At 51.1% G+C, this 283585-nt stretch overlaps 6 protein-coding genes and 1 long non-coding RNA gene across 19 annotated transcripts; 2 read left to right on the top strand and 5 right to left on the bottom strand.

The window, feature by feature from the left end:
• The first annotated feature begins 10886 nt into the window (after window positions 1-10886).
• On the top strand, window positions 10887-11986 carry IL17B (interleukin 17B). The gene is made up of 2 exons (XM_039484593.1): window positions 10887-11242; window positions 11725-11986. The coding sequence occupies exons 1-2, from the start codon at window positions 10887-10889 to the stop codon at window positions 11984-11986; spliced, it is 618 nt and encodes a 205-aa protein (XP_039340527.1).
• A 2845-nt stretch (window positions 11987-14831) lies between these two features.
• Window positions 14832-23207, bottom strand: PCYOX1L (prenylcysteine oxidase 1 like). 2 transcript variants are annotated; one of them, XM_039486251.1, is made up of 7 exons: window positions 23147-23207; window positions 22549-22698; window positions 20683-20889; window positions 19412-19586; window positions 18981-19192; window positions 18629-18769; window positions 14832-16698 (listed from the first exon to the last, which is right to left on the bottom strand). In XM_039486251.1, the coding sequence occupies exons 1-7, from the start codon at window positions 23190-23192 to the stop codon at window positions 16040-16042; spliced, it is 1590 nt and encodes a 529-aa protein (XP_039342185.1). In that variant the 5' UTR covers window positions 23193-23207; the 3' UTR covers window positions 14832-16039. The 2 variants fall into 2 exon arrangements, with proteins under 2 accessions (XP_039342185.1, XP_039342186.1); XM_039486252.1 differs by lacking the exon at window positions 23147-23207 and adding an exon at window positions 22980-23098.
• An 11274-nt stretch (window positions 23208-34481) lies between these two features.
• Window positions 34482-55602, bottom strand: GRPEL2 (GrpE like 2, mitochondrial). 2 transcript variants are annotated; one of them, XM_039486595.1, is made up of 4 exons: window positions 55453-55602; window positions 43129-43285; window positions 39033-39114; window positions 34482-34985 (listed from the first exon to the last, which is right to left on the bottom strand). In XM_039486595.1, the coding sequence occupies exons 1-4, from the start codon at window positions 55527-55529 to the stop codon at window positions 34630-34632; spliced, it is 672 nt and encodes a 223-aa protein (XP_039342529.1). In that variant the 5' UTR covers window positions 55530-55602; the 3' UTR covers window positions 34482-34629. The 2 variants fall into 2 exon arrangements, with proteins under 2 accessions (XP_039342529.1, XP_039342530.1); XM_039486596.1 differs by having other exon boundaries at window positions 43129-43264; window positions 55453-55600.
• Window positions 55603-60624: 5022 nt separating this feature from the next.
• Window positions 60625-122869, bottom strand: AFAP1L1 (actin filament associated protein 1 like 1). The gene is made up of 19 exons (XM_039485517.1): window positions 122731-122869; window positions 87175-87303; window positions 84231-84314; window positions 83467-83564; window positions 82972-83083; window positions 81588-81686; window positions 80553-80764; window positions 79576-79755; window positions 77952-78047; window positions 77393-77477; window positions 76710-76862; window positions 70345-70556; window positions 69108-69253; window positions 68216-68294; window positions 67855-67966; window positions 66975-67139; window positions 65338-65516; window positions 64131-64259; window positions 60625-62906 (listed from the first exon to the last, which is right to left on the bottom strand). The coding sequence occupies exons 1-19, from the start codon at window positions 122744-122746 to the stop codon at window positions 62883-62885; spliced, it is 2310 nt and encodes a 769-aa protein (XP_039341451.1). The 5' UTR covers window positions 122747-122869; the 3' UTR covers window positions 60625-62882.
• Window positions 122870-127299: 4430 nt separating this feature from the next.
• Window positions 127300-240333, bottom strand: ABLIM3 (actin binding LIM protein family member 3). Of its 8 annotated transcripts, none has more exons than XM_039483679.1 (24): window positions 240058-240333; window positions 239495-239595; window positions 178515-178655; window positions 173060-173243; window positions 171437-171549; window positions 165306-165432; window positions 163603-163696; window positions 157945-158032; window positions 153888-153946; window positions 152282-152353; window positions 151644-151799; window positions 148666-148695; window positions 147482-147611; window positions 146376-146474; window positions 144196-144246; window positions 141509-141628; window positions 141099-141163; window positions 140229-140376; window positions 137013-137042; window positions 135313-135371; window positions 134435-134495; window positions 132429-132436; window positions 131010-131090; window positions 127300-129696 (listed from the first exon to the last, which is right to left on the bottom strand). In XM_039483679.1, exons 2-24 carry the CDS (start codon window positions 239505-239507, stop codon window positions 129583-129585), a joined length of 2043 nt encoding a protein of 680 aa, XP_039339613.1. In that variant the 5' UTR covers window positions 239508-239595; window positions 240058-240333; the 3' UTR covers window positions 127300-129582. The 8 variants fall into 8 exon arrangements, 7 of the variants coding, with proteins under 7 accessions (XP_039339613.1, XP_039339612.1, XP_039339615.1 ...); XM_039483678.1 differs by lacking the exon at window positions 240058-240333 and adding an exon at window positions 239749-239968; XM_039483681.1 differs by lacking the exon at window positions 240058-240333 and adding an exon at window positions 239749-239968 and having other exon boundaries at window positions 178515-178652.
• Window positions 240334-252383: 12050 nt separating this feature from the next.
• LOC120370692 lies at window positions 252384-254213 on the bottom strand. The gene is made up of 3 exons (XR_005583887.1): window positions 254166-254213; window positions 253367-253447; window positions 252384-252421 (listed from the first exon to the last, which is right to left on the bottom strand). It is a non-coding gene; the product is annotated as an uncharacterized LOC120370692 (long non-coding RNA).
• A 480-nt stretch (window positions 254214-254693) lies between these two features.
• On the top strand, window positions 254694-283295 carry SH3TC2 (SH3 domain and tetratricopeptide repeats 2). 4 transcript variants are annotated; one of them, XM_039485753.1, is made up of 19 exons: window positions 255573-255812; window positions 256719-256831; window positions 261558-261677; window positions 262987-263091; window positions 264219-264364; window positions 265427-265532; window positions 265988-266131; window positions 266258-266459; window positions 267233-267306; window positions 268260-268455; window positions 270828-270961; window positions 272499-272540; window positions 272643-274352; window positions 274485-274665; window positions 277142-277292; window positions 279156-279278; window positions 280110-280260; window positions 280948-281144; window positions 281350-283295. In XM_039485753.1, the coding sequence occupies exons 3-19, from the start codon at window positions 261668-261670 to the stop codon at window positions 281539-281541; spliced, it is 3864 nt and encodes a 1287-aa protein (XP_039341687.1). In that variant the 5' UTR covers window positions 255573-255812; window positions 256719-256831; window positions 261558-261667; the 3' UTR covers window positions 281542-283295. The 4 variants fall into 4 exon arrangements, with proteins under 4 accessions (XP_039341685.1, XP_039341687.1, XP_039341686.1 ...); XM_039485751.1 differs by lacking the exons at window positions 255573-255812; window positions 256719-256831 and adding an exon at window positions 254694-254759; XM_039485752.1 differs by lacking the exons at window positions 255573-255812; window positions 256719-256831 and adding an exon at window positions 260290-260359 and having other exon boundaries at window positions 264237-264364.
• Window positions 283296-283585: the final 290 nt, after the last annotated feature.

Raw genomic sequence — 283585 nt, 5'->3', positions numbered from 1 at the left:
CAATCAGCCTGAGCTGGAAGGGCTGCCAGGCCAGAGATCACCCGTAAAGCACCCAGAATCACTTGCCCTGAGCATGTCTCCCTCGGGGAGGCTGGTTCTCAGATGGGCTCAGGTCAGAGGTCCTCTCTCTCTGGGCCCAATGTCTGTCTGTGCTGGGTTCAGGGGGTCATTTCCTCAGGCCCTTTCTTCCTCCTCCAGTTAGCTGTCATGGCCCCCTCGTGGGAAGCTCTTGTAGGTCCAGGAGCAGCAGCAGCAATCTCAGCTTCGCCTTTCCCTGTGGGTCTATCTACACTGAGGCTGGGAGCGAGCCGCCCAGCCTGGGGAAGACAGACTTGCACCTGCGAGACTCCAGTTACCGTGCCAAAAATAGCAGTGTAGACGTCAGTGCAGTGATGGAGGCTTGAGCTAGCCACCTGAACTCAGACCCACCCGATCCCTGGGTCCCAGCTCGAGTGGCTAGTCAGACCCTCAGTCACCTCCACACTGCTATTTTTAGCCCGCTAGCTCGAGCCCTGCTAGTGCAAGTCAGTCTACGTGGGCTTGGACGTTTGCTCCAAGCTGCAGTGTAGACATAGACCATGTGGCCTGGGGGCTAGGCTTCTCTTCTGTAGCCATCTTGGCCACCTCCACGTTGGCTTTGAGCTTGAGGGCTTCCTCTAGGACTGTCCTTCCAATGAGCTTTCCAGGCTTCGCCCCTAGCCACATGAACTACAGACTGGTCTTGGGCCAGTAGGGCCCACCCGTGGGTGTATCAGTCCGACAATGCCTGGGTGCCGAGGCAAAGGACACATCAGTCAGGTGACATGTGGGTTGCCCCAATTGCAGGCACCCAACCCTAGCAATGGGAAGGGTATGAAACCCATGATCCTAAGCCCAGGTGGACAGCCTTTCCTTGGCAGCTGCTCACAGCCGGGGGGAGGGAGGGCTGTGAGGAGGAGGAAGGAAGCTGCTAGGGTGAGCTAGGAACAGGAGTCCAAGCAGGTTTTTTTCCACCAGGTGCTCGGTATCAAAACGCACCAAGAGGAGGAAACAAAGAGGCAGAACAACGCGAGTGCAGTGGGAAACCTGCGCATCTGGAACTCGTAACAGGCGACGTGCTGTAAACTCTGCCCTGGTGATAAATGCACTGGAGCAGTGGCGGCAGGATGTGCTGGAAGCCCTGGCGCCATTGGCCTTGCTCTGCTGACATGCTGTTTATTGACAACGGAGATCATTTTTCTTCCTTGGGTTCTGAACGCCTCCTCCCCTGGGCCTGTGTGACTGCATTGCCGGGCGTGTGCTGGAATGGGTCAGGGTTGAGATCTGAGGGGATTGGAGGAAGCTTGAAGCTGAACAGAGATGGTGCATTTCGCCTTGCCCCATAGGCTGGCTCTCAACTTGGCTGTTATCTAGTGTCTTTTGTCCAAGGATCTCAAGGCAATTTAAAAAACATTCATAAGCATGAGATCAAACCTCACATCTCTTCTGTGAAATAAGCCAAAGTTCCAGATAGGCAGAAGCAGTAACATCCCAACAGCGTAGAAGCAAATTAGACCACAGGGAGGTTTAGTAATTAGGCCAAGATCATAGAGCAAGTTAGTGGCAGAGCCAGAACGGGAACCCAGGAGTCCTGGAACCCAAGCCCCCTGTGCTAGTTGCTAGGCACGCTATCTCCTTAAAAGGGCATCACACACTCAGCGACTACAGTCTGTTTAAAGCTCTGCTACTCGAAGTTTGTGCATTAACTAAACAGCAACAACATTAAGGCCAAAGATAAAGCGATACTCAAATCCAATGGAAATCGCATGGGAAAAGCCTTCCTGTTGTGGGTGGGAACCACTGGGGAATGCAGCTGTAGGCAACGGGACTTGAACCCCTACCCCGTTGCACTGACGAATGCCATGGGGAGGGCATAGAGAGGGCATTGACCTCGACCAAGTGCCAGTAACAAATTCCTGGCTCCCCCTCCAGACGGGACATGTCTCTGTGTTTATGTAACTCAAGGAGTCGGCAGAATTAAGCGCTTTGCCTTTTTCCCTTTTTTGAGAACAGGGAGTTTAATTCCCACCAAACAATGTTCTTGTCCAACAAGCTTAAAATAAGCTCTTTTGGCCAGGGCTTCTCGCGAGTGCTAGCACGCCAAGCAGCAGTTTGTGCAAATATGGACTTGAGCAAAGAGCCCCAAGGCTAGGCCAGCTAGTACCTGCTGGGGGAGGATGCTCAGGCAATGACTGGGACAGCTGAAAAGTCTCTGCAATGCCCCAGGTCTTCTCCCTCCCCACCCAGCCGGCTGCTCCTTTCATGGAGTGGGATTCGCTCCGGTGGATGCTGCTGTTAGATGAAACATATGTGGGTCTGATGGATGGAAAATGTTATTCATGGAGCAGATGCGGGGGCCTCTCAGCTCCTGCCATGCAGACCCCTTAGCTTCAACTGCCTTGCACTGGTATAGGTGAGAGCAGGGCTAGGCACCTTGTCTGTTAGCCCTCTCGCATTTCTCTTCTTGTGCACTGGGAGGTTTGCTCCTTCCCCCCATTTAGTCCTTTAACCTGCAATTACAAGTTCAAAGCCCAGAGGGCACTGACTGAGCCTTCAGTTTGCCAAAACAAAGGAGACAATTGCAGTTTGCTGTCGGAGGGGCTCAAAGAACACAGGGTCCTGTCTCCTTGCTGAGGGCACGAATGATCCCGGCACACGTCTCCCAAGGGTGGGGGGAGAGGGTGCTCCCTGATTGCCTGGCTAAAGCTGGTGCACTGGCTGATCCCCTCATCCCCAAAGCATGAGTAAGAACATAAGAGCGGCCATACTGGGTCAGACCAAAGGTCCATCTAGCCCAGTATCCTGTCTTCCAACAGTGGCCAGTGCCAGGTGCCCCAGAGGGAATGAACAGAACAGGTCATCATCAAGTGACCCTGTCGCCCATTCCCAGCTTCTGGCAAACAGAGGCTAGGGCCACCACGTGTGTTTCTGTGCACTGAGTGCGTAGCACTTTGGGCTCCTTTGGCGTGAATGGCCCGTTCAGACTGGGAGGTGGCTGGATTCAGCTCCTCTCTTTCCCACGGCCCCCTGCCAAACGCCCACCCCACAAGTCTCTCCAGCCAATCTATGTCCAGCTGCTCTCTGAATTCCAGTTCTCCTGAGACTTCACACCTACAGCGTACATGCTTTTCTCAGGAATACCCTGGCCAGTTCCTTCCCGATCAGCCATCACAATGGTACCTTGCCTTCCTACCAGGGGTGCTGGAACAATTCGTATAGTGGGGGTGCTGGGAGCCATTGAACCAAACTGTAAACCCTGTATATGATGAAAACCACTTCAAGCCCGGGGGTGCGGCTGCACCCCCAGCACCCGTACTTCCAGCACCTATGCGTCCTACTCCCACTGACTGAGATTTAATGTTGGAGTCTTAGACTGGCACGTGTAACTATGGTCTCTGCTTGCAGAGCTGCACTAACTGCCCATGGAGTCTCAGTTGGTGCATGTGTGCCACAGACACTGTGCACATAACTGCACATGCAAATTACACCCAAGTATTTTTGCCCATGCAGTTCTGAAAATCTGGGCCTTCCTCACTAATACTAATCATCCTGCTGCCTGGTGGGCACTGGCCAGTCTCACCACCGCCATCTGCTTCCTCTTGGGTTGGCCATGGCTCTACGCCTTCACCCCCACTGCACCAGCTGTGGCCCCATAGAGGTACCTCTGGTCTGCAGAGGTGTCAGCACTTTCGCCTTTGGGTGAACCCCCCAGCTAGAACAGAGAGTCCCCAAAGGCCAAAGCCGCCATGCCACCCACTATTGGTGGAGTCATCAGAGGCAGAGTTTCCCTTTCCTAGCAGGGTCAAGGCTTCTGCTACCCTGTGAGGCTGAGCAGAGGAGGCCGGGCCCAGCTCAGGAGACAGGCCTGAGAGGAGATTTGGATCTGCATGTCCCCAGAGTTATAGGATGTTCAGACCGGGGGGAGGGGGCTGATTTGGGCCCCTCCCTAGCCTTGGGGGATGGTGAGTTTTACCTTTCCATTGTCACATATCCTCCCAGGCTAGGCTGTCCTCAGAACTCACTAGCTAGCAAGGGGCAGGGGAAAAGGCCAGGGCGTTTTGTGTATGAGCTGGAGTGGAAACCCTAGTGCCCTGGGCAAAGTCCACCTACCACATTTACATCCCACCTCCCTAAAATCCTCACCTGCAGTTTCAAGTTATTCCTCACTTCCCCTCCTCAAAATGGCCATTACTGATGGAAAATGGCTGCTACATCCTACCCTAGGGAACGGCTGCATGATAGAGGGGGCGAGTGATTCCCGTGGACACCATTTGTAAAGTGCTTTGGGATCCTTCAGGAGAGAAAGCACAATGTGTGTGTGAAATTATTAGTTTGTTAATCACAGACCTGAAACAAACCCTTTCTACAGAACTAGAACCCAGATGTGGATCTCATTAAATTAAGCGACAAATAGCACAGGCAATATGCAAATTGGGTTACAGGATGGGAGACGCACACTTGACTTTCTTTCACCTCTCCTCTTTCTTCATTAAAATTCTTGAGGTTGGTTCTGTTTTCAGAAGGGTCATTTTAGCTGATTTCCATGGGGACCCCTAGTTTATATGATTTCCAAGGGAACCTCAAAGGCAGCATCAGCTTTTCCACAGGCTGGGGTAGGGCACATGGAAAGTCAACAGGAATGGGTGGAAACTAGGAAACCACAGTAGTGGGTGATGATGGGGACAAGTTTATGTAAAACAAGAGCTTTGGCCGGGATCTTACTCCCCAACTTTGGGGCACACACTGATCTCTAACTATTGGGCAGAAGGAAACTTTCCAGGGGGGTATATTACCCCATAACCGCCCTCTCTAGGTTTGTTTCTCTGAGGCAGCTGGTGCTGGCTGCTCTTGGAGACAGGATACTGGGCTAGATGGACCTCAGGTCTGATCCAGTCTGGCAGTTCCTAGCACGACTGGGAGCGACGGAGTGTGCGGCAGAACGAGGGCGGCTAAGCACGGCCTGCGAGAGTAACTGCCAGGAGCCTGGTGGCACCTCCAGAACACTGAGTGGGCAGCAGGCAATGGCAGGTCTCAGCAGAATTTTGCAAAGCTGAATTCTCCCCGGCCATGGCCTCTTTGCTCTGGTCGTAGGGCTGTGGGGCAGTGGCGCCGCATGGTAGAAGTGGGTTCCCTCCTAGAATGCAGTGGTGGAGCAGCCCTGTGAGTCCATCCAGCCCATCTCCTTGCTGGGGCTTGGCTCAGCCCTGCTGCACCCTCACCCATGCCTTTTAAACATCATCCTGGGGTTTCCACCACTTTTCCTTGCAGACTCTGGGCCAAATTTGGTCCTGGGATAAGCAGTCATGACACCACCTGAGTTTCACCTCCACTTGGCCCATTCCTCCACACTGCTGCTCTCGCTCGCTCAGGTGCAGACAGCAGCAGCCAGCCCATCCCAGCAGTGCCAAAGACGAAGCCCTGGCTGGAGAGCGGTCCCTCCTGCAGAGCTAGGCTTTGGCCGCGGCCAGGCAAAATGGCCCCTTTTCTTCTTTAAGGAGAGTGGGAGAAACCACCAGCCCAGCTTATCAAATTTGGCCATGTCTGCAAAGCCCTCATTTCCTTTTCACCAAAAAAGATCAAAACCGGGTAATTGGCTCCCAGTGCAGATGCCTCTGAGCCTCTCTCATGTGTAAACAGCATTTCCAAGTGTTGATACAATCCAGACTGCTGCCGCTGCAAAAGCATCCCAAATATTCCCAAGGCGCAGATGACTGCAGAATGGCTGCAGGCTCTGGGACTGCTGTAGGAACACGCCCTGGGCAGTGGGGCGAGGAGCCTGTGCCCCAATGTGATCCCAAGGTGCCAGCGGTGGGCCCCTCCTGGACTCTGGTGGGGCCCATTCAAACACCTCCTCCTCAAGCAGTCTGGGACAGGGATGGTGGCAGGAGATCTGGGATCATAGGGGCTAGTCTAGGGGCTAGTCCCACAAGCATCCGAGTGTTAAGAGACAGGACGCACCTGAAGCCATATCCCTGAGCGTGCTACAGCCCCGGGGACCGTTTCCTCGGTGACCTTCCTGCAGCATCCCCTATTGGTAGATACCCAGTGCTAACACCTGATTGACACGTCACCAGCTGATGACCAGGAACAGCTGCCAGCCTTTGAGCTAGATAAGGGTTTGAGCCCCGGATTTCGCAGCGCTCCAGATTGAGGGGTGTTTGGGTTCAGGCATCTGTCTCAGCCCATTAGAGGCAAAGGGACCCGCTACGAAGTCTGGCTCTGATTTGAGTTCAGACTCTAGCGTTCGGGGGCATTTGATATGGGACCCAGCTCTGTATTAACAGTCCCCTCTGCTCTTGTGCCTTGCAATAAGACAGGACTATGCAGCAGTGCCCTGGCTGGCTCTAGCCCTCCTGGGCATGGCGAAAGCTTGAACACGTGACCCGAGTGCAGCTCAGGAACTGGAAGGCAAAGAAGAAGAAGGACGTGTTGTTTTGATAAAATCTCCTGACTCCTTGAATGCTTGGGGCTGGCCATGCCGGGCGAGTCCCTTGTACCCCAAAGGCTGCAGCCTGTGTTTTGGGAGCAGGCTGTCAGGGTTCCAGCCCTGCAGTTGCTACAAGGTTTGAAGCAGTCCAGGTCTGCAGCAAAGTGACAGGGGGCCCAGTTCTGCCCAGGTCCACTTGGAGCTGGGAAAGTGCTGGGGTGAAAGGTGCTTGAGGCATGTCAGCTCTTGCTTATCATTAGGGGTGTGGGTGAGAAGCGAAGGAGGGACAAGGGAAACCCCAAGGGACAGAGAAGAAGCCCACCTCTGTGCTCCAGCATCCACGCTAGTCTGAGGGAGAGCGCTGGGGATGATTGCCAGCGGGTGTCAAACCATTTGGCTTTAGGACAACACCATCGTGTGGCAAAACCCAGACATGACAACTGCACACAGCAGTAGCTCTGCTGGAAACCAGATCCAGGCTCGTAGGGGGAAAGAAAACCTGCCCCACCCCAGGGTACAGATTCAGACCCTAATTCCTGGCCTGGTGGTAGGGACTCCTGGCCACGCTGCTCCACACGACAGAGCACAGTGCATAGACTGATATAATTGTCATGAACACACAACCAACCAAGCCAGTTCCTCCTGAAAAGGGCTGTGAACCCTTCTCCCTGGGTCACGCAGCCAAGGGGGTGCTCCAGCTCCCTGTGGTTAGCATTATACATTTATCTATCATCATCCAGTGTTAAACTCACCGAGGAAGATACAGGGCAGCTTTCCTTACTCTCTGGCCTGAGACCACCCGGGAACCTCACTTCTGCCTTGCTTGTCCCCCTGCAAACAGACCGGCACGACTCTGGAGGGCTCCAGCCCTTATGCACCATGAGTGTGTGTGTTTGTGTGCTGCCACAGCCAGGACGGCCCCTGGGTGCTGCTTACCGGCAGCTCCAAAGCCAGCCCCTCTGCCGGGTGCACAGGCAGGCTTCTGCTGTGCCCTACAAACACCTGCATTTCTTTGGGCGCATCCACTCCGTTGTCTGCAAAGCCCTGGGGGAAGGGCGGAGAGGGTTTCAGAGAAGCCACTGATATGTGTGGTGGAAATGAACAATAACATCACCTAGCCGCTTCTCTGCCTCAACTGACCTGAGCTGGCAAGGCTGGAAGGCCTGGAGCCAGCTCTCTGCACTGCTCATCAGTCAGGCCAGGGGGCACCGTACCCCTAGGCAGGAACACTGAGGCTGCTCTGGGACCTCAGCTCATCAGAGGAAGAAAGCAGCTGGCCAGCCAAGCTCCCGAGCCATGTCATGCACCAGGAGCAATCTCTCCAGGCCTGTCTCTTTAGGGCATATACTGTGCCATTAGCAGGGTAGCTTCCTATGCACCAGGGACTCAGCTGTGACCTCCCCAATATCTCACACAGGCCCCCGAACAGCTTCTCAGCAGCTGAATCCAAACCCTTGGCCTAGAGAGGAGCCTCCACATCCTGGGAAGGGGGGGCCATGACTGCAGTGTCCAGAGCCAGGACTAGAACTCAGGGCACCTGCTCCCAGCCTTGTGTTCCTACCACTGCCCTACGCAGCCTGCACAAAGCACACCACAGCCTGTCTGCATGGCACCTCTACCCTTTCCAGGGGACTTTGCCTTCAGCCTGCCCCGGTGCTGGGTAGCAGGTATTTAAGCAAACACAGCCCGTAAGCTCACGCTGTCAGCAAAGTGCGCGTGGGCCATGGGGAGCCCACGTTCTGCCTGCAGCACCAGACAACACCAGCCATTGTCCCTCTGTCAACAGCCGTGCTGGCACCTGGGGGAAGCTCATTGTGCTGCCAGACCCACCCCCAGGCACTGCAGAGATTAGGGGCTGGTGCTTTCCTTTTTAAATTGCCTGGTTCATCCTGTTCCCGTCACACTGCAGCGAGGAGTCTCCGAGTCGCCCTCTGCCATGGACTGGGCTCCATCCCTGGTAGGTGCCTGGGCTGCTTTCACTAAACTTGGTGCTTTTTATTTACGCTCTGTTTATTAAGGGCTGGTTGGGTTTGTTTGCTTTGGAAACAGGCGCTCTGCCTGGATGAGTTATTGCTCCCCACGCCTGGCATAGCTGGGACAAAACAGCCACAGAGATTCCAGTGCAAAGAGGCCAGCATGATAGCTCCTGCCTGGAGAACGACTTGCATTCAGAGAGCTCCTTTCAGCCCCAAGGATCCCAAGCACTCTGCAAGCTAAGATACATGTAGGAATCATGGCACCCAGCAATGAAATGCAGCCACCTCTGGGGTGGGGCATGGCAGCTGTTTATCTGGGCACAATGTCACACCCCACGGGTTTAGGACAGGGAGTGAAGAAGACTCCCGTGTCCAGTTGCAACTGGGAACTATATGTAGAAATGGTGGCTTTGTTTGCTGTTGGGAAGCTTGCCCTGCCCTTTTAGGATGGAGCAGGCTCCTGCAGGGAGAAGTGTGAGAGACATTGCCAGAGAGCCCTGCACTGTGACTGGGCCGGAGACAGGAAGGGAGGGAGCAGAGGTGAATGGCCAAAGGGCAAAGCACTGGCTCACAACAGGCAGAGGAGAGACAACTCAGGTCATGTACTGTTCCAGGAGAATGGCATCTTTATAGGACACAGGGCAGGTACCTCAGTAGCCCAGTTCCTGGGGGCTCAGGTACCCTGGCACCTCCTTGACACCACAAGGAACAACCACAGAATGAAGTGCTAGGGAGACAGAGACACAAGGAGTCACGGGGGCGGGGGAGGAAATCCAGGAGGGTTTGGCTAATGATTACACTATTCAGTATTTCTGCTCTAACACATCTTAACCGTCTACAAGCCCTACACATATGCAGATTCCCTACAGCAATGCAGCCACCTCTGGGGTGGGGGGGTGGGCTGACAAATAATCTACCCAACAAAGCACAGCAGTAAGCTGGGGAGGGGAAGCGCATTTTAGTCAAGGGGCAGGGGAAACGGAAATATCTTTTCCTAGCATGGCTAGAACACCCATACACAACAAACAGGGGCTGGGGAGCTAGCACTGAAGACATAGGAAGCTGCGCACAGCTCACTTGAACTACCTGCGAGAGATGAGTGCTCAGGCAGCCTCCCCTGGGGGTGGGCGTGCTCTCCCTATCAGGGTTTGCACTAGTGACTCCAGAGAGTCGGCGTATCCCAGGCTAAGCCTCCACTCAGAACACCGCAGCGGCACAGCGCTTCAGCGTAGACATGTACTGCAGCAACGGGAGGGGTTCTCCCGGCACTGCAGCAAATCCACCCCCAACCCCCCCAGGGGGTAGCTATCCGTCAATCTAGCACTGGCTACACCGGGACTTAGATAGGTTCAACTACATCGCTCGGGGTGTGGATACTTCACGCTCTTGAGTCATCTAGCTGAGTTGATCTAATGTTCTGCTGTAGCCCCTGCAGGTACAACACCCAGAATCCCCCTCCCCACTTTTCATGACGACAAGTGGCCCGCTAGAGGTGGCATCAGGGTGGGAATTGCAGATGTGCACCACACATCCCTGCGTCACTACCAGTCTTCAACATGGCAGGTGTTCACCACTGACTTGCCATGGGGAATTTACCCTTTTGCATTTCACCAGGGAAGCTAGACTGGCTGCTGTCTCTCCGTAATCATTTCCTCCTCCAGGTCTCTGCCATGCCAGCCCTGCAAACGGTGGCTAAGGAAACAAACAGACCAAAGCTCTGTTTGCATTGGCCTTAGGGGAAAAACAGAGAGAAACCCTTTCTATGCCATTAGTAAACCAACCCAACATGGGGGCTAGTCCCCGTCCCCCAGCCTGTTCAGCTCACTAGGGAGTTTGTCCTGACTTTCTGCAAACGGCTTCTCCCCTCCATCATTTCAACACTCAGGGCACTTGCAACAAGCAGCTATTCAGCCAGCCTAGCTTTGGAACTGCCATCGTGGTGCTCTCCCCACTAGCACGCTGGAAACGCTGCCAGCTGCTGGTAATCAGGAGCAAGGCTGAGCCACTCAGCTGCCCCATGTACTCAGCCAGCACAGGGGGCACCTGAGGCTGCCACCTTAGAGGATGTGCCTGCAGGAAATGCCACCCCCAGGAGCTTAGATCATTGCTGGAATCCCCACCTGCGAGCCAGTTACAAAGGAGAACCTGTCTCATTTGCCCCCTTTACTGAAGCACAGAGAGGTTGAGGTCTCATCCAGGGTCACCCAACAAGGCCGTGGCACTCAGGAAGGGAACACAGGAGTCCTGCTGCCCTGGCCTGTTTTTACCACTGGACCCCATACTGCCTCCCTGCACTGATGTCCCTCTGGGACATTCCAGCCCTGGTAGGGTTGGCGATTCCTACGATAGAATATTGTTCCCTTTGAACATAACCTCTCTGGACCCCGGCTCCGGCCCCGGCCCCAGCCCAGTATGGGCTGGACAGAAGTATTCCCAGTGCTGGCCCGTGCCTGGAGAGTCACGCCATGTCCTGGCTTCCTTCTCAGCTTCTCCTCTGCGCTCTCTCCGTCTCCTTCACGTGGGCTGCTACCACCAAACCCAAGGACCAAAGCAAGGGAGCGAAAGGAAAGAGGAAAGGAGCGGCTAGGGATGAGGTGCAGCTGCCGGAGGCCCAGACACCCGGCCCCGACCCTGTGCTGAAGAGGAGCTCCATGATCTCAGCAGCAGACAGCTCCTACACGCTGCTGGAGGAGTACGAACAGAGCATCCAGGAGATGGTGAGCCAGCTGCGGAACAGCTCGGAGCCAGCCGACAGCAAGTGTCAGGTCAACCTGAGGCTCTGGAGGTCCAATAAGAGGAGTCTGTCTCCGTGGGCCTACAGGTGAGACTGCAGGGCAAAGTGCCCCTGGGGACTGGCACTCCCAGGGCAGGGCTCTCACCAGCACCACAAAGGAACAGGGCAGGGCTCTGCTGTGAAGGGAACCCAATGGGCACTAACCAAGTGGGGAACCCCTATGGATGCTGTTCCATTGGGCAGCAATTGCACTGGGTGAGTGATCTGCATCCCTGAGCATCCATGTGTCCATTGCCCCCCCATTCCTCCATGTGTGGGCATTGCAACATGGGTGCCCACTGATTCATGCATGGGCATCCCCTCATGCACAGGCAGAGCCCGGTGCAGGCTCATTTCTCCACGTGTGTGTTACTGCGGCACGTATTCCCCCTTCCCTGTGTGCAGGCACTGCCCCCTCACACACATACACTCATCCAAGGCGCCTCTGTATGCAACTGGCCTGCACTCCTGCCCGTGTCCCCGCTTTCCCCTACAGGCTCTGTCAGCCTCACGCTCTCCCTCTTCTCTAGTATAAACCACGATGCAACGCGGATCCCAGCAGACATCCCAGAGGCGCAGTGCCTCTGCACCGGCTGCATCAACCCCTTCACCATGCAGGAGGACCGCACCATCGTCAGCATCCCTATCTACAGCAAGCTGCCTGTCCGCCGGCTCCTGTGCCACCCCCCTGAGGGCTCAGGAGCCAAGACCCGCAGGAAGAAGAAGAGGTGCCACAAGGAGTACAAGATGGTCATGGAGACCATTGCCGTGGGCTGCACCTGCATCTTCTGAGGACAAGAGAGTCCTCTCACCCTCACTCCATGCTGGCAGCACCAAACCCCCGGCCTCTGCGTATGGACACCAGCTCTCGTCTGACCAGCCTCCTCCTCTGGATCCACTTGGCCAGGGCCCCAGCCAGTGCCCACCAAGCCTCTCCCGCAAGGAGGGGTGGTCAAGGCACAAGCACAGTGTGTGGGGGGTGGTGGGGAATCTGAAGCAAGGAGGCAGCTGCTCAGATTAGAGATGGTTTGCTCCTTTGCACCCACATATCCCTAGCTGGCCTCCAGCATGAGCAGCTGCTGCAGGGCCCTGCTCTTTGGGGTACCCCGTGTGCCGTGCCAGCTCTGCAGCTTGCAGCAGGGCCCTGGAAGGAAAGCCATTCCGCAACCCCCTCGCCCCAAGCTAGCTCCTCAAGCAGAAGAATGGGGTGGGGGGCAGGGGGAAGATGGGGATGTTTGCCATGCAGGGCTCCACTTCTGGAAGGCTTGGGAGCTGTGAATGGCAACTGCCACTCCCATTCTCCTCAAGACAGCACTTCAGCCCCATTGGCTGCCGCCTGTCACCTGCTCCCTTTGCTCAGCAGCCGCTCAGTTCTGGGCTCGCATCCGCACACTTGCATTGCTGCACAGCCATTCGGGCTAACTGGCCCACTGAGCCCAAAGGGCCGCCCCGTCTCACGACCAGGCATGACTGGAAGGGAGGCAACATCTCATGGGCAGGTCCTGAACCACCTCAGGCAGAGGCCAGGAGAGGCAGCTGCTCCTGGCCTGATTTCCCCGTATAGCTCCCAGCAGTGCCAGCACGGGAGATCCAGTCTGTGGCCAGGCTGTCCTGCACCCGCCCCAGGTCTGTGCGGGGGGTGGGGGTGGTGTTGTATTTGATGGTGAGTACAATGCGCCCTGACCCCAGCTCGCTGCAGCTGATTCCACCACTCTGACCTGGCCAGGTGTTGGTCAGAGCACAAGCCAGGGCTGCTGTGGGCCACTGCCAGCAGCTGATCACTGGGGAGGGGGCACGTCTGCTGAACCTAAGCCCCCAGCAGCAGATACTGCCTCTGAAATTCCAGGCTCCCTGGTCCCTGCCACCTCTCTTGGGCTGCACCCAGCTGAAGAACGTGCCTTATCTCAGTGCCAGCGGAACGGGGCCTGGCCCCACTGGAACACCCGATAGCAGGGTCCGGGTTGGAGCAGGAAGCCTGGCTGGGTGCCAAGGGCTTAAGGGCTTCTGCTGCCTTCCAAGGGCAGTGCGCACTAACGAGTAGGAAACCCACCGTAGAAATCACCCCTTGGGGAGGGGCAGCACCCCCTGGAGAAGGCTGCCATGTCCAGCCATGCATGGCGCATACTAGCCCCCAGGAGCAGGGCAGGAGAGGTTGAGGGTGGGGTCAGAAGACAGCTGGGAGTGGAAGGGGGGCACAGCCTTGGCCTCTCACCCCAGGTAAGCCTGGTTCAGGTACAGAGCCAGGCAGCACAGGCAAGGGGCTGGTTCCTGGCTGGTCTTTGGGCACTAGACCAGGACTGCCCCTCGGCACAGTGGGGGTGTCAATCCCTCCTCCCCAGGCTTATCAGAGCCCATCTCCCCTTTGCCAGCCTCTCCAACGCCTTCTGCAGCATCGACAGAACAATAGCACCAGGGCCTGCTACTGCCCCCTCACAGAGCACAGGGTCTCCTGCAGCTACCCCTGCTGCTCAGGGAGGGATACTGAAAAAGAGAAGAAATGTGGCTGGCCCTGGTTCAAGTGGCAGCGTCTGCAGGATGAGCCTGAGCTGGGCTAACCTTCAGCAGCGCCACAGCCCCTCTGTGAAGTCAGCCTCACAACCAGTATTGCGGTACCCATTGCCTCAGTTTCCCTGTGTGTACAAAGAGGTAGGAAGGCTTGGCCAGTGCCCTGGGCCAGGCAGTCCTGGTACAGAGCACTAGCTCCCTCTGTTTCTACCGAGGAAGGTATTTCTCCCCCAAGGAAGAGGTGACGGCCACCACCTCATCCCCACCTCAGTCACTGTCCCCCCCGAGCCAGCCCAGCTCCTCTGGGTACAGCAAGCAAGCCACCAACCCAAACAGCTTGGGAGCTTTAATGGGGAAGGTCAGAAGAGAGGCAGGACCCCTCATGCCTTGGCTCTGCTGGAGCTGTGGTTGGCAGGTTACCTGCTCTGCTCTGCAGTTCAGAGACAGCGCTGGAGACTGACAATAGAGCACATCCCTCACCATAATCTGCTGGCACCGCTCCTCAGCCAAACCGACCTGGCTCCTTGAGATTTACTTCTCCTCCGGCACACCGGCCCCAGCACACAGGCCACCCTCCCACAGTGGGGCTGGCCATTCCTCAAGGAGCCAGAAGGGGGTGCTAATGCTTTTCTTCTAGTCCCAAAAAACTGAACTCCCCCCCCACCCCCATTCCTCAGCCACCCTCCATTGGGGATGCTGCTGGCCAGTTTCCATCTCTGTTACCACAGGGCCTATCCAGCCAGCCAGCAGAGCAGTCTCAACTCATCGGGGCCACAGGGCCACCGTGGGCTGGTGGGTGAGACTATGGAGGCCACATGGCTCTGGGCAAGGAGAGCTTTCACTCAGCTCACAAGCAGCTCTCAGCCAGGGGGCGCCACACCTCTAACTTTCTAGGCGGCATCGCCAGCCTTTCCCCTCACTCGGAGTCACAACGCCACGCACTGAAGTCTGACCCAGCCATTCCTGTCCGACAGAGCAGCATCCCGGACAATTCAGTGCGTGTTGTGACGGGGCATACGGGGTCTTCAATGCTGAAACTGAGAAATACTGCCCTGAACACGGGGTGGATATTAAGGGACATGCTTTTAAAAGGTTTTCTAGCCTGTGCACAGTTGGACAGCAGATCAAAGCATTGATTTACTTCAAGCAGAATCCCCTTTATTGGAATCAATGTATTAATGGCCCCAGTTCCCTCTAGATTACGCTGTTGGGTTTTTTTTAAGATTCAGGGGACATGATTCAAGAAAGGTTGAAAACCCGTCTTAAACTGAGCATCAATCCCTCTGCCCCAGGGAACCTGAGGGTGCGTTGAGTCTGTCCCCAATGCATGGGCTTGGAGAGGCTAGCAAGGCCCAAAGGGGTCTGGGTTAGCGCTGGGAAAGGCGTTTGTAGGTCATGCTTGTAGAGAGGAGGTGAGCAGGCCTTGTGGCTGCTGCAGCGTCAGTCCCTCTAGCTGGCAGCTCCCCCCAGCCCCTGCCCTGCCAGCATTTAGAGGGGAGCTGATGGGCTTGGTTAACAAAGCAAGAGCAGCTCTGGGTGAGAAGCTGAGAGGGACCCACTAGTCATACGGACTCACAGCACAGACCTGGTCGCAGCTGGAGAACCACATACCTGCCAAGACCTGGGCGTTGGGCCCAGCGCTGGTCTTGCAAGGACTGAGGACAACCCCAGCAGCTAGATCAAGGAGTCCGACTGCACTGCCAGCCAGGGGAGTCCTGCCCAGGAAATGCTGGGGCCAGGCAGTTGCCTAGACTCAGCACTGCTCTATAGGATAGCTGGGTCTTGCCAGGTGGGTCATATTAGAAGGTCCATAGCCACCTCTGGATCTGTGCCCATGGTACATGGCCCCATATGGGTCAGGGCCCAAGGCACGTGGCCACATATTTTAGGCCCCATATCTGCTCTTGCCATCGTCAGGTCTTACCCCTTGAAAGTCTCATGGGATTCCACGCTCGAGCCCCAGAGGATAAGTGACCAGAGAATGGATTTGCACATCCCACCCCATCCTCAGCACTGGCCATTGTTAAGGATGCACAGCCCCAGCCCAACTTAGGATCTGAAATGGGTCCTGGCTGGCAGTTCCCTCCTCACCCCTCCCTGGCACTGGCTGGGTAGGGAGGAAGCCTGAGCGTTGATGCCTGTAGCAGGCACCTGGCATTAGCGCCACAGGGTGGTGCAGGGACGGCGTTACTGAAGGCAACAACATACAAGGAACATATTGGTCAGACCCTCCTCTCCTCTCGGCCAGAAATCCAGTGGTCTCTCCCCCCAACAATAAACCCTCAGCAGGCTAGTAAATGAAGAGGCTCCTGGCTAGCTCCCCAGCAGCCCCGCCTCGTGTCACAGTTCAGTCTTCACCTTGTGCATCAAGTCCTTCTGGTCAATCTTCTCCAGGTCCTGGTACCACCGGTTGTATGCCAGGAGCGCCACGTTCTTAGCTGCCACGGCAGCCATTTCCATGGAGCTGGCCACCCACTCCACACCGTTGAGGTAGAAGAGGTTGTCGTGCAGGATGATGGGCGGGATGCTCTTGGTGGAGTCATAGTGGGGATAAGCCTGCCATTCTGTCACCTGGACTGAATAGTAGGAGCGGAAGAGGGTCTTCAGCTGTTGCTTGTCCAGGGGCTGCTGGGAGAGGACCCGCCAGATGGCAGCCTCCTGGGGCTGCTTGCGCCGGAAGGCACCTGAGATGTTGACGGGGCAGATGTTGTCCATAGCTTTGAAGAAGAGGTCGGGGGAGTCAGTGGTGAGGACGCTAGCGAAGGGGAAGAGCTTGGGGTCAGGGAAGCCGAAGTAGGAGGAGTTGAGGTAACCATGGACGACGGAGGTGATGGTGGGATGGAAGGAGCCTGGGAAGTCAGTGATGGGGGGGTCAAAGTTCTCAAAGGTGATGTTGCTCCTGCCAGAATGCAGTGGGGTGGCGATAACCACCATGTCGTAAAAGGCCGAGCCTTGGCCTTCATCATCCTCGTAGCGCACCTGGTACAGGGCTTTCCCGTCTGCAAAGGGACAGCACGGAGACTCAGTACAGCCACCAGCCCAGAGCATCATTTGCCAACAGCATTGGGTTCACCACTCAGGAAGATGGGAGCACCAAGAGCACAAGCGGCATCCTGACCTGCAGCCCATCTCAGCTCTGCCAATGCACTTCAGTGCTGACCTGCAGCTCCCTGCTATTCCAGTCCAGTGCCCTCCCCCTCCCGACTCCCATTGTATCTCACTTTTGGACTGCAACACCCCTCCTCCCCCCCCCCCCAATGTCCCCATTCCAGTCCTGGGGAGTCATCTGGCAGAGCCATCGGGCAACACAGGGTCCCTGAGCAAAGGAGACAAACTGCGGCTGATCAATAAACATTCCTTTCCCCGTGGCAGCAGACGGGGATGGGGCAACAGTCTCCCTCCCCAGCGACTGGAGAAATACCGGCTGCCACAGAGATGCCAGAGCTTTGGAGTCACATGCTAGCCTCACTGCACCCTCTGGTGTGAGAGGTCTGCACTGCAGCCTCCCATTTCACATCTCTCCCTCGCCACAGACCTGTCCAGCCACAGCCAGCCATTCACCTCATACAAGTACTGTAGGGCAATCTCTTTATCATGAAAGTGTAACTTACAAATATAGATTTTTTTTTTGTTACATAACTGCACTCAAAAACAAAACAATGTAAAACTTTAGAGCCTACAAGTCCACTCAGTCCTACTTCTTGTTCAGCTAATTACTAAGACAAACAAGTTTGTTTACATTTACAGGAGATACTGCTGCCGGCTCCTTATTTACAATGTCACCTGAAAGTGAGAACAGGTGTTCGCACGGCACTTTTGTAGCTGGCATTGCAATGTATTTACATGCCAGATATGCTAAACATTCATATGCCCCCTTCATACTTCGGCCACCATTCCAGAGGACATGCTTCCATGCTGATATTGCTCATTAAAAAAAATAATGTGTTAATTAAATTTGTGACTGAACTCCTTGAGGGAGAACTGAATGTCTCCTGTTCTGTTTTACCCACATTCTGCCATATATTTCATGTTATAGCAGTCTTGGATGATGACCCAACACATGTATGTTTTAAGAACACTTTCCCAGCAGATTTGACAAAACGCAAAGAAAGTTGTGAGATTTCTAAGGATAGATACAGCACTCGACCCAAGGTTTAGGAATCTGAAGTGCCTTCCCAAGTCCGACAGGAATGAGATAAAGAGATTGCACTACAATATTTGTATTAGTGTCGTGGGTGAATTGAAATATACTATTTCTTTTGTTTTTTTACAGTGCAAATATTTGTATTAAAAATAAAGTGAGCACTGTACACTTTGTATTCTGTGTTGTAATTGAAATCAATATATTTGAAAATGTAGAAGAATATCCAAAAATACTTAAATAAATGGTATTCTATTATTGCTTAATAGTGCGATTAATTTTTTTAAATCGCTTGACAGCCCTAGAATAAACCACCAGTTTTGAGGAGTGTCTGCCCTGTTTCTTGCAGTCTGCCCTGTGGTGTGTGGCATTCTCAGCGTGACCCAGCCCGGGCACCCTCACATCGATGCTTTATGATACCATGACAGCACAGGGAGAAGGCATCCACCCAAACCTAACAGACGCAAATGGGCAGAACAGGGGGAAAACGGCAAAAGCAGAGGGCTGTGGGATGGCAGAGGAGAAGGGAATCCGAGGCCTTTCAGCCCTCCGCCTCCTGCCAGTAGATCTGCTATTTTCTGCTCTCTGCTTCCGCCATTGCTCTGCTTGTGCCCCTCAATCCAGAGGCAAGAGGGAAATGCACTAGTCCTAGAGATACCCCTACCCCACTGAGGCCCCTAGCCCTACAGACTCAGCCCCCGCCCCATTGGCAGATATACAGTCCCCAATGTCAACTTCCCCTCCCCACCCCCCGCGAAGGCAGGAGCCAGGAGGCCCAACTGGCTCACCTGAGCTGTGCAGAGAGACATCAGTCACCCTGGCCTGGATCACGTTGGCTTTAGTTAGCTTCAGCAAACCCGAACACACCAGCTTGTTGCCACCTTCCACAGCCCACGTATTGCCCTGAGCCCCTGCCAGTGACATGGCCCCTGGGAAAAGGAACAGTGAGGGTTAGACTCCATTTGTGGAAGGGAGGCATTTCCCCAGGACGCCTGCTCCCAGGGGAGATACATGCTTGTCTTTGGCTTCAGATGTCCCAATGCCAGAGCGCCCCCGGGTCCACTGAGCAGCACCAGCTGCTGGCTCCAATGAGGCTCCTGGGACCCTAGCAGGGCACTGGCATGACCAGCCGGACCTCACCTGCGAAGGCGGGCACGAGCACTGACTGGCCGTAGCTGGAGCGCAGGACGGCTGCGATGACGTCGTCGATGAAGCGCTGCGTGACGCCCACCTCCAGCAGGGACTCGGCCACAGAGCGCTGCGTCATGTTGATGAAGGTTTCGCCACCCAGCGAGCGCAGGAGCTCCTCCAGGTTGGAGAAGGCATAGCCATGTGCCTGGTACTTATAGATGCTGCAGGAGGCGAGCAGAAAGGAAGTCAGGAGCAGCACACACACCCATCCCGGCCCTGTACCGAGCCTGGAGGGCTAACGTGTCCTCTCTCAGCTTGGCCACCTGGTGACAGAGTCCCCTGGGGGATCGGGCATAGCACCCAGCCTGGGGCCGAGAGGGGAAGGCCACACCCACTCTCTCCCCACTCAGAAGCACTGATGCTGCCGAGCCATCCCATACCTCATGAACTTCTCCATCACCTCCTCCACCCACATCTGCAGGCGCAGGAAGCTGATTCCATAGTGCCACCAGAGCCGGAAGAGGTTCAGCAGGTACCAGTCCGTCTCCTCCAGGACAAACTGCTCCCCACTGAAGATGGCGCTCTTCCCTGCCACCTCTCGTCGGTGCTTCAGGCCTGCAGAGGGCGACAGTGAGAGAAGCTAAGTCAGCCATCCAGAGCATGACAACAAGCCTTTGCTGTATACACTGATACTGCTGATGGGCCCAAGTGCTGGCGAGCCCACAGCAAAACGCCCTTGTGTGTGGGGCAGGGATGGGGCGAAGTGTCAGGATGTAGATCCAGATCTGGATTTTGTCACCGGCTCTTCACTCTACCATGAGCCGAACCAAACCCTAGGTCCTAACAGCCCCAAACTCAGAGAACTAGAAATCTGGATGGGCTCAACCCTAATGACATGCACAGTGTGAAACTCTGTGGGCTCTTTAGGACCCAGGCTCCCTGGACAGACACGACCTGTTAGAGGGATGTCACAAATTAGGGGCACACACTGCTTCTGGGTTGGCTGAACAGAAAACAGATCACGACTCTCAGCCACAGTGACAGAAACTCCTGCTCCTCAGTCCTCAAGCATTACTCCCACTGACGCTGCACCCAGAGACTGGCTTCTGTCAGGTCCACTGCAATGCTCCTGCCCACAGCCCCTGCTCCTCCAAGCCCAAGTCCCACAGGGCCCCCATCGTGCCCCTCTGCTATCCCAGTCCTGAGCCCTGTGATGTCCCTCAGGACGAGGGAGTAACAGGGATTGAGTGTAACAAAGACAGAGGGCAGGCTGTTGGCCACTCTCCGACCCTGCAGCTCCCTGGCCCTCTAGCTCAGAATGAGGGACACAGCTCACGCCAGCGTCTATCTACGCCCTGCCTTGGGTCGAGCAGTCAGGGAGCAGGAGTGCTGACGACACCAGCCCTTTCTGAAGGGGATTCAGATCATCACGCTGGGATGTCACATCAGCCTGGTGGGTTTGGCGATGCTGAGCCTCCCATCCTCACCGCACTCATGATTGGCCCCTAATCTAGGCGGAGGCCTAGCTGTCAGGAGGGGAGGGGAATTTGTGCTGCAAACACCCCAGCCCTGCAGGCTGGAGCAGAAGGTTTCTCCTGAGGAGCAGGGTCAGCACCGAGGACCTTCTCTTCCCAAGCTCCAAGGAAGGGGCAAGGACAGAGGGGTTCCTGCCCACTCCCCGTGTGCACCAGAGGGGAGGGGCAACACTCACCCAGGAGCTTGACGAAGTCCTGCATGTGCAGGCTGAGTGAGTGGATAGAGGCGCCACCGCATTCGTACTGCTGCTTGTTGACGATGATGGTGGCCAGTCGGCCCCCCTCACTGCCCTTCTCGTATACGTCCAGCTGCACCTGTGGTCCAAAGTGCTGCTGCAGGAAGTAGGCCACTGCTGAGCCACCTATCCCGGCACCCACTACGGCTGCCAGTGGGGAAGCAAGGGAAATAGGCCTGTTAGATACGACGAACATACCCGCAGCTTTCACCACGGCCACAACAGAGCAGAGTAGCAGATCTGCAGGAGGCTGCTTTCGCAGGGAGACGCAGTGTGTACAGAGGGGACCCCAAAGCATGAACTATCCCCACACACCACATCAGATCAAGAAAGCACAGCCTCTGTAGTGTGAGACCTTGGAATGGGCCTGAGCAGTGGCTAGGACTCCCCAGGCAGCAACCCTAAGGTACTCAGCTCCTGGTGAGCCGGCAAGAAGGCTGGGATCAAAATAAAATTGGTCCCGGACCTGGGAAGGGCCGAGGAACCTGAGTGATGGGGATAGATGAGGGAAACTCCATGTGAGGGGACAGCAAGGGTCAGAGGGGTCCGTTACCAAACGCCAGACGCACTCAAGTGCGACAGAGCAGCATCAGTACAAGCCATCAGCAGCCCGAGGGCCTTTCCTATCTAGAGACTAATTCAGCTAAACAACTGACTGGACCCATGCTACAAGCCAGCCCTGAGCTGGGGAAGAAGGGGAACAGACGTACACACGAGAAAAATGCCACCAGGTGGGCATATGTCACAGGTCATCTGCCTGGGGCACTCTCAGCAGATCAGTCCCAATCTCCTGACAGCTAGAGGGCTAGTTTTGCCACAAGCACAAGGGCACTAAGCAAACCTGGCTCGCCAGGTCTGTGGCACCCTAGCCCCCTGAGAACTGGAATACTCTGAGGCCTGGTCCACACTAAAAAGGGGGGTTCGAATTAGGGTACGCAAATTCAGCTACGGGAATAGCGTAGCTGAATTCGAAGTACCCTAATTCGAACTACTCACCCGTCCAGACGCGGCGGGGTCGAACTCCGCGGCTCCCCCATCGACTCCACCACCGCAGTTTGCAGTGGTGGAGTACCGGAGTCGACCGCGGCGCTTCCGGAGTTCGAACTATCGCGTCTAGATCAGACGCGATAGTTTGAACTCCGTGAAGTCGAACTCACTGCGTCGACCCGCGCGGTGAGTATGGACCTGCCCTGAGTTATTTCTTCTTTTACCCCCAGGTGAAAGGAGTGGATTCAGGATGTGCTGCCCGGAACCAAGCACAGCACAGGCGAGAGCTGGGCAGGCAACGCTGCTACCAGCTTCACCCACGCACCCCAGTCCTGACCAGCTACATCCATGGACGTAGTTTGGGTGGGGCATAGAGAGCATTGCCCCCACCCCAAATTGCAAGCCTCAGGCAGGCGCAGAATTCCCCCCCCCCCTTTGGCCTGGCTGGAGCTGCTCCTCCATATAGAAGTCAAACTAAACCAATGGCTGCACCCCCTCCCCAGACAGGCCAGCACTGAAGGCCACAGCACTGCAATGCTTCACCACCCTGATCACAGCAGCCCTTGTTGCTCCTGCTGATGCCCCTGAATCCTGGCCCTCAGCACCCGCTGCTCTTCCAAGGCTGGGTTCTGTCCCTCGCCCCCAGCATTGCCAATGCATCTTATCCCCCCTCCCCCCACGACCTGCAGATTCATAAGCTCTGCCACTCCTTGGTCTCTTCTGATCAGTGGCTGGCCGGCCTCCCCACCCCATTCATCTTTTTCTATTGTGATCTCAGTGACTCTCTTCCATTCTCCAGTGAGAAGGAGCAGCGCCTACCTATTTTGCCAGGCGGGGCATCCCCTGCTGCAGCTGAGGAGGGACCTGCCAGCAGCACCCCCATAGCGATAGCTGAAAGGAGCCGCATTGCACAGGGCAGCGGCTGCGGCTCAGCCATCATGGAGGATGGAGGGGAGCAGGAGGCTGCACCTAGCAAAAGAAAGAGAATGCAAAAATACAGCGCGTGCAATCAAATCATCGCCAGCCACGCTGCTCCCCGGCAAAGGGGGAGCGGCCACACCCCGGCGGGCTGAGCACGGGGCCTCGGTACGTCTCGCTTCTCCTGCCAAGGGCTGCGCGGCTCCGTGTGGGAAAGGCAGCCCAGCCCCCACGCCGCTCCGTGCGGCTGATCCCATGGTGCACTGGCCCCAGAGCCTGCGGAGGGGCCTTCTTAAAGGGACCGCGCACCGAGAGCAAACGCATGGCCGTGCCTGCCTTCGGAGAGCCCGGTTCGCTCCCGCTGCAGGTCAGCCACCCCCCGCCCCACCGAGCCGCTGGGGTCCCTTGTGTCTCTCTCCAGCTTGCTGCAGAAGTCAACGGGGATGGAGCCGGCAGGGCCCTAACGCAATGGAACAGGCTGCTAGCTAGAGAAATGCACCTGTGGCCCTGATCCTGCACTGAGCTACCTGTGGACACGGGGCCATTGCAGTGGAGGTAATTGGCAGAGGGGGGCCTATCAGAGAGCACGTTTCCCCCCGCCCCTTAAAGCCAGATCCTGCAGCTAGATCCCCGTGGGTGGACCCCTGAGCCCATGCAGATAGGGTGACTAGATGTCCTGGGACAGTCCCAATATTTGGGGAGTTTTCTTATCTAGGTGCCTATTACCCCCCCTCCCCTGCACGCGCACACACACACACACGCTCTCCCGATTTTTTCATACTTGCTATCTGGTCACCCTATTTGTAGAACCCCAGAGAAGTCATTGGTGTTCTGTGCTGCAGCTGGCACAGAGCTCTACCCACCCCCATCCAGTTGAAAGATCAGGGCCTTCAGTTCTACAGAGACATCCCCTTTCCCTTATGTGCATAGTCAGTGTCGCCAATTGCACCTCTTGGTTTGCAAACATGGCAGGGGAACCTGCAAAATAAATAAATATAAATACAAAGTTTCAATCAGAATTAAGAAAAAGAAAGGAAAAGGAAATACAGCACACGTCCAATTATCCAAATTCCCTTGATCCCCAAATTCTAGTTATCCAAATCCACAGTGCGTCCGCCATATAGCCCTCTGTTAGTTAATAGCCCTTCCATTTATCTGACTGCCTGCATACCCAACCATTTGGGATGACCCCGAGCACATACAGATAAAACAGCAGTGTACTGAATGTCTTCGGTTGGAGTCTGTACTGTCTGAACATACTTAGATCTGTCTCTTTAAAGTAAAAACGATGCAAAGAAAATGACGTGTTAAGAACACCCAAGGCGTTGTGGGGCACTCTGGGAAGTAGCGGCTGGGCACAACCCCGCACCCTCCTCTGTGAACAGCTCATGATTCCACATGCACAACCAGCTGCATCCTGCCTACACTTCCATTCATGCTGCAGCAAACGTCCCCTCTCGCTGCAGCTTCAGATGATGGTCCTGGCAAGTCAGAAGGTAGAGCCAGCATCCACCTTTCCGAAGGGACACTAGGGACAGGCAGTCAGGAATTCAGTGTGTGCAGCAGCAGCCCCCTAGCACCAGTCAGGCACTCAGGCAGGGTAGCTGAGAGCAACATGCATCCCTATGGGGCAGGTTTCAGAGTAGCAGCCGTGTTAGTCTGTATTCGCAAAAAGAACAGGAGTACTTGTGGCACCTTAGAGACTAACAAATTTATTTGAGCATAAGCTTTTGTGGGCTACAGCCCACTTCATCGGATGCATAGACTGGAACATACAGCAAGAAGATATTTATACATACAGAGAACATGAAAAGGTGGAAGTATGGGGCAGGTGTCCTATACAGCCAGGTCGAGTGCCTGTGCTCTGCTGCTGCAATTCTGGACTGGTAGGCAATGCAGTAGGCTACTCCCCAACTTTTGCCTTTGGAGAGCTGCTTCTAGGCCAGCAGTGAAATGAACTGGGCAGGGTTAGTGGACATTTTATCCCCTGCCTCCAACACAATTGGGGTTTTTTTAGCCCGATTCAATCTCTGCCCCAATGAGACTCAGAATGATAGTGACAGGGCCAGAGGAAGTATGGCAAGAGGGAATTATTCCTCCCTCTCTCTCTTTAAGGCAGTTAGAGGCTCCAGTCTCTATAGCGTTGTGGCAATACATTGAAGGTGTGCTACAACAGACCAGTTCAGATCCCTTTGTCTCTGGGAGCAGGGAGAATGTCTCTGTAGCAACCCCCACCCTTTTCTTACAGCTGACTGAAAGGCTCCAGCTTACTTACAAGCCTCCATGAAGGAGAGATGTCTGTTCCCAAAGCTCTGCCCAGAACAATTAGCATGTGTCTGACCAGCAATGGCAGCTGGGACTTGCTGTCAGAGCAGCAGCTAGGATCTGACATCACTGTGGGTTAGAACATTCATCTTTCTATCTGCTACCATAATACTCCATCCAAAGCACAGAACATCTAGTGCTCTGCTGCCCTCTACAACCCTTCTCTGGAAGGACAGCCTTGATTCACTCTATGTCATCAGAAGTCAGTAGTGGGTGACAAACTTGGACATCAACCTTTAATGTTCTTTCCATGTTGCCACATAAAAGAGCCATGGGTGGAGAGCTCCAGCTTCCACCTGCCATACTTATAAAGCCAGGTAGGGGAAGAGAGACATACCCCTAGCAATAGGCCACGCAACTCCACACCTTCCGGTCACCTTACTCATCTCTCCCATTCATGAGGCCCACTGCCAGGGCCAGAAGGAACTTAACCCAAAGCCACACAAAGGAAATGGAGATTGAAGAATGTTAAATTTCCATGTCCTTCCTTCTCGGTCAGGTATGCGGCTCTGGGGTGTGGCTGTTGGAGGAGAAAGTCACTGATGTTTATAGGGGGACTTGAAATGTTGAGAGGGTGGGAAAAGAAAGTTACCTGTAGTACAGAAAGCACTAGCCCAAACCCTCCTTTCTCACGCCCTTGTTACTGAAATCTGGTTGAGGAAAATTAAGGTGGTTCATGTGGTGGGGCCCTGGGTATTGTTTTCCCACAGTCTCCTAGGGGATGTACAATAGTTTTTATCTTCAAAAAGACATGGTGTGAATTCAGCACTTTGTGAAGATGCCAGATTGACACCCCTGGAGCCAGAACAAGTTCAACTTGAACAGGGGCAGCTTCCATCACACTGTCCCCTGCCTTCTTCCCAGCATAGGAATCAACTCCAGCTGGGCAAAAAAACCAGAGGCTGTGAGTGGAGCTTGAGACTCCTGCCTCTCCTGCCTGTCTCCATGGCCCTTTGACCTTTGGCTTCTTTGCTGAGACTGCCAACAAGAATATCAATCAGTGCACCTTGCAGTGTGTGAATTGGACCCATGTCCACTAGCTACTAGACAGACTCCCCTGCATTCCTCAGACATCACCCCAAACTCCTATTGCACAGGTCATCAATCAGCCATCAGATGGGAACAACTTGGTGGGCTGGGCCTGGCAGCCGAGCCGACTTTGAACGTGATTGAAAGTGAGTGCCTTTACGTCACAGAAACATCTCTATGCCTTCATCGGCATGGCCCTTACACATGGAATGGTCTTCGTTATGGCTGCTACCTCTCCCCCTTTAAAATCCTCCGTAAGATCCACTTCTACTGCTATGCTTCTAAGAAGTCAGACAGGCAATGCAGCTATCATTAACTCTGTAACCCCCGACTGTATTCTGATTCATGTCCTCCCTCCCCACTTCTCTACAGTTCAGTGCATTCACTAGAGTTATTTTTAATTAGACTACAAGCTCACAGGTGTAGGGACTGTGGGTCTGTACAGTGTCTGCCATAGTGGTAACCCTGCTCCCAATAAGGCCTTTGGCTGCTACCACAACACTAATGGTGAAGGCCTGTTTGCATGCCCATCAACCCTGCAGATCCCAAAGCCCTATGAGATTAGAATCCAGCTTGCACTCTGAGTGACTCATGCAACAGTGGCATTGCTGACTAAGTTTCAATTGTACACTCCACCCTAGGCAAGTCAATGATCCAGTTTCCAACCCATAGCCCAAGGGTGGGGGTGAGGTCGGCACTAGGAGTTGGAATGTCTAAACTGGAGCACACTGGATAGGGGTCAGTGCAACAACCAACCAGGACCCTGCAGCACCATGTTTATATCATCATCATTACAGTGCCTAGACAGAGCACTGCACCACAATGGAGGCATGGCCTGGCCACCCAGGGATAGCACTTTGCACTGAGAGGCAGGAGTCTCAAGCGCCACTCACAGCCTCTCTCTGGGTGTTGCTCTATAGCGAGATGGTTGGTCTCTGGAAGGAAAACAGCTACAGGCAAAAGGTTTTGGTTGGAGGAAACAGGCCTGAGAATTACCTCTGCTCAGCCATATCCAACACCAGAAAGGCAAATGTATCAACCCAAGAACTGCTATCCTAAGAACCAATTAGTGCAAACCAAAATAGAGACGCACCATTACCTAAAGAACAGACACCTCTGCAGTCTGCTTCAGAGTTCTCTAAACCAGTGGATCTCAGACTTTCCAGACTAATGTCCCCCTTTCAGGAGTCTGATTTGTCTTGTATACCCGCAAGTTTCACCTCGCTTAAAAACTACTTGCTTACAAAATACATAAGTGCCATAGCACACTGTTACTGAAAAATTAGTTACTGTCTCATTTTTACAATATAATTATAAAATAAATCAATTGGAATATAAATATTGTACTTACATTTCAGTGTATAGTGTATAGAGCATATGTGTCATTGTCTGTATGAACATAAGAACAGTCACACTGGGTCAGTCCAAAGGTCCATCTAGCCCAGTATCCTGTCTTCTGACAATGACCAATGCCATGTGCCCCAGAGCGAATGAACAGAACTGATAATCATCAAGTGATCTATCCCGTTGCCCCTTCCCAGCTTCTAGCAAACAGAGGCTACGGACACCATTCCTGCCCATCCTGGCTACTAGCCACTGATGGACCTATCCTCCGTGAATTGATCTAGTTCTTTTTTGAACTCTGTTATGATCTTGGCCTTCACAACATCCTCTGGCAAGGAGTTCCACAGGTTGACTGTGCATTGTGTGAAAAAAATACTTCCTTTTGTTTGTTTTAAACCTGCTATCTATTAATTTCATTTGGTGACCTCTAGTTCTTGTGTTATAAGGAGTAAATAATACTTCCTTACTTACTTTCTCCACACCAGTCATGATGTTATAGACTCCTATCATATCCCCCCTTAGTCATCTCTTTTCCAAGCTGAAAAGTCCCTCTCCTCATATGTAAGCTGTTCCATGCCCCTAATCATTTTTGTTGCCCTTTTCTGAACCTTTTCCAATTCCAATATATCTTTTTGAGATAGGGCAACCACATCTATACACAGTATTCAAGATGTGGGCATACCATGGATTTATATAGAGGCAATATCATATTTTCTGTCTTATTGTCTATCCCTTTCTTAATGATGTCTAACATTCTGCTCACTTTTTGACCTGCCACTGCACACTGAGTGGATGTTTTCAGAGAACTATCCACAATGACTCCAAGATCTTTTTCTTGAGTGGTAACAGCTAATTTAGACCCCATCATTTTATATGTATAGTTGGGATTATGTTTTCCAGTGTGCATTACTTTGCATTTATCAACACTGAATTTCATCTGCCATTTTGTTGCCCAGTCACCCAGTTTTGTGAGATCCTTTTGTAGCTCTTCGCAGTCTGCCTGGGACTTAACTATCTCGAGTAGTTGTGTATCATCTGCAAATTTTGCCACCACACTGTTTACTCCTTTCCCAGATTATTTATGAATATGTTGACTAGGACTGGTCCTAGTACAGACCCCTGGAATTTTAGTTTGTACTGACTTAGCTAATACTTTTTATGTAGCCTGTTGTAAAACTAGGCAAATATCTAGATGAGTTGATGTACCCCCTCAAAGACCTCTGTGTACCCCTGGTTGAGAACCACTGTTCTAAACCACTGTTTCACTTTCACCCGGGCTATACGTGCAAGTGACAGGGAGGCAGCATTAGTAAATAGTTGTGCTAATGATAAGGCTGGTAGGTGTTTGATTTGGAGAAACAGCAGCATAGTCTTACCTTCCTTCAGCTATGTCTGTAAAGACTGCCCCAGCCTCATCTGCACATTCTACAACTGGGTATGATTAGCGTACGTATGTTTCCTCATATTTACAAGATCTCTGACTGACCTGGCTACACGGATCTAGGTGAGGTGATTCTCATTTATGAGTTCTTGCTTCTCGCTCTTTGACAGAAGACTAGAAGAGCCATTAGCATGCATTACAGGACATCATACAGCACTTGCTGGGCTGGTTCTGTCCTTACGCTGGGTCATTCTAGAACTAAGCTGCCACTCCTAGTCCCATACTGTGGGACAACATAGAATTCCCTGCTGTGGCACCCACAAGGAAGTGGCCTCTGCAAACAGGTGGGGCAGGTTTTATCACCGCTGTTTGGTAGCCAGGCCCCTTTGAGCAGCAGCTGCCTTTCACATAAGAACTGGGAATTCACCCCATATTGGCCACTTGGAAATAAACGGCAGAGGCCCCCTCAGGTAAGAAGTGCATAGGTGCTGTACAGGGAGAATCAAAGCTGCCGGCAAAATTAGGAGAGTGGAACCCACCAAAAAAAGGGTGCAAGTTCCCTACATTCAGCCTAAACCAGAAGGGAGGGCAGACCTTGTACTATATGAAGGTCTGGGGCAGGGATGGGAAATAATAAACAGGCATTTAGTCTAAGAGGGGCAGGAAGCCTGTCCTCCTCAGTAAATCCCAGAGACCATAACCTACTTTGGGATGCCCATGAGTTCCAGTTAAAGAGGGTTATGCTGTACAATAAAGCTATTTGAAATGAGTCGTCAATAAGGAGTAAACTTGCTCGAGTATATTGCACCCAAAAGGGCAAAATGCAACAGACCACGTGTCACATAAGGGCAGTGATCTGCAAGGTGAAGTATTGGGAGATACTACAAAATGAACTGATGCTACTGCAAGGCATTTCTCCATGCAAACAGGCTTAGATTGGGGGCTATATTTATGGAAATGGCAAACAGTCCAGGAAGCATAGGATAGCGATGATGCCATCACATCACCAACGGTTTAGTCCAACACAGAGATTCTTGACAGCATACCTGTGGGAGTGTGACAGAGCCTGCTCAGAGCCTGTCAGAGACATGCACAATATTTCCGGGAATCCAGATGAAGGATCGCTAAAAAGCCCTGATGAATGCTGCAAGAACGAGAATAGCTACAAATCTTTAACCCTACAGTACTGCCCCCATTTCAACAGCACTTGCAATGGACACATTTCAACAGTCAAAAAATCCTGACAAAAAAACCATTTTTATTAGCGCACACTGTATCCAGACATCTAGAAGAAATCAGCAAATTCCAACATTAACTCAAATCTCTGTCATCAATCATCAGCACCACTCCCCACACTTCCATATGAATTTCCCTTTCATACCTAGAACCTTTGGGTAAATAAGAGCATAGAAACATATAAAAAAAACCATATAGGTTTCCTACCAACTACAAGGATGTAACTTTTTGGAGATCAGCAATTCTTTGTTCACTTGACTCAGCAAAAGTGATATCAAAATACGTTGTGCTTTAAAATAAAAAAAAATACTAAAATATAAAAACTTAAATATTTTTAAAATCAGAGTGCTAATAGCAATTGATTTATCACAGCTGTTTCAGCAGAATCTGTTAATGAAGCATTGAGAATTTGAGGTCCACATAGCAAGAGTCACATTTTGCACTGCATACAGACAGGCTGCCAAACTTATACGACTGTGCCACCGGGAGCCTCATGGAAGAATTCAACCCAAATGTGCCCCACTGACAAGATCTACTGAGGTCATGAAGTAAGGTAAATACTAACATAAAGAAGGGTTGTCAGAGGCCAAGAGCAGAGAGCCATTTCTACTGACCAACACCACATAAGAACGGCCATACTGGGTCAGACCAGTGGTCTATCTAGTCCAGTATTGTCCTCTGACAGTGGCCAATGCCAGGTGCTTCACAGGAAGTGAACTGAACAGGGCAATTTATCGAGTGATCCATCCTGTCGTCCAGTCTCAGCTTAGGGCAGTCAGAGGTTTAGGGACACCCAGAGTATGGGGTTGCCTCCCTGACCATCTTGACTAATAGCCATTGATGAGGAACTTATCTAGTTCTTTTTTTAACCTAGTTATACTTTTGGTCATCACAACATCCCCTGGCAAGGAGTTCCACAGTTTGACTTTCAACGTGTGAGGTACTTCCTTAGGTGTTTTAAACCCGCTGCCTATCAATTTCATTGTGCTCCCTGGTTTGTGTGTTATGTGAAGGGGAAAATAACACTTCCCTGTTCACTTTCTCCACACCATTCACGATTTCATAGACCTCGATCATATTGCCCCTTAGTCTCTTTTCCAAGCTGAACAGTCCCCGTTTTTTTAATCTCTCCTTTTATAGAAGCTGTTCCATAGCCCTAAATCACTGTTGTTGCCGTTCTCTGTGCTTTTCCCAATTCTAATATACCTGTTTTGAAATGGAGCACTCACAACTGCACACAGTATACAAGGTGTGGGTTTACCATGGATGATAGTGTGGCATTTGGATATTTTCTTATTACCGATCCCTTTTCTAACGGTTCCTAACATTCTGTTAGCTTTTCACTGCTGCTGCACATTGAGCAGATGTTTTCAGAGAGCTATTCATGATGAGTCCATTATCTCTCTCTAAATTAGCTATTACCACTCTACACCCAATCATTTTGTATGTATAGTTGGGATTATGTTTTCCAATGTGCATTACTTTGCATTTATCATTGAATTTCATCTGCCATTTTGCTGCCCAGTCAACCAGTTTTGTGAGATCTCTTAGTAACGCTTCATAGTCAGCTTTGGACATAACTATCTGGACTAATTTTGTGTTGTTTGCAAATTCTGCCACCTCACTGTTTACCTTTTTCCAGATCATTTATGAGTATGTTGCACAGCACTAGTCCCAGTACAGATCCTTGGGGGACTCCATTATTTACCTCTCGACTGTGAAAACTGACCATTTATTTCTACCCTTTGCTTCCTATCTTATCCCATGGCTCCAGCTGAACACACATTTGTTATCCAGTCATCTACATTAAGTGCTCAACTTCTAAGGTTCATGGGAGTATTAAAGTGGAAATGATTAGTGTTTTTGTGACATTTTCCCTCCTCCGCCAAACCTTCCCTTCTAGTACACTTCTGTGTTCAGGTCAGGCCATCATAAAGTGACTGGGAAGAAAAAGCCAAAGGGCCCAATCCCTCCATGGTGTAACTCCCTGAAGTGCAAAAGAATTACACCAAAGAGAAATCTGGCCCAGTGTTTAGCGTGCAAGCTTTATGCAAACCATGGAAGACAGCAAGGGGACTGGAATCTCCCTAGAAGAAATTCAACCTAGCCATAGACCTCAGCCACATGAGGGATGTGTGTGTGTTTGAAAGGCAACAGGACCAAAGTTAGCCTAAGATTTCTAACTCCTGCTAGGGAATTTGGGAGATTGGCCCATTGAGATTTGCTTAGGTGCACTTTCATTTTGAGATTCAAAGTGAAGCAGAAAACTAGGAAGAATAATAGTGATACTATGCCTCTTTCTAGCACCTTTAGTCAAAGGAACTCAGAGCACTTTGTACACCTTAAATTAATCCTCACAACAGCCCTGTAAGGTATGCCAGTATTGTAGAAGTTACACGGGTAAAGAAATGTAAGTGGATGTTTGCTAGAAATGATCCAATATTGCCATGAAGTACTGATTTCCAGGGCTGAGATCTCAAGTACTTGCCTCAACACCCACCTCAACATCCTAAATGGTCAGAGGCACATACACACGCTAAGAAGTGTTTTGTAGTGAAGAATGGGAATGCTGAATCACCCCCAAGGGAACTATGGGTTCTGTTGTTATTAAGAGGCAGTTTTGTACTAATCATATGAGAAGAGACATGTCTGTCTTTGAACGAAACTCACTCAGATGAATGTTCTAGGTTTATGGAATCTTCCCAGAAAGTCTTAATTTGTAGCTGCTAATTGAGGGAGGTTGTAATCTTGAGGTCCATCACAAGACTATGAGTACCTCTCCTGCCTTTTTCAGCATCTCACATCTGCAAAGGAATGGGAAAGGAATACCTCCTCTGAGACAGAACTGGTGCCCCCACTAGACAAAAGTCTTTGGAAGCAGAGCCCAAACGCCTGCCAGACCATAGGTTTGATAACAAGAGAGAGGGCAAGAACTCCTGAAAGTACAACTGTTCACCCTCCTTGCCTTTTATAATGCAGCCGATAGCTTGGGGCCTTCTCTTCCATTATTTCTCCTGCTGTTCATTAAATGACGGCTGGATTCCCATTTAGCTCAGAGATAGACATTCGCTTCTAGTAAGTCAGTAATGCTGGGGATGAGGAGTCTACCCATCCTTTCAGTTTAGCTGAAGGCATCACACATACAAACCGTTCAGCAAGAGAGATACACATGCCCTATGATCTTTCGCCAGGCTTCACCAGCCAGACTGCCTTGAGCTAGAACCCTTCAGGCCAGCTCCCAAACTCGATGGGCACTTGGATCCCTGCTTCTCTTCACTAGCTCATACTTGCTGCTGCAACTGATTCAAGGACACTTTGAGCTTTCGCTAATGAAATAAAGCCTAAATTTGATGTCTATCCACAGCCAGGCAGAAACAGGCTCTGAATTAGGGTTGGGAAAGGTATCAATTAGCTGGTGGCTTGACAAAATAAGAGATCATATTTCCCTTTTCAGGGCTAGTAAAGAGTGAACCGTTTCTGATGCTTGGAAGCTGCAGCACAAATGATCTAGAGATAGATTTTCCTTCTCTTAAAAATACTTCTTGTTTGGAGAACAGGCCTAGATCTTTGCTCAGTGGCTGAAACTTGAGAACAGTTTCTGCTCCCCCTGCCTGGTGTCACTCTCACTGTTTAACTTTAGTGAGAAGCAGATAGATCTGCAGGGCTGTCCCTAGGGAGGTGCGGGGACCGGAGCGGAAGTGACATCACGCTGGGAGCGGGAAGGGGAGGCTGTGCCTTCCCAAACAGCCAAGCGTGGCTCTCCCTTGGGTGGAGAGCTCTCCCTCCCCCAGCCAGCGGTTCACCCGCCGCCCATGCGGCGCCGGCCAATCACACCAGCTCACCGGGCCCCCCAAAGTGTGGGGCCGGGAGCGGTTGCCCTGATTCGCTGTCCCCTAGGGACGGTTCTGCAGGTCTGAAGTCTTAGCTGGAGAGCAAACATTAATCTGATCACGTTTCAGTTGATTATTTTTTTTTTTTAAACCCTCATCCATACTCAAATACAAGATGATTTAAGGCTTTGTTAATTCAGAATTGCTTTCTGAAGAGAGATGAGAAATGGCTGGCTGAAAATGGCAGATGCTTCACAGCTCCTTCTGCCTAAGGGAAACAGGAAAAATAAAAGACCACACAAGAGTCTCATAATAATACTTAGCACTTAGCTAGAGATTTTCATCTCTAAGGTACATCTCAACTATTATTTAATCCTCACAACGCCCCTGTGAGGTGGTTAGTAAGTATTATTATATCCCTATTTTACAAATAGGGAAACTGAGGCAGAGTGGCTAAGTGACTTGCCGAAAGCCACAGAAAGAGTACATCAGAGCTGGGATCAGAAGGCAGAAATTCCTGGCTCTCAGATTCTCTCTCCCCAACTCCCTCTTCCCCCAGTGCAAGTTTTAATAGAGACCTGAATCCAACAGAGAAGGGGGCTAGCAGTGCCACATGCTTCCGATAAATAGCAGGATTCCCAGCATTACACACACTCAGAAAAAGTAACATTAAATAATTGAGCCTCTTGGAATTAAAGCCAAGATTACTGCACATGTTGTGAAGAAGCCAATGTACAATACAAACCTAGCTTAATAAATAAAGAAAAGACATGCAGCTGCTATCGCCACTGTGTGACAGAGTCCTCAGCTCAGATCCCAATGGGTGCACCCACTACATCACTCCTGCGACTCTACTGCCACGCCAACATGTGCGTGTCTGATAGTGCGGCCGTGGAGTTTATAGCCATCCTGAGTCACTAGTGCCACTGTGCCGGGCTGCATTCCCTCTGCTGGCACATGGCAGACTATTTCATGGTCGTATGGATCATATTTGCCACCGACGGGGCTCATCTTCTGAAGGCCATGCTTGGCAAATACACTTTGCAACTTGGCCTCTATGAGGGACAGGCCTTCACAGATCTTCTTGAGGGTTGGTTTTGGGTCACTAGGCTCTGCTTCTCTTGCAGCGCTCTCAGTAGTCTTCTCCAAGATATCAGCTACCTCCACCAGGTCCTTGCAGAAACTCTGGATCCCTGCAGCCACACATACAAATAGGCAGGACGTTAAGCAATGTAAGTTCAGTGGTAGATAGTGCAAGGCTACAGCATCAGCCCTGGGCATGTTGCCATGCCACACTGGAAGGGACTGATTCTAAGAGATGACTGCCTTCAGCTCCCACTTCAATGGTAACTGAGAGTATTCAGCATCTCCTGCGACTGAGACCTCAGTATTGTACAGACAGTTCTTAAGAGTGCACTACAGGCTCCCAGAGACCATAGTAATGGGTGAGGTATATACCTAGGTAGATCAATAGCTATGCAATATACACAGGTTCCATAAAGCAGAGTTATTTCACAGAGTCTCAATACTTTGTTTCATGAAGCTCCTGCAACCTGGGACATTACAGCAAGACTTCAGGTGAGCCCTAGTAACATAGGCATGGTCTAGAATCCAAAGCTTGTTGCCATTTAGAAAACTTGGCGCAGTTTGTATACATTTTGGGCAGCTGTATATTTCTGGTTGCAGAGAATCGGATGTGAAGATTGACAGAAACCTTCCCCCTCTCAGGTGGTAGGGACATGTTCACTGAGTAACATAACAAAAAGGGATCTGAGGTAGATGGGAGAGGAAAGGGGAAGACATGAGCAACAATTAAATGCTGCATACTCCTTCATAGGGAGTGTGAGAGCTGTGTAGAGAACCAATATGGAGGAGGAGGAGGAGAAAGAAGAGTTACAAAGAAGCATCCATAGCAGATTAGATATTGGTCTATGTAGTCTTGCATCTGGGCTTATTCCAATTCCAACAATGTAGATGGACCCTGAATGTAATAGCTGTTTTCGAGCAGACCAGGCAGGCACAAAGCAAAGGAAATATAGGCACTCTAACCCAGGATAAGCTCCAGCAGCCTTCAGTTAAGCGTTAACTAATGAGAAAAAAGGAAACTCCTAGGACTGATATGAGGGGTACAGAGCTTTCTACCCTTCGGTTTCAGGTCTGAATCAAAGTCATACCAGTAGTATCCTAGAGTGCTACCATCTGATGATTGCTTGGCAGCCTAAGTGATATGAGATGATGGACTCAGGCCAGTTCCAAGCTGACAGGTGCCCACACCACATAAAACCACAACTAGCATTTCTGATGACGACAGTCTAAGCAGAGGTGCCCAGGACTGGATTCTCCATGGGGACTGAACTATCCTCCCACCCCTAGAGGTGGTCCCTTCACAGAAGGATTAAAATACATTGACAGGACAGAGTGTGGAATGCTTGCTCTGCTGTTTATCACAGAGTAGGTGCAACATGAGAATCAAGGATATCAGTTTCCAGGACTATCAATCCAACCCATTTCACCAACACTAAAGCCTGGTCTACACTATGCGTTTAAACCAAATTTAGCAGCGTTAAACCGAATTAATCCTGCATCCGTCCACACAACGAAGGCCTTTATATCGATATAAAGGGCTCTTTAAACCGATTTCTGTACTCCTCCCCGACGAGGGGAGTAGTGCTGAAATCGGTATTGCCATGTTGGATTAGAGTTAGTGTGGCCGCAATTCGACGGTATTGGCCTCCGGGTGGTATCCCACAGAGCACCATTGTGACCGCTCTGGAAAGCGATCTGAACTCAGATGCACTGGCCAGGTTGACAGGAAAAGCCCCGCGAACTTTTGAATTTCATTTCCTGTTTGCCCAGCATGGAGCTCTGATCAGCACGAGTGGCGATGCAGTCCCAAATCCAAAATGAGCTCCAGCATGGACCGTACGGGAGATATTGGATCTGATCGCTGTCTGGGGAGACAAATCTGTTCTATCAGAGCTCCGTTACAGAAGACGAAATGACAAAGCATTTGAAAAAATCTCCAGGCTACGATAGACAGAGTCCACAGCAAGGACTCAGCACAGTGCTGCGTGACAAGCGTAACGGAAAGGCAAAGAATCAAATGGACGCTCATGGAGGGAGGGAGGGGGGACTGAGGACTCCAGCTATCCTACAGTCCCCGCAGTCTCCAAAAAGCATTTGCATTCTTGGCTGAGTTCCCAATGCCTGAAGGGTCAAAAACATTGTCCGGGGTGGTTCAGGGTATATCTCGACAATTTACTCCCCCTCCCCATCGTGAAAGAAAAGGGAAAAAAATCGTTTCTCGCCTTTTTTCAATGTCACCGTATATCTACTGCATGCTGCTGCGGCGCTGAACAGCAGCATCCCCTCCCCTTCCTTTCCTGATGGCAGACGGTACAAAATGGCGGAAAACCGTTATCATCCCGTGAGTGCTCCTGGCTGGCCTCGGTGAGGTCGGCTGGGGGCGCCTGAGTAAAAATAGGAATGACTCCTGGTCATTCCCGGCAGATGGTACAAAAGGCTTGGTAACCGTCCTCATCATAGCAGCTGGAGGCTGAGCTCCATCAGCGCCCCCCCCCCCCATTTCATGTCTAAAGAAAAGATTCTCTACTCCCTGTACTATCATAGCAGCTGGAGGCTGCCTCCCCCTCATTTTATCTCACTAAAAAGTCAGTGTTTCTTATTCCTGCATTCCTTATTACTTCATCACACAAATGGGGGGACACTGCCACGGTAGCCCAGGAGGGTTGGGGGAGGAGGGAAGCAACAGGTGGGGTTGTTGCAGGGGCACCCTCTAGAATGGCATGCAGCTCATCATTTCTGCGGGATCTCTGGGGCTCTGACACAGAGCAGCTGTGCTCTATGGTTCTCTAGTACACTTGCCCCATATTCTAGGCAGGACTGACTCTATTTTTAGACAAAACATAAAGAGGGGAATGACCCGGGGAGTCATTCCCATTTTTGTCCATGCGCCCCTGGTCGACCTCAGCGAGGCCAGCCAGAGCACCCACGACAGCAGCAGATGGTACAAAAGGATTGATAACCGTCATCGCCAATTTCCAAATGCAAACGGTGCAAAATGACTGATTGCCATTGTAAATTGGTGATGAGATGATGGTTGACGGTGCAATAGGGATGGTAACCGTCTCTGCTACCTTGCAAAGGCAAATGAATGCTGCTGTGTAGCACTGCAGTACTGCCTCGGTCAGCAGCATCCAGTACACATACGGTGACAGTGACAAAAGGCAAAACAGGCTCCATGGTTGCCATGCTATGGCATCTGCCAGGGCAATCCAGGGGAAAAAGGGCGCGAAATGATTGTCTGCCGTTGCTTTCACGGAGGAAGGATTGAGTGACGACATTTACCCAGAATCACCCGCGACACTGTTTTTGCACCATCATGCACTGGGATCTCAACCCAGAATTCCAATGGGTGGGGGCGACTGCAGGAACTATGGGATAGCTACAGGATAACTACCCACAGTGCAACACTCCGGAAATCGATGCTAGCCTCAGTACATGGACGCACACCGCCGAATTAATGTGCTTAGTGTGGCCGCATGCACTCGACTTTATACAATCTGTTTTTAAAAACCGGTTTCTGTAAAATCGGAATAATCCCGTAGTGTAGACATACTCTAAGTTTACTACATATATTTTAAGAAGAATACATTAATTGACAAAGTGATGGCCTCTATCCCAGCATGTACTACATCCATTAATTTCATAATAGAGGTGAAGGAAAGAACAGGATCTCAGTACTAGAAAGGAGATGGCAGCTTGATGACATTGCATAGAGCATGGAATAAACTCAAGTGACAATTCTCAGCTGGTGTAAATCTTCAACGAAGTCAAGGAAGCTACGCTGATTTACACCAGCTCAGCAGCTGAATGTAAGTGTTTTACAAGTACATTCCCAAAATCCACAGGGTGGTATGATTTATTAGTATAGACCACTGTTACAGAGCAGACCTTGGAATAAAGAAACAAGCCATAGGGCTATCACCAAAATAAGCCCACAGGATTTGGCTAAACATGCAGACACAACAGTTAGCAAGTCCAGCCACCAGTCACTTCAGGCCAAACATCACAACAGGCTTTAAAAAGAACAAGGGCAGAAGGACAAGGTGGGGAAGCAGCTTATCTGTACTTTCTGTTCTGGATCCCAACTGTGCTTAGCCAAGCAAGTCACGCTGCAGCAAACAGCTCTTGCACAGTGCCAGCAGCACTTCGCTTACCAAACAGCTTGGCATCTTCCACAAACTTCTGTGTTCTCCTCCGGACATTTTCCGAATCTGCCAACGCTTTCCGGTATCGCTCCTGCACACACAGCAACAGGCACAGGCATTAGACATGGGGAGTGACCCATCACAGGGCCACACCAATTGCTGTAGAACAGTGGGTCTCAAACTTTTTGTACCGGTGACCCCTTTCACATAGCAAGCCTCTGAGTGCAAACCCCCCCCCTAATAAATTAAGCACACTTTTTAATATATTTAACACTATTATAAATGCTGGAGGCAAAGCGAGGTTTGGGGTAGAGGTTGACAGCGCGCGACCCCCCATGTAATAACCTCGTGACCCCGAGGGGTCCCGACCCCCAGTTTGAGAACCCCTGTTGTAGAACCTTGCATCTCCGTACACAGACAGTCTATTTAAAGAGAGACTCCCCCTGCAAGTTACTGGCTCATGCTGGCCCCGCCACCCCAGTTAGGAAGAACACACATGCCCAAAGGCCTCTCCCATTGCTTGAGGCAGCAAAACTAGGATCAGATTAACAGTACCCAAGTCACTGGTCAGGAGGATTTTGGGCACAGCTAAGCAGACCACTCTACACTGTCAGGTCAGTCTGCTGTTTTTGGACCATTCAAGGTGCAGCTTTTAATGGATTCTTTCCCATAGCAGCTGACTGGGAGATCTTAGCAATGAATTTGCAATCAGCTGATGCTTTGCTAGTGCAGAAGATAGCTGCTGTCAGGGTGATAATTTCTAGAAAGGCCCTGCATCTTTCCCTCTTCTTTAGCCTTTCCTACTCAAGGGAGTAGCTATAAAAAAAATCTCACCAGTACAGCTGAACCAGTGTTATCAGAGGTGGCACCCCTAGGGAAGATTAACTCTTTTTAGTGCCCTGTGAAATAACCCTGTTTGGAACAAATCTAATCACGGTGCTCAAAATAGTTGTGAGGTTGGTGGCTCCTCAATAGAGGGCTGCCAACATTGCTCACACCACAGTAGCTGAACCAGTGTTAGCCAGGGTGGCACGTGTGTAAAAATTCTCTAGTGTAGACAGCCATAGAAAGCTGACAGATGCTCTCCCCAACTGGACAGTGGTGGCACAGTGACAATGTAGAATTGGTGACCCACCCCTCTCGCTCACTCTCTTTCACACACACCTGTGTGTTTGGGTGAGGAGTAACCTTTCTCAGAAACTGCCTCAGCAGGAGTGGAATCTTTTGCAATATTTCAAGTTCTATTTTCACTTGCCACATCGGTACATTTGCCACTCTCATTTTCTTCTTATCCCAATGCAATTTGCATTGGGAAGATGTAGAGACAATAAAATGCATTTGTTTGTAGCACCCTTCGTAAAGTGATGATGCGCAGGCTGATCTCAAGAGAGGGCTCTCAACTCTGCTGTTTGCCTGCCCTGTTAGTCTGTCAGACCAGAGTCATCTTGGGGAGGAAGTTCATATAGTTAATACATTAGTGGTGTACTAATTTACGATTTGCTCAGGAAATTATAGCTTGGTGGTTAAACCCATTTTATAAATGTAAACAACATAAAATCATAAAGGGGGTTCAGAGCATCAGCCAGTAATGGGGGCTATGAATTTACCTTAATTGTGAGATCAGCTGTAAGGCGTGAGTGAAAGCTCATAAAATGGCACAATCTAGAATAATATAAATTGATGGGAAAAGATGCAAAAGGGAGACAAAGGCTGAATTAATCCAAACAAAAAGGCCTACTGATGTAACTCAAGGACTGGGTTTCAATCAAGCCTGATAAACAAGAGAAGTTCTGAACTGGAAATCAATTAACCAAAATCCAGGTGCTGGAAATTAAGCCTACTTGGTGAACGTAAGGGGTTGGGCTATTTTGCCCATGACTCCCTTTTGAGATCCTTAAAAGAAAAGACTTTTGGAGGAAAACAATATCAAGAAGCAGCAGCTATTTGCCAACAACTGCTTAAGCGAGCTTTATGATCATGGCTGCCAGCTCCGCAGTCTCCTGGGATCTCACAATCTACTGTAACATCACTGGGCCATCCTGATCCTGTGAGATGCCCTGACCAGACTGGGCCAGAGAGAGGGACCCAGATGACATCACCATCTCCACCTCCTCTACCTAAATCCCAACCACCACCTGGGATATGACACTGTTGCATACCTCCAGACCCACCCCACGTGTCCTTTTCAACATTCATTTTATTTCTTCTCTTTCCCACCCCTCTCCTTTTTCCTTCTAGTAAGAGTCTGGCTTAGCTGGCCAAGACTGTGTATTTTGCAACACCACTGTAAACCAGAGAGGCAGATAAAAGCAATGACCTAAACAGCCCGATGCTGGTAAAGGTTTGCCAGATCTCAGAGTGGCTAATAAGACAGTGTAGGATGCCTCTGTTTCTCCAATAGGGGGGTTGCAAGTGAAAGTCAATACCAGAAATGGAAGTTGCATTTTCTATCTTTGCTGTTCTCTTTTCTCTTTTGTGTGTATCTTATTTTGTCTTCTTGAAAATGGGACTGGACTTTAACAATAACAGCAGCAGCTCCAGCCCATTTCAATTAACTTTCTCCCTTTTCCCTAAAAAATAACAGTTATTAGTATCTTTAATACCATCTAAGAGACTGTCAGGGAATTTTCCCCACTAAAGACTCTATGGCAAAAGGGAAAGGGAACAAGGCAAGTTGTTACAATGAAAGCCTCACAGAATACTATACCTGTTTTCCTTTCTTTTCTCTATCTTTAACAAAAAATAAAAAATTAATCCTGTGTTTGCCATAAAACGAAACAGGCTGAGATTTGTTTAACACTGGATTACGACAGGGTGACATTAACATCTCTGACCCCATTAATTCCATTGAAATTAGTACAATGGGGGAAGGGTTACAGAACGGAAGTAACTCATTGCTTTGAGGTGGAAGTATGAGGGCATTCCAATTAAGATGATGCAGCACAAATGAAACAGCCATCTCTTTCAACTGCGGAGAGTCACAGGGAGAGGACAGGGAGGAGGCCACGTCTAGAAATGCAGACGGAGTGGGTGAGCTAGGAAGTGATTACAAGTTCACAGAGATGGGATGAGTGATTCTGTTCTAAAAATGATGAGCGTGATTAACTGGTAAGATGAAGGAACTGAAAGGGATGAAAGCAAGGAGGGTAGAGGCATAGACTTTGGGATTTCCCCAGGGGTGCCAGACCCCAACTCCGCCCCTTCCCCCAAACCTCCACCCTGGCCTGCCTCTTCCTGCCTTTCTCCTACCTCCGCTCCTCCCCCCTAGTGCCTCCTGCAAGTCGCTGAACAGCTGATCGTGAGGGGTAGGAGGCACTGGAGGGGAGCTGATCCATTGGGCTGCTGAGCACACTCTATTTTTTTCCCTGTGAGTGCTCCAGCCCCGGAGCATGCACGGAGTTGGCGCCTATGGTAGAGGGAATGAAACACTGCTCTGCTACCTAAAGCAAGAGTAACTTGGCCACAACACCTTGTACCTACAGTTTACAGAGCAGGATTTCAGAACAGATGCTGATTTCCAAATGCATAGAAAACTATCTCCTCAATTGAGGAAAGCAACTAAATACATTCCACACATCAGGCCTGCCTGAGATGGATCATTTTGCACATTTATCTGAGTTGTATAAGCCCTTCTAAGACCTAGTGATCCTTGAATGCCATGAGGCCAGGCTAATCAGGATCATCATTTGAATTCTCACAAGACAGAGGCAAAATTACTGCAGGTCTAAATAGGCAACACTTAAAAGATTTGAACAGGGACTCTCTACTAAACACAGTATTTGCTAGCCAGGATCACACTACTCGGTTCATCCAGTCTAGTCTCCTACTTCCAGCAGTAATCAACAGCTGATGTTTTGGAGGAGGACATAAACAGGGCATTGCCTCCTCATGTTATGCAAGGGTAGCTGGTTGCCACCCTGCAGCCCAAAGATGGCTGCCTTTCCGTGGTGAAGTTGGTGAAAAGCTTTGAGATAAATTATGTCATCTATAATGTATGCAGGCAGGTGGCTTAACAGTGAAACGAATGAGCCCTCCCACTTGGAAGGGACTGAACCCTGAGGACGTGGGGATACCTTGGCTAAGATGCTGCTAGTGGTAGACTCACAGTTAAATCACGGACTTGTTCTTCCAGTTTGCTGGCTTTGAGCTCCAGAGTTCGCTCAGAAAGGGGATGCCTCGGCTCATCGCGGGGATCCTCTGGTCCACACTCATCTCCCGTACTCCTCTGCTGGGCCGCAGTGCTGAAGACACACAAGCAATCTCTGAAATACAAGCCAAGGGCAAAGAAGAAAGAGAAACATGATCCAGAGCTCAGAAGGGAAGATGTTGCTTTTTGCCCATCATCAGTGTTAAAAAGCACATTCTCTTTGGAGACACCTAGGTAGGATCTTAACTCGTGTAAAATAAGCAGATATGAAAGGCAGATACGCTTTGGTGCTTAGATAATACAGTGACCGATGCCACCCAGACATGTCTATACGACAAAACAGGGGAGGTGTCCACACTACAAAGCTACTTTTGGTAGCAAACCTCTGCTGTTTCTGCCAACAAAATAAAACCACCTCAATGACAGGCATAAAGCTTTTTGTGGAAAAGTTAAAGTGACACAGCATCAGCGTAGACACTGCCGTTTGTTTTGTCGACACAACTGGCTTGCACCAGTATCCCACAATGCCTGCCTGCTCTGCGCACTGTTTTGCTCTCTGCTGCTCTGCAGGCATGTGCTTCTCCCCTTTCAAAGCTCTTGCAGTATCTGACAGCTGCCTGCTGCTCTGTTTGGAGAACAAAGAGCAAATCATTAACGTGGAATGCTCCTGTTCTGCCCTGCACTAGGAACACAGCAGCGGGGAGCGGGATGGGGGAAAAGACACTACTGTGCCGCTTTGACATTCCTCAGCACGGAGAGCTCACAGAACTGCTCGGATGCGGCTCCCAGCAGCTGAGGAGGCAGTGGGAGCACTTGGAGGGAATCACAGAACCATAGGCAGGCAGGCAGAGCGGGCTGGCTGGGGAGAGGATAGGTCCATCATGGAAGATAGGCCCATCAATGGCTATTAACCAGGCTGGGCAGGGATGGTGTCTCTAGCCTCTGTTTGCCGGAAGCTGGGAATGGGCGACAGGGTCACTTGATGATGATCTGTTCTGTTCATTCCCTCTGGGGCACCTGGCATTGCCCACTGTTGGAAGACAGGATACTGGGCTAGATGGACCTTTGGTCTGACCCAGCAGGGCCACTCTTATGAGAGACTTCTGTGCTGAGAAGAACCCAGGGCTGGGGGAGGGGGCGAAGGGTGTCCCCTGGGGTGTGTGAGCTCTACCTTTCCCCTGCCTCAAGATAAGTCGGTCAGCCTGCTGTCTCCACCGCCCCAGATTACACCATTCTCCTCTCCCTCCCCCGACACACTTCAATTAAGCAGCTGACAATCTATTAGGAACTGGAAGCCCCTGGAAGAATGGGATTGAGAAACCTGCATCATGGGATGCTATACCTGCCCCATCATGAGGCATTGTAAATCCTTCCCAAAGCACCCTGCAGTCAGTTGCAGAGTGGGATAGCTACCACAATGTTGCACTGCTCTCTGTGTCGATGCAAGAGCTGTTAGTGTGGATGCACTCTGCCAACAAAAGGAGCTACTGTGGACATGCAACAGCGGTTTTAATTAGGGCTGTCAATTAATTGCAGTTAACTCATACGATTCACTAAAATTAATTGCAATTTAAAAAATTAATTATGATTAATCGCACTTTTAATAGCACTATTAAACAATAGAATACCAATTAACATTTATTAAATATTTTTGGATGTTTGTCTACATTTTCAAATATATTGATTTCAATTACAACACAGAACACAGTATACAGTGCTCACTTTATATTATTTTTTATTACAAATATATGCACTGTAAAAATGATAAAAAATAGTATGTTTCAATTCACCTCATACAAATACTGTATTGCAGTGGTTCTCAACCATGGGGGTGGGGGGGTGCGCAAACAGGTTTCAGGGGGCCCAAACAGGGCCAGCATTAGACTCACTAGGGCCCTGAGTAGAAAGGTGAAGCTGCACCGCATGGAGCTGAAGCCCAGGGCCCCTGAGTCCCGCTACCCAGGTCTGAAGCCAAAGCCTGAGCAATGTAGCTTTGAGAGGGACCCTGTGGCATGGGGCCTCTGGCAATTGCCCTGCTTGCTACCTCATGACACCAGTCCTGGCTTTTATATGCAGAAAAACAGTTATTGTGGCACAGGTGGGCAGTGGAGTTTTTACAGCATGTTGGGGTGTGGGGGAGCTCAGAAAGAAAAAGGTTGAGAACCCCTGCTGTACTGCACTCTCTTTATCATGAAAGTGCCACTTACAAATATAGATTTTTTTCTGTTACATAACTGCACTCAAAAACAAAACATTGTAAAACCTTAGAGCATACAAGTCCACTCAGTCCTACTTCTTGTTCAGCCAATAGCTAAGACAAACAAATTTGTTTATGTTTACGGGAGATAATGTTGCCCACTTCTTATTTACAATGTCAAAATAAAGTGAGAACAGGCATTTGCATGGGGCTTTTGTAGGTGGCATTGCAAGGTATTTACATGCCAGATATGCTAAACATTTGTATGTCCCTTCATGCTTTGGCCACCATTTTTTTTAATCGTGTGACAGCCCTAGTTTTAATTAAAGCAGCATAAATTTTGCAGACAAAACTTTGTAGCGTAGACAAGGCCTAAGTTACTTGGAATATGTAAACAGAGTTCAAGTGCAGAGAGCTGCATCTGCACTGTGGGAAAAAATAGCAGTTATAGCCCAGGTGGACAATAAACCTTATAACCATACAACTTGGCATGTTAGTATCTAGTTCAGAATCCTTTCCCTCTGTAACAAATGTTTGAGAGGAAGGTGACACCCCCCACCCTTTACCGAACCTAGCTAAGGGGTGGGAGAACAGACACGCACATTCCTGCTGAAAAGATCATACACCAAGTGTGGGGATCTTGTTCGCAGGCACAGAAATTCCCCAGCGTGTGAAACCTCTACACAGGCAGTTCAGAACTGAACTAATAACAGGCATGTCAAGATGTTCTGCAGGACAGAGTTTTTTACTGGCCTATTATTAGCTAGCTTCTCCTTCAGCCCTATCAGCACTTTCTGGGGCCTGGCCAGTCCTCCTCTTAGCTAGTTGGCCCACTTTACTTCTCAATGAGTCTGACTCTTACCCCCCCCCCCCCGATTTAAAAATTGTATTAAGAAAAAGTGAACAGTACAGAGTTTAGGCATAGAAGTTTCTGGTTATCAGGGGATAACATACAGATTATCGAGGGTGCAAAGTTTGGTTTCAGATCGGGTGGCATTAAGGAATACATAATCTGCAATATCCCTGATTGGAGGTAAAAGCTTGATGGGTCCAAGTACAGACATTGAGATATGAGGGTATGACGTCCATAAAGTGGCTATGTTCGGGTGTGGAGTATAATGAGTGGATATGATGATGAGGATACTACAGGGCAGAGAAGCTTGTTGTACATAGCAATAAATGGTAGATGGTTCCAGTGAACATGCTGTGTGTGCATCCTGCACATTAACATAGCTTCAGCACCTTCTGCAAGGACCCTCACAGCCCACGGTTAACAGCTCTATTAGTGGAGGAGCTGAAACTTGTCTCTCAGAAAGCTGCCCCTCTAGATTAGTCACTGTCCAAGCTGGTTTTAGCCACAGTGGCAAAAGCAGGAATCCTGAAGGCAAATACAATGCAAGAGCAGATCTTGGAGCACTTGCTTCCAGGTTGCTTCACCTGCTGAAAAGTGTGTGCACCTAAAAAGCCTAGAGACTGAACTACTGTGATTCATGCTGCAACGGCCAGGTCACCCGAGACAGAGAGAGACTCTAGAACAAGCTGGCTTCTACATTGGCAGCTGAAATTACACAACCACCAGAGTCAGGGAATTGGACTAAGCTGTCTAAACACTAAATACTACCCAGGTTCATAGGAATTTGTCCCAGCACAACTTGGTGACTCTCAAAAACTAGTTAAGCAAATAGAAAAAAAATAATCAATCAGGATGTGAGACGTTTCCGTCAATACTTGAAAAACAGGCAGCAGGTTGCAAAGCCTGAAAAATAATTAAAACCTTTAGCACTTACATGAAACTTCAAAGCCTTTGGCTAACACTAACCATAATGCCACCCTGAGAGATGAGTCACTATTTAACATTCCTAGTCTACATCTGGGACACTGAGGCAGAGAAGCAATATCTTTCCGAAGATCACAGAAAGAGTTCCTGTCAGAACCAGGACTGACACTCAAGAATTCGCTGGCTTCAAGTCCTGTGCTCACCCAAAGCCTGCCTATCATCCTCTCAAACTTCACACCAGATTTGGATTACATTCATAGTTTGGGGAAGTGTTCCTCCAAGAAGGCTCCATTCAGAAAGCATATTGGCATCTGCTGAACAAAAGAGTTTCTAAATTCTTGGGAGTGCCTGATGAGCTCTCCCGCAAATTTAAAAAAAAAAAGCGGCTTGTTGACATGGTAACCCAAAGCTTTACACCAACCTATGACAATCAAGACTAACTATTAGTTAACAGCTAATAGTGTTACAATTCCCCACCCAGCAGGCCACCTCCTTCTCTCTTTTGTCTTTGAAAGGAGGTTGTCTGATGCCCCACAAGACCAACAACAGATATCCAGAAACTTCCTTATCCCTTCCAAACTACATCTGCATGTAAATATCTGCTAATTAGGTGCTTAGTGCACCATCCGCATGGCAAACTGCCCCTTTTAGTGTGCGGCAAGCCAGGGTGTGAATCTACAGCACACTAGTTTGCTGCACACTAACTTGCACAGTGAACCCTGCTACCGAGACGTGGCTTTCCTTGCATTAGACAATCCTTACATAATAACCCAAGAATTATCTAGGGCCTGTCTACACTAAGCTGTTTTCAAAAAAATTACCCATTATTGCACCTCTATCTGTGGGAGTACCAGCACAGACAAGGAGCTGATGGCTGCTAGCATTTTAACTGCCACAGCATGGAGACCTGTTCTGAACAGAGGGATGTGATCTGGAGCACTTTTAAGGTGCCTATAGCGATGGTATCTAAGTGCCAGCCAAATCTATGTTGGTGATGGTTTCCTCCTCAAATCTATTATTATTATGTGGAGATATACTTATCTCATAGAACTGGAAGGGACCTTGAAAGGTCATTGAGTTGAGTCCAGTCCCCTGCCTTCACAGCAGGACCAAGTACTGATTTTTGCCTGAGATCCCTAAATGGCCCCCTCAAGGACTGAACTCACAACCCTGGGTTTAGCAGGCCAAACCACTGAGCTATCCCTCTCCCCACAAATCTATTATAATGGCAAGACTGAGCAAGCTTCATGATGCAACATTAAAGAGATAGATTGAGGATTCGTGTCTTATTTGCTTTATTAAATTTAATCACTATTGAACAGAGTATCAACAGTGGTTTAAAACTGAACGAAAAGCTGAGAATAAGTATGGCTTGTGTTCCTTATGTAAATCCATAAACAACCCTTGACAAACAATTCCTATTTCTTTCAAATTTACTCTAGCTAAATGAATGAATGAATGTGTGCATGTGTCTCTCTCTCTCTCTCATCACTATTGTTTAGATACATAAAGCTGATTTAACTCAGTGGTTCTCAAACTTTTGTACTGGTGACCCCTTTCACATAGCAAGCCTCTGAGTGTGACCCCCCTAATAAAATATATTAAAAAGTGTTTTTAATTTAACACCATTATAAATGCTGGAGGCGAAGTACGGTTTGGGGTGGAGGCTGACAGCTCGTGACCCCCCAGGTAGTAACCTTGTGACCCTGAGGAGGCCTGACCCCCAGTTTGAGAACCCCTGGTTTAACTGGTGAATTCAGCTGCAGGGTGTATTTTAGTCTGTATCTCCTGGGGTCCTGGACAGGGCGGTTTCAATACAGATTACTGGAATCAGAAAGTACAACTCATCAGTCAGATGGTTTTCTCATGCAAGCATCCTAAACTGCAACTTCAGTAACCTGAACTGTAAAGACAGAGGGAGGAGAGGAACCTTGAGTAAGGGCAGTGAGCTTATTTTATTGCTGTATTTGGCAATGATACAACCACTGCTGGAATATTTGTCCAATTTTAGTGTCCACAATTCAAGAAGGATGTTGCTAAATTGGAAAGGGTTTAGAGAAGAGCTACAAGAATGATTAAAGGATTAGAAAACCTGCCATATTGTAATTGAGCTCCTTGAATCTATCTATTTTGTTTAACAAAGGGAAAGTGAAGCAGTGATGTGATTACAGTCTATAAGTACCTACACGGGGAACAAATATTTGATAACGGGCTCTTCAGTGTAGCAGAGAAAAGTAAAACATGATTCAGTGTCTGGAAGTTGAAGAAAAACAAATTCAGACTGGAAATAAAGCATCAATTTTTAACAGTTCGGGTGGTAATTAACCACTGGAAAATTTACCACGGGTGCTGGTGGCTTCTCCATCACCAGCAATTTTAAAATCAAAATGGGATTTTTTTTCTCAAAGATATGTTCTAGGAATTATTTTAGGGGAAGTTCTATGGTCTGTGTTATACAGGAGGTCAGACTAGATCAGTGGTTTTCAAGCTGCAGGTCGCAACCCAGTGCTGGGTTGCGGAATGTAAGGCATTGGGTTTATAGATTCATAGACTCTAGGACTGGAAGGGACCTCGAGAGGTCATCGAGTCCAGTCTCTTGCCCTCATGGTAGGACCAAATACTGTCTAGACCATTCCTGATAGACATTTATCTAACCTACTCTTAAATATCTCCAGAGATGGAGATTCCACAACCTCCCTAGGCAATTTATTCCAGTGTTTAACCACCCTGACAGTTAGGAACTTTTTCCTAATGTCCAACCTAAACCTCCCTTGCTGCAGTTTAAGCCCATTGCTTCTTGTTCTATCCTTAGAGGCTAAGGTGAACAAGTTTTCTCCCTCCTCCTGATGACACCCTTTTAGATACCTGAAAAAGAAAATAGAAATGATTTTTGCCCCAGATCCCTAAGTGGCCCACTCAAAGACTGAACTCACAACCCTGGGTTTAGCAGGCCAATGCTCAAACCACTGAGCTATCCCTACCCGGACGGGTTGCGGCAGCTCTGGTCAGCACCGCTGACCGTGCTGTTAAAAGTCCCATTGGCGGTGCTGCCTGGCTAAGGGCTTGGCTACACTTACAAATTTGCAGTGCTGCAGCAGGGTGTGAAAACACACCCTCTCCAGCGCTGCAAATTGTGGCGCTGCAAAGCGCCAGTGTGGTCAAAGCCCCAGCGCTGGGAGCACGGCTCCCAGCGCTGTACGTTATTCCCCACAGGGAGGTGGAGTACGGACAGCGCTGGGAGAGCTTTCTCCCAGCACTGGCGCTTTGACTACACTTAGCGCTTCAAAGCGCTACCGCGGCAGCGCTTGAAGTGTAAGTGTAGCCAAAGCCTGAGGCAGGCTAGTCCCTACCAGTTCTGACACTGCAATGTGCCCCGAAAGCAGCCAGGGGCAGGCCTGACTCCTAGGTGGTGGTGGGGGGGGGGCAGGGTCTCCGCACGCTGTCCCCACCCTGAGCACTTCCATTAGCTGGGAGCTGGGTGCCCACGGGCCAAAGCCTTGCGGAGCTGCTTGTGCACCTAGGAGCTGGACCTGCTGCTGGCCTACTTCCGGGGTGCAATGCGGTCCGTGGTGCCAGGACAGGCAGGAAGCCTGCCTTAGCACTCCTGCTGCGTGCTGACTGGGAGCTGCCCGAGGTCAGCCCACACCCCCAACCCCAGCCATGAGCCTCCCCCAAACTCAGAGCCCCTTCCTGCACCCCAAACCCCTCAGTCCTGGCCCCACCCCAGAGCCTGCACCCCCAGCCCAGAGCCCTGACCCCCTCCTACACCTCCACACTGTCCCAGCCCAGAGCCCCCTCCCACACCCTGAACCCCTCATTCCCAGCCCCACCCCGTAGCTCTCACCCTTGAACCCCAACCCTCTGCCCCAGTCCTGAGCCCCTACAATACTCCAAACCCCTCATCTCCAACTCCTTTGGTTCGCAGGCATCAACAATTTTTTTCAACTGGGTTGCCAGAAAAAAAGTTTGAAAACCACTGGACTAGATCACAATGGTCCCTTCTGGCCTTGGAATCTGTGAATGAGATTCTGTGTCTTAGTGGAGACTATCCCACTAAGAGAGAGATAAAAAGATAGGATGCAACTGTCTAGCCAGTCATGCCACAAAAATGCAGTTCACTATCACAAGACAGAGAGAGGCGGAGACTTAAATAACTAGGGTGTGTTATTTTAGAATTAAAAGCTGCAAACAGCAAGCAGTTGATTAAAAGTTGCTCTTTTAAAAGAAGATAATATTAACAGGACACTATTTCCCAAAATTAAAAGAACTGGGGGGGGGGGGGATAGCTTAGATTTCAAAACAGATCAGTGCAAGTTTGGAAAAATTTAAGTTTTGTAAAGGAGAAAAAGTGTGTGTGGGTTGAGTGTATGAACTGTAATTATGACTTTTGACCCATACACTTTTCACATTTAATTTATATAACTTCAGTCACTGAAGTTAACAAACATGCAGCAGAGGAACCATTCAGCCCAAACAGCCTTGAAATGCAACTGGCAGCCCAATCACCTAGTTTTATAATCCACAGATCAAGACAAATTTTGCTTTAAAACCCTATATAGATATTTCCAGGTATTGCTGCTCATTCACTTCCCAGGAACGGAAGTTTAGTGAGCTGTTTACATGTGACTCATAGTGGGTGGGTGTGTGTGTATACACGCAAGAGCCAGAGAGGAATAAATGAGCTAGTGCTTCAGCCAGAGAAACCTGCCTACGTGAAGCAGAGAGCTGCCTGCATGGACTCCCTTCCCAGCTAGTGAAACCAAATCCAAGTCCCAAAACACACCCTTATGCTAAAGAAAGTCCCAACTCCCACATGCTGTTTGGATTAGCCTGCCTCATGCGGCAGACGAGAAACAAGAGCTCTCTCACAGAGCGATGTTTAAAAGGGGTCTGCTCAGAACTGCCGTTTGCTCAGAACTGCCATATGGAATAGAACACAGGAAAAAGCTGCATAGTTTGCTTCTTCCTAAGAGATATGAGGTGCATACTATACTAAGGAAACAAACAAGTGTTTATCTGCAGCTAGTGTAATACAGTCCTACCTTCCAGATACAGTGTTAACCCCAGTTTTCCTAGGAATAGAGAGACAAGGTGGGTGTGGTAATATCTTTTATTGGAACAACTGCTTTGAAGATAAGCTCTGTGTAGCTCAAAAGCTTGTCTCTTTCACCAACAGAAGTTGATCCAATACCAACATAGCCACATCAACACTGCAAACAACTATGAATAGATAGTAATTATACCAGGAAGTTAGGAAATTCTGACATGACAGTGACAGCACTGGGGAAATCCCTGAAGGAATGAGCAGATTATTGAGCTGGGTGCGAAAGACTCTGAAACCAGCGCCAGAGACGGGCAGATCAATGGGGGTACAAAAGGATGTAGGGGACCACACCCAAATCTATCCATATAATTTAAGCCAGTTATCCTTAAATCTCAGACTTTAAATGATGAGAAGGGTTGGTGTGTGATAAGATACATAGCACCATCTCTCCTTCCGCCATACAGGATGTCATACAACAGTCTGAAGTTCCCTGATTCTGTTTCTGAACATCCAACCTGTCTCATATTATCTCTTCTCCCAATTCAAGCTTCTCTCCATGTCCCCTTTTTGAATGTGAGGAAGCCTGCTTCTCTAATGATAATCAGTTACACACCCCAAGCTCACATCTCAAAGACCCAGGACAGACCATCCAATTTGAATGTCACTTTCTGCAATGCCATCATCCATCTAACAGTCACTTTTTTAGCATAACATATGTGCAATTGGAGGATACATTTAACATCGTGCATCTAAGGACTGATTTCACACCGCTGATGGCGCTTGACTGTCTGTCATGAACTATCCCCAATGATACCATCTACAGATCAGAAGCCACACCTATTTCAAGCTGACAGCACATTTACAAGGATAATTACCCAGTACACAAGAGTGTGCATGAAGGGGATGATTTCTGGACATAACATGCTATTACTACAAAGCCCAAACCCAGCAGTTCCCAAAGCACATATGGGAACCCACCATTTTATTATGCTTAAATTTTCTTCCAATTTCCCTTTAGAGTGATACATCGAGAATAAACCTGTGAGCCCTTTGTCTTTCCCCTTCTCTGCTGTCTGAATTTCAACCAAGGAACCAACTAGTAGACATCAGTAGTCCTTTAACACAAGGTCTGAAGTGGGACCCAAAGAATGGACACTCCAGGTTAAGCCTCTTTCTTCCTTGACCACCCAAAATACAAGTCAATTGCCCCAATCAGATACAGAGTACAACTGTTTTCAAATCTTGCTAGAAACTAAGCCCAAGAAACACTCCAAGAATATCAAATATTAGGTTATATATGTAATGGGCAAAGCAGCAACACAACACTAATTAACAAATTTAAAAGCCTTTTGCAAGGTTTTTATAGAAGCACAGAACTGTATTCATAACCCAACTTGTCTGCTTTTCTAACACTGAGATATTAGACATAAAGTCAGTGGGAGGCGAAGACAGAACTTGACCCACTGCATTTACCATACAACCACTTCCTTTTAGAGGCAAACTCAACTGTTCTCAGAAACACCCTGCTTTTCAAAATACATCTTGCTTCCACTTTCTGCTCTGAGTTATTTCTGATTATTGTTTGCAGTGTTACTGTAGCGATGCTGATGCCAGGATATTAAAGAAACAAGGAGGGTGAGGTAATATCTTTTATTGGACCAGCTTCTTTTGGTGAAAGAGAAAGAGGAGAAGCACTAGGCACCTGCCTGAAGAAGAGCTCTGTGTAAGCTTGAAAGCTTCCTCTTTCACCAGCAGAAGTTGGCCCAATAAAAGATATTGCCTCTCCACTTTGTCTCTCTTATTTCTGATTAGTCATTTGAAAATCCATTTAATAGACATTCAGATTCCATTAAGATAGCTATATCTATACCCGGGATGTTTTGCCAAAATTTTCCAAAGGTTCATTGCACCAGTGGGATCCCCTGCATAAGCAAGTTTTCTGTAGCCAAGACACACTTTTAAAACCATTTTTGTTAAACTTTCTGTAAGCTCATGAAGAGTTTTTACAACAGGTTCAGCCATAGGGAGCCTGTCCACACTAGGCCCCCCATCAGTGCAGCAGAAGCAATGGGAACTTGTGTGCCATTTTCCTAGTGTAGCCAAGACTGTTTTTTTTTATTCCAGACAACGATTTGCTTTCCATATACACACTGCAACAATTCCATGCCTAGAGCTTTTTCAGCATATATCAACTTCCCCACTCCTATATCCCATTATTATTATTTAGTTGTGTTATTGCAGTCTCTAGGTGACCCAGTCATGAACCAGCTGCAGCTACACTTATTTCTGGCCTCAAAAAGAAACAGGGGCCACCCACATTCTCACTGAAAGCCTTACAAATGACTGCAGCGAACACGCCTCAAACAATTTCTAGGGTTGGACCTTTCCTGAAATACACCGCGGGTCCAGGCGCACAGCCCCAGGTGAGCCACGGGAATAGCCGGGTCTGAAACCCAGGCCCAAAGCCCCTCAAGGTGGCCGCCCAACACGGAGGAGCTCGGACCAGGGGCCGCGTTTTAAGATTTTAGGCTGGCTGAGCTCCGACGCCTCCTCCCTCATCTGCTTGGGCAGGGCCCCAGACCCCGGCCTCGTCCCACTCCCCGCCCGCCCTGTCTGCCTGGGCAGGGCACCAGACCCCGGCCGTGCCGTCCTGTCTGCCTGGGCAGGGCACCAGACCCCGGCCGTGCCGTGCCCCCCCAGCAGCCCTGTCTGCCTGGGCAGGGCACCAGACCCCGGCCGGGCAGGGCTCCCCCAGCAGCCCTGTCTGCCTGGGCAGGGCACCAGACCCCGGCCGGGCAGGGCTCCCCCAGCAGCCCTGTCTGCCTGGGCAGGGCACCAGACCCCAGCCGGGCCGGGCCGGGCCCCCCCAGCAGCCCTGTCTGCCTGGGCAGGGCACCAGACCCCGGCCGTGCCGTGCCCCCCCAGCAGCCCTGTCTACCTGAGCAGGGCACCAGACCCCAGCCGGGCCGGGCCGTGCCGGGCTCCCCCTCCCCGCCCGCCCTGTCTGCCTGGGCAGGGCACCGGAGCAGCAGCCGGGCGGTACTTAGCAGGTGGCACACAGCTCACCCGAGGGTGCAGCCGCTCGGGCTCCTTTGTTAGCCGGCGGTGGCTCAGCGCCCAAGCCCCCCATGCCCACCTCGCTGCACAGCGCGGACAGCCCGGGCACCACGGTGAGGGGCACCGAGAGAGCACGGGGGGGGGGGGACGGAGAGCGATCGGGGCCCCTGGGTTACGGGGATGAGTGGCCGGCTCCCCCCGCCTTACCTGCTGGGCCGCCGAGCGCCCAACGAGAGCAGCGGGCTGAGGTGATGCCGGGCCGCCCGCAGGGACCTGCCAGCCATGCTCCCGCCTCCCTCCCTCAGTCCGCTGGCGTGTGACTGAGCGCCGCCCGCCGGGCACTGCGCCCGCCCTCGGCAGAACTACAGGCCCCGTCGGCCACCGCGCCGCGACGTCATGGACTACAACTCCCATCAGCCGCCGCGTCATCGGGCACGGGACTGTGTTACACACTGCGGGCAGCACAGGGCGGTGGGGACTACAATTCCCATTAGCCATTGCACACGCGGCGGCGCTCCCAGTCCCGGCAGGCACCGCGCGGGGCTGCCCTTTCGGCTAGTGTCTGGGCGTCTCTCGCTGGAGCGTGGCGCTGGCAGGAGGATCGTCCCTGCTCCCACCCCCGGGTCCTAGCGCCCCCATCTGCTGTAATGTTACCGCCGGTAGCGGTGCCTGGCATCTAGACGCCAGAGGGCCCTGGAGCTGCCCTGCCCCGGCTCTGCTGCAGGGTGGGAGAGGCAGCCTGGCCCAATCCGCCGCCTCCGCGACACAGCGGTAGCCAGCCTGGCACAGTCTGCTGGCTCTGCCCTCCCCCACCCTCTGGGGCCGGGTAGGGTTGTTGCCAACTTTCTAAGGGCACAAAAACGAGCCCCCAGCCCTGCCCCTTCCCCGAGGCCCCATCCCCCCCCATCCCTACTCACTACATTCCCCCTCCCGTGGTGGCTCACTCCCACACCCTCCCTCACTCTCAGTGGGCTGGAGCAGGGGGTTAGGGTGCAGGAGGGGATGAGGGCTCTAACTGGGAGTGCAGGCTCCAGGGTGGGACCAGAAATGAGGGATTAAGGGGGCTCTGGGCTGGGGCAGGGGTTGGGGAGGGGGAGGACTCCTGCTGGGGGTGCAGGCTCTGGGGTGAGGCCAGGGATGAGGGATTGGGGTGCAGGAGAGATCTCAGGGCTGGGGGTGGGGATTGGGGTGCAGGCTTATCTCAGTCAGCAGCACAGTGGGACTAAGGCAGGCTCCCTGCCTGTCCTGGCTCCACGCTGCACCCCAGAAGCAGCTAGCAGCAGGTCCAGCTCCCACACAGGGGGGCCAGGAGGCTTCCTGCACACTGCTCACACCCTCAGGCACCCTCCCCAGCTCCCGTTGGCCATGGGTCCCAGTCAATGGAAATGGGGAGCTGGTGCTCAGGGCCGGGACAGTGCCGCTGAGCCCTGTGGCCTCACCGCATAGGAGCCAGACCGGCTCGCTGCTTCTGGGGTGCAGCGCGGTGCCAGGACAGGTAGGGACTAGCCTGCCTAGCTCTGCAGCACCACTGACCAGAGTTTTAATGGCCCAGGCGGCAGTGCTGGCCAGGGTCAAAAACTGAACACTTGGCAACCCTATGGGTGGCATGCACCCATCACACTGAACTAGATGACCCATCGAGGTCCCGTCCAGTCCTACACTTCTGATATTTAGAGTGCTCCATTACTTCACTCCTCTTTGGACTCAAAAAAATCACCTCGACCGTACCATATTTTAAAATTGTTCAAGACAAGTCAAAGGTCTGATGATTAATAGCTGTGGGGAAGGACTCCTGCAATCTGTGCTTATCCTGACTGCCAGTCTCAAAACTAAGACCACTTTACTTCTGAACAAAAGTGTTCACATAGGAGTTTAAGGTGCTTTAATTTATGTGCATCAACCCTACAGCTGTGTCACACCATCTGCAGGCCCTGATAAGGGAAGTTGAGGGGGGAAACACCTCTGTTAATTCTGTTAGTTTAAAATGCTTTAATTGTTTTTCCATGACATCCACACGATGGCAGGCTGCAGGTGCAAACAGGTGGCAAAGCAGGTGGCAAAGAAGCAGTGTTAGCCACAATCCATATGCGATTTGTCAGACTCTGAATAATAATTGAACATCTGATTCAGCATTATAATCTCTGTTCTCAGTGATAAGAAATATGTGTTTTTATCTTATGCATTAGCTATTCCCCTGTAAAAACATAGTGGAGACAAGGCACTATGGTTTCTCCAAAAGGCAGCCAATACAAAGGCGGGGGGGGGGGGGAATCATATATTACTGGAAATCCAAAATGGTATTGAAAGTTATACAAATGCATAACCATTTTAGGTATATGGATTCTTTGGGAAAGGTAACAGCAAAGCATGAAGCTTATGTGCCCTAAAGGCTCAGAAACAAAAAGGCAAATTAAGAGGACTCCAAGTGTATTTATTTATTGTAATGACTTTTTGGTGTATGATTTTTGAATATTTATGGTTGTCAGTCTCTCTCAGGGTTGTAAATTTATATTTACTAAACATCACAGTAGAAGTTTGCCTTTGAAAAGGATTACATACAAGATAGTATAATGCCCTTAGGGCCAGATTTTTAAAGGTATTTAGACAACTAGTTGGATTTTCAAAAGCATCTAGATGCTTTCACCCTTTGAAAATCTGGCCTGTGGCGAATATTTGGGAACCAAGTTCCACACACAAGTGGTGATATGAAAAAGCACTAGGGTGATGGATAAAGATGCAAAATAACTGTTGACAAAGGCAATCCCCATTGGCAGCTCAAAGACATCGGAAAAGCTGGAAAATCAGTCAGCCTTGATGTCATATGATCCCAAAGAATAAACTTGGGTATAAAAAATGAAAAAAAACCAAAAGTTTAGAAGTAAAAACATTGCAATACCAACTGGAAGTGCTCTACTAGAAACTGTGTGAGATGTCATTGCTGAAGCTACTAGTAACTATTACTATTTTCAGTGATTGTTTGCTATTAAAATATCACTTAACTAGCACAATGACATCCATCTGCACAATGTTAACGAAGGTAAATGATGAAGTGCTAGGAGTAACTAAAATAGCATTTTAAAAAGGAAATCATTGTAAATGGATGGTTTCAGAGTAGCAGCCGCGTTATCTGTATCTGCAAAAAGAACAGGAGTACTTGTGGCATCTTCGAGACTAACAAATTTATTTGAGCATAAGCTTTCGTGGGCTACAGCCCACTTCTTCGGATGCATCCGAAGCTTATGCTCAAATAAATTTGTTAGTCTCGAAGGTGCCACAAGTACTCCTGTTCTTATTGTAAATGGAGTGTCACTCCTTTAAATTGAGTACAAGAAAAAGGCAGTCCAATTCTGGCAAAGCAAACAGTAGAAAAGACAAATTTGTGAACTGCTATGGGGCTTTATACAGACGTAGAGACTGAGTTGGATTATTTTAAACACTAAAAACCTGTCTGACAATTACCATTATTGGAAGGGGGTGTACGTAAAATATTTCACTGACTCAAGGCTCCTTCGGCAGCTCAATACATTATTTCAGACAGAGAAGAGCTGCCTTGTCTAGGCATTGGGATGCATGGTGCTTTAAGAACACAGCCTTGGGAAGTGGGTGCTGAACTGTACCATCCTCTGCCTCCCGCCCCCCAACACCCAATTTTTGCAGCCACTGCAGATGGCTCACTCCATTTAGGGTAACTTGCATCTCCTCTGCCCCTTCTTATGTCAGGTTTGTCCCCTCTGCCACTGTCTAGCAGCATCTCAAGCTAGTTCTTAACCCCAGCTCCTATCTTCTGGCCCTGATTTTCCCCCTCCACCCCTCTCTTTCCCCTGCCTCCAGCTGTTTGACCTTCCTGTGCATTCAGTCCCTCCTCTCCCCCCCAACTTAGCCCATCCCTCCCCTCCAATTTGCCCCCCTTTTATCCTATTGAGCGGCAGGAAGCAGATTGCCCTCCCTTGCGCTGACAGTGACTTCAGAAGATGTTACTGAGCAGCCCCACTTGTATCAGCATGGTGTGTATCAGCAAAGCCACCAATTCTGATGGGCAGCAGTTTGTACACCTGCCTAGCCAGGGATCAGGCTGTGGGGCCTGCCCCTGCCAAGGTCCCAGCGTGCACACCGCCAGCTCTGCTCTGGTGACCCCAAGGCAGCATCACAGTGTCAGGCCATTTTTGGGTTGTGGAACCAGGCTGCCAGTGGGAGGGGACAACTCACCCTCCCCTTACCTAAATCCAGCCCAGGCACACCCCTTGCTGAGCTCAGTAAATGCGCACAGCCTGGGTTCTGTACAGCAGTCTCTTTATTAGGGGAAAAGGGGACAGCTCCAGAAAATGCAGATGGTTCTTACAGAGGAAGCATGGGGCACAACATGCTGAGCCAGGCACCTTCCATCCCCCATATCCAAAAGCAGGTGGCACAAGTGACACAGTGCTGCCCAGGCAGCAGGGATGCCTACCAGGCATGACCATGCCCAAGCTTCTGGCTCCAGGTTCCTGCTTGTTTCCCCACCCCTCCCAGCTTCGGTTGAGGCAGCAGGACTGAGAGCCAGAGACCGAGCCCCCATCCTGTAATCAAAGGGCACTGGGCAGGCACCGTACGGTGAAAGCCTTAGTTTCTTTATGGGAAGTAGCAGCATAGGTCTTGGCTCATTAGTGAGGGAGCACACCTGTGCCCCTGCTGGGCTGAGTTATAGGTGAAAAACCCTAGTGCAATACAGCAGGGAGGTTTGGTTTTGTTCTTCAGGCTTGTCACCAACAGATGGTTTGCTCTCTGTACATGACTGTATTACAGATCAGAGCCTGTGGCATGACACATCTGCCTCTGGGGATTAATGAAGCCATTACAGGCATGTGAGCAGAAGATCAGCACATATACACAAATCGCTGGCTCCAGCCCTGCCAGCATGAAGGGAAGAGGGTTAGGAGGAGAGAAAAGCATCATTTTGACAGGTTCAACTTTCATGCAGTTCTAGCCTGTTAAAAAATTAGAGACTAGAAACCTGGAGGAACCTATGGGGCTGAGACTGCAGCCTGTCCCAGCTACAAGGTCTGAGAAAGCCCTCTCTTGAGCTAGGGCTGGAGAAGGAATTGTTCTACCTAGAGGTGCACTAGAATGACCCTAGTGCAGCTTGAGTGCAAAGCATACAGTTACCGCAGGGATGCCTTTGGCCTAAGGTGTCTGACTGTAGGCTACCCACAGATAACTTGCAGCACGCTGGTGGGCATCTATCCCCTAAAATGAACTTGGAGCCCCTGCTTCAATTCCATGCTGACATTTCATGCCTTGTTGTCTTAGTGGAGAGCACTATAACTTGGGGGAGATGAAGATGGCTGCATATCGTGAAGTGACACCTGCCTTGAGCCAGGAAGACCACACAGCACTGAAGGAGACAGAGGGAGCAGTCTGCAGTGGCAAGGACATGGTGAGAGATGCTCTAGCATATGGTAGGAGTAGCTGTGGGTGCTGGGAGGGTGAGAGCGTTTCAAGGAACAGAAGCATCCAGTTCCCCTTCTTCCTACATCTTTGGAGACAAGGCCCAGCCTTCAACCAAACTGTGGAGAGGCAACAATCAAATAGCACCAAATCACAGCATAGGCTTGGGCATGGCCAGGGCTGTGAGATCAGAAATGTTCCTTAGCAGCCTCACCCACAGCATCCCACCATGGCTTGGAGACTACCCAGGGGCCAGGGCAAGGTTGCTGTCAGGGGCAGGGGATGCGGAGTCTCTGCAAAACTGGACTTTTATGAAGTCCACAGGCTTATCCAAGTGCATCATTCTCTTCTGTTCACTGATGCTGACTGCATCCAAGGCAGTGAAAAATCCCACTCAGGCACCTACCGCTCCAATACTCTGGTTTGACATTAAGACAACTGAGACTAGCAAGAGGGAGATTGAATCAATATTAACACTGCTACAGCATAATCTATGCTGAACCGTACTTGCCTGACTGTAAACCAGCTTGAGCTCTTGTGTATGTGGATGCAGGGTGCATTCAAATTGGATGAAGAACAAGTGATACATGAGGGGAGGAGGGGAAGCAGTATTTCTTTAGTGTGGACATTAGCTGGGGGTGGGGGATTTACAACTACCGAACAGCTCTGCAGGCAGGAACACACAGATGTTTTTGAGCCCAGCTCATTTTCCTGCAGTTGCTACTTTTATTAATGGTTGCTTAGCTAGTTATCATACAAATACCCTGAGGCAGTAAGTTCCACAGGTTCTGTTGTAGTGAAAGCTTACTGGCACATTACCCTTTGGTGCAGTCCAGGAATAAAGAGGAGTGCCTTGTGCTTTCCCTCTATCCCCCAGGCTTCCTGGCTCTGCTTACTCTTCTCCATACTACACTGGCTGAAATTGTTTCCTCTGTTCTTGCCCCCTTCCCTGGTCCTCCTCATCTTCCAGAGGCTGTCACTGAAATGGAGGTGTCCTGCCCTGCATGCAGTGTTGAGAATGTGCCATTAGTTCAGGCAATACCCTTATCTCCCCCATCCACAGCTCACCATCTGACAGTGCTTTAAGGTGGCGGCTCCCTATACCATCCCCCTGCCCCAAGATGCTGAGCCAGGCCCAAGTGGGGGTGCTTTCAGATGTTGGCAGCAGAACTTCCACAGCATTCGTTCTCCAAAGGCCGCCAGCCCTTGCCCTGCACTGGGTAGCGTTGCCCTGCAGCACAGCTGTTCCCGGCAGGAAGGAGACTAGAATTAGATCAAACAGTTGAGCCAGAAGCAACAAACTTGAGACAACCTGGCCCCCCACCACTCAGAGGTGCTGAGTGCACAAAGCTCCATGTGTGGTCAGGAGAGACTGGGGGGAGCAGTAGCTCTGAGAATTAAGCCCAGGGTGGCTCATGAACCCCAACACTGAGGCATCCAAAATCAGTGGCCACTTTAAAGTATAGCTTCCCAGCCTTCCTCTTCCCCTGCTGTGCTGAATTTATCTGATGTATATTAAAAAAAATACAAAAAGGACAACTGCAGCGTGACAGAAGAGACTGCAACAGGGCAGAGCCCACCCACTAAGTCAGACGCTCTAAGGGTCAGAGATCTAACAAACAAACAATACACAAGAAAGCACCATGGCCACACGGTCTCCTCCTAGGGCCTCTGGGTTTGGCTGCTGCAGAGGGGAGGAGACTAGGCTAGCTCCACACAATCTCTGCTCTGGTTGGGGATAGTGGACTAACTACGCCAATGGCCTGATCCAGTAAAATCACATGTAAATAGCACCACTTCCATGTAATGCCTCTAATGAAAGCTGATCCCACCCATCACTGGAGACTAGATCATATTGACCCACATTTGACAGAGGGAGGAAACTGAGCAGCAGGAGGTAAAGCACAATCTAGTCACAGACCACCTGTGGTGCAATCAAGACTAGCATTCCAGCTGCATGGGAGCCTTACGCTTGAAACATTCCCGCCCATTCCCAAATATCCCTCCCCTCTCCCCAACACCCAATCTTGTCTGCTTGCCAAACGGCCCCACCATTGGAAGGTGGGTGCTTTCCCCATGCCCCCATCCCCCTGCTGGAGAGCCACGCTTGCCAGAATCCTCTTCCACTCTCCCTGGGGAAAAGGGGCTTGCAGCTCTTCAGTGTGTCCCAGGGCCCGAGTCGGTTCGCAGCAGGTGAGGCCTGGCTGCCCCAGTTAGGTTTGCTTCATCTCCCACTCCTGCAATGCAAGGAAAAGGGGGGTGGGGGAAGGAGAGAAAGTTTCAGGGCATGTTGGCATGAAGAAAGAATCAGGCCCCACCGCTGCAGCTACTGAGCCCCATGCTGTAGACCAGGGGTCAGCAGCCTTTCAGAAGTGGTGTGCCGAGAATTCATTCACTCAGGTTTAAGGTTTCGCGTGCCAGTCATACACTAATGTTTTTAGAAGGTCTCTCTACAAGTCTAGAATATAGAACTAAACTATTGTTGTATGTAAAGTAAAGAAGGTTTTTTAAAATATTTAAGCAGCTTAATTTAAAATTAAATTAAAATGCAGATCCCCCCAGACCGGTGGCCAGGACCCAGGCAGTGTGAGCGCCACTGAAAAAATCAGCTCGTGTGCTGCCTTTGGCACACGTGCCATAGGTTGCCTACCCCTGATGTAGACCCTCAGGAGCCAGCAAGGGTACGTCTACCCTGCAGTTGAACGCCCGCAGCCGGCCCACGGCAGCTGACTCAGGCTCGCGGGACTGGGGCTGTATGATTGTTGTGTAGATGTTCGGACTCCGGCTGGAGCCTGGGCTCTGGGACTCCACGAAGGGAGAAGAGATCCCAGAGCCCAGGCTCCAGCCCGAGCCCAGATGTCTATTCTATGTGGCAGTTTCATAGCCCTGCAGCCTGAGCCCCATGAGCCCAATTCAGCGGACATGGGCCAGCCACAGGTTGGCAGCACAGACATACCCTGGTGGGCCAGGGTTTAGCTCTGAGTAGCTTCTTTAGCTTGTGAGATACTGTGTGGAAATTAGATATGGGGAAAGCCTGATGAGGCCTGATCTAGCTCCGCCGTTCAGGGACCAAGCCAGGCCAGCTCCCTACACTACTGCCTGCTACAGGGCTTTGGTCACTCTAGATTCCACGGTCTTCAGTGACTGAGCCACCACCATTGCCCTGGAAGTCAGGTCATGAGTTGCCACTGCCATGATCTCCCCCAGCCAACCTGAGGACTCTTAAGTCCCAAGGCTTCCCACCCTCTCAGCAGCCAGAGGGCAGGCACTGGCAGGGGGCTCTGCAGAACCTGGCAGAGCTGCTGATGCATGAGGGTGGGGGGTTGGGGGCAGGCAGGAATGGAACGGGGTGGGGTGACCAGCTGATTCCCCAGCCTCAGGGTCTAGGGATGGTGCAATGTCCAAACACCTGCTGGCAAGGCTCAGGAAGATGCTGCCAGGCTGGGAGGTCAGAGCTGTACCTTGGCCTTCTGCAGCACTTTCCCCTTGTTGGCAGGGAGGATGGAGGGGCTCCTCTTCCTCATTTCCGCCGCACAGTTCACCGGGACCAAGTGCTCCGTGGGGTTCCCATTTGGCTTATTTCCAGTCTCCTGGGGGTGGGGGGAGAATAATCCTTTAGAGACCCAGAAAGTAGTGACAGCAGGAGACAGGGAGACAGCCAGAGAGCCCAGATTAAAACACACTCACAGCCTCGGAATGTGGCAAGCAGCATTTACCATCCACTAATGGACTGCTGGGACCGGCTGAACACTAAGGGGCACTGGCAGAGCTGGTAGGAGCCCAGGACTGGAATAGCAGAGGGATCACTGCACAGCTGGGGAAAATCCTAGGACTGGAATGGCCAAATAGCAAGACAGCCGGGGGCTGCAGGGCAGGGCTGCCTCGGGTGGGATGAAATGAGCAAAGCAGAGGGGAGGCTGCAGGTCTCAAGACTGAGGTGCATAGGCCCTCCACTTGTATCCCTACGTCTCCCACCTGAAGCAGGCACAAGCCAACAGAAAAAACAGAGTCCCACCCACCTGCATTAGTAGGAGCATTGCCAGCAGATCAAAAGGAAGTGATTATTCCCCTCTATTTGGCACTGGTGAGGCCACATTAGGAGTATTGTGTCCAGTTTTAGGCCCCACACTACAGAAAGGATGTGGACAAATCAGAGAGTCCAGCAGAGGACAATGAAGATGATTAGGTGGCTGGGGCACATGATTTACGAGGCGAGGCTGAGGGAACAGGGCTTATTTAGTCTGCGGAAGAGAAGAGTGTGGGGGTGGGGATTTGATAGCAGCCTTCAGCTACCTAAGGGGGGTTCCAAAGAGGATGGAGCTCCGCTGTTCTTAGTGGTACCAGATGACAGAACAAGGAGTAATGGTCTCAAGTTGCAGAGGGGGAGGTTTAGGTTGGACATTAGGAAAAACTTTTTCACTAGTAGAGTGGTGAAGAACTGGAATGGGTTACCTAGGGAGGTGGTGGAATCTCCTTAGAGGTTTAAGGTCAGGCTTGACAAAGCCCTGGCTGGGATGATTTAGTTGGGGATTGGTCCTGCTTTGAGCAGGGGGCTGGACTAGATGACCTCCTGAGGTCTCTTCCAACCCTGAGATTCTATGATTCTGCAGGGGAACAGGAACCTGCTGGAAGACCAGGGCTGTGGAAAGGAAGGCAGTGACTCCATACCCCATTTTCAGCTTTGCTGGTCACGGTGAGCCCCAGAGCTGGCCCTCCTGCTAGCGACTGTTTCAACCGGTCCTTCACCTCCGTCAGCTTGAGCTCTAGGTCCACGCGCTGCTCCTCCTTCCCTTTGCACTGCTCCTCCAGGGCCACCACCTGCTCCTCCAGCTCCTTCAGCTTCCTCCCTGATTGAAGGAGACAAGGAACAAGACCAATCAGGTCCCGTTGGCTCAGCACAGAGCCACGAAGAGATGAGATAGGGTTTGTAGAGTGAAGGAGGCTCCCAAGCCCAAAATTTACCACCCCCGCCAGTGAGTGTGGTTTGCAGGGGGCAGCTGTGATGTGTCAGCACCTAGGAGATCTCAGATCAGCCATTCTGGTGAGGGCCTGTTAATATCCATTAACCATGCCCTGCAGCAGCCTCTCTCCTTTGCTAGGATTTATCAGTACAGTAGAACCTCAGAGTTACGAACACCAGAGTTACAAACTGATCCGTCAATCACACAATCAGGCAGCAGCAGAGACAGAACCCCCAAGTACAGTACAGTGTTAAATGTAAATTACTAAAAAATAAAGGGAAAGCAGCATTTTTCTTCTGCATGGTAAAGTTTCAAAGCTGTATTAAGTCAATGTTCAGTTGTAAACTTTTGAAAGAACCGTAACGTTTTGTTCAGAGTGACGAACATTTCAGAGTTACGAGCAACCTCCAATCCCGAGGTGTTCGTAACTGAGGTGCTCCTATGTAGTACTAGTACGTTCTCTGCTCTGCCTTTTCAACCTTAGAAGCTGAAAAGGAAACAATACAAGGACCTGCTTTTTTACTGGAGGGACACACACCTATTTGGCCACTAGGTGATGCTGTTGGGCACCGTTTGAGGTGGCCGCAGCAGCAGGTGCACCAGATCCCTGCTGACTCAGCACTAGAGCTGGGACCCAATGTTCTGCCCAGCAGAGTGGAAAGCACTAGCCAGGTTGGCAGACGGCTGAAGGCACAGCCCGGCCCTGAGAGGGGGTGCCAGGAACAAGGAATACAAAGAACAAAGGAGCACAGTATCTCCAGCAGAGGGCATTCTACTGCATCCAAGCTGGGGCTGGGCCAGCAGGGAGTCAGCAGCACCAGGGCTGGGAGAGAAGATGGTACAGTCATGTGCAACCCCCATGATGGGGCAGGGGAGGGTGGGGGTAGGAGTTTGCTGAATAATAGTTGACGCCTACACTCTTGGCTAGCAAAGGCAGGAGGTGGGCCTGTCTGCACAGTCGGGGGAGAGAGGAAGGGGCTCTCTCGGGTTCAGGGTGTGACCAAGGAGATGGCAGGACTGTCATGCTCATGAGAAGTCTGGAGGACTGGACCAGCAGGGAGCCTTTCCAGTGCATGGCCAGAGCTGGGACCAGAACAGGTCAGCAGCAGCAGGTCAGGCTAGGGGGCATCGGCAGAGCTGGATGGAAGAAACTTGCACCATTTTGCTGGGTTTTATTCACCCTGACTCATCCCTGCTTTGCTGGGCACTAAAAATCCACCAGCCTCATTGCTGAGATGTCCTCTGGTCTGGTGACTGTTGCCATGATCCCATATTGGAGGGCTGGGTTCAGATCAGCCAGGGGGGGCATTTCCTTGCCTGCCTGGGCTGCAGCAGGCTCCATACCTGTGCTGCTTTTCATGGCCTCCCGGAGTTCCCTTTTCTCCTTGCGCAGGGTCACCAGCTCATTCCGGATAGAAGCTCTCTCCTTCTCCAGCTTCTCTTTCTCCGTCAGGAACATCCTGGCATCCTCCTCGGCCCGGTTCTTCCCATACTTGTACTGGGTGGCATCTACAGAACAAGGACATAGTTGGTCAGGCAGGGAGTTTGCACATTAGCCCCTGCCTCTATAGAGGAGAGCAAAATGCAGGCTCAGCGAGAGGAGTTCAGGACTCGCAGCTTGATGTCTCCGTTTCCATGATGGGAGTGTCACAGATTAGCCGGGTCAGCTCCCGAGGCTGCACTAGGCCGTGGCGGGGAGAAGGGGCTGCCTGTGGAAACGACGACATCACACCAGTCTCCCCAGGAAGAGGCATTGAAGCCCATGCAGGCTCAGTGTGAACCTGGCACCTCCTTCCCCATTGCCTGCGGAGGGGTTGCTTTTTGTTAGTGAATTCAGGGCAGATGAAAGGTGCCAGAGGAGCAGCTGAGTCCCCATTCTGTCCTTAGCAGGGGCAGTTCATGCTTCCCAGTCATCACAGCAGGCAAACATACTAGAGCCCTGGGCTGGGAAGGAGAAGCTGCAGGTCCCTCAGATCAGCCTGCCAGTTACTCCAGTTCCTAAAGGACACATGGCCACCTGCAACCATCACTAGCCCACACGGGACTAAGACCCCACCAGCTCATCTCAGTGGCTGGGAATGGCTCCTGCTATTAGTGACCTGGGGCTCGATAGGAAGAGGTGACCAGAGATGGGAGGCTCCAATCCCTGAGCCAACTGGTCCCCTCCCATGTGGCTGAGATTTGGTCCCATAGCACATCTGCCGGTGGGCGAATCTGAACCTACTTGATGCATGTCTTTTGACTTTGACTTGCGGGTCCACGCAGCGTGACGACTCACTGCAGGACGAGGCATGCCGCTTCACCTGGGCCCCCGACGGCCGCGGTGGCTCCTCTGCCTGCATGGATGGACGCAATGAAAACAGATCCCCGCAAAGACACTGTGGCATCTGTACTAGGCAGGAGCAGAAATCCACACTCAGGGCGGGGTGACTGCTGAGAAACTGTGGGCCCCAAGTGCCACTGAGGGGCAGGGGGTGCCTGTCTCCCCAACATTCAGTTACTTGGAGGTCGCAAGAGGTTGGGTGGGAGAAGGACCATGGCCTCTCCGGGGGAGGAGTGTGATAGGAAGCAAGCCACATTCGTACCTGCACCTTCTCGTAGGGGACGTCATCATACACCACCCGGGAAGAGTCAGCCTGGCTCTCATGGGAGGCGCTGGCCCACCTGGGGAGGTAGAGAGTGTCAGGCCCTCCCACACAGCAGCAACACACCATCCTTCTCTAGCTCCTTCCACCCAGAGATCTCAAAGCACTTTGCAAACTTTCATGAGTTAGTGCTGCCTCCCCTCCCCCATGCAGTCCCCAAACCACTGCGAGCCGAGCCCTGCTTCAGGGAAATGAAGCCAGTCAGGCACTGCCCCCCTGGCCACATCCCATGTGCTGGTTAAAGATGGGGAGGCTTTTATTTGTGTGTTCCACACCTCCCCACCCTCAGCTTGCCCTTTGCCCCCCTTCCGCCCCCCCGACACCTTCTCCCAGAGGCAGGTGCCCCACACTTTTGGAAATGTGGTAATAGATATTATCCCATTCCAGAAGCAAACGAGGCACAGAGATACGGTGACTTGACCAAGTCCACTCAGCATAGCCAGAGCTACCAGGTCCCAGTCCTGAGCTCCAGTCCCTAGACAGCTTTTAGAAGGCACACACAGCTCAGGGCCCCACAAATCATAACCCCCCTGCTGCTTTTCCCACTGCATGTCCCTACCCCACAACACTACTCATGGGGCAGGTGATTTATTCTGGCTCTGAGGACGTATGCAGTGACTTGGGGCTGTGTTGCCACCTGGGTTTGGAGACACAAGATGCATCCACGGTGGAAGTGCTGCTGGCTAGGATGGCCTCACGGAGTTTTGCTCTCCCAGGCTCAGCTGGGGGGGGGGGGGAGACCAGGTGAGCCTCATGCCAGAGTGAATGCACACACACACACACACACACACACACACACACACCCCAGAACAATGGGAGGAGAGCCCCTTACAGATAGGAGTGTCTCACAGCGGTGACTATGTTGGCTATTGTCTCTACATCCACGTAGTCATAGTGCAAGGCCTCCGGGGTTTTCTGGGAGCCAGTCTCAACCAGCAGGAGGCCAAGCCAGCGGCCCAGATCTTCAGAGCAGTTTGCCTAGGGGGCAAGAAAGCCATCGTCATGAGCACCAGGCCCCTGGGTATGCATCTCCCCTTCACATCTCTCCAGGTAGATGACCCATATCCTGCAGAGCATGGGCCGGAAGTTACACCAATATTTCTCCTCACCCCCCAAAACCTCCTTGCTTTGGGTCTCCCCCAACCAGCCCAACCCACCCATGTCACGCAAGAAAGCACAGGCCTCTGCTCATATGAAGACATACTGCATCTCAGCATGTGTTGCAGTACGTCTTCAACTTTGCGTGGGGTTGGGTAGGGACGGGCTTCCCAGGGGAACTGGGAAGAAGTTACCCTCCCTAGAGAATGAAGTTGCTCTCGCCACATGGCACCGAACCAGATTCCATCAGCCCAAGTACCCGCCAAGCTCTGCTCCTGTGCAGGGGAGCCGTTGGGTTGAAGCTAAGAGTCAAATGAGTTCATTCACCTGCCGTGATTTGCCTGGTTCAACGAGTCCAGCAGCTTCTCTGTGCTGATACTATCAGCATCTGGGCTGCTGCTATACAGTCATTCAGACCCAAGTGAAATTACTTCATGTATTTCATTCACTTGTCTGAAGCACCTTAACAGGGTGCCCCACGCATGGCTGCTTTGATCAGTCATGGAATAAAAACTTCATAGCCTAAGGGATCCTGCCAAGATAAAGATTAAATTGAAAAGACCCCAAATCCCTTGCCTGTGTAACGAGGTGCGCCACAGATTATTGATGAAAATTTCAGAGGCTGCTTAGCATGGTTTATGTGCTCGCCTGCATTTGGCTGGCTCGGCAGCAAAACACGACTTGGCTTTTTGGTTCTAGGCAATTTCACTTGCCTGGGCCATGCACCAGCCCACCTGGCTGCATTTGGGGTCTCAACCCCTTCCCTGGCAGTGCTTTAAGTTAAGGTTAAGGTTAAGGTTTCCATTTAGAATCTATTTGGTCTCTGTTCAGTTCTGGGTTTGGTTAAACCGTTAAGGAAACGGACCAGGATTTGGACCCAAACTGCCCATCCACGTCTTCCAGAGTGAGGCAGGAAAAGCCTCTACAGCCCACATGCCTCACCTCGGAGCCACTGAGAACGAAACACTCACCTCCAAGGCAGAGACCTCCTGCCCACTGCGAAGGATGCGGAAAGCAAGCGGGTGTTTAGGGCCTAGGCCTGGCACCACCTCACAGCCGCGCAGGACGATGGCATTCACGTGCGTCCGCAAGTCGGAGCGGTCCTTGTGGAAATAGAGCGTGTTGCCTTTCAAGCAACACCAACGCTCCTTCCAGCACTGGTTAACCAGGACATTCAGGTAACCTGCAGGGAGAGCCGGTTCCCAAAGGGAAGAGAGTCTCAGTTCATTAGGTCCAGCTGATATGCACTACCAAGCATGATGCTAAAGGAAAGGTGGAAAGCGAAAGCCAATCGGGGCTGGGTGGGAGGCTCCGAAAGGTTGTTTGTCTCGCTCTACTTCAGTCAGTGGGTCTGTCTACACTAATGAGACACCCGTGGCTGGCCTGTGCCAACTGACTCAGATTCGTAGGGCTCGGGCAAAGAGGCTGTTTAATTGCAGTGTAGACATTCGGGCTCAGGCTGCAGCTGGGGCCCTCTCACCTCACAGGGTCCTAGACCTGGGGCTCCAGCCCAAGCCTGGACACGTAGACCAGTTAAACAGCCCTACAACCCAAGCCCCACGCGCCCGAGTCAGCTGGCGCAGGCCAGCCGCGGGTGTTTAACTACTGTGATCCCTGTCGTACCCAGAGTCTGAAATGCTGCTCTGCAGTATCCTACCAAGATACGTCCAGGCCTGTCAGGGAATCACGGCCGATCTCCCTACGTCTGGGTAGGCCTTGTTCCCCCACATTGTTCTGGCAGTCGAAGCACTCCACAGGGGCAGGACTCTCTCTCTGGACACCAGCAGATCTGCCCCTTAGAACGGCAGAACTCCAAATCAAAGGCCCAAGTGCAGCTTGGTCTTTAGTAAGTTCATACTCTGCAAAATCTCTGCTGAAGTCAACAGGATGTTTGCCCAAGTAAGGACATTAGGATTTGTCCACAGAAACTGTAGATGCAGAAGCCTTGTGAGGTTACCATGCTCATCCCCTTGTTTTGAGGGCAGGATTCATGAGGTAAATGGTCCAGCAGTTAGGGCACTAGCCTGGGACTAATGAGACCTGGAATCCATTTCCAGCTCCAGCACAGACCGCCAGTGTGACTGATCACTCGGTCTCTGTGTCTCAGTTCCCCATGGGATAAGTGCACTTCCCCATCTCCCAGGGGTGTAGCAAGGATAGCTACATCCAAGATTGTGATGCACTTGGGTGTTATGGGAATGGGGGCCAGTATGAGTCTCTCAGACAGACATATGGAGCTTCATTGATTTTCTTTAGCAGCATCTTATCTCAGGGCATTTTGAGCAACTTACTAAACTCATAGAATCATAAGGCTGGAAGGGACCTTGGAAAGTCATGATGTCCAGCCTCCTGCAGAGAGGCATGACCACATAAACCTTGATCATCCCTGACAGGTGTGTGACCCACCTGTCCTTGAAAGCCTCCAATGACAGGGATTCCACAACCTCCCCTGGAAGTCTATTCCAGAGCTTAACTACCTTTATCGTTAGAAAGTTTGTCCTAATATGTAACCTAAATAGCCCTTGCTGCAGAGAAGGCAATTACTTCTTGTCCTACCTTCAGTGGATATGAGGAGCAACTGATCACCACCCTGTTTATAACAGCCGTTAACATACTTGGAGACTATTAGGTCCCTCCTTAATCCTCTTTTCTCAAGACTAAATATGCTAGTATTTTTAATCTTTCCTCATAGGTCAGGTTTTCTAAATCTTATCATTTTTGTTATTCTCCTCTGGACTGTCTCCACTTTTAATAAACCCCAGAATAATTATAGCCTTTTTTGCAACTGCATTACATTGTCAACTCAATTTGTGGTCCACTACAACCCCCAGATCTATAGTGGTATCATCTAGCCAGTTATTTCCCCTTTTGTAGCTGTGCATTTGATTTTTCCTTCCTAAGTGAAGTAGGTTGCACTTGTCTTTATTCAATTTCATCTCATTGATTTCAGACCAATTCTTCAATTTGTCAAGGTTGTTTTGAATTCTAATCCTGGCTTCCGAAGTGCTTGCAACCCCACCCAGCTTGGAGTTAGACATTTTTATAAGCATACTCCCCACTCCATTATCCACGTCATTAATGAAAATATTGACTAGTACTAACCCCAGGACTGAGCCCTGCGGAACCCCACTAGATACACCCTCCCAATTTGACAGCAGACCATTGATAATTACTCTAAGTGACTATTGTCTTTCAACCAGTTGTGCTCCCACCTTATAGAAATTTCAATTAGACCATATTTCCCTAGTTTGCTTATTAGAATGAACATAAGAAAGGCCGTACCGGGTCAGACCAAAGGTCCATCTAGCCCAGTATCTGTCTACCGACAGTGGCCAATGCCAGGTGCCCCTGAGGGAGTGAACCTAACAGGCAATGATCAAGTGATCTCTCTCCTGCCATCCATCTCCATCCTCTGACGAACAGAGGCTAGGGACACCATTCTTACCCATCCTGGCTAATAGCCATTTATGGACTTAGCCACCATGAATTTATCCAGTCCCCTTTTAAACATTGTTATAGTCCTAGCCTTCACAACCTCCTCAGGTAAGGAGTTCCACAAGTTGACTGTGTGCTGCGTGAAGAAGAACTTCCTTTTATTTGTTTTAAACCTGCTGCCTATTAATTTCATTTGGTGACCCCTAGTTCTTGTATTATGGGAATAAGTAAATAACTTTTCCTTATCCACTTTCTCAACATCACTCATGATTTTATATACCTCTATCATGTCCCCCCTTAGTCTTCTCTTTTCCAAACTGAAGAGTCCTAGCCTCTTTAATCTTTCCTCATATGGGACCCTCTCTAAACCCCTAATCATTTTAGTTGCTCTTTTCTGAACCTTTTCTAGTGCTAGAATATCTTTTTGAGGTGAGGAGACCACATCTGTACACAGTATTCGAGATGTGGGCGTACCATGGATTTATATAAGGGCAATAATATATTCTCAGTCTTATTCTCTATCCCCTTTTTAATGATTCCTAACATCCTGTTTGCTTTTTTGATCGCCTCTGCACACTGCGTGGACATCTTCAGAGAACTATCCACAATGACTCCAAGATCTTTTTCCTGACTCGTTGTAGCTAAATTAGCCCCCATCATGTTGTATGTATAGTTGGGGTTATTTTTTCCAATGTGCATTACTTTACATTTATCCACATTAAATTTCATTTGCCATTTTGTTGCCCAATCACTTAGTTTTGTGAGATCTTTTTGAAGTTCTTCACAATCTGCTTTGGTCTTAACTATCTTGACTAGTTTAGTATCATCTGCAAACTTTGCCACCTCACTGTTTACCCCTTTCTCCAGATCATTTATGAATAAATTGAATAGGATTGGTCCTAGGGCTGACCCTTGGGGAACACCACTAGTTACCCCTCTCCATTCTGAGAATTTACCATTAATTCCTACCCTTTGTTCCCTGTCCTTTAACCAGTTCTCAATCCATGAAAGGACCTTTCCTTTTATCCCATGACAGCTTAATTTACGTAAGAGCCTTTGGTGAGGGACCTTGTCAAAGGCTTTCTGGAAATCTAAGTACACTATGTCCACCGGATCCCCCTTGTCCACATGTTTGTTGACCCCTTCAAAGAACTCTAATAGATTAGTAAGACACGATTTCCCTTTACAGAAACCATGTTGACTATTGCTCAAGAGTTTATGTTTTTCTATGTGTCTGACAATTTTATTCTTTACTATTGTTTCAACTAATTTGCCCAGTACCGACGTTAGACTTACCGGTCTGTAATTGCCAGGATCACCCCTAGAGCCCTTTTTAAATATTGGCGTTACATTAGCTAACGTCCAGTCACTGGGTACCGAAGCCGATTTAAAGGACAGGTTACAAACCTTAGTTAATAGTTCCGCAACTTCACATTTGAGTTCTTTCAGAACTCTTGGGTGAATGCCATCTGGTCCCGGTGACTTGTTAATGTTGAGTTTATCAATTAATTCCAAAACCTCCTCTAGTGACACTTCAATCTGTGACAGTTCCTCAGATTTGTCACCTACAAAAGCCAGCTCAGGTTTGGGAATCTCCCTAACATCCTCAGCCGTGAAGACTGAAGCAAAGAATCCATTTAGTTTCTCCGCAATGACTTTATCATCTTTAAGCGCTCCTTTTGTATTTTCATCGTCAAGGGGCCCCACTGGTTGTTTAGCAGGCTTCCTGCTTCTGATGTACTTAAAAAACATTTTGTTATTACCTTTGGAGTTTTTGGCTAGCCGTTCTTCAAACTCCTCTTTGGCTTTTCTTATTACACTCTTGCACTTAAGTTGGCAGTGTTTGTGCTCCTTTCTATTTGCCTCACTGGGATTTGACTTCCACTTTTTAAAGGAAGTCTTTTTATCTCTCACTGCTTCTTTTACGCCCACACCTCGAATACTGTGTACAGATGTGGTCTCCTCACCTCAAAAAAGATATTCTAGCACTAGAAAAGGTTCAGAAAAGAGCAACTACAATGATTAGGGGTTTAGAGAGGGTCCCATATGAGGAAAGATTAAAGAGGCTAGGACTCTTCAGTTTGGAAAAGAGAAGACTAAGGGGGGACATGATAGAGGTATATAAAATCATGAGTGATGTTGAGAAAGTGGATAAGGAAAAGTTATTTACTTATTCCCATAATACAAGAACTAGGGGTCACCAAATGAAATTAATAGGCAGCAGGTTTAAAACAAATAAAAGGAAGTTCTTCTTCACGCAGCACACAGTCAACTTGTGGAACTCCTTACCTGAGGAGGTTGTGAAGGCTAGGACTATAACAATGTTTAAAAGGGGACTGGATAAATTCATGGTGGCTAAGTCCATAAATGGCTATTAGCCAGGATGGGTAAGAATGGTGTCCCTAGCCTCTGTTCGTCAGAGGATGGAGATGGATGGCAGGAGAGAGATCACTTGATCATTGCCTGTTAGATTCACTCCCTCAGGGGCACCTGGCATTGGCCACTGTCGGTAGACAGATACTGGGCTAGATGGACCTTTGGTCTGACCCGGTACGGCCTCTCTTATGTTCTTATGTACATGGTTGTTAAGCCACGGTGGCTCTTTTTTAGTTCTTTTACTGTTTTTCTTAATTTGGGGTATACATTGAAGTTGGGCCTCTATTATGGTGTCTTTAAAAAGGGCCCACGCAACTTGCAGGGATTTCACTTTAGTCACTGTATCTTTTAACTTTTGTCTAACTAACCCCCTCATTTTTGTATAGTTCCCCCTTTTGAAATTAAAGGCCACAGTGTTGGGCAGTTGAGATGTTCTTCCCACCACAGGGATGTTGAATGCTATTGTATTATGGTCACTATTTCCAAGTGGTCCTGCTATAGTTACCTCTTGGACCAGCTCCTGCACTCCACTCAGGATTAAATCTAGAGTCGCCTCTCCCCTTGTGGGTTCCCGTACCAGCTGCTCCATGAAGCAGTCATTTAAAGTATCGAGAAATTTTGTCTCTGCATTTCGTCCTGAAGTGAAATGTTCCCAGTCAATATGGGGATAATTGAAATCCCCCACTATTATTGGGTTCTTAATTTTGATAGCCTCTCTAATTTCCCTTAGCATTTCATCATCACTATTACTGTCCTGGTCAGGTGGCCGATAATGTCATGTGGACTGTGTCAAAAGCCTAACTCAATTAAGTCATATAACATCTAATGCTTCTCCCCATACACTAAGCCAGTAACCCTGACAAAGGAGGAAATTAAGTTGGTTTGGCATGATTTGTCCTTGACGAATCCATGCTGGTTGTTCCTTAGAACTCTCCTCTCCTCTAGGGGTTTACAAATGGATTGTTTAATAACTTGTTCCAATTGTTTATGTAACTTGCAGGCTTTAGCTCTACCACTCTAGCTTAGAAGAGAGAAAACCAAATCACCCTGTTCACATGGCACTTAACACAGAGAGCACCTGACAGCTGTGTGGTCCCAGCACCTCGCCAGATGTGTACCCGGAGTGCTCTGCCCCGGGTGCAACAGTCTGGTCCTGCAATCACAGGCTGGAGACACTGAGCTAGAAGAGAGTGTGTGCGTGCGCGTGTGTGTAAGTGTAAAAAGCGATGGAGGAGGTCAATCCCAGGCTACAAGCTTGTAGTAGGAAATCCCTTTCCATTTTATGGCAGAGCCCCTGATGCTGTCGCAGGGCTAGTGAGCAACGGGTGGAATTCAGAGGAAACAGTGAAATTCCCTGTGTCTTGGATGGTGTCCCCATCCCACTACTGGGTGGTCTGTCTGATGGGCAAGAGAAAGGCCTTGTGGCACAACTTACACCTAGCACCAAGTCCCCTAGGAACAACATCCACCTAGACCCAGAAAAACTCCTTCTGGCTCCCATCGCCCCAGAGCGCTAGGTACGAACCACAGCAGGGGATGTCCTCCTCGGTGGAGGACGTCTGCGTGTCCTCAGGGGATGGCTTCTTTTTGGAGAAGCTGATGATCCTGGTGATTTTCCTCCCGGCTGCCCGGCTCACTGAGCCCTTCAGTTCAGCCAAGCCACTCTTCTTGCCTTTTCCTGGGAACAGGGAGGAGAGCTCAGCTCAGGAGTAAATGGCAACCCCCTATCCCCCAAGGCTGGCCAAAGCAAAGAGGTCACTGTAGTACCATCTCTCAGGCTGGGCTTTGCAATGAGAGCAGGAAGGGGTTTTGGGTGTCAGACAGCGGCAAGGAGAGGAGGGCAGAGGGGGGAGAGATACACCTATGGGGCAAGAGCTGGACATCCTCACCCCCAGCAATTGTTGCACTTCAGAGAACTGGTGCATGGAGCCAGGGGCAGATTCAGGCAGAGGCTGCAAATATTTCTCTGTAGCACGGGCCTCAGCAACTCCACCACATGCAGCAGGGCCGCATGGCAGTGAGGGGAAGCTATACCAGCAGGCATGGGTGTCCCCTTCCCACCTCCTGGCAGCCGGCGGCTTATTGAGACAGCTGCAGAGAGGTGATGAGGATGCTTCCTGCAGTGGGGTGGACCCTCCCCTGCACCTCTCCCCCCAGCAGTGCCAGCCCATGGGCCCACAATGGTCAGAGCAGGGCTGGGGCTCTCACCGTGCTCCCTTCGGCGCATGGGGGTGCAGTTCTCTCCTGCTGCCACACTGTCCGAGTCAGACGTCTGTTTGTCTTGTGATAACCTCTGCGGGGAGGAGGGCAGGCATCCATTTCAGTGCAGTTCCTCTCTCCATCCCTTCCTCCCCTTGACATAGGTCCCCATGGCTTTTAACCACGTCAATGCCGCACTGAGTGACCATCCCTGACCGAAGTTCTGCGAGTCTGGCAAAGGTCAGTGTCCAGCCTAGCTCCTGATAGCCCCACCCTAGGCAGGGGGACAGGAAAGGGCATATGCCCCACCCCCCTAGAGGAACCCCCATCTCCATTCCAGGGCTGGCTGGGGAGGTGGTCTTGGCTTTTTGTCGCCCATTGGAGGGGGACCCCTTCTGCTATCATAGGGGGTGCCACAGAAGGGCCATGCAACCAATGGGAGCAAGGCTGATCTTGTAGAACCCAGGAACCCAGCCTTCAGCTGCCCGATTCCTGAGAGCGTAGTCACTGTTCCCTTCTGCTGTGTATCACTAACCCCCAGCCACCCGCACTGGCAGGGGAGAGACACCTTGTCAAGGTCCATCTTGCAATGCAGCACAGGGGATGTAGGGGCTTCAGTCACACCTGTTCCTCCTCCACTGGCACTGCTCCCTTCCTTTATCACCTGTGGAGACAGACCACTCAGCACCAGCCTCTCAGGGCCCACAGGGAGCGACTGAGCCCCCAGTCGTCACCCCAGTAACAAAGGAGCTCTGACCACACTGCTTGACCCGACCACAGCAAACAGCATTTTGCCGTAGCTATTTATGAACTATCCCTTCCTGGAATGATTGATCCAGTCCCCTGCTGCCTTCCAGGGGGAACAAAGCAACACGTTGTGCCCTGAAAGCTCCCTTTGGAGCAGGGTCTTGAAACTCCCTCCACAAAGTCCTGTTTGAGATAATAAATGGTTTGGCCATTAAAAAGGTTCAGGGACATTTAACGAGGACTCGGACTACAGTCACAAAGGCCCCTTAGGTTCCAGCTAGCTGATCTGGGAAGCTTTGGCAATCTCCTACAGGGGTTCTGCCCAAGGTACCTATACGACCCCATCACCATAGATAGCATCTGAGCACCACAATCTTTTACGTACTGATCACCAGGAAGGCTGTAGCAGAGCAGGGAATTGAGTCTGTGTCTCCTGAGTCCCAGATTAGGGCCTTGACCATCCTTCCTGTGAGGTTGTGGTGAGCCTAGGCTCTCTGGGGAGATGCCGGTCAGGATGGACACGGCATGAGGACAACCCACCCTGCACTGCTTCAGCCTTCCCGTGTCCCATCCCTGCCAGCCAGCAAAAGGAGAGGGGTGATGAAAAGCTGCTACAATCATAATGTGGGTGACCAGAACTTCTTGCTCATCTCCACACAGGTGCAGCCTGGGAGAAGTTCTCCCATCCCTCCTCCTCCCTCACGGGGCCCTTAACCAAGGCACATGCAGTAGCCAGGCTGAGTAGGGCGGACCTGACAGCACCAGGAGCCCTGGAGTGCAGCATAACAGGGCAGGGGGGCAGAAATGGGACAGGGTTGGCGTCCCAATCTCTCAGCAGTGAAATGCCCCACATCAGCAGATTGGGGTGGGCAGGAGCTCAGACTCGCCAGGGGGGAGGTGGTGCTATTTAAATGCACTCCTGTTTCAGGCCTTTACACGCTGCCAGCTCAAAGGCAGATCCGGTAACTTCACCGGACAGTTTCGAAGCTACACAGCCTCCCACTGGCAGAACAAAGGCAGGAAAAAGGAGGGGGAGGGTAAACAAACAGCTCCCCTCTCCCTCTGCCCATGGGACTCCAGCTTATCACACGGGGAGCGGAAAGGGGCCGGGGCTCCCTGGGCCTGGTAGCTCGCCCCACAGCTGGTGTCCCAGTCTGGCAGGAATGATAAAAGATGGGTGGAAAAATCGCCTTCCCTTCAGAGATAAGGCAGCACTGGAAGCTAGGCCTTTCCCATGAAGGCAGCTAACCTGCCTACCCACTTATGTCAGACAGGGATCACAGGAGCTGGGCCATGTACTGAGATGGCACCAGTACAAGGAGGAGGTTCCACCAGAAGGACAAAAGCTGGTCAAATGGGGAAAGGCTGGATTTTGTGGAGGGAGGAAGCCTGTGTGGCCAGTGGTGTGGGCTAGGGAGAAAGGCATAAGCTGCAGTAAGAGGTACCTTCAGCCACTCCTCAGCCTGCTCTTTGCTCTGCACTGCCAGCACCAGAGCCTCAGCCCCTGGCAGAGAGAAGCGCAGCTCATGCTTCTTGCGGCGCCCATCCTTAGGCACATAGTTGACGCTGCAGGCGTTCAGGGGCACCTCCAGGTGTGGCTGCCGGTCCTTGGAGCTTTTGTAGCACTAAAAGAAGAGACAGTTGTTTCCCACAGAGTCGAGGCCTGCCTGCATCTCCTGCCAGGCTGCAGAGAACGAGCGTGCTAGCACAAAGGGGAGTATCCCTGCTGAAGCTCTATCTGCCCTTACAGGGGGCTTCATCTAGCGACCTTGTAGCAATTCACAGTGGTGGCACAGTATCATTAGCCTCATTTTATAGAGGAGGAAGCTACAGGGAAGTCAAAGTCACAGAAGGGGCCAGGACCAGAACCCAGGAGTCCCTGCTTGCACCACTAGACAACACTCCCTTCCCAGAACCAGGAACAGAGTCTTGTACCCTACCCTCTGGGCCACACTGTCTCCAAGGTAACTGACCTGCATGATGACTTTACCCATGATGCTTTGCATTAATTTTTCCAGTGATAAATATACAGGGTGAACCCTGATGGCTTCTGGGTAGAGATCTGGACTGTGGGCCTCGCGGTGTAAGTGCTTCCGAGGTGCTGTTATTCTGCACAGCAGGCATGGATTAGATATGCAATATTGCCATGAAAGGCAGTCTCAGCCCTGCTCACAGCCCCATGGAAGACACGGCCTTTCATTTACTCAAACAATTCACTGAACATGCATGGTTAGTCCACTTGTAAGCAGGGATTAGCAAAGCTGCTGCATGTCCTTTGGTGCTCTTGGCTCACTTGCACCCTATACGCAGGAGGCTCCCCGTTTCTCCAGCTTAGGATCGCTCAGACTCTAGATCTCCCCAAAGACTTCCTGTATCCTGGGTCCCCCTGCACTCCCCAGCACTCAGGAAGCTAAAGTCTCACCAGGAGTTTGTTGTCCTTGATGACTGTCAGCTGCTTGGCCCACTGCCCAAAGCGCTTCTTACGCAACAGGAAGGCACAAATCCTGCAGTCCTTCACCAGGTTCATAGACGCTTCCTCTGACGGCCATTGGTGTGTCAGTCGCTGGCCCTTCCCATCCTCCTCCTCTTCATCATATGACTCATAGGAGCTGCTCATTGCATCAGAGTCATTGTCTGGAAGGAAGCAGAGACCCTCCCAGTCACCCCAGGATGCTCCTGACAACAGAGCTCCAATGCCCTGCACATTGAGTGGGACTTCAGCCTGGAGGATCATCTTCTCCTAGCAGTGTCTTGGGAGAGAAAGCCTTTGAGTGTGTGTGGGGCAGGGGGAGGGAAATCAAACTCTGGAACAGCAGCAGTTCAGCACTAAATTTCCATTTTCCTCCAGCTCCTTTCCAATTTGCACTGGCATTTCTCTTTATGGAATACGCAAAGCATGGAGGGGTCTAAGTGACTGCTTACGTGTGACAAACCTTCTCTTTAGATGGAGAGACACTCGTGGAGAAAGCACTGGCTAGGACATGCAAGAGGCCTGACTATTTGCTGAGCAGCCTGTGTAAGATCAGTGTACATGTCTGAATTGCTCAGGGACTACTGACCTCCAAGGGATACTCCAGGATGCAGCTCTTTGCCCAGGCAGCTGAAGCTTTTCTCGGCCTGCTGTCTTTGTTTTCATTGCACGGTTACTTTAACTAAAGTCAAGGGCTCCCAGAGCAGCAGTATAACCTCTTATACCTGGTTATAAACTGCCAGAAATTAACAGACCCCTGGCTCTCTTCTTTGCTCTCAACACCTGGAGCAATTCTTGCCTTGAAGGCCACAGAACTACCATTGATGGTTACCACAGGGCTGTGGTCCACACAGACTCCTAGGTACCCTTTGGCTCTGTGTAGGATTCCCCATCCCACCCCTGGCCATCAGGCTGATGGCTCATCCCCTTTGGCTCTTTCCCCCTGGTTAGGCACCTGTCTTGAAAAACCTTTGCCCTGGTACCTACAGGAGTTTTTCTGCTCCCCATTCATCCTGGTAACAGGGTAGTTGCTGTCTGCGTCCTCATAGTAGCCATCCTCGATTGAGTTGGGGGGGCTGGAGCTATCTGCAGAGAGAGCAAAGGGTGTGAGATTTGTGATGAAGGAGACCCCTGCACAGGGACTGGGATATTAGCAGGGCATGTGTGTGGCACAGACACCGGTGACAGGGCCCATCAGAAAGCTGCACTGAAGCAAGTCATGCCACAGCTTGGAGCTCTCAGCTGCCAACACCAGCTCCAGCTCAGCAGCAAGGCCAAGTGTAACGGATTAGACACAGGTTCAGTTATAGCTGGATGGAAGCACAAAGTGGTGGGAGAAGGGGAGGGATTTTGTCCACAGGCTAATCTGAAAAAGCCTCAGCAGCAGAAAACCTCCTTTCCCTCCTCTGCCAGCTCTCCAGGAGCCACCGGACAGCCCCGCCCACAGGAGGAAGGAGATCGGCTGCCAAGTGACATGGTTTGGGAAAAGCACCCTGCTCCTTTCCTGACAGTCCTCCAAGGTCACAGCCACTCCCGGGGAGGCTCAGCACACACTCCCCCTTCACATACAGGGCCTGGGAGCGCACCACCCCCCTCCCCTCAGGCTGCCCTTCACACAGGCATTGAGATCAGCGGCTAGGAGAGGAGGGAGCATTTGAGGGGCTGAATCCTAACCTGAGAGAACACAAAGCAAAAACCTCCCACTTTGGGGAAATCTTTTCCTTCCCTTGGGGGCTCGGGGTGGGGATCTTGGAGCCCCTGCCCAAGGGTGCTCAGGGCAGCTGCCCCACATCAGGCCCTGGATAGGAGCTCCTTGGGAGCCCAGTAATGTCACTCCCAAAGGGGAGGCAGGTGTTGCTACCGGGTGAAAGATCCCCTTCACTCTCACTGCCCACAGCAGGAGCCAGGACTGTGGCTTTGTTCATTCCAAAGGCCTCAGAGAGACCAGGACTTGACACAGATAAAATCCAGCTCCCACTGAACCTGCTGCTCCTTAGTCACCCCCTCTCCCTGCCCTAAGCCATTAGGCCAGCTGTGGGAGAGACTGTCTTGCATCAGGATCTCAACATTCCTGGCCACTGAGCCCTGACTGAGGCGTTTCCGGCAAGGTGGGTGCAAACAGCCCCCCGTACTACCACTATGTGGGGATGGGAAGGCAGCAGGGACAGGAGTGCCACTGCCCCCACCCCAGGTCACTGCTTTCCCCAAGACAAGCCAGTGAGGGTCAGCGCCCTGTGGGACGCTGGCAAGGGCTCCTGGTTTTGATTGGCTCCCATGCCAGCCTCTGTACAGACATGCCAGGGGCCAGCCTGCTGGGTATTCTCCAGTCCCCTCCCCACAGGTGCTTCCTGTTTACTAGGGTCAGACTCACTGCGGGAGGTGATGTATTCAGGGGCCTTGCCTGGGCCCAGAGGCAGGGCCTCCTCGTAGTAATCTTCAGGTGGGGGGGTTGTGGGAAGTGGTGGAGGAGGGTCCCTGGGAGCCTACAAAGGAGAGAGACAGACCAGTGTGAATTACAGTGAAGGAGCAGGATGAGGCCGAGTTACAGGGTGTCCAGGGGCCCCATTAACAAGAGCTGTTCCCATAACGGCAAGAGAAGGGTAACAAGTCTCCTCTTCGGCCTCCTGGATCTGCGCGTGCCTCTCCCCATCCAAGAGGTAATCAAACCCAGAGCCCAGACCCTCCCCTTTCGCTGTCTGCTTCCACCCCCTCAGAGCAGACATGGACTGTGGCTTGAGAAACCCCAGCCCAGCCATCATCATGTTTCAATCCAAATGCCTGCAATTCTTGTCCTTTCACTACCACGTGACTGTGACAGGACCCCAAGGACCTGTGGGCATGGAGATTTTGAGGTGGCTGGACTCACATTTTTAGATGGATGGCTCCTTGTGAGCTCCAAGCCAATGCCCTCACTGGTGTCCCCATCATCCTCCTGCATATCCTGGAGATCTCGCAGGTCACAGTCTGGAGTGGGGTTAGAGAAGAGATGCTAAGCCAAGCAATGATGCCAGGAACAGGGCTCCCCAGACAGACCTTCAGGGAAGGCCTCTCTTTCTTTCTCAGTGCCACACACTGACCACCCCCAGCCCACTCCAGAATTAGCCTGTTGTCACAAGAACATCATTTATAGTCCACAATGAACAAGGATTCCTTGTGGCACCTTAGAGACTAACACATTTATTTGGGCATAAGCTTTCATGGGCTTCACACCACATCATCTTCCCAAGTGGAACACGCTATGGGGCACGCTAGTATTTGGGTGCCCCAAAGTGAGCTAGATATTGTGTGTGTGTGTGTGTGTGTGTGTACTGCATAGACCAGTGTGACAGCAATGGGGTCACCCCCTGCTTCGGGCAGTGGATCTGGTTTTATTGGTGCTGGGAATGCTCCCACTACACCAAGGTTAGTGGGAACCTGCTCTTTCCATCCCTGCCCTGGGAGCAGTCACCTGGGTAGCCAACAAAGAGGGACTTGAGCCCTTGAGTAACAGGTCATCCAAAGGATAGGGCTTCACTCCCAGTGCTGAGGGAGTCGGCCCTCTGCCGGGGTTGTGGGAGTTGAGCTAGATAGCTAGAGAGAGTCACAGCAGTTCCGCTGCATGGCCAGCAAGGTGTGATGAGCTGTACATACCAAACTCTTCAAAGAGGGACTCCACAAAGCTGGTACTGTTCTGCAGGGCTGCTGTGTTCACATACATGTAGTCCAGAGTCTTCCCTGGAAAGGAGAAAGGACATTACTACTGCTGGGGAGGAGCAAAGTCACCTTTTGACTGCATGGACAGGGCAAGATAGCATGGCCAGCACATGGAACTCTTAGAATCATAGAAGATTAGGGTTGGAGAACACCTCGGGTGGTCATCTAGTCCTACCCCCCCACTCAAAGCAGGACCAACACCAACTAAATCATCCCAGCCAGGGCTTTGTCAAGCCTGACCTTAAAAACCTCTAAGGATGGAGATTCCACCACCTCCCTAGGTAACCCATTCCAGTGTTTTACCACCCTCCTAGTGAAAAAAAGTTTTTCCTAATATCCAACCTAGACCTCCCACACTACAATTCAAGACCATTGCTCCTTGTTCTGTCATCTGCCACCACTGAGAACAGCTGAGCTCCATCCTCTTTGGAACCCCCTCCTTCAGGTAGTTGAATGCTGCTATCAAATCCCACCTCGCTCTTCTCTTCTGCAGACTAAATAAGCCCAGTTCCCTCAGTCTCTCCTCAAAAGTCATGTGCCCCAGCCCCCTGATGATTTTTGTTGCCCTCCGCTGGACTCTCTCCAATTTGTCCACATCCTTTCTGTAGTGCGGGGCCCAAAACTGGACACAATACTCCAGATGTGGCCTCACCAGTGCCGAATAGAGGGAAATCACTTCCCTCGATCTGCTGGCAATGCTCCTACTAATGCAGCCCAATATGCCATTAGCCTTCTTGGCAACAAGGGCACACTGCCGACTCCTATCCAGCTTCTCATCCACTGTAATCCCCAGATCCTTTTTTGCAGAACTGCTGCTTAACCAGTCAGTTCCCAGCCTGTAGCAGTGCATGGGATTCTTCCATCCTAAGTGCAAGACTCTGCACTTCTTGTTGAACCTCAGATTTCTTTTGGCCCAATCCTCCAATTTGTCTAGGTCACTCTGGACCCAATCCCTACCCTCCAGCGTATCTACCTCTCCCCCCAGATTCTTGCAGCAAACTTGCTAAGGGTGCAATCCATCCCATCATCCACATTAATGAAGATGTTGAAGAAAACCCATCCCCAGCCGACCCCCGGGGCACTCCGCTTGATACCTGCTGCCAACTAGACAGTGAGCTGTTGATCACTACCCATTGAGCCCGACAATCTAGCCAGCTTTCTATCCACCTTATAGTCCATTCATCCAATCCATACTTTAACTTACTGTCAAGAATACTGTGGGATACCGTATCAAAAGCTTTGCTAAAGTCAAGATACACAACTCTTTGTTGGACCCCACTCAAATGGGCACACGCCCAGCTCCCCAGGAGTAGTAACCCAAGAGACCACTGCAGCCCTAGGGGCAGCCAGCCCAGCTAATCAGGCCACGCATGCTCATCTGCGAGGCCCCTCATGAGGACACCTGGTTCCCAAGGGCAGCAGCCTGAGGGAGGGGAGAGCAGCAGGGAGGTGGCTGGCGGAGAAGTGGGAGTGCACAGATGACACAGAGCAAGGATAAGGAAGCCGAGGGGAAAATCTACACTTCTCCATCCCATGAAGGGTCATTTCCGAGGGTCCCACAGAGATATTTTCACTCTGCGGGGTGCCATGGGGAGGAGGTGGCCCACCAGGTGTGAAGCCTGTTATGGAAATCCCCTCTCAGCAGAAACTGCCAGCAAGAAGGCCAGTGGGAAATGAGTGTTTCCACAGGAAATGCAGAGCAATTCCAGCCCAGTCACAACAATTCCCTTCCCTGGGCTGGGCCTGTTTGCACAGGAGCTGCCGGTGTCAGTGCGCAGCAGTGTGCCAGACGGCCTGATGTACACATGCTGTGTAACTCTGACGTCCGACAGCTGGAGAAAGGGGAAAAGAGGTCTCAGGGGGGTCCTGCTGCGGCAGGGATCTGCCAGGGTTTGCCAAGGAGCAGTGCCAAAGGATGATACGAGCAAGCGCTTCAGCGGAGGATATGGAGACACATCGCGCTGAAACCAGAGAACTTTCCATCCCAGAGCGCCTGCAGCTCCCATCACACGGCAGGTGAAACAGTAATAAATACAGAGAGTTCGTCGGTATCCAGAAGGCTTGAATAAATCAAAAGGGTAGAGTAGTGGGATCTTTCCAGCTATTGTTTAATGCCGGTATCGCTGCTACTCAAGGTCAACTGGAGGACTTTTTCTTTGCACGAAAAAACCACCAGAGGGAGTCATGCGCCTCATCAGTAAAGGGGTCTGATATGCAGCCAAGCAGTAAGTGACTCTCTAGGGAGAGGGAGATCCAAGGGCTGGGTGCTCCACCTTCCTGGCTGAATGCGCTGCCTCATGAGCTAGAGAGCAGCCAGTGCTAGTTCGTTCATGCCTCACCTCAGTTTCCTGTATCCTTATTTTATATTCACTGCACTGGATGAAGGAAAAGGCAGTTTCTACGGCTGCCCATGACGGTTGTTACTCCAAATTCCCTGGCTGCTGCAGAAGAGTCCAGTCCTGAACTACAATCTCTCTCTGCCCACAGCCAGGAGACCACAATGTCTGTTTGCCACGGACCGTCCTTGGCTGAGGCAAGCTCTTCTCCTCAGCTTCACAGACAGAGCTGTGAATCCCCCAGGAGACAGACAGTTCCCAGGCCCTCACTCCTGCAGCCTATGGGCAGGCTTTACCCCAGAGCACCAGGGGTAAAGAACCAGGCTTTTCCACCCAGGGCATCCTCCCAAACTTAACGCTGTAAGAGCAAGCGTGCTGCACAGACCAGGCCTGAGCGGACTGGAGGCATGACACCGCCCCCTGCCCCCAAGTGGAGGCAGAGCCTCCTTTGTAAAGCCAGTTAAGCCTCAGGGCAGTCCTGGAGAGAAGTGGGGGGAGAAGTGGAGCGAGGGGGTGTAGAGTAGGGGCAAGGAGAGCTTACTGACCTGCAGGGGGCTGCAGCTTCTGCAGGATAGTGGAGACGGCCAGTTTCTTCTCCATGGTGGTAGCGCTCAGGTACTCATGATCCAGCAACTTGAGCAGCAAGCTGAGCTCCGGGAGGAGCTGGTCCAGCACTGGGGAAAGCAGCAGAGAGAACAGGAGTCAGGGAGCCAGCTAGGGGAGGAGAGAACAAAACGATCCAGGCCGAGGGGTTTGGGCTACTGCAGAGGCTGGAGGGGAACTAGGAAAAAGCAGCTTGGGGCAGGGACTGTTTGTGTTCTGAGTTTGTACAGTGCCTAGCAGGATGGGCCCTGGTTCATGACTGGGGCTCCTAGGTGCTCTGGCAATACAAATACTAAACACACCCCACCACCTACTGAGTGTTTGGACAGAGATACAGCAAAGCCTAGGAGGGAGCTGGAGAAACAATAACTCCCTTTCCAGCCGATGCTGCAGGAGGGCATCCGATCACCACCTGCAGGCAGGGGACCCTGCTCACTGCTTTTGGACACCCTCTATGACCCCCATGAGGGGGGGTTTAGTCATATACTGGTTTGAGCCAGGGTCCATTCTTCAGACACCCCCCACCCCCAGGTTTGGGGTCAAAGGGGACATCAGATAAAACAGTCTCAGGTAAACTAAACGCACTTAACCCAGAAGTTCAACACATTGTGCATTTACAAGCAGAGGGGAAGATGGGTGAGCAGAGCCACTTCAAGGATATGTCTACACTGCCCATGCTACAGCGTGGCTGCAGCAGCACTGTGATGTGGGCAGCGTAGTCACCGGGGAAGAGAGCTCTCCCAGTGATAAAATAACCACCACGAATGAGTGGTGGTAGCTTTATTGCCAGCAGTGTAGCTCTCAGTGATAAGGCGTTGTTTATACTGGCGCTTTTCAGCGCTAAAACTTGTCGCTCAGGGGATTGTTTTTTCACACCCCTGAAGGACTAAAGTTTTAGCGCTGAAAGTGGCAGCGTAGACACAGCCCAAGCCTTGAGACTGAGCAGCTCTTAACTTGACACCCGGCTGCCAATAAGGATGGTGTCGAGGATGTTATTTCCCCCTATTCCTTGACCCGATCTTCAATTCCCATCATGGTTTTTTAAATAACCCCCCTCCCTGCAAAGCTGGGAATTACGTTCCTTATATTTTTTTCTCCCTTCTGTCAGGCACGGACACAGCACTGTTATTGTAGGGTAGCTCTTGGGTGCTGGCAGCCATTTTCAGAGGAAGAGCATGAGAACATAGTGTTTTGGAAGGAAAACAGAGCTTCCCGAGGACTTCGCAGGCCTAGCATTCTGCACCTCCCCACTTTGGGGCAGAGAGGGGCTGCTTCAAAGAGTTACACATGAATGATTGATGTTGTTTTAAACTGGTTTAGGAGCTCCTTTTGCTTTGTGGCTTCTGCTTCAACAAGGCCGGCTGGCCAGAGACCCTTCAAGCTGCCTCTGGCCTCCTGCAGCTTTTCACACCCCTGCGTGGAATGCAGCAAAGGCCAGCTGGTATCATCAGAGGTGCTAAAAATCAAGCTGCTGCTACAGAGAAGAGAGGGAGGGAGAGAGATAAGAGGGGCTGAAGGGCGAGGTTGACATTGTACAGAGCACCCTTTGTCATCCGGAGAGTGGCTGCTCTCCTGTCCAGACACCTCTTGGACAGCGTTCACTGTGCAAACACACAAATACAGACTCTTCTGACCTTGTGTCACTGCCAGGAGACAGCTGGCCACCTGCTGAGCTCGCTGGCCTATCAGATCACCATTCAAATAGCTCAGCAGGGCATTCCTCAACTTCTGATTGCATATAATACACTGCCCTTGTTTATTATTTATCACCCATATGACCATAGAGCCTAATGGTCCCAGCCAGGGTGGGGCCCCATTGTGTCACCTACTGTACAGACAGACAACCTCTGCCCCAAAGGGCTCACAGTATTATTGAATACCTACAGGAGGCCTCCAGGAAAGCGGACAATGCAGCATAGACTCAAGTGCCAGCAGCACACAGAAGACAGTCAGCTCTATAGTCTTTGTGTCAAATGGGAACTGCACCATCGCCTAGTTTTCTCCATTCCTGGAGAAAGTCAGCAGCTGGGTGAAGAACGGTTGGGCTAAAGTGGGTAGTGTGGGGTGGGGTGGAAATACTAGCCAGATCAAAACAAACCGAAACTGTTCCACAGAACTTGCCTCCACTCTAGGTTTGTCTTGGCTAGGATTTAAAGGCGACACTGTTAGAAGGTGTTAGTAACATGGTCTAGTGGAGACAGATGACATATTAGAAGTCTACACTGCCCTGTTTCCATCACGTTTGGGTATGTCTGCACAGCAAATGAAGGCGTGACTAGCATGGACAGGTATATCCTTCAACTTAGCTAGCACCAATAGCAGGAAAGATGCTATCCTGTGCTGAAGCCCGTGCTGCTGCAAGTACAAGCTTGCTGGGGACAGGAGGTAAATACTCCGATTGTGAGCCCATGCTGAAGCCTGTGCCACCACATCTATACTACTCCTACTGGTTGTACTTGCTAGATGCCCACGCTGGTGTCAATGCCTACCTGTGCCACAATCACACCTTCACTGGTGGTGTAGACGTAACCATCGAATGTGTGGAAAAAGTGCCAGCTAACGCTGTACCTTTAAATCTTAGGCATAGCACGCCTAGAACATCCCCCTCTTTTGAGGGCCTCTGCCCTCAGACTAGTAAGTCACTACACTGCTCAGAGCTACTGGATACCCAAATTACCATGTGACGAAACGGGCCCACTTCTGTCTGCACCCAATGAGAAGATTGCAACCTCTCCTACAAGAAATGGGTCTGGCTACCTTGATCTATGCATTCATGACTTCCTAGCTATGAGTTTCAATAATTGAGTGGAACAAAGCACTAGGGCCCAAAAGGGATTCCAACTGGAACAAAACATGGCAACCTGTCTGCTTAGCAATACAGATTGGCATGAACATGCTCCTGGCACTGGCTCCCCATGGAGCCCAGAGCCCAGTTCCAGGTCTCTGTTCTGTTATCCAAAGCTCTCCATGGAATTGGCCCAACTACCCGAGAGATTGCCTCTCTGCCCATGACCTTAGCCGCCAATGGCAGCAATGTTCCTCTGGAACAAAGAATCTGCTGGCCCTCAGATTAGTCCAGGAGGCAGAGCTGGATTTGGACTATGGAACTCCTGGCCACAAAGTACAAGAATGACCACAGAACTAACCACTTCCACAACTGAATGCAAGACTCATTTCTTCAACTTCACTTTCCTTCTCTCTCTGCTTTCCTTCTCTCTCCACTACAGACTGGGAGGAGACACCATCGTCATTTCTCCTTTGAGGGACTTGGGACCTGCTCAGATAATGCACTGAGTTATGTGGAGGTGGAGGTGGGGAAAGGGGATGCTCGCTGTCTAGATTCTTGTAACATTCCAATAAGCAGGTGTGCATCACATAGCTGTTAACCCAATTCCTCCGTCAAGTTCCCATCTCCGTGCACCCCAAGGCAGACATTACCCATACTAGCCATATATACTACAGCGTACACTAGAAAACACACCCTGCAGCTTTCATAGCTCTTCTCCAGCTATGCTGGGCTGCGCTGCACACTCTCCGAGCATCCCAGACACTGATCAGACTTGTTTTCCCTCCCCAGCACAGAGCTACCATCCATGGTTTTGGCCTGCATAGGGAGTGCAGGTTTAGGCTTGTCGGATTAGGGACATGAGAGCTGGGGTGGATAAGATCCAGACAGGCCTCAAACGTCACACACAGCCTGAACTGAGTTGCTGAATGTTAAAGTTTGCCCCTCTACTGTGCCATTATTTTTCATTTTCATGCTGTCCCAGGTCCTAGTGGGACCAAGGGCAGAACTGCTGCGTGACTGTGCCATCCTTACTGTACTTCTGGCCAAAATGGAAGCAGCATCTCACTGGAAAGCTCATGTGCAAGCCTCACACAAGATCTCCAGCCCAATTTTGCAGACTCAGGGGATTCTGAGGAAGTCTGGAAACGCACCTGAACTTCTGGGGGCCAGCTTAGATCTAAACTAACCTTTAAGGTTTGCCCATCGCTAATTACGGCACAGAAGAGGCTTTGACACTTTCAAAAAAAAGGCAGGTCTTTGAGAGCAGAAGGCAAGTCAGATGCAGAGAACACCAGGGACAGGAAAAACCTGCCGTTAGAGAACAGCAAAGGGAAGAAACATCAGAAGCCAGAGATAGAGTCTTTCCTTAGGCATGTCTGAGCAATCACCTATTGCCAGAAAATCTGGGAGGACAGGAAAGTGTTGGCTAGTGGGGGAAAGGCTGAGGACCCAGTGGGAGAATTGCAGTTGAGCCAGGCAGCCACTCATTCTCTGTGTAGACAGTGTAAGTCATAGGACCTCCTTGCCCCACAGTTACCAGATGGTAAAGAACAGGCAGTGAAAAGAAAAAAACAAACAAACAAAACAGGCCCAGCATGAGCCAAGATCCCCCGGGGGAAGCACTGAGGAGGAGAAGGTGGAGGAGAGAAAGGACTTGCACTCCCCAGTCACTGCAGCTTGCTCTGAGGTAGAGAGCAGCATTCCCAAGTCAAGAGCTCCCTGCTGATTTCATACAGCTCAGCAAGCCCCCTGACTTGGGACCCTGCCCTGCTGGCTGTGGGAACCTTCTCTCTCCAAAACTACCTTCAGCTCAGCCCTTCCCCCACTTCCTCCAGGGAATCAGTGTGTCATCAGCACAGCAACAAGATACCCCTGAACTAATCTGCCACTGGTGGGATGAGTTTCTCAGCTGCTGTTACCCTCCCCGGCACACCCAGTTCTTGTCTTGCCTGTGGGAGGTCGGGAGTGGGAACAGAACAAGAACAAACTATACCCAAACCCAAGTTCTCCTTTGATTTCATCATGGGTCCTGGGGACCCAATAGCAATCCCTGCCAGCTGGTCACCACACGAGGTGAGAGTGTATTGAGTGCACCAGTGGTGAGTGCCAACCCAGAGTCAGGCTCTGAAGGAATCCAGGATGTCCCTCCCCTCATTCCAGGGCTACCAGCAAGTTTGGAAGACAGATTTGCGAATCCCAGTTCAGGGGGCCAGGAGAATGCCCAGTGAACCCCATTGCTGCAGGATTTCTTTGGCAACCCCTGGATCAGTACAAACAACAGCCAGATCCTGTTCTGAGAAGTGCACGTACTGTGAGTCAGCAAAATCCAAGCACGGCACGATTCACAGTGGGCTCCAGGTCTCCGCAGCCAGAGTGGTGGGAGGCAAGTTCCTGGGGCTGACCACAGGGGGATTATAATGTGCTGATGAGTGGAAAGGGGTGGAGGGTCGAGATATACAGCATGTGCATACACCAGCCCCACCAGAACAAAGCTTCAGTTCTATGGCGCGTGGGAGGCGAGCGATCCGGCACCTGAGGGGAGGGTGCGACCCCCTAGATTGGGATGACTGCATAGCAACCCCCAAACCACACAGGCCTCTCATTGCCATTCATAATGGAAGCCACATGGCCGGGGGGGGGGGGAGGGGATTTGGTGGTTTTTTTTGTTTTTGTTTTTTTTTAAAAACAGGACTGGCAGCGTGACCTGCTACAACACCGTGCCATCTGCGTTAAGGAGGTGCTTGCTTGGAGCTGCTCGCTCCTCTCGAGGTTAGTGGGGGTGCTCCGCCTCCTATGGGGTGAGTATCAAGGCAATGCTCCTGCATGGTGCGAGGGGGTGCTGTGCTACATGAGGCATTGGAAAAGGGTCCTGATTGCTAATGTTCATTAAAGACCTGTGGGCATCTTGCAATAGTTGGGGGCAAAGCCCATGTCCTGTCCAAATGCCAATTCAGACAGCTGTCTAGTGTCTGAATTCCCCCTGCAGCTTCCATGGAAAAACTGCTTTGCTGCAGCTTCAAGACAAGAGAGTCTCCTTCGCTTGGTGTGGTGTTGCTTTATGGCTGATGGCACCTGCCACCTTCCATCCCAGAGGCAGCTGCATTTCAACAGAGCTCAAAGGGATGCCTGTGTATAAGCACTTGCGGACAGAGTCTAGGCTGGCTTCTCAGGAGTTCAGCTTAGGCGAGGTAGGGCGAAGATGGCTTTAAGCCACTCTGAGCAGCTCAGGCTCCAGGCTGAACTGGGGGCCACAGCACGGCCTCCAGAGCTGGTATCACTTACAGCAGCCTTACACAGTGGGCTCTAGGTGCTCTGGCCACTCACACGCCTGCCCCCAGCGCAACCCTCTGCCATTGCCAGAGCTGGAGGGAGATGGCGCAGGATCAGGGAGAGAAGGGGAAATGGGAGGGGGGAAATTCCCCCAAGGGCCGTTCCAACCCCCTTTACGCCCCAGGAGATGTAGACGGGGCCTTGTGAGCTCGTCATTGTTCAGCTGCTGGGCGAGGGCGTCTCCAGCTCATGTTCCGGCAGGTTATGTCTCTCTGGGCGAGGCTCTGCTCCCGAGGAAGGATGGAGAACGGAGCAGTAAGCAGGGGGCAGTGCTGGTCCAGCTCAAGAGGGAAGGACCCTGTAGAGAAGCCTGTCCGGCTGCTACTCCCACACATGGCAAGAGACACTGGCTTCTTCCAGATTTATTTCCAAAGATGCTCTGGTCTTAGATGGAGTCTGTCCACGACTCATGGGTTCACCAGCCTTTAAACACGGCTGCTTTGATAAACGGACTGACAGGCAGAAGCCCTCTAGTTCCATGGTCATGCTTGCGGCCTTGACATGCTCCCGCTTCTGCAGTCTCATGAAGCAGCCCCCTGGGGTCAGTCCATGGCTGTAGGGAGCAGCAACGCTAAGCAGGCAGCCCTGGCCAAGCTGGAGAGAACACAGCTGAGGTCCAGCATTGCCAACTCTTACGACTGTCTCTCAGTGTTTGGAGCGGTTTCTTAGAGCCCAGCTCTTGGTGCCAGAGGACTAGGTGAGAATCTCAGCTTTCTTTTTAAAGTGAGCCCATGTCTAGGCCTCAGGATTGCAGAGAACAGCTGGAAAATGTGAGCTCTAGAGGCTACGAACCAAAGACAAGAAAAGACGGTTACTCACCTGTAGTAACTGGTGTTCTTCGAGATGTGTTGCTCCAATCCATTCCAGTTATGGCGCTAAATATATACCCCAGCCGGCCCGTCCGCTCCTCAGTTCCTTCTTGCCGGCTACTCCGACAGTGGGGAAGGAGGCGGGTCTGGAATGGATTGGAGCAACACATCTCGAAGAACACCAGTTGATTGCTCCAATGCATTCCAGTTAGGTGAATCCCAAGCCTTACCTTAGGCGGTGGGGTCGGAGTGAGGCGTTGCGGAGTGTAAAAACCCGCGGCGAGGGCGTCTCTAGACTGCTGCACCAACGCGTAGTGGGAGGCGAAGGTGTGGACCGAAGACCAGGTAGCCGCTCTGCAGATGTCCTGGATGGGGACATGGCTCAGGAAGGCGGCGGACGAGGCTTGCGCTCGTAGAGTGAGCGGTGAGTCGGCATGGAGTCACGTGAGCTGCATGACCGGATGCATTGGGTCACCCAGGAGGCAATGCGTTGGGTAGAGACTGGCTCGCCTTTCATGCGATCAGCGACTGCGATGAAGAGCTGGGTGGAAGGCCTTGTCCGGTCGATGTAAACGCCAGCGCCCTACGGACGTCGAGGGTGTGGAGCTGTTGCTGCGTGGGGCCGGAAGAAGACCGGGAGGAAGATGTCCTGATTAAGGTGGAAGGCCGAGACCACCTTTGGTAGGAAGGCCGGGTGAGGCGGCTGCACCTTATCCGCGTGGAAGACGGTATAGGGAGGGCCCACCGTCAATGCTCTTAGCTCGAGACTCTCCTTGCCGATGTTATGGCAACCAGGAAGGCCGTCTTATAGGAGAGGTAGAGTAGAGAACACGTGGCCATAGGCTCGAATGGAGGACCCGTGAGTCTGGCCAGGACGAGGTTCAGGTCCCAGGTCGGGCAGGGCGCGGTCGAGGCCCTTCAGGAAGCGGAGACCATCGGATTGGAAAAGATGGTCCGACACCGCGCGAGGTGGACTCTCAAAGAGGAAACCGCCAGACCCTGCTCCTTAAGGTACCATAGGTAGTCCAGGATGGTAGTGATGGGTACCACGAAAGGGTTGAGCCTGTTGGTCGCACCAGGCGCGAACCTCTTCCATTTTGCCATGTATGTGTGGAAGGCTTTCTACTTTCAAGCAGGACCTGCTGTACGGCTGCCGAACATGGTCAACCACGCAGGAACCAGGCTGTAAGATGGAGAGATTGCAGATTGGGGTGGAGGAGTCTGCCAAGTCCTGTGTGATGAGGTCCGGCCACAATGGGAGGGTGATGGGCTCCCGAGCGGAGGCTCGAGCAGCAGGGTGTACCAATGCTGGAGCCACGAGTATCATGGTGGCTCGATCCTCCAGCTTCTGGAGCACTCTGTGCACTAGCGGAAGCGGAGGGAAGGCATAGAGGAGATGAGCCTGCCACGGATAGAGGAAGGCGTCGGACAGAGATGAGCAGAACTGGAGACACTTCCTGTTCGCCCTGGGCGCGAAGAGGTTCGACCCGGAAACCCCACCTCTGGAAAATCGTGTGTACCACGGGACCACTCGTGGGAGAGAAACGACCTGCTGACGTGTTCTGCACTCCCGGAAGAAAGGGCGCTTCCAGGTGAATGGAGTGGGTCACGCAGAAGTCCCAGAGGAGGATCGCCTCCTTGCAGAGGGGGGACGAGCGAGCTCCGCCCTGCTTGTTCACATAGGCTAGAGCTGTTGTGTTGTCCGTGAATACTGTCACCCAGCGGCCTTGCAGGATGGTCGCGTGACATGCAAAACGGATCGCCCGGAGCTCGCGGACATTGATGTGGAGAGCAAGCTCCTGGGGCGACCAGAGGCCTTGCGTGTGAAGGTCCCCCAGGTGAGCCCCCCAACCGAGCGCTGAGGCGTCCGTGGTCAGCGTCGCGGACGGACCGATCTCTGGGTCGAGCCACCAGCGGAGGGACTCGAGGGTCGGTCTCGTGACCGTGACCACCATGTCGATGTGGTCGCGCCAGCCACGACTGGAGCGGACGGAGGTGGAGTCGACATATGTACGATGCCATGTGACCGAGGAGGCGGAGGCATGACCGCACCGTCGTGGTCGGAAAGTTGACCAGCTCCTGATGAGGAGGCCATCGTCAGGTGCCGAGACGCGGCAGGCAGGCGCGTCGAGGATCGCGCCAATGAATTCCACCGCTGTGCGGGAGCAGGGTAGACTTCGGCATTGACAAGCAGTCCGAGGTGTTGAAAGAGGGACAGGATTTCCGCCACCTGTCGCTGTACTAGCCCCTGCGACTGCCCCCGAATCAACCAGTCGTCCAGATAGGGGTAGACATGGATCTGGCGCCTGCGAAGGGCTGCTGCTACCACTGCCATGCACTTTGTAAACACCCTCGGTGCCGTGGCGAGTCCGAAGTAACACGCGAACTGGTAGTGGTCTTTGTTGACTAGAAACCGCGCCTGTGACATGGAAGTAAGCGTCCTTCATGTCGAGGCGGCAAACCAATCTCCCGGATCCAGAGAGGGAATGATGGTCCCCAAGGTGACCATGCAATTTGGGCTTGAGCAGGTATTTGTTCAGCTCGCGGAGGTCCAGAATGGGGCGTAACCCTCCTTTCGCCTTGGGGATAAGGAAATAGCGGGAATAGAATCCCCTGCCCCGTCTGTCTGGAGGCACTACCTCTATGGCACCCACGCTCAGTAGAGTCTGGACCTCTTGCAGGAGGACTTGCTCGTGAGATGGGTCCCTGAAGAGGACAGGGAGGGTGGGTGGGAAGGAGGGGCGAAACAAATTGTAGACGGTATCCCGACTGGACAGTCTGAAGAACCCAGCTGTCCGATGTTATTCGGGACCACGAAATAGGAGGCGGTTGGAAAACAAACGGGAGGATCCGAGATGGAGAGTGATCCATCAGAGGCCTGGGACTGGGGTGATTTTGTGGAAGGACCGAGGGCCTGTTGCGGAAAGACCTGCGTTGCGGGCGGGCGTGTGCATGCCAAGAGTTCGTGGCGTCGCCCATCTTTCAAGGTCTGTATCCGCGAATCGGTCTTTTTGGAGAATAGGCCTTTCGTGTCAAATGGCAGGTCCTGCAGCGTGTACTGCACCTCTTGTGGGGCGTGAGGATTGCAGCCATGAGATCGCCACCCCTGTCGCTATTGTCCGCGCCCGAGTCCGCTCCTCGAGCATCGCTGAGAACTCCTGGCGGGAAGTTGTCGGCAGAAGTTCGGTATATTTTGCCAGGGATGTCAAGATGTCAAACACATACCTGGCCAGGAGGACCATTTGGTTAGCTATGCGCATCTGCAGTCCGCCCGCGGCGTAGACCGGGCCTAGCAGGTCCATCCTCCGGCGTCCTTGGATTTGGGCGCGGGGCGGTTGACCGTCCGTTCACGGCCATTCACAGACTGCGACAAGCGAGTCCGGGGTTAAGTACTCATAGCCCGTAGAGGGCTGACGTGGGGATGGGCGGTGTTTGCCAGAGCGTGGCGCGTTCTTTGTATGGTCTTCACAAAGGCAGTGCCACGCGCACTGGAGTGTCGAACCGACCACATTAGTTATGGGGTCCTCATCCTCCTGGACCTCTGCCACCGAAGGCCCCATCGCCACCCGTAGTTCCTGGTGGGCCTTGAGGTCAATGGGGCGGGTCTTTAGCAGAAGTCCCAGCCACCGCGCCGATGGCCTCCACTGGAGGGCCGTCAGAGGTGCCTCAGCCAGGTCAGGCTGGACGGGGCCTGGTGGTCCCGCGGCATCGAGGGCTCGCGAGAGTGACCCGGGAGGCGACTGATCGGCGGGCACCCGGCGCTCGCGATGTCTCGTGGGGAAGCGGAATGCCTTGCGCCGTGATGACCCCAGGGCACCCAGAATCCCCACTGCTGAGCACCTTGCGGATGGTCGTGTGGGGTTGGCGGCAATGAGCCGGTGCCATCCGCGCCAGAGCGGCCAGGGTGGGCGGAGGCTTGCGGGATACTGCCGGATGGTCTGGAGGCCCGGTGTCCGTCCGTCCGGTACGGGAGAGACCCCCGACCCGGCCACGCGGGTGGCCCGAGCTCGGACCGTTCGAGCTCGACCGGACTGCGACGGCGGCGAGATGGCGTGCGAGATCTCGACGTGGTCCACAGGCGGAGGTCGGACCATCCTCGCTGGTTTTCCAGCCGACGGAACAGCCCGCACCGGCGGTGCCGTGCCTCTGAGCTGAATTAGCTCGTCTCAACTCCGACGGCACCGGGGCGCGACGGACCTGGCGGAGTCAACGGCCCAGAGTCTGCCTTGCGCGCGTCACCACTGGGGCGCCGGCGCTGAGTCCTCAGCACGGGACTTAGCTATGGCTTTGGCTGGTGCGCTCTGAACCGAGGAGGTCCTCGGGCGTCGCTATCTGCTTAAGCCTGTGGTCCCGTTCTTTGCGTGTCCGTGGCTTAAAAGCAGAACAGATAACGCACTTGTCGGTGCGATGTCCTTCTGGAGGCAAGCGTCGTGTGGATCTCCAACGGGCATAGGCTTTTGGCACACAGCGCGGGGCTGAATCCCGGTGCCCTGGGCATGAGAACCAACTACTATCTAGAACAACTATACTAAGACAACTATAAGAACTGAAACACTAACTATACAACTAACTATATATATACAAAAACGAAGAGTGAAGGCTAGGGTGGTGGAGGGCAGAGAGCACTCCACAGTTCCAGGAACTGAGGAGCGGACGGGCCGGCTGGGGTATATTTAGCGCCATCTAACTGGAATGCATTGGAGCAATCACTCGAAGAAGAACCCAACATTTTTAAAGTCTGTTTTTGGGGGGCCTGACGGGAGTTTTGTTCACTTGGGGGTGGTGATTCTGCAGGCCTAGAGCTGATGCGGACTCTGCATCTGGTAGAGATGGGCCCAGACACACCCAGGTTCCCCCTACTCTCTCCCCACCTCTTCTCTGGCTGGACCTGAAGCCCCGACAACTCTGGTTTCTGGGGGCAGGTTTCTAGCCCAGGTCACTGCCTGTCCAGGATGCAGGCAGGATACGGCCCTCACAAGCCTCTTCCTGCCTCCTCAGCTGATGCACTTCTATCTCCACAAACCTTCTGTTTCCTTCTCCCTCACCAGAGCCAAGCTAGACATTAACCCCTTAGCACCTTGGCAGAGATGGATCTGTCAGCGCCTCTCTCACCACCAGTCTATGTGCAGGGGGGTTGCAGACACCCTGCTCTATCGCTGGGCTCTGGACCATGAGGGGCTGGGAATCAGACCTCCACCCTTCTCCGGAAAGCTTAAACAAGGCTTGGCAGCAGGCCCCACCCAGCTGGGCTGTGATGGGAGAAAGAGGTGTGTGACACTTAGCTGAGAGAGACCAGGGCTCCTGTGCACTATAACACAGCTGAGCTCCTGAGTGGGAAAGAACAGAGACATGGGACCAGCCTGCTTAGAGTGTCAAGCTACTGCAGGAAACCCCCTCCCCTGCTAACCGCTCCAGAGCCACAAGGCCCAGCGTGCCCAGGGTTAGGGTTGCCAATTTTGGTTGGATGTATTCCTGGAGGTTTCATCATATGACATAACCTTTCATTAAAGATGAATCTTTAATCCTGGAGGGTTGGCAACCCAGGCTCCAAACACCGCCAACAAAATAAATGGAGTTCTTCAAGCACAGAAGTTGGGGTAGGGGTGAATGAGGTCAGACAGTATAACGGGCAGGGACGGTGCTCAGCTGCCACCCAATCAACCTTTCATTGTCCTCATTCTCCAGGAACCTGTGGATGATGTGGGGGAGGGGGGTGCCTCCCAGTGGGACAATCTCTCTTCACAACCCCTTGAGGTCTACACTGGAATATCCCATCAGGACACTGAACCAACAAACTGCAGCAAAAACAACCACCACCATCCAGAAATACAAGGATGTTCCATGGACCAAGAAAGCGAATCACCCCTTGGCGGAGGGGGATGCCATTCCTCCATAGCTCAGGAGAGGTGACAAGCTGGTGGGGCACAAGGGTTGAATGAAGTCTCTGGGATCACCTGTCCATCGTGCCCACTTGTCTTTTGGCACATCAGCTCTAGTGGCCACCAGGGAAATTAAGTCCAGGCCAGTGTAGGGAGCAGGTCATCCACACACACACCTCCCACTCCCTCACATGGACAGGAAGTTTGCTGTCAAGAGCCCATCTACCTGGCATCCCCAGCTAGAGTCCTCTTCCCTTCCACTTCTAGCCTTCCCAATCCCTCCTCCCAGTCGCTGATCCTGTCACTCGCTCTGTGGGCTAACAGCACTTCTGGGGGAAAAAAAAAAAAGGGACACTCAGAAACACCCAATACCTCTGCCCTCAGCCACTGTTAGTTATTAGCAGGTCACCCAGCTAACGTGACATTGACGAGCTAAATTAAAATCACCCAGAGACACAAAATTCATTGTTCACCTGACCGAGCCCATGTCACCTCCACATCCCACCCCCAGCTGGGGTAAAACCAGGCTTAGAGAAGGGGAACAATGCAGCCCAGGAGCATCAACTCCTCTGGGTTCCCCTACTGCAGAATGACCTGTATGTCCCCCATAGCCATATTTGTAAAGCCGACCATGGAGGTTAAGAAAAAAAAGCAATGCCCGAGGGCTCTAAGAAACACCCTCCTCCCATGCAAACAGGCCACTAACAAGTGGGACTTTTGTCCTGAACCTTTGCAAGCCCAGACTAGCCACCCATAGCAGGTGCTAGACCTCAGTCTGTGGTGCAGGCTAGGCCCTGTCCTCTTGTCAGCCTGAGTCACAGCCACCAGCTCCTGCCCGAGGGTCTCAGACTGACTGAGGGCCAAGGGGCAAGTGGCTGGTCTATTAATAGTCACAAAGCAGGCGTGATGTGGTAAACGGGGCTGACGGGGAAGGGTCAGAAGACCCCAGCGCTTACACAAACTACAAGCAGCGTCTGCAGAAGAGGCGAGAGCCCTGATAAGCGAGGCCTGTAACGCGGCATTGCAAGCTGGTGAGCTCATCCAGTGCCGCCTTGATGGATGGCTCTGGAGTTGGGGGGCATGAAGCTAGGATCCAGACCGGCACTGAGGGCTCCTTTGTTTCCCCTCGGCTGAGCTGTCCCCTCCTGTCTCCCTTGTTAACGCACCGAAATACAAATCGAAGGGGGGAAAAAAGCCAATCAAAGGGGCCTGTGATCCCAGCGGGGGGCATGTGAGTCGCTGAGCCGAGTCTGCCCCGGGGGAGCGGAGGAGGGGAAGGAATTAATTTCCGACCTCGTTAGGCTCCCAGCCCAGATAAGGTTAATGTGGTGGCTGCAGGAAATGAGAGAGGAGATTGTCTGAGGCTTGGCTCTTAAGAGGCTTCCCCCCCCCTCCATTTTGCCAGCAGCTTTTGCTAGAGTTTAGGGTGCTAGGCAGGTAACCAACCCCCACTAATAGTGTGGAGTCCCATCTTCACCTCCACCTTCCCATTTTACAGTGCGGTGGTGCATGGTAGCAGGGAAATGCCAAGGCAATGCCTTTCACCAGGACCTTCCTACTCCTCAAGAGGGTACAGCCACGATACGGGGGAGAGGGGAACAGGGTAGGATATGGCTGCTAAAGGAAAGAGGCATCAAGGGATGTCCCAGTTAAGGCAGGGAAATCTGAGATATTAGGGGTGTCTTGCATCTCCCCTGCCAGCGATGCAGGATTGCTCCCTGCACTATGTTCTCCAGTCTAAAATAGCCCATGAGATGAGGCTTCTACCAAGTCCCCTGGCCATGGTGAGCACCCAAACCCTTTCCCTCCTGTTTCTGGAAGGCACCAGCACTGGCCCATACAGCTCTATTAATGCTAAGGAAACCCAGGGTAGCCATTCACTTCACCCCACACACCTGCAAACCATGTTCCCTTTACAGGGTTCCCTTCTGCTCTCATAGTGGCTCATCGATTTGTATCTTAGCAGAGTATAAATCCTAGGTAGGCGCCCACAATATTGCTGTGCGCCACTCACACGGTACTAGTGCTCTGTTCAGCCATGGACAAGTCCTCTCCAGCCAATAAGACTTGGAGCACTGGAGGGAGTCGAGGGAAGAAGAAGGGATGCCAGTTTTAGCAGAAATGGACTTTGCATTAGCATAGACCAGAGTCCCACCTGAACCAGAGAACCAGCACCAAAGCCCAAGTGACTAGATTAATTTGCCTCTGGGTGACACTCAATGGCAGGATGGAAACAGCTTCCAGACAAATACCACCAGTTAGCAGAGATCTACTTTTGTTAAACAGATTGCAATAGTTTGCCCTTCTCTAGCACCATCCATCATAGGAGCCGAAGCTCTGTACAGACATTCTACAACCCTGTCAAAGTAGGCAAGTATTTTTATACCGATTTTGCAGATGTGGCAACCGAGGCACAGAACAATCAATCACATGAGTTGCTCAGCGGACCAGTGATAGACTAGGAAAGGGAATCCAAGAATCTTTGATTGGTAGATCATGGTCAGAAGTGGTGTTAGCTGTTTTGCCAGCAGGGCAGAAAACATTTTCACCCCCTCTCCTCCAAACAGCAAAGCAAACGAAAGAGCTGGACAATTGAGAGCAGAGCAAAAAAGCCAAGTGGCAAGCAGTTCAGTGCCCCCTGGAGGTTGGCAGCCCAGTCCTGATTAATCTCCACGAGGGAGTGCAAAGAAGTGACATGAGCAAATCCACTTCTTTGAGATTTCTCTTTGCCCAAGAAATTGAAGACTCAGGCCAGAGGCCCCCTGGGAACCAGAGCACAGAGGGAGGGGGTGTGCAGGGCTTTCCAAATGGCCTGGTGTTTTGGGGGTTTAACGTTCCGAGTGGCTGCACGTCTGGTGCTCTCCCTTGAAAGCATGTGTGTCAACAAACAATTCTGGCCTTGGGGGCTCAATCAGCCACAGCCCTGAAACCACAGAGCCCTGGAACAGGAACAACCGAGACATCAAAGGGCCTCCCTGCTCCCCAGAGGAGAAACTGAACTCGACATCAAAGCTGGCCAGAGGGTCTGAGCAGGTGAATGCAGCCAACAGGGGACCTCACAGCCTCACCACAGAGCAGTAGCCTAGCTGATGAGGCGTCTATAGGGGGCTCCCCCGCCCTTATCTGGCTTTAATGAATGGCTCTCACCTGTTTGTTTCTTCAGGGACTTCACTAACTTGCAACTGGTTGTGTTTAACCCCAGACATAGTGACCTGGAGCCTTGCTGGGCTGAGAGGCCCCTGGGAGCAGGTGGGTGTAGGATGGAATAGTGGCAGAGGCCTTTCTAGTGCACGGACAGCCTGGTCCCTTCGGTGGTACCCTGGGCCTTTCCCAAGAGGGAACTGGTTTCCAGCCACTGCTTTTGGGGTTTGGAAAAGGGAGGGAGGGATTTTTAGTTTGCGGGAGATCGGGGTTTGTGGCAGCAGCTGGCTTGGTGCTGGCTCTGACTACAGTAGTGGGGGAGTGGAGCTGTTGTGGGAAGCCCAAGCCTGGAGTAGCAGAGGTCAGTGAGGTGGGACGGCACTGCTGTGCCCATACCATGCCTGGCTCTGGCCAGTGCTCTCAGCCCCTTGCTTTCTTGAATGCTAAAACTCCCCACTAGAAGACAGATGCACTGGCCTCTCTGCTGGCTGTGCAGTCAGCCCAAGCCCTATGGGGGCGAGGGGGGTGTTTCCATCCTCCTGTGCAGAAGGGAGATATTTGACCAGTCCTGCCATTGTGGTGTACCTCCTCTTCCGCTTTGTTTCGTCAGTGTGGAGAGCTCTATCTTTAGAGCACTGCTATTTCCTCGGGGGGAATTCCCACATTGCCGTGCCATAAAGGCATTGTTTGGTAGCAGTTAGCAGCTGCTGGCCCTCCTCTGTCCCACATGCTGGCACAGGAGCAAGGTGCTGCTGCTCAGTGGACTCCCATCCAACCTGCAAAAAGCAGGGCACAGCAGAGCTTTTGCAGCAGTTTCCCAACCAGCGGAGCCCCGGGGCGGTTTGTTTCACATGGAAAGGACAGTGGCCAGACTCGTGGCATTGATCCATACACATGGGCTGGTGAAACGACTACATGATAAGGCCCAGCCACTTACAAGGACAAGTCCAAGCCGATGACAAGGAGTCTCAGTGGGTTAATGCACTGGCCTTTTGTCGTGGTTCTAATCCTGCCCAGAGGTCACAAGCAGGATACAGAGGCCCTCACCTGCTCCCACATAGGACAGGTGGGCATGGTGCCCCCTCTCAAGCCTGATTGGCAAGGGAAGAGCTGTAATGAAAGTTGATAAGAAAGCATTTCTGGAACCCCCTGCATCTTCTCTGCGCTTGGACCCCCATCCCCAAGCCTGCAGCACCAGAATCACCGAGCTGCCGAGGCCCTGACGTCCTGTCCCTTCCTTCCTCTGGCTGGACATTACAAGCATTTCCTTCCGATCCCAGGTGAAGGCCAGGAGGGGGAGAGTGAGTGGGGGGGGGGAAATGATGACCATTGTTTGTAGCTAAAATAAAATACACACTTCCTGTTACTGTAGGCAGGGCCCCAAGACAATGCAGCTGCCAGTGGAGGGCTGTTTAGAGCAGCAAACAAACCAGCAACAAACAGAAACATTTATAGTTCTCCTGACCCTTGGAAAGCCATAAATAGGCAGGGAGCCCAGGGACAGCCATGAAAGGGGGGTGAAGATTGGGGAAGACCAGGGGAAAGGAAATTAGCTTGCTACACTGCACTTTTACAAAGGTGAAAACTCACCCGGTCCGAATTTCTCAGCTGCCTGGATAGAGTAATGCACAGAGAGCGGCTCTGATAATGCAAGATTTATTTGCTTATCATTTATTCAGTGAAATGTGGCCAACTTCATCAGATAAATTATTCACAATGAATAATCCCATTGGCTCTGCACCACGGCTAGTCCTGAACAGACAGCCTGAGGGCTCACAGGGCCTCACACTAGAAGCAGGTTCTCCTAACTCCTAGAACCCCGCCTGTCACGCCGTGCCCGGGTTTGGCTGTGCAGGCCACTTCAACTGTAGCTCACATCAAGCCCGGGGGCCTGGTTTACTCCAGCCAGGAAGGTAGGTCAGGACACCAGGGTTCTTCCCTACTGCTTTGGGAAGTGCCCTTAGATCTTCAGTGTGCTCCTGGACAGCTCCCCAGGGAAGAGTCATGTCTCTGACCAGGCAGGCCCCTGCAACATGCTCTCAGCAGCACTTACCCAGATCTGCTGCCTGCCTCCCTCCCAACCTGTCCACAAGCCAGCATTCAAGGTCTTGTTTAGTCACTGTAAAAGGCTGCAGTTGCTGGAGCAATTTGGTCAGGGCTCCTGCTCGATCCCCACGCCTCTTCCATTCACCAGCTGCTTTCTTTTTAGTGGGGAAGGAGGTGGAGGGGGTGGAAAGCACAGGCCCCAACAGGCAAGGAAGTTCCCTGGCGTGGGGAAGCTCAGCTCTCCCACCATTGTTCCTTTGTATTGGCTGTATTATTTTGTATTTCCAGAAGAATTGCTATGAAGCTGGGAACCTGCAAAGTTTGCTCCCCCTTAGGCCTCTCCCACCGCCTCAAGGGAGGTCCCTTGGCACATGCTGTAGTGGGGATGGGTGTCCTAGGAGCAGCAAGAAACATGGCAGCAAAGAGGCTGAGAAACACAATGGGGAGAAGGAAGGACTTAGCGTGTGGTGGAATGGCAGGGCTCCCTGTGGCGCCTGCTCCCCATGAGATAGCGCTCAGGCCCTTGGCCTCCACCCCTGACGCGGCTGCGTTTCAGTGGTGATGCGCGCATGCAGGGTGATGAAGCACCTTGGGATGGACTCTTCTCTAGAGTGCGTTGGTCACTGACAAGCCCACTTAGGTCTTACAGAATGTTTCCAGAACTGAAGGCCTTGGGGAATTCATGCAAGCCTAGTACCCATACTCCGGCTCACCCACATTGTCTGGCTAGAGAACACCCCCCCAGCCATTATTCAAGTGTTGAATACACTGAGGACTGGGTTACTAGAGGCAGTTTGCCCTGGAAAAGCCTCTGCTAGGCTGAGGTGCTCCGTGCGTAGCCCCTGACCCAGACACAGCTGTTGCATTCTAGTGCCCAATTGCTGAGCAGGAGCCAACGCTCAGCTCTCCTAAAAAACCATCTCCACTCATCCCCACCCATGTGTGGATTGCAAGCCGCCTGACCTCAGGCTGCTCCAGAAGGGAATTTAGCCATCCCACACATGCAGCAATCCTCCCTGCAGCCTCCCCAAACAGGGGGGACTCTAGGATCATAGACTTGGCTTTGCCTTTCAGAATAGATTAAAAATCTCCACCATAAGCCAACATCCTGTGAGTCAAAAGAGAGATGAGTGTCCCTCTGTCCCATTGTGGTGATTAATAGCCTTACCTGATAACCATAGAAAAACCAGCCTTGAAGGATTAACACGAGATCCACTCAAAAGGTAGGGGAAAGGGGGGTGGTGTGGTCTCAGTTCACAATGTAACTACTAGCTGGCTTCTTTTTTTAAGAGGATGAAGGAAGCTGCAGGTTTCAGAAAAGGTCCACTGGCTTCCTTGTCCTATCCTAGGCCAGGGGAAGACGACACGGAAGAGCCAGAGATTAGATAGTGAGAAGGCTGCACACGCCAGCACTGACATGCTGCTCCTTCACCCTTGGCTCCACCGCGGACCGTGACCCGCTGCTGAGAGCAGCTGGCAGCAATGGGGTCCCCTCTGGGCCAGGTTGAAATGCTAGTGTAGATGGACCCAGACCATTTTCAGTAGTGTTACAGCTGCCAGCGTTGCTGGCTCCACTGTGTTCAAGAGGGTTTGGCTCCTGACCACAAGGCACCCATGCTGCTTTCAGCACTAGTTGAGGGGACCAGGAGTCCCCCTGTTGATAAATGATTGCCTGGAATGGACCATTTTTCCTGGCATAAATAAGGTGTTACAAGCTCTCTAGCAAAAGCCCTATTAGTGGCAAGTCTCTCAGTTACTCAGGAAGATGCAGAGACCCTGGCCCTGATTCTCAGTTATGAACTTGTGGCAGGAGCAAGGAGTGGGGGGCAGGGCAGTGCAAGGCAAAGGTGCAGGTGGGCCCTAGGAAGCCCCCCCAATAGCTGTCATTCAGTGTGTCCTACATGGCCTACACCCTTCTTCCCCCTGCCCCATTTTCTATGCCAAGGAACAGCTCTTCCATCAGCTCAGCCCCTCCGCCAGCCAGAGGCCCACAGCACAAATGGTATTCTCAGGGAGTTCATTCTACCCCCTTTAAGAAGCCAGAGCAGCAAAAAAGGAGCCTTAGTGTAACAGGATGGGGCCTGCTACCTCCTGTTCATAAAACCAAGTGCACGTGCCAACGGTCCAAGACACAAGGAAAGGGCTGGAGGGAGAAGGAACCCACAATTCTCCATTACAGTAAGGGGGGGGTCCAGCTCTGTTCAAGCTTATGAGGCACTTTGCTTTTAAGGTTGCCAGCTGGCCCTTAGGAAGCAAAATACACACGTCTCTACCATGTTCTCTAGCTTGGTAGGGGTCAGACCTCAAGTGGAGAGAGCTGGAGTTACAAACCTTAACTGATGTAGCACAAAACGCCCTCCCCCTTTTGGGCTCTCCAAGAGTCAGAACACACTGGATTTAGGGTAAATCTACACAGCAATCAGGAGATGGGATTGCAGCATGTGTAGACATACCCGAGTTAGTTTAGATCTAGCTACCTCTAACCAGGGGCGGCTCCAGGCACCAGCACGGCAAGCGCGTGCCTAGGGCGGCAAGCCATGGGGGCGCTCTGCCGGTCGCTGCGAGGGCAGCAGGCAGGTTGCCTTCGGAGGCTTGCCTGTGGAGCGTCTGTTGGTCCTGCGGCTTCGGCGGACCTCCTGCAGGCTGCCGCCAAATCCGTGGGGCCAGGGACCTCCTGCAGGCAAGCAGCTGAAGGCAGCCTGCCTGCTGTGCTTGGGGTGGCAAAATACCTAGAGCCGCCCCTGCCTCTAACAATAGCAGTAAAGCCATGGCAGCACAGGCTAGCTACTTGAGTAGATAAACCAGGGTTCCAGGCAGGCTCTATCTGAGTACAAGCCTGAGTCAACACCTACATTGCTGCGGCATCACTGATGTTTGAGTTAGCTGAGGTATGTCTACACGTGCTGCAGTCACATCTCTGACTGCAGTGTAGTTGTACCCTAGAGACTGGGGTAGCTCCACTGGAGTCACTCCTGATTTACCCCAGCATGCATGAATGGACAATCAGGCCCCGACAGGTGTCTGCTGACCAAGGGTTTTACCAGCTGGCTCTTTAGCTCACACACCCAGTGGGGTTCACTACCTGGTGTTTAAATACTGTTTGTGTATACAAATAGTGAGGGAATAATTTTAAAAAACAAAACAACAAACAAACAAACACATTATGCTTCTTTCCTGTTCCCCATGGGTTAGAGAGTGACATTGGGAAAGCCCTGCAGGATGCAGGAGTGTCATGACACTGCTGCTGGGCAGTTTGGAAGCATTTGCACCCTTCTGCTCCCCACTTTGGCACCACTCAAAGCAAGGATTTGCAGATTATTGCAAGCAGCATAAAGGTGCTTGTGTTATCCTTTAGCTAATCACTTCTGTATCTTCATCATTAAATGGATGGAAGCAGCCGGTGCATGGACCTCAAATCCACATCGAGTGACAGTAGGGGAAAAACCACCACACAATTTGACTTCAGAGTAACTTTACTCACTTAGACCAGGGCTGGATGAGGGCCAGCCAATTCTCTCCCAGACTGAATTCTGTCAACTCTTTGCACCTCCAGAGGTAAATCTTCAGCTCTATGGCGGAGTTTGTTTACCATCCCTTGCCCCACACACGAGCCCCTTCAGTTCAGTAGTCAGACTGATCTCTCATTTGTGGCACGGCAGCTCCAATTAAGTCTGGAGTCATGCCAGAGATGCACTTGGCTGAAGGAGTGGCGTGTTGACTAGCTTTCAATATTCCGGCTACTAGGATCATTTTCAAACAAATGAAACTCCAGGCCTAGAGCATCTGAGGGGAGAAAAGTGCTGCTCTTCACAACAGCATAACCAAACAATGGCTCAAACCCAAGAAATTCAGACTATACCCTGGCATTTCTAGTGCCTTTCTCTGAACTTGCTGGAAAAGGAACATCTTCCACTAGGTCATGTCCTTGTGGTTGTCTGCTTCTTATAGAGTCAACAGAAATGAGGGGGGAGGGGATGGGTTATGGTCACGGCTGACCTGTGTTTGTTCAGTATACAGTCTGCACATGCAGCTAGTTTGCAGTTCCACATCCTATCTTGGGAGTTGCACAGTTTGTGCATGAATTACATGGCTTAAAGAAATGCAAAGAGCCAGTATCATAGAATATGAAGGTTGGAAGGGACCTCAGGAGGTCATCTAGTCCAACCCCCTGCTCAAAGCAGGACCAATCCCCTGTCACCTGTAGGGTTCAGAATTAACATTCTATCAAGGTGAGATGGGACACTTTGTGCTGCTCCAGACAGATGTTCTGAGCTAAGAAACCCCAGGGACTTACACTGGGAAGTTTCTTCACAAGCACGGGAAAGCTAACATTTTGCAGAATCAGAATCCACCAAGGGGGCTGAATAAATACCCAAACGGGAGCGGCCAGGAGTAGGACACCCCAGCCTAGTCCAAAAAGCACTTGTAGCTTTTACCCACACAAAGCTTCAGCCCTAGAAAAGCCAGACTGAAGGCTCCAGCATCTTACTTGGATGGGCACCATACCTTTCCTCATGTGAGTAGCTACACGGAAGTCAGCTACAGATCACATGCCTAGAGACTAACTGCATAAGCAAGGGTCTGCTCTTGCAGACTTTGATTGCAGCTTGGTTGTGGAGTCAGTTGCTATCCTATTTAGAAGTGAATTTGGAGCACGACTAAAATTTAAAGACATTTTAGTGACTTGAATCATTTTTCGACAAATGAAACTCCAGACTATCAATTAGAGCAGGGGACTGGGAATCAAAATTGCTAGATTCTACACTGACTTCTGCCATTGGCTCAGTGTGAGATCTTAGGTAAGTCACCCTCCTCCCCCCGCTGTGCCTCAGTTTCCCCATTGCTAAAAAAAAGGATGATAATAATAGGAGATATTCTTATCTCCTAGAACTGGAAGGGACCTTGAAAGGTCATCGAGTCCAGCCCCCTGCCTTCACTAGCAGGACCAAGTACTGATTTTTGCCCCAGATCCCTAAATGGCCCTCTCAAGGATTGAACTCACAACCCTGGGGTTAGCAGGCCAATGCTCAAACCAATACTTCATGTCTCACGAGGATGTTGTGAAGCTTAATACTCTTAAAATGCTTGGACATGTGTAGATTAAAGATCCAGGAGAAGTAGGGGCAGCTCCAGGCACCAGCGCACCAAGCGCGTGCCTGGGGCGGCAAGCCACTGGGGGGGTGCCTGCCAGTTGCTGTGAAGGCAGCAGTCAGGCGGTCTTCAGCGGCAAGCATGCGGGAGGTCTGCTGGTCCTGCGGCTTCGGCAGCAATTCAGTGGCAGGCACGCTGAGGGCACGGGACTGGTGGACCTCCTGCAGGCATGCCGCCGAATCCGTGTTACCAGCAGACCTCCTGCAGGCATGCCGCTGAAGGCCGCCTGACTGCCGTGCTTGGGGCAGCAAAATACATAGTGCCGCCCCTGAGAAGGGCTAATTACGTATTTTCTAGGGTTCTCAAATTAGGTTGTTTTCACTGGGATGAGCATCGCACACGTGGACAGTATGGATGCATGTGCGTGCACACACACACGTTCTTTAAAGTAAAATTTAATGGATGTTAACAAGAATAGCTAATAAAAAATGTACAGTATGCAGTGGTGGGTGGTGTAGTCATGTTGGTCCCAGGATATTAAAGGGACAAGGTTGGGGAGGTCATATCTTTTACTGGACCAACTTTTGTTGGTGAGAGACGAGCTTTCCAGTTTATACAGAGCTCTCTCTTCTTCAGGTCTAGAAAAGGTACTTGGAGTGTCACAGCTAAAATCAAGGTGGAACAGATTGTTTAACACAAGTAGATAACGCATGTCAAGGGACCATTTAAGGTGAAGTGGCCTGTTGCCACCCCTCCAGTCATAGGGGGAGGAAAAGAAGGGGGAGGCCTCTGGAGGTCATTGTTAGTGGGTTAAAGATTGTTGTAACAAGCCATAAATCCAGTGTTTCTATTCAGTCCCCGATTTTTAGTGTCTAGCTAAATTAGGAATTCAAAGTCATCTGTTGAAGGTGTTGTGCAGGTTTATTTTGAGGAGGACAGACAGAAAGTAATCGCTTTGTGAAAAGTGTTCAACCACAGGTGACAGGGTGTTTTTCTCTTTTGTCATTTTCCTGGGTGAGCTCATTCAAGAGTCTAGTGTGGGGGTCGGCAACCTTTCAGAAGTGGTGTGCCGAGTCTTCATTTATTCACTCTGATTTAAGGTTTCATGTGCTGGTAATACATTTTAACGGTTTTAGAAGATCTCTTTCTACAAGTCTATAATATATAACTAAACTGTTGTTGTATGTAAAGTAAATAAGGTTTTTAAAGTGTTTAAGAAGCTTCATTTAAAATTAAATTAAAATGCAGAGCCCCCTGGACCAGTGGCCAGGACCTGGGCGTGAGTGCCAGTGTGTGTGTGTGTGTGTGGGGGGGAATATAAAACAACTTGTGTGCCGCCTTTGGCATGCATGCCACAGGTTGCCTACACCTGGTCCAGTGATTGTCTGATTTTCTCCAGATTAAAGGGGTGAAGTAGCCTGTTAAACACCTTTAACACAATCCCTTGAAATAGATGTTAATTACTCATGCTAAACTCTTTTCCACCCTGTATTTAGTCCACCCCGTATCTGTCTACACTATGGACCTTACAGCGGCACTGCTGTACTGATGCAGCTGCACCGGTGTAAGATCTCCCGTGTAGCCGCTCTATGTCAGCGGGAAAGCATCTCCCATCGACAGAGCGCTGTCCACACCGGCACTTTTGTTGGTGTAACTTATGTCGTTCAGAGGGGTGTTCATACACAAATTATACTGACAAAAATGCTAGTGTAGACACAGCCTCACCCACCTTGTCCCTCTAATAGAAATACAAGAATACAGCTGCCTTCACATTGATTCAGAGAAGTGGAAAAGCCCCATTAGGTTACCGAATCCATCCCCTGCCATTGGAGGATTGTTCTCGTCGGTATATTCTCCACTGCATAAATCCAAAACATGAGCTATCCAGATAATTATTAACAGATCATTTAAACTCACACAAAACATCCCCCGTAATTGAATTGGATACAAAAAATAAATTAAATACACACAGCTAGATACAGAAGGGTTTGATGGTTGCTTTAGTGCTAGACTTTGTATTATAGACCTTGAAGTCTGAGGATGGGGAGGTGCCAGAGAAAGGAGAATATTAGCAGACTCTCTGAAAGGTTTTTGTGGTTTGTTACAGTTAACCAAAGAGAAAAAGCGAACTGAACTCTCCTGAAATGGAGAAGTTGCAGCTGACGGTCCTCTGGTCAGAAAGGGGCTATTGCTTTGGATTTTCTTTGTCTTAGTAAAACAAAGAAAATAAAGGCACCATGACTACTGCGTATATTCACAAACAAACAGTGATGCCATGCCTGACTGCCTCCTGTGCAATGTAGAACAGGTCTGCTCACCTGCTGTGGGAGACCCCTGCAGCTCAAAGCCATAGTGTCTCCATCAGTGTTGAACTACCCAACTTTGATCAGTTCCTATACCAGCCTTTGCCCCCCCCTTACCCCATCTGCACCTCACACACACCACAAAGAACCTGCATACGATCCCATTGTTTCCCAACCTGGTTACAAACATGGTTTCAATCTGTGGCGTAGACTGGATGGTAACCGTGCCCCATAGCTTTATAGGTACTTAAGACAGATTTTGCCCAGGTAAGGATTGCAGGTTTGGGTCACTTGATTAGAGACCCAATCACAATCTCATTGTCATGGAGTGACGCCCCCCACTTTCTGTGAGTTACCATGACTCTTAGCCAGCCAGTAAAATAGAAGGTTTATTAGACGACAGGAACAGTCCAAAACGGAGCTTGTAGGTACAGACAACAGGACCCTCTCAGTCAGATCCATCTCGGGGGGCAGGGAGCTTAGACCCCAGCTCTGGGTCACTCCCTCCATTTCCCCAGCCAGCTCCAAACTGAAACTCTCCAGCCCCTCCTCTTGCCTTTGTCTCTTTCCCAGGCCAGGAGGTTTCCTGATCTTTGTTCTCCAACACCTTCAGCTGGCACCTTTGCAGAGGAGCGGCCCAGGCCATCAGTTACCAGGAGACAGGGCATCGGCCATTCTCTGTGCAGACAGCAAACTGGCCCTCTAGGGCTCTACAACAACCACACACCCTTATCCCACCACCTAGATAAATAAGAACTACACAGGGGAAACTGAGGCACTCACACAATATTCAGAAAAAACATTAAGAACACTCCCACTTTGTCACACTCATATACAGTGTAAATCTGGAGTAGTTCCACTGAAGTCAGTGGAGTCACACCAGTGTAAGTCTGGGGCAAGAGATCAGAATCTGGGTGTATATTTACAACCACTCGCTTGAGAGCGCTTCGTGATGTCTTAAACAATGAATGAAGAGAGAGGGCTGAAATGCCCTTTTAAAGGAATAGCCAGCCAGGGTGCAGACCTGCTGAGTAATGTATAAAAACAAACTTAAGACCAAAGGAGCGAGTGTTCAGATTACTCAGACCCCAGAGTAAATGCTCTTTTTCAAGCCAAATTCTGGCATCGGTCTCTTCAAAACAAACCCTATGGAGTGCAGACAGCAGCGTTTGCCTGGCCTCAGTGCAGGGCCCTCCCCTTAGGCAGGAGACAAGGGCCCAGGAGACCACAGAGACTGGAGCAAGGAGCTGCTCAGTGGCACAGTTCTGGAGGGCAAGCCAATGCGCAGAGCCAAACCCCCTGTCAGGAGGGAAATTCCCCCCCCCCCCACTTCATAGTCCCTTTCAAGCCCCCAATTAAAGCTGCCCCAAGGGACATGCATTTCCTGCACTGGGGTTTTCTTTCCTGAATTGGTGTTGATTTTGGGAAATGAAAGGATGCAAATAGCTCATGAATAAAACCCACAGACGAGGAGGCTTCAAAGAGCCTCCGGGAAGCTGCAGCCGACTAGACAAGGACAGAGGTTTCCATCGCCTCCTCTGGGAGGCAGAGGACAAACACGCAAACAGGAAGGGCCCCGTGGTAGGGTAACAGCTATTTTTGCCTTCAAAGCACTCAGTGACCAGCTCCCTTGTGAGCAGTCACAACCCCGGCCCAGGAAAGATGGGTCAGTATCCTTAGCCCCATTTTGAAGATAGGGAAACTGAGGCAGACAGCTCTGAGTGATACTTATACAAAAGGTTGGGTGGGGAGTGCCATCTAACCAGCAATGCCCTCACAGATGTGACCTTAACAGAAACACTCTGGGCTCATCAGAAGATTTCACAATGGAGTTAAAACAAAGAGATCCCCACTGGGCAGCTGGGTCACAGGAGCCACTGATAGGCTGCTGAGGATGAAAAGCCATCTCTACAGGCACTACAAGAACCTGGAGGCAACATCAGGAAATCCTCCCAGGCCGAAGCTTCCTCACTGCCAGAGCCATTAGCTCACGATGCTGGGAGAGGATCCAAAATACTGGGTTTGTCTTTACTTACCCACCTCTCTCTCAGAAACCCTTTGGCTCCACTGTGCCTTCCCTCCCTCTTCCCCCCACCCCAATCAAACCTCAAGCTCCAGGACAGCTAAGATCACTGCTAATTGTGTTCACTGCGGTGGAAATGCTGCACACTCAGCGCTCAGTTACTCCAGCCATCATTACAGCTGGCCCCCTGGCATCACTTACTGCTGAACGCTGCAGAGACAAGGGACAAAGGTGGGTCTCTATAAAGTAGATCTCTAGAGATCCTGTAGGGCCTGAGTATCCTCTGGAAGGGGCTGGGGACCCTCCACTCCTATTAAGTCAATGGGATCTGAAACCATTCACAACCCTGCAGGATTTGGCTCATATAGATGTCACACAATGTCCCAGAACGCTTAGGGTTAAATAATCCAGCTTCAGCAGAGAACAGCCGAGGAAGGGGGAAAAATAAGACACCAAGAAAAAATATGTTTAGATTTGGTAGAGTCAGTGAGGGGACATGGGGGGACTAGGCCAGACACAGTGAGATCCAGCCCATGAGGTCAGCAAACCCACAGAGGTTAAAAAACCCACACCCTGGCCAGTTTTGACCTAGAACCTGAGAATGCTGTGTGTGACTTGTCTGAGCACCACAGGAGAGCAGCACAGAGTCTGTCGGTGGCTCAGTCACCCTCAATAGCCCAGAGTGGGAGCTCCTTTTCTGAATTCTTTGCCAACCTCTGATTTTTCCCTGATGCAAGGAGTTCCCGGTATACAGAGTCTCAGTTTAAAATAAAAAAAACTGATGAAAAAGCTCCCTAAAGCCCCACTTTCTGTGCCTGGCAAAGGCTGGCATGTGCAGCAGGCATGCACTGCCACGGCACCCAACTAAACCATGTTAGCAAGTGACCAGGAGCCCAAGGGCTGCTCTTAGTTTGCACAACCTGGATCTAATTGCAGCACAGCCACCACAGCACCCTGCACCTTGATCCAAGCAGCTACTGAAGAGCAGGATGCCGTGGCAAATGTCTGCGGGTAGCACTTTGCCCACTATCAATGCACAGCATTGGTGTTTTGCAGGGAGAGTTGACATATTAGAGCAGGGGTAGGCAATCTATGGCACTCACACTGCCCAGGTCCTGGCCACCGGTACGGGGGGCTCTTCAGTTTATTTTAAAATGAAGCTTCTTAAATGTTTTAAAACCCTTATTTACTTTACATACAACAATAGTTTAGTTATATATTATAGACTTATAGAAAGAGACCTTCTAAAAATGTTAAAATGTATGACTGGCACGTGAAACCTTAAATTAGAGTGAGTAAGTGAAGCCTCGGCACACCACTTCTGAAAGGTTGCCGACCCCTGTGTTAGAGGGCCACAGAGAAAGCAAAGCTGCGTGCCTGGGACAGCAGTGTGGTAGAAGGAGACTCTCCCATGAATGACTGTGCACACTGAAGGGATACCATGGCCTGTGATTTGTGCTCCCAGTAGGTTCCTTCCAGCCCAGCTGAGAGCAGGATAAGGGTATTTTCTCAGCTGAGGCCAGCCCTTCCCTTTCCGCCCATTGCAGAATGCCATCAGGAGAATCAGGTGCAGCATCAAGGTTGTGGATTTCCTATCAGCTTAACCCTTCCTGTGCTGGAGAGGACAAGCCAGCTTATAACATTAACCAGGGAAAAAAGACAACCCAAAAAATTGACACCTTACAGCCTTGGACATATGTGGAGATTTCCGATTGGCTGTCAGTGATGTCGGGCAGGTTTACAGAAATTTTCAGATCCGTTGTCCAAGTCTGCATTTAATTTCAGGACACAGTAGCCTGCTCAGGGGACAAGAATTGGGGTTGATGGGATGTGTGTGTGTGGTAGCTTCTATTCCTGACCACAGCAAGTCCTAGGCAGGTTTCTACCCCATGCTGTGTTTTCCCCATCTGTAAAATGATACTAGGCCTGTACAAAGTACCAGCAATGAAATTCAAGCCCCTTGAAATGAGATGTTGCCACATTTTCGTTTATTTCATTCAGTTTTACCAAAAACTTGCAAAGTTCCAGGATTTTAAAAGTTCAAAAATCCAGAACCACCCCCAACCACACACACTAGTTGAACCTTCCTTTCTAATGAATTACCAGGATGTTTCCCTGCTGTACTGAGACTCTTGATTAGCAAAAGATATTTGGTGTCACCCCGCAGTTGAGTTCACTGCGGTTCTGCTTTCAGGACTGAGGGTGTGAAAACAATGCTCTTGGAGGAAGACGACCCTGGCATTTGTAAGATTTCTAATTGCAAAATTCATTACAGCAAAGTTTGATTTTCACATCAGACTATATGAAACTGGTCTCACTTGTTTCCAGCAGAAGCCTTCCTTATTTGAGACAAATGTTATGAAAAGCAAAATGTTGGGGCCACACTGACTCGGAACTAAACTGCAAATACAGGGGAGTGGGAGGGTTGGGTTGGTGAACCTTCTTAAATACACTTATTTTCACACAGTCCTGGGCAATCCTTTCCTAGTGCCTAGAGGGAAGGATGAGGTTTAAATGAAAAGCACTTTGAGCTCCTTGGCTACAGAAGGGCGAAAGGATTAGAGTACTAAAGCCAATGCAGTCACTTTGGCCTCATGTGGTTATCCACCAGTCCCAGGTGGTGTGGATGAGCTCTGCTCAGACTTTTTGCAAGCGTGAGGGGGTAGTGCATGGAGTGGTTTGTTCATGCCGTGTTCCAGCATGACTAGGCTTGCGTCATCTACTGCATCTGAACAACAGAGTCAAAGGGCCTTGACGCTAACAGCGTGCTCACTCTGGAGAGTAGCATTTCCAGGTTACAGTGAGGTCTGGAAACTGGGCACGGTTTCCACACCACAATGTATGCAGGACAGCCCTCTGAGTGACATGTTGCCTGCCCTGCAATAGCCTATGGAGTGTGGAACAAAACAGATATCCATTGCCAGCAGAATAGTAAAGTGCACGGGTCTGCTTGTGGCTTTCCCCCATCCCAAGTAGTCACTCTATTGATGTGAGGAGGCTGGCAGTGTGGAATGGTATCACTCCAGATACCCAGACTGAGGTGCTGGGGAGGGAACCCAGCCACGGGAGTCACAGCTGTTCCTTTTTACCCAGGATGGTTCTTTCTGAAGCTTATTTGAACTTAGTGCTCTAGCAAAAGGCACCCCACTTACATCAGAAAACTTTGTCCTAACTAGAGCTAAGCCTGAACCGGAACCCTAGATCTAAACACCTCCACACCTGCGGCTCTGTCACATCTCTAGTTACAACCTCCTCTGATCCAGCAGATGCAAAGTAAGGAGCAGATTACGGCTCAGGGATCTGGAGCCAGAGGAGCGTGAACTCAGCACTGAGCAGAAGCCAAGTGGCTGATTGCCGCTGGCCACTGCTGGGGTGCTATGATCCAGGCTTCAGGAGTGTGAGGAAACCTGGTGGGGCACTGGAAGGTGGAGTCCCTCCATGGAGGTGCAAGTCTAGCGGGAAGCAGGGGCAGCCTCATGGGTGGGCAATGCAGGCAACAGCTCAGAGCACTGTGGCCAGGGGCACCATGGTCGAGAGCAGTGTTTCTCAATCTGGGGATCCCAACCCAACCCAAAAGGGGTCACAAGGCTATCGTAGGGGAGTGGTCGGGAGAACAGCAGCTGAAGGCAGAGCTGCCGCCAGCAGCAGCAGCACAGAAGTAAGGGTGCCATGATATTACAAAGACAGGGCACCAAAATACAAGCTCACCCAGGGCACCGTTTCCCCTAAAGCCAGGCCTGGCAGGAAGTCTTGTTTACAGAATGAGCTACTGAAGTTATTGGAGATCCTGATGTCTGGGTGACTGGGGGCTCCTTGTTGCCTGCAGTTCCATTCACAGTGCCTGCCTTATTACCGTCATCTTCCCCTGGAATTGCTGCACTCCAGGCTGATGTTCTACGGATAGAGTGGTGGGGGAAAGGAGCAGATGCAGCAATGGAAACCCACCCAAAAGGGCTTCCATTGCTCTTCTCTGGTTTGCACTGAGCTATAAAAAGCGGCTGCCTTTTAGTCCAGTTAGAATTGCAGCGGCTTAGTTTCCAGAGGAAGGAATGGCTACAATGTGGGGGAGAGCTCTCCACTTGCCTCGGAAACCAACAGCTGGGCTGATACGATATTTCTCACCCCCTCACCCTCTCCACATGCCCTTCTGCTGGGCTGCATTTTAGTAGAGGCTGGGATTCCTGCAGCAGAATTTTAGGCAGCAGATCAAGTATGATCCAGGGTCCCTCCCACCAAGCCCAGTGCTTCCTCGTTCCTGTGGTGAGATGAAGTCAACTTTAGTCCTGGTGCATCTCCATTGGCGTCAGTGGATTTACACCTGGAGGAATTTGGCCTGAGAGCTGGAATTTTAGAGAAGCCAAAGAGAGTCAGGAAAGAGCAAGTAATGGCAAGAAGCAGGGTCCATGAGGGCTGTATCCATAGCTATCTAACACAGTGCTCAGATTAGTTGCTTGAGCTGGCCTGTCTCTTGTTAAACTAAATGGCCCCCTCCCCACACCACTCACGGCTTGTTGCTAAAGGCTCAAAAATCGGAACTTGTCAATAAGGGAGATCAGTGCAAACGCAAGCGCGCACATGCAGAGCATTATTACACAAATCACAAGAGTTTTCAAGTTCCACCGCTCAGGAGCTTACAGGAGGGAGCAGGAAAGCTGGACCCTTCCCTGGGGACAAGAGTTTTTGCACACTCTCACTTGCGAAGCATTCGGCTCCCCTGGAGAATGAAATGCAGTAGGGCTAAGGGCCAGAGAAGCACTATGCAGGGATAAGGGGCAGAGCATGCGTGGTGTGGAAGTAGCACTGGCTGTGGCTAGAGGGCAGAACATAGGCAATGCAGGGGGGACATGACTTTTCTATCCAGTGTGAAGGACCCAGCCCTGCAGTTAGGAAAGGGGAGCCCCAGGACTCATCTGAAGTTTCTCTCCAGTCACTGATGCTCCTTCCAGAAACCACACAAAGCATAGAGGGCTCCCAGAGCCTGCAGATGATAAACAGAAGGGCAGCAGGACGTTTAGATTAGCACAGAGCAGCCCGGGTGCCAATGGCAATTTATTGTAAACATGACAGGAGAGAGTGCTATTGCTGCTGAAGTTACCATAGAAGGCACCTAGGAGAGAGACGCAGCAAAGCAGAGCTCAGCACAGGCAGCCCTCAGCCCTTACTTGAAGAGTCACAGCTGGTCTACACTGAAGAGTTATATCGGCACAGCTATGTCTCTCAGTTAAACAGCCCTTAGCACAAGCCCCATGATGAGTCTGAGTCAGATGGCCCAGGCCAGCCCTGGGTGCCTAACTGCATTTCACAGACATATTCAGCCATATTTTTAAGAGGCCACTGATTTCGAGTGCCCATTCTGAGAATCAGGCCTCAGGTGTCTCAAGTTGCACACCCAGGATCAGTGGCCTCTTTTGGAGGCTTTGTGCATCAGCCCTTTAATTCCTTCAGCCCGTTAGTTTGTTAATCTGCTGATCACAGGAGTGCAAATATTAACATCCAGCACAGGGGATACATTGGACTCCACTGAAATCATCTGAAATGAGGATGGGGGAAATTAACCTATTTTTTTTTTAATTCTATCTATGGTTTCACAAACCCAAATAAAATGGCCACATACAAGAGGTTACAAGCACAGTACTGTGTCAGCTGCATACACCTCAACCCCTTCCTTTCCTATGAGGATAGGATTAGCCCCATTGCACAGGTGGGGAAACTGAGGCACGAGCAGCAACATGACTCTTCCCCCAATTTCCAGAGGAAGTTAGGATACAGAAAGCTCTGCCACTGATTTCCAGTTCCCTTATTTTGACTCCCTAGACAGACATGTGGTCCAACTGGCCAAGGAATGACCTCTGAGCACCAGTCTCAGTACTGTCCTGATCACCACACACCTGGCAAGACTCCCTCACCTGAGAGAGCACCCTTGACCCAGCTGTGAGAAGTGGTCCCAGCCCCTTTGCTGGCTAGGGCTGGTCCCTATGCCAGCTGGCTGTGTGGCAGATAACTAACACAGGTCACCCTAATGAAGGAGAGGGCTATCGGTCTTCCCCTCAAGCCCCATCCTTCACGGTGGATAGGCAGTCAGCTCTGAACACTGAGCAACCTTGCAATGAAAAAATAATAAATCCCCCCACACATTTCCACTGAGGAAACACCACCCATCCTCTTACATAAAGGGAAGGGAAACACTTGACCCTCAGAAGATTTGTCTGCTGCTAATGCAGGGATGACAAACCCGCTCAGAGCATTCCCACTTTTCACAGCAGAAGTGACCCCTTTGGGTGGCTCATTCTTCTAGTCTCTCCTTCATCCCATTGACCACGTACCAATGCTCTATAAAACACTAACAGTGCTTACACTGGAGTCATCTCTCCTTTCCAGTCCAGGGATGCTCCTCCCAGATCTGAAAGTTGGGATCTTCGTTACAAGTTGCTGGGTCAAGCAGGTTTATTTATAACTACAAATCAAAGCCGTGTAGCTAAGTGAGATTGGCTCCATAGACAGATGCAAGAATGCGTATACATAGAGGTGGTATGTATAGCACTTCCAGACAGGAGCAATAACACTCCTGTCTGAGAGCTACCCGCACCCCTGCTCTGTCCTGGGCTAGGAAGCACCTTCTACAGATGGTCTTGGGTGGCACTTCTCTCCTGGGCTGATACACTCAATGCAGGAACACAAACCTATATTACACTTTAATGTAATTGTTTTCCTTATTCATCCCTTCAGTTTTTTTTTTTAAACTAGGCTACTTTCCATCATGAATTTCTCTCATGGACCCTAAAGTCCAACTTTTGTTTCTAGTCAAGGTTGCTCTCAGCTTCTCCAGCACTAGAATGATCTTGTGATATTTGTATTGCAGACACTAAGAGGGGTTATTAAAGGTGCTGGATCCTTAGTTTACAAAACACTTCAAGGAAACATCCCTATTGATCTCAGGTTTTGTTCAAGATTTGGCCCAGGCTCGGTATGTATCTTGAAGTCCTGCTCAGGCAAGAAATTCCCATTGACTGCAATGAAGGTTTTGTTTGAGTAATGCCTGATTTAAACCAATGTAAAGAACCTCAGGATTTGGACCCGTTAATTTGGGGCCCAACAGCCTCCCTTTAAACGAAACCCAATAATCTTCTCCCACCCAGCAGTGGAGCTGGTTTACAATCCACCCTGCAGGGAGAACGTAGGGCCCAGGCCTCCAACAAGGAATGTAGCTCCTGGCCCATGAGCAGCCCCACTGACCGCAGCGGGACCACCCCCGCCCCATCAGCAGACCCCGCAGCGGCTGGGCAGCACTTGGCGAGATAGAACAACGCGGAAGGATCCAGCGCTGGGCTTAGCGAGGGGGCAGCAGCACAAAGCACATGTGGAAGAGCCCAAGGCCATTCCGTGCACAGGTGCCAGGCAGCGCCGCCTGGCCGCAAGGACACTGCTAGGGGTTCCCAGCCATTCCCAGGGCCCTAGGAAGCGCCTTAGCAACGAGAGACAAAGACAACGGGTCTGCTGCGGTGCCAAGCGCATCACCCCCTGGAGTGACAGCCCCCCCCCCCAGCTCTCTGGCTGCAGCCCCTGCTGCCAGCCCAGGCGCCGCTTGCTGCTGCCCCCAACACGCACTGGGTCCCCTGGGACGGGACCCGGCCTCTCAGAGGACCCTGGCGAGTTCCCCCAGCCCAGGCTCCCGCACACAATGGGCTGCCCCCCCCCCAGCCGGCTCTCCGCGGAGAGCAGCGGTGGGTGTGGCAAGGCCCTTTCGGACCAGGGGGTGGGAGGGGATCGGGCCCTGTTCTGGGTAGTTAAACCCTGGGCTGCCCTCGCTCAATCCCGGGGGTTCTTCCCGGGCTGGTGCAGGCACCTCCCAGCCCCTGGGCAGCAGGAGCGGTGCCGGGCGCACGCCGCGCTCAAAGCGAGGAGCGGGCAGCGGCGCCCAGCGCTGCGATCCCGCCGGCGGCCGGGCATTAGGGACCGGGTCCGTCCCCGCTGCCCCCAGGAGACCCCGCCGCAGCCCCCCGGCCCGGGCTAACCCGCCCAGCCCGTGCGGGGAAGCGCGACCCCAGAGCCAGGGCTGCCCGGGCACAGCCCCGAACGAGCCGCGCTTACCGCTCAGCCTGTCCATGCTGCCGGCGGGTGGACGGGCGCGAGGCAGCGGTGAGGGGCGCAGGGTCCCGGCCTGCAGCGCCCGGTGTCCGGCTAGAGGATGCGCCTGGCTCGCCTGGTACAGAGACGTCAACCTTTAAACCAGCTGCCCCGCCCGCCCTGCGCTTCCCCGGCTGGGTGCGGGGTCTTAGCGCCCGCCCAGCCCAGGCGCCGCCGCACCAGCGGCACGGCCCTGCGCTAGGCTCAGCTGGGAGGACACCTCTGCCGCCTCCTGCCCCGCCTCTCCCCCCAGCCGGCCCCTGCCCCCCACATCTCCCCAGCCAGCCCCCACCCCGCCCACCTCTCCGGACCCCAGTCAGCCTCTCGCCTTGCCCACTGCTCCTGCCCCCCACATTCTCCCCAGCGAGCCCCCACTCCAGCCCCCTCTCCTGCCCTCCACATCCAGCCCCCCCACTGCTCCTGCCCCCACATTTCCCCAGCCAGCCCCTCATCCTGCTCATCTCTCTTGACTCCCCCTCCCCCAGCCAGCCCCACACCCTCCCACGCTTCTGCCTCCCAAGGTCCACCCCACAGCCACACCTTACACCCACATACCTCTTTCTCCCCTACAGCTAGCGCCTCACTCCACCCACACACTCCCCTCACCCCAGCCACCCAGCTCTCCTGTTCCCCCTTGCCTCGGAGCCAGCACCACCTCACCCAGCCCAATCTCTCAGCCTCTCACCAGAGATCCCTAGGCACTGTGCTGCAGCACCCTGTTCCTCCATTCGCCATACACAGACCAGCTTTTCTCCCCCTCCCCAATACCTGTCCACCAGCAAAGCTCAAATGTGGTGGGGCACTGAGCAAGCCAAGAGGAACAGAGCAAACCGCAGCTCAGGCAGAGCTGAACAACAGGGATACTTTTAACAAAAAACACACAACTCTTCTCTTGTTTCCGGAGTCAGCACTTTTACTGTACGTAGCCTGCCTGAGGATCCTGGAGAGAGCACGAGTCTGTGTGGGGTGGAGGAAAGCTGAGTCTAAAATGAGGGGCGGTGATCAGGATGTTCTCCCCCTGCCCTTACACTAACCCCCCCAATACACCCCCTTACCCATTTCCATAATGACAGGAGCCAGGCTTTCCTAGCCTGAGAAATAGGCCAGCTTTCAGCTCCTAGGTGAAACCCTAATCACTCTCCTTCCCCTCTGCTGTGCTTCTGTAATTCGCAAGCTGCTTTTCCTTTCAGGGTTCTGGGGTGTTGCCCTTGTACTTGGGATCTTGCATCACAGCTGGGATGACAGGTGACACCTCACATGGCAGGGAGCAAGCATCTGGAGTAGAAGAATTCCCATAAGTACACAGTCTGTGTGGGAGTGAAGCCTGAGGGGTTCACCCTGATTTGGGCTGGGAATTTGTCACCTGCTTATCTTCTGCTGGCTTTACAGGAGGGATCAGGGCAGGGTATGTTGTTGATAATCACTGGGACTGAACAGACACACCTGGCAGTGCTCCCCTCATGCTTTTGTGAGGTTCAGGGGTGCAAGGGGTAGAGGTCACTTCAGCCCCCAGCCAGTAACACTGACACTGCTGGGCTCCTACCTGCACAGACAAAGGGGCTGGCATGTTTTGAGTCCACCACACCCAGGTGTGTGTTTGGGGAAAGATGGATTTGCACTGCTGTCTACCCAGAATACATAAACATGGACAGTGTCAGTGGAAACTCCCCCCTCCCCTTCCAACATTGCCTTCCCTATGTTTCAAAGTGATTCTGGAAATACTATCTCTATCCAGAGAAGTTCAGACTCTCAGGTCTGCTGATACCTCAGCCTCTTTGCTGAGATTGCAAACATGGGGGGCAGTTAGTGTTTCTCTTGGCAGTCATTTTCATGATGTGCACATTTGTCTGCAGAGAACTCCCAGACTCACGTCACAGGACCTTTCAGACCCTTGTGACTTTTTAGGCACTACTACTCCAGGACCAGAGCTGAATGAGTTGATGCAGAGACAAATAGCTCTATAGCCCATTAGCGCCCCCAGGAGCCAGCTGCCTTCCCAGACATGCTCCCTCCCCTGTGCTCCCTCCCTAACCCCATCTGGGAACCCAGATTGCTTTCTTTTCTCAGAGCACATTGGGTTTGCTGCAGCTAAACTGCAAATAGATCTTTTCCTCCAATTCAAATTCTGGTTAGTGGTGGAGGGCACAGTCAGGCCACAGCCTTCAAAGCAACTATAGAAACGGCCAGCTGGGCCCAGACGATCTTGTGGTTGTGGCCTGCAAAGCACTTAAATTAGCAGGTTAGAACCAGCCACGACAATGGTCTTCATGGAAAGGTTTTAATGCCCCCACCTCACCCTTCTCCTTGTGGTGGCTGAGCTCCTACGGGAGCAGAGCATAAGGCAAACACTACTTGCTGCAGGGATTGGCTCCTTAGAATTCAGTAGGCTGCCTCACTGGAGAAAAGATCTGGGGGGATGGGAATATAGCCTGTACTACAGACATGGTGGACACAAAGGTGACAAGGAGACAGCCCTGTCTGCTGCCCCCTTAAGGTATATCCGGGAACAGCACATGTCCGCTAATAGCATATTCCGCCAGCCAAGGAAATTGCTCCCAATGTGTTTGGTAAATCTTCCCGAAGCCCTGAGCAGCCCTGCCAGACCTTTTGCACCTTCCTTGTTTTCTGAGAGCAACTGCCTCCATTTGTCCTTTGTACTTTCATTGTGTTTTTCTACCTCATGACCTTTCCTGTCAACCTCTGATGGACCCAACAGGAGTTTTGCCATTGATTTCAGTGTGAGCTGGTCTGGCTCATCAGTATTCACACACAGCTTACTGCTGGGTGAGCCTAAGTGGATGGGGTTAGGTAAGTGAAGGAAGGTGCTTTGCCTCCATCATCTTGGGTCCTTTGGCATGCTGGCCAAAATCTGTCTCTCCCCCACTGAGGCTTCCGTTCCCAATTTACCCTAAAGACGAAGGCCTGTGTGGGAGAATAGGGCCCTTTGTCTCCCCTGCCACGGAGTGAGGAGCAGGAATACCAAGGCCAGAGGGCTCATGTTGCATGCAATACAATGACAATACAGTGGGACAAACTACAAGAGGGTGGCAGGGTGCTTGGCTTCAGTTCTTCCCTTTTGCCCATCCTCCTGAAGGGTCACATGGGGCACTCCACAGGGCAGCTGCCCCAGGGCACACCACATAGGTACAATATTAATAAATGGTAACATCCAACCCCAGCACCTAACAGATGGCAGCCCTGCATCTTTCCTAAGAGATCCTGCACTTCAACTGAGTCTGAAACAAAACTAAACAATTAGCTGCAAACTTCTTCCATTTTGACAGGTTCCTGGGGAGGCTGTTTCCCGGCAGGTTTTCCCCTGGAAGATCACAAACTTGGAGGAAAACCCTGCCTCCCCACATAAAAGAGTTTATTACTGTGCCCCCAAAATAAATACGAATACTATCTGCCAGGAGCAATTATATTCTGCCAGCATGTACTAGTGGATTGATCACAGGGCTGGGACCCAGGGGTTTCTAAAACTGGCTCTGCCTGACACACTGCATGACCTTCAATAAGTCACTTGACCACTCCGTGCCTCAGGTTCTCCACCTGCACCACAGAGATAAACACACCTCTCCCACCAGGGGGTTGTGAAGAATATGTAGTTAATACTCATAAAGTGTTTTGAAAAGGAAAAGTACTCTGTGAGTGCTCAGCATCATCATTATTATTTGAAGCTCTGAATCCTCTAGGGATTATCACAGGCGCTGCTGCTGGAGACTGAGGTTTCTCATAGCCCCAAACAGCTGAGCTTGATTTAGGGAGATGCAGTTTTATGTGGGTGAAATCATCATAAATACAATTGGCTGCACTTACTGCTGTGCTAAAGTAGACAGAAGCAATTACCACCACAATATTACACTCATCACTTCATTCCACAGCCCATTCCAAGCTGAGGTAAAAGCTTAAAGACCCATTGCTGCTTGCTGAAGACATATTTTCTTCTTGCTGCTCCAGTCTCATGGTGCCAGCCAGGGGGATGTGCAATGGTGCCATGTACCAGCACAGCAGGGCAGAAGGGCAATGGGCCAGAGTGGGGAGTTCCCCTGTCACATATTAGGAACCTGATGCCAGTTCTTTGTGTATTGAGTTTGGTGGCCTCAGCCTAGAAGGTAACATGAGGCAAATGCAGCACGATCAGCAGCAAGAGGCTGGTTCTCCCTGGGGAGAATTCAGCACTCACCCGATGATGGCCTCGGTGGTGGTGCTCACCTGATGAAGGGGATGAAACCCAGCAGATGACAGAAGCCAGCATGGAAAATTCCCAATACAGGTTTTAAAGATGATCATTGGAGACAGAGCTGGAACAGGCCCATTAGGCCATGGAGTCCTTTCCCTTTGCAAGAGCAGAACATTATCCTCACTCCCATGCCAGAGAACATAACAACTGATACGACACTGGAGTGGGAGCTTGCTTTGCTGGGCATGGACTGGAGAGCACAGGGTGGGCACTCCTGGGACCTGCCAGAACATTCATTCAAGAGAGCAAACAGGAAACCAGAGAAACATACAAGACAACAGGCAAATGGATTTCTGTTGAAATAGCATATTTGTAAAAACATCAAACAAGCAACATAGCTCCACAATTTCCCCCAGAGTTATAGAGAGTCCTTGCAAATGTCTTTATTACCTCCCTCCAAGAGGCTGCTCTAGCAATCTGATCTGGGACAGGGGACGTTACTAATCGCTGAGAATCAGGAAAACTCCAGCAGACAAAATAGAAAGGGGAGATGCTGATTCAGTTTCTAACAACAGTCTGACATGCCTCCTTCCCCCTTTCCCTACAGCTCTCACAACCAGCTACTTCCATACCCGCTTACAATCTCATGAGTAGACTCCAAACAGACTCTAAACCAGCTACTGCTACTTCAGGACAATTCCTAACCAGAGAGATAGGGCCTAAGTTACAGAGTTCAAAGTTAGAGCAGCATCCCAACTCCCCCAAAGTCCAGGCCTGGCTGGATCTGGGATTTTGGTTCAAGCCCACTTTGACTCCTTACAGCCACAAAACCCCTCCGCAGAGGTGCTGTTAGGGACATATCCACCCCAGTTCTTGGGCTTTATGCATTACACTATGTAAAGGGCTTGGATCTGTTTTTCTGGTGTAAAATTACTAACAGTGGCTTTGGATGTGGGAAGAGAGGGAGCTCTGATGAGGACAAACCACTGTTCTGTTACTTGCAGGAGGTGAAATTTGCAGGTATGGGTGGAAGGAGCTTGGAGCGGCTGGGACACTGTGATTTGGAAATATGAAGGTTGGGAAACCTGTTTCATAGCACAATCCTGACAAAATGACTCCTGTGATCAATGTCAAATCACTCTGCCATGGCCTGTTATTAAAGAACCACCACCAGTGCCAGGGAAACTAGTGACAAATACTCCACCCAGAGACAGTTCTGCTTCTACTGCCTATATTTCCTTTCCCCTGTGCTTTAATTCCCAGGGACTGTTTTCAGGCAGTGTGGGAACACATCTCTTGGAAGCATCTGTTGCTGCTTATTTACTATTCCTCCCTCTGAAGTCATACTCATCTGTTTGTGACATCACAGATGGCTCTGTGGAGAGAGATGTGATGTCACAAGCAGATAAGTACGTTTGTGGAGGGGAAAGGAATAAGCAACAGAGGAATGTAAGACCCTGATGGGCTGAGATCCTGTTTGCAAATGTCCCCAGTAATTAAACAAAGAACAGGTGAAGGGAGATGCTGGGAAGACAGGGTCTCTCAGCAGGACTGGAGAAGGCCTGGAGAAGGTTTTGCAGTTTGCCATGTCAGGTCGATGGCCCTTTAGATAGGACAGGGGGATGGTAGGCTTATCAGTGAGCCCTCTGGAGCGAGAGGTAGCATGGCACATGTTCCACTCTCTCAGCTCTGGGACCTGGAAGTGTTGCAGATGACACAGATCCAACATATCTTGTAATGATCCCCTATGATTTGCACTGGCAATGCCCTGCAGGGCTCGGCAGCCCCTGAGCTCCCCTGGCAGCTGGGGATGGGAAAGCAGAGGAGGGAGAGAATACAGTTGTGGCGCTGCCAAATTGGGGCTAGGGGCCATGTTATTTCTACCAGATGCCAACACAGACTAGGCCTGTAGGGAGGGAGTCTATGTTAGCAAGGGGTGAGGTGGTCCAGGCCAGCTCCATTCACTTTCCTCTTTCAGGACAAGTCCAGCGGATAGGGCTGACGAAGGGGGAGGGAGACTGCAGCCCCCTCCCCCAAGCCCTGAGAAGAGAGGCAGTTTAAGTATACTGGGAACCCTCTAACTATCCATGGCTAAATCAGATGGCAGGGCCCTGCCCGCTGGGAGTTTCAGGAACCCTGGTGGGAGAGAGGGAATCTCTTCCTCTGGCTCCTGAAGGCGCCTGGCCAGGCTGTGCAGCGTGAGTGGGTGATTCCGGGCCAGGAGCCCAGGGCAAACAGCAGCCCAGGGTGTGAAGGGGCAGGGGAGGGAAAAGGGGCCAATCTTTCAGTGAACATGTGCTGCAGATACCCTCTCCTCCACTGGCCTGGGATTTACAGCCACTGCAGGTGAGGGTGGGGGTCTGAGATGGCCTGAAACTCCGGAAGGTTCAATACACAAACAGTCTCACACCCCGCCCCCAATCGCATTAGAATAAAAAAAGAACATAAAGGAAACAAAGAGCATAAAAATATCTGAGAGACTTCAATTCACTCTACGGAGTTCCAAAGAGAGTGGCCGTGCCTCCTATTGTACAATAGAGAGAGTTATACAGAGCTTCAATATAGAGATCTTTCTATATATATATATATATATATATATTTATAGGTATGTATATATTTATAGCGTATTGCATTTAAAACAGCCGTGCCTGCTTCTTCAGCTCGTTCCTCTTCCACAGGGCCAGGCGGTCGAACTCTGCAATGGTCATGTTGAAGATCTGATAGAACTCGTCCTGTGACAGGTGGCGCTGGGGGGACAGCAGAGAGGGGCATGAGGCGGGGTGTACGGGCCTGTGACAGCATGAGGGAGGGCGGCTGCCGTGGCTCATAGCTGAGAGTGCCTGTGCAGATGCCACTGTGACTCTGGGTGAGCATATGCAAGCGACTGCCTCTGTGTGTTTGTGTGTGTGCGCGCGCACGCCGGTCATTGTGACTATCCAAGTGTTATTGTATGCAGCTCTGTGTATGTACAATTGTAAGTGTGACCAGGTGCAATCGTGACTCTGCATGAGCACATACGAATGCCTGTGAGTGTGTGATTGTGGAGGTGCAGAGCTGAGCGTGTGCGATTGTGGCTGTGTGAGAGCATGATGTGTCTGAGTGGGATTGTGTGTGAGTATCTGTGGCCGGGTGTGAGCATGACCGCATGCCAGCGTGTGCATAAGTGACCCCCTTCCTTGGCCTGCGGTTGGGGCACAGATTTGCACTGCCAGTGCCGAACCCTGAACACCACATGGTGACCTCTCACTCCGACCCAGCACTGGGGAATTTTGTTGGCTTCAGGCAGCCAGTCCCCACAATGGGTCAGTGACCTTCTAGCCTGAGCTTTTCAGAGGAGGGTGGCTTGGGAAGCATCTGGCAGGGGGGATCCCCTCTGAATTGTCCCAGATCTCAGTGGGGTGGGGAGGAGTGAAAGCTTTGGTGTGATGCTGTGCTCCACAGGGTGATGTCCATGCAGACAACATTAACCCCTGGCTCCATCTGCAGGGAGCTTAGGTCTGAAACACCTCAGGTCTCCATGCTGGGAGATGACATCTAACAGGCAGGAGCAGGGGCGGCTCTAGGAATCCCGCCGCCCCAAGCAGGGCGGCGCGCCGTGGGGCGCGCTCTGGCAGTCGCCGGTCCCGCGGCTCCGGGGGACCTCCTGCAGACATGCCTGCGAAGGTTCCGGTGGTCCTGCGGCTCCGGTGGAGCAACCGCTGGCATGCCTGTGGGAGGTCCACCTGAGCCGCAGGACCAGCGAACCCTCCGCAGTCATGCCTGCGGGAGGTCCACCGAAGCCGCGGTACCAGTGGACCCTCCGCAGTCATGCCTGCGGGAGGTCCACTGGTCCCGCGGCTCCGGTGGAGCTCCCGCAGGCATGACTGCGGAAGGTCTGCCGGAGCCGGCTGCCGCCCTGCCGGGAAAATGCCGCCTCAAGCGCGCGCTTGGCGCGCTGGGGTCTGGAGCCGGCCCTGGGCAGGAGGGCAGCTACCCTTGTTCCATTCGTACTTCCTCCCCCAGCCCTAGCTGTAACTGAGGGAGGAGGGAGACAGTGTCAGAAGGGAAAGGCTTTGCTTACCTCTAACCGAGTCCTGTCCACATCCTTGGGCAGCTGGTTCCTCCCCCTGGTGGTCACCATGAGCAGCTCATAGGGGTATATCTGCAGAGAGAGACAAAGAAATGCTTTGGGGTTGGTGGGCTCTCTGAACTGTGAGCCAGGGAGCAGTCCAGACCGTACAGCTAGAGGGAACCCACAGCAACAACACAGCGGCTAGTCCTTGGGCCTGTTCTGTTTGGCTCAGTGGTGGTGCTTCCCAGGGGCCACAAATGTGCAGGCCCAACTCCCACAGCAGAATGGAGCTCATGCTGACACTGCAAGGCAGTGGTGCCGCTCTGCTGGAGAGGCTGCCCTGAAGGGTGACACTAACCCAGCTCCACGTCTGCCCATCTCCAGGCAGAAGGCGAAGACTGCTTGGCTTGTCACAGAGGCCAGTGGTTCCCAAACTTTTTACTCAGGCAACCCACCAACCGCATTTTGTCTTTTTTTTGCAACCCACCATTACGTACGTGCACCCTCTGCCCTGGCACCTCAACCCTAACCCCGGCGCAGTGTAGAGGAAAGGCCTTGGGTGCAGGGAACGAGCCTGTCCCGCATTCCCCCTGCAGCGGTGGCTCCTGTCCCATGATGCTGGGACCAGCTCCCTGCTCTGGGTGTTGCAACCTGGCACACAGGGTTGTAGCACCACTCGGGTTCGGTCCAGCTGGTGGTGCTGCAACCCCATGCGCCAGGTTGCAAAACCTGGAATGGGAACCAGGCCCAGCCCTGCGGGACTGGAGCCAACACTGTGGGGCAAGTGCAGAACAGGCTCACAATCCATCTCCCCAACCCCTCCAGGGTCTCTCCTCTGCACCAGGTCGGGAGAAATGTATGTTTGCTTAGGCCTGTGTCCAGTGATGTGTTAACCTGGTTCTGGTGTAGCAACCCAGCTAACACCTTCTTGGGACCCACTGGTGGGTCAGGGCCCACTGTTTGAGAAACATTGGTGTAGGCGATGACCTAGCATCCTACCCAGCATCCCCTCTCCCCATCTAATAGGTTCAGCATCCACAGCTGGGTGGGAGCCGCTGCTGCTGAGCCCAGCACGACAGCCATGGTCACCCACCTCATCAGTTCTTCCCCCAACATGCAACTTGCTGCTGGGCAAAGTGTTTTGAGACATCCAGAACGTAAACCATGCTCAACTGCAGCCCATTCTGTTGGATCTGATAATAGCCGGAGGGACAGGGTGGCTGGATTGAGGGAAAGTGAAGCCAGGGCATGTCTGAGGGAAGGGAAGGTGTCTGAAAAGGCCTCAGTTCAAACATGGGCTCTGGAGACCAGCCCAGGACACAGGAGATGGAGGGACAATCTCCAAGGACCCTGCCATGGTGGCATTCGGACATTAGATGGCATCACTGACTGGATGGCAGCTGTTCCCCACTCCAAGGAGAGTCTTACCTTGTATTCTGTAAGGAGAGAAAGAGAAGGAAAGAGACAAGAAACGGGTCAGTCAGCAGCCTCCGAGCCTTCTCTTTGACATCAGGCGAGAGCCCCGACTCCCCACAGGAGAAACCGCCCCACCTGTGTTCTCCCCTTGTCTGTCCTGCCTCTGGCAGCTGCTCCCAGGGGGCTGGCCTGAGGGTGGGGTTACAGTGTGCAGGCTGCTCTCTCTCACTCCCGCAGCTCCTGGAATCTCACTCATTGTTTCTAAGGCAGCTCAGGGGGAAGGGAGGCACCAGCAACACTGAGGACAGCTCAGCACAGCTCCATGGAGAGCGCTGGTGAAGTCAGGGCCTGATCCTGCAGGGTGCTCAGGGCCCTTCGCCAACATTGACTTCACGGGAGTGGAGGGTGCACAGCTGCCTGCAGCATGGTGGGGCCTATGAGAGACGCTGCCAGGTGCTTTAGGCCAAAAGGTACTTGTTGCTTTTCATAACGTGAGCCTGAGTGATCCCTGCACTGGGGCTGAACTCAGCACTGGGCAGGGAGAAAGGGGGGGCAATGGTGGGTCTCTACCAACTAACCTGACCCTGCTGCTAATGGCCCCTAGGGAGGCAGGAATAGCCAGGGCACAGTACTGTTCAATGAAGGGGATATGAAATGCCCCTCATATGCTTGGGGGGCAGCCCAAAGTCATAGAATATCAGGGTTGGAAGAGACCTCAAGAGGTCATCTAGTCCAACCCCCTGCTCAAAGCAGGGCCAATTCCCAGGCAGATTTTTACCCTAGTTTCCTAAATGGCCCCCACAAGGATTGAACTCACAACCTGGGGTTTAAGCAGATCAATGCTCAAACCACTGAGCTATCCCTCCCCCCGATTATACTGGCTCCCAGCCAGCCAGAGGGAAACTCTCTGTCATGAGAATTCCCTGGACGATGGATCCACCACCACTGCAGCCCCTTAATGCAGAAATGAACTGGGCCCAATATTCATAGGAATAGTTTCATTACAATATTTTTGCATTTCAAAGGAAACAGTACTATGGCTTAGCTTTAACCCTTCCCCTACTGGGTTTGCAACCCCAACACTGCAGGAATTTGCTAGGGAATGAGAACGGGAAAGAAAAACTAACTGGATAGTGACAGAACAAGAAGCAATGGTCTCAAGTTGCAGAATGGGAGGTCTAGATTGGATATTAGGAAACACTATTTCATTAGCAGGGGCGGCTCTAGACATTTTGCCGCCCCAAGCATGGAGGGTCCACTGGTCCCAGGACCAGAGGACCCTCGGTAGGCAAGCCGCCGAAGGCACGCTGCCTGCCGCCCTCCCGGCGCCGGCAGAGCGCCCCCTGCGGCTTGCTGTCCCAGGCACGTGCTTGGAGCGCTGGTGCCTGGAGCCGCCCCTGTTCATTAGGAGGGTGGTGAAGCACTGGAATAGGTTACCTAGGGAGGTGGTAGATTCTCCATCCTTAGAGGTTTTTAGGGCCCGGCATGACAATGCCTTGGCTGGGATGATTTAGTTGGTGTTAGTCCTGCTTTGAGCAGGGGATTGGACTAGATGACCTCCTGAGGTCTCTTCCAACCCTGATATTCTATGATTCTAAAGCAAGAAACTGATCCCGAGCTGGCAGAAATGCAAAAAGCAATAGCAGGAACGGTGACAACTGCATGGATTGTTTTTTCAGGTTTACAGTGTCAGGGGCCATCAGTAACACAGCTTTGAAACACATCATTAGCAATGTGACGGTGTCCCATATCTGCTGCCACAGGGCCAGCTGGGGGCTCTAGGCAAGAGCACAAACAGTGTCTCTTGTGCAGATCTTGCAGGCTGTCGTGTTCGGAGCTCAAAGCTGACTGCTGTGCAGGATCTGGAGGAGAATACCTAGCAAGCTCTCACTCCCATATGAAGGGCCACTCTGAGGCCTCAGCAGGATGGCAGTGTCCCTTTGAAGCACATTGTCATAGGCTCTAGCAGCACATACTGTAGGACTGCTAAGGCTTCCCAGGAACTGTGCCCGGCTTACCTCGCATCCCCCAGTTGACGGCGTTTGTGCTGTCATAGTGGAAGAGTTCAGCACTGGGGGGCTGCAGGAGAAATGAGCACACAGAGGGGTCAGCACGAGGGGGTCTAAATACTCAGCTCTTCTATCACACCTTCCATCTGGGGAGCTCAAAACATTTTACAAATGTTATAATTAATCCACCCCAAGGTAAGTATCATTCCCCTCATTTTACAGATGGGGAAACTGGGGCACAGGGAGGTGAAATGACTTGCCCAAGATCACATAGTGAGTTAGTGGCAGAGTCAGGAATACCACCCAGGTCTCCTGACTCCCAGCCTATGCATCAATCATGGGACCATTTCTAAAGTCCTTGTTGCCCAAAGTTACACAATAAAGACATCACTCTGGAAAGCACACACCTCCCCACACTCTGAAGCAGAGATTCTGTTCCCCTGCATCTGAACTCCAGGAATCTGGAAGAGATTTTACTTTCAGGGTAGGGCACTTGCCACTCCTAGATTCCCAGGACTGGCTGAGACTTTTCTGATCTCTAGTTTCTACTTGGATTCCACACAAAATACACCTGGGAATCTCTGGATGTGTCTTAGCGGAGGGCGCAGCGCCTGGAGGCAGGTGCTATGGCCAGGGTGCCTCTGTTCCAGGAATGCATGTACCTCCAGAAAGAACCCCCCCAATTCTGAGGATCCAGAACCCCAGAGTGAGGATTCTGAACCCAGGCACAAAGAGGTTTCAATAGCCATGAGGATCCTGCCCTAGACCTGTCCCCTCCCCATTCCACAGGAGGTGTATGTGCCCGACCTGTGCAGCCACTCGCCCATGAGAAACATTCTGAAACACCGCCACCTCGGGACAGATCGGGGGTAGCCAGTGACACTCACCCTGTGCAGCCCGTTCCTTCTGTAGGCAGGGAGGGATGCAGATTTCGAAATGAGGGGATCTGGAAAGAGAAAAAACAAACTGCATAATCCCAAGAGCAGGGACTGGTCTCTTGTGCTTGGGAAAACCTCAGCTAGTGAGCTAAAGCCAAGGCATCTGGTCCTCAAACACAGCCCAGGTTTAACTATGAAGAGGAAGGAGGACGCCTGCAGGGTCCAGCTCGGGTGATGAAGCTCCCTTATAGCCACAACATTGGCAGGTGCATCAGAGAAAGGGGAAATGCAGTGCTGCAGCTGGCCCCTCCTGCAGGCGAATGCAGGAGCCCATTGGACACCTTGCCTGTTACACTGGGGGGTGGGTTCCTCTGTACTTTATATTGCTGAGTCTCCCCTTGCAGGCCCCTGTCCCAGTCACCTCCCTTCCAGCTGTGGGCTGGATGCCCCTCGGAGCCCTTGGATTCTGCTCCCAGTTGCTGAGTGGCCTGTCTCCCTGGGGAATGAGAGACCAGGACAGAGACTCAGAGCACGGAGTGCTGAGTCACCTTGGGCCCAAGCAGCAGGCCGGGAGGAGCCTCTCAGGACCTAGAAGACTTTGCAATATGCACTCTGCCACTCCACCTGAGGTGACAGACACTAATGCAAGAGGCCTCCCCTCCCCACTAGGAGCTGCGTACATAGGAATATCATCATGTTCCATGGGGGAAACAGATTCAGAGCGCGTCTACAATCTTAAGTCCACCTATTTTAGGTCAACATAGAGCCACTGCAGTAATTACTTCGGTGGCTGATGCTCACACTACCCTCCTTCTGTCGGTGGTGTGTGCGCTCACCAGGAGCACTTCCACTGACTGAAGAGGGGCAGCGAGCCAGGGTAGCGGGCAGTGAGCCAGGGTCTCAGCTCCACGCAGGTCCCCGCCAGGAGCCCAGTTGCCCCCCCAGGGTTTCTCATCTCCCCACTCCCAGCCAAGAGCAGGGGGAAGCTGCCCGGGGCTTCTCACCTTCCCACTCCCAGCTGGGAGCAGTGGGGAAGCCACCCGGGGCTTCTTGCTTCGGGCGGGGAGATCCACATCCAGAGTCCAGTCAGCTGCCATGCTCCCAGCAGGGAGGGAGGAGCTGGGACCCTGGTGGGCAGCAGGGCTCCCAGCGGGGACCTGTGTGGAGCTGAGAGCCCGGGCTCTGAGCCCACTACACTTCCCCTCTACTATTGATGGAAGTGCTCCTGGTGAGCATGTGCATCACCGACAGAAGCTTGGAGAGGAGGCCTGGTAGCAGGTCCAGCAAAGCCATGAAGTCGACAAGACAGCCAAAAGCCCATGTAAGGAACTCAGTGTCTACACAGACCCTGTGTCACCCTAACTACACCGACATAAGCCCTACGCCTCTCGTGGTGGTGGAGTTATGATGTTGATGTAGTAGGGCACTTACATCAGTTGTCTTACGTTGACCTAACTCTGTAGTGTAGAGCAAGCCTGTGAGAGAAGGGATTTACCCAAGATGACAGCAAATCAGCTGCAAAACAGAGACTGGAACCCCGGAGTCCTGACTTCCACTCCCATGCTCTAATGACCAGACCACACTCCCTCCTAAAGGAAAAGCCACCCTGGCCTCTCTGCCTGCAGTGAAAACCCCCCTCCCTACCCCACTTTCACAAGGCCCGCGGATGGAGGAGCACAGAGTGGAAGGGAGGGGAAAGATATACATACCACTGTCCGCGAGGTAATGTGTCCGGGGAGCTGCAATGAGACACAAAGCAGGAAGTCAGCACAGGCAGAGAGGCATTTACTGTGATAAAAAGCCCTACCAGGCAAGAGGATCTGGGTTTGCAGAGACTGGCATCCCTCCACGGCCAGGGACAACCTCACTTCACAGCATTCTCTGCTTCTCCTAGCACTACCCCACTCACCCTCTCACCGCTTTCATCTCCACAGCATTTACCTTCCCCTTCACAGCACCTTCCAAGTAAGCATCTCAAAGTGCTTTATGAATATTGGTGAGCTGAGGCTTCCTGCCTGTTGTGGTAACTGGGCCTGCAGATTTACCGTGACTGTGAGCTCAGCTGTAACAAGCGAGTGGAAGTTTATAAAAGGTCACAATGACCCGTAACAACAGCTCTTGAGGGGAACAGGTATGCCAGGGAGACAGAAAGACTGAACGAGTCCACACACAAAGGCCTATTGATCTAACTCAGGGGCTGGGTTAAGCTCATGCTCGATAAACAAGAAAAGTGTGGAACCAGAAATCAGTGAACCAAAATTGGTGTGTCAGAAACTAGGCCTAATTGATGGATAAAATGAAGGGATGGGCTATTCCACCCATCACTCCCTTTTGGGGTCCTTAATGAAAGAGACATTGGGGAAAAAATTAACTGCTGGAGAGAGATGCACCATCATAGCTGCCAACCCACCATATCCTGGGATCCTGGACCTTCTTTGTCCTAATTCTGAGAGATGTCTTGATCAGACTGGGCCAGAGAAAGGGACCCAAATGACACCGCAACTTCCATCAGTTCCAGCTAAATCCCAAATACCACCTGGGATGTGAGACTTTCTCTCTCTCTCCCCCTGGCATATGTCCTCTTCCTTGCCCACCTTATTTCTTCTCTTTCCTAACCCTCTACTTTTTAGCTGGCCAAGACTATGTATTTTGCAACAATGCTGTAAGCCTGTGACCAGAAAGAGGCAGCTAAAAGCAGTGCCCTAAACAGTGCAATGCGAGTTTGCCAGGTCTTGGATTGGTTGATAAGACCATGTGATGTCTCCAGCTGAGAGGTTGCAAGTGAAAGTCAGCACCAGAAACAGAAGCTGCATTTTCCATCTTTACTATTCTTTTCTCTGCCCTTTTTGTGTTTGTCTTGTTCTGTCTTCTCAGGAAATGGGACTGGACTTTAATGGCAGCTCCAGCCCATCTCAACTAACTTCTTCTCTTTTACCTAAAAAGGAGTTATTACCATCTCTCATAACACCTAAGAGGCTGTCTAACAAAGGGGTTTTTTTGAAAGGGAATGAGGGATGTTGCTAAAATGGAAGCCTAATTTAATACTTGACATTTCAAAAGCTTTATCTAGTTTTCCATCTTTTTCTGTATCTTTAATAACAGGTTACTAAGGATTTTTAACATGGTGTTTGCCATGGTACTAAACAGGCTGACTGAAGTCTCTATATACCAAACACCAAACCTTGTTTAACACTGTTTAATGTTGGACAGAGACTGGGTCATGTTAACACCTTTGACTCTCTGTGCCCTTTATTCCATTTAAATTAATGCAACCCCCCCACCACCCCCGGAAGGATTAGCCCACATTTTACAGATGTGGAAACTGAGGCACAGAGCGAGAAAGGGTCACACAGTAAGTTAGTGGCAGAGTGGGGACTAGAACCCAGAGCTTCTGATGCCTAGATCCCTACTCTAACCACTAGACATGCTCCCTCTCTACAAAGGCCTGAGAGCAGGGATTCAGGTGGGCCCATCCTCCATGTCACTATTAGCAGCTCCTGCAGCATCTTGCAGGCTTGGCCACTGGGGCTGAGGGAGGTGGCTCTGCCCATCTGCAGAGAGGAGACCACATCTAAAGCTTTGAGGAGACTGCAGCCTTGGGCAGCTCAGAGCTCCTTTTAAGGCCACAGTTACTCTGGCCATATGGAGAACTGCTAACCTGTTTGTTCACAGTGGCAGCAGGTTCTGCCTCTGCTGCTCCCTCCCCCCGAGAGTTGATGCTATTATGGGACCTCAGTCAGAGCGGCAGGGCTTGCGCATGGGTTGGCTCCTCCCCCTACCCTGTGCCTTATATCCCCTGGCGGACTTGACTCCAGGCAGCCCTGAAATATCCCTGTTTTCAGAGACTGGCACTTCTGAGACCCCATAGCAGGCAGGGGCATCAGAACCAGAGCAGCCAGCAAAGTCCTTCATAGGAACTCAGTCCAACCGAGGCCATCCTCAACTAGAGGATGAGCTGGAAAGTTGTCTATGGTGCCATCTAGTGACCAGCTTGTGCAATTGCATGCATGTAATTCCTTTGTAGATCTGAATTCCCCAGTCCACAGAAAATGAAGGTGGGACTGACTGTGTGGCAGCCCTAGGGACATGCAACCCTAACTCACAATGACGAGGGGTTCCCAGAGAAACTCAGACAAGCCCAATGATCTCAGGAGATGTATTTGTCTTTGTGTTTGTCATGGGCATTTCTTTGCCTCATGGATATAGCTATGGGACCAAACTACACAAGCTCAGGTCTCCTCAAGGCTTCTCCACCATAGGCACTCAAACACCCTAACAGATGATCTGATGTTATTCTGGCTCCCTGAGGCATTCAAAAAACCAAACACAAGCACCAAACACCTGAAGCACAGACCCAAACACTGAGCCCTGAATGCCGCCTAGAGGCACATGTGTAAAGGACAGATGGTTCCCTGATGCAGCCATCAGGGGAACGAATTGTCCAAGACTAATTTCTTGGGGCAAACTGTGTCCCTTACAAACATCCAACCCCTCCAGCTGTGTTGAAAGGCACTGGTTCAGGTGTCCTTCCTCCCCCACCATGCCAACACCTCATGCCAGGTCGTGCCCTCGTAATGGAAGTAGAAGTGAGAACACAGTATGAGGCGGGAAGAAGAGATGGCAAAGCCAATGGATGATTTTTGTGATGTGGCCACATAGTCTGAGATCCACCAGCTCATTCCCCCCACACAGAACAGCCCCCTGCTGGGAGAGATTGCTGGCCAGCCCCGTGGATCCTTTTACGCTCACATGGCTGGATCTAATCCAGCCTGTGTAGATCTGGGCATCGGGGGTGAAAGACTGTTTATCTCATTCACAACCAAAATGTCAGCCAGCTCCCAACCAAATAGAAACCACAAGCTCTTCATCTTGTGTGAGCCAAGAAGCCTGCCCACTGCTGCTACAGTGCGCTTGGCATTCCTTACAGCCGTTCAGTGAGCTCTCGTAGCCAGCTGTGTGCAGGGCCTCTCTGCTGCCGGCTGAGCTGCGGGGCGGCGTCCAGGGGTCAGCGTAAGAATTGGATCGTGCCTTCATCTCTTCCTTCAGAATCAACCTGCCGATGCCGCTCTGGATCTAGGCACCATGAGGGGAAATGGAAAGGAATACACTTCAGACACAGGTGGGACGTTCTCTGCCAACCAGCAGCGGCAGCACCACTCCACCACAGTGTCAGCACACAATGCCGCTAACGCTGGACTTTCCTGGGGTAAGGCCAGCTCTCCTTATGGTTCTCACATCCAACCCAGCACCCAGCCAGCAAAGAGGGCTTGGTGCCTCTTGGTGAGCACAATGGCTCCTTCCTCTCCCCAAGCAACATCTGCCCCATAAGGCAGCTCCACGCTCCCCCTGGTCACATTTCATAGCAGAGGGTTCTTGGCCAAAGTCAGAGGTCTGCGGGTGCCTGCACAAGGGAGGGGAAAGTCCATGAAGGGAAGGAAGGCTCCAAAGAACAAGTGGGCCTGAGTGGCCTAGTGCATCGGCTTCCCCTGGGAAGGCCAGACAGAGCCTGGAATGGAGGGGCCCACAGCATGTGGATGGCGCAAGACCCACTCCTGGGGCAGAAGCATCTGGAAAAGGCACATGCCACAGATTTACTCCAGCTGTGATCTCCGAACAAGGAGACTGTGCCAAGGCAGTCTTTCCTGGCTCTCTGCCATGATCCCTGCCAGGGCATGTGGCCTCCAAACTTGCTGCCAGCTCTCTTCTCATCTCCTCTGTTGCAATTCTCTCTCAGGGGAGGAGTTGAGAGGAGATGCCAGTGGGTAGGTGGGGAAAGGATGGAAACAGCCGCTTACCTTGTGCATCCCCCGGTCAAATCCGTCCTCTTCTCCCCCTGATGAGAATCTGCGGGCTCGTGGTACTGCAAGGAGACAGGGGAGACCCAGTCAAATGCACAACATGGACAAATACAAACAGCAGGCAGACACCCAGGCAGGATAGCTAGCGATGGGCCCCAGGGTGAATGTGCACGGCAAATCACCCAAAGGCTGAGGGGACTTCAGGTGACGGTCCAGGGCTCTAGATATGTCATCATCTTCCATCAGTGCCTACCCTCAATTTAACTTACATGCCCTCAGCACTGGGCCTTCCCTGGGGAATAAGGGCTCAAAGCCAACACCTCCCAGAAAATGACACATGTGGAGGTTGTTATTGGGTTCCCCGTGGCCTTGGCTGCACCCAGGGCAGGTCTGGCTCCCTGCGTTACCTTTGGGCGAACCTTGGAAAGGCCAGTACTCGGACTCGGAGTGGTAGTACGGGTCCGGGGAATAGGCTGGGCTGTATTTGGAGGACTGTGCAATGTCTTCGCTGGTTTTGCTTTTCGTAGCTGCAGGTGGATTGTCTGCAAAAGCAAAAGAGCACAAGATTTAGGAAGGAAACCCAAGCTCTGGAGGAGATGCTGTCAGTGTGACCATGGCTGTCCCACACAGACAACCAAGTGCCTCCCAGCTCCAGTAAGCAGAACCCTCCCAGCAGACTTTGGTTTGGAGATAACAGTTATGGCGGTGCTTCTCCCCAAAGCCTGAGGGGCCAGGTATGTCCCCCAAGCAAAGGGCAACCACGGAGGTAGCAAGCTGGCTGAGGCTGATGGGTCACCCACCAGACCTGGAGATCCAGCTGGGGGCGTGGCACATCCCCCTGCTCCACTCTCCCCAGTGGCTTGAGGTCTCCTGTCCTGATTGGTAATAGTCCATGATCAAAGTGCTGGACAAACGTTAACTGATCACATCTCGCACTGCCGGGAGGTCGGTAGCATCGCCCCCATTCTACAGATGGTGAAGTGGGGGCACAGAGAGAGGAAGTTAAGGTCACACAGCAGGGCAGTGGTAGAACTGGGAACAGAACCCTGTAGCTCCTAGCACCCAGCCCCACGCTCAGTTGCAAACAGCTGCTCTGTACAAAATGGGCTGAATAGGTTGCCAAGCACTCTGATTGTAAGGGCTCTGTCCCGTGCACTCCACTCCAGCCTTGCATCTTGCTCCGAGTCCAAGGCGCTGAGGTGCAAATGCCATGACATCATGATGCAGAGCCTTTGGCTGCCAGGCTGAGTTACAAGGTAGCCGCCAGGATGGTGCTGATCCAGAGCCCACTATAATGTTGGCTGGTCCTAATTTCTTGCTCTTCCTCTTTAACCAACAATTTTCCTACTGCATCAGCCAAGGAAGCAGGAAAACACAAGGGCTACTGAGATTAGCTGCTCCTCCCTCCCTAGGTAACCTCGCTCAGGAATGCAACAATGTCATCACCAGAAAAGGGCAGTAAAAGTGCCATGGGGACCTGGGAGCCTGAGCAGAGATCCAGAGGCAAGGAGCACAGCCCCGGGACAGGGCAAAGGGAAGGAGTGCGCTTCCCAGAGGGCATGTTTGAAGGGATGGGGGGAGGTGACTTTGGCAAGTACCAGGCTGAGGAGGGGATGTGATGGGTTGTGTGTGTGTGGGAGGGGAGCCCCATGCACAATGTCATTGGCTCTAGTTAGAGCCATGAATACAGGCCCATGGCTCCTGTGCTGAAGAGCTATGGCCCACAGCAGCAGTGGAATGGGGTCTCCTCCCTGCACAAAAGGACTCTAGGTTGGCTTCAGGCCATACGGCAAACGTTGGAGGCTCCTGCTCCACCGTTAAGAAAACAAAATGGCAGCCTCTTCAGAGCTAGTCTCTTCCTCAGCAAGCATGCAAGGGGCAGAGGGCACCCCTGCAGGATTGCTGCCATCTTGGCTATGGTGAGCTGAGAGAGACGGTGCCAAACTCAACCTCAAGGCCTGGCTAGCTAAGAGTGCTCAGAGCTCCCCAGTAACATGCCAGGGGTCAGTCAGGAGAACACAGCAAAGGCAACTACTTACAGCGCAGAGGGGTGCAGCCAGCCAGCAGGGGGCGTTAGGGGTGTTAGGCAGACAGGACAGAAGAGACGCACGGAGGGAAAAAGGAGAGTCAGAGTTACGGTTTCACAGGGAAAGCTGCTACACAAAGCAAGTTGGTGAGCACACAACAAGCCCTCCTCAGCAAGGGCCTGGCTGGTGCCAGGCGCCCTTGTGCCACCTCCCCAGACATCCCCCACTCCCACAGCCCCAGCCCTCTCTACAGGTTACCGACACTCCCTTTCAATCTGTAATGTCCGCCTGGGACGGTCAGAGGTTTTCAGGACGTTGGGATTCCCTTTTTAGTTTTTTCCAGGTAATTTATATTATGGCTAGTGTTAAAAAAAAACCACGTACTGCTCACTCCTCTTTCCTCACAGTTCTGCCAGAGCACCCTGACCCACAGGACCCCTGCTATTCCCGTCCTACCCTGTGCTCTGCTATTAATGCCCTTCAGGCTCTTGACCTGCAGCACCCTCTCATCCCCAGCCATTCCAGTCCCGCTCCCCCTGTACTCTGATGCCATCCCTCAGTCCTGACCTACAGCACCTGCTTTCCCATCTTTGGCAACTGCTGAGCACCGGAGACAAATATCTAACCTGGTGTTATATCTGAGGAGGGGGTTGAACCCCAAGTGACCGGTAAGCAGATAGATCTCCTGTGCTACTCAACTTCTCACTCCCACCACCTGGGCTTTTTGCTGAAGGCAACGTGAAATGTCACAGCTTTGTGCCTGCACTAAGTCCCACGCCCGAGGAAGTGCAGCCACCATGGTTGCCAGCGCCTCCAGCCTTTCTCGACACCTCCTCCTGCGCCTACCAGGGCAGCCCCATGACCTGGCTCTTTGCCTAACGATGCCATTCCCCTCTGTCCTAGATTAATTTTATCTTGGTCTCACACCAGTATAAATCTGGAGTAACCCTGTCCCAGTCCAAGGAGTTACTCAGCAGTGTAACTCGTCCCTAATCTCTGTCTGGCCCTTCCGATGCCAGGACTATTAAGTAATTGGCAATCACCCCAAAGCAACACTCAGACTATACCGTGTCGTTTATAGATGGGGGGTTTCCGGTAGATGTTACTCTCCCCGGCAGCTGAAGGAAAAAAGAGAGAGAGAAGAAAAGAAAGAAAAGAAAAGAAAGAGAAATGACATGGAAGTCAGAGTGTGTTTACTGGGAGCAGTGGATATGGAGAGAGCATGGAAGAGGAGATGCAAACCCCCAGTCACTCATCTGTTACGTACAACATTTTTCACCTCCATGGACTTTAAGCAAAAAAATGCAACCTAGTTCCAAGGCATTTCATCAAAGATGGATCAGGGTCAGGTTTGGCTTACGAGGTGGGGGAGAAAGAGGGTTAAACCTGTTTTGGAAGCTAAGCACCCAGATACTATGGCGATGGGTGCTACAGAAAACCCTAGGGTAGAGAGGAAGTGTGTGTGCTAGAGGACATGCAGTGAGCATGCTCAGTGTTAACACCATGCACTGACAGAATGGCAGATGCTTCTCCTTCCTGTCCCCACTATTGGTTCTTCTCAGACAAAGGTGTCTTGGAGGGGAAAAGGGAGAGGGGACACCTAGAGACCAAGGATCTGGGGGTACCTCTCTGTCAGTCAGCCCCCTGGAGTGGGCTGTTACTGATGGATTTTCAGGAGGGAGGTCATTTCTTGGGGGCGCAGGCATCTAGAAGAACTATCCATGATCTACCTGAGAGCAAACCAACATCAGCCAAAGCCTCTTTCAGCAAGGGAGAAATAGAGCTAGCTGGGAAGGGGAAGCTACCTGGAGACTGTGCCTATAGCTACCCTACCAGCACTAGGGCCTATCAGCTGAGCCGGCGGAGCAGGGATGGGGCCATCCATAAAAGACATCAGCAAAAGGACAGGGGAGCTCCAGTCCACACATATAGCTGTGGTGGTGGGGTTGCCGGACAGGGAGACGGTCGAGATAGATGGTCGTGTGCAGGGGCGGCTCTAGACATTTCGCCGCCCCAAGCACGGCGGCATGCCACGGGGGGGCGCTCTGCCGGTCGCCGGTCCCGCGGCTCCGGTGGACCTCCCGCAGGTGTGCCTGCGGAGGGTCCGCTGGTCCCGCTGCTCCACCGACAGAGCGCCCCCCGCGGCATGCCGCCCCAAGCACGCGCTTGACGTGCTGGGGCCTGGAGCCGCCCCTGGTCGTGTGTAGAGCTGGTCACCATGGTGGTGGCTGCAGCCATGGATTGGTTACATGGGTGAGCATGAGGAGAAGGCTGTGAGGCTGCAGCTCCAGTCCAGTAGCCACCTTGAGAGATGCTAATTCTGTACTATGTATGTGCATACTAAAAGTGGCCTGGATTTTTTAAACACCTCCCCCAAAATCTGGGTGCCTTTGGTCCCAGGTTGCCAGCTCGGCCACTCTAGAGACAAGGGCTAACTGCAACATAAGGAATCTAGGTTTGCAGTCAGCACCCCACCACCCACATCTGGGGATTTGGTTCAGGCCCATCTCGAAGGTGAACTTGAGAGCCAGTTAAATGGCTTTAGAAGGGGGGACAGGTCAAAGGTCCCTTGAACTTAGTAGGGTGGGTTTGCTTTACGTGGACTGAGTGGATAGTTTTGGATTTGACGAATGGTCCAGTCTGTCCCTGTGACTGCAGCTGGGAGGGGGAGTGGATCCCTTCTTGCTGCCCTATTGTGTATCCTATAGAAGTGATTGGATAGGTGCTTGTTTCCCTCCCAATCCCTCAGAAGATCAGTGGATGGATTGGGGGGCAGTGGGCCTTACCTGGTGGCCCCCTGGAGTCCCTGCTGGAGGGGAGCAGCCATCTGGCAAGCCCAGAAGACTCTGGGGGAAGGGTGCACCGGGCCCTAGGGGGAGTAGGAGGAGTATAAAATAAATCATCTGTAAAGAATGGGTGTAGAAAAGCTTCTAATCAGAAAAGCTTTGCCTTGTGATCCTCTAGGGAAGGGAGGGCAGGGTCCTTGCATGGAATTTCACTTTGTGCGGGGCAGGAGGCAGTGGGAAATGGCAGGGGAGGGTATTGCAGACTCTGGACGATGGGAAGTTTAGGTGGGGTTAAAGCTGCAGGTCTTGTTTATGGATGGCTTTTATTATGGGATGTGTCCTGCTGCTGCTAGCTGACTCTAGGCAGGCAGTGGTGCTACTCATGCGATACACACGTACAGCACATGCATGCATGCAATAGACACAGTGCTCCCCACAGGCCGGAGGTTTCCAGAGCCTACCTGGAATGTGGAAATGCTTGGGAGCTTGGTAAGAGGTTGGAGTAGAAGACCTCACATCTAACTGGCTATAGTAGGGGGAGCTGCGCCCACTCTCTGTGCCTGGAAAGCACGGATCGGAGGGAGTGACAGTGATTGAGAGAGAACAAGAGGCAGAAGAAAACTGGTGTTAAATGCAGCCATGTTAGAAGAGCAGCAAGCCACCTGTGAGTCAATGGCTGGGGAGGAAGGGATGGATGGATGGGGGTGGGGTTTCCTACACACGTCGTGAGGGAGGAACTGACGGTTTACAGACGGGGTTAGATAGGAACCAGAGGGAAATCCACAGGTGCATGCCATTCATGGGTCTAGCCCAGAACCCATTGCAGGGGCCCAAAACTCCTGTCCAGGATTTCCCTGTCATTCTCGCTCGTATGGCAAAGTCTTTGATGGCGACTGTCCTAAGAGCTTTATCTACAGGGGTTGGCGCCTTACTGAACAACATGGGGGGAAACCCAGCAGAGGGCAAGTCTGCCATACTCATCTCTCTCTGGGTTTTCCTGCCCATTCCCCCCCTAGATTTCAAGGTACAGCTGTGCCCTGCTGCCTCACCCGAAGATGTGCTAGCCCGGGTGTGTGTGAGGATTCACCCCCAGCGTTGACAGGTACATGCATTCTGATGCATCCCTCACTTCCCACGATAAGCAAGTCAAGCATCAGCTGCGCCACTAGTTCCAGTGCCGGCATGGAGCCACCAACTTGGATTTTCTGTAGTGATGGGGCGACACTGTGACTGAGTTGGGTATGAGACAGGAGGAAAGCCCCAGGGAGCGGAATTAGCTGAACTGGATTGTGCATGAGGCAGCCAAAGGCAGATCACTCCACAGAGGGCACACAGCCCTCAGAGAGGAAATCCCCCCTCCCGGCATCCTGCAGGCACTGTCGAATTTAACTCCTCCTTGTTCGGAGTTGGGATTTCCCAACATTACTTGCGCTGCTGCCAAAGGGATGGCCAAGGCCTCCGGGAGAGGCATGAGTGTCCTTGTGATCCCAGCACGCTGCTCTGCTGCTCTCCGCTGGCTGTTTTAACCTGGGCCGGGCCTGGCGGTGTGAGGGGCCAGTGTCCTTACCTGAGCGGTAGTAATGATGTGGGGAGCGTGGGATGGTGGGAGACATGCCCTGGCGGCTGTAGGTGGGGGAGTCGATGTAGCCTGGGCTGGAGGCCCGTCTCTGCCGTATGTCAATACTTTCATAGATATCCTGGATGGGTGAAAGGAGATGAGAATGAAGGGCATGGGTCGGAGAAGGCGCATGTGCCTCAGGTTCTGAAGCATGGAGATAGCTGAAACAAGGCCTCATAAAGGAGTCATAGAGTGGGGGAAGGAGGTGTTTGTATAGGCAGAGTCACAGCTTTTCAGGAAGGCAGGGTCTTCTCTTTCCTTCAGGGAAACGCCCCCACCACCCCAACCCCATGGCAGCCAGGGACACTGACTCTTCTCAGCTAGGACAGGGTAAAGTCTTTGTGATGTAACGGCACAGTGGGTGTGGTGAGCTGGGTGGTGCACAGGCCTGTGTGTGGCTGTGGAATGGGTGTACAGTACAAAGTAGCCATCTGGCATTTAGAGACAAGTCACGCATCTCCTATGTGAGCTCTGCTCCTCTCAGCATGCCTGGGGCTTAACAGCAATAGCTGACTGGAGTCGTGTCCCCCTGCAATGGATCTTTGCAAGCAGAGCAGCTGAGAAACACCACTTTCCCATTATTTCGTGGTTTGACTTTTTTGGTGCCTGGAGAATTCCCTGTTTTTTCCCTTCACAATGTCCCCAAAAAAGGGATGCCTCCTCCCCCACCCCACTGCTTTGGCCAAGGAAGGCTGGATGCATCTTTCTCCAGAAACTGTCAACATTGCTCCAAGATGCAACTGATGGGCCCACCTTTATGTAACAAAGATCTCCCCACTCTTACACCAGGGCTGAGCACATGGGCCCTGCTCCCTGTTTCAGAGCAATCTCAGGCAAACATGGCAGGACTGTGCGGCTGGCACTCCAGACCTAACTTGAAGAAAGCGACTTCCAGTAGAATTACTGCATTAGCATCATAAGCCAGATTCACTCCCGGTGTAATTCCACTGACTTCAATGGAGTTACACCAAGAAGGGATTCAGCAGCCCAATAGCTGTCTCCATTCAGAACCCCCATTGTCAGGCATGAGGGGTCCCCTTGGTCCAGCCAAATCCTTCAGTTATAACTCCACGCAGGTCCCACCCACCTCCAGCCTTGCGGTCCCAGAGGTCTCTGGAGCACGGTGTACTTACCTGAGAATACGGAGACAGCGTTCCAAGGGACTGGACGGGGAGGAGGTCCAGAGACAGCACAGGAGGGAGAGAAGAGAGAGGGACATGATTAATGGGCAATGTGACTGACCCAGGCCTCATAGCACTTCATCTGCCCAAAATTACAGCCCTCTTAGTGAAACCACAGCCACATTAAAAGGGCCAGGCACTGAGGGAAACCTGTGGGAGAGAAGACTCCATCGATGGGAAATAAATAGCAGCCTGTCCCTCCACCTCAGCCACTCTGAGTCCAGACTGGAGCACAGAGGGGCTGCCTTGATCCCATCCAGCTGGTGCTCCAGGGGAAATGCCTGGTGGAGGAACTCACAGGAACAACTCATTTCTCCCCAAGGGGAAGAGACTTTGGGGGAATTCTTCAGCTTCTTTCATTTGGTGCAGAATATCCCCCCTCCCCTTCACTGGAGCTGGCAGGCAGGTGCTCCCATGGCCATGCTGGGATATACAATGTATGGGAGAATGAAGCCATTCAAGCTTCGCTTTCCCAGTTTGGAAACAACTGAAACAACCAGCCCTTGGAGCCCGTAAATCAACCCCTTGCCTGCTCGTGTCTACAGAGTCTGACCTGTTCACAGAGCGTCTGGCTCTGCATGCTTGTAGCAAGACTCCAGATACAATGCTAAGTCCAAGAGGGTCCTGCTCTTGCCAGAAGGGATTTCTCCTCTCTCCTGCCTGTCTGAGTTTCACATACAAATAATGACATTATAGCAGCTGCATAGATGGGGAGGTGAGGGGAAATGCCCTCAGAGGATGAGAAGGGACAGGCTGAACCTGGGAAGCTCCAGATGCAAATGTCTGGCTATGGTGCTTCCCTTGGAGTTGGTGAAACAGCAGCAACTAACTCAATGGGGAGGATATAAACAGATGGGAGCTAAGCGAGGTCAGATGGGTTCACAGAAGACACCATCCCACTATGAAACATGGCTTCGTGACCTACTATGCAGGGGTCAGAAGATGCCACCAAGAGCAGCACTGGGCCGTCTGGTCAACACACTAAAATTGCATCAATTCAAGAGGTTTACACCAGACAGCAGCGAATACAGTGAGACCCACCCAAAGCAAAAGGCTCCAAACCTCACCCCACAGCTTGCGAGGCCTCCGTAACAGCATGTTGCTGAGCCATCTGATGCACAGTAGCTTCCCATGCTACCTTTCTGTTGCTATCTCAGTTGCACTGTCCCCTGGCGTTGGAGGTCTGTGCTGCTGCATGCCATCCCTGTCTGTGTCATAGGCCATGTCGCTGTCCACAAGAGGCCCTGACACGGCAACCTGCATTCTCTGCTTTATCCAGAGATCATTTGCAGGCGCAGCTCATATGGATGAAAGGCAGCAGAGCCCCCAGCACACAGTGCTGCAGAGCGCCTCAGGGGGCAGTTGCCTTAGCCAGCTCACAAGCCAACCACCCTTAGACCTGGGACAAAAACCCACAGTGAAAAAGCAGAGGTGCAAGGAATCCAGAAGCCAGCAGCGTGTTTTCTTAGCTTCCCCCTGTATGGTGCTTTCCAGAATCCAGGCCCCCATTCTCCTCTTGCCTACACTAGTTTTACACTGCGGAATGTCAGCGACCTCCATGGACTAAATCTCAATTTACACAGGTGTAAGGGAGAGAAGAACCAGGCCCTCAGTGCCCCAAGGCCCTGATCTGAGGCCAACAGGAAACTCAACCCAACACGGTGAGTCTGTGTACTGAGCTATGCTTCCCGGGCAGGTGAGAGCCCCGTACAGCTCCCGGACACTGCACACAAAGGACAGCGTCACTGCTCCCACCTTGGTACAGAGGGCACAGACAGCTGAGTGCTCTGGACGGCTGGCTCACGATGAACCCAGGCACCTACTTCACACTGGAGATTTCAGAGAAGTCATTGCTGGTTATTACAAAGGTCTCTTCTGTGACCATTTTAAAGGGCCCAATTCTACCCTCAGCTTCTATAGTCCTCAGTGGGAGCTGGATTAGGCAGGATCTAGTTTCCCTCCATGTCAAATCCATGCACTCATCTCCTTCTCATTTAAGTGGGTGAAACTGTCCAGCAGTCCCAGCTTGCCCCCAGGATTAGGGCAGGGGAAGTCCCATGCCAAGGGCTGTGTTGGTTTCCTTCCACACAGCTCTTTCTAATATCCCCGTGGACATGGACAGCACCATTCAGTCCCCTGCTCCCTTCCCATCCCCATCCAGTGGAGTCAGCGTTAGATAAGGGCTGTCCTGCCTAGACCCTTGCTCTGTGGACACTGGTGAGGCTTCCCTGCAGCAGACCCTCTGGTGAGCCTTCCTGCACCCCATCTAAGCAAGGAGGGTGCTCTTTGGAAAATGGACTGCAGGGTAAATAGCTGCAATTAAGGATCAGATTTTCAACAGCACCATTTGGGGTGTGAGCAGTTCAGGTGCCTGTAGAGTGACCCCGCCGCAGATCTGTCCTTACAGTCTGTGCTGGGCGGAGGGTGCTGCGGAGACACCCCCTTCCCCTCATTCATTTCCTGGGCTCAGATGCACTGGGTGACATTCCCCAGAGGAGCCATTTCTTGGGGCCACCTTTCTCCTCAAAGCACTCCCTTCGGATTACATGGTGTGACCAATCGCCAATGGCCTCCATCAGCATGGGCAGAGTCATAGATTGTCGCTAACTGATGCTGTAGCAGTTTTCTGGCTCACTCTTGTGGCCCACAATGGAGGAGGCTGGGGCCAAGGTTCTCCTGTCTTGGCCCATCCTGGATTTCCAGACAACAGACAAGAATCCTCCTTGGAGATGTTCTGGGCCAGATTCTGTTCTTGGTTCCCCCACTGTAAATCTGAAGTAACCCCACTAATGCCAATGGAGTTATTCAGGCTTTACACCCACAGAACTGTGTCATCCCCCCCCCACCCCCTCAAAAAACCCTCATCAGATCCTGAGGTCCCTGTCTGCAAATGCCAAATGCAAATGCCCTGTCTGCAAAAGACTCAGTACCTCCCCATAGCTATATCTCTCCAGCGTCTCATCGGACGTGTATCTGTGATAGGGCTCGTAGGAAATGAGGTCGGGACGCTGCACCTCGTAGATGGCTTTAATCTTGGGAAGAGCTGCCAGGTCTTTGTAATTAAGGATCTCATTATCCACTTTAGCCTAGGAGACGGAGAGACAGAGGCAGAGAGACGGAGACAGAGAGAAAGATGAGGAGAAAGGGAAGGGGAGGCTGGAATATACAGTGTGAAGTTCCCATCAGAGCAAACAGAACCGGTGTGCCACCACAGGAAAGGGAAAAACGTAAGGAGATGTCCTCATGAGAGGCACAACATTCTCCCAGGAAGAGAAGAGGCAGCAGTGGGGAAAGGGCTGGGTGGGTTATGGTGTTGAACTGCCTTGGCAATACTCTTCCGAGATCTCCCGTTCATCACAGAAGGCCTGCTGAGGTCAAGGCAGGCAGACACTCAGGGTAGAGACCCCCAAGACCCCTTCCCCATCCCTTGCATTGCAGATTAGAACTGAGAACCCGCTGCTCCCAACCTGATCTGTGCAGGGAGATCTCCTCCTCCTGTCCCTGCTGGAACATATGGAGCCACCCTTTCCCCATCACATCGGAGACTGTGTGGCAGAGCTGTACTTACACAGATGACTCGGTTGGGGGAACCAATACTGGAACCAGGGGGCGAAATGGAGGTTTCTGATGTTCTTCTGTGCTGTGTGCATAGAAAACCACAAACTGGATCAGAACTTAAGCTGTCCGTCATTCAAATCATGGAGATTATGGGACCAAATCCAGCCTTGGCACAACGTAGGCATAACACCATTGAAATCAATGGAATTTCACTTGCTTATATCAGGGCTGAATTTTCCCCCACTGTCCAACTCCAGGACAAGGACAGCACCCCCAAAGTCCCCCATGCCCTGAGCAGCAGGCTATAACCCTGTGAAACTGCCCAGCAATGCCCTCTGTACTCCCTCCCAATCACTGGGTTTGCACAGTCCAAGATGTCCAGTCCACTTTAATGGCCAGATTCAGATCCAGCAAGACAGGCCCTGCACATTAAAATCAAATGATTCTGAAAGACATGTAGCATGTTGTCTGCCGGTTGTAGACACACAGGCCACTGTTAATCAGACCTAATGCTAACTGAACAGAGCAGCAGTGAGTAAGTGCAATACAGGATAGAGAACACTAGAGGGAACTTGGTGCAGGGATTGGAAGGTTGAAGAGGCAAGAGGGTGGAGGACCATTACAATCTGTGGGTTTGCTTCCGTAAAAAGTTTGTTTCTGGCGATGATTTCAGTCCTTCAGACCACTCTCCACAATGCCCTGTCAGTGAATTGGCAGGCATGTTTTATTCCGGCATTGCTCTGGCATCTTGCACCACAGCTGACAATGCATGTTCAATATGCCCCTGAGGACTGTGAGCATGGCCAGCAGCCTCACCACGGACAAAGGCCTCCCAGTGCTGCTTCTGAACGGCACACAAGGAAGGGGGTTGAGCAGGCCAAGTCATCAAACTTTCCAGCAGGATGGAAAGGCACTTTACAACAGCTTGCATCCTGCAGCGTGGCTGTCAAGCTGTCACTGAGACAGCAGGGAAGCAAGGGGCAGATCTGGCTTATCCTGATGTTATGCAGGGTGCAAAGGCAGGCAGCTTTGATGGGCCATATGGTGACTGCTCTCCTGGCCTGGAACATTCCTGGGTTTGTGTTTACCTACAATTTAACAATCAGAACACCCACCCACCCACTAAAGCACAGAGAGTCTGGCCGGTCTCTGACTGTGGGCTGGAAGCATCTCTCCGCAGGGAGGAGGAAATGGCATATGGAGCATAGGGGAATGATGCCTCCTTACTCTGCTCAGTAGCAGTCCTTGCAGACATTTACAGAGCCGCAGCTGCTCTTCAAATGGAGTCCTGCCCATGACTCCCCATGGCTAGAAGGATGATGGCTGCAATGCAAAACCTCTGAGGTGAGAGGGGGATCCTCAAAGTTCTGGGTTGCCGAGGACCCTTTGGAAAGCAGGAGGCTGAATGTGCTGACCCTTGGGCCAGGGTCTTGCAGCATTTTTGGTACGGCAGGTCCCCCTTAGTTTGGGCCTTCCCCCCATAACTCATTTCCAGCCAGGGACCAGAGCGCTCAGGGGCACTTTCAGAGATGTCTGCTTGTCTCACACTAGAGCATGCTTCTGGCCCAGCCACCTGCACAGAAACTCCATCATGAACCTCTGACGCTCCAGCTTACCTTCAATTTCTTCTCTGCTCTCGCTGCCTGTTTGCAGATCGGGTGCCACACTTCAGAACCTGAAAGCCAAGGGAACAGCAGAGGATCAGAGCCTTTCAACTCGCCACTGAAGAGACCAAATTGCCACTCATAGTCAGAACCAGGTGTAATAGTACCCCTCCATCCTGACTGGCAGCACACCCAGCTAGCTTAGTCCTGGACCTGCAAGCAGCTCTGCAGATGCACTTCAATCCTGCCTTACAACTGCCCCCACTATTCTAGTCCTGGACCCCAACAGCTCTGCTGAGAATTCCCAATCCTGGTCTTCCACATCTCCTGCTGTTCCAATACTGGGGTTCTTGGGAGCAAAGCCTGCAAGTCATATGCATCTTTTGGATTAGTGGTTCTCAACCAGGGGTACGCCTAGCCATGGGGTACGCAGCAGTCTTCCAGCATCAACTCATCTAGATACTTTCCTCGTTTTACAACAGGCTACATAAAAAGCACTAGCGAAGTCAGTACAAACTAAAATTTCATACAGTGACTTGTTTATGCTGCTTTATATACTGTACACTGAAATGTAAGTACAATATTTATATTCCAATTGATTTATTTTATAATTATATGGTATAAATAAGAAAATAAGCAATTTTTCAGTAGTAGTGTGGTGTGACACTTATATTTTTATGTCTGATTTTGTAAGCAAGTCGTTTTTAAGTGAGGTGAAATTTGGGGTACACAAGAGCAATCAGACTCCTGAAAGAGATATAGCAGTCTGGAAAGATTGATAGCCACTGTTTTAGATTGTCAGCTCTTTGGGGCAGGGGCTGTTTTGAGATCTGAATCTTGTACAGCGCCAAGTACATTCCAGCAAACTCCTTTCACTCGTGATGTAAACTTGAACTTGAATCCAGGTCTCCACAGTTAACAAGCCAGTGCAACATCCCCCTCCTATACCTATGGATCTGTGAATGGGAGACCCTGTGAGCCTATAAATGGTGCGAGTCTGCATCAAATCACCAAGACATGCCAATGGGGCCCTCACTGATGGAATACTGAGTGAGATTTAGACGGCATAGCTGCACAGCTTCTGCCGGATGGGAGGAAAGTGACAAGCACCCAAGTCCAGCAATGTCTCTGTTAGTCTTTGATTTGTCAGGTTTATTGACTTTCCTGGGCACCTTCTATATTACAGTGTGGCCACAGGAATGTCCTTGGACTGGGGCTGATGGATAGGAGGGCCGGGCAGAGGCACTGGACCAGTGCTGTAATATGATCCTTTATGCCTCAAAACAATGTGTAATTCTCCCTTTCCAATCCATTGTGGCTTCTCTAGCTCCCAAAGCCCGAGATTACTGGCTGGTAAAGGTCAATGTAAGCTCACAGGCCCTCTGTTCTCTTGGCTACATAAGTCATTCACTGTTGAATCGGATTGTGTGGATGGGTAGATAGAAGACTAAAACACCACCAGCTAAATGCCAGACAAATAACTCGCCTCAGAGGTGAAGGAACAGATTATTTAAAAATAAACTTTCAAACAGAAGAAAGGGAACTGCAGGTAGAAAACTGACAGAAACAACAAACCTCAACTGGAAAGTCCATTCCCCATTTACCTACCTACCAGGACCTGTGTTCAGGATTCCATGCTTTTCCTGGAAACAGCGGAGCATTTTCCTGCCCCATCCCTGCTTTAGGTGGCCATATTGGAATCAGCTGTTCCAGGGGTAACACAGAATCTTGAACTCAGGTCTTGGCTGGTAATGTTTGATGTTCACCTGTGAGATCAGGAACCAGCCCCCAAGGGAATTCAGGATCAGAGTCAAGGTGAGAATGTGGCTGTAGCAGCCCCAGACTGGGCATGTACCAACACAATCCCATCCGATACTACAGGTTCATAAATTATCCATTCCAGAAAACCAGACCCCTTTTCTTCCTCACCCATTTGTAGGTGTCACATTTTGGGCCCCTGGATGCTGTGACAGCACCAGCCTGTCACAGGCCATGCATTAGGGATGACAGCCAGGTGCAGAGCTTTCATAAAACATCCCTGCCTCCCCACCAAACAAGAGGCGCTCTTCTGGGAGCATGCCGGCTGACATTCCAGCATGACACTAATGGCATGGCCACTCCCCCGTGTTCACGCCAACACGATTAGCATCTCATGGAGGAGTCAGTCAGCCCCGGGCGGAGGGCTCCTGCCACAAACCCTGCAGTGCGGGAGCGAGAGGGACCCAGCCCTGCAATTACCCCACAGACTTACAGGGGTAATTAATGACTCAGGGTGACAGGCAGCTGCAGGTTACCAAAAGGAAAACACACCCTCCCTCAGAGCTGGAAATAGCCCCAAAGGCAGCTTCAGCAAGGGATGAACATCTCCAGAGACCCGATTATTTATCTCCTTTTTGCTGAAACCAGCCAACCCAGCCACCTGTGCTGCATGGCTTAACCCCTTCAGTGCCGCACACAGCAGAATCTGGAAACAGAGGAGGGTTGGTTTTGTAGTTAAGGCACTGGGGTGGGACCCAAGAGATCTGGGTTCAATTCCCAGGCTCACTATAAGAGCTCAAACATGTCCCTTAAACCAATAGTGGCCACTGACTGTGTGTGTCTGTTTCTCAAGTTGGGCCCCCCAAACCTGTGGCCATTTATGAAAATGATGGTCCTGTTCTCTCTGTGCCTCAGCCTTCCCGCTGCAAAATAGGAACAAAGAGGCAGCTCCTTACCTCACAGGGGACAGCGAGGGCTAACCTCTGAACAGTGTGAAATGCTCTAGACACTACAGTGCTGGAGGCCAAAGAAGTTCCTAGATAGGTGGCTCTTTAGCCATGGCTGGGAATCCCCCACCTGGCCCAATGATTTGTGTGTTCCAATGGTGCTGGCCAAGGGCATGCGCAGGCTTGTTCCAGCAGCACTGATGAAGTTAATATGTTGTTTGCACCTGTGTTACTGACAGTGACTCTGAGCGAGAATCAAGCTGCCCAGGAGGGACAATTTCTCCTCCAGGAAAATGCTCCCAGGTCAGGGCCAGCTCCAGGTTTTCTGCTGCCCAAAGCGGCAAAAAAAACGAAACAAAAACATGTCAGCGCAATCACACAGCTCCACTCTTCGGCAGCAGTTCGGCAGCGGCTTCCTCTCTTCCTCTTTGGTGGCACTTCGACGGCAGCTCAGAGAGGGACTGAGAGACTCACCGCTGAATTCCCGCCGAAGACCCGGAAGTGCCGCCCCTTTGTATTGGCTGCCCCAAGCACCTGCTTCTTTAGCTGGTGCCTGGAGCCGGCCCTGCCCCAGGTCCCTGAGACCTCCCTCTTTCGCTCTTAAAGATATGCTCTGACTAGGAATTATTCCGAGGAAGTTTTGTCGCCTGCATTATACAGGTCAGACTATGATCACAGCAGTCCCTCCTGGCCTTGGAATCTATAGCATTTCCTGACTCACTGAGCTGGAACGTGGGAGGCAGGGGAGAGTGGGGTGACTGCAGGGCTGAGAGCTCCGGCTGGGCGTAGTTGGTCACTCCCTCCCCCCACCAGGAAGGAAGGAAGGAAGGAACATTTCACATAACAAGATGACTGCTGAGTTGTGTTCCCCAGCGTAGCTGGTAAAGCAGCTGTTGTGCCAGGAGTCAGAGCCCCATCCTGTGCAATGAGGAGACAGGAGCGTGGGTTTGTAGGAAAAGTAGATCCAGTGGGAGATTCTCTGACACCATTGGAACACAGCTAACCTGCATTAACCACAAGTCAGCAACAGCTCTGGGGATCTGGTTGCATGAGCCAGCCAGGACTGGGACAAGTCACCACAAGGATTTTGACTCCTAGTTCACCTGCCAATTTCCATCTGCCTGCTGCGATTGGGGTAACCCCACTCCCAGTTCAATGCATCCCTGCATTGCTGGTTTAGAAAGTGACACTAGTGACCATCAGCTGGGGGAGGTTTGCACAAGGCCACGTTCCCAACATTGCTGGGATCAACAAATTATCTTACAGGCGGAGTTTAGTGACAATGGATCTGTGGGGCACAGAGGAGGTGTTAATCTGCCCATCCCACAGCCTGAGCTTTCTTCCTGTGGCGAGGGTGTCCATACCTGTGAGATACATCTCCTCCCCTTCCGTGAACATCTGGTGGCAGCGGACGCATCTGGCACAGGTTGGGTGGTAGTGCTTCCCTCCTGCCTACAAACAAGCAGAGGAAAATGGTTCCTAAGCAAGCAGAAAATGCAGATCCACTTTTGCCTCCATTCCTCTGAGCAGGAGCTGCCCAGTCCCCTCTACAATCCTTTTGCTTGCAGTGCAAAACACAAAGCAAGATGAAAGAGCCTAGCAAAGGAGAGCTGGGGCCCCAACAAGGAACGACAGATGGCAGACCAGCCCTAGACAGACTAGGAGACTAATATCTTTGCCATGGAGCATGAAGAGAACCCATGTCCGGGGTCCCATTTCCTGCAAGCAAACTGAGCACAAGGTGGATGTACAATGCTACAAGCTCCGCCTTTCACACTCACCTGGCAGTAGGGTAAATGACTATCCAAAGTGCAGGGCAGCAGAGAATTAGGCCCAGGCAGCCCCAAACCAGTGAACTGGGGACCAAATCCTGCAAACTTTGACTCCCACAAGCACACCTCAAAGTCAACAGTATTACTTATGTGAGTAAGGACTTACAGGATCAATTTCTGCATTTGCTTTCAGAAGGATTCTGTAGCTGTAGCTCAGAAATGTCCCATTGTTCAGGTATGGAGCCATATTTTTCACCAGTTCCCACCCCAAGCATCTCCACTGGAGTTGGACAGGGTGCCCACTTTGTCCCGGCGGGGTGGGAGGGGGCACAGTTGTGAAATATCATAGCAGTGGCATAGGCTTCTGTTTGGCAAACTGTCACTGGGATTTTTACCATCTTGGGAGAGGGAGAGACACACCCACAACAGTACAAGGGGCTCACTAGGTTTCATTTTGCAGCCCATTCCAACGGAGTGAAAGCCAAAATGATTCCTGCTTTATTATTTTTCTTCCAGACCTGATTTCTTGGGACTCTCTAGAAACTTTTCTGCTGCCTTCAGTGCAAATGATGCCCAAACTTTGGAAATAACAACCTGCTATTTTCCCACTTGTGATGTGGCTGGTCTGTTCTCCCTGCACTCTGACAAGGATAATAGGTTTAATTGGTAGCTTGCTTCCACTCAAAATGTCTGCAAGAATTTCAATTATAGACTCATTTGCTGGGCTTCCAAGCTCAGAGGCAGCAGTTGGCTCTGGACTGGACTGAAACGTGGTGTGTGCTGTACACAGCGTAACCCCTAAGGGACATTTTATTATAATATCAGAAGGGAGAAGGACTAGTCAGGCTGGTAAGGGAATGAAAGAAGGGCTGTTGTAACTTACTGTATCTAACTTAACTGTTTCTCTCGTATCAGGAAACAATGAGGCGAATGGGATAATTTGCTAAGAGGGGATCACTGACTCCATCATGAGAAAGGTTCTTACTAGATTATCTGTGGGGCACTGATAATCGTAGACAGAGCTTTTCACCATCCTAGTCTTGGCTTCAGTTTGACCCAGGTTGGTTTAGATGGAAATGTTACTCTCCAGTGGCTCTTCTGCAGCTTGTGTATGGACATGAGTGGATGGGTCTCAGCAGCAGGTGTCAACATCACAGAACGCTCCCACCTGACTGGCATTAACTGTCTCTTTCTGGCTGGCAGCTTCATCAGACAGGCCCAGGAGCAAATGGGCCACGGAGATTGAACTCCCCTCACCAGGTACGTTGGCAGGGTCAGTGTGTGAGGGAAGCTCACTCTGCTGCTACCCACGCAGTCCATGTTTTGTAGACAAGCAGAGGAGCTCAGGGGCTCGGGCTTCAAACCCAGCGTCCATACTTCACTAGTGCCAAATTCACTTCCAAAAGAAAGGACGAAAGTCAGAAAAGCCACTTGTGGCACGAGCTGTGGAGGAGGTTCTGACACTAGTATAGGCAGAAGAACGAAGGGCCAAATTCAGTTCTTACTGAAGTCCAGAGGACTTTCCATTGCCTTCTCTGAGGGCTGGATCAGTCTCTAAATGAACAAGGACAAGTGGAGCGGTCTCCACTGTCCGGAATGCCTTCGGACCATATATTTCTTTTAAATACATTGTATATTTTAAATAATCTGTTCAATGGTTTCAGGATTATGCAAATCCTAAACCTGCCCTGCCACTAAAAATCCAAAACACCCCTCTTCCCCCTAGGATTTGTGAGAAGCCCACTCTGTATTTCCCATTGTTCAGAAAGGCATGGCTATTTTTATTCCAGACGCTTTAGCGTGACTGGAATAGCAAGGGTTACTGCAGGTCAGGTCAATACTGAGCTGTATTGGCTGAGCTGTGTGGAGACACAGGCCTTAAATAGGAAGGGACACTGCTGGTCAGCACTGAGATACACTAGCTGGGCTGTGCAGAGTGGAGTACACCGCAATTCAGGCCTATCTTTCCCTCTAATCACAAGCTCTGAAACAAACATCCACAATTTAAAACTCAACAGTCCGTCTGCAAGGAGAAGTGATTACACTTCAAAGCAGAATGCAACAATCTTGTTTATTTTGTCTTGATTAAAATCACAGCCATTGTAAAAGCCTGGTGGAAGCTGTGAGTGAAGAGAGCTACTCATTATTACTTGGGGTCCCTTAAAGATTCATTAATCATTCAAGGCTGACTGCACAACTCACAGTCATTTGGAACACCCAGAGGGTCACGGGATAGCACAAGAAAGCTCATTAAGGCCTAAAATTATTTAAAGGAGCCTCTTCTATTTTGAGCTCTGCCAGACAAGACAATGAAGGCCTATTGCTTTAAGGAAAATAATGCAGCTCGAACTCCTGGGCATCCCACCGTAGCCTAGTGACTGGTTTGTGATTGGCATTGGCTGGCCAGAGGTGCAGAAGGAGCCCTCTTCAGGGCAGTGCAGGAGCAGAAGAGACTTGGGAGAAAGGTGAGGGGTCACTCACATTTCAGGCCATGACTGAGCAGAGACTGTGCAGTGACACTGCACTGGTTTTCTGGAAAGATAGGTCAAGTAATGCCCAAGGAGCTCTCTGCGTCTCCATCCCTCTGCAGCCTTCACTGCACAGCACATCCACTTCCCATGCCCTGTTTCCCTCAGCTCCATTCCAATAGCTGGATGAAAGTCAGTACCAGAGTCTGCCCAGAGGTACCCCAGAGCCCAGCTGATTTATTTCCAGCCTACTTGGTCACTATTGCACAGTTCCCTTGCCTGGGCACAGGGAGTCCCACCTCCGTGTCGCAGCAGAGATCTTGACTAACGGGGCACAGCTGATGTTCAGAACGCTGCAGACATGAACCAATTCTTACCCACCGCGAGCCATGAAAGGATCATTATCCCCCATCGCAGGTGGGGAGGCTGAGGCAGGAACCAAGGACAGAGGTGGATGTGAACAGTGGTGTCAGTTACAAGCTGGTGAGGTGGTGTAACGTGGACACAGAGGAGGCAGAAGAGCAGGGTGGCAGCATGAAGAACTGCCCCAGGCCGGGGTAAGAAGGTGGAAGGCAAAGCAGCTCCTCACACTCTATATCCCCCCCTGATGGTCACTCTCTGGTACAGCTCTGCCCTTCTGCTCCCCAAGCACGTGCACATTGACCTCTGATGGAATGGATCCAAAGAGGTGAGGTGATTTGGCTGAGGTCACAAAGGGAGTCAGTGTCAGAGCCAGGAGGCGAGCTCAAGAATGGACAGCACCCAGGTCTCAGCTTCAGCCACAGTCCCCTGAAGGGAGTGGAGAAGGGGCTGGATGGCCCAGGGGGCTGGATACCAGGTACCTTTTGCCTCAAAGTCACTGCTTTGGAGCCAGCCCAGGTCAGTAGGGACCAAAAGCAGCTACTATCTCATGGCTCTTTGGTGGCTCCCGCACAGAATGAGTGAGAGAGGCCTCAGCCCAGCTACCACCACAGCTGCTGGCTGGCTCAGCAGGGAAACCATGGAGGCGGTACCCCGCTCCCTCCAGGGCAGCAATAAGGCACACTCCCCCGCAGCTGCCCACACAGTGCCCATCATGGGGATCCACACAGGACCCCACTCTCCAGGACCCTAAATTCACTTGAAAAATGTCTTTCAAAAAATAGCCAAGTTGAGCGAGAGCAGCGGCCAGCAGGATCACTCTGCTGGCACCTCTGGATGTCAGGCCCCCCTCGTGTCCCTGAGGGTGTCGGAGTTAGAAAAGCCCTCTATGCCTTCTGCCTAAGACTAACCTGGCATGGGAACCAGGTGGAGCCCAAGGCTGTCAGACACGCCCTTTGCAATGCCCTCCCTGCCGAACAGCACTTGGAATGAGCTCCATGAAAGGGACGGAGTGAGCTACTAAAGAATCACACCTAAAGCCCTGCTGGGATGCAGAAACCAGCCAGGTCCTTTGTGCTGAATCCCTGCTAAAAGAACAATACAATGCTGCTTGGGCTCGTTAATACCATTCACATAAACTCCTGCTCCTCCTCTAGACTGGCCTGTCTCCCTTTGGTGCTTGCACCTTACCGCTGGCTCATTCTACCAGCCTAAAGGGTGTGGTTAGTGGGCTTAGCTCGGGCCTGCTGCTTCCCCTTGCAGACAGCTCTGCACCTCTGCCAAGCCTTTCCCCTGCTAGTACACAGCCACATGACTAGCAGCCGTGTTGGCTGTGTTGCCATGGCAACTGATAGGGGGAGTGGAGTCTGGCTACAATCACGCTCCTAGGTGACTGTATTGAGAGAAGCATCTGAAAAATGTGCCAGTCTCACCAGGAGAGCAGGTGCAGTAACTGATGGTTATCACGGGCACTCAGCAATGCCCATGCTATATCTGGGAGATCAGATGTGTTGGCAAAGTCCCTGGCCTCCAGTAACAGGGGAACGAGGCTAGGATTGAGGAAGGAGGGGTCCCTTTGAAGAGGCACTGATTTTAGCTCAGGTGCTGGGGCAAGGCACTCTGTAGACAAATACCACACTGCCTCTGCCCATCCATCCACCTCCAGTGCTCAGATATTACGGTGTTGGGCATGGTGCCAAATTAGAACCCACACAGATCTCTAGGAAAACACCTATTAGGTACCCACGCTACATACACATGCTGGCACCTACTATCTGGGAGGATCCTCCTTCACCCTGCCACTTGTGCTAAAGGAATAACTTCCTCAGCAGATCCTTGTATGTACCTATCACCTGGGCCACATCAGCCAGCCATATCTATTACCACAGTCACCTGTACCACCTCACTACTGCGCTGCAAAGTGGTGCTGCTGCTTCTGTGACTATGACTCCAATTCCAGAGGACAGTGCTGCTCTGTCCCACCCCAATCCCTGGGAGCCAGCCATTTCTGAACTCAGGATACCGAGGTCAGTCAGCGTCCAGACCTCCATATTATAGAGGAGGAAACTGCGGCCCAGCGATGGCAAAGGGCTCACCCCCAAGTGCACAGGGAATCAGTGGCAGAACCAGGAATGGAAGTGAGGACCCACAGTGCCCTGCTCTAGCCCATAGATCACACTACCTTTCAGTCATTTGCATCACCCGAGTGTGACTGGAGGGGCTGTGGGTTGCAGAGAGTGGGATTTAGGGAAAACCCAGTTAAAATGGCTCATGGCAGTGCTTAGGTCATTGACGAAACTCTCAGGGGGTCCCCTCTGCAAAGGGCTGGCTAGATGGTTCCTCTGCACTGTGGGTGGGATTCACTCGCCCGGCCCTCTGCTGCTGGAAGGAAGCTAGCAGTCTTCTGACTGCCCCAACTCACCTCCAGGACCCTGCCACTGATGTATCGGTCACAGGTCTCACACTTAATGCCGAACTGGGCATGGTAGTCAGATTCGCAGTATGGAACGCCATCCCTTTGGAGGAGAGAGGGAGACAGGAAGTGAGAGCAGGGTGAGGGGCAACTGAGAGACCCCGCATGCATGATACGTGGCTTTCACTGCATCAAATGGCTCAACTGAGATGTGGCCTGTATTAGAACGACCTCCCCAGAGGGGTGTTTGCTGGGAGGCTCTTCTGCTGTCTAGGGAGCAAGCAAGTGACCATTGGAAGGCTGGTGGTGAAGCAAGAGGGCAGCTTCTTCAGTCGTCACCCCTCCTACCACAGGATCTTCTCACCTACCCTAGCCCCCACTTCCCACCCTCTCCCCACACAGGCTCTCCTCACCTACCCTAGCCCTGCCTCTCCCCACCCTCTCCCCCACATAGGCTCCCCTCACCTACCCCAGCCCTGCCCACAAGCTCTCTTCATCCTTCCCCCCACCACTCCCCTGTTGGCTCCCCTTCCTCTGTCAGCTTGTTTCCCCTGCAGGCTCCAGCTCATTGCTCACTCCACACAGGAGCAGGGTGAGGATTTTATTACAGGCTTCACCTCCACACCTCAGTGCTTCTCTCAGAGAGCAGCAGGAGAGGAGTTCCAAGTGCAAGGGGACATCTTCCTGCAGGCCAGGTGCCTGATCCCCCGCCGCCCCCCCAGCCAGGCCAGGCTCATGCAGCCCCTCCGCCCCCAGGAGGGGATTCAGGGCTCCGGGGCTGCCTGTCAGAGGGCCCCATGCTACCCTTGGTGCCTCAGACCCACCGCATCTGCACAGACCACAGCAATTGTTCAGAGCTGCTGGCCCTTGACCAGCTTCAGAGGAGGGGATGGAGTGGGACTCCTGGGGCAGCTAAGCCGTGCTCTGGAGTCTGAGGAGGAGGAGACGAGTGGTACGAGGGTACAATAGAGTTGCTCTTGCCTGCTAATGTGACTGAATGCGCCTGCAGCCTCCTAGGGGCTACCTAAGCCTGGCCTGTAAAAGCCTGACGGCGGGCATGCTTCGTGGGCCAAGGCCGTGCCAGAAACCCTGCAGCCGGCCAGCATGCAGAGCAAGAAACCCTTTCCCTGCTGCCTGCTCTCAGCCTCAGACAGTCACAAATATACACGGAGCCCACAGCCCGCTGCTGTGCCCAGCACCACAGCCACCAAGGGGTGAGGGACAGTGACAGCCTGCCTGGGCCAGAAGCACAGGCCACTCGAGCTAATGGTGACTCTGCCCTGGGGGAGCAGGTCCAAGGCCCATGACAGGTACTTGAGCAGATGTGCTGTTCCATTCGGAAGAAGGCATGTGTGCACATACGCTCCAGCCAGCCCCTTCCCTGCGCAGTACCATGTCTTGGAGGGATGCGACGATCCCCCTCCCCATCCTGGTGAGCCCCTTCCCTAGGTCTCCTCAGAGACATGTCTAGCACTTCCAGGATCCATCCTTCCCACCCATTGTGGGGTGTGTGCGGAGACAGGTGATCAGCTGGCTCCCCACCCATCTCTGTGGTATGTGCTTTTGCAGCCCCTGCAGCCTGAAGGGCGAGGGAAGTCATGAGCCTGCAGCAATCCCAGGGGCGTACACTAGCCCTTGGCCTCCTTGTTCCCCCTCCAGTGAGTGGCCACGGTGCAGTGAAGGATGACGGGTAGGGGTGAGGAGACACTCACTTGCTGATGTACTCGCCAGTCAGGATGATCCCGCAGGTTTGGCACTTGAAGCAGCTGACGTGCCACTGCTTCTCCAGGGCCAGGAGCGACTGGCCGTGCTTGATCTCCTCCTTGCAGCCCGCACAGTCTGGGGAGACAAGGGATGGGGCAGAGCATGAAACCACCACAGCTTCCTGCCCCAAGGGCCTCTGCAGCCTGGCGAAGGCCAGGGGCGGCTCCAGGCACCAGCACGCCAAGCGCGTGCCTGGGGCGGCAAGCCACGGGGGGCGCTCTGCCGGTCGCCGTGAGGGCGGCAGGCAGGCTGCCTCCCGCGGCATGCCTGCGCAGGGTCCGCTGGTCCCGCGGCTTTGGCGGACCTCCCGCAGGCGTGCCGCCGAATCCGCGGGACTGGGGACCTCCCGGAGGCAAGCCGCCGAAGGCAGCCTGCCTGCCGTGCTTGGGGCGGCAAAATACCTAGAGCTGCCCCTGGCGAAGACACAGCTGGGAAAGCCGCGCAGGGTGAAATTGCAAGAGTTGACAACACCAAAGCCCCGTTCTCATCTCACTGTCATCTAGAGCAAGGCTCTGTGACTCACATATTTCAAACCCTGCCCAATCTATAGGGGACACATTGAGACAGTTTGTTGACTCGTCCCATCATTCCCTAAAGTCTTGGGAGCCAGGACAGGATCCTGTGCACACCGAGTGACTCAAATGCACAGCCCCACGCTTACAGCAATGTGCACAGATAAACACACACACACTGAGGGTAGGTCTGCATGGCATTTGGCGGTCTGACTGCAGCTCAGGTGGGCATACCCGCACTGGCTTTATTCTAGCTAGCACAGCTGAAAATAGCAGCGAAGACCCAGCGGCATGGACCCTGGCACTGGATTGTACAAGCTTGCCCAGAATCCGGAGTACATACTTGTGTTGATAGCCCACACCGGGGTCCATGCCACTTTATCTTCACTGCTATTTTTAGCCAGGCTTGCTAAAGTCAAGCTTGCAGTGTGGACATACTCACAGGTACACACAAATTCCCATACACAGAATCACAGAGAAGTGTACACACACATAGAGAATCAGACCACTCTCTCCCTGTTCTCTCCCAGAATCAGACACCTTTTCACCCACTGATATGGGTCCTGGGAGAGGGGCTTCTGATGAGAGCTAGCCCAACACACATTGCATTTTTCTCCTAATGGGAATATGCATCTTCAGCACGTTCCCTAATGAGTCCCAGCACTTTGTGTATTGCATAGCAAGCTTCCACAGTTGGTGCTAAGAAAGAGCTGGGCTCCTCAGAGGAAAACTGGGTGGGGTGCCAGAAGCACAGACAGCACATGGGCAAAATGCACTGGGAACATGCCATGATTCTGCTGAGCAACCGGCACCCCCAGCCTCACCCAAAGCAGATGGCCTCACTTGGTGGGCATCAGGGTGTGGCCAACCTGCTTGGCTCATCCTGGTTTTCAAGCTGCTTTTCTGAGATCCTTGGAGTGAATGCTGGCAGGAAGTCATGTGTGAAAGGGGAATAAATACCAGTGACAGCCACTTCCCAGCTTGGGTGGATGGGGATGCAGCAGTCTGCTGTAGCCATGGACTCTGCCAAACATTTCCCAGTGTTATTAGCAGCAGTTCAGCTCTACCAGTGGAAGCCCTGGTGCCAAGCAGGGTTTACCCACTGGGTCATGAGCTAGGTGACCCTGGGGTTAAAATACTGGCAGCCCTTGAATCGCATCCATATTAGTGCTCCTAGCATGGCTCCCCCCTCGGGTAGCAATGGTGGGAAGAGTCTGGCAGCAAGCTGAGCATAGGAAGGGCTGTTCTCTAAGCTGTGTCTACATCAGCCCGCTGCAGTATTTACCAGCCTTCCTTCCTTTCCCATTTCCCTGGGCTCCCATCAAGGCTGGAAGCAGGAAGCATATGGGCCTGAGAGCCCCGGCTTTGACTCCTCTCTGCCCTTCTCTCTCTTTCACATCAGGGACTCTCTAGGATTTCAGGAGTCTGTGTGATACATGGACAAGGTGTTTCTTTTTAACCTCTTTGCTGACGGTCTCCAGGGAGATTTCAGTCCCCTGTGCTGTACGAATGCAGCAAATACAGTGCATTGCAAGCCAACCGAGTGGTAATCTCGACAGCACCAAAGGTGTGTTTTACCCACCACACTTCAGGGCAGCCGTGCAGCTCCATTTTACCCCCATGCATCTGCCTCATTAGGTAGCACTGGAGTGGCACACAGAGCAGCAGCTCAATTAGCCCCTTCTCGCGTGAGTCATTCTCTGCTGTGCTCTGGCTCCTGCCCTTACATGGCACCACTCCCCCGGGTTTGCTGCTCACCCGCCTTTCAGGTTTGCTCCTGTTATGTAGGCAGTCAGGGGGCCTTGGAGGAGACTTGCAGAAGCAGCCTGCAGCCTTCTTTGGAGATGTCCTCATCCGAGAACTTACCCTTGCTTTTGCTACTAGACAACAGTGGCACTTCCCTCACCTCCCTCAGGGGTCTGAGGCTCTGCAGTCCCCTACTGGCTGCAGTGCCATGGAGGTGATAAGGGTGCAGGCCAGGAGCAGCGAGAGAAGCTGTCTTGGCTTATGCACATCCTGGATGCTGCCTGCAGCTAGTTATGAATAATCCATGCTGCCCTTGGGTAACCTCAGCTCTGCAGCCTAGACGAGGAACGTCTGAGAGAGGATTTCAGAGGCGATGGTCTCCAGGGCACCTGACCGGGAGAGGACATGGAAGTGGGTGGGAAGAAACAGATGACACATGTGGTTCCCCTTCCCTTCCCCTCTGCCAAGAGCCTCCTAATGGACACTGGGGGTGGGGGAAGCAACCTTGTGCTGACTCAGCGCTAGTCTGACCTGGCTTTGCTGCTTTCATCACCATCATCTGGGGTCTTTCATGTCCAACTCTGCCCGGAGTGTCCCCATTGAGGCAGGGGATTCACTGATCTCTTATGCCTGGGGCCGACAGGAGCATACTGTAACATGATGCCAAAGCCAGACCCCTGAGCTAGGTTCACACCAGATCAAACCATTGGCCTCTCCAGTCCAGTTCCCCGTCTCTGTCAGTGGCCAGTACCAAATTCCTCAGAGGCAGCCCTGTAATGAACAGTAATGGGATAACCTGCCTGGAAGGGATGTTTCTTCCAGACCTCACCAGTTTTTGTTGGCTCTTGCCTTCAAGCAGGAAGGGTGATAGCCTAACAATATTCTAAAATCCTGTCCCGTGTAACTGTAGCCTCCACTCGGTGGGGGTCATGGGATGGAGTGGACACACGAGAGAGAAGTGAGGGACTGACTGTTTAGGGGTTTCCAAGTTTGGAGCAGATCAGACACCCTTACGTCAAATTGAAATTTAAATGAACTAGATTTATATAATAAATTGGGTTTTCCCCCCCTCTGCTTTCCCCCACACCTCCAATGCAAGAGCTCCCTGAACCCGAGAGCTATGGCTGGGATGCGAATCAAGCCCACGATGGGAAACTCCACAGTTCAGGGGCCCACACTTCAGCCTTAGGTTTCGAGTGGGAAAGCAAAAAGCCACCTTTTCCCCCGCCCAGTGGTGTGAGGGTGGATCAGCCAGCGCCGTGGGGTCTGTCTGGGTTCACTGGGTCAGTGCTGTGACTTTCACATTCTGATCCACAGATTTTTATTCATTAAAATCCCATTGAAAACAAAACAAAACAAAAAAACAGAAGGAAGAAGTCTTCCATGTCAGTTTCTAAAAATGGATGTTGTTCTCCTGAGAGGCTGAACCCCCCTCCATTGGAGCTGTCACCTGCTACCCTTTAGGGCAATCACATAGGCAAACTTCTCCACAAAGCAGGGCTGGCACTGCCCAACACACCCTGTCTGCCACCCAGCAGCTGACACTGCTATGCTCTCTTGGGCACCTGCTGAACAGTGCAACATTCGCAGGACTCCCACCAGACTGTCCTGGCAGAGCAGTGAGTGACTCCTGCTGGTCTCAGTGGTGTCCTTTACTGGTGCTGTAGTGAGCGCTTGTGCTTCTGCCACTCAGCAGCTTGGTCCAGGTGACATGACAGGAGTTGGGTCACCAGGGCATGGCATGGCTCCCACTTATCTCGGTCTTCTGCCATCTGCACAAGAATTATGCTGATGCAGTTCTCCCATGACTGGGATGGCAGCATACACAGTATATGTGGGTACCAGCAAAGGATGGACCAGTTATTAACTCATTACAATCCCCTTCCTTGGACAAGGGCCTCAGCCTGCTCCCTCTGTGAATGGCTCATCAATGGTATAAAGTCCCATACTCCCTAGCCATACATTGGGCATTCAGCCACCTTTGGTTGAGGGCAAAGCCAGATGCCCCCTCGCCAGCCCACAGAGCAGGAAGGAAAGTCTTTGCAGTCACACAGGCTGCTAAGCTGAGGAGACAGAGACACAAAGGGAGGGAGAAGGTAAGAGGCGAGAGCTCTAAAAGCCAAAGTGCAATGTAACTGGGGAGAACCAGGACAGAAAGAAAGAGAGAGAGAGGAAAAATAGAAAGATACTGTAAACATAAAAGAAACACCAAGACAATCCTAGGCCTAATCCAAAGGCCATCAAAGCCAATGGGCGCCTTTCCACTGCCCTCAATGGGCTTTGGATCAGGCCCTGTGTGTGAGGGTATAAGAGGTGGCTGTTCAAACCCAGCTACCATAGCGGGGCGAAGTGAGTAAATAAAACCCTAGCGAAAACCAGTGCCTGTTTCCCCTGGATGGTGCTGCTCATGTACAGAGGGAGAAGCCCTGGAGCTCAGTACACTTCTGAGGAAGAATGCGAGTGAGCAAGCAAGCAGGAGCGGCGCCAGGGTTTCTGGTGCCCTAGGCAGAATTTGGGGGGTGGCATTTTGTGCGATCCCCCCGGGGCATGCAGGAGCTTCCGGTTCCACTCCCATCGCGCCGCTGAAGAAGGACCCTCCGCTGAAATGCCGCAGGCGACAGTGGCAGTCATTGAGCTGCTCAATTGCCTGCCGCTGTTTTCCGCAGCACGTCGGCGGAGGGTCCTTCTTCGGCGGCACGACGGGAGCAGAACCGGAACTCCCATGTGCCCCATGGGGAGCGCACAAAATGCCGCCCCCCGAATCCTGGCGTCCTAGGCGACTGCCTAGGGTCACCTAATGGAAGCGCCAGCCCTGCAAGCAAGACCCTGCTTTTCCAGAGCAGCTGTTGGGCACTAGATTGCTCAGTTACCTGTTGATCGCAACAAGTGCGCTGAATCTTGCTCTCAGATGTCCCAGAGTGCCTGGCTTGTACCTCCTGGGTGCAAGGGCAGGAGTGACTCGTCCTCCTGCTCCTTGCCTTCCCTTAACAGGGCAATCCCACCTCAGACTTACACAGGCGAGGTGAAACACAGCATCCGCATGGGGATCACAGCACATTGCCCTTCCTCCCCTCGCTGCAGATTTTGGGTTTGCGTATTGTCCCAACAACCTAGGCCTGTCTTCAGAAATCCCACCGCAGACTGCCCCCGGCTGCAAAGGGCTTGCTAGCAAAACCCTGTCAGGTCATGAATGCAGCATGGGACTTCCAGACACCAGTGGTGACCCGAGACAGCCATAGGGAAAGCCCAGGTGGAACTGGGAGATGCCCTGCCTGAGCTGCCTCCCCCACCAGCTCCACACCCACCCTCACCAGTGCTCCGCTACACTGCAATACTGGGTCCCTTCCCGTTATTCCCAGCACTGGGGAGAAATCCAGCATTGGGCATGGGCACCACAAGAGAAGCCTGGCACTGGGAGGGTCCCCTGCCCTGGCCGAGTGTCCGGGTTCTAATAGCATCTCTGATTGCTCGTGGGGATGGGAAAGCGTGGGTCTGTCAGTGGGGGAGGATAGGAAACATAGTGGCTATGAGAAGAGTTATACAGAGTACATTTAAAGAAACATCAGGGAGCAAACAGATCACATTGCTGACCCCACAAATGGGTCCAGCTGCTTCTCTTCCTGGTACCTGCTACTGTTGGGTCTCTTAAAGGCACAGGCTAATGCAGCCATAATGACTTAACATGGAGCAATGCCTCCAAGACGGTCACTCTCTGCCAGGTCACATGATAGCACCAGGGCTCGGAACCTGCCGGATCACCTGTCATTAACCCTTTGCAGACATCACACATGACAGCGCGAGATCAAATCTATCCAACTTACGGCTCGGCCCGTGAATCTTGATAGGCTTGGAGCTGATCAGCGAATGGGAACAGGCTTGGCAGACGCAGTCTTTCCCGCTGAATGTCACTTTGTCTCCAATGGGGAACGGCTTCCTGCAGCCACAGAGAAGGCAGGAAAGCATAAGAAACACACCTCCCCTGCTTAGAGCTCCAGCTAGGCTTCAGGGTGGCTCCCTGGGCTAGTCTGTCCTTCTGATCCTGCCCATGGGCCTCCGCTTATTCCCTCATGGGGCAGCCATTCAGGGCAGGCCAGGGGCACCAGCTGCTGCAGTATTGGTCCCACTCCAGAGTGATTGCAAAGAGCTAAGCTACACCTGACTCTTCCCTAGTTTCTCCGGTGGTGAGATCAGGCTGTCCAAGGGAAGGATGGAGCAGGTGTGGGGAAGATCTTGGAAGTAGAAGTAGGGTGTAAGGGGCAGACCAAGCAGGGATTTACAGAGGGATTTACAGATCTGCAGGGGAGGACTGAGGCAAGACAAAGGATTTCTTTCTTCCCGATGAAAAATGGTGATATAGGAAGTGTATACACGCACCTAGATGAATGCACACACCTACAATCAACCACACAGCGAGACATACACCTGGAGAAGCGTACACCCCTACATCCAACCACAGCCACACGCATAGAGATACCTCCCCCTGGAGAACATACCCACCCACACCTGAACACAAGCACACACAGGGGCATGCACCCATCCCCAGAGATATGGATGCAAAACATTGAGAGACACATGCACAAACATTAGTGCCCCACTATTCCAGTCCTGCACCCCCGCAGCTCCATCCAGGCGCTTCAGCCGTGCCCTTAGCACCCTGCTATTCCAGTCCTGCACCCCCACAGCTCTGCCAATGCGCCTCAGCCCTGCCCTTAGCACCCTGCTATTCCAGTCCTGCATCCCTGCAGCTGTTCCTGTGCCTCAGCCCTGCCCGTAGCACCCTGCTATTCCAGTCCTGCACACCCAAAGCTCCGTCCATGCGCCTCAGCCCTCCCCTTAGTGCCCTGCTATTCCAGTCCTGCACCCCCACAGCTCTGCCAATGCACCTCAGCCCTGCCCTTAGCACCCTGCTATTCCAGTCCTGCACCCCTGCAGCTCCGCCAATATGCCTCAGCCCTGCCCGTAGCACCCTGCTATTCCAGTCCTGTGTGATGAACAGATTCTCTCCATTCAGTCAAGTTGGGGATTGCGTACAGCCAGCGGGTCTGGTTGGGAATTCGCCAAAGCCATGTTCACTAGTACTCAGCCAGGCTTGGAACCAGCTATCCAGGGGTGAAAGGTGAGGGTTCTGGCTTGCTTCCCCGTGGCTTTCACTGAGGCAGGAGATGGAAGACTGGTTTATTGGGCGAAGTGGGGTAAGGAGAGAAGATCCAAAGAATTTATGTATGTCCCCCTCTCCCCCCACTGCAATGTCCCTGATGGGAATAGCACGTTTGCTATGTCTGAGGGCACCCATTACACCAAGCTACCAAATACATTTATGGCATTGCTGAGATGGGGCTTTGCCCCAGCGCTGGCCTGAAAACCAGCAGCGCCTTCCCAGCTTCAGGCATTGGCCTGCTCCTGGGGTGGGGGTGTGGTACTCTGCAGCTGCATGTCCAACTCACCTGCACATGCTGCAGACAAAGCACTTGGGGTGGTATGTCCTGCCCAGGGCAGAGATGACCTCTCCAGTGATGAAGTCGCGGCAGCTGTCGCAGCGGGTCCCGTAGAGCTGCTGGTAGTCATGGGTGCAGATGTACTCCCCGTTCTTAAAGAAGAAGCCTGATTGGGCCAGGTCACAGCCGCACACTAGAGAGGGAGAAAACAGCCCCAAGGGGAGAAGAGTCAGCCCAGCGACCATCTTCACAAGCCGGGCACGTTTCCTCCAAGAGCTTCCGAGAGGTGCCACGAGGTGAGGAGTTTCTGAGTCAAGGGAAAGTCATTGCGGGGTCAGCCTGGGCTAGCACAGTCACAGCATCTCAGCAAAGCACTTGGAACACTACTGGATGCTGCACCCACTCCCATAAGGACAACAGCTGAGGGCACACAGGGAGTGAGGCCATGTGCTCCCCCCATCGCCTTTACGGAGGTCCTCTCGGTGGCCCTGTACTGCATCTTCACTCCTGGTTTCCACATTCCTCCCTTCCCTACAGCCCCACTTGTTTTTTTAAATGGTTGCAACTTGGCCTACGCACATGGGAGCTTTGAATTAATCCTCAGAGAATAAGCATTAAGGTGAAGCACTAACTGCTTTGACCATCATAGCTGGGCTGGACTTCTCTATAGAACTCACCAGCCGCGTCCCAGTGCACACCAGGAGGGTCTCTGGGAAAACCTAGCATGAATTCTTCAGCCGTAGTCTCTCAAATGTGATTGTTCCAAAAACTTGATCAGGAGCCTTGGGGGAGGGGATCCGGACTGAGGACTGCAGGCATCTCAGTAGGTTCCTTCCTTTCCGCAGCCGGCCAGCCCTCCAGCCCTGACATGCTGAGGGGCCGGTGAGCACCTCCTGCAGCCCCACAAGATGTCACTGTTGGGCTGCAGGCCCGGTCCAGGACGAAGCCTCCTGGTTTTGGAAAGGGATGGGCCGTGCTGAGAGGAAACTGTAGGCCGCACCCAGTGGTCAAAGGAACTGGCCAGCAAGATGATTCCAGTGCATTGCAGCCTGGCATGACCGAACATGGATTGGGCTAATCTAAGAGCTGCATTATTCCCTCACCCTGCCCACCATACCTGATGGCACCTAAACAGGGTCAGGCACATCCCCCTTCCCTCTACATTTTGCCTTTACAAATATCAGAGGGTTTTTTTTATTTTAATTGCTTTAGTGCTCGTGACAGTGATTGCTAGGAAGTATTAGCTAGCACCGGGCATGCTGGGGACAGGTGCCATGCAAACTTCCTCCACACAGACCCACCCCTAGGGCTTATGCACTGGCAGGGTCTTCCTGCAGGCTTGGCTAGGAAAGAGGCCATGTAGCTGCAGTAGCTGTCCAATGACTAATGGATAAGCCTGGCCCCAAGACCATCAGAGCTGCTGTGCCAGGTTTGGAAAGGCAGCCACCACCTCCTTCATCACCTGCTGTGGCACCAAATTACAGTGGCACCAGCATGAGGTGAGTTCACGATTACAAGTCTGACTTTTACCCTGCATCTCTTTTAATACCAACAAAGCACCACATGTCCTTTGAGCAGGGGTACAGAACTGAGGGTCTTCCAATGAAATCCCCCCTTCAGCCCAGGAGCTCTGCTGCAAGATGGTGCAACTGCAGAGAGTAGCAGAGCAGGCAACCGAGCATTCAGTGGCACAACCCATCCAGCCTGGACGGTGGATCTTCTGCTCCCTTAGTTTTGCCCATGACTTGGGACTGTTACCAGGAGCTTTTAAACCACCCCAGGAAGCTCCCATGGGTGACAGGTGCCTTTTCAGTTTGTTTCTTTGAAAAGAAATCACGAATCAGCAGGATTCAGCTGCTGCTCCTGTTACCTTGTCATGGCAAAGGCATTCACAGACCTGGAAAGTAGCAATGGGAGTCGGAGCATAGGGCTGCTGATGCTGGAGACAGGAACAGGACTAATCTCAGCCCATTAACTTCTCCAGGAGAAAGAGGCTGCCTTCAGAACTGCCATGCAGGTGGCATGGCTGAATGATGCATGAAAATGTCTGCCGGGGGCTGACTGGCCAAGGGGTGCTGCTTGCTTGATGGGGCAGGCAAAGAGCTAATTCTGGTCTGCGAATGGATGGGCCCCAAAGCCCTCACAGGGTGTGTGTGTGATCACTGCATCAGCTGGGGAGTGCAAACTCTTGCTTCAGGCTCTCTTATATACCCTCCCATTCCCCAAGCTCAGCAGAGGGATCTGAGCACCCAGGAATGAGGCAGCAGAAAGTGCCAAGATGATCTCAAAGCACTTTATTGGCATGAATGCCCCAGAGTCCCTTTGTGCCACGGAGTAGTATCATCATCCCTATTTTACAAGTGGGGAAACTGAGTCACAGGGAAGCGTAGTGACTTGGGTGCTCCATGGTCACACAAGAAGTCTGTGGCACCTGCCACAACACTGGGATGAATCTGGCCCTTAGTTCCATGCTCTAACCCCTGCCCCATGCGCCCTCCTCTAGCACCGAGTTGTAGAACAGAACAGCTAAGCTGTGCGGGGAGTCCAGCTCACATTCAGGGGGGCTGGTCTGCACTTGGAGAGGGGACTTGCATAGTGCTTGGAGAGACTTGAACATTCAACAGAAGTCTGGCAACCCTTTGAGGTATTTAGTGCTAAGCCGAACAGCTCAGCTTCCTGCCAGCCACGCTCTGTGCAGGTCTCCTGGCCTAGGAGTAGATGTCTGCCCAGCTCCCCGAGCCTTATGTCCCACCAGGGACACTTACCATGGGGTCCCAGTCAGTCTGCAAGAGGAGCTTCTCACAACAACCCTTCTTCTCATTGCCTCCACTGATACCTCCAGCTGCCCCGCTCCTGCTCAGTCCTCAGTGCCTGGCCCCAGGTTAGTTCAGAAAGCAGCTGGAACGCCCAGAGCTGCAGAAGCAGCACACAGCCCCCCAAAGCCTGCAAGCAGCTGTTTGCAGTGCTGTGCTTCTCCCACCTTTGCACAGATGTGCTTCCATTCCCCACCTCCCAGCTGGAGACAGTGCTACCTGTCAGGTAACGCTCAGCTGTTGCTTCACTCGCAAGCAGCCACTGGGCAGAACAAAAGCAGATGCCTCCTCATTCTTCCTGCTGCATCCTCCAGGTACTGCAGTGATGAGGATGGACGGACCAGCTCTGTCAGACTCAGCGCAGGCCCAGAGGCAAGAGTTGCAGAGGCAGGTTTTGGCCCCATCTGCCCCAGGGCCAGAAGCACGTTGGCGCTAACCACTGGGCAATGGCTATCGAGCGCTCTGGGCTGAGGGCAGGCAGGGGGGATGTGGGAAGTCTGGCGGGGGAGCAGGGCTGAAAGCAAGGAGGCCAGTGCAGGGGCTGGGGAAAGGTGAGGCTGGGAGGGGAGGGAGCTGGGAGGGGCAGGTGGGGGAGGAGGGTTTCCTCTCATAATTTATTCCCTTTCACTTTGAAATCAGACAGCAGTCACTGCCAAGCTCTCCCCAGTGGCTCCTCGTCCCCTTTGAAGCTGGAGCCAGCCTGAGCTCTTTGTCTGGTGGAAGAGTTTGCTGTTTTGCACAGATAATGCAGTGGGGGAGGGGTTTCTGCAGCAGAGCGCTGTGCACCTGCAGGCCAGCACCGAGAGCGACCTGGGCCCAGTGGGTGGGGGTGTCTGGGAATCTGGGGCTGGCTGTATCCTGGGAAGGTCCCTGTGTACACACAGGGCAGTATGTGCATGCAAAGGAGACGTACATATATGTATATATGCAAAGAGAGAGATAGTGTGTATGTGGGGTTGGCTCTGACTGTGGGAGAGACCAAAACTACCCTGAAGAGAGACACCCTCCTCCCCGCCCGTGCATGAAGGAGTCACTAAGTGCAGGCGATTTGTGCCCGGGTCAGCGTGAGGCGATGAGAACTAGGAGGAGCAGAGGTCTTTAATAAACCCTGGTAATTCTGTGCTTTACAATGTATAGAGCCCGCGTAAGAGCGGCTCTTTTAATAAACGGACTAAGGAGCCTTTTAGCATCTGTTCAGGGCCATTAGCTTTAATGGCCTGTCAGCTCTGCTCCCCTTAAGCTCCTCCTCAGGACCGGGGGAGGAGCCCAACTGGCCCATGTTGCTCTCAGCAGACACTGCACATGGCCCAGGAAGAGCACAGGGAGCTGGTGTGCACAACGGTGGGCCGGGGGAGCTTCACGCCTCCAGGAGGCAGGCTGCCATGCAGCTCAGGGCACTGCGCCAGGAAGGCCTTGCCAGCCGTTGGGAATGTGATGGCCCCTGCGTGAAGTGAGTTGGTGGCTCTCACAGTGCAGTTCCTATTGGACAGGTGTCCACAATACACAAACCACCGTCACAACCATTCGCCCCACCCTCCACCCCCAGTTGGCTCATTCCCAGAATGAGGCAAGTCCCAGGATCCGGCTGAAATTAGAAAGTAAGAAGCCCACACTTCTTCTGCGCAGGTTGGTGGGCCTTGTCAAATTAATTAACTGCTATTAACCATTCATTTATCTGCGCAGTAAACGTACATGGGGCTTTGCGGACACAGATGGGGTCAGGTGAATTTCCCATCCCAGCTCCCGCAGGAGATGCACTAGGACCGGACTTAACATCCCTACTTGGCATCTTCACCGATCTGCCTTATTAAGCGTGAGAGTGTCTTCGAAGCCCTGCAGCAGCACATGGAGGTTGGGGGTGTGCTGGGGGTTTCTCCTTTGATCAGCCTGTGTGAAAGCACCTCTGGATCAAATGCACTGTCCCCTGGGAGTCCCCTGAGGGAGTTTAGCCTGAGCTGCAGTACATGGCGTCCTGGGGCACATTGATTTCATCCTCATTTCATATCAGTCAACTTCATTATTGCGGAATTAGTCAGTTACCAGTTGACGACCCTGCCAGGAGCAGCTCTTGGTTTCTGCCCCCTTTTCTCCAGGTTTTATCTCAGCTGGGGCCAGCTCGCTGTCAAGGATGCCTCAGAACAGCTACTCCCTTCTCCCCTCTCCCTGGGGCAGGAGGACTACTAGGATACTGGCTGAGGCAGACTGCAAGGCCATGCACGCAGGTCAGGATCATGGTGCATGAGCGGAGCTGTGCACTGGTCCAGGACTAGAAAGGCAAAGGGGGGGCTGTAGGGCAGAATTAAGGTGCCCTGGAAGACCCATGTGAGATGCCAGGACTAGACTAGCAGAGAGGTTTGCAGACGTGGAACTGAGGTGCATACACAGAGCTGTTGGGGTAGGAGAGAAGGTGGGGAGTTTGTGCAGCACTCTCCCAGGTCTGGCTCTAGCCAGCTCTCTCAGTCTCTCCCATGCACAAGCACTAAATCCCTACCCCCCCACCCAAGGAATCAGAACCCCTTGTGAGAACCACATAGGTTTCACCACAACTCAGTGGGGCTGGATTAGTCACACCCAGGCCTTTCAGCTTCCAGCACAGATACCAGGCAGGCGGGGCAGCATGACCAGAAATCCTTAAAGCTGTAGCCTCCTACCTTGGCAGGTGAAGCACCTGATGTGGAAGTGATTGCTCTGGACGCGCACCACCTCTCCCTTACATGTGTCTCCGCAGCGGTAGCACTGGATGACGGTGGATCTGCCGCCGGAGCCATACGGGTTTTGTTGATAGGGAACTGCTGGTGGAAAGGAGAGAGTGACAAAGACAGGGTGTGTTATCATGAGGGAGGCAGCGGGTCCCATCTGGGCACTGCCCAGCTGGCTGCAAGTCATGATTCCAACACAACTTAAACTGTGAGCTCTGTCTTTTTGTTGTATGTTTGTACAGCACCTAGCACAATGGGGCCCTGATCCATGACTGGGGCTCCCGGGTGCGACTGCAATACAAATAATGAACACTAGTCATAATAGTGATGGAGAAGAGCTACAATAGTGAAAACGGTCAGCAATTCATCACCTCTGTGAAAACAATACATGCCCCAGCGGGCTGTCAGTGAGAGGTAGCTCCAGTGAGCAGAGAAAGGGACTGGGAGTCAAGAAACTTGGTGTTCTGCTCCTTGCCCTGCCCTGGATTCACTGCAGGCCACTTCCCCATCCGTGCCTCAGTTTCCCCATCTGCACACTGAGGACAATGAGACTGACCCAGCTTCATAAGCTCCGCAAGGTCTTGAGACAACAGGTTCTAAAAAGGGCAAAACATCACTCCTTATTCTCCTCCTTCTAGGTGAGTGGGCTTGGAATAAACCACCAACTGCCCTCCCCCCGCAGAAGACGGGGCAGGTCTGCGTTATGGACCATGTGCAAGCCATGTACCCACTTCTCAAAGGCTCAACAATTGGGTGCACAGAAATGGAAGCCAAAAATGAAAATTGGGCTTGGCCACTGGGCCCTGTCTCCCTAGGTGCAGCCCCGGACTCACCTAGCCCCAGATTCTTACTGGCTTTTACCAAGCAAATGGTGCCAAGAACCTGCCACCCGGAAACGTGAGAGCCCAGGAGGATCCATGGGGACATGTACTGTTCTCCCAGACTCAAAGAGCCTCAGGTGGAGCTCCCTGAGTCCCTGCTATCCTGCAGGGGGAGAGGGGGGCACAGGGCTCTGGTTTTCTGAGGTTCCTTTCTGGACCAGTGCAACCATGTAAAAAAACCCCAAACCGCAGCTGGAAGGATGAGAAGTGAAAGCACATGCATCCTGCAGCCGTGCTGAGACGTACAGCCCCAAAGGATCTGTCGGCACCCCACACCTGCCCCCGCCCCGCTGTCTCCCCTTCCCTCCCGTTTGGGGTGTATATTTACTGCTGCAGCCAGGCAGTGTCTCTGCAGTTCCCAAACATCTGCTCCCCAGCCCTCGGAAGAGGAGCTGCTGCCTGAGTAAACAAACACTAACCCCACTCTCCAGCAGATGCTTCCCAGCTGCAGAGTCAGCAAGGAGCCTGCCGAACAGCAAGCCCTCCCAGAAACTGCATCTCCTCCCTTCCAAGGCCAGCACAGCTCCTTCCCCCCACCACCAGGACAGCTGCCCCTTGCTCCTTTTGCATGATCAGCTTGAGGCCACCTTGCTTTCCTTTTCTCAGATGAGCCTGGGGCTGGGGAAAGACCCCACCAGGCATCCCCAGGGAAGGACGTCTCTTCTTTCTCCACAAACCAGGGGCAGTAGGGACAGTGGTTGGACAAGCTTCCTACCCTCTGCCAGGCTAGTGCATCCCAACAGACCTGGAGGGAGGCATTACTTGCGTTTAGGGTGACCAGACAGCAAATGTGAAAAATCGGGATGGGGGTGGGGGTAATAGGAGCCTATATAAGAAAAAGACCCCAAAATCAGGATTGTCCCTATAAAATTGGGACATCTGGTCACCCTAGTTGTGTTCTGTAGCCCATTCAATCCTGGGCATCTGCTGAGAGAGACAACAAACTGACAATGCCAAACTGTGTGTGTGTGTGGGCGGGGGGGGATTTTAGTGATGCTGACATCTATTTCATTAGGAACTGGAGTGACAGACACTAATTTATTTCACCCAGGCCTCCAAATAGCTGTCAGGAGATAACAACCTTCATTCTGTATGGACCTAGGCTGGGATCAAACCTGCCCCTGGGAGGTGAAAGGCTCCACTTTTCATCATCAACCCCCAGAACTGGTCATCATCACCAGTCTGCCTGGAGGATGGGACAGCTCCCTTGTGGGAAGTGTTCCGCTGGGAGCTAGAGAAGCACTGAAAGGGAGCAGCCTCTCCAGAAATCTCCTTGGGATCCCTCAGGGAGTGACTCGCTGCGGAACGCAGGGCAGACACTGGAAGGGTGGTAGACTGTGGAGTGGTTTGTTTGTCCAGGTAAATGGTGGAAGCTTCACTGCTCGAGCCATTAAACTGGAGAAAACCCTGGACTGTAGGGCAGGAGTGCACCAACTTCCTCAGCCTGACGAACACGGAAAAATCCTCTGGGGGATTCTCCTCCAGCTCCTCTCCTCAAAACCGCCTCCCTCATTGCTTGCTCAGCAGAACATTTCACACTGCAGACCACCAAGAAGGGCTGTGTACACCACAGCGTGAGAAGGATGGGAGCAGAACAGAACCCTGCTCTTGGCTAGAGGGGAAAAGGCAGGAACTATACAACCAAAGGAGTCCTTTCCCCTCGGATTTCTACAAGCCAGCTCTCCCTCAGAACACAGGCATCGCAGAGGGATAAAGGGCATCTCCTGTGCGTTACAATTTCATAGTCTTTTGTTCTAGGCGCGTCTCTCCCACGCAGTGTGCAGTAGCTTTTGGACACGGGATTGGGTTTTTAGGCCCGAGCAGCAAAGTATTTGTTCCTGCTGCCACTACTGTAAGAATGCAAAGAGCGTGTGAGGCTCGGAGGAGATGAGTGGAAAAAGAGCAGTAGGCTGAAGCCTCTGAGCAGAAATTTCAGTGGTTGGCGAGTCTGAGCCAATGGGCTGGAGGCTAGGTAACCCCAGGATGAACTATCTAGATGGGGAAAAAAGGAAAGCGAGGTCCCTGAAAGCCTGGTCCATGAACAAAGGCCCAGAGCTTGAGTGAAGAGACATCAAACGGCAGAGATCTCTCGGCAGAAAGACACATCATTAGCTGTAGCGATGGGGCTATATTCAGCAGATTCGGTGCCAGACAAAGAGAAAGAATCAGCCCACTGTGGGTTCTTATGCTAAAAACCCAACACAAATGAAAGAGTATCTTGTGCCCAAATCCCATCTGATATGCCAAACCCGCAGCCAGTGATCATCTGAGCTCTTTTACCGGTCACTGAGACAGGCTCTTTGGGTACAAAACAATGTCCACAATTAGTGACTTCTAAGGTGTGGCCCCTAGTCCTGTCCAGACAGGCAATTCATCTCACAATATTTTTGAGCCTGCTGTAATCCATCTCCCCTTCTCAGTGTGGAAAGCTGCTGTCTAGGCAGGGCATGGGAAAAGCATACTTTCCCCGATGTATTTGATACAGGTCACATCCAGAGACAGACTCAAGGCCAGGCCCAGATCTGGAGCTGAACTTCCAAGGGTTGCTGGACTTTTCATCCTGCAAATGTTTTGCATACACAGAACTCCCGGTGACACCAACACAGATTCTGCAGGTGGAGGGTTGCAGGATTTAAACCTGGAGCTGTGGTTTGGCCTACCACAGAGATAGCAACCAGCTCCAATGTTTGGCTCTGGACCTGAGCTTCTCCAAGGTCCCAAATATTGGTTCTGACTCACTTCTAGTTCCAAGAGATGGGAAACTATTCCCAAATGGGCTGGTTTTCCTGATGTTTGAAATGAGCTGGGCTGCCCAGTTGGCGGATCCAGTAGTGACAGCACAGGAATCTCTGAGTTCTGCCAATAGAGCTCATCACTGCAAACTAATAAAACCCAGCAACAAATCCATGTGCTTGCTCAGACATCGCCCATATGGAAATAAACAACAGGGCATGACTCTGAGGTCCGAGATCAAACCACAGAACAAGGCACTGCAAAATAGCCTGGCACGAACTGTTACAATAGACAGCTTCTCAGCCGGGAGCATTTATAGTAAGATCGCATGCCTACGGACAGGCGATGCCTGGGGCCGTAGAGAACTCTTCTCTCAGGAAATGCTTGATGAGAGAGGACTGTATATGTGGAGGAAAGAAAAGAGCCTAAATGCTACACTGGCTAGGCTCTCTCCCTTAGTATGCTCCAACACTGACCAGGAAGAAACCTACATTGGCCTCTAGAGGAGGGTGGACTGGACGGGGCCTAAGAGTCTCTTTCCAGCTGTCATTTCTGAGAGTCCATGAAATCCAAGACTGTTCGGCAAACCTGGGGCACAACTGTTAACGTCACATGATCCAGGGTCCCTACTAGACTAAGTGGTCCGGGTCCCCCAGGGATATATATGATACGGATTCCTGGTACATTGCAATAGCTTGTGAATACCGATATATTCTGTATGGGATGCCAGCAGAGAAGGCGGTGCCAACCTCCTCTGCCAGCCCATGGGATAGAACCACGCCACTCCGGAGGCCTCGGCCAGAGAAACTGGGGATGTGAGTAGAGGAATGAATCAACATTTGAATAAACATTAATAAAAATCTGTGTCGGAAAATTCATCCATCAATTATGGGCTTCTTGTCTCTAGGGGGAACTTCCTGGTGACCATAGCAACCTGTCACCAAGCCCCTGAGCTGACAATCTGACAGAAGAGAGGAAGACAGAGAGAGAGAATAGGAAAGAGTAGGAGAGGGATGGAGGAGCCTACTGAACTCAATGACACCAGTGTAAATCCAGAAATCAGAGGAGTCACTCCAGATTTACAGCAGCATATGGGGGATCAGGATCTGGCCCAGGGAATCATCACCTTCTTGCATGCTCGCTTTGTTCAGCATGAAGTGGAAAGCTCCCCCAAATTGAGATTAACCTCAGGCTGGCTCTGGAATTTCTCCCTCTAAACCTCAGTGCTTTGTTTCACTCTGCCTCCGTTTGTTTTCAAGAAGCTGGCTGTTCCCTCTTGGCCCCGCACAGGAAGTATGACACATCGCTACACCCCCTAGCAGAGGGACAGCTGATCAGGGTAAAGCTCATTATGCCAAAATAATCCAGTAATAATGTAAGTGGCATTAGGCGACTCGCAGGCTGAGATGCAGGAGTCAGGGGCAGGGGGTGGGGATCTAAGCTGCGCTGCCATAGGAATGCCTTAATCTCACCCTGGTTCACTCCTGCCCGAGATGGACATGCTTGTTTAGCAAGAAAATTAAGCCAAGTTCACCTAATTGTTAATGCACCAACTCCCAACTGCAGCACTAAAGGCTGCGTAGGGTTAGATTCCTCCCTGGTGTAATTCCAGCCTCTTCCAGCAGGGATGATTTGGCCCATAGAGTCCCATGTGGCCCCCCCGGCCACTGTTTATCTATTTTTACCCTATGCATTGGTAGGGGTGGGGAAGGGAAGCCATCTGGAACTCACAGCTTCCCAGCCTTGGGCTGTATCTCTTTTCAATGTCTTTGCTGCTGCATTTGTCATCTCCAGTCAGTGATCAGGACCCCACTGTGCCTGGGACCGGTGACCACATCACCAAGGGCTGTGACCTTGTCAGATCTTACAAGCCAAGCGGGCTTGGCCTGGTCAGCCCTTGGATAGGAGACCACTACGGGAAAACCAGATGCCGTAGGGGCAGATGCAGGTGCTATTCCCCGGAAGTCAATTCTGAAGCTGAACCCCAGCAGAGCACCAGGCGTGCTGTGGTGCTGGGATACCAGCTGAGTGGCCACATTCAACTATTTACCAAAGAGCTCCTGGGGCACTTCCCCTGCAAGTGAAGATGTTCGTTCCAGTATACATTGGTAATCGCTTCCTCCTAAGGCCTCCCTGCAGTCTCAGTTAGGTAAACTGTTTTTCTTCCTTTCCTGTCCTGTCCACACGCTGTCTGTGTCCTAAATCGCGGTGTGGCATTGCTATGCCCTGCCAAACAGCTGCTGCGTTCCTCCCCAGAGGAGTGGCCGGGGGAGCAATCCCTGCATAGTCCGGGATCCTTCAGGATGAAAGAAATGATCTTCATAAAAAAGATAGGAGAGTGAAGCCTCCACAAATAACAGGGCAGAAGCCATCTGCCAGGTGGCAAAAGAACCTGCTGTCCCCAACCATGCTCCCTACAGACATTGCACTCATCAGGCCGGGCTAGTGGCACCACCTGGTGCTGCAGTGAGAGTGACTGGTGCCTAGATACTAGCTGCTTAAGAAATGCTGCTGATAGATGTCCCCAGGGCCTGTGGGATCTGTTCTAACAGGGACTCAGCGCAGCATGCTTAGGTGCTGAGAAAGTGTGAAGTACCTCATATGGCTTTGCACTGCCCCCTGCTGGCTGTCTCAAGAGCCATTGATTGGCTTAAAATTGTTATTAATAGCACGTGGAAGGGTCTTAAGTGCCTGATATAAAGAGTGTACAGACCAGCATGGTGCTGTGATGGAAGCAGCTCAGACATAGCGATATACACACTGAATCAGCTGGCTTGTGCGAGTGATGGAAGCAGCACAGCACAGTACTGCCTTAAGGATGAGATGTGCTCAGCAAATCACCTGATTGAAAGGTGTGACATAAACAAAGTGTAAGACGGTTCAAAGGTGTGATATAAACAGAGCATAAGCTGCCTCAGCAATGAGATATAATCAGGGAGTCAACTGACTTGGAAGTGTAGAAAGCAGGCTGGATCCCTGAGTCCAAGTGCCCTGTTAAACCCTGCGTGCACCGAGCGGACTGGATGAGTGTTTCGGTACAAGCTGGATTGAATCCAGGTACTCAACAGGAGGAAAGTGTCCAGATGCACAAACTGGACACAACTGAGGCATGGGGCTGTAAAGAGGGCAGGGGCTGTAGCAGACATTTTGTAGCAGCTAGAATACAAGCTCTGGGGAACAGGAGACCAACGGGTTTTTCTAAGATATCCTTTCCATCGTTCCTTATAGGCATCCCGCCACTGTCCTGTTTTTTTTATTCTTGCTCAGCTGATATAACCCTGTCCTGTCTTGTATGCCATTCGTGCTCCAGGACGTGTCTCATGTGTATAAGCCAGGGGTCCAATTTTCATAGTCAGGAGCGTGCAGTTGCAAGCTGTCACATCTTGCTTGGAGATCCTGACTTTGTTTGATACGAGTGTATTTGAGAGATACCTACCCCCACAGTAGCATGGTGAGGCTGATATAATTAACTATTGGTAATTAATGTTTCCACAACGCTTGGAAAGCCATAGGTGAAGGGTACTGCAGAAATGCTAAGTATTCATTATTAACCAGTACCAGTATTGTGCATTGTTGTGTGAAGTGTATTCTGGTGTGCCAATGTGTATGATATGGGTGTGCAGGTGTAGAAGAGCTGAGTGTGATGTGGGTGTGCAGAAATGCATGCACGTATATGATGTGGGTGTGCTGGTATGCATTGGGGTGCAGATGTGTGCATGGACGTACGTGTAGCTAGTTGATGTGGGTGTGTTGGTATGGATGTATGTGCAGATGTGTGATGCGGGTGTGTGTTGGTATGAATGTATGTGTAGATGTGTGATGTGGGTGTGTCCGGGGGGTGGTGATATGTGAAGATCTGCAACGTGGGTGTGTTAGATGTGTGATGTGGGTGGGTGTTGGCATGGATGTATGTGTAGATGTGTGATGTGGCTGTGTCGGGGTGTGTGGTGATATGGATGTATGTGTAGATGTGTAATGTGGGTGTGTCGGGGTGTGTATTGGTATGGATGGATATGTAGATGTGTGATGTTGGTGTGTCTGGAGGGTATTGGTATGGATGTATGTGTAGATGTGGGTATGTTGGGATGTGTGTTGGTATGGATGGATGTGTAGATGTGTAATGTGGGTGTGTGTTGGTATGGATATATGTGTGATGTGGGTATGTTGGGATGTGTGTTGGTATGGATGGATGTGTAGATGTGGGTATGTTGGGATGTGTGTTGGTATGGATGGATGTGTGATGTGGGTATGTTGGGATGTGTGTTGGTATGGATGGATGTGTAGATGTGTGATGTGGGTGTGTCGGGTTGTGTGTTGGTATGTGGCTATGCAATGTATGTGCTGGTGTGTGAGGCGCTAGGTGTAGAAGGGAGTGCCTGTCCGGGAACACACCCCATGATGAAGGAGGCATGTGCAGTCTCTGTAACTCTACAGAACGGGTTCTTGGGTCAGCCGTTCCCATGCAGGTCAGCGCCCTATGGACACTTGTCCTGCTCCCTTCCTGCGCAGGAAGGAACTAGTGAATGATTAATCCTGTTAATCCGCTGCACATTTCCTGCAGTAACTGGCCTGTAAATCATCCTCTCTGAAAAATCCACACTGTGCAGAGGTTGCCAAGTGCAGAGAATGATAGCGTGGTAGGTGTTACAGGAGAGTGGCTCCTGAAGGCTGTTCACATCGCTGCCAAGTGTGGCACAGTGTGACGAAGGACTGAGGGGCAGCCGCCTGGGAGGAGCAGGGAGCACATGACTCGATAGAGGTGCAAAGGGGAAACTTGCACAATGAAATGAACATCAGACTGAAAAAGGCAGTAGGGCCCCACTCCAGCCAGCGCCTAAACACATTCTCAGTGATAGGCTGGTGATCTGTCCCATTGGAAACACCCAGGAGTAAAGCACGTGCTTAAGTGCTTTGCTGGATCAGGGACTAAAAAAGGAGATTTAAGAATAGCCCATAGCCAAGTAGTGGATTATTGTCGTTAGCAGCTGGGCTTCGGGATCCTGGGGTAGGGCATGGGGAGGTAAAAAGTCTGAGTCTGCTGCTCTTAATCCCTTCAGTGCCCTGCAATGGGCTACCCTGGCCTTTCCCCTGCTTACCAGCTACCCTGCAGATAATACTCTGCATGGGCGTAGTGTCTGTGTGTCCTGCCAGACATTGCTGGAGATGCTGCTGTCACGAGGGAACTGGATTAGAGATTGAATCTCGAAGAGGGTATGCCCGGGCGGGGTGTGTGTGCGTCTCAACAACCATCCATTCAAGGCTGCCCCACACAAACTGTAGCTGCTATATTTGCTTGTTAGCTGTAATTAGCTGCAGCCCTCCTAGTGGCAGGCAAGGGGTTTACTGGGCGTGGCCTGCCCAGGACGGGATTCCCAACTGCAGACAAACCCAAACAAAAAGGAACTACAACCCTGCCCCTTTATTTACATAAGGAGGACAATGAGCGCAGTGAGCAACCCGCCTGGGTGTGGTCACCAGGAAGGTCCCCGCTGCATGGAGTGCTCCTCGGGAGCTTTCGAACATCCTGAGATGCCATGCCCTGTGGCTGCTGCAATCTGTTACCCATGGCGCTGTGTCATGGTGCCAGGGCACTGAATCTGGACCAAAAGGAGCTGCCAGCCGTGCGCCCATATTGAAAACAAGCTGCTGAAAGCAGCTGACGGGCTTCTGAGCTGAAGGATTAGCCAGGAGCCTTGGCCTGTACTGACTGTGGCTTAGCAAGAGGAAGGGAGAACAACCCAGCTTGCAAGGGGTAAAACCAATCATCATTGTTCCCCTGAGAAAGCTGGTACCTGCCTGCCTTGCTCTGAGACCTACGCCCAACAGGTTGGTGGACACTGGGAGGTCAAGGGACGTCCCTCAGTGAGTCGCCAGCAAAATTTTTTGCTTCAAGAAGGAGGCTGGGGCAAAATGCCAGATTGTCAGCCATGGAAAGGAGATGGGTAGAGGTCGGAGCCACAGGGAGATCCCTGCTCTGATGACGGGATGGGAAGCCCATGTCTTGGTGCCCCAAGGGAGAGAGAATCTGCTGAGGAATCTGTGGAGATGAAATGGTGAGGAGAAGGGGACCCAGCCCCCAACTGAGGGTGTGGGCAGAGTGGGGCCTGGGCCCTAAGCTGTGATCCAGCTGGGAAAGCCCCCCCCCCCGATCCCACTCTGGACTCTTTCACTGAAGAACGGGGCTGGCTGTAATCTCTTCTCCCAAACTCAGAAGTAAACAGTTGCTAAAGTCCTGAGCCAAATTCTGCCTGGGGTGAGGCCTTGGAGTTGCATCTGAGAGTCTGTGTACAAACAGCCACTTTCCAAAGAGGTGACCCCACAAATGCAGTTACTTCTCGGGGATTTGGGGAAAGCCAACACTACATCCATTGAAACAGGGAACCCAGAGAACTCCCAAATACCTGTCTGGCTCTGCAGCTACCAATAGCCTAGAACTGGAAGGGACCTCGAAAGGTCATTGAGTCCAGCCCCCTGCCTTCACTAGCAGGACCAATTTTTGCCCCAGATCCCCTAAGTGGCCTCCTCAAGGATTGAACTCACAACCCTGGGTTCAGCAGGCTAATGCTCAAACCACTGAGCTATCCCTCCCCTCTAGTATCCCAGGCCCCACACTGACCACAGGGCTATTTGCTGAACCTGGAATTCATTTATCTAGCAAAGAAAAGAGATGGGGCCGCAAATGTCTCCTTTTAGTGTTCTGAAAGCATTCTAGGCTGGCCCGGGCCACTGCTCATCCCCACATCTCAGACTACCATCAGTCAGGATGGAATTCAGCCTGTTTCTCATCCAGGGGACAAGCCAGCGGCTTGGGAGGAAGGGAAATACCCCAGCACGTGGAGATTTAGTTAACCCTTTCCCCACAACTTCAGTGTCTCCCTCAAGCCTCTTGTCACCCAATAAGCAGAAGCAGGGATTAGGGATGTGGAGTCTAGTGGTTAAAGCAACAGATTGTGGCTCAGGACTCCTGAATTCTCTTCCCAGCTCAGCCACAGGCTTCTTCTGAACCACTTCAATCATTCTGTGCCTTGGTTTCCCCATCTATAAAATAGGGATAATGATTCCTCCCTACTCTATATCGCGGTGTTGTGTGGATAGAGCCATACTATGGTGGAGACGTGGAAATTCCTCTATAGATAGAGGGAGAAAAGAAAACCACAGCAGTTTTACTGCAAGACAGAGATGCACCTTCCCTGAGGAACTTCATGCCAAATCCATTCATCCAGTGAGACCAGGAGAAGGAAAGCTCCCAATGCCAGTTCCCAGTAATACAAGCACCTTCCTTTAAGATCCAACAAGCCCATCATTTCAATGTTGACTAAAAGAAGTAGATGATCTTGTTAACCGTACGACCAGCTCTGTGAAGGTCACAGATTGCAAAACACGTGGTCAGGTGCCTCCTGCCACTAACAGCATCTGAGGACACAGCTCTAGGCTGTCACTGCTCTATTATCATGGATCTTTCTGGCCTCCCCTTTGTGTGTGTCATTTCAGAATACTGACCATCCCTATGCATGGAATAGCCAATTCTGTAACCAACAGAGTGGGGTTTGATGTTTGGATGTGGGAGGTATTGAGATTAGAGTTTGGAAACTGATCTCGGGTGGGGAGGTGTGGGATCTTGACCATTTCTGGCACCTTGATATCCTGTTGATGGGCACATTAGAAAAGCCCCACTCGGGAGATAGTTGGTAGGACTATAATCTAATGAGCACTGACAGCAGCTTTTGCCTGTTTTCCTTAGCAGGTGAGGGGGGTAAATTCAGAGATCTCTCTCTCTCTTCTCTTCCCACAGTCGTCACCATACTGTCTGATAGAGATGAAGCTCACAAATCAGTAAATGTCTCCCACCAAAGCAGGCACAAGCAGATAAACAATGAGTGAGAGAATCTCGCTGCCACCCGAATGCAGCAGACAGCTTTTTGGTCAACATTTTCAGCCAGGGTGGTGATTTTGTACATCCAGTGTCATGTACCTTGGCCCTGATTTTCACCCGCACTGATCATTCCCAGCTCCAGTTGAAGTCAACAGGACCTGGGAGCACTTGGTGCCTCTGAGAATCAGGCCGAAGGGGTCTCAAGTTGGACACCCAAGAAGTGGAGCACCCAAAATTGGAGGCCCTATCTGAGAAACAGTGTCATTTATAAATAGCTGGAAGAGAGGTGAACTAAACAAAGGGGCAGAGAGGAGTGGCTGAGAGCAATAGCAGCTGCTGGGGCAGGGATAATGGAGTGATGCTGAAGCGTTGGTTGGGGAAAGCTGGAGATGGTGATGCCCACTGGATTCTGCCCAAGATGGCTATGTAAATCGGGGCTATCATACAAGTCGATTGGAAGAGGATATGGTGATCCAGTCAGTGAGAGGAAAGCTGGTAAGTTGGCAGGGTCTGTGCTCACATGTAGGCTAAATACACTGCACCCATTCTGAAACACATTGTGTTAAGGGGTCCAGAGCCCTGGTCTACTGTACAAGGCACACAATGGTGTGCAAGGCACTATGCAAACTTGGAAGAAAGTTAAAGGTCCCACCCTGCCTCAAGAAGCTGACGATTGGGAGAGAGGCAGGGAATCAATTAGTTACAGGGTCAAATACTCAGTCTTGCACCAGAAATTCATTCTGCAGGCATGGCAATGCCAACCAAAGTTTTGCAGATGGAAATTGTGCTCATAAATAAAGGGGCCAGCCTCAGCCTTGCTAAAACTTGCCCCGTACGGATCTATTCTGTCCACAGATGCACAGGTACAACTGTCACTGGGACTTGCACAGGTGTGTTTGAGAGCCGAGTTGGGCCCATGGGATGCCCGGCATAACATCCAGACAGATACACAGATACAAAGAGAAATGCACTGTTGGAAGTACTGAGCATAGATCTACTGACTTCAGTGCAAGTCCCACACACAGCAGGCTTGCAGGGTCAGCCTATTTAGTTTGCATGAACTTGTCATGCAACCCGGACGTTGAATGCTAAGACCAACCCTCCCATTTGCCAGCCTCAGTGAAAGCAGCAGTGTGTTGTCCCTGGTGGTCTGAGGGGATCTCCAATCCAAGAGGCTGCACTGAAGTGTGGGAAGGAGCATGCACTAGCTGAAGCTGGATATTTTACTCACACTACAAGCTGCTGCCAGGCAGACAAAGGTGGGGAAGAGCATAAGGAGCTGGCACAAAGCCGTCCACTAGCTGACAGCCTGGCCTGAGGGCTAGCATAAACACAAGGGAAAGGACTAACTCAGAGCCATGGTAGCCAGCTGAGAAACTCTGACTGCAACCCACAACAGCCTGAGCTGAAGTACTGGCTGGCTCTAGCAGTGTAAAAGCGGCACTAGTTCCTGGTGGAAGATCAGAACTGCTGGTTAGTGCCCAGCTCTCAGCTGCACAGGAATCGCTCCAGGCTCCCAAATACAAGAGACACAGGTACAGGAACTGTTTTCTGGGTAGGAAGCCCATCAGGACAAACGCAGCCATGGGCTAGGAAACGATGCTGCACTGATCCCCCGCTTTGCCCTGCCCTCCCCTCTCGCTCCCTTTTCTACACACATGCATCCCCTGTCCTTATCGCCCCTTGGCATCAGAGCTGCTAGTTACAACCACAAAGGGTCAAACACTTATATCTGTACGCTTAAAATGTACCAAGATAACTAGGCTGAGGGCCAGGATGATTTACTGATGCTTTGTAGTGAGAGAAGATGCGCAGAGAAATTGCATCCACCAGGGACCACTAGGCTTGGGAATAGGGTCTGGGTCTCTGGCCAGTGGTGGAAAACTAGTATGCTGGCAGGGCCGAGTTTGGCACTGTTGAGATGAGTTCCTGTCTACATCCTGTAGAACTTGCCATACCAGTATTGCCCTGGCCTCTTCGTTTGTCATTCAGTGTTAAACACATTCTAAGACAATATGCATTTCCTCACCTTTTGGGGGCGAAGCCAGACTTTAAGGCACCTGCTCCCCTACATGGTGTTAACTTCGCTTGTGCCAATCAGAAACAAACACAAACAGGTTTTGGGCCCCATCCCCTATGACACTTCTATGATGTCATTGTGGGTACTTTATGGCCTGCCTGCCATGTGCAGGCAGGGAGAGGAGAAAGAAAACGAATCCTGTGTATACCCGTGTAGTCTGTGTATACCTGTGTATCCTGTGTATACCCGTGTGTCTTGTGTATACCTGTAACCGAGCCTGATCACCTCGAAGCCTCTCTCTCAGCTCACGTGTTTCAAATAGAGCTTCTACGTTTGCCGGTCGTTATGCGTTGGTTTGTATTTGTAAGTATCAGTTATTACTAAATGCTGCATCTTTGTTTATAAATATTGTTAGTAGATATTTTAGTCATTGTGTGTTTTAAGTTTCATTAACTCTATTAGCTAATCTTACGCTGCTCCCTTACCCCTTGTAATTAGCCCCAATAAAACTTTTAAATTGATTAAGTTTAGTGTGTGTGTGTGTGTCTGCAGTTTGCATCGTGACCCATACTCTCCTTGCATCCCTTACCAATATAGTCTGTTGCCACGTGCAGCCTGGTAAATAACAGGCCTGCATTTTTCTTTCGCCCCTGCGAGTCCGTGGCAATCCACATGGCGTCACGAACAGGATGCAAGGGAGTTGGGCCATGCCCGTGGCATGCTGCAGACCGCGCAGATTATGAAACTGAACAGTTCCAATATTTGCAGTTTCACCTTTTTACTAGCCAAAATTCGACTAATCCAAAAATAGAATGGATCTGTTCCCTTGGCTCGGGCAAAACTCTAAAAGGCTATACTGTGCCTTTAACCCTGGCAGATACTCTGAGGCTGTTTCCACCGTCCTGTTTAGCATGATATGCAAGGCCCTTGATCTGTGCTCTGTCCTCCACGGGGGCACAATGTTTGCAGCTAAACAGGCAGCCCCAGGCTCTCCTAAAGATGATAATGAGGAGAAGACAGAAAAGGTAGAGCCCATCACTCCCCCACCCCAAGTCCCTCAGAAAATTTTGCCACCCTCATTTGAAGCTCCTAAAACTCCTCTGTATCCAGCTCTGCCAACAGCCCCAGAATTTACTGAATCTAAAACTGTAGCAGAAGCTTTGCCTATTGTGATAACTAACCTTGATGGAGTTAATCTTTCTTGGCTCAGGTCTCGCTACCTTCCTAGGTTGCTCTTCACCCCCACCCCTTCCCCTCCCCCGCCTCTCCTCACTTCGGCTCTCTTTTTGTTTTAAAAGTTAAAAGTTATAGTTTTTACAGAAACCTCCAAAAAATAAAGCAATTGAAAATGGAACAAAACAAGAAACAAAAAGAAAACAAGGTAAAAACTTTAAATACAGTAAATTAATTATTTTAACCCTTCAGGAATACAACAGCTGGAATTATTCCTAACTTTCTTGAAGATATGGTTGCCAAGCAACAGAAGTGCACTCTTTGCTTCTTATTCTAACCACTAACTAATATTTGTAACATGGGCTTTTCTTATTTCCATATAGCAGAGTTTTAAAATAATGTTAAATATAAAGTAATGCAAAATTCCTTGTTACCGAATTAATAAAAGTGTATTGGTATTTGCCAAATGTATTGTATCAAATTTATGCTACAAGTTTTAAATAAGGTAATAATTTGTTTACTCAAATGTTTAACCCTTTTACTTTTTATTTTTGGTTGTGTTATTTTGTATAAATATGAATAGAATTTTGGCGCCATTTGTTTTTAATTGTAAGTTTGTTCTGTATGTCATGTGTGTGTGTTGTGTCTATGTTGTGTGTGTCACGTGACTATTTTTTTTCCAAAAAATTATTTTTATTTTGTTGCAACAAAAGTCAATTTTATACCCTTTTAAAAATATATATATAAGATATGGTACCACACTATTTTAAAATCATGGTTGGGGTGTAATCATAGTATATTAACACCAATTTTTTGTGCAAAGTTCAAAAAGGTTTCAGTTACAAATATATGTACATATATTTCTGCCTCAAGAAATAATGCAATTGCAAACAAAGGAATTCTCTTTTATCAATCACAGTTTTGTTTTTTAAGTTTCTTTTTTTTTAATTTGTTATTAAAAAAAAATGTGAGGGGAAACCTCAACATTAAGGTAAAGATAATATTAACAAATGTCAATTTCTTGTTTGGGATTTTTATAAACTTGTTTGCACTTTTAATTATAGTTATAAGAATGTCATAACCAAAATGTTTTAAAATAACCATTTATGCATAAAGCTAACCAAACAATTTCAACAGGTTTCCACCTTTGGCTCCCAAACATAACAAAAAAGCATCATAAAAGTATACCCTCAAATACCCTCAAAGTATTTGCATGTATCTGTATTTAAAATTTATTTTGGTTTAATTTTATAGTTGGTTTGTATTTGTTATACTGCTCTCCCTCACAATATCTTTGCCCACGGAGCCCTTAGGAGAGGGTGGACTACAAACTTGGTTTGCCGCCTACTGGGTGCAGGAGGTCAGCGGAAACCAGTCCCTGTCAGCGCTGAGTCCAGAAGATTGTCTTGTTTGCTCCACTCAGTTCTCACCTAAATATCCATTACCCTTTCAATTTGTACCAATAGTTTATAATTTTTCTTCATTTAATATATCTAGTGTAAATTGTTCTTCCCCCTATGTGCAGTGGGCTGCTTTTACTGTTTGTAATAATTGTTCTTCACAATTTAATTCTTATGTGTATCCAGTTCTTAATGCTTCAGGTCGAAGTGATCATAGCTTTCCTTTAATTGAGAGTATTAAAGTTCCAGCATCTCATTGTTGGGTTTTTGTTGGTAATAGTCTAACCCCAGCCCCTACTTGGGTTGGTACTTATTCTAATTGCTCTATGTGGAGTTTCTCTTATGCTAATACCTCCCTAACTTAACCCACTCTTTTTGGACTTGTTTGCAATTGGACTTGTTTGCAAACAGCAGCTTCCTTCCTCGCCTCCTCTATTGTTGTTTTAACCCTGTTGGTTATATGATGTTACGTGATCAAGTGCTGTTTCCATCCCTTGCTATTGAAATGCTTGCTAATACTACAGGCAAGGGCCTCTTCTTAATTAATCAGCACTAAATACATTAATGATTCAATATTTGTTACAATCTTCCTCATTTTGTACTAAATTTGCTGAAGTATATCCCAACTTTGCTGATAAATGCTGCATTTCTTTGCCTTCTATTTCTCCTAATTTGTCCTCAATTGTTAAAGACCTGCAAACGTTGAGCTCTACTGTCAGAGAGTCATGAGAGTCCTTCCAGTTTTGGTCATGGCTCAATTGGCTTGGCCTTGCGCCCTACAAATCCTATTTCCAATCCCTGTTTGTGTCCCTTCTGGTTGGGCTTGCTCTTCTCTGTCTCGAATGTGCCTTCATTAAAGCCTGCATTCACAAGTTTGTTGCCTCGGCCTATATTGCTTCCACCCCCGAAGCGCATCCCCTCGTAGGTGGGGATGAGGAGTCGGACTCGGAAGTTTAGGTTTTCGGCCTAACTATTTCGGCCAGGGCACGGGGGCATGTTGAGATGAGTTCCTGTCTACATCCTGTAGAACTTGCCATACCAGTATTGCCCTGGCCTCTTTGTTTGTCATTCAGTGTTAAACACATTCTAAGACAATATGCATTTCCTCACCTTTTGGGGGCGAAGCCAGACTTTAAGGCACCTGCTCCCCTACATGGTGTTAACTTCGCTTGTGCCAATCAGAAACAAACACAAACAGGTTTTGGGCCCCGTCCCCTATGACACTTCTATGATGTCATTGTGGGTACTTTATGGCCTGCCTGCCATGTGCAGGCAGGGAGAGGAGAAAGAAAACGAATCCTGTGTATACCCGTGTATTCTGTGTATACCTGTGTATCCTGTGTATACCCGTGTGTCTTGTGTATACCTGTAACCGAGCCTGATCACCTCGAAGCCTCTCTCTCAGCTCACGTGTTTCAAATAGAGCTTCTACGTTTGCCGGTCGTTATGCGTTGGTTTGTATTTGTAAGTATCAGTTATTACTAAATGCTGCATCTTTGTTTATAAATATTGTTAGTAGATATTTTAGTCATTGTGTGTTTTAAGTTTCATTAACTCTATTAGCTAATCTTACGCTGCTCCCTTACCCCTTGTAATTAGCCCCAATAAAACTTTTAAATTGATTAAGTTTAGTGTGTGTGTGTGTGTCTGCAGTTTGCATCGTGACCCATACTCTCCTTGCATCCCTTACCAATATAGTCTGTTGCCACGTGCAGCCTGGTAAATAACAGGCCTGCATTTTTCTTTCGCCCCTGCGAGTCCGTGGCAATCCACAGGCACCAGCAGGTTCAGTTACCAGGCTGTTGCTGGCCAGCTCTACTGAATATGGGAAAACCAATTCTTCATCAAAACATTCTTTGAGCGACAGACGGCATTCGGACTGAAGAGAATTTTCACAGAAAATTTTCATTTGGGACAAAATTTTCCTCAATGAAGCCCCAGAATTTTTTCAGTTAACGTTTTCAGGTGTTGGTAAAAAGGTTCAGATTTTGTTTGTTGAAAACAAAACATTCTTACCCAACCCCAATTTCGTTTTACAAAAAGTGGTTTTAAAAACCGGAACATTTCTTATGGGTTCTGAGGACGTATTGGAAGCACTGCAGATTTGTTTAATTTCATATGAAAGCTAATTGGTGGATTTTCTGATCAGCTCTAATATAAATTCCTGAATGGTCTGGGACCTGGCTGCTTTCATAGTTCCACCAGGGAAAGGGGTCAAGCTAGCAGCCCCCTGGTTTAAGAGGGAGACGACATTCTCCAGGAAGGGCCTGGACTCTGCAGTCACCCCCATCCACAGCCAGGAGTTGTTAACCTTCCAAGCAGGCTGTTCACTCCCCGCTTTCCCCTGCACTCTCCTCTGGGGGTGGCTTGCAGGCACGTGTCACTAGTATGTTACTATTCCAGCTGAGAATTTCTAGTCCAGATGAGTCTGGCTGGGATGTTGGTTTGCATTTTTCATTTGATTCCAATAGTTGTATGTTTTTGAATGATTGTCGCTGCACCCAGAGCCAGGGAAACACACTTCTAACAAATCACAAATCATAAAGGATGAAAACAGCAGAGGGCCTGCAGGTCAGGAGTGAAATCCACTGGCAGGGGGCAGGGATTTTAGTAGACAAGCAGGACTGAGTTGTATAAGCATTGCTGAGCGTGGGAGCCCAGCACCTGAAGGCGGGGCTGAAGGTGGGGATTTCAATAGACAGGGCAGGACTGTTGGAAGGCCCAGCCTTTGAACAGCAGGCCTGAGGTATTTCCACCCTCTCAGCGAGTGCTGGAGTTAGCTAGTGTGGTGTGTCATTCAGGCAGGATTACAAACCTTAGACAAAATCATGCTTCTCTCGCCTTTTCCATCAGAGCCATCTGCAGCTGACAGCTACAGATCTAAACTGTGCTACTGCTCCTAATCTGGCCTCAGGCTCCCCTAATTAGATCACAACCAATTATTGCTTCCACCTGCCTTGCGCTGTCATCCTCCGTAACCATCCCCGGCAAGCGGTGTCACCTCCTGCAGCACGAAAAGGGAAATAAACAAGATGTGGGTGCTCAGGAGAGCAGTGAGCAGAACTGAAGTGGCAGATGCCGACTCAGACGACATCACATCTCTGCTGGCTGCAGGACAGGACTGTTAAAGGCAGCCAGACACATCACACTCAGCTGGGGCTGGCAGTCACAGGGGGTTGTGTTTATTTGGGGTTTTATAGGGAGGAACTTAATGCAATTTAATGTTCATGAATGTACAGGATAACGCTAGCCAGGCCAGCTGTGGCTAAGTGCTGTGCAATCCTTTGCATAGCTCTATCAATGATCCTCAGTCTTGACTGGTAGCTGCCCCACTGTTCCACTCCTAGCACCCCACACTGCTCTGCTATCACACTCCTACCTCACAGCACCCCCTGCTCTTCCAGGCATTGGTCTCTCTTGACTGGCAACTGTTCGAGCTGCTCAGCTCTCTCTGAGCTGAGTGAGGATACATAAGGGGCGTGAAGGGTGAAAGAATGCGGGCTCTGTGAGAAGTTGCTTGTATCCACTAATGGCAGGGAAATGTCAGAGTCAAACACACACAAGTCTTTGAAGCAACAGCTGCTGGACGATGATGTGGGAAGACGCGTTCGTGGTGCCAGAGCTCCACGCTACCAGCAAGGACATGTCAGCACCACGTGGTGAAGCGTGCTTGGGAAGGAGCTGGACATGCTGTAGGGAAACACTGCCATGGCTCCAAAAAGGAAGCAGCAAAATAAAAAGAGAAGGGGAGAAAGAAAGAGGGAAAAGAATCAAAGGAAAGACAAACAGAAAAGGGCTGGGGAAAGAAAGAACGAACGAACGAGGCAAGAAGAAAATAGTCATAAAGAGGCGAATAAAGAAAAAGGGAGAGGAAAATAGGATGCAGGGAATAAAGAAAGAGCTCAGAGCATCGTTAGTTTCTGGCTGGGCTTATGGAAATGGTACGCTAAACACAAGTGTTGCAGGAAACTGGTGATTGTCTCTGTGCACTGAGTAACCCAGCTACCTTGCAATGCAGCCAGTGGCTTTCATAGCATGTTTGCTGCTTGCAGGATGTTTACTACCTGAGGATCTGGCAGGCTGTATAGAATCATATACAGAAGGAAAACCAAAGACCCAAAAGGCATGTCTATGCTGCAGCTGAGTGTGAGCCTCCCAGCCTGGGTAGACAGACTCATGCTAGTGGGGCTCGAGCTAGCATGCTAAAAATAGCAATGTGGCTGTGCAGGCTGCAGCTCTGGCTCTCAAGCCTAGGGGGTTGGCTGAACCCAAGAGCCCGAGCTCCAGCCTGAGTTGCAACATCCCCAGTGCTATGTTTAACACACTAGCTTACACCTTACTAGGCTCACTCTCAGCTGCAGTCAGGGCCCGCTCCAGCGTTTTTGCTGCCCCAAGCGGCGAGGACACACCCCCCCCCCCCCCGCGATCAGCGGCTGCTCTACCGCGCTGCTTCATTCTTTCTTCAGCGGCAATTTGGCGGCCGATCCTTCCCGCCAAGAGGGACCGAGGGACCCGCCGCTGAATTGCCGCCGAAGACCTGGACGTGCCACCCCTTTCCATTGGCCGCCCCAAGCACCTGCTTCCTGCGCTGGTGCCTGGAGCCGGCCCTGGCTGCGGTGTAGGCAGTCTTTGGTTTTCCTCCTGTATATTATGGTTCTAAGGCAGGGGTGGGCAAACTTTTTGGCCCGAGGGCCACATCGGGGTTGCGAAACTGTATGGAGGGCTGGGTAGGGAAGGCTGTGCCTCCCCAAACAGCCTGGCCTGGCCCCCACCCCTATCCTCCCCCTCCCACTTCCCGCCCCCTGACTGCCCCCCTCAGAACCCCTGACTCATCCAACCCCCCCCTGTTCCTTGTCCCCTGACCGCCCCCTCCCAGGACCCCTGCTCCTAACCACCCCCCAAGACCCCACCCCCTATCCAACCGCCCCGCTCCCTGTCCCCTGACTGCCCCAACCCCTATCCACACCCCCACCCCCAACAGGTTCCCCGGGACTCCCACGCCTATCCAACCGCCCCGCTCCCTGTCCCCTGACTGCCCCTAACCACCCCCAAGACCCCACCCCTATCCAACCCCCGCTCCTGTCCCCTGACTGCCCCAACCCCAATCCACACCCCCACCCCCAACAGGTCCCCCGGGACTCCCACGCCTATCCAACCGCCCCTTGCTCCCTGTCCTCTGACTGCCCGCTGGGACCCTCTGCCCCTTATCCAACCCCGCTCTCCGCCCCCTTACCATGCTGCTCAGAGCAACAGGAGCTCGCAGCCCCGCTGCCCAGCCAGAGTCAGCCACACCGCCACGCTGCCAGGCAGGAGTGGAGGGCCAGAGTGCTGGTGATGTGGCAAGCTGAGGCTGTGGGGGCAGTGGGGGAGGGGCCAGGGGCTAGTCGCCCCGGCCGGGAGCTCAAAGGCTGGGCAGGACGGTCCCGCAGGCCGGATGTGGCCCGCGGGCCGTAGTTTGCCCACCTCCGTTCTAAGGGAACCTCTTGAACCCTCTTGAACCCCTTAGCCATGCAGCTAAGCCTGGCACCTTTTATTTTGCTACCCTGCAAGCTACAAGCAGCCCGTCCCGTTGGTAGGGTGTCATGTCGCATCACACCGCTGCAGCCTCGTTCCATCCCCACAGCAGAGGTTGGATCTTTCTCACCCCCCCTGAAATTGTTTTATGGGACATGAGGTGAAACGTAGGCAACTCTCATGACATTGGGTGGTTTTCTTGACACTCCTCCAGCTGCTGGAGTCATGTTATTACATGAGAATATCAGCTTTGGCTAAAAAAAAAAAAGGGGGGGGGGATGGGGGACTTTTCTAGCTCCGATGGCCTTGGAGAAAAGCTTGAAAACCTGACCTCTAAGGGCTCCAAAAGCAGAAGGCAAATGAAAATAGCCCAATATTTAATGCTTTTAAAATATCCTGATTTTTGAACACTTAGAGCTGGCAATACAGGGACAGACTTTCCCACTTACGGCCCCCTTGCAAAATTCAAGCTACGGAGCAACACAGCCATCCATCCGAAGGTTAATATGCTCAACAGTAGTTGCCAGGTAACCCTGCCTGGTCCTCAAGGAACACCGAGCAGCCAATGAAAGTGTTTTCTGATGCTATAATGCTCCTCTTTGTGTTTCACTGGCTGAGTGTGCTGCCACTCCAGGGACCATATCCTGATGGGGGAGCTGTGTGGGTGGAGTTTCTGGGGAAACCAGCAAAGTGCATTTGGTGGGGGGCTGGTTTCATTCTCTGCTGTGATCAGCCCCCTTCATACTGCACCCAGAATCCTGCAGAAGTGACGGGCCCATAAAGGAGTTTAGCGGGTGGTACAGAGCTTCTGTAATTGCTGTGCTCTGTGCCCATCACAGACCCCAATGCAGGGCATGCCAGGAACACGTTGGAGGAGAGCGGTCATGGCAGGAGTACTGGGTAATTGGCTGTGGAATGGCCCTACAGCCCTAAGGCTGCTCTAACTTTTACCATGGGGTGCAAAGGTGCCTTAAAACAAAATTTGGGAGGAACAGAGATCCTGTCCCCGTGTCCCTGCTTAATCAAAAGTAGCTAATACCTCCCAATGGGCTTCTTCAAGGCGACTGCTGGACACGTAAGAGTCAAGCCCCAGCAACGATCAACGCAGGCTGGGAACAGTGTGGGGCAAGTGACCCTCTCGCTGCCAGAGCAGCCCACAAAGCCGTACTGCACTCTCAGTGCCCAGGAGAAGAGCGGGTGCTGGCTGAATTCGCAGCTCCCCTAGAGCAACGTTCCAGGCTCTGCTAAATTTGGGGGTGTTCCTGGGGATACCCCAGGGAGTCTGACTGCATTCCCGGAGGTCTCCCCTGACCGCCCCTTAGCTCCAGCATTTTCCCTGAGGTTCCCCCCAAAACAGCAGTGGGAGAGCGAGGAGCCTGGATGTTACAGGGACAGGGGACATTGCGCAGAGTCTCGGCTCAGAGCCACTGGATGTAAGTAAGGGGATTAACCGCCCTGCCGTGCTGAAAGGGGACGATGGGGGTGAGATGGCTGGAAGGTAAAGCAGGTTCAGCAGCACCAAATGGGCCTGAAAATCCTCCGAGACCTTTCCATTAAAGCAGCCCTTTTAACGAGCAAAGCCACCGTGATATTTTCTCTGCTGGGGCAGAGTGAGCCCAGCAGGGACGGGGGGGCTGGCCCAAGCAGATGTCATGGGGGTTGTGACGGTGGGGGAGGCCCCCTCTGCAGGGGTAAACAGCCTGGGTAGCAGGCAGGTTCAGCCACCACTCAACTAAAGCTTGCCCAGGGCCTGTGCAGCCCCCAGCAAAGCTGCTTAATCCCCAGGATACATGGAGACGAGCCAGTGTGCGGCACCGCATTAGTGCCCTCCTGGCACATGGGAGCCTGCCACGTGTCTGTGCACGGAGGGACTAGTTGGGGGGCTAGCAAAGAGAGGATGCTCTGAGCCAGCTTGCTGGGGAGCAGGCACACAGGGAACAGGCCTGTAGGTGTCGCTGTGTTCCATCTGGGGTGCCCCCCCAACACAGTGTTCCACCATGGGGGGGTGTTGAGGGGGCTCCCCGGCTTTCCACCCAGGAGAATGCCTGCCTCCACTGCTCCCAGCAGGGAAGGACCTCCCTTGGGGAGCTCTGACTGGGTGAAACGGCTTCCTAACATCTAAACTCAGGGTCCCCTTCCATAGCTTCCGCCCAGCTCTCCCTTTCTACAGCACAGGTGGGGGTCCATATCTCCACAGCTGTTTTTTCTAGCTCTCAGGATCTGCAAACACAGCCTGCGCCCATGCGGGTGGTACCACTGGGGTTCGTTCCCTCTCCCACGTCAGCACCAGGGTAAAGATTCCACTGGGATAGATTCTGCTCCAGTGTCCTTCGTATAACCCCACCAACAGCAGCCAGGCTGTACAGGGCACCATGTTATGAGGGCAGGCCTTGGCCCTGCCATTGGAAGCTAGGCAGCAGCTCTGGAGCTGAACGTGACTCCCTATCCTCCAGCCACGCTAGCTCTGCAGTGGTACAGGGTATTAAGGAACTTGCTAGTCCCCCACGGCAGCGACTCAGACTCTGAGCTGTGCAGGGAGCAGCCTGGCAAGGCACAAAGGGGCCACTTTTACAGAGTCCCTTTCCAGCACAAAGCCACATTTTAAAGTTTAATCAAATAGCCTGGCACTCGCTAACCAAAACAACTAAATAAATGAAAAGGCAAATGGTCTAAAGAGAGCGTAATGGTGGCACAGAACTTCCTGCCACCTGGCAGGCTCTGTATTTCAGGACCAGCTTCTAGGCAAAAGCTTCTCTCGGGGGACACTGTTAATATCTTCAGCTGCCAGTAGGAGGGCAGTGCCGGGAACACTCTACTTCTGCCTGGAACAGAGAGGGAGAGTGGGAGGGATGCGGGGTGGGGAGCGAGGGAGGAGGCATGAACAGCAGGGAATACACGGAGGAGACAGTGGGGGTGTGCAGGGTAGAGTGTTTGTACTAGAATGAAGGTGCATGTGTCAGTGTGTACAGGATATGCTAGATTGCATGTGTTAGTGAGTTAATATATGCATGCTGCATTCTAACATCATAATGCAGTCTAACCCATGCAAACAGATACATGAACACACATGCTAAAGCAGGCTGCCTGTGTTAGCAGGCAGGTTTTATTGTGCGCAGGTGTATTAGCATGTGTACATCACAATGTGTAACCCTATCCTGGATGGATCTTCCCTACCTCTGACAGATAACTGAGGGGCTTGTCTTTAAAGAAAAAATAAAACACATACACACAAAACCACCACCTTGGTTGCACTGGCATGACAAGCTGTACAAATAACATCTCACTGAACTGAAATTGCTTCTGTGTGCTCATGAGCGTGAGCACACCTGTATTAGTGCTGTATCTGTGTAATGTATATGTTAGCATGTGTGTTACAAGAAAAGTGAAGAATCAGTAAGCAGCTCCCTGGGACCTGCAGTGATGTGTGGGTGGCTGGCAGGCGAGGGGTTGGGAGGGAGAAGAGGACTACAACAGCTGGTTGCAATTTCTCCAGGAAACTATTGCTTCTCTCTCCAATCCAGGCCCAAGCTGTCTCTGGAGCTGGACACTAGCTGGGGGGGGGGGGGGGGGAAGGGGGTTGTTGGCTTTAAGTTAAAAATCAACAAACAACTCCTGAAAGTTTCTTGCCTCTGTGAGTTGAGCTCATTCACTTGTCCTTGGGAAGGGTCTGTGGCAAATTCAGCCATCCGACCTGAGGCCAGGCTCCTAGTATGTCTGCACCGCAGTTAAATGGCTCGGGCTTGCCAGGCTCAGGCTACAGGGCTGTAAAAGGGTGGTGTAGACATTCGGGCTTGAGCTGGAGCCTGAGCTCTGGTACCCCACGAGGTCTACACAGCAATTTTACAGCCACGCAGCCTGAGCACGAGTCAGCTGACATGGGCCAGCCGTGGGTGTTTAACTGCAGAGTAGACGTACCCCTAGAGGCCCCCTGGCCTGCCCCTCCCCACCTGCGGTGCTGGAAGTAGGGGTGCTGCCGCACTCCCTGGCTTGAAGTAGTAATAACAACCCAAATACATGGTTTCCTCCTTCAGCACCCCCACTAGAAAAATTGTTCCAGCCCCACTGCCTCCAAGAGACAAGAACAATACACCTTTTTTCAGAGAGGAAATAACTAACTGGACAGGCTGTTGTAACAGGAGCCACACATCTGAGCAGCAGGACAGACAGCATCACCTTCGTGGCTAACACAAGGTAGTTTGGTATTCGGATTCTGCTGCCCTTGCTCCTGGTCAAAGGCAGCCAGTGTCAAACACTGAGAACTGCAACCAAAAATCACTGCACAATCTTCTGATCCTCTGGCTGTTGTTCACGGTCATGAAATAGACAGGACTAACTTCCCTCCAGGCTCAGCTTGGCTCCCCAAGGAGAAAGAATGGAGCAACTCAGCAGGAAACTACTGTTATGACTCTGACTTTCCTAACATCCTCTGGCTGGGAGAAGTTCATGGGATATTGATGCTTTCATAAAAATCAGTCTGCTTGAACACAGTACAGAAGCACACAGGTTAGAGACGGGGAAGGCCTATTAGATTTTCCAACACATCTCCCTGCCAGTGAATGACTGTTTCCCACCACGCACGGCCTAGCGTACAATAAGTCTGCACTTGGGTCTTTCCACATATGCTGACTATATCACACAGCAGTGCCCCGTACATCTGTAAGGGTGATGCATGTACCAGGGATAGGTAACCACTGCATCTATGCAGCACAGGTCTCAATGTGAAGCAACTGACAGGTTCCCCTAAATAAACTGTATTACATACATTCATTTATTTTTACACTCCGACAGCACTTATCAGTCCCTAAGGGCAGGAAAAACTACCCTAATATACAGAGATCATGTTCCACAGTAACTGTTTAATTTCCTGGCCTATTATACCAGAGAATATTTCAGCAGCTCCCAGTGCCTCTTGGAGGGGGACAGAGAGGACTGATATGTTTCAATTAATACTGGTGAAAATGTCTGGCCTCTGGCGGGTGGGGAGTGATGGTGAGCCAGGAGCAGTGAGGATAGGGGACGATTCAGTGGAGTCGCTGTCTCTCCAGGCATTTACACAATGCTCTCAGCACTGGCCTCCAAGTGAGCTCTTAGTGAATGTGTGAGAACAGCTGGGGAGCACCTGCTTCTCTCTCCAATGCCAGCTGGAAGGGAGGGTGCTCAGCACCTCCCAGAGTCAGAGCAGAGCTTCCAGGGCTCCTTTCATCTCCACAGTGCTGTGCGGACATTAGCTAATTAATGCCCTGAACCCACACCCCGTTCTGACATGGAACCAGACTGACGAAGGAGTCCCAAAATAGCTCCACTTCCAGAGGGAGCCACCCTGTGCATGAATCCAGGGTGCAGCTGACATCTGAAAGGTGGCAAAGGGCCCAGCAACAGCTGCTATGTCAAGAGACAGCAGCAGCTTCAGAGCAGTCGAGCAGGGTGGAACGCCAGCCATCAAGTCCCAGTCTGTAGCTAGCAGCACGTGGTGTCCAATTGTGGAAGAGACAAGACAGCACTTGGTTATGAGATGTGCTCAGTGGAGCTGCTCAGATCTCGGAGTCCCCAGTAACTGGGGATGCGCCACTCTCCTTCAGAGACAGCCCCTCTCGGTCTGTTTGGGGCAATAGTGTTTTAAGAGTCCCCTGAGGGAAGGTAGGAAACACCCAAGCAGGACAGACTGGAGAGAAACGTCTGTAGACGCCACAGAACTCCAGCTCCCCAGCAGGGCCTAGCAAGTGACAGCACTCTCAGCCAATGAGACAGCAGCCGCTGGGGTTATTAAGTTGCCTCCTTTTCCAACATAACCATTTCATGGGTGTCACAGACGCTACGTTGTCTGCTCACATAGCCAAGGAGTGAATGCTCTCCTGCCCCCCAATCACAGCTGGAGTGATCGAGGGCAGGACATGTGCTGCACTCACAGCATCAGTGATGGGGATGCAGACTAGTGGGGCTGAGGGCACCTGCAGAATGATGGGGATTATTGTAACATCACCTTCCCTGTGGCTACAACATGCCGGATCCCCTGAGTGCTGGATGGTATACCAAGGCATCCTGCACTACAGCCGGCTCTGGTCGGGATGTTCTGAAAGGCCCTGGCTTGTTCTGGTTTCACTGCTCTCTGCCATTATCAGCTGCAGCAGTAAACAGTCTGGAAACACAGGGGCCAGAGAAGGAGAAAGAAAGAGAACGGAGCTGCTCTGTGGACTCGAACACACTGCTCTGATGACTGAGGAGGTGGAGAAGTTGTATTCTGGACTGGGGCTTTGGACTGTCCACAGTTCTGTGTAGGCCTCTGGCCTGGCTGGCTGAGTTCTACAGAGCTGGGCGGGAATCATTCTAGGCTTTCGTGAGCTTAAGGCATCACAGACCTCTCGGCTCCAAGGTAGGGCAGCAAGATTTCTCCTTGAACCTGAATTTCCAACAGGTTAAAGCCTTGAGGATGGGTCTAGGAGGAAGCAGGGTGTGGCAGGCCAGTCCCTGACCACATACAGCAGGGAGGCCAACGAGCTGCCAGTGGAGATGCAGAAGTAATAGTCAGCAAGGCAAGAGAGCTGAATGGCCGGAGCACAGAGGAGAGAGAGTGACCAGCAGTATCAGAGCCAGGGGCGGCTCTACAAAGTAGGCTGCCCCAAGCAGCGCGGAGCGCTGCGCCGCCCTTCCCCAGTCCCGCGGCGGGTCCCCTCTTCCCGCGGCTCCGGCATCCTGGGAGGCGGCATTTGCTCGGTGGAGCTCCGCAGGCATGCCGGGCGGCAGGTCCACCGGAGCCCGGACAAGCGGACCTGCCGCAGTCATGCCTGCGGGAGCTCAACCGGAGCCGCGGGAAGACGGGACCCGCCGCAGTCATGCCTGCGGCAGGTCCGCTCGTCCCGGGCTCCGGTGGACCTGCCGCCGGCATGCCTGCGGGAGCTCCACCGGAGCCAAATGACGCCCTCCCCAGGATGCCGCCCCAAGCGGGCGCTTGGCCCGCTGGTGCCTAGAGCCGCCCCTGATCAGAGCTAGCCAATGCAGAGAAATGCAGAGCCAGGCAGTCTTATCTAGTCCAGGGACAGTGCAGTAGGTCTCTGGGAGAAGAAGTCTCTGAGGAAGGAGGATGTCTGGGCACTGAGTATGCACATACCACACTTCACACAGACCTTGAGGCCATCACAGAGCTGAGAAGTTTGACTGTCAGCTCCAAATTCTGCAGCCAACAGTCTGAGCCTTCCCTGGCCAAGTGCCTGCTCCAGTCAGGGAGCTGACATAACAGCAGGGGCCACACAGCCAGAGTTTTGCTCCTACGAATGGTGTGCACTGTGGTTCCCTGGCCCATTAGCCAAGAAACGTCCATTGTGGGATGAAGGATGGGCTCTGTTTGCAATGTTAGGATGAGACTTCATGGGAGGGAGATTAGCCCATGTGCCTACCAAGGAATTTTTGCACCTTCCTCTGAAGCAGCTGGTACATGCCACTGGCAGAGACAGGACACTGACCTAGATGGAGCTCAGGTCTGATCCCATCTGGCAATTCTATATTCTTAATTCATCAGCTAACTAGTTCAGCTAGCTCTCCTCTCCACTTCCTGGTGTGTTTCTTCTTCTTCCCCTTATCCCATCCACTGGAGTTGGGTCATTATGCAAGCACTCGTCAGCTTCATCTGTCCGAGGTGGCACAGAGGTCCACTTGCTTGCCTTCCTCTTTGATGCAGTCCATCCAACCTTTCCTCAGCATCTCTTTCCTACCACCCTCTCCTGCCGTGCTATCTTCCCCAAGTCCCCTTCATTCGTCATCTGCCCATGTCTGAGCCAGCAAAGTCACATTTCCTGGATTTCATCAGCTGCCTCATGGACTTTGACTTCCACCCTAATGCTTTCATTTAGCAATCTGTCCATCCAGGTAACTCCTCTATGACACACATCTCATCTCAGACATCTGTCGGTGATGAACCTGCCCTCCCTTTACCACCCACACTTCTGCACCACACACCATTGTGGGGCACACCACTGTCCTACACAGCTGATCTTTTAGTCTCAGTGGCATATGCTTGTCACACGCAATCCCTGAGATGTTATTCCCCACTCTTCCAGCACTCCCCAGTCTGGACTGCATCTCACGGTTAAGCTCGCCATCTTCCATGACCCCATCACCAAGGCCCTTGAACTGGTCAGTCCGGTTTAGTCTCACTCCATTAATCTCTAGGTTCAATTTCCGTGTGGTAGCGCTGCTGACCCACACAGCCTCAGTCTTAATCGTGCTCATTTTCATCCCATACCCGTTTAGCTGGTCTTACCATTTCCTCTAGGCCTTCTTTTGAGGATGCCCTTAGTGCTATGCCATCTGTATACAGCAGCTTTAACCCTTTCCCATTGGGATCTGGTTTATTATTGTAGGGTGGCTCCAGAGAGCTGGGGCTGGCAATCTGGCAGTAGCCGTACTGTTGTCAGGCGCACACAGCTATGCACACTGGTTTGCTGCTGCAGAGTTCCTGGAGTGCTAGGCACGCCCTGGTTAGTGGTGGTAGGGTGGTTCCTGCATGGCGGGATATGCCTGTTTTCATGTTATTGTAGGGTTGGCTCACAGGCACTGAGGTGTGTCCCCTGGTGTGCTGCTAGAGAATTGTTTATGGGGGCTGGGCTGTGTACGCTGCTTTGATGCCATAGGACTTCTCCTGAGTGCTGAGCTGCTGGTATTGATTTTCTTTTCTTTCTGGAGAATGGAACAGAAGGGCAGGAGGGGTATGTGGAGGAGCACAAGGAGAAAATGACATGAACCGTGCAAAGGCACTACCAGGAGATCATATTCCAGCCCTTCCCAGCCAAGGACTGTGTGTCCTGATGTGTGAGAGTGTCCTGGAAGGAGGGATTTGTCTCCTCCCCCTCACACAAGATGACAGAGGTACTTCCCCTCTCTGTGGGAAGCACATGCTCAGAAAATCCACATGCACACGCATCCCCTTCCCAGTCCAGGAGGCTGCAAATGACAGATGAGAGAATTCTGGATTAGGCCTCTGCGAGCTAGAGCAGGGTTATCTTTGGGGATTACAGCGCACGTCCGAAGGGTCACCCACAGGTTAGTAGGTCTAACCGAGAACCAAAGTCACAGAGGGAGATATGTGGTCCCCTCCTGGAGACCCCATTCTGGATCATAAGCCTACCTATTATGGCATTGTGTCCCGCACAGCCCTTGTTGCTGGAGAACATGAGTCACCCCCTAAAGATCCAGAAAGATCTCAGCTCCTGCTAAGAGATCACCCCAGCTGATCCCACACAGGGGCCATGGCATTAATGAAATCCCTGCATCTCAGCTGGGCGACCTGCCAACAGCAAACCTAGTATGCTGGGCTTTTAGCCATCACATGGCCTGCCTGCCCCAGAACAGTGTGGGCAGGAAGCAGGCAAGGGATGATACACACACACGGGAACCCACCCAGAGCTGCAAGGGGTCACTTTACATCAATGGTCTCGCTCAGAGTCTTCAGTGTGGTTCTACTCGGAAAAGCGACTCTATGAAGCAGCACCTTCTGACTCTACACACCTGCTGCTGCCCGTGTGCATGGGCAGTCAGGGCTCCTAGCATTTGAGACGATACATTTTTGGTTGGTTCTGGATTCCAATCAGTGTCACCGGAGCAAACCGACTGAAAACAATGGGGTTGCACAGGCATCAATGAAGGAGGCCTATGTTCTATATGTTCTGCAGAACCTTTATTACAGTGACGATCTTTGAGAAGGAAAGAAACCGGCTTGACTCTCAGAGCTGAGGGCAAGCTGGTAGCACTGGCATTTAGAGCTATTGTTTGACTTGTAAAGAAACTAAAATTTGAGCTGGAAATAATTGAGCACTGGCAAACATCACTGCCCCCAAATGCTGTTGTATCAGTCACTTTTCAGAGCTGCCCTGCCCTATAAGAATTCCCTGACCTTTGTGTATGGCACCATGATTATACTACTGTCTGTCCCATCAGGTTTTTTTCACATAGTTCCTGCCAATCCCTCCCTTCCCCCCATCCCCATCCCGGCACATGTGTGACATGTTCTGAGATCAGCATTTTAGGAGGTAGAAGAGTTCATTTGAGGAGAGTCCCTGCTGAGAAGCTGAAGATGGAATTTCATTGTTACATCTGTTTTGACTTAAAAATCTTGCCCAAACGGTTAGAGATGCAAATAAATTGTGGATGATATTAAGGGAGTGGGTGGGGGGTGCATGGAGAATTACATCTTTAGTTTCCCTTCTCTGTAGCTTGCAGTGTTTTGAACTTTTGATGGTTCACAGGCCAGGGGACAGGAGTTGGCGATACCCCAGGAAAGAGTCCTAGGTTAAAAACAAACAAAGGAAGAGTTCAGAGAGAGAGACACGTCTCCAATCCCTGGCTGTTTTCTGATCCCAAGCCACAGTGGTATTGGCCATCAATCACATCCTTTAATGAACGTGATGCCCTGCACGACTCAGCCAGGGTAACTACACTAGCATCATCCACCCGCTGCTTATCCCAATTTTTAGGAAAGGGGAAATGGAAGCAGGCTAAGATGAAATGAAAGTCCAGGCCTGTAAGGTGCCAGCCACCCTCAACTCCCACTGATCTCAATGGAGACGGGCCATTCAGCACCTTGTAGGAGGATGTACTCAGGACCTCACAGGATCAGCTCCTTAGATCATCAGCTCCAGCTCTCAAGCTGGAGTCTCCATTGGTGTGCACCTTCTGTAGTCATGCTCACCAGAGAAAAACGGGTGTAAAAATGCTACCAAGTCAGTACAGTGGCACTTACCTGCCTCTAAGCTAATGGTGCCTCATGTTACCAAGCCAGATCCTATGGGAATGCTACAAGGCAACAACTCCTCAACTAGGCCTAGCAGTGGCTTATCTTTCTTCACCAGGTGTGGCCACTGCTTCATTCCCACCCTCCTGAACCCTCACCATACTCTCTGGGTACTTTAGTCCTCTAGTCAATCCAAAAATTCCATTCCTCCCAGGGTAACCAAAGTCCTCAAATAAACACTAACAACACAAGTCCCAAACCAACCCCTTGGGTGCAGGGCTCACAAGCAGTCCTTTACGAAACCAAAAACAGTTACTTCTCCCCAGGAATCCAACCTGCCAAGCCCTTTCACAAGCTCCCTCCCTAGTACCATCTCAGCTAGGATAGAGATGGAGGTAAGGTACTTATAGTCTTACCCCCTTTCCGAGCATGCCTCACTGCCAGGTGTAGAGTGTCCGTGCTCCATGGGAATTACAATCCCCAGAATGCTTCTTTCCTAGGCTGAAGACAATTGCAAGACAAAGCTAGACTATGAACCCCTGTTAAAGGGTCAGCTCACTCAGTGGCAGCTCAATTCCCCAAGAATTGCCCTCAGTTATTCACAAAACACCTTAGTGGCAACTTCAAGGAGGCTCTTCCTCAGGGAACTGGGCAAGTCAATGAATGTTAAAATGAAAGGAGTCCCATTTTTTACTTTGGGGCAGGGAGTAAGACCTGGTTGGGCCTGAGAAGGTGGAAAGGATCCCCAGTGTATTGTGTTGTCACTTGAAAAGCAGTGCTGATTTCCATACCTATTTTGAGTCAGGGTGAAAATTACATGTGTCAAGCAGAGGGAAGGAGCAACTTTGAGGTGGGCTGCGAACTGGTGAGTGGGGAAACCCCAGTCCGGACTCCAGCCCAGCGCTGTGCCAATTCATAGACTCATAGAAGATTAGGGTTGGAAGAGACCTCAGGAGGTCATCTAGTCCAACCCCCTGCTCAAAGCAGGACCAACCCCAACTAAATCATCCCAGCCAGGGCTTTGTTAAGCTGGGCCTTACAACCTCTAAGGATTGGGGGTGGAGTTCCATCTTCTTAGGGGATTTGCCCCAAACGCCCACCACAGGGCTGCCCCATATTTTCTATATAGAGTCTAGTTGGGACTCCCTGTTCCATCCCTTAACCCTGTACAACTGCAGGAGGACTAGGCAGAGAGCAAGTTCAGCTCCTGTGTCCTCGTGTCTCTCTCTCTCTCTCTCAGCAAAACTGGTTGCCTAAAGAAATCCTGCATTTGTGCTCAAAATGGCAGCCACATGCTACCTGGGCCCAGAGGGCAGGGCAAAGTTGTCCCGAGGACATTGGTACCTCGTGGGCACAGCTGAGTATACTTCCCTGGGCTCAGTTTGCCTGCCTGCCTTCTGCCCCATGTGAGCGAGTGCAGGGACACTGAAGCCTCCCAGAAGCATTATTGGGAGAGAAACGTCCGTCAGCACTGAATGAGAAAGGCTGACCGAGCACTGAGGAAGGGAAAGGGCGAATGAGCTCTTACACACATACACAGGCGCTCTGTGACACAGCGGCATCTCATGCTGAGCCAAGGAGGAGGCTGCAGACATGGTGCCATGGACAAGAGCTGACACAATGGAAACATTTAGGCTGGTTCCTTGCATGCACATGAATGCACGAGAAACGTCCAGGACAGAAACAAGTGCATTTCTGGCTCTCTGCTGCTGTGTTTCGTATTTGCAGTTTCCTGTATGGAAATACTCTGTCCCCGTAGCCCTTCCCCCTCCACCCACGAACCTCATAGATGTGTTACATTTGCTGAAACATATGGTATATACCTCAAAGAAAAAAAGAGGATGCTCTATTTAAAATATTACAGAGCTAGCTGAGAGCCAAGATGTTTAAACTAGGACACTATCTGAGTCATGAGAGAAATGTGGGGATTTAGGGTTTGCTGTTCCAGATCAGAAAAATGGTCTTCCTGTACTAAAGCGATAGATACAATCTGGTGTCCTGCCTCTTGCCACTCTGCATCAGATCAGTGGGCCATCTAGTCTGGTCTCCCACTTCCTACCATACCAGATGAGATGATTAGTCCATTTAGTCTGGTAACCTGGAATAGCAGGGTGCAGCTGAGACTGCAGCTACGTATACACAGAAATTAAACAACGGCAGCTGGCCCAGATCAGCTGATTTGGGCTTGTAGGGCTCAGGTGGTGGGGCTGTAAAATTGCTGTATAGATGTTAAGGCTTGTCCTGGAGCCCAAGCCCCGTCCTTGGCTCCAGCCCAAGCCTGAATCCGTCTACACAGCAAGTTTTAGCCCCACAGCTCAAGCCCCACAAGCCTGAGTCAGCTGACTCATGCCAGCCTTGGTCTTTTCATCCAGTGTAGACATACCCTGGTCCACCAAGGCCAGTAGGCCATCTCCTGCCACACAGGGATCTCACCGTTCAGCATCTTGCCTCCTAATTGGTCTACACTTGGTGCTTCAGAAAGGTAGTCAAACCCCCAGGATGCTCTGAGTCCATTTCTTCCTGATCCCTGTTGTGATCAGCTGATTCCTTAAAGCATGAGAGTAGATTAGCCAATTCTCTATTGTGTCATACCATATATTTTGAATAGTTGCACTGTCAATATATGTGTAATGCATTTAAACAAACAAATCTGACCAATGTATGGAAGAGAAATTTTTGTCTCGTATAGGCACAGGTGAGCAGACTGGAGATTCCTTTACCTTCTGAACCTCAACTTCTTTCCGACAGGGGTTGCTTCTCCCATAGTCCAGAGCAAATGGAGTGCACTCATTGGTGTATTTTAAATCTCATTCACTCTGATGCTGAGCTTCCAATCTGGAAAGCTGCCTAACAGCCAAGGAATGAGGAGCCCAATATTTGCTAATTTTAACTCTTTCTACTCCAGGAAGAATTGAAATGAAATCTCTATTAGAGACACTCTATAGCTCTCAACGCAATGAAATGGGAATTTAGACTGGAAATGACAGCTGGCACACAGCTCTGGCGTCTTACAGGGGGCAACTCTCTCATAAATAGAGCACCACAGGGTGTGTGTGTGGGGGGGTGTACATTTACAGGGCCAACATGGAATGCCTTCACTGGGTTGGGAGGCAGAAGGTCCAGGACCAGAAGACAGCAAACAGCCAATCAGATTTCAGCTGATTAGCTATTGGTTACAGTTGTAGTCTAAAAGGATATAGGTGCTTTACTGCGTGGATTCCAAGTTCCATTATTTCTCTCACAGTTTGAATACAGGTTACCAAAATCTGGAATGTAATTAGTTGTGCCTGTATATACTTCATGTGTGTGTTGTCTGCACATTGTGTAACTTAGTCACCATTCCTGCAACTGATAGTGTATGGCTGGACTGCTGCATCCACATGAAGCCCCATGGAAGTCAATGGGTTTCTGCCTATGAGCAGCAACGTGCCTGCAGGCTACCAACTGGAGGCTTGGAGCTAATAAATACTAATAAAAATGAGCATGGAAGTGAGTGGATTCATGCTGCTGGAACCTGCCCATGCAATGCCATTGAAGGCAATGGGGTTGGGTGGGTCTAAATGTAGGGCAGAACAATATCTTTCTTTTTTCATGAAAGTGCTTTTCAAAGTGGTTAATTCTGCATATGGGAGGCAGAGGCGCAGAGACTTGTCGGCAGTCACCCAGCAAGAAATCAGGCCTGGAACTCACCTCTCTGAAGAGCACAGGATTGGGACTATCTGTTAGGTCACGCTACCTCTCCATATGAGATCCAAAATGCTAAAGGAAAGGGCTTCCTTGGGAGCATTCATTCAAAAACGAACAAATGAATCACGCTGCCTAAGCCTTTCACAGTGACAAGTCTGTGTGTGAGGATGTTTACAGTACGAGCATGTGTGCTTGCGTGCCTGGTCTGACTACATGTGTGTATAGTAGCTAATGTGCCACATAATGGAAGATACGGCGCATGTTTATTTTTCTTCTTCATCTGTCATAATATCTCCTGTGTTTAAGTTAAAGATAGGAACCGGGGCCTTTAATTGGTCATAAAAAGATCATATCCCCCTGTGAAGCTTAAATTAGACACTGGAACATGCATTCAGGTTGTGGAGAGGGAATGTTAACTGGTGCTGATGCTCCTCTGGTAGCTTGGCGAGAAGGGTATCGAGGCAGCATGGCAGGGAGATCACACTGACCAGAAATCATTCAACGGCACAGTAGAGTCTGAGGTTGGGAGATGGGCTCAGGCAGAATTGCTAGCTCCCTGCCCCTTTACAGCAGCACGCAGACAGCCTACAGGGTATAGCTACTCTGCAATCAGAGTTGCGCCTGTACAGCATGTGTAGACATACCCAAGCTAGCTTTGATCTAGCTAGCTCCAGTAATAATGGCAAGGAGGCTATGGCAGCGCAGCCAGCAGCTTCAGCTGTACTAACCCCCACGGGACCCTGAGCAGGTACTTGAATGGCTCCCCTCATTTGTTTGTTTCACCTGCCTGGTATTTGTTGCCTTAGGCCAGGTCTACATGTAGCCACGATGCTCAGGGCCATGACAAATCCACACCCCTGAGTGCCACAGTTAAACCAACTAACCCCTCGTGTAGACATGGCTAAGCCAATGGAAGAATTCTTCCGTCAACTTAGCTACCACCGCTCAGGGAGGTAGATTAACTACAACAATGGGAACCCCCTTCCGTGGCTACAGGAAGTGCTACAGGGGCATAGTGCTATAGCTGTGCCACTGTAGCTTCCATAGTGTAGCCATGGACTTACCCTAGGTTATAAACCCTCAGGGGCAGCCTGTCTTCCACTGGGTGCTTGTACAGCACCCAGCACAATGGGGGCTGTCAGCACCCCTGGCATACACATAATACATAAATAAATAATTCTCATGGATACTAATGGGAGCGTCTCTGTCTTTTACTTGCCCAGTGGCTCAACGCTCCACAGCGCCCAACAGTTTGGGCTTCTTTAGCATCTCAGGTTATGTCTGTGCCACAGGTGTGACGGCAGCACAGCTACGTCACTGCAGCTGTGCCACTGGAGGTGCTTCCCACAGCAAGGCAGTAGCTAAGTCGATGGAAGAATTCCATCTACACTAGCAGCATCTTCACTAGGGCGAGGTTGACCTAGCTACATTGCTCAGGCATGTGAACTTTGCCTTAAGATTTAGGTCCGGCTAGCCCTAAGTGTAGACCTGGCTTATGTTGTCCTCCATACTGTTCCTATTGTTCCCCTCTCTATTCCCTGCTTCCTGGACCCATCCTCCCTGGGAGGACTGCTGTGCACCATACAGACAACTTACCACCAGCAGCACTGTTTCCCCAGAGCTTTTCCATGAGCAAACATCCCATCACGCCCTCTGCAACCCACATGCCAAGTTCATGGAGGTTGCAGATACAGACACTATAATAAATCGGTGCATGTTGTCTGAGAGTCACCAGCTTCCCCTCGACGGACAAGGCTGCACCTGGTCAAGTGTTTTTTGGTCGCCTCTGCTCTGGAGCCGTAGCTTTAGCTGGAGGCCTGGCTGGAAGAGCCAGAGGTTGCGAGATCCAGCCTTGGCCCTGCATTCGTTTAGTTAGCTGCCAGCCATATGTGCCAGCATCCCAGCTCCATGCATAGGCTGCTGCCATGGAAACAATAGTGCCTGCTCACTTACACAGAGATAAGTAAAGGCCCTCCGTGGCCTTAGCTTCCTCTGCCTGGACTTACAGGGCTTCCGAGCAGCCTGGGGAAATGCTCTAGTCTAGTCCAAAGCTGTTGCCATTCATTTTCCATCACATGTCAGTTTCACTTGGCCAGAAACAAGGCTTTCACTATCAGATGACAGCAGTTTTTGTTCTTCTTGCCATCTGTATGTTTGTGTATTTCCCTTCCCAAAGAAATTAGCAGGCTGGGCCCCCGCCAGGCTGAGCACTTAGTAAACATCTTTGCAGCCGTCTGGACAGCTTTGCCATTTCTTTATGGCTCCACAGACATAGGCCCAGTTATGAGGCTTGTCATACAGTTCTAGCTGCCATCTCAATTACTTCTCCAGACAGAGGAGGGCAGCATGGACCTGTGCTCCCAACTCCAAACAGCCACCTAGGCACGCAGAAAGGAGAAGGGAGCAGGCACACCAGCAGATCTCTGTGGGGCTTGTGTCCGCTACAGTCTGACCTGGCCTAAGGAACCAGGACACAGATGACCACATGCTCTGTGGCATGGGGGACACGGAAGCAGGGAGGGAAACGCTGGCCCCATTGAAGCCAAGGGGAGTTTTGCCACCGACTGCAGCAGGGCCGGGGTTTCACACAGACTGGAGCGGCTCTCTCCAGAGCCATTGTCTGTCTGCATAGGCCTGAGCATGGCTCCAGCCTGCCCATTCCAAGGGGGAAATGAACCCAGGCCAACTACGCCTGGGAAGTGCTGTCACTCTCTCATTTTACGAGCAGCATGCCCCATCTTCTGACTGGCGCTTTGACACTCAGAGGGCACCAAACTTTCCTTCTCTCCCTTCAGGACATTTGCCGTCACATTCCATGGTGTATTTTTGTGTTATAAAAATATACTACTTGCAATCAACCAAGCCCCACCTCACCCTTGGAATCATCCTCCAGCTCGAATGGAATCTGGCCAATCTTGTCCTGCTAACACAAGGCCACGCAGCATTCTCTGCGTAGAGCACCCCATGCCTGCATCCCACCCTGACCTGCACAGCTGCTGGAGGGCTTAATAGCTGCTTCAGGTTAGTACAGCAGCAGCATGGGACTATCTGAAGCCCAATAAGATGTTTGGGCTAAAAACAGTTTGCGTCAAGGCCTTGTGGGCACATCAGTTGCATAAGGAAGGGGCATTGTCCTGTGGTCAGAGCACAGCACTGGGAGTCAGGAATTGTATTCCCAGCTCTGCCTCTGACACGACTGTGTGATCTTGAGCAAAGCCACCCCAGGGAGTTAGGCGCATAACTCCCATTGGATTTGATTGGGATTTGGGCATGCAGCTCACTAAAGTTCTTTGAAAACCCCAGCCTTGGCATCTTTGCTCCTGTTTCCACAACCTGCAAAATGGGGATGACGATATCCAGCTGACAGGGGCTGTGTGCAGGCAGGTTGCAGTCAGCTGAAGGGGAACAGAAATATGCAGTGTTATTGCACTCTACAAGGGAACTATTTCTATTATTATAGCTACTCCACCTTGGCAAATGGCAGCTTGGTTTAGGGTTGTCTGGTAAACAGACTTGAGTTAGCACATACACAGACATCTGCCTAAAGCAAACAGCAGCACAGAAAAGTACAAGAGAATTTGGCAGCACTTCTTGTGAAATAAATGTGTATTTAATTGGGATTTATTAGCATCGTTTTGCAATAGCAATTGATTATCAAAACAAATTATTTATGGGGGTTTAGCAACTATGCAGGAGATTAATGTCACTTCCAGAGTTAATCCTCTGCAAATACATTTTTTCCCCAGTAATCAGCTATTAACATGTCATCCTCATTATCTCATTAAAGGGACACAGCACCTCTGACAAATATTTAAAAATATAGTATTGTCCTTAAAACATCACTAAACAATCATGAGCCAAGCTCTGGCATCAAATATTTACCCCACAGTGCACAGCTGGGCCAGATCCTCAGCTGGTATAAATGTAGCTCCATTGACTCCACCAATTCACACTAGCTGAGGATCTGGTCCACTGATTTGAGAGAGAGAGAGAGAGAGTGTCCAGCTACAATATATAGCCCCCTGTACGTGCCATTCTATGGCTGCTGATCAACTAAGCTTTTCTTGTTTGTGTCCTGCCTGGATTCATACATTTATGCCACAATCAGAGACTGGATCTGATGGTAAAGGTTGGCTCTGGCTCCGGAAATGAATTCTCCCAAAGATTCAAGGCTAGTTAGATCCTAGATTTTGCTTCAGGCCTAACACAGAGTTTATGACATCACAACCCCTTGTGTGGTGATGGACTGTGACATCATCAGTGGCAAATGATGACCTGGCTACCTGGGTCTGGTTAGATAGGAAAGGGATGTTCTGATGGAGATTCCTTGATGAGTCAACACACACAGTGCTGAGGGAGAGGAAAGGCAGGAGAAGGCTGCAAGAGTGAGAAGGGGTTCCAGCAAGGTGTTATATGGCTTTAAATTAGTGTCTGCCAGCATGTGGCTGTGGCCCATTAAATCTACAGAGACAGCCCTCACTGCTATAGTTACTTTGTTACTCAAATACCATTTGCTCATTAAAGACATTTATTGCAGATTAACCACCCCAATGGGCAGAGGCTAGCAAAGCCTTGCTATGAAATTAAACTTGTGGCACAGGTGCCAGCTCCTTCCCCCGTCCCACTGCATCAAAGTGTTGCTAGAACATCCATCTGGGCTGGGCTGTGATGGGGCTGCCATCGGACGTAGGCACTACACCCCGCTTTCATTTAAGAGCTGCTGTTTAGCTGGCCGTGAGGTGAGGAGCCGGAGCTACACAGGGTATCAAGAGGCATTACAGGTGCAGGAAGCTCTGGAATAAGAGGACAACAATGCAGGAGCTTTATAAATCTGGCTTCACTTGACACCCTCCAGGGCTGTCTTCATCGTGTCTGTGGTCTGAGCAGCTGCCTTCCCAGAGAGAAACCTGTTTGCCCCACTGAGTCAGTGAGATCCTGCCTCTCTTGCCTGTCCAACCCCCTTCCCCTCCTGTTTCTTCCAACCTGCACAGAAAGCACATGCCCCTGGACTGGAACATCCCCGGGATAGCATCCTGAAACAAACACTGCTGAGCTGCAGCAGAATCACCATGGCAACCCCTAGATACAGCTGGGGTGAACAAAGATTACAGGATAATAAAGGGAAACAGCTCCTCACCCAAAGACCTGGAGTAAAAGTCATGGGCGGGTACACGAAGCCAGGTTGAGATGGGACCTCACGTAACATATGCCTCTCTCTGGTCTCCAAAGCCTTCCGGACAATCTCAGCTCCCTCCCTGAGCCTCACCCTGGGTATGACCTTGGGGGAGGTGACCTGGCTGTGATCATCTCATGGGGATGCCACAGTTTCAATTTACTCTTTAAATTACTTAGTCTATAAAATCTTTGCATCACAGACTGTCTTGTTCTGTTTGTACAGTGCCTAGCACGGGGGTGGGGTGGGGGGAGAGGGAGGGATCCTGGTTCATGATGGGTCCTAGATGCGACCACAACATAAATAAGAAGACAGCAATATCTTAGGCCAGGTCTTGGACTTGGAGCCTGAGAATATGCTGGGAGCTCCCTTGAGAAGCTCCCTTTGCATTAACATGAGGATGCTCCTGGATATCTAGGAGCTTCTGGTGTGAGGAGAGAACATGTCCATGTATCTAAGGCCCTTGAGATCTCTCTACCAACAGACCAACAAAGAAGAGACAAAGTAGAGGCTGAGGGGGTGCTCTTCGCTATGTGCCATGGACTAGTTTTCAGCTCTCTCTCTGGTAATGAGAGAGAGGACTGAGCCAAACCTTAATCCACCCCCCGCCCAGGTTCAGATCTAAATTGGTCCATCACCCCCTTTACCCCAATAACAGGGTGAACAGAAATCTCAGATCCAAATACCCCTGAACTTTGGCAACATTTAGATGCAGCAGCTTTGCATTTGATGCCCATTGCTATTGAGCTGGGCCTGGCTGTTTGACCTGTTGGTTCCCAAAGCAGTGCAGGGCTGACTGCATGCCCCACCACAGAGGATGACCCTGGCTGCTATACATGCTGGCAAGCTGTGTGCAATGCTCTCAGTGAAAACTCCAAGCCATACAAAGCTTGAGGAGTTTCAGGTCGGGGGGACAAAAGCAGTGTACAAGTCAGGTGGAAGGTTCAGTGGAGACCAACGTTGGGCGTCATTTGGAATCTTAATTGCAAGCCAACCACGCAGTACTGTGCAGGGGCATGATGGGAACGGCCTTGGGATCTGGCTACGTTTCACTGTGTGGCTTGGGGGGTTATTTGAACCATAAATCTGGCGTGTGAGTGAGTTCCAGGGATCAACTCAGGAAAATGTTGGCAGAAGCCCCTGTGAAGCAAAAACGGCAGAGCTTTTCCCTTTCCCAAAGGAAGGCTGCTCGCCCCACTCCCTCCCCCAGAAGATAAGTGAAGCGAAAGGCAAAGAGAATTAGAGAGGTTAGGGATAGGGCTGGAAACAGTAGTTACAACCGCTCTTCACTGGCATGGAAAGTAACAGCCCACTTAGCTGTTTATTCTAATGAAGTACCTCCCCCAGGGGAAGTTCCCCTCGTGCTGAATTGCCCTTGCAGTAGCTGAATGCTAAACAGGAAAACAGCTTCTTGCCCTGACCGAGACAGCAACTGCCTAGCTAGCGAAGCCTCCAGCCCTGCTGCATGTCTGAGGTGGAGGGATCACACTTCAGAAGGCAGAGCATGGTCAGGGGCTGGTTGCTGGGAGAAAGCCCAGGAGAGGCCTCGGGTAGTGGAGCCTCAGCGCTGAGGAAAGGGCTGCTGAGTGAAATCTCTCAGCCATTTTTAAGGGACAGAAACAGGAGAGAGAGAGAGAGTCATTAGTGTGCATTTCAGATGATCAGCCTGGGAATGGTCAAGAGGGATAGGTGACAGAGCACAAAGAGCATCTGTGAGGGAACTGGGTACTCCTGTAACTCACAGGTGGGCCAGGCTGCCACAAGGAGATAGCGTATTTAGCCTCTCTGGCTGGAGGCCTGGGTTCAAATCCTGCACAGCTCAGGCTGTGTCGCTAGGTAGTTAGCGCAGGGCACCTGGAGTCAGTTGTCTTGGGCTCCATTCCCAGCTCTGCCGGTGTTTCACTGTGTGATCTTGGGCAAATCCATCCATCTGGTTACTTATATGGCCCTCAGCACTGTAGTATCTGAGCACTCCACAACCATCAGTCAAGTGACTGACCTCAGGGCACGCAGGACTCAAACCCAGGTCTCCTGAGGCCCAGCCCATCGTGCAAATATACAAAAACTTTCTTCCTACTCCACATCCTTCTCTGCCCCTCAGTCCACTGGGGAGACCGATACCTGCCCTTCTTTGCAGGGCACTTTCAGAGCTATGGCTAAGAAGTGCTATATTTAGTCTAGTCATTTCCTCACAAGCAGAATGAATCTGGTGCCCTTAGCCAAGTCTGCACCTATCAACACCACACTGTTCAAAATGATTGGCAGGTCGGGCTGAGGTGCACTGAGCGAGCTGGGTGGGGAGGCCAGGACTAGATAGGCTGTGTGTGCAGCATGTCAGAAGAGTGTTGATGATGGAGCAGGGTGGGGACCATAGAACAGCACATCAGAATTCAGGTGTATTGACAAAGCAGGGTGGGGATCCCAGACTTAGAATGTCTAGGAGGATAGCTGGCTGGGCGTACACTGGCAGAGCAGGGTGGCAATGGTAGCAGGATGGGGTGCACTGGCAGATGGGGGTGGACGTGCACTGACAGAGCTGGGTAGGGCATGCAGCAGGATGGGGGCACTGGCAGATGGGGATGGTGAGGGCAGCAAGATGGGAGGCACTGGTGGAGCAGGATGGACGTGCAGCAGGATGGGGTGCTCTAGCAGATGGGGATGGCAAGGGAAACTGGATGGGGGGCACTGGCAGATGGGGATGGTGAGGGCAGCAAGATGGGAGGCACTGGCGGAGCAGGATGGACGTGCAGCAGGATGGGGTGCTCTAGCAGATGGGGATGGCGAGGGAAGCTGGATGGGGAGCACTGGCGGAGCAGGGCAGCAGATGGGGATGGACATGCAGCTGGATGGGAGGCACTGGCAGAGCAGGATGGACATGCACTGGCAGCTGGGGGTGGTGAGGGCAGCAGGATGGGGGTGCACTCACCAAGCTGCATGAGGAAATCTTGCACAGCACTTGCCCTCTTTATGCACCACAATTTAAAAGTGACCAATTAGACTCCTTTCAACTGGGGCAGAAATAAAAGAAGAAAAAGCATTTGGCTCATGTCAGTGTTGCGACATGACCTGGGAAAAGCAAACAGCAGAGCCTGCCTAGAACAGTGAACTCCCACCGAGTTTACGCAGGGTTTTCAGGGAAAGACGTAATTCTCTCTCCCCTTCCTTCCCACACTTGCTCTCACTTCGGCAGAAGCCCAACTTCAAAGGAGAGGGGTTGTTAGTGTGGGAAGCAGCAAGCAGACACAGTGTTCTGTCTCCTGCTAAATGCCCTCCCTGCCTTTCTTCAGCATCGGGGGGCCGGGGGGGGGGGAAATGTTAACTGGTTGGCCCCTTGGGTAGAATGCCAAGTACTGGGGCCAAGTTCTGCTGTCACGCAGCAGCCGCTGCCTCGTGCTCCTGGCTGCGTGGGCCAGCGACAGAGCTATGTGAGCTACAGGGGTTTTATCCCCCATGCAGAATGAGCCCCCCCCCCCAATCTCTCTGGAATATATGCATAATAAATCCATCTGTGTACGGTAAGCACTGGAGATCCTCTTAACACTCCCGCTCTCTGCGCTGGAGTCGGAATTAAGCCCAGGCTCAGAGTACAGTAGGTACGAGAATAGAGGCAGTCTCCGATAACAAATCCATTCATGTGGCTAAACTAGTCCGCTCTGAGGTCAGAGCTCCCTCCCCCACCCACCCGACACAATCCACTGAGGAGCATTCTTCTCCTGTTGAAGTGACATTCCATCCCCCGGGGGATTCTGGGAGCAGAGTCTTCCATCCCCTCATTAGCAACAATTAATGTGTGGTCAGCAGGCCAGGCCAAGTTGGCCTTTCCCAAAGAACAAGTCCCTTTTCAAGGAATAGAATGGGGAAAAAGATCAATCTGGGGTTGTTTGTTAGTTCTGGTTTAAATTAGATTTGCAGGATATAAAATGATTTCATTAATCATACTCATTAGTGCCACCTAATCAACTATGGTGCAGGGTGAGAGCACCCAGTGCAGAATGCTGGGCATTAACCAAGGTTGGTTAACCATTTCTTGTGTTAGGTTTAAAAAGCTATAGTCCATTTTCTGACACATACAGGGGAAACCACTGGTTGGAGATTGCATTTACTTTATCCTTGCAAAGGCAGCAGCATCGTACAGGGTAAGGCAGGAAAACTTGTATTGTGGGGAGCACAGGCAGGGCTCTCCCTTCACCTTGCTGCCTTAGCAAAGCACTGCTCTCTCTCTACCCAGTGGCATGGTTTCCTACCCATGGGCAACGTGAGCTAACCAAATGAAAACAGACCCAAGAGAGGCACTTTCCTGAGTAAGAGCAGAAGAACTCAGAAGAAATGGGTGAAACAAGGAAATGAGGGAAGAAAAAGAGGAAGGGCTGTGTGGTAGGCCTGAAATATGCCTAGTACAACTTACCCTTAATAGTGGATATTGGTTCAGTGTTCCTCTTGGCCCTAGCTTTATGAATGATCAAGGCCTTGAGCAAAGACTGGAGCTGTTAACCCGATTTTTCCCTCCAAATTGCAGCCCAAAGAGCCAACAGGAGCTGGATCACAACCCTCAAAAGCAGCAGTCCCCTTAACTGCAACTGAAAAGCTAATCAAATTTGCAGGAAACCAGAGGACAATTGTGTGGGAAGGCTAGATGCAGGTAGTAATGGACTCTACTCCCTTTACAAGGGTATGGAGGATAACTGAAAGGGAGCATGCTCTTTGGCAAAGAGCTCAATAGAAAAGACCTCAGGCACACTCCAAGCTCTGGTTTGTTCTCAGATCCCAGCCCAAGCTTTCAGAGCATTCTGGGAAATGGCATGCAAATGAACACCATCCTTTTAGAAGAGAGCCTAATACATGTGTTATTCCTGACACCTGTGTTTTACTGCAGTTGGTTGGGTAGCGTTGCTCTTTTCCAGTTCAGCCTCCGTGTCTCCCAATTATTTGGGTAACTGATGTGGAAAGAAATACAAAGTGAGCCAAAGACAGCGCGGGAACAACCACCTGCACTTGACGGGCTGGCAAGTCTGACAGAGGAATCCTGTTAGCAATGACCTCACTTCTGTTCCCAGCATTGGGAAGAGGCTGAAAGTGCTTCCCAACAACTTGTACAAAATACAGCTCAGCCAGCCTGGCTTCTGGCAGGCAGCTCTGCAAAGTTTTAATTGGTGGGGGCACAAGCAGGGACCTGGGAAGGATGAGGTTGGAAAACACACCAATACAGACCCCTACCACTACAACATGCAAAACATTGTGCTATATAGTGGCCTCGCCAAATTCTTCTCACCTAGTAGGAGCACAATTTTTTAAATGGGCAAATGAAATATCTTCCCGGTTTTCATTATCAACCATGGCACAAGGCTGGCAAGTAGATTTTGTGCCAGGGCTGGTAAGTTCCAATGGTAATTTTGCAGGCCTGTTGTCTATGTATTTCTTCTAATGGTTCAGAAAATATACAGTAGCCAGCTGAGTAGACGGCATCAAAAAAAAAAAAAATCACCCGATTGGGTGGTGCTATCAATGTGTGTTAACAGTCATTAGTTCTGGCACCTGCACCAATGCGGGCTGACACAGAGCTCTTGGCAGAAGTCACCCAAGATCCCTGCCCCTCCTTCCCATAAACTCGCATGGTAATTCACACATGTCCCTGCTGCACTGCATGGAAGTGTAAAATATCACACAGATTTAAAAAAATACTTGACAAGTGTTTCAATGGTGACCTCATCATATTTCAAATATAGAGAGGGGTGCCTGTGGCTGGAAATAGATTGTGCCACTGCCAGACCACGTGTGATACCATGTTACAGGTGCCACCGGGCCCTGCCAGCCACAACGTTCAGATCTGGATTCCAGCTTACACAGAGTCTGGAGGGGTTGTGACTGGGGAGGTTTGGTTTGGCCCATGGTTTTGATGTTTGAAATTAACAAAGAGAAGGGGGAATAAACCAAACCAAATGAAAATGCAGAACACATAGCACAGGCTTGGACTTTCCTAGCTGCCTACAGGATCTGGAGATTCTCCAAGTCACCTAAGGGATTTGAATGCCCAGTTCCCAAAAATCTCAGCCTAAGTCATCTCAGCCGTAGCAGCTGTTTGGAGACCGATGCACTTTGTAATCTTCCACCAGTGAGGCGAGATTGCCTAAACCACAGATCATCAGGGCAAGGTGGCAAAACTGGCTCTGGAACTTCTCTTGGGTACCAGGAAGGAATATTCTATTTAAAAATACACAAGAGAAAATGGAAATTGCCAGGCAAATGGATGGGGAACCCTCCTCTGATAGGCTGCAGGACTTGGCTGCTCTGCCATGTTCCTCTGAACATCGAGGTGAGGAGGAGCGCACAGAGCAACTGACAAAACCCCAGAACAGCTGAGTCCCGCAGCGCTGCCAGTGCAAACTGGCAGACAGTGGAAACCCAACAGCCCCTAAACTGCGAAGAATTACTGCACAAGACCCAGATTCTATATGGGTCACTTACTGGATGTTTTTGCTTTTAGCCCTTATTCCTCCTGTAAAAGCAGTCGAGTGCCACGTGGGAACGGCCACATCTGTGGAGGGGTTGCTTCCCCCTGCATCAGTGTGCTGATAACTTGCCTCAATGGCTCCCTGGTAAGTATGTGGAGCCAGAGAGGGGTCTCCGTCCTGGGATTTGTGGGTGAGAAATGAAAACAGTTTCTCTCACACTAGCCTAATTATTTCCCCTGCAGCTCAGGGAGCGACAGTCACAGAGGGCACCAGGGGAAGCGAGACCAAGCAAGGTTCAGTCAGATATTTTTAAAGTGACAGCTTGTCTTGCAGGAGCAGCGAGAGCACTTTTAACAGAAGCCGTCTGGGCTGGTGGTGACCTGACGCCTCTCCTGAGCAATGTCAGCTAGCACATATCAGAGCTGGACTTTTGATAGGATTCCCAGTCACCCAGGGGCACACGGCTCAGCAGCACTATGTGACAGCATTCCCCCAGCGTAATCACTCACATGCCTTTCCCCGAAGTCTTTCCATTACCTCCCAGCCCAGTTTCCTCTTCTTTCCTTATTAGGGATCCACTCCGCGTACCCCATCTCTTTCTCTTGCCACTGTTGGCTATTTGAAAAATGCCATAAAAGCTTTTGACTGGTAACCCCAGATCCCTGAGGATGTTTGGTATATATAGCCCAGCACTAGAAGAACTCACTATAGACCTAATCGTATAGACAGGTGACCTGCCTGTGATAGTGAGTTCATTTACAGAGAGAGGTGGGACTCAGCATTCCCAAATAAGCACTCTGCTTGACATGCAAGCCATTCCCATAACCCACGCCAGCAAAGATGCCATCATACATCTTATCTGGTCCTTACAGGTATTCGCAGTAGCTGCTTATCTGTGGCCAGATATGTTCACACACCCCTGTGCCAGATTGAAGAGCTGACCAGTCCTAAACTGCAACCTCCCTCTCACCATTCCTCCTCAGGACACATGGTGGGTCTTGGCAACATATGCAAGTCAGATGTAATAGGCTAGGCTGTGATGTTTGGTAGCAGTGTCCCCATAAGCAAGGGCTATTTGTTGAGACCACTGGAAACAGTCCATAAATCCTTGTCCTGCTAATCTACAGAGGCAAGGAAGGAAGGAACAAAGGAAGCCGTCCGCACTTAGCTTTGGGTCTAGTTTCCACAGGATGCATTCTGCACCTAAGCAAAGGGAACAGCTTTGTCTTTGTGGTCCCAGTAAATCCTTTGGTCAGCCACTTGCTAGTCTTTGGGGTGTAACACACAAGTGCGCCCATGCTGCAGAGACATTCTATCAGGCTTCAGTGAGAAGATATGTTGCATTTGTTATGCCTACACATCCATAATTTATGCAATGGTCTGTATTGCCACAGGGTCACAACTCAAGGGGTGGACAAGGAGGTTGTCATACTACATTGAACAAACTCCTATCTCCTCCACAAACAGAGCAAAGATCTCCAGAAGCTCCTGCCAATAAGATGGCGAGGCCCTGTTTTTTAAAACTGGACCACTTGTCTAGGGACACCATCTGTGGGAGGACCAGAACTTTAGGAAGGTCTGAGTTCAAGGATGCTGGGTGCTGTATTAAGACTGAGCGAAGATGGCACAATGCACATAATGAGAGAGAAGAAAGTAAGAGTCATGGATGAAGCATGGATTCTGAACGTCATTAAGAGGAATGAGTATTATGTTGCTAAAGCCGACCAAAACAAACTGGAGACAGACCGTGAAGGCATCTCGCCAGCTTCATAGAAATCACCACTCTGTTTCTCACTTTTTCCTCAAATCTATTATTCCAAAGTGAACTGCCCATCTTCCCAATAATAAAGCTACTCAATGACTGACCAGGACAACTGAAGTGCATGACAAAGCAACCTCTGTGCCTGGATTACATGGGCCCCTCCCTATAATAGCCTTCTAGGCCATTGATTGGTTAAAGCTAGTGGAACATTGATAAATCTTTGTTACGGTGACAGAAGGCTCCCTGTTGCAATCCATCTGTCTCCCTTTGCTAGCTATATGTGTGCAAGCTCTCCTAGCCACAGGAAGAATGCCTCAACTGTTGCTGGGTGGGATTACACCATGCATAACCTGATTAGCGCACGGCAGGACACCTATGTGATGACACAGTGTCACTGTCAGGCAGGAGTTCTTTTCCAGCCTATCACATTATCAAAAGTTGGGCATGTCTGGAAACCAGCTCAGTTCTAGAAGAGCCCCAACCAGATCACGTCACTTTCAGAGGACACTTTGGGTGACCTGAATATTTATAGCAAGTGACTAAAAAGAACTCGTATCACCTTGCCCTACCTTCATCATTCTCTAAGGACGCCAAGGCTGATAGCTAGTAATGAAATATGAAAAGACAACCCAACACTCCCTCCTGCTCCCAAAGCGTGGACATACTAGAAAGGGAGAAAGGGGAGCAGTCTGGAATTCTATGGGTGCTGTCATATTGATAGAGACTGAAGAGGGGAAAGAGGCCAAATAGAATCCATGGGAGGAGACACTAAGGAAGGCTGTGCTCTTTCCCACTCGAGGGGCTGCTTTGATACTAGGAGAGAAAATGTAGAGCAGACAACAGCTGCCGTGAGGGGAGGGAAGAGATTACACCCTTACCTGGAGCACTGCCTGGCAGGGAGTTCCTGTGGCAGAAGCAGTGTTGAGAGCACTTGGAGTCTGTTAATTTTTTTTTTTTTTTTAAAACAGTGAGGGTGATTAGCTATTAGAACAAACTAGAAATAGAAGTGGTGATTCCCATCTCCTGATGTCTTCAAATCAAGACAGGATGCTCTTTGCCAACTGCAATGCAGAGGTCACTGTCCTTAAGTTCTATGGCCTGTGTTATGCAGGAAGTTAGGCTAAATGATCAAATGGTCCCATCTGTCCTTCAACTCTGTAAATCTATGAGCTCAGTGTTCCTTCCATAAAAGAGCTACAGTGTGAGGGTCCAAGCCCCAGACAGGAGACCTCCTCTCCAACTAAACTACACAGCTGGTCTATCCCCCTGGACATGCTCTGAGTGCAGGAGGCTTTGGGATGACAAATGCTTCCTGGTCTGTGTATGAGGTTGCGGCTGGCTCTTCCAGCCATCTTCTCACTGTACCCGGCAGAAAGATCCAAGCCCCCCCAAACAGCAGCGGGGAGCAGGCGCAGGACTCAGACACTGTCTTCTGCTTTTGGGGAAGGAGAGGATTAATTGGTCTGAGACTCACCTAGGGGAGAGAGGGTGGGAACTGGCTACACAGAGAAGCCCAGCTCTAGAGAATACCAAACAACAGTATTTCACTAAAGCTCTGTCACATCACCCAGTGGCTCAACGGAGGCTCAGCAGCTGCTGGAGAACAGCTCAGTCTGGCAGCATAATTCTTCCGCAGGATCCCCACCTGATCACAGCGCCCTGTGGGAGACCAGTGTGTCAGATGTTGCCTTCTAACAGGCTTTACCTGGGGGCTCTGACGGACAGGGGCATACTCTGAGGGTCTGGGAAGAATGGACATGGGCGATTGGTTCTTCTTTTTGGCCAATAGTAAATTTGCTGAAAAAGGCATTTTGATGCGTGTCAGCTGACACTCCCTCTCCGCCCCCCCATACAAAAATCTCCAAAATGTCAAAGGGAACCATTACAAAAAGGTCAAACCAGAAAGACCTTTCCTCAAGGAAAGGGTGACTCGATTTGCCGTTTCATTTCACAGTGTTGTTTCGAGTCGACATTCAAAACATTTCGTTCCAAGTCAAAGCGACAATTTTTCTTTTGTTTCGTCAAGAAACTGCAACTGTGTTTTTTCACCCGATTTTTTTGGTTTAGGCTTTTTTCCCCCCAGCACTCGGTTAAAAAGGGGGTGTCCGAGCTCCGTCAGTGAAATAGGCTGAATGATGGCACCTGCTGGTGACTCGCCATTTAACATCTCTCTCTGGAAGCCCAGCAGCTATACACTACCACGAGGCCTCTGCTTGAGCAAGCCCATCTCAGCTCTCCCCACACTCACCTCATCATTCCTTGGTTAGATTCTGAATAGTGCATGGCAACGACAATCTGTTTACTACTTCATGGCCTACCACAGAGACAAGGAAAAACTACTAACCCTTCAGAAAAATTCCATGGTTAGCCATAGCGATGGCTACTTAGGCTGGGGGATTATTATGGTGGGGGAAGTACATTCTGTCATTTCGAATGGCATAGAATAGGCTGGGGCGCTGAGAACAGATGAGTGGATCATGATCCACCCACCTGTTTGGAAGGCAGAGTTCCAGTCACATGGGGAAAGGGGAAATGAAATATTTTCCTTAGCAAACTCGCCCTCCCCACCCTACTCTTTGCTCTAGACGGCTGACAAAGCCTGCATTGCAATGCTCCTCTCGCAATCAGAGTTGGACAAGAGCCTCCTAACTGACAGGTGACTGGCCAGAGACAAGTGTCATATGCCCCTTCCCATCCTCCTCTTGTCCTCCTGGTTGAAAGTGTCAGTATGGGAAAGTCCTTGACCAGGGCTTGAAACTCAATGCCACTCCTCCTCCCATCCTGCCCCCTCCCCTCTTCTCAGAATCCATAGTTCACTGCAGACAGCTGCGTCCAGGAGATTCCAGCAATGAAAACTGACATGTGCCAACAAGTGCCTCTGAACAAGGAGAAGAAGCCACCAACCCCAATTGGTTCCTAAACCTCTTTAAACATCCTCCCAGCCCTGAAGTCTGTCCTGAGACCTAGATCAAAATGCCCAACAGGTTTCCTAGTCCTACATCATGCAGCTGAAGTGAAAGAGGAGTCAGAAGAACTGCAAACGCACATGGGGAAATGCTACATAGGGCACAGCTAACTATGAATCCTAGTCAGGGATTCTGCCAGCATGTTTATAATGGTGCATTCTTTGGGACCGAGGCCAGAGGACCATACTCTTTGGAAAAGCTTGTCCTGGATCTTGTCTGGTGTAAGCTCTTCCTGGCAGGGTGTGTGTGTGTGTGTGTGTGTGTGTGTGTAAAAATTAGATAAAAAGGATTTTCTCCAATGATAATGGACCAAATTAAAGCTCTTTCTCAGGCAATTCTCCCACTTGCCTAAGTAAAGAACAGGATGTAGCACTTCATGGAGCCCCATTTCTTGTCCTGGGCTGAGCTATTAGCAGGGAACCACAGAACTCTATAGGGTGATTAAAAAACCTTCACAGCATCCAATTCCCTATTTCTTCTTAGAGTCAGTACTACAGAATCCTATTCATTTAATCCCTATTATCTCTGGTGGGCCTTCTCCAGAAGGGCCTGGCTTCGTTTCTGTAGGACTCTTCTATAAGGGCCCATATTCAGTTCCACTGTGGGACTTTTCCCTATGAGCCCGTGGGACGCCCCGTCCCATTCTCTCCAACCAAAGCGGGAGAAGGGTAAAACAGGGATAACAGAAGAATGAGGGCGGTTCAGGGCTCAGAGGGGAGCCAGGGTGGGTGCAGGAGAGGGAAAGGACACACCAGATAAAGCAACAGCTACAGTTAGCGCTTGTTCGTTTCCAATCACGTGCCCTGGCCTCTTCTTGTCACTTTCCAACCCATGACAAATGGCAGGGTGGTTGATATTGAAGAAGCTTTTAAGTGAGCAAGACTAGACAGGGAAAATGCCTGTATGAACTATACCCTGTCAAACACCCGAAACACCAGCAAGTGTAATGGCCCCCAGTGCCTGAGCTCCCAGAGAAATTTGATTAGTTCTGTACTGTTATTCTTCAGACAGCTCTTCTCCAGAGAGCAATGTGCAGCCAGTGGGGCTGTGTATCACCGCACTTACAAGCTTTCCAAAACTTCCAGAGATTTATGGTGCAACGGTGAATACAAAAGGCAGAGAGGGTGGAAGCAGACAGGCTGGCTTTTGTTCACCATGTTATCATCATTGTAAGAAGCAAAGATCACCTCCCTTGCTGCAGCATCCTCCGCCCTGGCCATGCCTTCAATTTGCCTGGGGGCAGCTCGCACGCTGCCTTGGTGGGAATGGATTAGCAGCAGCAGCCAGAATTCCAGCAGGACGCTGCCTCCTGTGGGGCTGGCAATGTCACTCTCTGCACCTGTTCATGAAGCAACGCCCCTGCCCCCCGGCCATCTTGCCTTGTTCGCTGCCCTGCCAGCGGCACTCTCCCCCTCTCTTGTGAGGTGCTGATTTAGTTAGTCTAAAAATATCTAATTAGATGTTCCAAGCACTTCATTAGGGTGTCCGTCATGATAGGACTGCAGGCTCTAGCAGGAACTTGGTGGGCTTGTTTCCACTCCCTCGCTGATCGCAGAGAGAAATGGCAGGCACCACGCTGCCTACCCATTGATAAGAGGACAGTCTATCATTAGCCCAGCCTGCTGGCATCACAAATAGAATTATCTGGCTAAACTCATCTCAGCTCTATCATTAGCAAACTTGCTATTTATTTTGCGAGAGCCTGTTGGGCACTCAGAATAATTCAGTTGCTGCAATTGACTTTACTGCTTGCTTTTCATGGGCCTTCCTTCAAGGCTGGTTAAGAGGTCTTATGTTTTCCCTCCAAGACGCATCCCGCCATGCCAGACAGCTTGGAAGGAAGCTTGAGAAGAGCGGTGAAACCTCACGGGATGGAAGTTTGCACATAACCATGAGGGTAGACAGTAGCTGACTGGGATCAACATCCCCTGGGCTGGCACCATGTGCAAAAAGACACCTCTTTTGGAATGTGCACAAGCAGGAGCTAGAGGACTACTTGTTGCCAGGGAGACTGTGAGAAAGGAGGCTAGGTTGCATCTTAACTAATGGGAGATAGTCTGTAGTGTCACAGGAGTGTCCACCCACTTCTATGTCTACATTTGACCTAAGAGGTGCGATTCCCAGCTCACATGGATGTACCCGCGCTAGCTCTGCTCAAACTAGCACCCAAAGATAGTAGTGTGGCCAGGTAGCACAGGCATCTCTCCCCCCCCTTACACACTCAGGCAGCCTAAGATGCAACCTTGAGCTGCCACACCTCCCTTGCTATTTGCAGGTGCTAGATGGAGCGGAGCTAGTGTGGATACAGCCGTGAGAGCTGGGAATCACTCCTCCCTGCCCCAGTTTAGACAGCCCCTAGTTTCAACACCCCCACACCATGGAACTCACTGCTGGAATGTTCTCTGTATGTGTCTGGATGCTAGACACCAGATGTGTCGATCAAAGGTAGTTCTTTACTTCCAGGGCCCTATAGAGATCTGCCTCCAGCTCTTCTCTCTTTTCCCATTATTACTGTCACCTCTTGCTGCCTGCAATCCACTCAAGCTGCTCTCCTTAATGCCCTCTTTTGCAGCTTTCCTCCATGCCATCCATTTCTTGGAATTTCCTCTCTCCTGGTGCATCACTCGATCTCCTGCACATTCGTCCGCCAGGTCAATGGACTTTGAAAGACCTTCCCTTTCCCTATGGCATGTGAGGTTTCCTGAGGTGCTGCCTTGTGTGATAGAACTAAGTCCTCGTGGGTTTGGGGAAGAAGGGGCAGCAATTTGGTTCCTCTGGATTAGCTTGGCTCAGAGGCAGAACCTGGGTGTCAGTGAGGTCCCCAACTCTTAACTCTCTCAGTGTGGCTGGCTGAGGCAAAAGGAGGTTGAAGGATTTGCTCAAGGTCATGCTGTGAGTCAGTGGCTCAGCTGGCATAGACCCTCCTTGATCTTTGCTCTGACCCCTAAACCACACAGGATCCTGTATTTGATGCAATCCAGGTTCAGAGACAAGCTGGGTTCAATACACACTAATGGATGTTAGCTTGGGTTTAATCTCCCCTAGGAGGATTTTCACTTGGGTCTTTGTTCAAAATAGAGACAGGCCACAATGGTGCTTTGTCATGAATTAACTACTCAAGTCAGAGCTGCCACAGGTGGAACAAACACTCATGCTAGGAAGCTGTGGCATGACATTACAACATGTTCATCTCCATGTCATATGATGCTGCATTCTCTCACCGCCACAGGGCCACCATTTCACCAGGTGGAAATACACTTGAGGCTCAGTAACCAGGGTACAGAGATGGTTGGGGACTGAGCTGTAAACACCTTCACCGCTGTTTAGTTGGGAAGCCCGGAAACACTAAAAGGTGCGGTTCCCGCTGGTGCTACTGCATTCAACTGCAAGGGTCAAACCCTGGTGCCACTGAAGCCAATAACAGAACTCCCAGTGATCTCTTTGGGACCAGGATCTGGTCTCTTGGCCCCAGAGAGCTGGCCTGAAACACAAGCTGTAAAAATTTCAGCTCAAGCGTATTCTGCCTGGAATGGCCAAGATGCTACTGGCTTTGGAGACCAAGCCCACAGCACAGACCTAAGGCACTGAAAGCTGTCTGAGATTGTCAAAGCTGCTTAAGGGATTTAGACACACAGCTGCCATTAATTTCAATGGGAAATAGGTGTCTAAATCCCCTGGAGAGTTGAGCAATATTAGACCTTGGGCCTTCAGTCAGCAGAAAGAGGAGGCCTTTCCAGCATGGCAGCCCACAGGAGCAGGTGGTTGTCTCCTGCTGACTTCCCTCCACCCACATAGTCCTGGGAGCAAGCATAGACTGTCTGTAAGTAGGAATGCATTTGTAGCCAGTAACCTGTGGAGATTTTGAAGCTGCACAGAGCGAGCCCTTTTTGGCAACAGTTTGCATCAAGTGATCCAGCTTCAATAGAAGTGCTCAGAGGCATTGATGTTCCTATTTATAACCTATGAAGCCATTTGTAACCAATTAGTGGCGCTGGCTAGAGTAAGAGGTATAAATAGCTGAACAAATGTAAATATTAACACCGCAGTCTTTGATCCAGCCCTCTGAACTTTTACTGTGTGTCCTGTGAATCCAGCCCACTTAGGAAAGAACAAAGACCCTTTCCCCATGTTACAGCACTCTGCCTTCCAGAGTCAGGGATATTCGTAACTGAGCTCTGGGTCCTTCATATCAGGGCAGCTTTTCCATGCCAGGCTGTTTCCCCTTGGACGTAGGACTGAGGAGGCAGAGAGGGGTGTACAGTGCCTCTAAAAATCAGGTTCTATTTCAAGGCAAAATTGGCATTTCAAAAAGTCAATGTACAATTACATGTGGTTAGTGTGGACACGCACCCATGTGGCCGAGGTCAGATGTATGGACGGAACATGGAATATCCTGTGCTGAACTTGCTGGAGACCCCCACAATGGCCATGCACAACAGGATGAGTTAGGGAAAGCGCAGCTGTCCTCAGCTCTGAATTTCCTGCCTCTTGTTGGTTTCAGGCAGGATCTTAATGTTATTAGAATGCAGGCTTTAGAAATGAGGGAGCGGGGAGTCGTAGGAAGTCATGGGCCACTTCCTGAATGGGTGTCAATTGCCGTAGTTTCACTAAAGTCAATGGAGCTACTCTGATTTTCACCAGCTTGAGGTTCTGGGCTAGCCCCATGTTTGGGCTGCATGAGTGATCTATTATTTGTATTCTCTGTAGCACCCCGGACCCGGTCTGTCATGAACCAGGCCACACTGTGCTAGGTGCTGTACAAACAGAACAAAGACTGTCCTTCCCCAAACAGCTTCCAATCTAAGTAGGAGACAATAGATAGATAACGACAGACAGGGGCGTACAAGGAAACATGAGACAATATTGGTCAGCATGGTAGGCAGTGGCCTCAGCTCACCAGCAGTGTGACCATTGTCAAATTTTTTTGTAGGCCTCATGGCAAAGGAAAGTTATAAGGATGATTTTGAAGGAGGACAATGAGTTAGAGAGATCAGTGTCCTGCCTCAGACAGACCCCATTTGGCTCCTGATCCTGTTCTGACTCCCTAGGCCAGGGAGTACTGCCCTGTGCAAGACTTGGGTTCCACTCCCACACACTGCTCTGGGAGTGACCCAGCTCTGACTCCAAATCCTGGCTCTTCCCTTCAGGCCAACGGGCACTGGAAACACTTTGGGAGTACTTCTACATGGTCAGATCGGATACCGGTGCTTGGAACAGGGTGCCAGGACATGCTTGAACTCAACACTAACACCACTGAGAATACAGAGGCTGGAAAATGAATGCAAAAAGCTGCAGTGTGACAAGAGGCAGCACACTCAACCTCTAGGAAAGACTCCCCTCCCATTACTCATCTCTCCAGCTAACCAGTGGCACCAGGAGTCTCTAAATGGACAGCCTCTCCTGAATGGAGTCCCTTCCAGTTCTCTTGGCCAGAAGAATTGTGGGTCACAAAGAGACAACATCTTAAGGCAGAGGTGGGCAAACTATGTCCTGTGGGCCACATCCAGCCCACGGGACCCTCCTGCCCAGCCCCTGAGCTCCTGCCCGGGGAGGCTAGCCCCAGTCCCTCCCTGCTGTTCCCCCTCCCCCGCAGCCTCAGCTCGCTCCGCTGCCAGCGCAATGCATTGGGCGGTGGGGCTGCGAGCTACTGGGGCAGCGCAGCTGCAGAGCCGGGGCCTGACCCAGTGCTCTGTGCTGCACGCTGGTGTGGCTGGCTCCAGCCAGGCAGCGCAACTGCCTGTCCTGGTGCTCTGTGCGGTGCGGCTGTAACTGCACCAGCCACCGGTGTGCCAGGCAGCGCGGTAAGGGGACAGGGAGCAGGGAGGGTTGGATAGAGGGCAGGGGAGTTCGGGGTGGTGGTCAGTGGGTGGGGGTGTGAATGGGGGCAGGGGTCCCCAGGGGGCAGTCAGGAAGGAGAGTGGGGGTTGGATGGGGTTCTGGGGGCAGTCAGGAATGAGAGGAGGGGTTGGATGAGGCAGTGAGGTGTGGGCAGGGATTCTGGGGGGCAGTTAGGGGATGGGGGTTGGATGAGGCAGGAGTCCTGCCTCAATAGGGGTGAGAAGCAGGAGGGATCGGATAGGGGGCAGGGCAGGGCCAGGCCATGTCTAGCTCTTTGAGGAGGCAGCACCTCCACTAACCAGCCCTCCATACAATTTTGGAAACCCAATGCGGCCCTCAGGCCAAGAAAAAAAAAAAAGTTTGCCCACCCCAGTCTTAAGGACTAAGCTGAGAAGGGAGGGAAGACATCAGGGCCAGGTTCCTGTTTCTCCCCTGCAGGATTGTGGAATTTGATAGACTCTCAGGCAACGGGCAGTATCCACATGGCTGGGTTATGCAGTAGCCTAAGGAGCGGTATTGTTTGCTGTAGTACTGCATGCCTGGGAGGGGAGTATTCGACACCCCCAGAGCTTAGACAGGAAGCATTTACCAAGGGGAATGTCCCTTCTTTTCTGCCCTCTCCTCACACCTATTAAACTAATAGATTTAGTGGAACATGAGTTGTCTTCTTCCCCACACATCCCTGTAACTTCCAGCCCTGTACACACCCCAATAATGGACTTGTGGGCACACAGGCCTTTTAGGCCATAAACTGGTTGTGAGGTTCATAGCAGACTGCAGGCTCTTTGAGGAAAGAGATGGTCTCTTCCTATGTGTTCAGCGCCAGGCACAGCACAGTAGGGGCCTGATCCTGGTGAGGACCTCTCAGTGCTACCATAAGAAACAACAGCACTGTGGCAACAGATGCCCTAAATAAATAGGCATGTAGACCTCTTTTGTGCCCAGTTCAGGGGCTCAGAATCCTTTGGTGAGGACAGAAATGAATTACATTTCCAAACTTTCATTAACCATAATAATGATATTACATTAATAGCCACAGAATACCACCACCACCACATAAGCCCCTTTCAGCCAATGATCACAAAGCACTTTACAAAGAGCATCATTATCCCAGCTTCATCCTGCAAATGGGGAAACTGAGGCATGGCAAGGTGATGTGCCCAAGGTCACACAGAAGGTCAGTGGCAGAATCAGGAAAACTCCTGGGCTCCTGGTCCCTGCTCTAGTCACTTGATCATGCTGCCTCTCATATGGCACATTTCTCTCACCAGTCGCCAAGGGGCAAATTCTGCTATTTGGGTTTGACTGGCCCCTCTGAACACGTGGGAGCTTAGTGGCGCAATTGGATCTTTAAGAAATGCTGGTTCCACAAACAGTGATTATCAGCACCCAAGCTGGTGGCTAAAAGCTGGAAGCAAATAATCAGGAGGAATTATTATGCATTTGTCAACAATCTTTTCAGGGCAAAAATCCCTTCCCAGTCTCTCTTGCCTGAATCCAGCCCCTTTGTGTTCTCAGCTGATCACCCTAATCCCTGAAATCCAGCAAGCAAAGAAGTACAATCCCCATCCCTCCAGGACATTTATTCACCAGCCCTGGAGTTTATCAAGTAGCAAGACACAGAGGGTGCGTACATCCACCTGGTGTCTGAGGAAGGATTTGATCCCTATTGTCTCCTCTGTGAGCATCCCCCATGACATGTAGGCAGCCCGTGTTCCAGGTGTGGCTCCCGCAGAGGAAGCCTGGAAAGTTTACTTGTCTATGACACGATCCAACAAATCTGGGATCACCTGTTCTGTCGGCTGGAGCTTGCCAAGGAATTTTTCCTCGCACTTTGCCTTGGAGCTACTCCACTCCCTGGTATTGAGAAACCCAGGACAGGCAGGCCCAGGACTGTGATGGAGCATACAAGTCATTGAACTGCTGTTCTCTGTCAGTGGGAGTTCAGTTCTTCATGCACATAACCTTTAGAACTAAAAATCAACCGGGGGGGGGGAGACCAGCAGACCAACCCTCAGATGGTATTTTGCATTGATTGATTTGGGTACTGGCTAGCTTGGGTACCTTTATTAAGGGTCTTGGCCAAAGTTCTGCTAGCAAGCTAGATAATAAACAATCAAAGAGAAGAGAAAATAGATAACTTGCAAGGACCAATTAGTCCCTCAAGACTCTGAAATCTAAGTTGCAAAATAGGGAGCCATCCAGGCGAGCAGTATGTGCCTGTAGTGATCTCATGCAGCACATTAGCTAGCTGTGCTCTGCTTATTTAGCAATTCATACGTAGCATGTGTCTGTGTCTCACACACATACAATAGATACCCACTAACCTGGATAAGGGAGGGGACATCATTCCCGGATCTCTCTTCATTCTGATCAAACTCTGCCCACCTATTAGATCCATGTCTATTTACACATAGGTGGTGGCACAAGCAAGTCTATTGCACATCAGTGTGTGTGTGACTGCACAGATCTTTCAAACCATGTTGCATGTAGACAATATAGTCTATGCACTGCTGTCCAAAAAGTCTTTAAAGGAGGTGGACATGGGGCTTGAGCACATTAGTCATAACAAAGAAAGCCTAAGAAAAAAATCATTCCTTGTCTTGCAGGCCATCAAAAAGGAAGAAAAAAAAACACACTGGGATAGTCCACCCTGATGTGACATTTTCCTTCCTATTCCTCTCAGCCAAACCCCATGCAAAATAAGCCCCTATTCCCATAGCAAAGGAAGAGCTGTACTTACTGCTAGTGCTCATGCTGCTGATCCTGCTCGGTCCTTCTCATTCAACAAAGCTGCTCTTTCAATCCTCTCTTTTTTATGGGAATGGGTTTTTCCTTTTCTTCCTAGGAGAAATCTTTCCGTGTGATTGCCATCTAATTCATGCCAAGGTGTCTCCTGCGTCCCACGCTATTCTCTCCCCAGGCTCCTGCCTTTGCTCTTAATTTTGAGCAGGCAGATACTAAAGTCAGGGGTGGGGACAAAAAGAAGCAGAGAACCTGAGAATAAACCAGGGCAGGGTGTTCCTCCGTCTCTCTCCCCTCCCAGCAACAGATCCGCCGTGTGAAGCAGCGCACAGAGGCAGCTGACTGACTCCTGCTCAGGGCTGACTTCTCTGGAGGGTGCTGTCATGCAATGCAGACCAATTCCAGCGAAAGCGCTTCTTATAGCTCCAGGGGGGGTGTGGACCACAGAAGGGGGAGGAGGACCCGCACAGAGCTTGCTCATCAGAAGAAGCTGCTCGCCCCCCACCCCAGTTATCATATAGCTATTGAATCTATCCGAGGGGAGCCCCACCTAGCGCTCACCTCCTCCCAGGCAAGTTTGTCAGCAGAAGCCTCTTTCCAGTGCAGCTGGAGGAGTTCCATTCAGGCAGGGCTGGGGCTGAAAATTGTGATGAAAACGAAGAGGCGAGAGAGAGAGGAAATTAGCCACATTGGGCAGGGTTTGCTTGGCTTGATCCTGCTGGTGGCAAAGGGGCTGTTCGGGCTGCCCTCTGCTGGCTGAAACGCGCCGGTGCTGGTTGCATGCAATGCATCGAGTTTGCAAAGTGAAGGAAGCAGGCAAGCAAGCAGGTGTATCCATTTGCAATTTTGCAAATTCCTCCCCCTCACTCATCCGATGTGTTCTCCAACTTTCACCTTTCCCTATCGTCACGGTCCCATCATATTTATAGCCGGGGGGAGGGTGACTGACTGGGAGGCCCTCAAAGTTTCTTCTTCAGTAGGCTTAGCAGACTAGGATTTGTATTTGTTTATAATTTCCATGGAGAATATCTATGTTTATTTTTAAGCATTTTTTTCCCATTTTGATTTATTTAAATTGTCACCGTTGTGCAGACTGATGGGTTTTAGGCATTTTTTTAATTTTGCTCGATTTAATTTTTCACAGAGTGGGAAATTATGGGGAGTCAGACATGGATTATTTAATAACAGGAGACGATTTCAAACGTTCAAGCTTTATAATTGTTAAAACACATATTGTCAACACCACATGTCAAGCTATACAATGTAAGTGTCCTTAAATCAGACTCTAAGTTTTCAAGCAGCATTTTTCTTACTTTGCCAATTATAATTGCTCGAAATATTTTTTCCTGGGTTTGTGTGTGTAGGGTGAAATCGATCTTTACTGACATTTACTGAAAAAATCGAATCCTACCAAGCCTAATCGTAAGTGGCCAAAGGAGTCACTATTGGCCCTCTCCATCAGAATGTGAGCATCCGACCTTTAGCTCCTGTATCTCCCACCTGTCATTCCATAGGAAGGATGCTCCTCCATTTTGACAGCTATAAAAACACCTGGTATTATCCCCCTTGTGCCATAGTAAGTGATCCATCCCAGAAATGCTGCTTAGTGAACTGTGGCTATAGAAAATACTATTTTATGCTTAAAAAAAAAAAGCTCTCTTGTGTTAAGATTCTCACTAAGAGTTTTCTAGTGTCCTGGTCCCTCTGGCTTCAGTGGAAGGTTTGCTGGATTAAGGACCTCAGGATTTGACCTTTAGTTGCAGGTCTTTTTCCCGACGCCGTGTCCCACATTTGGAAATCAGGAGCTCTGCTGACTTCAGTACATCAGGGAATGATTTGGAAGAGGGCTCTAGGGGAACTGGAGGAATGCGTATATCACACCTGGCTGTCCAGATGGAAAAATGCTCTTCCCTGGGAATCAGCGAGGAGCTGTCTTTGCAGGCATCAGATCAGGATTCCGGAAAGGACTTCAAAGTCATCCACTCTTTGTTTTGTTAGTAACTCTGTACCTACCGGAATAAAGCATCACCCAGCGGAGCTGCTCATGCGGTTCAGTCAGCTACAGTTTAGGAACTGAGACTTGCTGTGTGGCAGTCCCACCTGAAGAGTAGCTCAGACAGGGTTCAAAGAAGCAAGCAATGATCTCATGTCTAATGAAAGGGGTTTCTTTATGCAGCCTGACAAGCTTTGCATCTCTCCCAGCTCCTTTGGCTGCACTGCCTGCCACACAGGCAGGGCCATTTTTCTGTTTGATTTGAGGAAGCAGATGTTTCTGGTGACGTGTAGTGGGTCGTGTGAATTACTTGTGCACCTTTGGTTGTACTGCAAACCAACTGATGAAATCCTCTATGTGTCTATTTCATTTGTGTATCATAGGAGCAGTCTGCTCATTTCCATAGGGAGGTGGGGAGGTTCAGGACACTGGAACTGAGGTTGGAAATTGATGTAGGAGAGAGGGGATTAATTTAAAACAAGAAAGCAATGTAGTTAGTAAGTCAGGAGTCTATCATCACTCTGCTCACTTTGCCTATATGTTGTATACCTGTCCCCTGTCCTTTGTCGGTCTTTGAACTTGTAGTAATGCCTATAGTTAACATTTCCTTTATAAGAGTCTGTTTTCAGTTGCTTATGACTTTGCCAAATGAGGTTGAAATTTTCAATGCCAGGTGTCTGGCTTGGACTGATTTTTTGAGGAGATGGGAGGGAGGAGTTTCAGCAAAAATGACTCACCTGTTTATGAGAATGAGGTTAGGGGAAAATACATTGCTTGAAACTTGGCAAGCGAGTCACCCTTGGGCCAGAGAAGTGTGTATTGCTGTCCTTATGAAAATCCACCATGATATGTCTGAGTGACATGCCTCTGAAAATCACTATTTGCACATGCATATTTAGAGGTTTGTTAGAGGCTGGCAACTAAATTCTCCCAATGTTCCATCTGTACTGAGCGTGCTCCACCAGGGCAGAGGGGCTGAGTAGGACGTTTCCTGCAATTGCTTCTCCCACTAACTGGAGGCTCTTGTGTCAGATAGGGGAGACTGTCTCTCTTGTGCTCTCAATGGAACCAGGAAAAGGAGGATATAATAGAATATATAACGCTGTTATAGGTTTAGCCAGTAGGTGGTACCCTATGTAACATACCTTGGCCTTGCAACAGCCATTCCTGGCAACGCAATGACAGTGAGCATATCTGGTGTGTCTCTCTGGGAAGGCAGCTCGGTAGCCAGTCCATATTGAGTACAGAAGCCTGCCCTGCTAGTAGCAGTCCTGCAACCTGTACAAGGGGTACATGACAGAGGAAGCGGGCAGCCTGAATCAAATGTAGAGGGAGGGGCAAGGGTGGGTGGAATAGGAGCAGTCTGGATAGGAACGGAGCACGATAGTCCATAACCATTCAAGAGCACTGCTTTTCACAACCTGGAATAGAGTCGAAGTTTCCCAAGTCCCAACTTTCCTCTGCTAACAGCAAAGATTTGGGAAACCCATTAGCAAAGGGGGTGTCTTATCTCACTCTAGTGACTGGTCCATATAGAGGATAACTGCTACCACTGACTCCCTTAGCTCAAGTGGTAGATGTCTGTGCTCTGGAGCTAAAGGTCCTGCTGCTGATGACCTAAGAGGAGCATCAATATAATTCCACATAATGGAATTGCTGTTTTTTCAGTTTGCTTTTTTTTAAATATTGAGTTTTTTATCTGTAATTTCTTATATTAAAGGAACCTTACAGTTGCAAAGCCAAGCACTGAAACAGTAGGAAATCCCAGGAATTAGATTGCCTGTGCCACCTTAATATGGCTCCCTTGTGCCTAAGCATTATGGTACAATGTTTAATTACACGATAAAACACGTTTTTTCCCCCACAAGACTCCCGCCTCACTCAGTGCACAGCATGGATGGTGCTAAGAGATGACTCGGGGTTGTGTAGTCAATGAAGCTGGCTGTCCTGGCTTCATTTGGTGCAGAAGTTGGAACGTGTGTAGTGAACGAGGCAGAGGACCGCAGGAAAGGACAGGGCGGTCTTGTGGTTTAGGCTGTTGAATGCGCCCCGGAGAACTGAATTCTACCCCTGCCTCTGCCACAGAGGTCCGGCTTGATGCTGGGCAAGTCTTTTAAACCCAACTTCTCACAAGTGGCTGCTGCTTGTGTTCCTCACTTTCTTGGTGCCTGACTTGAGACCCTGTGGTCTGATGTACAGAAGTCCTGAGCAATCAGCTGTAAGTGAAGTAAATGTGAGCTGTGCTCTGGACATGCAATGTGCTATGAAAATACTACATACTCTGAGGCTCTAGATGTCTCAGGCTGGACTCCCAAAACTACTAGACACTTAATAAATGTTGGCCTTAATCTTTCTGTGCCTCAGTTCCCTACCTGTGAAGTGGGGATAATAGCACCCCCTCATCTTACAGAGTTGCTGTGAAGATAAATCCATTCAGGTCTGTAAAGCACCCAGATCCTACAGTGCTAATTGCCATAGGAAAGCCAGGGAGGAAATTAATAACCATGTATTCAGTGCAGTATTTGATGGTATCTATGCAGTAAACATGACATTGGGCCACACATTGAATGATGGGGATAAAAAGAAATATTGAATAACTACCCATTCTGTGAGCACCATCCACCTGGTGCACTAAATGAGGCAGGGGCCCTTTGAAACAAATTGTATTTGATCATGTAATGAAAGACTGTATCATAATGTAGACACACCAGAGGGCTGAATGAAGGCTGCACAGGTAGTTTTGATTCCGGCATTTCCTAACGTCTGAATGCTTGACTTGGCAACCTTAACGTCCCTTTTCACATAGCTTTGTTTTGTATATAGCTGTGGTGAGAGAAAGGAGGCAGCTGCCAGAGTGTTTTCCACAAGGGCCCCTCAGCTTTGAAACTGTCTCCCTCACCCCTTCCACACTAGCCCATGTCTATTGCCTTTCAGGATACACCGCAAGGCCCGTTTGTGTTCCCTAGTGGTGTGGGAGTGGGAAGGCTTTGTGTGGGAGATACATGTTTTGCTGCTGCGTTGTCATAGGTTGTTGGGAAGAGGCAAGGGTGCCAGGACAGGAACTTCTTAACAGAAGTGTGTGCAAGTCTAAATTCCATCAATCTGAGGCCCTCGGTGACATCTGTGCAGCCCCATTGCCTTCAGTGCAGGAGTGAACTAAATTGCTAAGGAGAAATGTCCTGACCTGTTAGAATTTAATGCAGAAACTCTGGCTGTAAGTCAGTTGGAAAAGGTGTGATGTCCTGATGGTGCTCTCTAATGTAAGTCCAGAGTCACTGCCTTTGAAGTCAATGGAGTATTCAAGGTATAACAGATCAGAAACTGTCCCTTGGAGTCCATAGATAAGCTGGCAGTCAGGACAAGGGGAGATAAATGTCTGAGATGCTCTGGTTTAGTGGAGAGGCCAGGAGCATAGGCAGCTAGGGTAGAAGTGGGCAGAACATTCAGTGCTTCAACCAGCATAAAGCCCTACTCCCAACTGCAGCACCCACAAGTTATTTGCCAGCGGTCGGGCTCTGTTCCAGTCTACACAGCCACACGACAGCCCTTCCCGGCATTTCCCAGCGCCGAGAGGAGGAGACACAGAGAGACAGGGGCAGACGTTCCCTGGGCTGTGTGCATTACAATGATAATCAAATGATAGGTTCTTTTCAAGCAAACTCACGTTTTCAGACATTAATTTTAGCACTGTCCAAATGTTTAGGGGGAAAAAAACGACTCAAACTGTCTGGAATGGTTGTGGGCTGGCCGTGCTCCAAGCATCATTGGAGAACAGTTTTGCTCAGCTCTTTATGAGCATCCTGCAACACAGACGATACATATGTGACTAAAGGGACAGCGCTCCTGAAGGGATTTGCCTCCATGCACGGAATTCAAATCACAGAAGGAGCTAGAGGGCTTTTGAAATTGACTAGCTGCCTTACCAACCAATAAACATGCCAACATCCCAGCATAAACATTCCCATGAAAGGGTGGAAGTGTTCCCCGAAGAGGAAATCAGAAGAGTGGGCACCAGGACAGCCGGGGAGACCTGCCTTGCCATGTGAGAATTTCTGTCCCTCCACTTCCCCGTATCTAACCTGTGGATAATAATACAGACCCACCCAACAGGGGAATTGGGAGGCTTAATTAGATGGGTGACTTTAATAGGGTTGCCTGGGGGGAAACTGAGAGCACAAAGCCGCAAATAATTCACCTCTCAGTGTCCAGTTTTCATCAACCTTTCTGGCACAGTTAATAGCCTTGCCCTGGACCAATCCCTAGGGTTGCCCACTGCATGATCAGCATTTCAGAAGGGCCAGGCTGAGAGCTCAGATAAGTCCCTGAGAAAGGAATAAAGCTGTTACAGGGACAAATAGCCACTTGTGATGAATAGGGAAAATGGTACAGACAATTAACCATGCTAAAGACTAGGGGCTAAGTCACTCCTGGGGTAACTGCACTGAACCCAAAGGAGGCCCTACAGCTGTTGAACCAAGACCTTTCTGGTGTCTTGCTCCAGATGCTATCTGCTCTGATAGCACAAGCTTCGAGGAGGAGTGTCGCTCCCAGAAACAGCAGAATATCGGGATCTGCTTTGAGGGTAGGACTCCTTAGTAGTTCCATAGGGCTTGACACCATAGGTCAGACACTCTGGGCTTGAGTTTTCACTACTTGTGTGTGTGCAACTTTACACATGCATGTACTTGTATGTTCATGGCACCTACACCACACCACAGTCTAGGTGGACAACTTACTGTGCAAAAAATGTGCATGTGCAAAGTTACCCACACTGCCTTGTGAAAGCCAGGCTCTGAAGCAGAACAGTTCTGGGGTCGGCTCGATCGTCTGATGTAAAGCAGCATCAGGGAACTGAAGTCAGTGGGGCTCTGCTGATTTATAGCATCTGAGGTGCAGCCTGCTGAAGTATCTGACCTGCTTTCAAGAGTCCTGCTGTGTACCAGGCCATTAAGGTCCCAGAAGTTGACACTGGTTTTTCGTTTTCCCTTTCAACTTTCCCTGCAGCACTGAGGATTGATTGAAAGAGCAAGCACCCTCCCACCACCCATGAGGTCGGGATCCCAATACGTGATCAATGGATGGTCCTACCAACCATGAGAATTTCTTGTAAAACAACCTCAGAGTTTCCTTCCTTCATGGAGGCTTGTTGGCTCTTCTCCCTCAACTTTCCCAGACCTCCCCCTCCCCCAGGGGATAACACAGTAAGAGCAATTTAGCCTTGGCAAACATTTCTTCTGTCTTGTTGCTGGAATGGCTTTATCACAGGTCAGTGTTTTTCCTTCTGTTCCTCACATTGTTTCACTGGGAAACTCAAACTCAAAGTGGTTCCTGCAATTTTGGGGGTGAAATTCAGTTCTGAATGTGAGGAACAACCAGCACTAGCCAAGTGCGAGACTGGCAGGCGCTGCACACAGGGCTGCCCAGAGGGGTGGCAAGTGGGGCAATTTGCCCTAGGCCCCGGGCCCTGCGAGCCCTGACCGAGAATCCCTTCCCCGGCTACTCACCTGGTGGCAGTCCGGGTCTTTCGGCGGCACTTCGGCGATGGGCCCTTCACTCGCTCCTTTGGCAGCACTTCAGCCGCGGGTCCTTCGGTGCTGCTGAAGATGCGGAGCGAGTGAAGGACCCGCCGCAGCTGATGCCACAGACTTGGAGCGAGTGAAGGACCTGCCGCCGCCGCAGACTTGGAGCGCCGCCCAGTGAGTACAAACGCTGCAGTAGGTGGCACCTTTTTTTTATGTCCGCTCCCCCCGCTTTGCCACAGGCCCTCTGAATCCTCTGGGCGGCCCTGACTGCACGCGCTTTCCTCCCCTCCCACCAGCTCTGCCAACCTCAGCAGTGGCCTGCCCATCCCCCCTGCTATTCTAGTCCTTCCTTTTCCTCCTCACTTCCTATACTCCCAGCCAGTGCACCTCAGTCCTGATCTGCAGCCTCCACTCCTCCTGCTGATCTAGTTCAGGTACTCCCACAGATCTATCAATAACCCTCAATCATGACTCACAACATCCTCTCTTATTCCCAATGTAGGCATCTTGTGACACTGTTGGATAGTTCTGGGATGTGGACATAATCATATGTAGGCAGAAGGACTAAACTCATTTACTCTTTTGTTTTAAGGCAGGAGTTGAACTCAGGCCTTCAGAGCTGAATGGCCAGTGCAGGAGAATTAAGATAATTGCATTTCAGTTGCTGGACAGAATTATGTAGTCAGCAAAATCAAATTTCCTTCTAGAATTCCAGTAACTGGACTTGAGCAATACAAAGAATACTTTATTCAGTTAATGTTGCCTCTTTTTCTGCCAGAGGAATGACCACAAATGTATGGTGATTGTCAAAATTATTGGTTAGTCAAAAAAATTTCCTTTTCCGGTGGTTTGATATTCTAAATTTGAAATCTGAGCTGTCTCTCTTAGATGTGATTGGTCGTTTAAGTCATGTGGTCTTGTTTTTGCTCCCTGATTGACTGAGCATAACTCTTAACATCACATTTTTTGGTGTTAATATGCACAGAGAAATCAAACCTAATATTTCATTCTTGTTATTATTTGAGCATGAGATTTAAAATTCATTTAACACTATTAAACTTCAACCACATGAAGTTGCAATTTTTTTTGAAAAATTTTAGTCCAAAGATGGACAAAATTGGAAATTTTTGTGAAAACAAGTTTTTTGTCAAAAATTTCCATTTTTTGGATAAGACTGAAAAATGAGGGTTTTTGTTTGTTTTGATTTTAAGTTTAGCATTTTTTCTCCCCTGCCACTCCTTCCACCCATAGTGCAATAGCAAAATTTAAAAAAAGGGTAAAAGGGGGAGGCAGGCATGGGGGAAAGGTAAATGGAGGGGGAAGAAAATAAAAGAAAGAAAAATGAGGCATTTTGAAAATGAACATTTTTGATAATTTCTTGAAAATTTTCCTATTAAAATGGTTCGTGTTTGAAACCCACAGGATGAAAATGACTGACATTTCTGGCAATTTGTCTTCCAATTTTTTGACAAAATTTGAATAAATCTTTGCAGAAAAATCTGGTGCGGTGTTTGCCTATTGTGTTACCAGCCTGCAGTGCCTTTAAAGCAGAGACATAAAAACAAACAGACCCTGGGGAAAGGAGTTGGACTTTTACTGGTCACTCTTACGTCATGGCACGGAAAATGATTTTTGGGAGTTAGCAGCAAATGCTTTCTAGTACATGTTTGCAGCAGGCATCAACTAATTGAACTGGGACATCCACTAAGGACAAATGTCCTCTAGGCCAGTGCCTCTCAGCTTTCCCAGACTACTGTCTCCCTTTCAGGAGTCTGATTTGTCTTGCACACCCCAAGTTTCACCTCACCTAAACTACTTGCTTACAAAATCAGACATAAACTTACAAAAGTGTCACAGCGCACTGTTACTGAACAATGGTTTACTTTCTTGTTTTTGCAGTATAATTATAAAATCAATTGGAATATAAATATTGTACTTACATTTCAGTGTATAGTATATAGAGCAGTATAAACAAGTCATTGTCTGTATGAAATGTTAGTTTGTACTGAGTTTGCTAGTGTGTTTTATGTAGCCTGTTGTAAAACTAGGTAAATATCTAGCTGAGTTGATGTATCCCATGGAAGACCTCTGTGTACCCCCAGGGATACACATACCCCTGGTTTAGAACCACTGCTCTAGGGGCTAATCAGAGACCAAAATCATTTCACTTGTGTCCACGGCCAGGTGCCCGGAGGTGAAAGCTGAGGATGCTATTTCACTATGTCACAAGCCTTCCCCTGAATTTGACTCTTTTTTTTGTTTCGTTTTGTTTTCATTTTTTCTTACTGCTGCAAGGATCTGAACATCCTGACCCTAATCTCACTGTATTTCCCCCTCTGCCACGTAGATCATGAAGTACAAAGCTGTTTACTGGGAGGGCTGTGGCTGGCTGGTTAACTGCACTTAGTGTATTATCACAACTCTGGTTTGAACTTGGAATGATCACTGTGAGGGAACGGGTCTTCATTATTAAAACAAAGCAATGTGAGCTGGGGCTCCTGGGTTCTGGTCCTGATGCTCACTGACTGGCTGTGTGATTTTGGGCAAATCCCTCTGCCTCTCAGTGGCTGTTCCCCTAGATCTAGCTGAATTCATGTGTGTGACGCACGGCAGGATCCTTGTTAGGAAGGCGATAGAGAAGGGCAGTGGGTTAGATTGCTATCTGGAATCTCACTATCAGCAGAAGTTTGAAATAGGGTTGCTAACCCTCCAGGATTGTCCTGGAGTCTCCAGGAATTAAAGATTAAAAGATTGTCATCTGATGAAACGTCCAGGAACACATCCAACTCTGGTTGGCAACCCTAGTTTGAAAGTATGTGGTCCCCTCTCCATTCCAGAAACGCCAATCTCTCCCTGTGGGTAGCTGTGTGTCTCTGCGGTAGCTGCACACTGTCAGCTCATAGTCAGAGCCCTGGCTCATCCTTGGGGCAGGCCTTGTTCTGTAATGTGCTGCAGTCTGCTTTTCCCTCTTGTGGTCCAGTCCAGCCCAGCTCTAACATGCTAATTTCTATGGTGTCTGGGGATGCAGCGTGAGAGGCACGTAGCCAAGTGCTATCCTGGCTTGGTCTCTGCTGAGACCTGAGATGTTTCTGGCACAGTAGCTGCTGCCACCTACTGGCTGTAACAGTTAATGCCTCAGAGAACAGAATACCATTTGCACTTGACATTTTTCATCTTCGGAACAGCTTTACAAGTACTAACAAATGAATCTTCACACCCCCCTGGGCGGCTGGGGACTATGGTTATCTGTGTTCTGCAGACAGGGAAACTGCGGGAGGGGGCAAAGTGAGTTGCACTAAGGCCACAGTGGAAGTCACAGCCCAGAACTCAGGAGCTCCTGGTGCCTAGCCTGGTGTTCAGGCCAATCGCGTGGAAGGCTGCCTGCCTAGCTAGTGCTGCTCTCCAGGTTCAGGTCCCCAAGTGTGTGAAATTACATCTAACAGCTTACTGGACTACCAGCAAGAACCTTCACGGTGTCCCTCGCAGTGTCCCCAGCCTCTACGGGCTGTTTGATGGGCTATGGCTACATGACTTGTGCTGAGTCCCAGTCCAGTTTACAGGGAACAAACAGCCATCTCAAGGAATCCATCCCCTCAATTGCCCCTGTGTTGGCAGCCTCAGCAGAGCCGAGTGGTGGGGACTCCTCCCCTCTCAGCTGTGGAGGCAGTCCATCCAGGTCAGGGTTCAGGCACATCAGCACCACCTGCCCCTGCCCAAGCCGTACCTTCCTTGGGGATCTAAACAGAGGGCTTCAGGCTCTAGCACTGTCAGTCTGGGGATGCCAGACAATACTAAATTCCCCTGGATAATTTAATGGGAAATTTAAAGAATCTCCAGCAAAGACCCTTTGCTCAGTTACCAGAATCAATGAGAAGTTATGCAATAAAGGGCTGTGCTCCAAAACTCATTAATGTCCTTTATTGTGCAGAGCAGAACTGGAAACTGCAATCAAAGGTTCTTCTGAGGTTGTTTATTAGTTTTGCAGATAACAGTGGCCGAGTGCCGGCTGTGGGGCTGTGATACTGCAGAGTACAGGCTCCTCTGACATTCCAGAGGTAGAGGAGGAAGGGGAACTGGCTTTTTTTTTTTTTTGGTCTGACAGACTGTGTAACAATGGTGTTTTTTGATTGCCTGCCAGTGGGGCTGAGCTGAAGGTTTAGCAGACTAGTTTAATGAGGTTTGTCCATGTCCCTTATCAGAGTTCCTGTCAAGGTTTCTGCTGGGAGCTGCCTCCTGCCAGGTGCAGCAAGCAGCTTCCAGTTACCCTTCAGCCTGGTTCATTGTAGTCAGCTGGCCAGCCCCTCCCCCACATTTAGCAGGCACTCCTCCTCACTACCCTCCATGCTTGGCTGTTGTGGTCTAGGACAGGGGTGGGCAAACTTTTTGGCCGAGGGCCACATCAAGGTTGTGCAACTGTATGGAGGGCCGGGTAGGGAAGGCTGTGCCTCCCCAAACAGCCTATCCCCCGCCCCCATGCACCTCCTCCCACTTCCCGCCCCCCTCAGAACTGCTGACCCATCCAACCTCCCCTGCTCCTTGTCCCCTAACCGCCCCCTCCCAGGACCCCCGCCCCCTATCCAACTCCCCTGCTCCCTGACTGCCCCAATCCCTATCCACACCCCCACCCCCTGACAGCCCCCCCCCGGGACTCCCACCCCCCTATCCAACCGCCCTCTACTCCTCATCCCCTGACCACCCCCTCCCGGGACCCCTCGCCCCTAACTCCCCCCTGGGATCCCACCCCCTTATCCAACCCCCCCTGCTCCAGGTCCCCTGACTGCCCTCCCAACCCCTATCCACATTCCTGCCCCTGACAGGCCCCCAACACTCTCACTCCCAACCCTCCCTGTTCCTCATCCTCTGACCGCCCCAGAACCTCTGCCCCATCCAACCACCCCTCTTCCCTGACTGCCCCCAGGACCCCAGTTACTCCCTTACCCCGCCCCCCCCCCGCTCCCTGCCCCCTTACCAGCAGCAGGAGCTTGCAGCGGCGACACCCGGCCAGAGCCAGCTGTGCTCCCCATGCTGCCCAATGGGGAGTGTTTTGTCATTTTTAAAAAAAGCTTCACTGAATTGCTCTGCTTCCTTTTGTTCTTCATTTCAACCCCCACCCCCCTTCCATCTTTCTCTTTAAACAAGGAGAGCCAGCAGATGTTCCCAGCCCACTCTCCGTCAGGCCCACAGAGTAGTTTGGGAATCTGTGTCCCACAGGAAACCAGCTGGGAGTTGCCACTTTCTTAGGTCTGTAGCCCAAATGTGCTCTGAGCGGTGACTTTTTGAGCCTTTACCTCAGGTGGCTTCTCGTTTCCATTTTACAGCAGTGAATGTAAAATTCATGGAAGTTCTGTATCGCCAGGTCTGGAAACCACAGTCATCTTCCGCAGCCTCCACCTTGGTCTTGAAAGTTCACCTTTAAGGGAGAGAAGGCAGATCACTCTTCCTGATCCATTCAGTCTTTGACCTTTTTGCACAGACTGACAGCTGGGGGCTCGTTGTGGTGATGGCTTTTGTGACAAGAATGCCTGCCTAGCAGGGCCTGAACTGAGCCTCCCAACTCATTTCACACCATCTGAAGTGGACTGGTCAGAATCAGTGCAGGTGATGGGGAGACTCTGGACCTCTCCCTTGTTCTGTCCTTGGGGGGGTGCTGGGGTGTCACATAAGGAGTCTCTGCTCCATTGCAGAAGAGTCAATGGCAGCCAGCACAGTGTCTGGGACTGAACTCTCCATGGACCCCAAGGCTGGGTAGAAATCTCTGCAGAGCGCAGTGTACCTTGCATGCTCTCACCCAGTTCCTGTGCGTCACTATGTTCTCTGCGCAGACTGGGTTTGGTTCTCATTCAGGAACCTTAGGGAAGTCTTTGAAATTTGCCTCTTTCTGCCACAGAGATGCTAGCGGCCCCTTCACACTCTTTATTATAACAGTGTCTGGGGACGGTCAGGGGAGAAACATGTAGAGAGGCAGAAGGTAGCGTGTTGTACTGAGGATGATGGTATCTGGACTTTGTGAGCCAAATTCTTGGCTCTGGTTAGGTGTGCTTAGGGCTGCTGGAAACCATAAATCACCTGGAGCTGGTGTCTGTTTTCCTCTGCACTAGCAGCAGTAAAGTCTCCTAGGGACCATTCCATAATCTGAAGACTGCTGGAGTGCAAGCTGTTCTTGCAGGCCACAGGGGTAGAAGAAAGGGGCGGGGCAGAGCGGGCTACACCTATTTTATGCCACCTGGGGATTCCCCTACATCAGCTTCCATGAGCAAAGCCAAGCTGCTAGAATGGGGTCTGAGAATCGGTCCCCTATATATCCAGGAGCCCTATATATCCAAGAGAGGGCACATGATCAGTGATAGTGACTTACAGCATAGGGAAGATGTCCATGTTATTTCCCCTCCATGGTTAGCCACATGGAATTATGGGCCTGATTCGGAACTGAGTTATCCTGGGGTATAAAACAACCAAGTAAGTAATGGTGCTTAGGAACTATAGTGATCCTCACCTCGGAAGTACCCTGGATAGCTAGCCAACCTCTGTGAAAACATGCTGTTATCACTCTTCCTCCCACCTTGTTGGGTATTTCACCCACCTCTTGTGCCTTGTCTGCAAGCTCTTGGAGCAGGGACTGTCTTTTGCTGTGGCTCTGGTACAATAACCAGCACAATGGAGCCCTCTGAAGGTGACCAGATGTCCCGATTTTTGGGTCTTTTTCTTAGATAGGCTCCTATTACCCCCCACCCTCTGTCCTGATTTTCCACACTTGCTGTCTGGTTACCCTGGGCCCTCACCACTGTGAGCCTCTGGGCTCTACCACAGTCCAAAGAATAAATGACACATTTGCTTAGAAACAACAGAACTGAATGTAAAAAGCAGAACCTCCGAGATGGGAAACTCCAGGTAGCGTGTAGAACTAATCCTCACAGCCACGTTATTGTGGGGCAATGGGAAACGCTCTCACTTCCTTCTTCCTACTGCTTATCTGTGGCCTTCACTTTTGTCCCTGATTAGTCCGGAAACTCTTCTGGGCAGTGACTTGTGTCTTTGTGTTTGAATCACCAGGGACACTCACAGTGTTAAATACAAGCGACCACAATAATATAAATTAATTAATAACCAAATGCATGTTTTCCCACAGAGCAACAGAGAGCTAAGCCACAACCTACACCGCTTTCAGTCAGTTCCTAAGCCACCAATGCTCTCAGCCACTCTCCTGCATGGCTTTGTCTCCCGACTAATCAATTTGAACACAGCTGCAGCTACACCATTTGTTGCAACAATGTATCTTTTTGTGTGCGGTAAGCAGCTTCTGGCCAATAGAAACACAGCAGACTCATGTGGCCTAATTTTCAAAGGTGCTGAGCATCTCTAGCTCCGACTGAAAACAATGAGAGCCGCACGGGGGGAGTCTAGGTTCAGCATGTGGGAAAATTAGACACATGGAGCAGCTTAGTCCAGTTGCATAACTTTGAATTGCTGGACTAATTGAGTAGCACTGTACAACAAGCAGCTTCAGCTGACTGCAGTTCATGCATATGAAAGGAGGTTAAGAAGCATGCATAAAGAAGAAGTGGATCAGTGAACGGTTCTTGATGCTGAGCTACATGTCTGAAGTACGAATGAAAAGAGGAGTCCGTAAAGGCAGGGCCAGCTGGCTCCATTTCAAGGCGTGGCCAAGGCACAGCTGCAGCTATGCGGCTGTAGCACCATGGTGTATATGCTCCTTACCTTGACAGAAGGGGTTTTTTCCATCGGCACAGGTAATCCGCCTGCCTGAGCGGCAGTGACACTATGTCAACGGAAAAATTCTTTCATCAGCCCAGCAGCAGCTACACTGGAGGTTAGGTTGGCTTAACTACATCTCTCAAGGGAGTGAATTTTTCACTCCCCCAAGCCACGTAGCTAGGTCAATCTAAATGTTAAGTGTAGACCAGAGCTCAGTGATCTCCAGATACAGCATTGCTGGATACTGTTTCAGTCAGGCTCACCAACGGGGCGGGTTGAGCGGGGAGAAAGGAGGCTGGGCCCAGGTGATTTAGAAGGACCCAGGGGTCCCTGGCCCTTTTAAATCATCCGAGTGGGCTGCAGAGCTCCTGGGCAAGCTCGGGATGGTACCAGCAGTGGTGAAGGCAGCCAGGCAGGCATGTGGAAGCCCTGGCCATGCCAGAAGAACCCATCCTGCCCAGCCAAAAACATTCCCCAGCAAATGAGCTCCTCCCACCCTCCCTCCAGACAAGAAACAGGTTTTCCCCTTTGCTGCCCAACGTCCCAGGGCCTTCCTGGCCTTCTAGGTGCACCCAGGAAACAAGACCCACTCCTCGCCTCCTTAATGCCTGGTGCAATCAAGAAGCAGGCTCCTCCACCCCCGAGCCGCCTGATGTGCCAGAACTTGTTTGCAGCTTGCGGTGCATCAGAAGTTGCAGGATGGATGTGAGCTCTGGGCAGCCGGGTTCTTTCTTCCCTTTGGCACTGTGTCACAGTGACTTAGAATGCTAGGCCATAAAGGAAATGGCTGGGTCAGCCCATGTATAAAAGTTCCTAGCCCTTCTGCCGGAGGAGCTCAGTGCCTTGCTAACCCTGACAGACTCTCCTCACCCCCATTTTTTTAGAGGAGGATGCTGAGGGCAGAGAGGGGAAGTGATTTGCCCAGGGTCACACCGCAATAGGGCAACCACCCTTGTGGGATGGAAATAAGAGAAAACTGCAGGAAAGATAAGGGACAACCTGTTTTTTTGAAGGGACATTTTAAAGAAACTCCATTCCTCTTTCCACTGCATGTATTTTTCTCTCCTGTTCATTTCTACTGCCTGCAAGTATGTGATGCAATTATGAGCTTCAATTTAATGTTTAAAATGGTCAAGGGATGACCTTTAAAATAAGGGATGGGTGGTCACCCTAAGGGACAAATGAATGAACTATGGGACGAGTGGTCACCCTAAAGGACAAATGAATGAACTATGGGATGGGTGGTCACCCTACATAGCAAGTCAATGGCAGAACCAGGAACCGCAGTCAGATCGCCTGACCGTAGTGCTGTGCATAAAACCTCTAGATTATGAGAAACCCCCATTGTGCTGTCCCAGCATTAGAGTCCTCTCCCCTACCCTCATGGCAGTTCAGACTGGGGCCTGAGTCTCTCCTCATCCCCTTCCAGTCCAAGCCATCTTGCCTGGGGTTGTCTCTGTTTCCTCGCCCTTGTTGCTGCCTGCTCTAGGGCCTGATGACAGAGCAGAGCTTTTCCACTCGGAGTTGATGTTTAACCAGCATTAAAATGTCTAAACCTCAAGGGCACAGAGGGGAGTCAGAGGCAGGAGAGTAGGGCAGGTAGCCAGGCCGGAATAGCTTGTTTAGTCAAAACAACAGCTCAAGAACAAGATGGACAGGCTGCTGGTCCAGCCTGGACCGATGCTAATCTGGCTCAAAACAACCCCAACCTGTTTTCCCAGCCCCTTGTGGATTTACTTGCTGGAAACCCAGCTCCGAGGTAGCTTTGGTGCTTCCCTTCTGTGAGCCAGGAATCCGAAAGCGCTGAGCTGTTTACAGCACAGCTCCTGGGTAACTCATTGACCTCAGCATTCAGCTGCACTGCTGGGAAACAGAGGTCCCCTGGATGATAAGCTGCTCTCACAAGAAATTCTTTTCCTTGTGCGAGGGAGTGGCTGTGTTGTGCCTGCTTGCCTGGCTCATAAACACACACACAGCAGTGCTGCTTTCCTCAGGCACAAGGGTGCCCACACAGTCCGTCTGGGGCACTTCCTGAAGGGTCTGACCTGCAGAGATACCTAGGGAGAATGCTGGGGAGCAGTGCGACCTTGTGCCGATGAAGAATCAGGTCAGTACAGCCGCTCGCTCTGCTGGGCAGTTGCGTTCGCCTTCTGTGGCAATCTGCCTGTCCTGCTGCAATGCCTCTTGCCTACCTGTGAGATTTGTCAGCTGAGTAAACATAGCTGGGAGGCAGGGTTTGCAGGCATTTCAGTCAGCCCTGTGAATGGTACGCAGCCACATGCAGCCCGGCGGAGGCACTGGGGAAATGGAGCTGGGATTTTCAGTCTCAACTGAGTTAGGCGCTCAGATACCTTAGTGATGGGCACGGCCTAAGAGCTGGAGCAGAATAGACTAGTTTGGTTTCCTAAGGGACTCAGAGTTCAGAGGTCTAATGAGCAGGGAAACGCAGAACAGAGCTGGCAGCCTGTTGGGTTTTACTGAAGTGAATTTAGCGTTGGTGAAAGGTGCTATTGTGATAGCCTTGGAGACCGAAGCCTGCGGTGTTCTTACCACAGTACAGGCAAAGCCTGGGCAACAGGCAATCGCAGGGCAAGGTCCCCAGCCCATGGCTTGGTGTGCCCCACTGACGCTGACCTGGAGGATAGCCCTAAGGGCTTGGAAGTGAGTCTCTGTGGTTCACTCAGAACTTGGCTTCCTTCCAGAGACTGCCAAGCAGGGGCCAGCTAGTGCCAGTTGTGCTGGAGGGTTCAGGTAGGGACCCCTCTCCCATGAGGAGTTGGGAGTGGAGACCGCTTGCGCCTTTCACAGGGCTGGCTGTTCACCTAAACCAGGTGAGGCTCCTCCTCAAACCAGTGGCGCCCATAGCCAGGGGCTGCGTGTGAAACTGTTTGCTTAGTCACTAGGATGAGGCTTTTTAACTGAGCCTGGGGCCAGATTTCCAAGTGCTCAGCACCCAGAGCTCAGTGGGGGGCTGGAGAGGTAGGAAATGGCTGGGTGCCACGTTCTTTGGAAAATTTGTTCCCAGCACAGCAGCACCTGTCTGGTAGGGATGTGTGTGGATTACCCCTCTCCCCTCAGCCCCCCACCCCCTGCTTGCGCAGGAACAGTTGAAATCCACACCTGAATCTGAATTTCACCACTGGCTCCTGGATCTTTATACTGGGAGGCCAAATACCCCCTAAACTTTGGGGTTTTCAAAATCTGGAGCTAAACTTTCTGACTTGAGCCCATTTCCAGCGTGTGTTATGTTACAGCCAGGAACATGCTCCTTTGGTCTGGAGGGACCAATGGGGCAAAACTAGGGAATCCAGCATGGTTGCTTTCCAGCCCACTTGCTGTCTGCTCCCCTCAGCTGCACAGCTTTGCAAAGAGACTAGGAAAACGGGGCTTGTTTGTCCTGTACAAACAAGGCCAGGAAGAGGAAGTTGCAGCATGTGTGGAGGGCTGCAAAGAAGACGAGTCACAACAAGATGTTGGTGAGAGTGGGGCCCGGGGCAGGGAGGGCTAAACCGAAGCTAGGCAGAGTCCAGGCACTGGTGGAGGATGGGAGTAGAACTGGGAAGAGAACGAGAATTGCATGTGGCAGAGGATTTTGATAGTTCAAAATGTGGGTTTTGTTCTGAATAGGAACGAAAACATTGAAATTCTCCCCCAAAGGGCCTGGAACCCTGGCTCGCCTCGGGGCCACAGACCTTGGAAGTCCCTGGCTTTGAATAGATATTGATAGTGGCCTGCCCTGGTGCGCTGGAGTCTCTGACTCTCAGGCAGATTGTCCCTGAAAGCCTGGAGTCCCCAGCAGCTCTCCAGGTGGACTGCCATGGAGCTGGGTGGGTGAGCTGGCAGGATGCTCGGGGGCCCATCCGAACGTTGTCAAAATCAAACTGTCTCCGCAAAGACGATTCAGTTTTGCTGAATCAGCAAATTCCGATGGCTACAATGTTTCACGGGAATTGGTTGGACCAGCTCCAGTTAGGAGTACTCTGCGCTGGTGGATAACTGGGCTAAATGCACTGGTACCCAAGGTGGCAGTACCAACTTGGCCAAGGAGCAAATTCCCTGTAGGATACAGACACTGCCAGGCATGCTTAAATGGAGCAGGCTGAGCCACACTGCCTCCTTCTGTCCCAGACATTAGTATTATTTATATTATTGTCGCCCCTAGGAGGCGCAGTCATGCCCGGGCGGACTACACCGTGCTAGGTGCTGTCCATCACGATGTCATGCTGCTGCTTCTTGGGGAGAAGTACAAGCCACCGTCTGGCCTGGCTTAGTAGTGTTCTAAATTGAGGAAACACTTTCTAAATTAGCACTTGTCCCTTTAATTCTCTCTTCGGCCCATTGTCCCCTTTGGCCGTGCCCTGCTCCGACACAGCAGGAAGGGTGTGATATACACAGTTACTTTGGGTAGGAACAGCACTGCTAATTTAGGCTAGTCATGTCCTCAGCCGATGATGCTCCAGATGAAAACCAAAGCAAGTTATCCTGGGTAGGTTTATGACCATTCAGTTCCTGGTTTAACCCCCCATCCCTAACAAGAGCACTGTCCATGCCATCTTTCCATCCATCCCCTGGGCACTTTTGGAGGTTGTCCGATAGGCTGAGGCTAACTTGCACCCTTGCTATAGACATTTTGCTGGCATCTGCCACCCTGAATGTGCCTACCTACTGGGGGGAACGCCATGGAGCTTGCAGTGACACCTGGCACTCTGAGTCTGGGGGTGGGAAAGAATCTTTCAGGCCAATGTGTTGCTCTTCAGTGACCTGAGCCATGAGTTTTAAAACCTCTCCCTGAGCAATTAGATTGTATTTGCATTTATAGTGCATCTCAAAGATAGGCCTGTGACAAGAGTTAAGGACTGGGCAATAAGAGTTTAATGCCGGGCTCTGCCATTAACTCTGTGTGATCTTGGGCGAGTCATTTCCCTCTTTGGGCCTCAGTTTCCCTGTCTGTGGAATGGGGAGAATAATACTTTCCTAATCCACACGGCGGTTGTGAGGCTTAATTCATCAAAGGTTGCAAAGTGATCCCCGGATGGAGGATGCTAGAGAAGCCACAGCAATATTATTACTGCAGGTGAGAGGTGCTTGTGAAAGAGTCAGATGCAGGGTTGGCTTTTGCGGGCAGAGATGGAGGGGGATTCAGTGTCAGTGCAGAGAGGGTATATGTCTAAGATGAGGCAGGACAGCAGAAGAGGGGGGTCCAGATGGCTTCCAGGAGAACCCCAACCAAAGCCTACATGTGGATTTCCTCCACGACTTGCTGAAGCCTGGAATGCCAGGAATGTACTGCGTGGCATTCAAGATATGATCTGAAAAGACAGAGAGAGAAACGAACCCACTGGAATCACAGAGCTGACACTGGGCAGCCGCAGCCGCACCGGCCTGGGAGACGGGCCCAGCCCCACCCCCAGCCTCGCAGATGCCCAGCAGCCATCAAAAGATGCATTGTGCATTGAGAGTCCGCGTCCCAGTGCCAGTGGGGACGGAGTGCCATTGCAGGGCTGGGTAGCACCGGACTCACCCCAAGGCCGTGAGAAGGGACGACCTGCCGGCCTCGGGCCTGGGTGGGATGGTGGACACATGGGCTGCTGCTTTGGTGCCCCTTTGCAAAGGGATCTTTCATTATGGTGCACAGGTAAGCTGTCTGTAAGGATATCAGCCCCCTGCATTCTCCTAGCTTCTGTATAATGCTGAGCTGTGGGTCCTTTAGCCTTATATCTCCCAGCTCTGCCAGACTTGCCGGGAAGTTCAGGTCTGGCTCTATCAGACTGCTCACCCACGCACAGAGATAGCTGCTCTTCTCTCTCTTTCTCTCCCTTTCCCTTACCGCTGGCTTGCCGGTGCCGTCTGCCTTTGACATGCAGTGTGGGCATTCTGCAGAAACCAGCTGTGTCATCAGGGAGGGGAAGGAACCAGTCATTCAGTTTGCTTGTGCGGAACTTTCTTCCAGGTTTCCCTGGGAAACCCTTCAGCAGCCCTCTACCGCCACTTCTGCCTCCTGACAACAGCAATAGTAGGGCTTGCAGGCAGCATCATCTGATGGTGTTTGCCTTTTTAGGTCTGAATGCACATGGCAAGCCCTTTTGTCTTGGTGCTATCAGGCCTGGTGACCTGATCTGGCAGAGCTAACATGCTAGAGAATGTACTGTAGGGAGGAGTCCTGAGGTAGCATGAAGACTGGCTGGATGATCTAATAGGGATGGTTTTCCCCCCCGGGCTGCAACTTCTCTGATTCACTGGGTTCTCTCTCTCCTGGAAAGGGGGGGGGGGGCAAATCCTGATGTCAGCTACTCTGGCGTAAATCTGGAGTGAGTCCACAGCAGCAGAATCCCTGTGAATTTGCACTGCGGTAGCTGAGTTACAAACCTGGCCCATTGTTCTCCTGCACCCATTGCTGGAGGAGGTGTTCAGCCCGGGGTTGGGATTCGCTCAGGAGACCTGCTGTTAGACGTTACAAAACATCATCTCAGCGGAGAGGGGTGAATGAGTCACTGTCGGGAATTGCCACGAAACCCGACAATCAGTTTCAATTCATGTACCAAAGCTCTCCTAGTTCCCTTTCTGAAGCAGCAGGAACAAAAATGAACACTGGTGAGGCAAGCCTGTCCCCCAGTCGTCCACGCTCCGCTGCTGAGCCTGTCTGAGACAAATGTCCCCAGCGATGTCCCGCCAGGGCTGTTTGGCAAACCTGCGGCTGCAGCAGTGTGAGTAGATGCAACACTCTGGAAGCCCTGCCCTTCATTTTTGTTGATGTACCATTACAGCTGGGTCCCATGGGAGAGAATACCCTACTCTGTGTCTGATCTGCTCTGTCTGCACCATGTGTTCTTCAGGTAAAGAGCCGGATTCCTGTTCTCCCACCTCAGCCGTTCTTCTGCCCACTTGGTCCAGTCTGCAGAACTACACAGCTGAGCCTCAAGAAAAATGTTTCCCGGAGGAGACCATGGCATCAGGTACCTGAACACTGGAAAAGGGGAACATCCCACTGGGATGGATACTGCAATATTGGTACCAATCAGCCTCCTGCAGGGCTACTGGCCACACTGGGTTGGAGATAAGGCTGTCCTTGTTATAGCAGCAATAAGAGCATTAAGTGTGAAGAAAGGAAAGAAAAAGTGACATGGGGGAGGGACTTGTGAAATGAACCCTAGTCAAGCCCTAGTCTTTGAGGCAGTGTGGTCTAGCAGATAGGGCATTACTTAGAGTCTATAGAGACTTAGACTTAGAGTCTATTTCAGGCTCTGCCACTGACTCATTTCCTGGCATTGGGCAAGTCACTTCACCCATGCCTCAGTTTTCCCATCTGGGGAATGGGGATATTGCTACTTACACTCCTTTGTAAAGTGCTTTGAGTTCCTCATATGTAAAGTGAAATATAAACATTTAGATAGGGGCTTCTGTGTGTAAGCAAAGCTCACTAAATGAGCAGCCAGGGGCTGCCTTTTCTACTGCTAACTATAAATATGGTTTATAATTCCATGCGCAAATGGCAGTTTATTTTACAAACTGGCAAAGCTGACTAAATAAAAAGAACATTAGAGAACAGTTCCGGTCAGAAAAGTGACTTACAAAAGCAGCTGCATTATTACAGTCTCTCATCTCTTGGTGCACAGACATCTTACAAGTCATATCGGCTTACTGACAAAAACTGGGTTTTAATCCAGTTATCCCTGCAGAGCCAATGCAGCTGTGGAAGAGCAAGCTGGATTTTAATGCACTTCAGGCATCATTAATGTAATTGCCGGCTAAAGTTCCAATTCCAGAATCTTTATGGCGATGGTTGATGATGTGTGAAGCAGAAAGAATGAGGCTTGATTTTGAGATGCCGGCCTGAGCCAGCAGTTAGGAAAATCTCATTTTGACTGGCAAGAAGACGAGAAAGGAATTATGCAAATTACTGAGCCTCCTGCATTGGAGAAAAGTAATAACTACAGGATCCCCCAAGATGTGGCTTTTACAGGGTCATGTTACTGCCCAGATCAGCATGCCAAGGGTCTGACTTGAAAGCAAGAAGGGAAAAGCACCACAGTTCAGTGCTACTCCTGTACTGCAGCAAAACCAGACAGTCATTAAGGGGTGTTCCAAGGTGAGGGTCGTTAAGAACACAATAATCCCACTAATCTTTCTCTTTCATTCCTGAGTCAGGGTGATAGATGTGTAACCCACTACATTTGTTTTAAGAGCGTTTTGTAAGGTAGAATTTACTGTATCTCCTCTGTGAAAACTGGCAACCGCCCTTCTGTCTCCGTGATATCTTGTTAGGTAACCCCAGGCAGCTGGATCCAGGCGATCAGCCTGCACAGGTAGCAGAGAGCCCTCTGGAGACCGAGTCCGTATCATTGGCTGTAGGGGAAGGATTTCCAACTGGTAAGATATTGTCTTGTCCATGGTAAGTGTTTCTAATGATAGTATGTAGCAAAGACTGACTCACCCCCAAATGGATCTTCCCAGCCCACCAGTTTCTCCTCTTTAATATTAGCATCCAGAGAAACTACTTGGGGTGAGCACTGGTCTGACCTGTGTTATTTAAGCAATGTAGCAAATTGAGGGTCAGAAGCGTGGGTGGGGGATGGGGGAGCAAACTCTGTGCCAGGCGGCTTTAATGCCAGGTGTCATAGTAGGACACAGCTAGGCTGGTCAGATGTCTCCATGTCCAATACCTTAATACCTTCCTCCTTCTTTACAGTGCCTAATCACCCTTGTAGGCTGTTTAATGGGGATTACCTAAGGGAAGTTCATAAAAGTGAAAGACTGAGAGCAGCAGATGGAGCAAAGCCAGTGCAGGCAGGAGTTGTGCAAGCTTCTCCCACACAGCTCGGCCAGCAAGCCTCAGTGTAGGGTCTGCAGCTCTGCAACTGCACCTCTTGCTATTCCACACAGCTAAGCCAATGCATCTCAGTCCTGAGTTGCAGTGCCCTGATATTTCAGTCCTGGAGCCTGTCCTCTGCAGCAGGGGCGGCTCTATGTATTTTGCCGCCCTAAGCACGGCAGTCAAGCAGCTTTCGGCGGCGTGCCTACGGGAGGTCCGCCGGTAACGTGGATTTGGCAGCATGCCTGCGGGAGGTCCACCAGCCCCGTGCCTTTGGCGTACCCGCCGCCGAATTCTCGCCGAAGCCGCGGGACCAGCGGACCTCCCACAGGCATGCCGCCGAAGGCAGCCTGACTGCTGTCATCACAGCGACCGGCAGGCTGCCCCCCGCGGCTTGCCACCCCAGGCACTCGCTTGCTGCGCTGGTGCCTGGAGCTGCCCCTGCTCTTCAGAGTCAGCCAGTCAGACTGTGTAACACATGGTCATGTGATGGTTTTGCATGTGGATGACAGTCCATGAGGATGAGCCTTCCACACTCATCTGGCTTGTCATCTAACCCAACCCCACTAGGCTAATGTTCAGTCTAAGGGTGAGGTCAGTGCCCAACATGGCCAGGTGGGGTGCTGGTGCTTGGGTTATTGTCTTTTTTTTTTTGTATATGTAACAGTTGCTCTTCTTTAATCAGCCGTGTTTCATTTTAAAGAGATTGCGCTCGTGTTCTCTGTTGAGAGTCGCGCTTCTCAGTGTGTCAACTCCCAGCTGCAGGAGGCAGCAAGGAAGAAGCTGTGGGCCCTGGAAAATGATGACAAGGATGTCTGTGATCTTTTCAAGGTGAGAGTCCCAGGTGTGTGCATGCGAGAGCAAGAGACGGTGGAAGGGGAACTGCTCGCATGCGCCTTGACTGGATGGGAACCACATGGTGATAGGAGAGTGGTGGGTGCTAGAGGCAGCCAAAGAGTTGTGAGGTTTTCAAAGGTGTCTGAGGAAACTGGGGGCGAAAACCCCACTGACCGTTAGCCTATGCAGATAGATGAATGGTAACCGCTTTAGAGATAGCGCAATTCCCTTTCATTTTGTGTCAACCGAGGTTCACGGAAGATGTCGGGATGGTGTAAGACTAAATTTAAAAAGATGCTATGTATTAATGTTCCTTGGCCTGATCTAGCCTTCTGCCTCAGTTCTTCAAGTCCCATAGTAGTACCACCATGCTCTTGCCGATATCTCTTTGGTGGTCTCAGCTGCTCAGAGGCTGGGGGGTCAGGAAGAAGAAATGAGTACAACTGCTAGTGACAAGGGAAAGTCTCTTTACCTCAAGAGGCAGATCTACTGCTCTCAGAATCAGAGGGTCCCTTGGATCAAGTCACAGGAGGGATGGATTTCTTACACCCCTTAAATCCAGCTGAGCAGTAGTTTGGGAGGTACCTCTGTCTTGATTAAACACTGCCCCTCCACCCCCATTGAACACTACAGATATCTGCATTTCAGAAGCACAAGTGCACTGGTATGTGCAATATCTAGGAAAGGATTTTGTGGGGAGAGAGTTAATTCCCTCCCACTCATTCTGCTGTATCAAAGAGCATCAGCGATGATAAAGAGGGAGAAACTGAAGAGATTCAGTCCTTCCTTTTGGAAGGACCCAACTGGCACAGCCTCCAGCAGACAGCAAAGCCCTGCCTGTAACCCTGGCCATGAACTCAGAGTCCCAGAGCTCCAGGTTGGAGCACATCAGAATCCTGATTCTGTATCAAGGTTCTAGGCCCTTCTGTTATTAGCAAACATGAAATATACCATGGTCACCCCTTTTGTCCTTCCCTCATAGCATGGCTGCCAGGGCAGAAGTTCCAGCTGAACCCCAGGGCCTTCTCACATCCTTGTCCTATCTTCTCTCTGTAGGAGCTGTCAGCCAGGCTGGTCTGTATCCAGGCCCAGAAGGATCAGTTCCTCCTCACCTTCAAGACCATAGAAGAAATCTGGAAGTTTTCCACATATTTGGCTTTAGGTAGAGCACTCATCACACCAAGCAGGGAGAGGGGGTAGTCAGTAAGTGTGGAGGCTGAATCAGATCCTCAACTGCCCCATGCCACGGAAAGCCTGTGAGTAGGCATTAAGCCATGCTAGGGATGGAAACAGGGTGGCTAACAGGGTGGAAAGCTTAATGAACAAGGATGATGCAGGAGAAATAGATAGCATGGTACCCAGCTACAGATTTATGAAGCCACTGTCCAGCTCAGTGCAAGAAACACTGAGTCCATATCTGCTAATCCCTTCATTGCATACAATGGAACTGGGAATCTCTGATAAGGATGGACAATATCGTCACCAAAGAGGCTGTTGCCGCACTGATTGCAAACAGCTGCTCTAATGGATGGCAGAAACAGGACTTTGTCCTTTTACAGACTAGGAGTATATGGAAAAGGAGTGTGTTTAGACTGTGTTCTTTCTTCGGTTTATAAGGCTACGTGGCTTGCTGTTTGGAGCATCTTCTCTTCGACCACGGGTACTGGCTGAACTGTTCTTTGGTAGAAGACACTGAGATCAGAATTACTGTAGATGAAGATCACTTGGCCACCATGTACCTGGGTCTGCTACTCCAGGAAGGTGAGAAGCAACTGCCCATCTGGGGACATGCATCCCAGCAGGATTGTGGTTTAGAGGGTGCAGAGCCATTCTGGGTTCCAGATATTAAAGGAACACTGCTAATTGCTTCCCTGCTTCTGTTTGCAGGTCACTTCTTTTCCAGAGCAGTGCTCAATGTGCTTCAACCAATGGAGGGGGGAGAGGAAAACTTAAAGCTCCACGAGAACGAACTAGTCCATGTGAAGGACATTGGGAAAGAATCAAAATGGGAAGGGATGTCCTTATTGACAGGTCAGCGAGGCCTGGTGGCTGTGGCAGCCATACAGCCACTGTCCCACCCATTTTACCAGTAAGTACACTGGCTGTGATGTTCTACCCAAAGGGCTGTGCTGCCCACCCAACGTTTGTTCCTGATCATGGCACATTCAGGGTCCCTATTGCCAGGGCAGCACCAAATCACTCTTATCGCTGAGTGTGATGGGGCAGCCCTTTGTGCCTGAACAGTAGTGGTCTAGAATTTCAGCACGTTTGTAAGATCAAGGGTTTAATTCTGGCCTCACTCTGTTTTTATACTGATGTTGGTCCTTTGACTTCAGTGGACTTACTCTTGATTTAAGCTGGTGTAACTGGGAGGAAAAGTACAGCCCAAGGTTTACGTAAAGTTGGCTGAAGTTGAAGGCTGCCCCAGTGGCTGGCTGTTGAGGAATTACTGTTAATATTATGGTCCCTCATGACAGATACCTGGCTAAGCCGTCGTGACATGGGCATCACTCTCAGCAACCATTGTACTTGCTCAACGAAACTCCCCTCCACAGCCTGTGAAATTCATCATGCTTTTAAGTGGGTGGCATTTTATGTGCTATACAAGGGTCACTCAGATGCCTGTACCTGCGCTTCTTACATACTACCCCCTAGCAATATGGCATGCCCAGGGTTAGTGGATTGGCAGCACTGGACATGTGCCATGTGAGCTCCTGCTCCCTAAGGGTCCCAAAGCACTTTTGGTACCCATCTGACCTTCTCCTTGACAAATAGGGCTAGTGGACTGAGAACACTAACATTTATCAAGTGAACCATTCTCAGAGAGAACTGATGTGTTTACCCAGGGTTTCCTCTGTTTAGGTGGTTTCTGAAGAACAATCCAATGAGCTGCGGCATCTCCAAGGAGATCAGCGGGTCAACCTCTCAGCCAATTGGTGTGTACACCTTTTTAATAATGCAATCTTTCCAACATGAGGCCACCATGGCCTTTACAATGCTGGGGTCAGCTATGGAAGGGCTTCTCCCACAGATGCACAAGGTACATCTCTCTTGCTCCAAGAGTGACACTTAAGTTGCAAGAAGCAACGGAGGAGAGAAAAGCAGCATCTTCAGGTTCTCCAGTATTCTGCATGGGACCTTGAGATAGTATGTGCTTTGAAAGGCTGACCTTAACAGCCTAGGGCAGAAAGAGCTACCAACAGCCTGCGGCATCCTCTTATATTTTTCCCTGCCTTTTCCACCTTTCTTTTATTCTCTTTTCTCTCTAGTGCCTCTGTTTCCTTTGGTCCTGTAGGGCCTGAATTTTAAACAATTAGACACACAGAAGTGCACACGCCATAGCACACCAAACTTGTGCCTGCAATCCCTGCAACACCATACAGCAACTGAGTGAGCGTGTTTGCACATAGTCAGTTCTGGGCATTTGCCTCCTCTTGGGTATGGTAACTGCATGTACAAATTAGACACATAACTGGGTGCAAGTACATGCCTACCTGCAAGTCAGACCATGAAACATTCACGGACATCTCTGGCAAACTCTGTTCTATGCAGAGTCAGTTCTGCTGTGAGCAGTATGACGCAGAGCACCATGCATTTAATTTCCCCCACCAGTCTTCATTATTGGGGTTATCTGCAAGGATTTTGGTCTTTGTCCATCAGGCGTCTGATCTGCTTTTATTGCTTAATCCTCCCTCTCCTTGATATCACAAGCATCTTCACAGAAACCACAAAGAGGAGCAAATCAATCAGGAACAACGGGATCCTGTTTTCATCCACTGCATAAGAATGATCTCTTATTGACCACCCCACTTCCAACGAGGGAAGGTCCAAATATGCTTAGCAATTGGGCCAACCCACTGAAATCAGATTGTTTCTCTTTGTTTCTCAGGCAAGGGGCGGTGCACGGCCACAGAGGATCACAGAGGGAGAGGATGGGATGAACTGAGTTTCTCCAAGGGAGACAGCATAGAGGTTGTTGGTTTTCTTATACCAGGACTGCAGTGGTTTGTGGGGAAATCCACAAGCAGTGGGACCATTGGCTTTGTCCAGAGCAAACACATAGCGGCAGAGACTTGTGAACCTCTGTAAGTATGTTGCTACATTCCAGACAAACTCCTGGGGAAGGAGGGAGGGAAGGGGTGACTTAGAGCCATTCCAGGTACGTACAGAAATCCCAGTTTTCTTGCAGGGGCCACATCTCTATTCCATCCCAGGTGTGCTCAGAAACCAGGTTCTCCCTCCAAACAATAAATGGACTGAAGGAGTCTCTACTTAGAACAGACTTAGCTCAGACCTCCTCAAAGTCCTGGGTTTCACGGGACTGTCCTGCTTTGAGCCCCCTCAAGCCCCTGGTCCCAGTTGAAGGGAACATTTCCTACATTCAGGACCACCCTGGGCGTTGGGGGGAAAGGGACCTGGTAACCCTGTTTGAGAGGACCCCAAACCGAGTGGTGTTGCAGCCTGGCGCATGGGGTCACAGCGCCATCCAGCTGCCCTTCCACCTCCACAGGGGCAGACAGGCCAAACCTGAGTGGTGCTGCATCCCACATTAGCCACTTGAAATGGGGCAAGGTATGTCAGCTGTCGCTTTTCCCTTGTCTCAGGTAGTTCTCAGACTGGCTGTTCGTGCCTGCTAAGAACAGGTACTATTCTAGGCTCTGGTTTGTTTTATAGGTTTGTGCTGCTCCTCCTCCCCATCTCAGCGTCACACAACAATTGGCTCCTTTCCACCCTTTTAATATCAGTTGTAAATGTTTATTGGCCACGTAGCTTTGTCAAAGAGGCTGCAGGTTCCTCTTATGGCGATACACCATGAGCCCGAAGGAGGCAGAAGAGAGCGCTCAAGAGAGTTCTTTTCTCCGGCCTCCTTCCTGTGCCCACCTGCAGGAGAATGCAGCCACTTTGTCACAGCTCCATGCTGAGTGACCTTAAACACCCGCTCCAACACCATCAAAAGGAAAAGGCAAGAGCCACCAGACGAGGCAGGCAGCAACCCCCTTACTCCGTACAGCCCTTGGCAGTGGGCTCTGTGGGACGTAGGCTCCAACTAGAGATACCGGTACAGGGGCTGCAGGTTCATATAATTAGCATTTGGGTGTTTTTCACAGGCTTTCCAGTGCCTCAGGCAGCCATTTCTGGGGATGGGGTAACTCAAGATCTTGTCTCCTTGTGGCTTTCTTTGCCTAGTTGGTGGAAGCCCTGTGAGGAAACCAGACTGCATGTTTTTTTCTACTCCAGAAGTGGCTCCCAGAGGCAAATAAGAACAGCCCTATTAAAAACACACATAAAAGTGCTAAATGGAGTGCCTCATACCATGGGTGTAGATTCGGGAGAGGGGAGGGGGAGGTGTTGCTCCCCCAAACTGCGAGTCTTGGGCAGAGAATTTGTCCTCCACATGCGGCCCCATTGGCCTGACTGGGTATGACGCCTGTACATGAGACAGGAAGATTGCACAAACAAAGCCTTGGGCTTCTGCAGCTGTGTTCAGTCGTGCAGCCAAGGCGTGCCATTGTTGTCCTGTCTGAGATCCCAGGTACCTTTGCTGGTGGCTAGCCCCTCCTGCCACGCCTCCACTACCGTTTCTAGCACGCTAGCTCAGTCAAAGTGAGTGCACGGACCTCTATCTGAGCTGGAAATTACACCTCCAATGTAGGCGTACGCTCCAGGCTTGCTGATTGCTTATATTCTGCAAAGGTTCTTGTCTCACTTAGGGCAGATTTTCCTTCCTCTGTAAAGGGCCACGCTCCTGTTAAAAACCAGATCCTTCCCTTTGCTCCTGCTCTTGCTGCTGGCTGGTGAAAGCATTGTTACAGTGGAGCTTCCTTTTCTCTATAAGGCTTTTTGCACCTCACCCTGGGTATGTGTTGGGAGTGGGGAGGAGTCTGCCTGTGCACCCCAGCACAGCACTCCTGGATGTGGGCAGGGCAGAGGGAGCAGGGCAGAGGGAGCCTATCTCCTTCCGTGAGCCCAGTCCTGCTGCATAGCCAGACTGGCATTCTCTACCTCCACTCCAGCTGCTTAGGGGCCTGGCCTTCACCTGGGAAGTGGTGCAATAAGGTGGGGTTATTCAGAGCCTGGCCTCCTCTCCTGGATGCTGCTCAGGACCAAGGCTCCCTGCCACCAGTTTGTGGTGGAGCACTGCTGGAGGTGGGCTTGGCAGCCCTGCCTCAGCTCCAGGACACAGCTCCACTGGCAGGATTTGCCTAGGGATGGGATGCAGGGTGTGGGAGGCAAGTAAGGCCGAGAGCCCCGTTGTGTTCCCATGGCAGCGCTCTGATGGGGGAGGGGAGCTGGGCTCCTGAATCCAGCCATGACAGAGCTCTGATGGCGGTAGAGGGGTTGGGAGCCCTATCTCTGCCCCATGGTAGAGCTGTGGCAGGGGGTGGGGAGGATAAGGAGCGGGTGGCATGGGAGACCTGCACTGGCTGATTCCCAATGGTTTGTGCCCCAAACACAGGGGAAAATGTTCAGTGTTTCTAAGTGAAGAAGAGAAATCCTCCCTTCTCCTCCCGGGCAATGGCAGCGAGCAACACTACGCCAGCCTCCTCGAGGACCTGGCCCGCACAGACATCACCTCTGTGTACAGGCTTGGTGAGTGTCCCCAGCTGCCTCCTTGGTGCTGCAGCCCTGTCTCTCCTTACACGGGGCCCAATCTGGCAGTCTCTAGCAAGCTCTCTGACTTATACCCCATTCAGACCTTCAAGGGGGAAATGAGGTGCTAAGTGCCCACAGGAGGGTCCGTGTCTCGGTCAAATCCTAGGGGTTATAGGGAGGTCTCCATCCAGACCTGCCTGCTTCAGGACCTACGAGAACTGGGCCTTGTTAACACAACCTGTAACTTGAGAGAGTGCTTCCCTCATCTGATTCCAGGACTGGTTCAGGCAGGGTCATCCTAGATGATCTCTTGAGGTCCCTTCCAACCCTAATAATCTATGATTCTATGATTCTAAACTGTAACTCGCCAGTAGAGACTGCTGCACTTAACTGGTCCCGGCCTTGGGTAACCAGCGTGTAGGCACTAATGCTGCACCGTAGCCCACAGTAAATGTCCTTCTCTTGGTTTGAGGCATTTCCTTTGGGAGATGGGCCCAGCCTGCCGGGATTGGATGAATTAGTGAAGCTCTTTCAAAAGGACTAAATGTTGAGAGGCAAAAAGAATTCAAAGGATTTTCTTGTCAAGTGGGAAACACAATGTGTGTGAGCAGAGACGCCGCCACTTCTGCTCTCTAGCCCAGCATTTCTGGGCTTGCGGTGGGATTCTGAGATGGTTAAATGGCTAAAGTGAACAGAAGTGACTTCTTGCTAGGGCAGGGGGCTGGGAGCCAGGTTCTATTCCCAGTGCTTGGTGGGTGATCTTTTGGCAAGATACCTAACCTTGCAGCCTCAGTCCCCCCAACTAAAAAATGGAGATAAGACTATTTAGCTACCTCTACCATGGTTTGGGAGGTTTAATCCATTAATGTCTGTAAAGCACTTCAGATGGGAGGCAAGAGAGCTGCAGCATTATAAACTCTTGCCTTCTAGCTTTGTGCTTTAAAGGACACTTTTCTGGACACACAAGGCAATTACCCTTAAATGCACCACCTGCCATGTCCAGAGTATGCGAAAAGGAGTGTGAAAGGCAGAGCATGTGTGTCCCCTAATAGCAAGCCTCTAGGAGTGAGGGTGTTGCATACATAATGAGAGTGAAGACAGGCTTGATCCCCAGAAAGTACATTAGCCCCCGCCCCCTCCACTAGCAATTTGCTCCCTGGAGTGCCTCATTGTCAGTGAGAGATGGCATTGATAAAATCTTGAGCCACAGAAGATGAGACCCTCTCGTTTCCTGTGTGTTGCCAATACCCAATCAAAAAAACCCTGCTACCGTCCAGCATTTGGGAACTGTTCTCCATGTTCTTGCTTTGATCCCAGCCCTTCAGGATGTGGGGCAGGGAATTGAAATTCTAGCTGAATGTGGAGTATGAATATAGAAATAAATCCACTCCCTTGAGTCAGAACACGATAGTTTAGCTAAGATTCAGCATCCTGGAGAGAGGGCAGCGGAACCCTTCCAGGACAGGTTTTGCAGTTACAGCACTTGCCTCTGGCTGCTAGCACTGACCATGTTTTATTTCTGTTGGATATGTAGCTGGTTTCGAACCCACAGCCGCATTCCCAGGAGGGCCATCTGGTGAGTAAATGTGAATGGGGAGATGTACTCTGTTCCGCTGGCTTTGGAGGAAGAATCTCCATGTGTGGAAACATTTCTCTGTGGTCTATATGTCCCTTTCAGAGGCTGCTCTCCAGGGGTGTAAGGATGTCCAGCTGTTCAAGACCTTTGGGGAAGCTGCTGCAGACGGCCTGTCCACACCTAGCAACTCAGAGCAGTCTAGCCCAGAGGGCGAAGCACCCCCCACTTCTCTGGAAGAATTTCTTCTGCAGGAGCCATATGACCTCGATGACCCCAAGTTCTTTATTGACCTGAACGCTGGGCACATGGACGACTCTGAAGTCTTTGATCCCATACTGACCTTCCTTAACCAAGGGTGCTATGTGGCCCCTTTCCAAAGCCTCTATGACCTCTCCTTTTCCTTCCTCCGCTCCACTTTTTATGGCTTCTCCGATGAGGACAAACTGGTCTTGTACCTTGAGACCTCCAGAAACTGTGCCAAGAGGACTCACCTAGGCTGGGCTCACATCAGGCTCTGTTTCCTTCTGGGCAGAATGTGCATCAAGAGGGTAAAGTTCTCCCAAGCCCGAGTCTATTTTGAAGAAGCCATGAGTGTCATGGACAAGGGGTTTGATGACCTGCCCCTACTGGCTGCACTGCATGTGAACCTTGCCGCCATCTACCTGAAGCAGAAGATGAGGCACAAGTTCTCCTCCATGCTGGGGAAAGCAGCGGCCCTGCTGACCTGCTTGCCTGTACACTGTTTCAGCTCCGAGAACGAGTTGGAGGTTGTGAAGTACGTCCTGAGGGAAGCCATCATCGTGGGCAATGCCCCCTTGGAGGCCCGAGCCTGCTTTCTTGTTGTCAAGCTTTTCCTGCAGTTGGGCAAATATGACGAGGTCCTGCCCTTTGTGGAGCGCCTTCAGTTCCTCTCTACCTGCTTCTCCAGCCAGGACTCCAGTGCCACATGCTTGGACACCACCCCTATCCTGAGCTACCTCTATGACAAGAAGTACTTGCCGCACATCACGTTGGCTTCCACCAGGCTGTTTGTTCCCAGTGGCATAAAGGGGGCACCGACACCCATATGGAGAGCTGGCTTAGTCCTCCAAAATACCTCCAAGCTCTTGGGAAGCCAGCTGGGCAGGAGCAGCATCCCAGCAATTGCTTGCCTATATCTCAGGCATGCATTGACCTTCTCCCATGAGAGTGGAGCTGTGTCCATGCAGAAGACCCTGTGTTCCGTCTTGTCCAAAATGTACCTCCAGCATGGCATGTTAGATGGAGCACTTTATTACTCGGCCAGAGCTGTAGCCCTTGGCAGGCTGATGAGTGAGGAAGAGGCCTTTGAATCTTCCCTCTCCTTGGGGTGGATGTATGTTCTGGCCAGCCAGCCGGCTAAGGCTAGGGAGATCATGTTGCGGCTCCTGCCTTCTCTGCGCGAGACAGACAGTGTTACTCAGGATGGGGCAGTTCACAACCTCTTGGCCATTGCCCTCAAAGAAGAAGGACAGGTGAAGAAGGCAGCAGAGAATTACCTATGGGCCTTAAACAAAGCCAAGGAGACTGGGAACAGGCGGAACCAGGCTATTGCCCTGGCCAACCTTGGACATCTGACTCTCTCGTGCAGGGCGACCCAGCTGGCTGAGAGCTACTTCCTTCAGTCTCTTCAACTGTACTTTGAACTCCAGGGTGGGGAAGATGCAGAGACAGAGCTGGTGCAGGTCCTGCTGTGGCTGGCACAGGCCATGGTGAGCAGGCACAGGATAGAAGACAGCAAACTCTGTTATGAGCTGGCACTGGTGTTTGCCCTGAAGTCACACAATGTGAAGAGTGAGTATATTAATTAGGGGTTTTGCTGGGGGAGGAGGGTATACAGAGAAGGTACATGCCTGCCTTTCTGCTGCATCTTCTTAGATCTCTAATGTACCCCATTTAATCGTACCCCCTCCCCATACCATACAGGTCAGCTTCATATCACTGAGTCCCTCTGCCATTTCTACAGCAAAGTATCCCCAAATCTCGGGGCCTGCATTACCTACCATGAGCACTGGGTATCCCTGGCACAGCAGCTCCGGGACAGAGAAATAGAAGGGAAAGTCCTGCAGACCCTCAGCCGGCTCTACCAGACTCTAGGCATACCCAAGTAAGTCAAGTCCCATGGCCATACCCATTGCAGAGGTTGCTGGTTGGGAGTCTCTGCTTAAGACCAACAGCTTCCTCTCAGATGTACAGGGCAGGGTCTCCAGTGGGCCATGAAGAAGGAGCAATTATATGGTGTCATAACACTTACTGTGCCTCACACTCTATCAACAAAAGTCATGGAAAAGGCAACATTTGCTAGCTTTTACTACACCATCTCTGCCGATATCTCATATTGTAAGTAAAGGGGGAAATGGTTTAATTACAGATACAACCATATGGTAACTTGGCAAACGTTGGAATTTTAATGGTGACCACTATGTGATAGGATTTAAAACAGGTAGTGGTTCCTGATATTTGAAGCACATGGAAATGCACACAGTGCCTTATCTCTTGCATACTGCCTGAGGTTGTAAGAGCTGGCAGCCTTGCACTGACCTGGCACACAGGCTACAGAGTGAAAATTTTAATAAGCATCTCCTCAAGAGGCTGTGATAGGAGCATCTTATGCAATAAAGAGAGCTTAGTACAAACAGGTGAGTTATAACCAACTGAACTGGCTCTGGGTCAGATCCACCCTTTCTGTAACTCTGCTGACTCCAGTGGACTCAAGCTAGGGAGGAATTTGGCTCAATGTCAACCAAAAGGGGTTCCCTAACCAGGGCTCGAGTCATGCTGGACACTCCAGAACGCTGTTCTGGCACTGTTTTTTTTTCTTTTGGTGCTCCAGTACTTCCATTACTGAGTGACAGTACCAGAAGTACTGGAAGTGTGTTCCAGCACTTCTTTTTTTAGGACTTAGTCGCTGTCCCTAACCACAGTAGGAATTCAGCCTCTGACACTCTAAATACCGTTCAGCAAAAATCTGATGGGCCTTGCATCATGCCACAGAGATCAATAGGCTCAGAGCTCTATCAGATCAACTGAGGGTGCAAATTCTAGGGGGAAACACGTCCGAGGGGAAATACCTGGCTTCCAGTGCCCCTCGATGCACAGACAGATTAATAGATTCCCAGGCCAGAAGAGCCCATTGTGATCAGCTAGTCTGGCCTCCTGTATAACACAGGCCAGAGAACTCCCCACAAATCGTTCCTGATGAACAACAGCATATTTCTTAGGAGAAAATCTAATGTTATACAGGAGGCCAGACTAGCTGATCACAATGGGCTCTTCTGGCCTGGGAATCTATTAATCTGTCTGTGCATCGAGGGGCACTGGAAGCCAGGTATTTCCCCTAGGAGGTGTTTCCCTGTTAAAAATTTACACCTTATTTCCAGTAAGAATCTGTCAAGATTGCACTGAAACTTGGTCTGCTAGATCAAAGAGCCCATTATCAAATACTTGTTCCTTGGCTGACTCTGTAGAGGTTCTATTTCTTGAGGCATAGATTTGAAGGCTGTCAAGGACCATTAGATCAGGACCCGTCTGACCTCCTGTGAATCACAGGCCAGAGAATTTCACCGTTACTCCTAGATTGAGCCAAATAACTTGGTGTTGATTAAAACAGAGTTTCCAGAAAGACACCCAGTCTTCGTTTGAAGACATCAAGTGATGGAGAATCCACCACTTCCCTTGGTAGTTTGTTCCAATGGTGAATCCCCCTCCTTGTTCAAAATTAGCACCTTATTTCTAATCTGAATTTGTCTGATTTCAGCTTCCAGACATTGGTTCTTGTTGTTTAATCCACTAGATTAAAGAGCCTTTTAATACCCACTGTTTTCTCCCCAGGAAGGTATTATACTCTGTAATCAAGTCACCTCTGAATTTCTTGAACAGATGAGGCCAGAGGGGACAGAGAGGCGTGTAGAGTTTGCCAGACAACTGTAGTATTTTGTTTTTTAAAGGCAAACGTGTTGAGTATCACTGAGTTAGCACCAATCTCTGTGGAACATTTAATTGGCCAGGCATGTGGTCATGCAGTAGTCTGGATATTAACTTGCCCATGCGAGATCACAGTGAGCTCAGGGGGAAGGAAAGTAGGAAGCATACACCTGTCCTGTGAACTGTTCCCTCCCTGAACTAAAAGGACAGCTGGAATCTGGGAGCCCCAAGGACAACAAAGAGGCAGAGCCGCCATACTGTACACCTGCATGCCACTGCCTCCTGCTGGATGAAAAATGACACGCTCAAGTGCTTGTCAGTTTGCCCGCTAGTGGCCTGGAAAGAGGACCTAGGCTCTGTTGCTAGTGGAAGTTCCCCATTAGCTGGAGTGAATGGGAGAGAGATGTGTTTGGGTAACCAAATGTTGCTGACTGCAGGGCTGATGTGCGTAAGTGCTCATGGCTCGTGTAGTTGGATTATGCCACTGCATGCAGCAGCGATTTGCTCTGCACAGGAGTAACCTTTGGGATTAGTGCATGGGGGCCGAAAGGAAGGTGGGCCACATGGGGCTGTGACAAAGGGGGAAGGAATGCAGGATGTTTTGCCAAGCTGCGGTTTTACAGTTCTCCGTAATGACTGATCACTTGTTAACCCTACAGGTCCCTGAAACGGTCTCTGGACTGCACCAAACAGAGCTTAAGGATCTTCATCGACCTGGGGGAGACAGCCAAAGCAGCTCAGGCCTGGCTGCAGGCTGGGAGGCTCTATTATCTCCTGCAAGAGGATGAGCTGGTGGAAATGTACTTCCAGGTAGGGTTTGGGTGGCTGGAAGAGTTTGCCATGGCAGCTCTTTGCTATTAATCTATAGGCATGGCTACCGATCATCCAGCCACCCGTTTGCTAGGAGTGTCTTTGGCAAGATGATCACAACCATGCAGAGGGTCCCCTCACTGTAGTGTGACCAGATGTCCCTATTGTATAGGGGCAGTCCCTATATTGGGGGCATTTTCTTCTATAGGAACCTATTACCCCCCACCCCCTGTCCCAATTTTTCACACTTGCTGTCTGGTCACCTTACCTCACTGTTAACCGGCAAACCACCAACTGAAGGAGAAGTGACCACACTGGTGTGTATGGAGTAGCAGTTGTTACATGCACAGCCTCTCCCACCAACCACTGGGGTTTGGTGACCTCCTGAGTGAAAGGCATTGGATTCAGCATGTGAGAATAGAAACTGGGATTTTCAGAGGGATTGTCGGGTTAGGTGCCCAGATCCCACTGAAAGCCATATAGACTAAAGAGTAAAATCCAAAGGGAAGTGGTGGAAGCCCCATTGTTTAGGATTAAGAACAGGCAGGACAAAGTGTTAGACCACGTAGAATAGGGAATAACCCTATCATGCCAACGGGGTGGACTGGACAGCATGATCTAGTAGGTTCTGTCCATCTCTAATTTCTGTGATTCTAGCATTTGAATAGTAAAGGGGAAAAACAGCCCATAATCTCTGGTGGAAACATTGATTTTTGGGAAGCAATCTCCTTTAAAGAGGATGCTCCTTCCATCAGCCCCAGACTAAGGAGAGCAGAAAGTTGCTAATGGTGTGATCTGCTGCTAGGATGTGCAGTAAAGCAACAGCCTGGATGCACAGCATCAGAAACCCTTTAAACTGGCGGGACTGGCTACCACGGGGCTTAGTGCTAGTAACAAGGGTGAACGTCTCTCTCCTCTATGTCACCAGCATGAATCTAAACCTAGACAGTAGTGGCTGGAAGTTGTCAGTATCAAATGGCTGCTCATTGACCTATGTGTAACGAATGGGTGGCCTCAGCCTCAGCCTATTTCCTGATGGTCAGGTGTGCACAGCAGGCAGATCAATGGCGCCATCATCAATGGTAATAATTAACGCCCTGGCTGGGGGTTTCAGCAGGGAGGCCATGGGTTTAATGAGCAGTGGAGAGTGACCTCTCATTAAGGAAGGGGAAGTATAGGCTGAGTGTCAGGCAGCAATTCCCAGCTGTGCAGCTCTCCCAGTCTGAGGGAAGATTATTTATAATACTAAACATACAATAAGGAACAATCCTGCACTGGCTGGGAGATGGCCTAAATAGGGCCTTGTAGCCAAATTCATCACTGAAGCAAGTGGGTGCTGCCCCACTGATGTCAATGTAGCTACACACGCTCTTTCCCCTCACTAGATTTTGATTCCCTCAGGACCCTTCAAGGTGGTTCCACCAAGTCCTGGCTGAAGCCCAGTGGCAGGGCAGCATCTGGGGAAAGCTTGCCCAGTCACTGGCTGCACTGCTCCACTTCCTCTGAATAATATTCAGATGTCTTTGGTTTCCAGAGATGTCAGGCTGGCACATCACTGCTGCATGGCAATTTATGTTCCGGTCCTAATGTCAAAACTGCATGCATGTAACTTACATATGCAATTGCCACAGCTAGCTGTGCATGCATAGCAGTAACTGTGCATCCAAATGCAAATGACCGGTTGGTCTCCTAACTGCATGCATAGCTGCTGCAACAGAGAATGCAAATTATGCATATTCTCAGCTCTGAAGACTTGGGCCTATGCTTCTTATTGTTATAGTGAAAAAATCACGCAGAGTGTGAATGTGGTGCTCTCACAGGCTTTTTCTTTCAGGCTCTCACCCTGAGTCCTTCTCCTTCCAGGCAGCCATACAGACTGCACTGAAACCAGGGGAGTTGTTCTTGGCCATGGACCTGTATGAAGAGGCTGGGGATATCTTTTTCAATGGCAACCGAAACAGGCACCAAGCAGTGGAATATTACAGGGTACCTACCCCACAGAGCATTGGCATCAGTGTGACCCTACTGTGCAAATGGCCACAGCGAGATCTCCAGCAAAGCGGCATGTTTTGTGAAGTCATTCAGAAAGGGCAACAGAGAAGCTGAAAGGGGAAAATGTTGGTGGGGAGGTGGGATGTGTCCGAGCGTGAGAGAGCAAAGACGACCATTGCACCCCGCTGGGCATGGCCAGAGGCACAATTCACCAGGTAACCCGGCTCTGAAGCCCAGACACCTCTGGCAATAGTTGCTGCCTCAGTAAGAGCTCAGCTGCGAGACGGGACAGGGTTTCCTGGGAAGCCTGAGCCGCTGCTTCCCTGGAAGCTCACAGGATATACCGAGCAACCGTGGCTGTCTTTACACAGAATTACAATGTACCCAGGAGAACTGAGTTCTGAGGCTTGCAGGGCAGCGGCTGGTGGAAAGTGCGTGGGCTGTAGGGATGCTTCATGGCAGGGCAAACAGCCAAGGACAGAACGTGCCAAGTATGTTGGGCTGAGGGCAGAAGCCATTTATGGTTATTACACAGCTCCTGCTACTATAGCATCTGCAAGGGCTTTCCCCTGAGAGGTAGGCAAGTGTTATTAGCTCCTATTCGTAAGGGCTGAGGCAGAGAGACGTAGCAACTTGCCCAGGTCACACCAGGTCTCTGTGGCAGAGCAGGGAAATGAACCCGGCTTTCTGTAGTCCCAGGCTCATGCCCTGACCCCCGCACCATCCTTCCCCTCTAGCTGGCACCTTGGGGCTACTCTGTGCAGGGCAGGGTTTGAACTGGAACTGTCCAAGATGGCTGTAGGCTATTCTCTCCTCTCTCCCCAGGGAGGTGCTGTACCTTTGGCCAGGAAATTGAAGGCCACCAGGACAGAGATGCGGCTATTGAATAAGCTGGCAGAGCTGCACGTTGGGCTGCAGGGCTACGAGAAGGCCCTGGAATTTGCCACGCTGGCAGCCAGGCTCAGCAGCAGTGTAGGTGAGTGGTTCAGTCCCCAGGCGTCAGAAGGAGTTGCCTGTCCCCATGTCTTTTCCAGAGTGAGTGGGTTGGGGGGAAGAGAGAAAAGTTTGTCTGAATGTATTGGCCAGGAAGGTAAGCTCCTGGTTTAATGAAGGCTCTGGATGGTCTTCTCCTGTCTCAGGGTAAAGTTGTCTTTAAGCACATGGAATGCCTGGCTTTCCCACACTATCGTGGGGGAGACCGTTGTTTTGCCAGAGCCTGGGATATTCAGGGTGGTTGTAATGTGGTGATGCCTCACTGCCCTGGTTCTTCTTTCCCCAATGGGACTCCTCACCGCCTGCCTGGAAGTAGCTTACCTGGGCAAGAATTGCTTCTGTCAATGTCAATATTCAGCTCTTAGCTGCAGCCTGTGTTGAAAGAGCCCATGCAGTCCTGGCATACCCAGAGAAGTATATAGTGAATTATATACACAGAGGCATTAATCCTCTGTTAACCTGTGCCGATGGTGACAATGATCCTGTTGATGGCCATGTCCCCACTGGACCATCTTCATGTCCATTCTCACCCATCCCCTCATTCACAGATATCCACCCTTCCCCTGACTGGGAAGCACAGAATTCCTCAGGGTCTGTGGGCTCTGTGCTCAGTTGTCCGGGAATGGGCATGATTTATAGCTGGCTGCAGTATCATTATATCTTTTTCCAGGAGATCAGTTGCAAGAGCTGGTTGCGTTTCACCGCCTGGCTACGGTGTACTATTTCCTGCAGATGTATGAGATAGCAGAGGACTGCTATCTGAAGACACTTGCCCTGTGCTCTCCGGTGCTGCAATGTGCTGAAGAGGCCATGTACTATTCCAAGGTTTACTGCCGCCTTGGCAACCTGACCCTGCACAAACTGAAGGTGAGAAGCGTCTTTCCATGGTGTGCAGTGCTGAATATAATGGTCTTGCTGGACTATCTACTAGAGTATCCCCATGCCTGTCCTGGAATTCAGCTGCTAGAACAGGGGGGTCCCACTTCAGTGCAGTCAGAGATCCAGGGACTGGGCCCTGGTCCAGTTCAGTTCAAACCAGTCCCTCATGTTTTCCCTTGTCCTTTGTGGTTAGGATGAACACGATGCCGCTGCCTACTTCCTGTTGGCCCTGGCTGCTGCCACCGAGCTGGGAGACCAGAAGCTCCAAGGCGCCATTCATGCCAAGCTGGCTCTCATATACAATGCTCCCCTGTGGCACAAGGGCCCGGACTGGTGTGCTACATATCGGGCCAGGTGGCTGAGCGAAGGAGGACATGTCATCTGAGAAGCCACCTCATGGGACCCACATGCTCCAACACGGGAAACAGCCAAACCAAGTTATCTTCTTACCTCATTGCTGAAGGGCGGCCATGTGCCTTCAGAGCAACAGCAAACAGCACACATATAGTCCTGTGCCCCGGCCTGTTCCCGAACCAGGTTATCCTCAGACATCAGACATTCAGACGGAAAGATCAGCTGTTTGGGACGAGACACCTTCCGCTGAGCTCACTCGCAGGCTTTGCTCTTGGGTGACCTGGAAACCGGACGAAATCATCATCCCAGCCTGGTCAGTTAGCATTAACAGCAAAGTAGGAGACACCACCACCACCGTACCGTTTATACCCGCTTCCAGACCAGCCTCACTGCATGTGCTTTACTACATGGGTAGAGCACATGCAGTATACATGGGTATAAGTGGCAACTCAGTTATCAGCCTGAGCTAGGATGGAACCAAAGTCCATTGTTTGGGAATGCACATGATGGAGGTTATGGAAGTGGCCACTAGATGGCACTCCAAGAACGCAGCTGATCTGAGAGGAGGCATGCTGAAATTGATCCCAATGGTGGGAAAATGTTGTGTATGGTCATCAGTCTGATGCTCATTCATCTCAGAGAATACACCCTTCCCACCTGTAGCCCTACAGACTTGGGCTGAGCAAATGGCCTTTGGGGCCATCGGTGGGAACTTTGGCTCTAATCCAGCGGTATTTTCACTTGTCCGATAGCAATTGTATTATTTATTTCTGTATTTTCTGTTCAGTCTGTCTCCTGTGAGGGGACAGATGAGCTACATAGATGTCACAAGCACACAGGGTTAATTATAAGGCATCCCTCCTACAAAGCACCACCAACTCCTTCTAGTGAGAGGAAGGCAAGATGTATGTTCCAACAGCTAGTCCAGCCCCTATCTGGGGACAGTAAATAGATGGCATTTTCCCATGCAGGAGGGGAGGAACTGTCCTCCCGAAAGCCACAGGCAAAGGGTAGGACAGGATTCTGGCTTTGCAGCATGAATGGGAAGAGGGAGGAGCCCATACATCGGCCTTCTGCCTGCACAGGTGAGGAGATTGCCAAGCTGCAGCCCTTGCTGTCACTTTGTGCAAAGCTGCAACATGCATCCCCAGTCATACCCCAGCAGGTGCACACGGATGATGAGCCAGGGCCATCCCCTCAGCCACATTGGCCTTGCCTCGTAGGGGCTGTGCTGCACCAATATGTCAGATGGGAACCCAGACTAGCTCCCAAGAGCCTGCACTAGGTCTTTCTTAATAGTGGTGCCTACTGGGAAGAGGGGGTGGAAGAGGCTCTTCTCTCTGCCCAGCTCTTTCTCCCTGTCCTCAGCCCCTCTGCACAGGGACAGTCAGATTTTGGCCTGGATGTTGCAGAAAAGTAACCAGCGTCGCATTGCACAAGGAGCAGCAGTAACTGTTGCCTGTAGTAACAGTTAGCCCCTCTGCATTTTGTTAGGTCAGTAGGACAGGGCTCACTGTGACGCTTTGAGGTGCACTGGGTGCTGGAGATACAGAAAGACACTTTAGAGAGTGGCAACAGAACAAGCAGGTAGGCAAATGCCAAGTACGCACAGTGCTACTGAACACCTAGCACCTGGCAATACAGTAACTCCCTTCTTAACGTTGTGTTATGTTCCTGAAAAATGTGACTTTAAGCGAAACGATGTTAAGCGAATCCAATTTCCCCATAAGAATGAATGTAAATAGGGACAGGGGGGAGTTAGGTTCCAGGGAATTTTTTTCATCAGACAAAAGACTATACACACACACACACAGAGTATAAGTTTTAAACAAACAATGTAATACTATACACAGCAATGATGATTGTTGAAGTGGTGAAGTCAGAGGATAGAAGAGGGAGGGATATTTCCTAGGGAATGCCTTACTGCTAAATGATGAACTAGCACTCGGCTGAACCCTCAAGGGTTAACACATTATTATTAATGTAGCCTCAAACTCTACAAGGCAGCACAAATGGCGGGAGGGGAGACAGCATGGCAGACAGAGACACGCACCGTGTGTGTGTGTGTGTGTGTG

Source organism: Mauremys reevesii, linkage group 8 (assembly GCF_016161935.1).
Source record: "Mauremys reevesii isolate NIE-2019 linkage group 8, ASM1616193v1, whole genome shotgun sequence".
Lineage (NCBI taxonomy): Eukaryota > Metazoa > Chordata > Testudines > Geoemydidae > Mauremys > Mauremys reevesii.
Note: the sequence above shows the minus strand (reverse complement) of the source record. Positions and strands in the feature narration are given on the sequence as shown.

What these genes read in the sequence shown, in the direction of transcription:
- AFAP1L1 (XM_039485517.1), bottom strand. An exon ending in TCAAGGACAACAAACTCCTG is followed by an intron (nt 79,756 to 80,552) that starts GTGAGACTTTAG and finishes CTCTTCTTTTAG; the next exon opens with TGCTACAAAAGCTCCAAGGA. An exon ending in TCCCCTACGAGAAGGTGCAG is followed by an intron (nt 67,967 to 68,215) that starts GTACGAATGTGG and finishes CCATCCATGCAG; the next exon opens with GCAGAGGAGCCACCGCGGCC.
- IL17B (XM_039484593.1), top strand. Translation starts at nt 10,887, where the DNA reads ATGTCCTGGCTTCCTTCTCAGCTTCTCCTCTGCGCTCTCTCCGTCTCC. An exon ending in CTGTCTCCGTGGGCCTACAG is followed by an intron (nt 11,243 to 11,724) that starts GTGAGACTGCAG and finishes CCTCTTCTCTAG; the next exon opens with TATAAACCACGATGCAACGC.
- ABLIM3 (XM_039483679.1), bottom strand. An exon ending in GGAGGAGATGTATCTCACAG is followed by an intron (nt 153,947 to 157,944) that starts GTATGGACACCC and finishes CTTGGCTTTCAG; the next exon opens with GTTCTGAAGTGTGGCACCCG. An exon ending in GAGCAGAGAAGAAATTGAAG is followed by an intron (nt 152,354 to 153,887) that starts GTAAGCTGGAGC and finishes CTATGCACACAG; the next exon opens with CACAGAAGAACATCAGAAAC.
- PCYOX1L (XM_039486251.1), bottom strand. Translation starts at nt 23,192, where the DNA reads ATGGCCCCGTGTCCACAGGTAGCTCAGTGCAGGATCAGGGCCACAG. An exon ending in GTGCAGGATCAGGGCCACAG is followed by an intron (nt 22,699 to 23,146) that starts GTGCATTTCTCT and finishes TTCTTTTGCTAG; the next exon opens with GTGCAGCCTCCTGCTCCCCT. An exon ending in TGTCTCTCTGCACAGCTCAG is followed by an intron (nt 16,699 to 18,628) that starts GTGAGCCAGTTG and finishes GTCCCTTTGCAG; the next exon opens with ACGGGAAAGCCCTGTACCAG.
- SH3TC2 (XM_039485750.1), top strand. Translation starts at nt 260,305, where the DNA reads ATGGGCTGCTGCTTTGGTGCCCCTTTGCAAAGGGATCTTTCATTATGG. An exon ending in CTGTCCCACCCATTTTACCA is followed by an intron (nt 266,460 to 267,232) that starts GTAAGTACACTG and finishes TCCTCTGTTTAG; the next exon opens with GTGGTTTCTGAAGAACAATC. An exon ending in GTCAACCTCTCAGCCAATTG is followed by an intron (nt 267,307 to 268,259) that starts GTGTGTACACCT and finishes TTTGTTTCTCAG; the next exon opens with GCAAGGGGCGGTGCACGGCC.
- GRPEL2 (XM_039486595.1), bottom strand. Translation starts at nt 55,529, where the DNA reads ATGGCTGGCAGGTCCCTGCGGGCGGCCCGGCATCACCTCAGCCCGCTG. An exon ending in AACAAGTCCGTGATTTAACT is followed by an intron (nt 39,115 to 43,128) that starts GTGAGTCTACCA and finishes CTGTGTGTGCAG; the next exon opens with GAGCGATACCGGAAAGCGTT. An exon ending in GGAAGATGCCAAGCTGTTTG is followed by an intron (nt 34,986 to 39,032) that starts GTAAGCGAAGTG and finishes GTGTGGCTGCAG; the next exon opens with GGATCCAGAGTTTCTGCAAG.